At 42.9% G+C, this 222,426-nt stretch overlaps 2 protein-coding genes across 9 annotated transcripts; both read right to left on the bottom strand.

The window, feature by feature from the left end:
• Positions 1–21,537: 21,537 nt before the first annotated feature.
• Positions 21,538–167,688, bottom strand: MANBA (mannosidase beta). The gene is made up of 17 exons (XM_062199815.1): positions 167,411–167,688; positions 141,577–141,671; positions 138,580–138,685; positions 137,597–137,767; positions 128,710–128,833; positions 106,535–106,710; positions 105,299–105,409; positions 78,845–78,996; positions 73,681–73,798; positions 70,164–70,250; positions 63,597–63,764; positions 56,533–56,751; positions 52,267–52,431; positions 31,346–31,490; positions 27,883–28,025; positions 26,349–26,606; positions 21,538–23,630 (listed from the first exon to the last, which is right to left on the bottom strand). The coding sequence occupies exons 1-17, from the start codon at positions 167,585–167,587 to the stop codon at positions 23,406–23,408; spliced, it is 2,640 nt and encodes an 879-aa protein (XP_062055799.1). The 5' UTR covers positions 167,588–167,688; the 3' UTR covers positions 21,538–23,405.
• Positions 167,689–188,370: 20,682 nt separating this feature from the next.
• Positions 188,371–222,019, bottom strand: UBE2D3 (ubiquitin conjugating enzyme E2 D3). 8 transcript variants are annotated; one of them, XM_062199808.1, is made up of 10 exons: positions 221,898–222,019; positions 220,440–220,599; positions 203,320–203,456; positions 201,664–201,727; positions 201,537–201,593; positions 194,603–194,680; positions 193,315–193,420; positions 190,930–191,023; positions 190,464–190,513; positions 188,371–189,011 (listed from the first exon to the last, which is right to left on the bottom strand). In XM_062199808.1, exons 2-9 carry the CDS (start codon positions 220,461–220,463, stop codon positions 190,465–190,467), a joined length of 609 nt encoding a protein of 202 aa, XP_062055792.1. In that variant the 5' UTR covers positions 220,464–220,599; positions 221,898–222,019; the 3' UTR covers positions 188,371–189,011; position 190,464. The 8 variants fall into 8 exon arrangements, with proteins under 8 accessions (XP_062055792.1, XP_062055791.1, XP_062055790.1 ...); XM_062199807.1 differs by lacking the exon at positions 221,898–222,019 and adding an exon at positions 221,687–221,821; XM_062199806.1 differs by lacking the exon at positions 221,898–222,019 and adding an exon at positions 221,378–221,467.
• Between the last annotated feature and the right edge of the window lie 407 nt (positions 222,020–222,426).

The following is a 222,426-nucleotide window of genomic DNA, read 5'->3' as shown; positions in this document are numbered from 1 at the left end:
TGAAGCCGGGCTGGTGCTGTGGCACAGTGGATTAAAGCCCTGGCCTGAAGCGCCGACATCCCATATGGGTGCCAGTTCAAGTCCCGGCTGCTCCTCTTCTGATCCAGCTCTCTGCTATGGCCTGGGATAGCAGTAGAAGATGGCCCAAGTCTTTGGGCCCCTGCACCCACGTGAGAGACCCAGAAGAAGTTCCTGGCTTCAGATTGGCACAGCTCTGGTTGTTGCGGCCATCTGGGGAGTGAACCAGCAGATGGAAGACCTCTCTCTCTCTGTCTCTACCTCTCTAACTCTTTCAAATAAATAAAATAAATCTTTAAAAAAAAATTGAAGCTACAAGGAGACACAAAAATATATAGGAATTTAGTATATGGTAAAATTTAATATCAGTGAGGAAAATATTAATTTCTAGATGTATTAAAAATTAAACCATAAAAACTTAAGAAAACATGAATAATAATTTTGAAGTATTGCTTGGAAAGTCTTTCCAAGCAGACCTTATTCTCTGCTGTAAAAAGTTCGAGTTCATCTTATAGCGTGTCCCAAATAAATGGAATCCTTTTTTCAAGGAAATTCTCCTGTTTCCTAACACATTGCCATTTCTCTACTCTCACCCCTGTATTTCTAGTTTTTGAAAACTCTTAACTAAGTTAAAAAAAAATTCCAGACAACTCTAACATTCATTGATTGGCAGACAAACAGCCCATGGCTCTATTCCTCTACCAGTTCTGTCTCTTTGACAGATAATTTATTGTGGGCAGTTCACAAGGGGGTCCTCTCACAGCTGTCATTCCACCCATGGGGAGGAGGGGCTAGGTTCCTGCAGGTGAGACTGGGACAAAGGCAGAAGAGATGGTAAGTGACAGGTCATACACTTGTGCTGGGTTCCTCTGGAACCCGGTTACCATGCCGTGAGGGAGCCTGGTGGCCACACCCCAGAGCCAAGGTAGGTTTTCAGCCAAAGCCCTAACTGAGGTCTCGGCCAATGGCAGCACCGACTGCTGATGTGTAGCAGACAGTTCCAGCCTCCAGCAACTCAGTCACCTTGTCTGGCCTTCAGGCTGCCTCAGCTGATGCCACTCAGAATAGACACAAGCTGTTCTGCCGAGCCCTGCCCAAGTGGCAGATTGGTGAGCAAATTGAATAATGGTCGCTGTTCTGAGCCCTAGAAGTGGAGTGGATCATTTACCACTCTCCAGGTCTCGGACCAGACAGTTCCCATACCACATATTCCCTTGAAAAGAAGCTGACTTAAAGAACCAGCTACTCAGAGGAGTTAGAAAAGCAGCAGCCCCCTTCTTTAAAAAGGAGCCCCACTTCTGTTCCAGAAACTTGGTCTTCCCCGCTCCCAGATCTCAGGGCTGCCCTGCACCTCCGCCTGGTGCTGGAACCCAGGGCTGCCAGCCTCTCTGCGGAAGGCGTGTCTTGTTCCGTACCAGCAGATGGGGATAAATACCACGGGGAATGCCGGAGACCAGGTGGGGAGCTACAATGGGCCTGAAATAAACCTGCCCAGAAAGCTTGCCTCCCTGCCGGAGCCATTTAAAAATAGCTTCCTCAGAACTTGGGTCCTCTTGTGAGGTTTCTGTACCCTGCAGGCATAACGGAGGCTTCTTCAGGATCAGTGGTCTTCCTTTTTCCACAGAAGGAAGCCCTGCTGGTGCTCAGTGTCCCAGCCGGCCCCCTGAGGAAGCTGTAGGCGGCGCAGACAGGCCGGCTGCCCACCAGACAGGACAGCCCCGGAAACTGGACCGGGCACGTTTTCGTACGAGCGGGAGGAAGGGAAGGCACCTGTGGGATTTGAGCCCCTTTGAATTAATGATTTTCTTCTGCTGATTCCCACGACATGAGGTGTGTATTTAACCCCAATAGACAGCAAGGATTCAGATCCGGGTCCATCTGAACCTAAAGGCTGTTCTTTGATGATGTCTGAAGTCCTCTGAAGAAAAGATGAGCTATTTAAAAGAGAAAGAAAAACTGCATACAGGTCTGTACAAAGATGATGCAGTCATAAGGCACCCAGCCAAAAATGGACGGTGACCCCCACAGTACCACCAACAGGACAATTCACTTGGCTAAGATGACCTGACACCCCCTCCCCAACAGGCACCCATGCCTGTGACTTCTTAATGGACCGAAGGTCACTGCCTGTGCTCTCTGTTGCGTGCTTTGGGAGAGGGGACGGGCGGTATCTTTCTGATTTGTACTTCCTCAGGTAATGCATGTGGGGAGGCATAGGTGAAACTAAAATTCTGCTTTTTCTTCAAGAGCACAGAATTTCGAGTTGAATAAGATCTTAAAGATCACTTACCTAGACAAATCATGCGAGTCTTTGTTCAAACAACCCACGACGTGAGAACGTCTCTTGCTCACTGCCCTCACTGTGCTGGCTCCTTCCTGAAAAGATAAATCCTAGAGTTGACAGGTTCTTGTCCATCGTGTCCTAGGTTCACTGTTTGGCTCTGGGCTTGGGGGAGGCACTGAGGAGGGCCTGGAGATGAATGTCATTCCATTATGGATTCCACGATGTCCCCAACATCTTTACCAGGGCAAGTGAATGCTTCCACAAGTTGTTCAGACCTCTCAGGACGAGATGAGGAGGGACCGAGCAGCCTCTCACTTCCTTCAACTAGCTTCTCCATGTTGGCGCTCTCCTCAGTATGGTGATTTCATTGAAATGTCACCACTTCTAAGGCATGAAGATATGTATTCACTTTAAAACTTTTTTTAAGATTTACTTATTTGTTTTGAAAGAGTTAAAATGAGGGAAAGGCAGAGAAGAGATCGAGAATGCCTTCATCTGCAGCTTCACTCCCCAGGTCACAACAGCTGGGGCTGGGCCAGTCCAAAGTCAGGAGGCAGGAGCCTCATCCGCCTCTCCCATTTGGGTGGTAGGGGTCCAAATACTTGGGCCATCTTCTGCTTTTCCCAGGCCATTAGCAGGGAGCTGGATCTGAAGTGGAACAGTCGGGACATGAACTGACACCTGTATGGGATGCCAGTGACACAGATAGTGGCTCTACCAACTACACCACAACGCCAGCCCCCATCATTTAAAAATTTTTTTAAATGTATTTGTAAGGCAGAGAGACAGAGCCACAGGCAGGCAGAAAGAGCTCTCCCATCCACTCCCCAAATGTCCACACAGCCAGCACTGGGACAGTCCAAAGTCAGGAGCCTGGAACTCAGTCTAGGTCTCCCACATGAGTAACAGGGACCCTTCACTGGCCACCTTCCAGGATGCACTTTAGCAGGAAGCTGGAGTGGAGAGCAGAGCTGGGCTCCGATCCCGGCCACTCCAGTATGGAATGTGGGTGTCTCAGTGGCAGCTCGATGCCCACTCCAAGGTAAATATTCACTCACGATTTCTTGGCATCTCTTGTATGCCATCCAGGCCATCATCCACAAATCCATATCACATTTTCTCAAAACCTGTGAGGCAAATCTTTTTTTATATAAGGAAACTGAGGCAAGAACTGCAGGATCTCCCGACTCCATCACAGCAGTTTAACAAACTGCACTTGCAGCAGGTCAGGGGTAGGGAGGGGGGCCACTTCCACATGGTTCCAGGCAGACCACCATTTACTCTTCCTCCAACATCTGGCTCCCATGGTCTTGCTGGAGTCTGTGGTCCCAGTCAGCCAAAAGGGGCAGAGCTGAGAGGAACAGGTGTGGGAGTTGGAATGCATCACTTGCCCTCACACTGAGCTGGAGAAAAATTTTGGTCCCATGGCCACATTAAGAGCAGGGGAGAGAGTGAGGTATGTTCTACTTTTGCTCCCAGTAACAAGAGGACTGTTGATTCTGGTGACAGTCAGACTCTCTGGCAGAGATCACAACTCCTTCCCTTACTAAGGAAAAACCTTAAGCCTCTTTCTAGTTCAGATCTTTGCCCTGAAAGTCATCTGCAACATCATAATTGGCCATTGCCAAAGGCAAAATCATCACCTGGAATTAAGAATGGAAGATGCAGGTCCAGTGCTGTGGCATAGCAGGTAAAGCTACCACCTGCAGTGCTGGTGTCCCATATGGGCACCAGTTCGAGTTCCAGCTGCTCCATTTCTGATCCAGCTCTCTGCTGTGGCCTGGGAAAGCAGTACAAGATGGCCCAAGTCCTTGGGCCTCTGCTCCCACTTGGGAGACAGGAGGAAGCTCCTGACTTCTGGCTTCAGGTCCACGCAGCTCGGCTGTTTGTTCGTTCTCTCGTTCTCTCTCTCTCTCTCTCTCTCTCTCTCTCTCTCTCTCTCTCTCTCTCTCTCGTTCTCTCTCCTTTTCAAATAAAATAAATCCTTTTAAAAAATGGAGGACACATAAAGAGAAAGTCACCGTTTCTGTGAAGGCAACCTTCAGTGATGGTCAAGGCTCCGAGGAAGGTGGGACAGCTCCAGCCGCCGTCTCATTGCCTTTGCACCGCTCATGAAGACTCATGCCCTACAGCGCCTTCAGTGCTGCACAGAGATCTTGAGCTGGGAGAGGCCAATGTCATCTGTCTTCAAGATGCTATGTCCCTTGGGGATCCCAGGCAACAGAAGGGGGCAAGCAAGTTCCTTTCTGCTGTGGTCTACAGAGAATCGGCAGGACCTTCACTCCCATCTTCTCAGACGGAGAGAAAAGCAGCACACGTTGGTCCTTGGGGAAATAACATCCTCTTCGGGCCCACAGCGTAGCAGGCCTCCTCCCAGGGTTCCTCCTGGGGTTCCAGGAAGCAGAGCTGATGCTGAGGACGGGGAGATGCCAGGAACCTCACGACATATCGGGTCCCGGGGAAGGATGTTCGTTGATGCCAGGTACCAGACAACAGGCTAGCAGGTCAGCTCTCGGGAGGAAGGGATAGATACTTTCTTCATTTCAAAACCAGTCAGCAGTTCCCCTTCCCGTTCCTAAGGCAGTAGTACACAGCCCAAGTTATTTTTTGCCTCAAAAATTTGAATGAACAATTTCAAGCCGCGAATGTGTGTCTTCTACAGCACACCTGTTTGTCACCTAGTTCAGATGCCAGTGTTCCCTACGTTTTTCATATATACTTTTTATAATTTTGCAAAAACAAAAACTGCTTTGCCAAAACTGAATCCAGGCCGGCGCCGCGGCTCACTAGGCTAATCCTCCGCCTTGTGGCACCGGCATACCGGGTTCTAGTCCCGGTTGGGGCACCGATCCTGTCCCGGTTGCCCCTCTTCCAGGCCAGCTCTCTGCTGTGGCCAGGGAGTGCAGTGGAGGATGGCCCAAGTCCTTGGGCCCTGCACCCCATGGGAGACCAGGAGAAGCACCTGGCTCCTGCCATCGGATCAGCGCGGTGCACCGGCCGCAGTGTGCCAGCAGCCATTGGAGGGTGAACCAATGGCAAAGGAAGACCTTTCTCTCTGTCTCTCTCTCTCTCACTGTCCACTCTGCCTGTCAAAAATAAAAAATAAAATAAATTTAAAAAAAACTGAATCCACACAAAGGGAAATCCATAAATGTGAACACTATCACTTACAAACCATTTTTTAATGTTTTCTCGCAAAATAGGTAAACAGGGCAGGGGTTGCATCTGGCTGTTTTCCACAGGAGAGAGGTGCCCGTGCCTGGAGGTCCCGGGTCTCGGGCCTTGCTCTGCAGCCAATCACAGAGCACATGGCTGCCCCTGAGGTTGGGGCACCCACATACAGCCCGGAGAGAGAATGAGACGCTCTCCCTGTTGGTATTACCCACGGTATTACCCCTGGCTGGCCAAGAGCAGGCAGCCAGTGGCCCACTAACAAGCAGACCTACTCTGAGAACGCAGGGTGGTAGGCATCCCCCCAACAGGCCCAGGGAGGGGCTCCATGAATGCCTGCTGCTTTGTCTCCTCCTACCCATTCTCCCTCCAGCCCACTCCAGAAATTTCTCCGGAAGCCTTACCTAGTTCTGCTATTTTGTTCTGCCCTTCCCTTTCCCCCCAGCAGCTCAAGCCAGGGCTCCAAAGGGCTCTCCCTGTGTGCCCATGCAAATGCAGAATCCTGCCGCACAGAGGAAGCTCAGCCAGGCCAACAGGGGAGAGGGACCAGGACTCGTGTCTCCCTGTGAGGCAGCAGGGCCGCCAGGAAGGCCCATTTCTCTCTCATGAGGGAGCACGACCCCTGCCCCTCTCCCATCACTGGGAGCCTGGAACCACAGTAGCAGGGGTAACCATAGCCGCCACGACAGGGGAGCAGCGCGTATCCACTCACGCGAAGGCAGTCCTTTGCATTCTTCCCCTTCCCAGTTTTGCTGTGGGAAAGTCAAAGCTGCCATTTGGCCCTGCCTTCCTTACTGCCTGGCCAAATGCACATCTTGAACGCTCAGCACCATATGCACACGGCATGGGGGCCCCGTATCATTTCTGGTTCTGAAAGGCAAAGGCACTCAAGGTTAAGGCTACAAAGCCTCCATGGGCAGTGAGTCACCCACAGGATGGCATGCCCTCCCCCTTAGATGGAGGGGCCTTGCCCGGCGGGAAGAAGACTCTGCCATCGCTCCCTCTTCCCCACCCGGGGGTCGCTCCTGTCCACAGATCACGCCACAAGGCCCAGTTTCAGTCTTGTCCTGATTGCTTTGCTTTGCTACTGTGCCTATTAATAGCTCGTCTGACTTCTTCCCCATCCATCAACCATTCTGGAGGCTTTATGCCAAGTTCTCGTAGATCCCTAATAATTGAATTTGAATTAAAAACCATTCAGATGCCCCCCCCCCCTGCCAGGGTAGCAACAATGGGTGGAAATGAAAGAAACCAAAAGGCAGAGCTCGGTGGATGAGAACTCTGTGGTGCAGCCCTGCTGGAACCCAGCATTCGCTGGCCTGGAGCACAGGGACTGGTCCTGCTCTTCAGGCTCCTAGGTTCTCCCTCCTCCCTTCCCCCTCTCCCTCCCTTTCTCTTCTGCTTTCAACACCTATCTTTCTCTCAATGCTTTCTTTGCATTCTGCTGTTTCTTCCTTTCCCTTTCTTTTTTCTCTTCCACCTCTCTCCCTCCACTTCTCCCTTTCTCTTTCTTTGCTCCTTTAGGGTAGTTCCAGATCCGTGCCCTGCCCCCCAGCTCCCTGAAGTCCAGACAGTAAGGAGGGTGGAGAAGGGGGGGGCAGCCCTAGGAGCTCCTCCTAAGACTCTGCTCCCCACCTGCTGTCTGGGGAGTCCGGCCAGGAGACACCCCCTGGCCGGGACGGTGCCGCTCCCCACCCTCCCCACCACCAGCCTCGCTTCTGTGCACCAGAGGCCTCTGCTGGAAGGGACAGAACTCTGCACACTTGCCCGACAGCTGCCACAACTCTTGCTACTCAAGAGTTTGTCTGGTTTTTGTTTTTGTTTTGCTCTGATAACATTGGAAAAAGCCTTACCAAAAAAAGGAATTAGAAACTTCTTTGGCTTTCTGCTTGAATTTTTCTCCTTCAAGTCAGGTCACAAAGTCTGATGACGATTTTCCCTTAGCAGAGAAGCCCTAAATGGCTCTTTCACTTTGAGCAAGTGGAACATGAGACCCCTAGGCCTGATCACGCCAGCCCCAGCCACCCTTGTCCTTTGAGGAATCTGAATCAGAAGTCAGCATTTGCTGCGTGTTTATTCTGTCCTAGGCATTGTATAGACTTTCACTATGTTCAACAGAGCTAGGAAGGAGATGGTTATGCTGTTAACTTCATCTTACAGATAAGGAAATTGTTTATAAACTAAAAATCTTTACTTCAAGGATGGGCATTGTGGTACAGTGGGTTAAGTTGCCACATGAAACACCAGCATCCCCTATCAGGACCGGTTCAAGTCCCAGCTGTTTTATTTCCAAGCCAGGCCCTTGCTAATGCACCCAGGAAAGGGGCAGAAGATGACCCAAGTGCTTGGGTTCCTTCTGCCCATGTAGGAGGCCAGTATGGAGCTCCTGGCTCCTCCCTTTGGCCTGGCCTACCCCTGGTTGTTGTAGCCATTTGGGGAGTGAACCAATGGATGCAAGATATCTCTCTTTTTCTCTCTTTTTCCCTCTCAAATAAATGAATAAATCAATTTTTAAAAACAATCTTTACGGCTGGCGCTGTGGCTCAACAGGCTAATCCTCCGCCTTGCGGCGCCGGCACACCGGGTTCTAGTCCCGGTCAGGGCACCGATCCTGTCCCGGTTGCCCCTCTTCCAGGCCAGCTCTCTGCTGTGGCCAGGGAGTGCAGTGGAGGATGGCCCAAGTCCTTGGGCCCTGCACCCCATGGGAGACCAGGAGAAGCACCCGGCTCCTGCCATCGGATCAGCGCGGTGTGCCGGCCACAGCACGCCTACCGTGGCGGCCATTGGAGGGTGAACCAATGGCAAAAGGAAGACCTTTCTCTCTGTCTCTCACTGTCCACTCTGCCTGTCAAAAATTAAAAAATAAAAAATAAAAAAAAATTTAAAAAATAATCTTTACTTCAAATACAAAAATGTGGGTAAGGAAGGAAGCGTGCCCACGACCTGACCTGAGCTTGAGATCTCATTATCAAGGAGCAGCCCTGCCTGCTCTTCCTTGGCAAATGCTGCCCCCACCAGCCTTCCTCACTAGCGACACCACTGCAAGTACAAGGAAATGGACAATGGGGCGTCCTTGACAGAGAGGAAGCCCAGGTGCTCACCTCGCCCTCGCCAAGGCCCAGGTATGTCTGATCTCAAAGCCCAGGCCTTCTTCTTGGGGGATGACTTAGATTATAAAATGAGAATGCATGACTTCTAGTAGACTAAATAAAGGCTTTAAAAATATATCATGACAGAGAGAGAGATCTAAGCATTATCCAGTAATTCAACTTTTCAAAACTATTGGAGGAGGGGGACAAGGGCACCACACCCACCCTGGCAGGGACAGGCAGGTACACTCAGCTGCGGCCACCGCTCAGGACGCCCTGCAATGGTGCTTCCAAAAGACTATGCTCAGGTTCCACTGCCCCTCCCAGCCACCAGATGGTGGGCAGTCTCCTCACCTGCATCTGAGAAGGGAGCATTGCTAAGGGTCTTCAGGGACTCCCACGAGCCAGTCTGTGCCACCTGGGAAATTTGGGGCTTCACAGTGGAGTGGTTGCCTCCTTCATGAGCTGCTGTCTTCCTGCTTAAGGTCATGGTCACGCTCATCTGCCTCCTTGAGTGTATAAAGGCACTATGACGGGATGGTCCATCCGTGGACATGGAGACCCCTACTGCAGACAACTATAGCAGCAACAGAAGTGTTAGGCAGCCTGGGGGAGGTGGCCCCACCAGGAGCATAACCCCAGCCTCACACTGACGAGGACATGCGAGAACTGACCACGTGACCCACAGTGTGGACATGGACTGCTGGCATACAGGCCAGGCACTCAGAGCCCCAGCAGCACCTCCAGCTCACCCAGAGCCCAGGGGATAGTGCACACAGCTCTCAGCCTGCCCCAGACCAGCCACCTGGACACCCAGACAGCCCCGTACCCTACCCCGGATGACTGCCCCACCCCTAACCGGATCATCTGCAACTCCGCAAGTCAACCAGAGAGATGGACCCTTCCCCAACCTAGGAGGCCTGAGCTGATACGGAGGCCTCGGGGCCCACAGGGAGTGTCTGTCCCAGCGACCCAGCTATGGCGACAGCATATACGATTAGGGCTCGCTCGAAAGCACTGCCAAGGTTAATGCATCACTGCTGCCACCCTCTAATCAGGGTTCCTTTGAAGTGACTGGAAAGGGGTTCGAGGCAAATCTGGCTGTGCATAGCAGACAGCAGTAAACTCCCCCAGCCCCTGCAGATGGCTCACCTGGGCAACTTCCTCACAAGATGTGCTGCTTCCACACAGCGACCGCCTGAGGCTTCTGCGTGCACTGTCTACCAAGGTGCAAGGAGCAGGCATGAAATGAAACCATTCTAATGCTGAAATCAAAATGCCAAAAACGAAGCACCATGTGGGCCATCCTCTGCATTCCAAATATGACCTGTGGGTGACCTGACTCATGTTTTCCACTTGGCACCTGCAGGATGAGCAGACAGGCTGGGAGTCAAGGCTCCCACCCTCACCCTCTGGGAGCTCCCAGCACTGAACCCACCACCCAGAACTGAACCTGCCACTCAGTTCTGCTCCCTTATCTGGGCCCACTTTGCCGGCTTACCACAGGGCAATGCTAATTAGAAGCTTCCATTTGTCGCTTGGCTAATGTGTTATCAGTATTTGTGCATCATCTCATTTAGTCCTCAATCTATGGGGGCACAGGCACTATTGTTATCCATATTTAAAGTTAGCGAAATGTAAGCACAGAAAGACTCAATAACTTGTATGCAATGTCAAGCAGCCTAGGAGGAGTGGGTCTGGGACTCAAACACAAGTACGCCTGATTTTAAAGCCATACCTTTAATCACTGAACACATTAGGATGCTTTGGGTTGTAAAATCTGAATACCCAATTACAAGTTCATTAAATATAAATGGCCTGATCGTTGAATCACATTATAAGGAGATCAAAGCCAGATGGTTGCAGTAAGGTCAGTTTAGCAGTCCAACATCTCCGACATCACTGTGTGGTCACTGCTGTTTCTTCAAGGTCATAGAAAAGCTGTGTAGCTCCAAGGATCAGGTCCTCAAACAGTGGTTTCTCAACCTCACCCAATGACAAAGGATTTCCCTTCGGGTTTCTCTCTTGTCAGGCCAAGAAACCTTCCTGCAGAAGCCCCCCCATGCATGTCAACCTATGTTTCATTTGCCACAATTGTGTCACACGCCTCCCCCTACACTAATCCCAGCCAGCGGGATAAGGATTAATGTAACAAATTTATTATTCAATTCCTGAGGTTGGACACAGCCACCTCTACTGGCAGAAGAGTGAAGGATCTGGCTGTTGGGTGGTCAACCAGCAGCATCTGCTCCAATTGCGGGCAATGTACAGATTACTTCCCAGGGCCCAGTACATTTTACAAAACCCATGATGAATACCAGGAAGCGAGCAAGAACAAGGGGTATTCCCACATATATCAGGAGGTAAGGACAAATGCTCATTCTCAGAAATGCCAGGACCCACCAGGTCCTCTTTCCCGGGAGTGTGGTGATGTGGGTGTTATTTCAATCACCTGTACTTGCTCACTGCATAGCATGATGCAGTATCAGAGGGACACTTAATAAATCTTATTTAATAACTGAGACTGCCCTAAAGGGTTGTTACTGAACCAAAACGAGGCCTGGGCTGCTCAGTGCTGGACAGTCAATACACCAGAGACGAGAGTCAGTGCACACAGACGCGAGGTTTTTCAGAGTGGCCTCCCAGAGGAAGGTGAACTCTGTGGCCTCAAATATGCTGTTCCCCCATTTGCAAGCCAGCAGGATGACTTTCAAAGGAGAACACATACTTGTGGGGGTTCAGAAGACACTGGGTCCTGCAATTCTTAGGCAAATATATTTAAGTCATAAGATGAATCATAGGTTAAGTCACAAGATTAGTAATTTTGTTAACTAAAATGTGAAAAGAACAGAGGAGAGGACATTTGTTATGGTTACAGGTTTAAGCTGCATATGACTGCAAACATTTCTTTCATAGCAGGATTCAGCAACCCAAGTCTAGAAACATAAAGATTTAAAAATCTAATTTATTTATTTGAGAGGGACAGAAACAGACAGCGCCCTTCTGGCTGGTTCACTCTCCAAATGCCCACAACAGCCTAGGCTGGGCCAGGCCAAAGCTGAGAACCTAGAACTCAAACATCATCCCCCATATGGCTGACAGAGACCCAAGCACAGAAGCCATCAGTGCTGCCTCCCAGCATGCACTTTAGCAGGAAGCTGGAACTGAGAACAGAACAGGGACTCAAACCCAGGCACTGTACTAGAGAATGCAGGTGTCCCAGCAGCATCCTAACCACTGTGCCAAACACCCACCCCAGGAGAGAAACTTAGAAAACACGAAACAGTGATGCTATCCTTGACCTCAGCAAAATTCACTCACTGCTTGGCCCCTGTTCAAGGCCTCATAGGCATCTTGGCTGGTTAGTCTCTGCTCGGCTTACAGATCATGAACCCAGAGCCCAGCCAGACACAACCAGCTGATCGTGTGCTTTCTCTTCTTTATGCATTAACTACAAAGAAGGTCTTCAAAGACTCATTTCTCAATGGAAAAATTTTCTGTTACTTTTTATCATAAATTTCCCAAAAAATTTTCCTGAAGTGTGGAACATGATGGCTTTATCTAATGTTGCTTCCCCCATCATTGTCAAGTCAGTGCCACAGGGCTTGTCACTTCATTTGTTGACTTGATCACCTCTCTCCTCTACGGTGCATGGTCCATGGGAACAGAGGCTTGTCCATCTTCCCCACTGCTGTAACCCCCAGAGAACAGACAGGGCTTGTCCAGAGTGGTCCACAATGCATGCTTGATAAAGAATGCATATATCCTTCAACTAAGTAGTCTTTGCGGTCAAAATATAAATGTGTTAACATCAGTTTGGGCTATGATTTTCAGGGTTTTGTATATCACTCTGGTTTACATCTCTAGTCCATCAGCTATAAATATAATAAAACAAAGAATCCCTCCACTTACTTGGAAGTATTACTAAATGCTTTTTCTGCACAATCCTTTAAATTTCATGTGTTAATTCAATTGATAAGACTGTATTCAGTTAAGGCAAATGGAGTATTTTCAAATGCTTTGAATTTCCCACACAAACAATGCCTACTTGTTTCTCTCTCCAAATCTTACCAAGATGGGGAATGTTTCATATCTGAGAGCCAGGGGTAACCCAAGAGAATATCCTTCCTGTCTTGTGTCTTTGTCACTTTACGAAGATTAGAAAAACATATCTCTATTTCTCCTGAACTCCAGTTCACCTTCATTCCCATGGAGAACAAAATCTTTCTATTTACTTTCCAAGTGACTTCCCATGGTTTGAAAACGTCTCACGGTGAAAAGTCACATAGGAAAGAAAAGAGTATCAGATGCTATAAAAGAGAAAGAAGAAGAAGGGTTACAGTGAATGCGAATGAGAAAATTACCATTTTTATTGTTCTCCCTGCTCTGAAACAGAAAGATAAAATCCCGTGACCTGGCCTCTCTTCACACTACTCTCTCCAGAACACGCTTTGTAAGAGCATGGCATAGGGTTCTCCCTTGTCTTCATATCTTCTCTATTATTTGCACAACTACTAACAACAACAACAACAAAAAGTCTCAGAGACTCAAAGCCATGAATAAGCGCCTCAGAGTCTATTCCAGTAAATGGGGGTCAGTCATTTGGCCTCTCAATTAAGACACCTGCATCCTATTCAGACTGCCTGAGTTCAATTCCTGGCTCTGGCTGCTTATTTCCAGGTTCCTGCTAATATAGCCCCTGGGAGGCAGCAGGTGATAGCTTAAGTAGTTAGGGCTTGGGAGACCTGGATTGGATTCCCAGCCTCAGCTGGGCCTAGCCCTGGCCATTGCAGGCACTGAAGGAATGAACTAGCAGATTGGAGTTCTGACTCTTTCTGCCTCTCAAATAAAAACTTTTTTTAAAAATGGTAGAAATGACTGCAGTGCCCCCCATGAACTGTGGCAGAATGGTTCAGCTCTCTATTCTTGTATAGAAGTAACATCTGCAATATTCATCTCCCTCCTTTCCTAGGTTATTGTCCACAAGTATTATCTATGCCCACTGTTCTTTTTTCCTAAGTTATTCTGTTCTGATATCTTTCTCAAGCACTTACCAGCAAAGCAGAGCAAGACGGTGGCTGAGTCAGAGACTCCAGCAGGCCTCTCCCTGCAGAGACCCTGCTTCACACGGCAACTCACACACAAGCCACCTTCACAAAAGCTTGGGAAGCAGGTGAGCGGCCACAGTGCTGGGTCTCGTACAATATGAAAAGGAAAAGGTGCATTGCAGAAGGCAAGGAGGAAACAGTCGGCACATCATACTTCCCCCAGCTCCAAGTAGTGCAGTGACATGTCTCCTGTCTGGGAAAGGGAGAAGACATTAAATCCAGACCCTAGTCTTGAAACTCAGTATCAGGCTCTCCAAAGTAAAGTCCAGAGCTGGCAGGGACCCATGGCAGCTGCCGTCAACCAGTACATGCAGACTGAGACTTTCAACCCTTCCTAGTCAAGAAGTCAAAGGACCACCTCCACTCTCCTAACCTCCGGCAGACAGCACAGCAAGATTCCAGCCGCTGGGAAGTAGGGCTGGAAAGTCAGTTCAGGACTTCCTTGGAGCTCAACGCGGAGCCTGCCATGATGAGTATTAGCACCAGATAAAGTCCAAAGGCCTTTATTCCTGGACCAGTGCTCACAGAGTCTCTAATAGGTCATTCAGATCAACACATCAACAGTGGATTGGGTACAAACCAAGGAAGGGACGCCCTCTAGTGCTAAAATGGTGACAACACACCAATCGCAGACATCCCAGACTTCAACCTAGGGCACCATCTAGTACAGAAATAGAAGAAATACCCTTCGGCTCAGAGACATTGAGCAGACTGCTTAAGTTTCTGGAAAGAAAGAACAAAACGAAACCATACTTTGAAGACAGAAAAATTTCCAGTCCTTTAATGTGAAGATGATGTCATATGCCAAAAGTTAAAAGAACTTCCAGGGAACCGTGACCTCATCTAATGAACAAAATAAGGTGTCACAAACTGATCAGATAGCAATGCATACTCTAAGTCCTCAGGTGCAGAATTTAAAATAGCTACCTAAGGGAAACTCAGTGAGATACAGAAAAGTACAAAGAAATTATTTAATACTCTACAAGACTTGAGAGATGGAAGCAATTTTTAAAATATTAAACAGAAATCCTCGAGTTGAAAAGTACATTGATATTAAAATGTGATAGAAGGTATCCACAGAAGAGATTAGTGAGCTTGAAGACAGGTAATTTGAAAATACATAGAGGAGGAAAAAGGAAAAATAATGAAGAAAGTTTACAGAAATCCTGGGCTAACACAGAAAGAATTTACATTTTTCTCAGCAGCACATGGAACCTTCTCTAGGATTGACCACATACTAGGCCATAAAGCAAGTCTCAGCAAATTCAAAAGAATTAGAATCATACCATAACTTCTCAGACCATAAAGGAATGAAGTTGGAAATTGGCAACTCAGGAATCCCTAGAGCATATGCAAACACATGGAGATTGAACAACATGCTCCTGAATGGTTCAATGTTCATAAAACAATCAACGTGATATACCACATTAACAGACTGCAGAAGAAAAACCATATGATTCTCTCAATAGACGCAGAGAAAGCATTTGATAAAATACAACACCCTTTCATGATAAAACTCTAAGTAAACTGGGTATGGAAGGAACATTCCTCAATACAATCAAAGCAATTTATGAAAAACCCACGGCCAACATCCTATTGAATGGGGAAAAGTTGGAAGCACTTCCACTGAGATCTGGTGCCAGACAGGGATGCCCACTCTCACCACTGCTCTTCAATATAGTTCTGGAAGTCTTAGCCAGAGCTATTAGGCAAGAAAAAGAAATTAAAGGGATACAAATTGGGAAGGAAGAACTCAAACTATCCCTCTTTGCAGATGATATGATTCTTTATTTAGAGGATCCAAAGAACTCTACTAAGGGACTATTGGAACTCATAGAAAGTTTGGCAAAGTAGCAGGATATAAAAATCAATGCACAAAAATCAACAGCCTTTGTATACACAGGCAATGGCATGGCTGAGGAAGAACTTCTAAGATCAATCCCATTCACAATAGCTACACAAACAATCAAATACCTTGGAATAAACTTAACCAAAGATGTTAAATATCTCTATGATGAGAATTACAAAACCTTAAAGAAAAAAATAGAAGAGGATACAAAAAAATGGAGAAATCTTCCATGCTCATGGATTGGAAGAATCAATATCATCAAAATGTCCATTCTCCCAAAAGCAATTTATAGATTCAATGCAATACCAATCAAGATACCAAAGACCTTCTTCTCAGATCTGGAAAAAATGATGTTGAAATTCATATGGAGACACAGGAGACCTCGATTAGCTAAACCAATCTTGTACAACAAAAACAAAGCCGGAGGCATCACAATACCAGATTTCAGGACATACTACAGGGCAATAGTTATCAAAACAGCATGGTACTGGTACAGAAACAGATGGATAGACCAATGGAATAGAATAGAAACACCAGAAATCAATCCAAACATCTACAGCCAACTTATATTTGATCAAGGATCCAAAACCATCCCTGGAGTAAAGACACTCTATTTAATAAATGGTGCTGGGAAAATTGGATTTCCACGTGCAGAATCATGAAGCAAGACCCCTACCTTTCACCTTATACAAAAATTCACTCAACATGGATTAAAGACTTAAATCTACGACCTGACACCATCAAATTATTAGACAGCATTGGAGAAACCCTGCAAGATATAGGTACTGGCAAAGACTTCTTGGAAAAGACCCCAGGAGCACAGGCAGTCAAAGCCAAAATTAACTATTGGGATTGCATCAGATTGAGAAGTTTCTGTACTGCAAAAGAAACAGTCAGGAAAGTGAAGAGGCAACTGACAGAATGGGAAAAAATATTTGCAAACTACGCTACAGATAAAGGGTTGATAACCAGAATCTACAAAGAAATCAAGAAACTCCACAACATCAAAACAAACAACCCACTTAAGAGATGGGCCAAGGACCTCAATAGACATTTTTCAAAAGAGGAAATCCAAATGGCCAACAGACACATGAAAAAATGTTCAAGATCACTAGCCATCAGGGAAATACAAATCAAAACCACAATGAGGTTTCACCTCACCCCAGTGAGAATGGCTCACATTCAGAAATCTACCAACAATAGATGCTGGAAAGGATGTGGGGAAAAAGGGACACTAACCCACTGTTGGTGGGAATGCAAACTGGTTAAGCCACTATGGAAGTCAGTCTGGAGATTCCTCAGAAACCTGAATATAACCCTACCATACAACCCAGTCATCTCACTCCTTGGAATTTACCCAAAGGAAATTAATTTGGCAAATAAAAGAGCTGTCTGAACCTCCATGTTTATTGCCGCTCAATTCACAATAGCTAAGACCTGGAACCAAGCCAAATGCCCATCAACAGTAGACTGGATAAAGAAATTATGGGACATGTACTCTATAGAATACTATACAGCAGTCAAAAACAATGAAACCTAGTCATTTGCAACAAGATGGAGGAATCTGGAAAACATCATGCTGAGTGATTTAAGCCAGTCCCAAAGAGACAAATATCATTTGTTTTCCCTGATTGGCGACAACTAACTGAGCACCAAAGGGGAAACCTGTGGAAGTGAAATGGGCACTATGAGAAACAATGACTTGATCAGCTCTTGTCCTGACTGTTGATGTACAATGTAAATCTTTATCCATTTTAGTATTTTTTTTTGTTCTAGTACTATTGGTTGAACTCTGTAATTAACACACAATTATTCTTAGGTGTTTAAATTTTAACTGAAAAGTGATCCCTGTTGAATATAAGAGTGGGAAAAAGAGAGGGAGGAGATGTACAATTTGGGGCATGCTCAATCGGACTTGCCCCAAATGGTGGAGTTAGAAACATGCCAGGGGATTCCAATACAATCCCATCAAGGTGGCATGTACCAATGCCATCTCACTAGTCCAAGTGATCATCTTCAGTTTACAATTGATCACACTGATAGGTCTAAGAGTCAAAGGGATCACACAAACAAGACTAGTGTCTGCTAATACTAACTGATAGAACCAAAAAGGGAGATAACGATCCAACATGGGAAGTGGGAGACACAGCAGATTCATAGAATGGCAGATGTCCTAAATAACACTCTGGCCTCAGAATCAGCCCTTAAGGCATTTGGATCTGGCTCAAGAGCCCATGAGAGTATTGTAGGCATGGAAAGCCAAGACACTCTGGGGAAAAAAAAAAAAAAAGAAGACCTAAATGAAAGATCTCAGCAAGTGAGATCCCAATGGAAAGAACGGGGCCATCAAAGAAGGAGGTACCTTTCTCTGAAGGGAAGAGAGAACTTCCACTTTGACTATGACCCTGTTGGAATAAGATCGAAGTTGGCGAACCCTAAAGGCTTCCATAGCCTCGGCAACTCATGACTAGAGCTTAGGGAGATTACTGACACCATAAACAAGAGTGTCAAATTGTTAAATCAACAACAGGAGTCACTGTGTACTTTCGTCTCATGGGGGATCTGTCCTTAATGTGTTGTCCAATGTGAAGTAATGCTATAACTAGTACTGAAACAGTATTTTTACACCTTGAGTTTCTGTGTGGGTGCAAACTGATGAAATCTTTACTTAGTATATACTGAATCAATCTTCTGCATATAAAGATAATTGAAAATGAAAAAAAAAACTTGGTGTTATTGGAAATTGCATAGAAGATTAATCAATTCTTAAAAAAAAATAATGTAGGATCTCTGTCCTTAATGTGCTGTACATTGTGATTTAATGCTATAACTAGTACTCCAACAGTATTTTTCACTTGGTGTTGCTATGTGAGGCAAACTGTTGAAATCTTTACTTAATATATACTAAACTGATCTTCTGTATATAAAGAGAATTGAAAATGAATCTTGATGTGAATGGAAGGGGAGAGGGAGCGGGAAAGGGGAGGGTTGCAGGTGGGAGGGAAGTTATGGGTGGGGGAAGCCATTGTAATCCATAAGCTGTACTTTGGAAATTTATATTCATTAAATAGAAGTTTTGTTTTGTTTTGTTTTGTTTTAAGAAATCCTGGGCTATCATTAAAAGAGCAATTATCTAAGTTACTGGGTTCAAGAGGGACTTGAGAAGACCACAAGGATAGAAGTCATATTCAAAAAAATGACAAAAAACTTCCCAAACCTAGAGAAAGCTACAACTCTGCAGATACAAGAAGGTCAGAGGTCACCAGTCAGATTCAAGTTATCTACTCCAAGGATAATAACCAAGCTCTCCCAGAGATAGATAATTCTTAGAGCTGCAAGAGAAAACAAGCAAGTAATTTAATGACGTCTGGCTGCAACGTCTCAACAGAAACCGCACAAGATAGAATGAGATGACAGCTTCACAATGCTAATGGAAATGACCTACCAGGAATTCTGTGCCAGAAAAGCTATCCTTTAGCTATGAAGGAAACAGAAATGCATTTCAGAGAAACAAAAGCTGAGAGAATTTATTACCACCAAACCTATACTACAAGATAGTGGAGTTCTTCAAAAAGAAAGTAAAAGACACAAGTAAAAAGAAAATATTATGAGGTAGTAAATTACTGAATAGAGGGCCTAAAAGTAACTTACGTATCTACAATCAACTTTATCTTTGATAAAAAGTGCAAAGAACACACATTGGAGAAAGAACAGTTTCTTTTTTTTAATAAATGGCACTGGGAAATTAGATATGCAGAAGAATGTAACTATATCCCTATGTTTTATCATGTACAAAAATCAATCCAAAATGGCCTAACACCCTAACCATAAGGCCTGAAACTATTAGAAGAAAACAGGGAAATGCTTCAGGACATTGGAATGGAGACGGAATTTATAGATAAGATTTCAAAAGCACAGGAAACAAACCAACATATAAGACTTGATCAAACTAAAAAGCTCTTGGACAGCAAAGGACATAATCAATAGTATGAAGAGACAACCTATAGAATGAGTGAAGATATTTGCAAACCAGGCATCTGACATTAGGTTAATCAATAGAATTTCTAAGGAATTCAACTCAATAGCACAAGAACAAGTAATCCAATTACAAATGGGAGTAGACCTCAATAAACATTTTTCAAAGGAAAACATATAAATGGCCAACAGGTACGTGAAAAAATATTCAACATCACTAACCATTAGGGATAAACCAATCAAAACCACAAAGAACCATCTCCTAACTCCAGCTAGAATAGATAGTATCAAAAGGTGTCATAACAAGAGCTGACAAAAATGAAGAGAAAAAGAAAGTCTTAGATTCTATTGGTAAGGATGTAGATTTTAGAGAACAGTATGGAGGTTCCTCAAAAAATTAAAGAGAACTCCCGTATTACCCAGATATCCCATTATTGGGTATATATCCAGAGAAAATAAAATCAGTCTATCAAAGAGACATCTACACTTCCATGCTTATTGCAGCCCCATTCACAAGACCCAAGAAACAGAAACAACCTAAGTATCCATCCACTGATGTATGGATAAATTATCATATATGTGTGTGTATATATATATATATATATATATACATACATACATATATATGTGTGTGTGTGTGTATGTGTGATAGAATACTACTCAATCATTAAAAAGGATGAAATCTTGTCATCTGCAACAACATGGATGGAACTGGAGGTGATTATACTATGTGAAATAAACCAAACACAGAAAGACAAGCACTGCATGATCTCAGTTATACGAGGTATCTGAAAAATTGATCTCACAGCAGAGTACAATGGTGCTTACCAGAGGCTGAGGAGAGTAAGCAGGAGGGAGGGATGGGAAAGGTTGATTAGTGATTATTAAGTTACAGTTAGTAGGAAGAAGTTGTGGTGTTCTATTGAACGGTAAGGTAACTACAGATGCAAGCATGTACTGTAGAGTATACATATACATAATGTATGTATATATTTTTAAAGCTAGAGAATATACATACATGTGATATATGCATATATTTTTAAAGCTGTAAGAGAGGATTTTGACCCTTAACTGAACATTACAAGATAATACATATAACAATACATCACATGGTACCTAAAAAAGAAAGGAATTTATCATCAGCCTATATTTGCTTCATTTTTACTCCTGTGTTTGATAGTACTTGGATAATAACAATTATGATAAAAAGTACCAAAGAAAGTTCAGTCATAATTTCTTTGGCATTTATCTTGTTCCAGACCCTGTTAGTCTTCGCAACCACAGCTGAAAATGAGGGTTTATCATCACATTATACAAAGAAACTGAAGTTCAGAATATCAAGTTGTTGCCTAAAGTCACACCACTAACAAACCTCAGACTCTGGACTTGAATCCAGAGAAGTATGGCTGGAAGCCCTGCCCACTCCAGGACGCCAGGCTCAGGCCCCAGGATGACACGTCCCTTCACAGAGCCAGCACAAGGGCCGAGACCCTTAGCTAAGTTATTTATTCTTCAAAACATATAATGTGGGTGTCACTATTCCTATTTTGTTATGAACACTGAACAGAGAAGTTAAATAACTTAAGGTTGCAGAGCTAGTCTGGGCAGAATAGTCACATCAATGCCAGCTTATCAGCTTCAAAGTCTGTATCACCAGGCACCTGCCGTGGGAGCTTAATGAAGAACTGTGCTCTCCCCACCCCGCAGCAATGATTTGATAAAACAGAATTTGCTGTAGCTGTAAGAAGATGGGATAATATTTATCAAGTAAGAGTCTTGTGACTCACATCCCTAAGGCCCAGAACTGATAAGGCTTTCTGTGTGTGTGTGTGTATGCGTGCACACACACGTCCCAGCAATATCAAAAGAAGAAACTCTTGATACTGAAAGAGAAAACTGAGTTGTTCATGTCTATTTCTTTTTAGTCACTGAACCTAAGGCTTCTCAGCTTTAAAATCAAAACCAGTATCTAATGAGTCTCAATTTTAAAGCACGGCACTCATTGCAGCTCCATTTCATAACCAATTACGTGATTCTTCCCAGAGAAAAACCTCTCAGATGATTTAGATTCTTCAAATTCTCCTTGTTTATCAAACAGATTACAAGAGCCAAATGGAAATGAATGTCCAGCACAGTATCAGACACAATTGAATGTTTTCCGAATGATTAAATAAGCCAGAGAGGGAATGTCAATGCAATTTATGTAATTTTACTTTGATATAATCTCAAGTTTACAGAAAAACTGCAAAAGCAGTACAAAAGATTGTCCACATACCTCTACCCTTATTAACTACTGATTAACCTGTTGCCCTATTCATTATATTATCACATTAATTTTATATGATAGTGTATAATGATTTTATAGCAATTTAGAATCAGTATAAATAGATTTAAATTCAATCTAAAGGAATCATTTTGCTGCTATGAGAGTAAATCTGCATCCAGTTTCCAGCCTTTGTACTGGAAAGCTGATGTAATTTACCTGAATCTGAAATCCAGACCCAATCAGGGGTGATGACCACTGCCAGAACATCCAAAAACTTCCAAAATAACCACTGTTGGGGCTCAAGATAGGATATTCCGAAGTGTGATGCTTTGAAATGCTGAGCACTTTGAGTCAAAGCAAGTTGGAAGGCCTCAGAAGCTGCCTTAGAACCAAAGTCTCTCTTACCTGCCCTTGTTTTTCCCTCCGAGCTCGGGAAGAGATACTGTCTCTGCACTTCCTTCCAGGACAGAGGAAACTTCTTCTAAAGAAAAATGTAACTGTCTTAAGTTTCCCTAGGAATCTCATCAAATAACCAGGCAGGATTAACCAGCAGAGAAGAGATGAGACTAAAAGTCATCACCAGGCACAAACAGATGCTTCCTCTCATCTTCAGAGGGCAGCTCCGACAAACACAAAGAACAAGATATCCTTGGTTCCCAGGAAGTTCCACCATCACCTTCCTGTAACTTATCTCCACCTCCCCCAGAGCTCAGACCATTGTCTGCATTTCAGGCTCATCCATTTGTTCTAAACATCATTTACTACACTTCTAACCTTGCCAACAGCAGCCCCACCCCTCTCTCCCCTTTGAAGAATCTATCTGAGCTTCAACCATCAACCCTATGTTTTATATAACCATGTTTGTTTTATTGCACTATGGTCCATTTGAGTGCAGGTTTTTCTTTGGTTAATCTGTCTACCATTCAGTACAGCAAACCTTCAGAGGGGAGAAGGGAAATTTCCTTTCTCTCCTGAACTGTAGCAACATTCATTTCAATGTGAGCTTATTTTTCAAAGAAAAATGATCTAACAGCCTTTTAAAAAGTTATTATTTTTAAAACAATATTTTATAACCAAATCCACAAATGAAAAAAAAAAAAAAGAATCTCATCCAAGAAAGTTACCAAATGATAACAATCAACTCCTAAACTGCCTGGCAATGACAATCAATATGGTCCCACCAAGACAGCTCCATGGACATTTGAACCTCCATTCCTCTGGAACTAACAAGGCACTTCATTTCAGTTATTCAGCATATCTCAAAGCTAACTAGGCAAGGCCTGAATGATCTCAAAACCTTCCCCCATTAGGTTCCACAGACACTGCCACAGTCACATTTTGGGAATCATCTGATTATAACTGGTTCATGGAATACTAGCGTCGTGAGGTGAAGGGCCAAACATCCAGTGCTGACACAGAGTCTAGAACACCTTGGTGCAGACTTGTTTGAGGACATCACCTGGGCAAATAGCCTTCCCTGAAAGAATTCATGGCACAGACTCCCGAAACAGTGATGAGTCAGATGTGTGGCAGCAGGCAGATGTACCTCTCAGCTTCTTCTCCTTGTCTCCGGCTGCCTTCCTCTCCAGCTGGCTTCAGAAGGACTTTATTCCCAGTGTCCACTGAAAATACAACCTGGATTCACTCAATAAATATCTCGTAAGGAGGTCACATGAAAAGATTGCTCCAATTCATTCTTGCTGGTGGGCTTCCAAGGGTGAAATAAGACAGTTCTTGTCTTCTCAGTCATGAGGAAGCCATTGTCACTAAATCTCCCGGGGATGCTTCCTACATCCAACCACACAAAGGGAGCAACAGTGGAGGTTTTCAGATCAAAAACGAATGTATCACCCTTCTGAGAGATGTTGGCCTGAAAAAAAAAAAAGCATAAATGTAGCGAAGGGTGAAGAAGGGCTGCATAGTGACATGCAATGCCCATGAGAACACTCAAGTGTGCCTACTAGGCAGTGCACTTCCTACAACTTTGGCTCTGTCACTGCTGGAAGTCAAATATTGTGTGTATAGTTTCAGATACTTCCCAACTACACACAAAATTATTTCAGGCTATGGAGAATCACCAAATTCTAACCTCAACCCAAAGAAATATGCAGTCTCCTATGATTCGGGAGACCACGTCACGCAAGAAGCACAAAGCTTTGTAGCTTCTGCCGAGCATCACCGAGAGCGATATAGTTTTGCCTAAGGGCTGGGTGGTTTAAATGACTTTCTAAGGCCATAGCTGGACCTTGTTGCAGAGCACAGCTGTGGAGCTGGTAGCCAGGCCTTCTAAAAAGACCCAGGAGTCTAGAAAGCAACCTGCCAGGCATTTCCAGAAGCTCAGCCATCCTCTTTTAGTGCACAGTAAAGTCATATTAGTAGCATTTTTACATGTTTAGATTCCAGACACCATCAGCGAAAAGAGAAAGTGCTATTTAAATCAGGTGGGCCCCACTGCAGTTAATTAGCCAATGAACATATGCCCAGAGTGAAGAGGACCGGCTGTCCACAGCAGGAGGGTGTGCAGGCCTCTCTTGCTGTGAGGATGGCGTTGAGTGTGACCTGGCCTTTCAAGCTGTGCACTGGTCACACAACGTGGCTCCTCAACACACACACACACACACATACCTGGCAGAGTCTGCTTCATACACCAAGTGACACATAAGGCATTTCCAGGAGCAATTTTAACTATCTATAGTTAGCCTTACATATTTGTAGGACTGTGATTGGAGGTTCTGAGTTATAAAGAACACCAACACTGAAAAGAAGCAGATCAGAAACTAAAGCATATTAGGCATATTTGGAGAGTCAAGAGACTCAGAATTGACCTTAGATGTCAAATAACCACAATCACACCACCCAGGGAATCTGGCGAAGACCCTAAAGCAGCTACAGTGAGGTTCACAGGGCTAACTCTCACTGGCCTCAGCTACTGCTGCTCCAAGGTCAAGGCCAGAAGAAACACTGGTGCCTTGCTCTCTCTTGTTGCCTATTTCAGATAGGAAATCTCATCTCCGTGCATCTGATTGCAGATTCTGGGGTCCAAACCTGTCCCCTGATAGGGAGAAGAAGTTTCTAGCATCTCCCTTGGAATAGTACAGTCAAGTACCTGCCCTAAGTAAGTTCAAAATAAATGTTAACTAACAGTATTATTACTATCATTACTACTACTATGTCTCTGTAGGAAAGACATCTCTCACTGAAATCCAAAGGACAAGGAAAGAAACCCTATATCTCTCCCCCACCAACCCAGTTATCTCAGGGTAATGAAAACTTAGCAGAGCAAAACATTGTTTTAAAACTCATAATTTTAGAGAAGACAAATTTGGCCAGTATGTAGTTTTCATTTCTGTGTAAGCACATGTAATTTCCTTCGTATCTGTCCTACATAGTCATTACAGATAAGTCAGGCTTCATTGTGTAAATATTTCACCATTAATTTTCCTTTTTTTTTTTTTTTTTTTTTTTTTTTTTTATTTTTTATTTTTGACAGGCAGAGTGGACAGTGAGAGAGAGAGAGAGACAGAGAGAAAGGTCTTCCTTTGCCGTTGGTTCACCCTCTAATGGCCGCCGCGGTGGCGCGCTGCGGCCGGCGCACCGCGCTGTTCCGATGGCAGGAGCCAGGTGCTTATCCTGGTCTCCCATGGGGTGCAGAGCCCAAACACTTGGGCCATCCTCCACTGCACTCCCTGGCCACAGCAGAGAGCTGGCCTGGAAGAGGGGCAACCGGGACAGGATCGGTGCCCCGACCGGGACTAGAACCCGGTGTGCCGGCGCCGCAAGGCGGAGGATTAGCCTAGTGAGCCACGGCGCCGGCCCACCATTAATTTTCCATTGTTAGGCCTCTTTTCCATAACGTATATGGACTGGGTGTTTTAGGTGATTATTCCTAAAGTAAATGTACAAAATCCCTCCCAATGGAGTCAAGCAGTAAAACAAATTTAACATTTGCTGAAAGTGGAGAAACTTTCTAAAAAAATATTGTCAAGGGCATTGGGGAGTGAGGAGGTTGACTGAGAACTCAATCAACCAGAGACCAAAATCTCTGGCGGCTCAATTTGTATACCAACACATATGATCGTCGATTTTGCTCTTGGAAAGTAAGAGATTTGATGATTACGCTACCTCAAAGCAATAAATCAGAGACAGTAAGAGTATAAACAGACGACTTAAACACTCAAAAGTAAGAGTATTTTCACTGGGCCCCGGGTGCTCTCTCGCCACAGGAACAGAGCTCCTGACTTCTCTCTAACCTGGTTTTTTCACTTGCAAATCACAGATGATAACACTTCAGGGTTGTTGGGAAAGTGAGAGACTGCGCAGAAAGGCACCTAGAAGGAGGGAGGCTGGAACCTGCTTAAGGTGCTGCCTCCCCTGGCACAGCGCCAGCCCCACTGGGGAAGTGGGGAGGGGCAGCATGAGCAGCAGTAACCCAAACTCTGGCCAATCTTGAATCAGAAATAAACAGCAGTTGATCTTGGTCATCCTTCCCCAGGGCCTCAGACACAGTCAGCACCAAGGGGGTGGAATTTGCAATCAGAGGCCACGGTGATGCTGAAACTGAGCGACCACCCCCGCCCCCCGTGCTTACAGTGATGTGCGCTTCCAGGAGCCCCACGGCCTCATTCAAGGAGGACAGGAAGTGATAGTTTGTTGGGCTGAAGACCCCCGAATCGGTTGAAAGGAAAAAGGAAACCACGCAGCTTTTCCGCGTACAATTCCCACATCGCTTCATCAGTTTCGACACAGGCTCCTTATAGAGGGGGATGGCCTTCCCAGCTTTTATCACAAACTGGCTAGTGACAAGCGAGCACACAGGCTGCAGGGAGCTCCAGGAGTGGACTCGCACCTGGGGAGAAAAAAACCAAAGTGAACATTCCCGGTCCCTGGGCTTTTTAGAGACTACTAGTAGTGATTGCCCAAAGTCCAAATAGCAGAAGAGCAAATTTTTTTTTAAAGATTTATTTATGTCAGAATTAGAGAGAGAGAAAGAGAGAGAGCTTCCATCCACTGGTTCACACCCCAAATGGCTGCAACAGCCGGGGCTGGGCCAGGCCAAAGCCAGGAGCTTCTTCCAGGTCTTCCATGTGGGTGCAGGGGTCCAAGAACTGGATTGGTAGTGGAGCAGCCAGAACTTGAACTGGGACCCATACAGGATGCCAGCACTGCAGAAGGCAGCTTAATGCACTGCACTTCAGTGCTAATCCCCAGCAAGAGTTTTAATCCCAGCCCTATGAAGTTCCAATTAATATGTGACCAAGTTGTTCAAACTCCCCAGGTTCCATTTCTTCATTTGTAAAATGGGAATGATTGGGGCTAGTGCTATGGTGAGGAGGTTAAGTGTCCACCCACAGTGCTGGCATCCCATAAGGGCACTTTGAGTCCTGGCTGTTCCACTTCCAATACAGTTCCCTGCTACTGTGCCTAGGAAAACAACAGAAGATGGCTCAAGTACCTGGCCCCTGCACCCATGTGGGAGACCCAGAAGAAGCTCCAGGCTCCTGGCTCCAGCCTGGCCCAGCCCTAGCTGTTGCAGCCATTGAGAAGTGAACCAACAGACGGAAGATCTCCTTCTTTGTAATTCAAATAAATAAATAAATCTTTTTTTAAAAATGGGAATATCTGTGGCATTAATCTCACAGGCGACAGTGAGAATTTAAAACAATCCATGGAAGATGCAGTACCTGGTGCATTATAATTTTTCTATAAAAATGATCTGTGTTCATTGTTGACATCCTCCAAATTGTAGCCACCTGAGAATGTTAGTTTCCACCCTTTGTATTTAAGCTTGTTTTAAATAAAAGTACAATAAGCTTACACTTAAGTGGCACTTTACAGCTTATGTAGTTCACTTCCATCTAATTTTTTTTCACTATCATAGAAACATGATACAAACAGGTAGGTATCAGTTTAAAGAGGAGGAAATGCAATCTCCAAGACTTCAAGGCTCTTGTTTAAGGTCAGGTAATAAGCGGCAGCGTTTTAATCTAAATACATGTGTTGTAACTCCAAGAACGGCCCATTTTCAACCCAGACTCTAGAGCCATCTGATTACAAATAAATTTCTTTGATTTTTCTCTAAAGTAGGATAAGCAACCAACTAGTTGCGCGCGGAGGTTACGTACGGTGAGCGTGACTTTGCAGTTGGAGTGGAGATCCGACACGCCATAGATGTTTAGCGCGTTCTTGCTCTCAAAGCCCACCGCCAGCAGCGGAGCGAAGAAATGCCGAGCGAAGTAGTGAAGCATCTTCCACTTGCCCCCGTACTCTGCAAGCAGCCAAGAAAGTGCAAGATGGGCAGAGCCCGGTGCTCAAGGGAGGCGCCGTCCACGTAGCCCAGCTCTGAGTGGCTCACCCTGATTCTGGGGAAGGAGTGCCCAAGGGAACCAATGGCCTAGGAACCCATGAGGGTGAACAGCCCAGGAGCATTTTGGATACTAAGTCACGTCCCCTCACGACATTCGGGTAACAGGCTTTAACAAATCACTTCACACGGGAAGAAATGGAGGCTCAGGCTGTTGATTCCAACTGGGGGCAGCACTTTGAATCCCGATCTCCCTGCTAGCACGCAGGCAATTTTGCTAAGACCACAAGGGAGTGTTCCTTTTTGCCAGGCACACACGGAGGAAGAAATTAGCAGCACTGGCAGGCAACACCTGTTAACAAGTATTCACTTAGAAATCCCTTGATACTCAAAGTCTCCTTTTCCCATAGGCACAAAACCAAAACACAAATGTGGCTGACAAGATCAGACTGGGAGAAAGCATCCAAACCAATGGCATTGCATGGCGGTGCCTCGAATACAAGGAAGAGTTGTCAAGGCTCCATAGAATGCTGTGCCTTGCTGGCAAGTGTAGCGTGCTCAACGCACAAACGTGATCTTTCTCAGCATTGCTCTCTTTCAGAATAACACGCCGTCCCCACAAAGCACCGTTATCATCAAGCCAGCGGGAACAGGGGTGCCCGGACACACAATACCAGCTGTGCAGATGGGGCCATGTGGTTTGGAAGTTCAGACAAAACTAACTTAAGCATTTTATTAAAAAAAAAAAAAAATCAACTCCAGGCACTTCAGTTCCAACTAGTAGCACTTCCTCCTAACAAGATGGGTGGGGAGGGGGTGGTGTGAAGAGGCTTTTCCTGCTGGATCTCTAAAGCGAACTAGAACTTAAATTTGAAAGGTTTTTTCACAAATGTGAGGTGGCTCAGACCTGAGGTAACTTACACACTCTCATGTGTGATATCCATTCCAGAGGGCAGGCCACAGACAGATACACTTAAGGGAGCAGGAACTACAGCAAAAGGCTTCACTACTGCACATCCCAGGTTACTCACCAGTGACAAAGCTTGGATACCAACAAAAGACTCTGCATTATAGGCTAAAACTCTCATAATTTTCGGCTTTACCATTAGCTCTGTAGCTTTTCAAATTTATGAACCAAGCAGAAGGCCCAGGTATACTTTTGTATTTGGAATATTATAAATTAGACTAGTTTTTGAAAATAATATATGCAACCTATAGATTCTAAGTAGCTGTTAATCCCATTAGCGTATCACCATTGCAGGCAATAAGAGGAGATACATCCCTCCCCTACCTGCACACATTATGAACAGTGGACTTATTGACCCAATCAAACATGGTCTGTGAGGCTACCCAGACTGGGAACAAACACACCATCCTTTGTCACCACTCTTCTGTAATAAGTAAGGGGTTGGTGACCCTCTCCACGTAGGCAGGGTCCTGCCAGAGTTAGAAACCAGCCCAACCCTTGCTCTGCCAGGACACTCCTGTACTTTATGAAGAACTCACATGAATAGTCTACATGCAATCGCTTAAAGGAAGATTTACAAAAACAGGGCTGTCCCATTTCTGGAATTGAACTCTATACTTCCCAAGTCCATACCTCATCCACACCTCATCCACAGCCAGAAAGCAAGAGTTATGCCCATGTGTGTTGGCTATCTTTCAAGCAATATGGAAGGATATTCCATCCCACAGTACATCCCTGATTCTCATTCTGTGTTACAACTTTTATCTGGTTCTTGTTGATAGTTTGGTCAGAGATGCTTGATCAAAAACTTAATTCCCTGTAAGAGTCACCCATTTGGCATTAATGAAGGCATATCTGGAATGAGCTGCCTTACATTTGCATTCCCAGCCAATTTAACAGCCTCATCCAGCAAAAGGGCCTCTTTGCTTTATGGCCAGAACTAGTATTTCCATTATTAACTGAACTTTGCTCCAAATCATCTCTAGTGAAGGCCAAAGACTTTTTACTATTACTTCAATTTTTTTTTTTTTTTTTGACAAGCAGAGTGGACAGTGAGAGAGAGAGAGAGACAGAGAGAAAGGTCTTCCTTTACCGCTGGTTCATCCCCCAATGGCTGCTGCGGCCAGCGCACTGCACTGATCCGAAGCCAGGAGCCAGGTGCTTCTCCTGGTCTCCCATGCGGGTGCAGGGCCCAAGGACTAGGCCATCCTCCACTGCACTCCCGGGCCACAGCAGAGAGCTGGACAAGAAGAGGAGCGACCCGGACAGAATCCAGCACCCCGACTGGGACTAGAACCCGGGGTGCCGGCGCCGCAGGCACAGGATTAGCCTATTGAGCCACGGCGCTGGCCCATTACTTCAATTTTTTTAAACGTACCAATGTAGATGGAATAATGCAAATGGCAAACTCTATGCTCATACAACTGGTAACCTTTCCTATTTGAATTTTTGACTTTACTACCTTTCACCCAAGAGATAAGAAGGAACAATAAGGTGGTCTTGTAGACTTAAAGTGGGAGAAGACTCAGAGGAAGGGGCGTTTTAACACTTAACTGGCCCAATCCTACTTGGTTGAATGCCTCTACTCAGAGCAGGGATACTTAAGTTCATACTCTCTTGGCCCTGGAAAGCCCCCTTAAATAAGTTCAAAATTTTGTGCAACAATTGCAAGACACGTGGCTGAGGTCTTCATATAGGGATCTCTCCTATTTTTTTTTTCTTTTCTTTTTTTTTTTTGACAGGCAGAGTAGACAGTGAGAGAGAGAGAGACAGAGAGAGAAAGGTCTTCCTTCCACTGGTTCACCCTCCAATGGTCACCGTGGCTGGCACGCTGCGGCCAGCGCACCGTGCTGATCCCAAGGCAGGAGCCAGGTGCTTCACCTGGTCTCCCATGGGGTGCAGGGCCCAAGGACTTGGGCCATCCTCCACTGCACTCCCTGGCCACAGCAGAGAGCTGGCCTGGAAGAGGGGCAACCGGGACAGGATCGGTGCCCCGACCGGGACTAGAACCCGGTGTGCCGGTGCCGCAGGCGGAGGATTAGCCTATTGAGCCACGGCGCCAGCGATCTCTCCTATTCTTAGCCTGCTGCTATCACTTTGCACAGCACAAGTGCTTATAATGAGGCTGCTGCTAAGGCTCACAGAAAGCCTTAAGGTGAACAGGATGGCTGCAGTTCACAGACGAGTCCCAGAAAAAGTCTCTAATGGCTGAAGTTCTGCTGGGTTCATCTGATCTGTCAGGCTCTGTGTGTTCTCAGTCTACCTTCCCACAGCTACTGCTTTATCTCCCCCACACAAAGAATGCTCCCACACTTACCTAGAGAGGCCCAGGATGGAGCCTGCCAGATGTCATTCAACTGCCAATAAAGTGCCCCCATGGTGTGCCCTTCTCCATTCACTATCTCACTGCGGCTGCGGAGGTAGAATTCAGTTTCTGTTTTGACACACTGGGCCTGTACCACCTGATTCAGAAGAAAACATCCACACACAGGTGTTACTGTTTGACATATGCTGTCTAGACCTGGGAAAATTACAGGTTTGAGGTCAGTGTGCGTAAGTTTTTTAAGGCAAATTAGATATGTTTGGGAATTTGATTAGCATTAGGGATAACTTATTATACCAGACCTAAAATTAGCTCCTTAGCATGAGAGAAGCTCTTGTCTTCACTGCAGCTTTATCTGTAGAATTGGTGTTTGATTTATTACAGCAATGGGTAACTTGGACCAGCATTGAGGCACAGTGAGTTAAACTGCCACTTGTGATGCCGGTATCCCCTATGGGCACTGGTTTGTGTCCCAGCTGCTCCACCTCTGATCCAGCTCCCTGCTAATGCACCTGTAAAACAACAGAATACGGCTCCAAGTGCTTGGACCCCTGCCACCCCATGTGGGATACCCGGATGGTGTTCCAGGCTCCTGGCTTTTACCTGGCCCATCCCTGGCTATTTGGGAAGTGAACCAGTAGGTGAAGATCTCTCACTCTCTCACTCTCTCACTGTGACTCTGCCTTTCAAATAAATAAATAAATAAATCTTTTTTTTCTTTTTTATATATTTTTTAACTTTTATTTAATGAATATAAATTTCCAATGTACAGCTTATGGATTACAATGGCTTCCCCCTCCCATAACTTCCCTCCCACCCACAACCCTCCCCTCTCCCGCTCCCTCTCCCATTCCATTCACATCAAGATTCATTTTCAATTCTCTTTATATACAGAAGATCAATTTAGTATATATTAAGATTTCAATAGTTTGCACCCACATAAAAACACAAAGTGAAACATACTGTTCGAGTACTAGTTATAGCATTAAATCAAAATGTACAGCGCATTAAGGATAGAGATCCCACATGAGGAACAAGTGCACAGTGACTCCTGTTGTTGACCCAACAAATTGACACTCCAGTTTATGGCACCAGTAACCACCCTAGACTCTCGTCATGAGTTGCCAAGGCTATGGAAGCCTTCCAAGTTCGCCAACTCTGATCATATTTAGACAAGGTCATAAAAGACCAGGTTTGAACAATTATACAGCATTAAGTGGGGAAGAGGACCATCAGTACACACAGGTTGAGAGTAGAGCCATTGGCGGTAGAGTAGAGGTTATGATTACGAAGGAATGAGGCCCAAGTGCGCTAGACAGGGTCTAGAACAAAGGACAGAGTCATTATTAGAGGAGCTAAGAAAGGTGCTGTCTAAGCTACAATTAAGTTTTCTGATTGAGAGGCAAATAGAACCTGACAGAACGGGCTTGATAATAATCTGTTGGGCTTTAGGCCTTCTAAGTTAAGAGGCCCAGACCTATCTCTTCACATGGGGTACATAAATAAATAAATCTTTAAAAGCAATGGGTATCAAAGGAATTGGATGGCAAAAATGGTTGTTTGCTAATGACAGTGTACGCAAGGAAGGAAACTCCAGAGCAAATGCTACACAAGGCAATATCAAAAAGTTTGCAAAAACTAAAATTGTAAGTTTATTTTGGTGCAAAAATTTTGAAATCCATGGTTTCTTCATAAAACTAAGTTTCCATTATCTTTTTTGAAAATTCCTCATATATACATATGTAGTCAAACACTGGGTTCTGTCAATGGTTGATTTTGATAATGCATTCATAGCTATTAAGTAGCATTCTACAGGAAACATAACTCTGTTATAGTATATCTGATATTATCCAATCCCTAATGCTTTTTTTAGTCAAAAATTTTTATATAATGAATTTTGATAATGCAAAATTTCTTGGAACAGATGGCAAATCGCAACGAGACAAGTGAACTGAGTTCTTACTTAAGAGGCCTCCAAAACTTCATGCAGGATCCTTAATTACTGTCACCATCATTGAAATACCAGTCTCGTTTATTGCTGCTGTTACTGACACAGTGTGTAGCACCTGCTCTTAGCTTAAAGTTGTATTTGGGAGGAGCTCATGAGTGGTCACCAAGGAGGACCCAGGGCAGTGGATTTCAGTAAGAAAACAGGATGGCCTTAGATTTTTCTAAGATTCTCCTCTGGATTTTTCACAGAGGGAGGGAAAAGCGGTGTATAAATGGCCATGAAGCTCAGAGGCTTCCCTATAAAACTGGAAAAGCTCAGATAAAGGTAGAACCTTCAGATACAGGTAGGCTGGCTATAAAGTCATAGGTGAAATTAGGACATGAGTTGAAACTGTAACATTCTAGCAGGGTGAAGCAAGAAGAAACCATGGTCATTGGATAAATAGTTAGTACCCACAGCATGTGCTATCATGCTGGTAATGGTAAGCTCCTATCCCAGCCAAAAATGATACAGGCACCCTCATGGAGCTCATTGGTTTGTGCAGAAGACAGGCCTTCATCAAAGAATCACACGAAGGAACATTCAACATCTTAAGTACTAACAAAAAGAAGTGCACAACATTTTGAGCTCATGCGGTTGAGTAAACAGGTCTAACTAAGGACTGAGGATTGGCCTAAAAGAAGAAACGGAAAAGGGGGAGGGCAGAACCTCTCAGCCAGAGAGGACAAAGAGTGGTGACAGAAGAAGTCTCAGGCTGGCCAAGAACTGGAGGAAGGCCAAAGTGGCAGAGACAGCCTGGAGCAAGGAAAGAGAGGTTGCTGAGAATCATAGCAGCAAGGCTGTGGGAGGCCATGTGAAACATGGTAAAGAGTTTGGTGCTTCCTACTGGCAACTGGAAGTCACAAGAAGCCTTCAAGCTAAAGACTTTTATGACCAGGTTTGCATTTCCAGAAGGTGATTTGGATTAACAAATTAAGAATGGATCCTAAAGGGGCTAGAATGGATGCAGAGAGACCACTTAGTAAGCTGTTAAAACATTCCAGGCAAGAGATGCTATCAGCCATGAGCAGATAAAGAAATTCCCTTCTCTTTCAGAAACCCGTATGCTGGGACCACAGCAGTGACAGCTGGAAAGTATGCTCCAAGGAAAGTAAACACCTCACAAAGCAGTGGTACTGGATACAGTCTGAATATTTAGATTCGTAACCGGAGGATATAGTCTGAACATGAGATCCAAAAGCTAAATCATGGGGCAGGTGTTTGGTCTAGCAGCTGAGATGCCAGTGTTGAAGCCCATGTCCCATATCAGAGTATCTGAATTCAAACCTTGGCTCCATGCCACTTCCAACTTCTTGTTAATGCTACCACGGGAAGATGCAAATGATGGCTCAAGTAACTGGGTCCCTGCCATTCACATGGAGACCTGGACTGGGTTCCCTGCTCCTGGCTTCAGCCTTGGCCTGATGCAGACCCAGCCCTTGCAGAGGACATTTTCAGGGAGAACTAGCAGAGGGTTAGCACTCTCTCTCCTGCTTCTCTTAATTTTTTTGAAAAACTAAGAGAGGATAACAGGAAAATATGAGAGTACTAAAAGTTCATGAAAGGAGAGGCACTGCGATACAGAAGGTTAAAGCCCCAGCCTGTAGTGGTGGCACCCTATATGGGAGCCAGTTTTAGTCCTAGCTGCTCCACTTCCAATCCGCCTCCCTGCTAATGCGCCTAGGAAAGCAGGGGAGGATGGGCCAAGTCCTTGGCCCCTGCACACATGTGGAAGACCCAGAAGAAGCTCCTGACTCCTGGCTTCAGATTGGCTCAGCTCCAGCTGTTGCAGCCATTTGGGGAGTGAACAAGTGGATGGAAGACCTCTCTCTCTGCCTCTACCTAACTCTGTCTTTCAAATAAATAAAAGTTCATGGAAAACTCACATTATATTTTCAAATTTTCCAGAAAATTTTTGAAGTACCGTCATAATCCTAAGAAGAAGAAACATCTGCCTATTTCTATGCCAAAACAGCTATGGCTCATAATTAGATTCAACACATCATAGTTGTAACTGGCTTCCCTCCCTTAGCATGTCTTCCAGGTCCATCCATGTTGCAGCATGTTTCAGGGCTTCATTCCTTTTTATTTCTGAACACTGTTGAAACTGAACACTGAATGAAAACATTCTATTTTTTTATATTATTTATATGTTGAAAAACTAAGAGAGGGTGAGAGGGGAGAGGGGAAAGGGAGAGCTGATCAGAAGAGGAGCAGCCGGGACTCGAACTGGCACCCATGTGGGATGCCGCCAGCACCGCAGGCAGTGGCTTTACCCGCTATGCCACAGCGCCGGCCCTTCATTCTATTTTTTATTTATCTATTACTTATTCCATTCATCAGCTGATAAACACTTGGGTTATTTCCACCTTTTGGCTACTGTGAAAAATGCTGTAACAGACACCTGTGTACAAATTTTCTGGAACATATACTTTCACTTTTCTTGTTTATATACCTAAGAGTAGAAATATTCATATGGTAACTCTGGGTCTACCTTTTTGAGAAAATGACAAAATGTTTTCCATGGCAACTAAATCATTTTACATTCCCACCAGCAACATATGAGTTTTCTAATTCCTGAACATCCTTGAAAATACTATTTTTCTTCTTTTGTTTTCTAGCTATCCTAGCAAGCACAAATGGTATCTCTTTGAGGTTGATTTGCTTTGTTCTTCCCTATTAACTAATGGTATCAATTATCTGTTTCAGTGACCATTTTGAGAAATGTCTGTTCAAAGCCTTTACCATTTTAAAAAAAACAATGATATTTGGGGCTGCCACTGTGGCGCAGTGGGTTAACACCCTGGCCTGAAGCCCAGCATCTCATATGGGTGCTGGCTCGAGACCCAGCTGCTCCACTTCCAATCCAGCTCTCTGCTATGGCCTGGGATGGCAGTAGAAGATGGTCCAAGTCCTTGGGCCCCTGCACCCTCATGGGAGACCCAGAAGAAGCTCCTGGCTCCTGGCTTCGGATTGGCACAGCTCTGACCATTGTTGCCAATTGGGGAATGAACCATCGGATGGAAGACCACTCGCTCGCTCCCTCCCTCCCTCCCTCCGCCTCTCCTCTCTCTGTGTAACTCTTTCAAATAAATCTTTTAAAAAAAATAGAATATTTTGCATTATTGAGTTACAAGTGTTCCTGAATACCAGACACTTATCACATATATGATTTATAAAGTTTTCTGATTCTGTGGATTATCTTTTTACTTTCTTGATAGTGCCCTGTTCATTGCTAGTGCATGAAAATACAACTGATATCCATATATTTATCTTTTTCTTCTATTTGAAAGGCAGAGGACGGACAGAGTGAGAGATCTTCCAGCCGCTAGTTCACTCCCCAAGTGGCCGTAATGGCCAGGCTGGGCCAGGCTAAAGTTAGGGACCTGGAGCTTCTTCTGGATCTCCCATGTGGGTACAAGAGCCCAAGGACTTGGTCTATCTTCCACTGCTTCTCCCATGTTGGTGCAAGGGCCCAAGGACTTGGGCCATCTTCTGCTGCTTTCCTAAGTGGTTAACAAGGAGCTGGATCAGAAGTGGAGCAGCCAGTTGTCATATAGATGCTGGCATCACAAGCAGACACTTAACCTGCTACACCACAATGCCGGCCCTCTTCTATATTTACCTTACAACCTTAACTTCACAGAACTCATTAGTCCAATAGTCTTATGGAGATCCATTAGGGTTTTCTACATTTATCTTTTATTTCCTTTTCTTGCCTAAATGCCTTGGCTAGAACCTCCAGTACAATACTGAACGGAAGTGGGAAGAGAACGTATCCTGGGTTTTTCCTGATCCTAGGAGGAGGGGAGAAGCTTTCTTTCACCATCATTTATGTTATTAGCTGTGAGACCCCTTTATCAGTTGAGCAAGTTCCCTTCTACTCTGAATGCCTATCTTAAAATTATGAAGGGTGTTGCATGGTGTCAAATGTGTTTTCTTCATCTTTGAGAAAATCATGTGGTTATTTTTCCTTTACTATGGTTTATTGCATTGATTGGCTTTCGTAACTTAAACCAATATTGCATTCATGGGATGAGTCCTAGTTGGTTATGACATATAATCCCTTTACACACTGCTGGATTTGGATGGTTACTATTTCGTTAGAGGTTTTTTCCCTTTTGCATTCAGGGATATTTGCCTATAGGTTGCTCTTCTTGAGGTATATTTGGTTTAGGTAATAAGGTAATATTATCTTCATAGAATGAACTAGAAATGTTTCTTTTATTTTTTGAAAGAGTTAGTGACAGACTAATTCTTATGGAAACATTTAGAATTCGCTAATGAAGCCATCTGGTTCTAGACTTCTTTTTGCAGGGACTACTTTTTATTACTAATTCAATCTCTTTGGTTATTATAGGTCTATTCAGATTTTCTAATTTTTGAGTCAGTAGGCATAGCTTGTTTCTCTAGGAATTCATCCATTTCATCACCCATCTGATTTGTTGCTAAACAAGTGTTTACAGTAATTCTCTTATCCTTTTTATTTCCATAAGCTGTGTAGTAACATTTCCCCTTTTATTCCTGATTTATTCATTTCAGTCTCCTATCTTTTCTTCTTGGGCAATCTTGTCAAAAGTTTTGTCAATGTTACTGATTTTTTGTTTTAGAGAACTAACTTTTGTTTTGTTATTTTCTCAATAAGTTCCAATAAGTTCCTTATTTAATACACAAAATTTCTGCTATGTTTTATATCATTGCTGAAAACTAGTGTTTTAATTTAACCAAATACCTCAGTAATTATAAAACTTCCCTGATCTCAACTGTGAAGGGATATAATATTACTTGCCATTCAAAAAGCAGAAACTCTGCTGAATTAATTGTCCTGAGCCCTTGGACAAAATCCTTAAGCTTTCTGAGCCTCTGTTTTCCTTACATAGAAAATGGAAGAACAGAATGAGTGTCTGGAGATGTTTTTAGTGTTTGATAAGAAGGTATACAAAGGAACTCACGGACCAAGACCAGGCATTTAATAGGCACCTGAAAATGCTGATTCCTTGATTATTAAATTACTTGCTGCCTGCAAGCCCTCTACTATAAAACATCCTATGTTAATAATCCCTCCTTTGCTCACCCAGCCCCATCTTAAGTCTCAGTATGGTCTGGGTCATCCCTCACGTCTCGGTGCTGTGTACTGAACAGCGGCTGCAGCACGTGGGCCTACAGCAGCCTGCCCTTCCTCCTGTGATTGACTTGCAGCATAGAGAGGTAAAGTGGGCCCTAAAGAATCTGAATTTCCCTTTTATAAAAATTTTAAAAAGTAAAATAAAAAATAAATTTTTGAAAAGAATATGAGTTTCTCAAGGACATACCCTGGGAAATCATTAGTGAGATATTTCAAAAAAGTCTATGGAAAAGGGAAATAAATGATAAATTTATTTTGTGCAAAAAAGTTTGAAACCTACATGATAATTTTTTCACAATAAATATTTCATGAACTTCTAGAAGAGCCCTTTTATGTGAAGAATAAGTGAAGGTACCAGAGGGGGCTATCAGCTAAGGGGCTGGTGAGGACTGTCGGCCCAGCTTCCTCTCTAAGTGGCTAAGAGGCCAGGCGGGGGGAGGAAGTCACTGTTAGAGTTTAATCAGTCTGCAGAGCGGGGAGTGGTCTGAAGCTCAGCAGGGTATGTCTGTGTGTGGGATACAAGATAACTGAGAAGGCAGGAGAACGAAAGGTAAGGCAAGACTATCTTGGAATACGAGGAGACCTGAAGAGGCAACAGCAGAGGGGTGACTTCAGGGCTCTAAGACAAAGAGAAGACAGGAAACACCAAGACTTTGCGGACAGCTGCAAAAATCACTTACTTATGAGACAGTCTAAAAAAGAGGGGCAACTGTTCTTCTGAACAATATAAGAGACTATAAGAAAAAAACAGGGGCCAGCACTGTGGCAAAGTGGGTTAGGCCACTGCCTGCAGAGCGGGCATCCCATATGGGCGCCAGTTCGAAACCCGGTTGCTCCACTTCTGATCCAACTCTGTTCTATGGCCTGGGAAAGCAGTAGAAAATGGCCCAAGTCCTTGGGCCCCTGCACCTGCCTGGGAGACCTGGAAAAAGCTCCAAGGTCCTGGCTCCTGGCTTCGGATTGGTGCAGCTCCAACCACTGTGGCCAATTGGAGAGTGAACCATTGGATGGAGGACTTCTCTCTCTCTCCTCTCTGTGTAACTCTGACTTTCAAATAAATGAATGAATCTTTAAGAGAGAGAGAGAGAGAGATAGTATACCAGAGACGGGTTTTACTTGTAATACCCAGATTAAAGGTGACTGTTCTAATATCAAAGCAACAAAGGAGGAAAAACTCTTTTTCACTCTAACATTTCCTGTCTCTATTACAGTCATCAAGAAAATCTAACACTAAAAACAAAACATGTCATAATTCTGAGTGCATTAGAATGTATCACAGTAGAACACACACACAGCACAAGGGCAAGTTCAATTCTGAGCCAAAGCCTGACAGAACACAAGTGTGTTCAGTTGCCAGACAAGCCCATCACCAATAAAAAACTGGCCACAAACACTTCCATTGTATGCTCAACTCCTGACGATGCCCCTTGAAAGCCAACAAGTTCAGAAAAGAACAATCATTTCTGTCAATTCTTTCATTGTGGTTTTGAGGAAAAAGAATAAAGTGACAGTCATCAAATGAGCAGCTGGAAAAAGGAAAGCCAGCATGAAAAACAACAGCCAAAAAGGCTCTCCTGTGCTCTCTGACAAACACAAATAAGGTGCAGCCTGTGTTATATAGCAAGACACTCTAACAGAGCATTGGTTATGGAATGATTAAAAGATGAACTGCAACACTTTTAAAAGAGCATGTGTAAACATTACCTATCCCTACAATGTGGTGTTGACATTCATGGGTTACACATCATACTGCCGCAACTCCCCTGACTTGTAAGAGTATGGTTGACCTGAAAATTCTCTTACCTATTCTATCACCTTCTACAGTTTTCTGACCCAACTTCTATACAGCAAGTTGTGTTTTCATATGGGAGAAAACTGATTATAGTAAGCTTGCGTGTGGACAAAACAATGGTACATTTTTAGATGCTAAGGAGAAAACTTCATGTGGGGCTGGCACTGTGGTATAGTGGGTAAAGCTGCCATCTGCAAAGCTGTTATCCCATTTGGGCACTGGTCCACATCTCAGCTGTTCCACTTCCAATCCAGCTTCCTACTAATGCACCAGGAAGAAGCAGTGGAAGGTGATCCAAGTGCTTGGGCCCCTACCACCCATGTGGGAGACTCAGATGAAGCTCCTAGCTCCTGGCTTTAGCCTGGCTCAGCACTGGCTATTGCAGGCACTTGGGGAGTGAACCAGTAGATAGACAATCTCTCTTTGTCTATCTATCTGTCTAAGTAAAATAAAGAAAACTAAACATGTGATCATGTTTAACCAAAACTTATGATTTACTTCAGATTAATCCATCTGATTAGGATTAGGCTTTTATCTTCTCTGCAAGAACCTGAAACAAAGTATGACAACATCAGGTAGGTAAGCAGTGGCTCCACTATAAGCTAAATGTGTATGGAGTCACAGATTTATGAAATAAAATAGGTAAATAGGAAAAGTTAAATGGAAGCATTAATAGGAAAATAATACCCACAATTTAATGACAGTTTCTTTTAAAATCAAATATAAACATGCCATATAACTAAGCAATTTCACTCACACACTTCTACCCATCTCAAAAAAATTAGAGGGGCAGTCATTGTGGAGAAGTGGGTTAAGCTATGGCCTGCAATGCCAGCATACCATCTGGCTGCTGCTATGAGATATGGCTGCTCCACTTGCAATCCAGTTCTCTACTGATGTGCCTGGTAAAGCAGTGGAAGATGGCCCAAGTGTATGGGCCCCTGAGAAACCTGGAAGAAATCTCTGGGATCCTGACTTCAGCATGACCCTGCCCCAGCAATTGTGGTCATCTGAGGAGTGAACCAGTGGATGCAAGAGCTCTGTCTTTTTCTCTTTCTGTAGCTCTGCCTTTCAAATAAATAAAATCTTTTCAAAATTAGAATATTTTATACATGTTTACACAGTAATATTCATAACTGTATTATCCATAACAATAAAAGATGGAAACAATCCAAATGTCCATCAAGTGGCAAACAGATAAAATGTGTGTATCCTTACAACAGAATACTATCTGGGCAGAAAAAATAATGAAGCACAACAGACATATGTGGTAACAACATATGGTTAAGCTTCAAAAGCATTATGCTTGATGAGAAGCCAGATGCAAAGGATCATATTGTATGAGTCCACTTATATGAAATGCTGAGAAAAGTGAAATCTATAGAGCTAGAAGCAGATTTACTTCTCTGGAGCTGGAAGCAGGAAAGGGGGGTGCTGGGAATAGGCATGAGGGTATTTGAATGACAGCAGAACTATTCTAGAATTGGGTCATCAGGGCTGGTAGTTGGTGGAGCCATTAAGACATCATTTGGGATGCCCACTTCCCCTATCAGGGTGCCTTGATTCAAGTCCCTGCTCTGCTCTCAATTCCAGCTTCCAGCGAATGCCCACCCTGGAGGGCAGCAGTGATGGCTCAAGTAGCTGGGTCTCTGCAACACATGGGAGACCCGGACTGAATTCTCAGCTCCTCTTGGGTTTGGCCCAATCCTGGCTGTTGCTGGCATTTGAAGAGTGAGCCAGAGCACAGATCTCCCTTGGCTTGTCTATCTCTGTCTCTTTTTCTCTGCCTTTCAAACACATGAATAAATAAAATTAGATCATGATGACTGCACAACTTTATAAATATACTAATCACTTAATTGTACACTTAAAATTTTATGGTATATCAACTATATCTCAATATAAGTGCTTTGAAAATGCCTCCAGTAAGGTGCATAGTGTAACATGTACCTTTTGACATAAGTAAATACTTATATAACCACAGATAAAGAAACAAAAAGTTTTTTTGAATTCCTTCTGAATTATTACTCACCACCCTCTTCCATAACAGTGGTTAACAACAATTTGCTTCCTGTCACCATGATTAGTCTTGCTTTATTTAAATTTTAATATAAAAGGGATCAATACAGTATGTACCCTTTTCTGACTGGTGTGTTTTACTCAACATAAGTCTGTGATACTAAACCAGGTTGTGGAGTATCCCACTGTATGATTATACTACGATTTGTTTATAAATTCTCCTACTAAAGGACATTTAGCAGGTTAAGCCTCCACCTGCAGCACCAGCATACCATGTGGGCATCAGTTTGAGTCTTGGCTGCCCCACTTCCAAACTAGCTCCCTCCGATATGCCTGGGAAAGCAGCAGAAGATGGCCCAAATACTTGGACCCCTGCACCAATGTAGGAGACTGAGATGAAACTCCTAGCTCTGGCCTGGCCCAACCCTGATCATTGTGGCCATTTAGGAAGAGAACTCTAGATGGAAGATGGATGGAAAATCTCTCTCTTCATCTCTCCTTCTCCCTTCTCTCTGCATATCTCTGCCTTCCAAATAAATAAATCTTAAAAAAAAAAAAACCTGTGGGTAGAGCATTTGGGTTGTTTCTAGTTCAGGGTAATTATGAATAATGTGCTATGACCATTATTTTATTTTATTTTTAAAGATTTATTTATTTTAAAGTCAGAGCTACACAGAGAAGGAGATGCAGAGAGAGAGGTCTTCCATCCACTGGTTCAGTCCCCAGATAGCCACAATGGCCAGAATTGTGCCAATCTGAAGCCAGGAGCTTCCTCAGGGTCTCCCATGCAGGTGCAGGGGCCCAAGGTCTTAGGACATCTTCCACTGCTTTCCCAGGCCATAGAAGAGAGTTGGATTGGAAGTGGAGCAGCTGGGACTCGAACCAGCACCCATATGGGATGCCCACACTACAGGTAGCAGCTTTACCCACTATGCCACATTGCCAGTCCCTAGCCATTAATTTAGATGTGAGTTGGTGTGCATATGCACTTGCTTTTCTTAGCTGCATAGGTAGCAATAGAAATGCTCATTCAAAAGGGAAGCAGGGAGTTCCAAGATGACAGAATATCGACAGGATGTTCTGATCTAGGCTAAGCAAAATTAATATAGAAAAAAGTGGAGAAAGTACACTCTCAGGGCCAAACTGCAGGGGAACTGCGAAAGCAGTAGAAATAGCCCAGACCGGTGTGGACGTTGCAGACAAGGAGAAAGCAGCAAAAAAACGAAGAACTAGCAGCTTGGATCTGGGGAAAAAAGCACCTGCCCTGGCAAACCAGGTGAGACTGGACTGCATGGGCCATGCAACTGTTGATACAGCTGGAGGGAGAGCTTAGTGAACTGCACAGTTTTTGGGTCTGGGCCAGATCCCTCAGGGCAGCAGGGTGGATACTCACCCAGAAAAGTGGTGAAAAGAAAGCAATGCATCTCTCTCTCTCTCTCTCTCTCTCTCTCTCTCTCTCTCTCTCTCTCTCCTCCCCCCTACAACAATGACCTGCAGCCAGTGATAGGAGGGCTGGCACCATTTTTGGACATAAGCAGGTAGCAACTGCTCCAGCTTTTGTGCATGCACCCAGCAACTATCGGAGTTACCTTCCATCCAGTCAGCAGGCACAACCACAGCAGTTCAGGAACAACTGATGGGGATGGTCTCCACTGCACTAGCTACAGCCACTTGGCAATGGGAGGGGAGGAGGAGCCATCCCTACAGAAAGGAAGTGACACCTGCAGTACTCTCTTATGCACCTAGCACAATTGTGAAGCAAGCTGTGCTGTGGCTGGTGGGTAAGGAGCAGGCCTGTGATCCAAAGATCTTACCAGAGAGAAAAATCCACATTCCCCACAGACTTTGAGTCTGGGTGGGAGGGCTGGATAGATCCAGTAGGCTGGAACACATGGATGGCGGCTCTGGGAACACTTCAGTCTCCCTGTGGACAGGACGGGCTACCAGAGGCAGAGTGACCTCATGGGCATTCCTTGGCCCTGAGAGCCCTGGGTGCTGAAACTGAGAAAACACTGAGATGTGAGAGGAGGCAGGGTGTAGCTGGATGCTGGGCAATCACAGAGTGCCACTGCATACTCTCAAAGTTGCTCAGTTGCCTATAGCAGCTCATAGAAGAGAAAACCATGCTCACAAGAAAGAATGTGCAGATAATACATGCAGTTCATACAGTGGTGTAGGTAAGTGTTGAATGGTCAGGGACTAACACCTGGGCATTCCACAGCTTGGAGGAGAAGGGGTGGTCACACCAAGAGAGGTGATCTTTCTTCTCCATCCTGTTAACCAGAGGAGAACTATTATGCTCAACTTGGGTGTTATCCTGGATACTCATTCCATGCTGGAGCACTGACCAGAGCTCCCTGGCCACACCTACCATACACCTCTCGGTATTCTCTGAAAGTGTAGACATTCCACTAAGCCACAGAAGAGTAGTTCAAATAGAAAAAGCCATCAGAGGAAAAAAAATTCTACAAATGCCTATAAAAAATAAAGAAATTCAAGAAACAAGAATAAGGAAGGCACTATGATCCTCCCCCTCATAGGAACACAACAACATTTCAATATTAGAATGTGAAGATGAAGATGAAGGAGATGCCAGAAATGAAATGCAAAAAATTAATCACAGGATTACTCAAAAGCAATCAAAAGCAAATCCACAAACCAAAGAAAACCATATACAATACAAATGAAAATTTTTCCCATGAAATTAAGATTCTAAAGTGAAATCAAAATGAAACATTAGAAATGAAGAATTCTGGGGCCGGCGCTGTGGCTCACTTGGCTAATCCTCCGCCTGCGGTACCAGCATCCCATATGGGCACTGGGATCTAGTCCCAGTTGCTCCTCTTCCAGTCCAGCTCTCTGCTGTGGCCTGGGAGGGCAGTGGAGGATGGCCCAAGTGCTTGGGCCCCTGTACCCACATGGGAGACCAGGAATAAACTCCTGATTCCTGGCTGCGGATCAGCGCAGTGCCAGCCGTGGCAGCCATTTGGGGAGTGAACCAAAGGAAGGAAGACATTTCTCTCTGTCTCTCTCATTGTTTATAACTCTACCTGTCCAAAAAAAAAAAAAATGAAGAATTCAATAGAACAAATTAAAAATGCTGTAGAAAGCCTTAAAAACAGAGTTAGTGAGGCAGAAGAAAGAGCTAGAAGAGAAATATTTGGAAATTTTACAGTCAGACCAAAAAAAAAGAGTTAGAAACCTTAAAAACAGTATTGGAGACCTATGGGATATTATCAAATGAGCCAACATATAGGTCTTAAGAGTTCCTGAAGGTGTGGAAAAAGAGAAGGGACTATAAGGCCTGTTTAGTAAAATAATTACAGAAAACTTCACTAACTTGGAGAAAGAAAGGGACATCCAAGTACAGGAAGCACACAGAACTCCTAATATACATGACCAGAAAAGATTTTAACCACGAAACATTGTAGTGAAACTGTCCACAGTAAAGCATAAAGAAAAGTTTCTAAAATTTGCATGAGAGAAACGCGAGACTACTTTCAGAATACCTCCAATTAGACTCACAGGTGACTTCTCATCAGAAACCCTACAGGCTAGAAGACAATGGCATGATATAATCCAAATCTTAATTAAAGAAAAAAAAAAAGAAAAGAAAAATGTCAACCCAGAATATTGTACCCTGCAAAGCTCTCATTTATGAATGGAGGTGAAAAAAGACCTCCCATAACAAACAGAAATTGAAATAATTTATCACCATTCATCCAGCCTTACAAAAGATGCTAAAGAATGTGTTATACACAGAAACACAGAAAGCAAGCCATCATCATAAAAGAATGTCTCCCAGTAAAAATACAAAGGAAATCCAAAGTAGACGACAGGAATATTCACAGAAAAATGGCAGGACCAAGTAGTTACTTATCAATAGTTACCCTGAATGTAAATGGCCTCAAATCTCCAGTTAAAAGACCAATGGACTGAAAAACAAGACCCATCTATTTGCTGCTTACCCTGAATGTAAACGGCCTCAAATCTCCAGTTAAAAGGCCAATGGACTAAAAAACAAGACCCATCTATTTGCTGCCTATAAGAAACATATCTTGCCAACAAAGATATATACAGACTGAAAGTGAAAGCATGGAAAAAGGTATTCCACGCCAACAGAAACAAACAAACAAAAAAAAAAGCTTGTGTAGCCGTCCTAATATCAGACAAAATAGACTAACACAAAAACTTACAAAAGAGACAAAGAAGGACACTAGTAATGATTAAGGGATTAATACAACAGAAAGATGTGACTATATTAAATGTATATGTACCGAATTACAGGGCACCTGCCTATTTAAAAGAACTGTTAATGGATCTAAAAGGAGATATAGACTCCAATACAATAGCAATGGAAGACTTCAACATCCCACTTTCATCAATGGATAGATCCACCAGCCAGAAAATCAACAAAGAAACAGCAGAACTAATCAACACTAAGGACCAAATGAACCTAACTGAAATCTACAGAACTTTTCACCACAGAGTGGCATAATACACATTCTTCTCTCCAGCATATGGAACTTTCTCTAGAATAGACCATGTATTATGCCATAAAATAAGTCTCAGCAAATTAAAAAAAAAAATCAAAATCATACCATGCACCTTCTCGGATCACAATGGATTGAAGCTCAAAACCAACAACTCAAGAATCTCAAGAACATATGCAAGGGTCCTGCACCATGGCACAGTATGTTAATCCTCTGCCTATGGTGCTGGCAACCCATATGGGCACTGGTTCTTGTACTGGCTGCTCCACTTCCAATCCAGCTCTCTGCTATGGTCTGGGAAAGCAGTAGAAGATGGCCCAAGGCCCTGCACCCTGATGGGAGACCAGGAAGTAGCTCTGGGCTTCTGGCTTTGGATTGGTGCAGCCCCAACCATTGCAGCCATTTGGGGAGTGAACCAATGGAAGGAAGACATTTCTCTCTGTCTCTCCCTCTCACTATCTATAGCTCTACCTCTCAAATAAAATAAATAAAGTCTAAAAAATATATACAAACACATGGAGACTAAACAACATGCTCCTAAATGAACAGTGGGTCACAGAAGAAATCAAAAGAGAAATCAAAAAAATTCTGGAAATGAAGATAACAATACATCATATCAAAACTTATGGGATACAGCAATAGTGTTAAGAGGGAAGTTTACAGCAATTAGTGCCTACATGAAGAAACTGGAAAGTCACCAAATAAGTGAGCTGTCAATGCATCTCAAGGATCTAGAAAAAAAAAAAAAAAACAAACCAAATCCCAAATTAGCAGGGTGGAAATAATTAAAATTAAGGAATAAACAACAAATCAGGAAACCTAAAGAACTGGATAGATTCCTGGACACATACAATCTACCAAAATTGAGTCATGGAGACATAGAACACCTAAACATTCCAATAACAAAATGGAGATTGAATCAGTAATGAAGACCTTTCCAACAAAGAAAAGCCCAGGTCCTGACAGCTTCACTGCTGAATTCTATCAGACATTTAAAGAATAACTAACTCCAATTCTTCTCAAGCTATTCAAAATAATCAAAAGGGAGGGAATCCTCCCAAACTCTTTCTACAAAGCCAGCATCGCCTTAATTCCTAAACCTGAAAAAGATATAACAGAGGAAAAGAACTACAGACCAATCTCCCTGATGAACATAGAACCAAAAATACTCAACAAATAGCTAACGCAATCTTAAACAATAAAAACAAAGCTGGAGGCATCACAATACCAGACCTCAAGACTTACTACAGGTCAGTTATAATCTAAACAGCCTGGCCAGCGCTGCAGCTCAATAGGCTAATCCTCCACCTGCGGCGCCGACACACCGGGTTCTAGTCCTGGTTGGAGCACCGGATTCTGTCCCGGTTGCTCCTCTTCCAGTCCAGCTCTCTGCTGTGGCCCAGGAGTGCAGTGGGGAATAGCCCAAGTCCTTGGGCCCTGCACCTGCATGGGAGACCAGGAGAAGCACCTGGCTCCTGGCTTCGGATCAGCACGGTACGCTGACCACAGTGGCCATTGGGGGGTGAACCAATGGAAAAGGAAGACCTTTCTCTCTGTCTCTCTCTCACTGTCCACTCTGACTGTCCAAAAAACAGCCTGGTACTGGCACAAAAACAGACATGTAGACCAATGGAGCAGAATAGGAACTCCAGAAATTAGTCCAAGCATCTATAAACAACTTATCTTTGACAAAGAGCAAAAAAATTAACCCCTTGAGCCAAGACAATCTATTAAACAAATGATGCTAGGAAAACTGGACCTCTGCATGCAGAAGTATAAAACAAGACCCCTTACGCCTTACACAAAAATCCATTCAAAATGGATCAGAGACCTAATTCTACAATGTGATACCATCAAATTACTAGAGAACACTGGGGAAACCCTGCAAGACATTGGCACAGGGGAACATTTCTTGGAAAAGATCCCTGAAGCACAGGCAATTAAAGCCAAAATTAACAAGTGGGATTACATCAAACTAAGAAGCTTCTGCACTGCAAAGAAACACTCCACAATGTGAAGAGGCAACCAACAGAATGAGAGAAAATATTTGCAAACTACGCAACTTACAGAGGATTAACTTCCAGAATCTATAAAGAGCTCCAGAAACTCAATGACCACAAAAAAAAAAAAATAGCCAAGAAATGGGCAAAGGACCTGAACAGACATTTTTCGAGAGAAAATTCAAATGACCAATAGACACATGAAAAAACGTTCAGGATCACTAGCCATTAGGGAAATGCAAATCAAAACCATAATGAAGTTTTACCTCACCTCTATTAGAATGTCTCTCATACAGAAATCAACAAACAACAAATGCTGGTAAAGATGTGGGGGAAAAGGTACCCTAATCTACTATTGGTGGGAATGTAAACTGGTACAGCCACTATGGAAGACAGTATGCAGACACCTCAGAAATCTGAATATAGATCTATCATGTGACCCAGCCATCCCACTCCTGGGAATTTGTCCAAAGGAAATGAAATCAGCATATGAAACAGTAATCTATAAACCTATGTTCATCTCAGCTCAATTTACAATAGCTAAGATATGGAATAAACCCAGATGTCCATCAACTGAAAACTGGATAAAGAAATTATGGCGTATATATACACTATGGAATACTACAACAGCAGTGTAAAAAAAAATGAAATCCTGTCATTTACAACAAAATGGATGCAACTGGAAACCACTATTCTTAGTGAAATAGTCAAAAAAAGACAAATATCATATGGTCTCTCTGCTCTGTGGTAACTAATGGAGTACTTAAAAGGTAATCTATAGCAGCAAAAATGACACCTTGAGATCCTATGATTTTGAACAGCCCTTCCCCTGTGTGTGTGTGTGTGTGTTTGTTCTCTTTCTCTTTTTTCTTCATACTATTTGGTGAACTCTCTACATAATGTAGGGTTAATCTTATGAGTATAAAATTAACTGAAAACTGATCTCTAAAAAAATAAGATTGGGAAAGGAAGAGGGAGGAGGAAGAGAGGTGAGAGTATGTGTGGGAGGGAGGGAGTGAAGGAAGAATAACCATGTTCATAATTTGTATATATTAAATGCATGAAGTTGTATTCCTTAAACAAAATTTTTTAAAAGGAAGTAAATATTTAGGTTAGGTAGAAACTGCCATAAAATTTTCCAAAGTTGTTAAACAAATTTATACTTCTACTAATAACTTCTAAAAGCTCCAGGTTCTCCCTCCTCACCAACAATTTATATTGTCAATCAATCATTTCAGCTAACCTGCTAGATGTGTAGGGATATCTTGGTATGGCTTTAACTTGCATCTTGAGAATATTTTCACATTTATTGACCATAAGTCCATTTGTTTGCTGAAGTGCTTATTCAATATTTCTGTTCATTTAAAAATTACTATTTTTTTTTTACTTTTTTGAGAGACAGAGACAGACAGGGAAATTTCCACCTGCTGATTCACTCTTCAAATGCCTACCACAGCCATGGCTGGGCCAGAGACAGAACCAGGAGCCAGGAATACAATCCAGCTCTTCCACTTGCATGGCAGGAACCCAAGACCTGATCCATCAAGGCTGTCTTCCAGGTTAGTGTCCCTGATGCTTCACGTCTGATCCAGCTCCCTGCTAATGCTCCTAGGAAAGCACTGGGAGATGGCCCAAGGACTTGGACCCCTGCCACCCATGGGGGAGACCCAGATGAAGCTCTTGGTTCTTGGCTTCAGCCTGGCTCAGTGCTGGCCATTGCGGACATCTTGGGAGTGAACCAGCAGATGAAGACCTTTCTCTGTAACTCTGGCTTTAAAAATAAATAAATAGCCTGAATATAGCCCTAGCACGTGACCCAGCCATCCTATTCCTTGGAATTTACCCAAAGGAAATTAAATTGGCAAATAAAAGAGCTGTCTGAACCTCCATATTTATTGCAGCTCAATTCACAATAGCTTAGACCTGGAATCAACCTAAATGCCCATCAACAGTAGACTGGATAAAGAAATTTTGGGATATGTACTCTATAGAATACTATACAGCAGTCAAAAAAAATGAAATCCCATCATTTGCAACAAAATGGAGGAATCTGGAAAGCATCATCCTGAGTGAAATAAGCTCATCCCAAAGGGACAAATATCATATGTTCTCCCTGACCTGTGACAACTACCTGAACACATAAAAGGAAACCTGTTGAAGTGAAACGGACACTACAAGAAACAATGACTTGATCAGCCCTTGTCCTGACTGTTGAGGAACAACTTACTATTTTATTCCTTTTAGTATTTGTTTGTTCTACTTAATACCATTGGTTGAATTCTTTAATTAACACAATTATTCTTAGGTGTTTAAATTTAACTGAAAAGCGATCCCTGTTAAATATAAGAGTGGGAATAAGAGAGGGAGGAGATGTACAGTTTGGTATATGCTCACTTGGACTTACCCTTAATGGTAGAGCTAGAAACGTGCCAGGGGATTCCAATTCAATCCCATCAAGGTGGCATGTAGCAATGTCATCTCACTAGTCCAAGTGATCAACTTCAGTTCACAATTGATCACACTGATAGGTCTAAGAGTCAAAGGGATCACAAAAACTGGACTAGTGTCTGCTAATACTAACTGATAAAATTAAAAAGGAGAGAACGATCCAACATGGGAAGCAGGATACACAGCAGACTCATAGAATGGCAGATGTCCTAAACAGCATTCGGATCTGGCTAAAAAGCCCATGAGAGTTTCTCAGGCATGGAAAGCCAAGATACTGCGGCAAAAAAAAAAAAAAAAAAAAAAAACCTGAATGAAAGATCTCTGTGAGTGAGATCCCAGCAGAAAGCATGGGCCATCAAAGAAGGAGGTAACTTTCCCTGAAGGGAGGAGAGAAATTCCACTTTGACTATGGCCTTGTCTAAGTAAGATCAAAGTTTGTGAACTCAGGGGGCTTCCATAGCCTTGGCAGCTCATGACAAGAGCCTCGAGTGATTACTGACATCATAAATAAGAGTGTAAATTGTTAAATCAACGGGAGTCACTGTACACCTGCTCCCCATGTAGGACCTCTGTCCTTAATGTGTTGTACTATGCGAATTAACGGTAAAACTACTACTGAAACAGTACTCTATACTTTGTGTGTGTGTGTGGGTGCAGTCTGTTGAAATCTTTACTTAGTATATACTAAGTTGATCTTCTATATATAAAGATAATTGAAAATCAATCTTGATGAAGAATGGGATGGGAGAGGGAGTGGGAGATGGATGGTTGCAGGTGGGAGGGAGGTTATGGGGGGAAAAGCCTCTATAATCCAAAAGCTGTACTTTGGAAATTTATATTTATTAAGTAAAAGTTGAAAAAATAAATCTTTTTTTAAAAAAAGAATTTACTCAGTTTAATGTGTCATCACATATGGATTGTGAAGAAAACAAATTCCTTCGTTAGAATAAAAACTTGAATTCTTTCATCAAGTAAGGCCTACAAAATCCACATGATCTCTTATGTTAACTGCAGGAACCTGTTCAACAACAGAATGAAATCGACTTACCTGAGTAAGGTAGATGATATCTTTAAATTCCTGTACTGGATCTGTGTTTTTAGGGAGGCTGAAATGATATGTGGCCTGAAGAAGCATTTCGGAGTTACCATTCATATGATGTTGTCGATGATGTGAAAATTTGCTACTGTAAGACCAGTCCTCTTTAGACGAGACCTTTTGAATAGGAATAAGAGTAACAAATTGGAAAGTTAGCAATAAAATTACTTTTATTTTTGTCCTGAGAAGCCGGGAAAGTGCTCTGTACATTTGAAAATAACTCAGAGTTTGTGCTTTGGCTGTAACTTCGTAAATGTTTAGGCCATCATCATTACTGGTGAACATCAAATCATAAAACTAGGATTTGGCAACTCCATCATCCCTTATTTAAACCTAGAAAGTGGGGCCCGGTGCTGTGGCACAGCATGAAAAGTTGCCACCTGTAGCGAAGGCATCCCAAATGGGTGCTGGTTCAAGTCTTGGCTACTCCACTTTTGATCCAGTTCTCTGCTATGGCCTGGGAAAGCAGTAGAAGATGGCCCAGGTCCTTGGGCCCCTGCACCCACATGGGAGACCTGGAAGAAGCTCCTGGCTCCTGGCTTCGGATCAGTGCAGCTCCAGCTGTAGTGGCCAATTGGGAAGTGAACCAGCAGATGGAAGACCTCTCTCTCTCTCTCTCTCTCTCTCTCTCTCTCTCTAGCTCTCCTTCTCTCTCTGTGTAACCCTGACTTTCAAATAAATAAATAAATAAATCTTTAAAAAAAACTTAGTTAATATCAGACTAAATGGCAAAAGATGAAGGGATTCCCCTTAAGAAAAAGTCAAGGATTTCTGTTCTCATCACTTCTTTTGTATGTCACACAAAAGTCCTGACCAGGACAATAAGCAAGAAAATGAAATAAAAGGCATCCAGATTGGAAAAGAGGAAATAAACTATCTCTACTTTCAGATGGAATGACATTATATATACACAACCCTAAGGAATCCACAAAAAGCACTATTACAGTTAATAAATTTGTTCAGACTCTTTATACGATACAAGTTCAATATATAAAACCAATTATATCTTCATATGTTAGCTCTGAACCATCTAAAAATGAAATTAATAATTCCATTTACTGTAACAACAAAAATAATAGAACACTTGGGACCAAGTTAACCAGTGAGGTATAAGACTTGTACACTGAAAACCACAAAACAGGATCAAAAGAAATTAAAGAGCGAGCCAGTACTGTGGCGCAGTGGGTTAAGGTGCCGCTTGTGATACCAGCACCTCATATGGACGCCAGTTCCAGCCCTGGCTGTTCTGCCTCTGGTCTACCTCCCTGCTGGGAAAGCAGAATGACAGCCCATGGACTTGGGCCCCTGCCACTCACAGGGGAGACCGGGATGAAGTTCCTTGTTCTTGATTTCAGCTTGGCCTAGCAACAGCAATTGTAGCCATTTAGGGGATGAACCAGTGGATGAAAGACCTCTCTCTGTCTCCTCCTCCCCACCGGCCCCGTGTGTGTGTGTGTGTGTGTGTTGCTCTGCCTTTCAAATACGTAAATCAATTTTTAAAGAAATTAAAACAAACATCCCCTGCTCTTTGGTCAGAAGACATAATATTTGAGCCGGCGCTGCGGCACAGTAAGTTAATCCTCTGTCTACAGTGCCAGCATCCCATATGGGCGCCGGTTCTAGTCCTGGTTGTTCCTCTGCCAATCCAGCTCTCTGCTATGGCCTGGGAAAGTGGCAGAGGATGGCCCAAGTCCTTGGGCTTGTACACCGACATGGGAAAACCAGGAAGAGGCTCCTGGCTCCCGGCTTCAGATCGGCACAGCTCTGGCCATTGCAGCCATTTGGGGAGTGAACCAGCAGAAGGAAGACCTTTCTCTCTGTCTCTACCTCTCACTGTCTGTAACTCTACCTCCCAAATAAATAAAATCTTAAAAAGAAAAAAATAGAAGACATAATATCCTTAAAATACAAACACTAGCTGACTTTTTTGCAGAAATTAGGAAGCTGATACTAAAACTTATTTGGAAATGCAAGACACCCAAAACGGTTAAAATAATCTTGAAAAGAAGATTATTCATATTTCTAAACTTACTACAAAGCTACAGTAATCAAGAAAGTGTACAGTGACAAAATGTGCCACTGGAATAGAATTGAGCATTCAGAAATAAACCCTAGCTTTTAGGGCCAATTGATTTTCAGAGGCAAGTGAATTCAGTGGAGGAAAGAACAATGTTCTCAGTGAAGCAGTGCTGGACAAGCTGACAATCTACATGCGCAAGAATGAAATCACTCTGATCTTACACTGTACACAAAAATAACACAAAATGGAGCAGAGACTAAAACGCAAGAACTAAAACTATAAAATTGTTACAAGACAACACAGGAATAAATCTCTCACGTGAGGTTGGCCAATTATTTCTTAGATACAACACAAAACACAAGAGATAAGGAGACTGATAAGCAGGACTTCATCAGAAACCTTCAATGTGCTCTAAATGATGCCATAAACTGAGTAAAATTGCAACCCTCTAATTGGAAGAAATATATGTAAATCATATCAGATAAAATATGTGCATTTAGAATATATGAAAAGCTCTTATAAATCAATAGTAAAAGACAAATAGTTGTAAAAAATGGACAGGTAATTTGAACAGACATTTCTCAAAGGAAAATAAATGGACAATAAGCATATGAAAATATGTTCAACATGATTAGACATGAAGGAAAGTCAAATTTCCTGTAAATGCAAGATTCCAGGGAAATGTCAAAAAAAAAAAAGGAAAGGAAAACATCAAGTGTTGGCAAAAAGAAGAAATTGTCACCTTCATACATTGATAGCAGGAATCTAAAACTGTGCATCCATGTGACAGCTCCTCCGAATATTAAGCAGAGTTAACACATGACCCAGAAATTCCATTCCTAGCTTATATCCAGAACTGAAAACATATGTCCACACAAAAGTATGTACACAAATGTTCATAAGTTTTATTTATAATAGACAAAAAGTAGGAATAACACAATACCTATCAGTTGATAAGTGGAAAAACAAATTGTAATATACACATACCACAGAATATTATTCAGCAGTAAAAATGTATGACATACTAATGCATGGTACAACATGGATGAACCTTAAAAAGACTAAGCTAAGTCAACGAAGCCTGTCTTGAAAGACACCACATTGTTTGGTCCAGTCATAAGGAATGTGCAGGATAGGCAAATCTACTGACTCAGGAAGAAGACCTGCGGTGCATAGGGTTTGAGTGATGGAAATGTTCTGAGATTACACGGTGGTGATGGCTGAACAATCCTGTGAACATGCTGAAGTCCATTGAATCGTACACACTCTATGAGTGCACAGTATTGTGACACAGATCTCAATAAAGCTGTTGCTTTACACACAACTCTTTTTTTTTTTTTTTTTGACAGGTAGAGTTATAGACAGTGAGAGACAGACAGAAAGGTCTTCCCTCTGTTGTTTCACCCCCTCAATGGCCGCCACGGCCGGCTCTGTGCTGATCCGAAGCCAGGAGCCGGGTGCCTCCTCCTGGTCTCCCATGGAGTGCAGGGCCCAAGCACCTGGGCCATCCTCCACTGCCCTCCTGGGAGTGCAGAGAGCTGGACTGGAAGAGAAGCAACCGGGACAGAATCCGGTGCCCCAACCGGGACTAGAACCCGGGGTACCGGCGCCGCAGGCGGAGGATTAGCCAAGTGAGCCACGGCGCCGGCCAAGAACACACAACTCTTAAACTGAAGCTTTAGAAACATAGACAGTAAAAATCCATACAGAAAGTCAAAGTACCGACATGAGAAAGAAAGGAGGAGGAGAAATAGAAGGAGAGGGGAGAAAAAAGAAAAAGATAACATTAGACAAAGATTTACTTATCACATTCAGCTTTCATACTGTAGTGAAATATCCAGTTCTAAATATCTGTAAATGATAACAGCTGCTATAGGATATTCAGAATAGCAAGTAATGTTAATTTCATGTGCAATAATGTCAGGTTTAAGCAACCCCTGGCTCTCATTTAACTTTTAAATACTCCTGAAAGAAACATAGTTAAAAGCAATATTGAAAAGTTATAATCCCCAAAATGATGATTACAAGAGCTTAGCTCTTCAAAGATTAAAGAATAAAAGCTCTCCTTCTCCATCTTCTTCCCAAACTTTCATTTCAATAAGAAGCAGATTCCATCTGGCTTTGGGAAGCCTTATTCGGAAACAACGCACGCCCTTAGTCTACCATTCTGAATCACTGGCCAATCCAAGCCAGCTTACCTTTTCTAAGGTGCTGAAGGAAGGCCAGGACTGATATCCATATTCAGATACAAATCGAGCTTTTGGGAAAACTTTCCAATCCCAACAGTCACTGCTGTAGTCATAAAAATGTACGTCACCAAAATGTTTGCTGTAGGGGTCGTCAGAAATCCACCCTTCTGCAATAGTTTTGGCCCCATTTGTAGGACTGGATATAATATACGGACGACTCTTGTCTCCCTGCATTCAGAAATAAAAGGAGTTAAGAGATAATATTCTCACCCAGACAACTTACTATTTTATTCCTTTTAGTATTTTTGTTGTTGTGGTTGTTGTTATTGTTGCTCTGTTTGTTCTACATAAGACCACTGGTTGAACTCTGTAATCAATGCACAATCATTCTTAGGCGTTTAAATGAATCTTGATGTGATTGGAAGGGGAGAGGGAGTGGGAAAGGGGAGGGTTGTGGGTGGGAGGGAAGTTTTGGGAGGGGGGAAGCCATTGTAACCCATAAGCTGTACTTTGGAAATTTATATTCATTAAATAAAAGTTTAATAATAAAAAAAATTAACAGAAAAGTGATCTATGTTAAACATAGGAGTGGGAATAAGAGAGGGAGGAGATATATAGGTTGGCACATGCTCACTTGGACTTACCTCCAATGGTGGAACTAGAAATGTGCCAAGGGATTTCACATCAATCTTACCAAGGAGGCAGGTACCAATGCCAGCGCACTTGGTAAAGTGATAAGTATAAATACACAACCGATCAAAAAGATAGGGTATGTGTCAAAGAGATTTCACAAATAAGACCAGTGTAAGCAAATAACGAAGGATAGAATTAAAAGGGAGAGAATGATCCTGTGGGGGAAGCAGGACACACAGCAGACTCATAGAATGGCAAATGCCCAAAACAGCACTCCTGCCTCAGAATCAACCCTTGGGACATTCGGATTTGGCTAAAAGGTCCATGAGAGTCTCACAGGCATGGAAAGCCATGACACGGTAGCAAAAAACAATCTAAATGAAAGACCCTGGTGGACAAGACCCCAGCAGAAGGAATAGGCCATCAAGGAGAGAGGCGCCTTTCTCTGAAGGGAGGAAGGAACCTCCACTGTGACACGGCCTTGACTAAACAAGTTCAGAGGCGGTGAACTCAAGGGACTTCCATAGCCTAGACAGCTCATAGCAAGAGTCTCGGGTGATTGCTGACGTCATAAATAAGAGTGCCAATTATTAAATCAACAACAGGAGTCACTGGGTACATGCTCCCCACGTAGGATCTCTGTCCTTAATGTGTTTTACTATGAAACTTAAAAACACTACTAGTGGAACAATACCCTATACTTTGTGCGGTTGTGTGAGTGCAGCCTGTTGAAATCCTCGCTTAGTATATACTAAGTTGATCTTTAGTATATGAAGGTAATTGAAAATGAAACTCGATAAAGGGCGGGATGGGAGAGGGAGAGGGGAGGGCCACGGGAGGGAGGGAGGTTGGGGGGAGAAGCCACAACAGTACAAAAGTTACACTTTGTAAATTCACATTTATGAAATAAAAAATTAAAAAATTTAAAAAAAATCTTAACTATATGCCAAATGCCCTCTGATTTACAAAATTATACCAAAGGCCCTCTGATTTATAATTTTTTTTAACTAAAAATACTGGTAAATATATAATGTAATGTAAAAAAAAAATACCATCAAGTCCTAGTACAGATAAGTAGCTGATAGAATATTACTGTCAGGGCCGGTGTTGTGGCATAGCAGGTAAAGCTGCCACCTGCAGTGCTGGCATCCCCTATGGGTGCTGGTCCAAGACCTGGTTGCTCCGCTTCCAATCCAGCTCTCTGCTATGGCCTGGGAAAGCAGTAGAAGATGGTCCAAGACCCTGGGTTCCTGCACCTGTGTGGGAGAACCAGCAGAAGCTCCTAGCTTTGCATCAGATTGGCGCAGCTCCGGCCATAGTGACCAACTGGGGAGTGAACCAGCAGATAGAAGACACTGTCTATCTGTCTGTCTGTCTGTCTCTCTCTCTCTCTGCCTCTCCTTCTCTCTCTATGCAACTCTGACTTTCAAATAAATAAATAAATCTTAAAAAAAAAAAAATAGAACATTACTGTGATCATTTGCTTTGTTCCCCATTCAGCGACCACCAGCACCACTCTGCTCTTCACCAATCCTTTATATCCTTTCCTAATTAACACTTAGCTCGCTCCTCACAGCAGCTGTTCCTAAGGTCTTGATCACATTTTACCTCCGTGCTCATCCATCATAGGTAGTGCAGCACCTAGTGCAGTTTGCAGCTTTAGCACTGTTAACATTTTGAACTGGTTTCTTTTCTGTGCGTGCGCGTGTGTGTGTGTGCGTGTGTGTGCGTGTGTGTGTGTGTGTGTGGAGGGGGTTGGGGGAAGGTCTTGTGCATTATAGGTTATTTAGCAGCATTCCTAGCCTCAACCCACAGGATGCCTCCCACCCCACAGTGTATACAGACATTGACGAACGTTCTCTAGGGACAAAATCACCTCCACTTAAGAACCCCAAGTTAGTAACAGAAGCTACTGAGCCAGATGAACCTGAATTAAACTCTCAGATCAAAACCTTATTATTTTTGGACAGGTCCAAGTCTGAGTAGTCTTATGGGTAGAAGTGTCTGCCACCATTCACATCCACCCCCATTTCCATAATACAGAGTCAAGCCTAGGAAGCAGCTTCCTAGCCCTCAACGAATCTGCGGGGTCATGTGCCTCGTTCTCATCTTCTTCCTCCATTTGCAGGTGAGGACCTAGGGGATGGTGCAGCTAGAACAAGGGAAGAACTCGTACCTCCAAAAATGGAGTTGCTATATTACAACACCAGTGAGTAAGAAGAAGCTTATTGTGGATTATTTGTTCTTAACATGGTGCCCAGCACACAGGCAGAACTCAAACATGTTGTAATTGTTATTATCTCGAAACATGAGCTCACTTCGTATTTCACTGAGAAGGTCATTTATTGTGTCTATGTCAAACGATCGTTGTGTCTCAAGCACTTTTCTGCACCACAAAGAGAAATGAGAAAGAGGAGAATGCATATCGATGAATTCGTCAAATATTCATGTACCAAATATCCGTTGAGCACTTGCTACGTGCCAGGCTGCAGTTCCGTCTGTGTCTTGGAGGCTCAGAGGGAGCAGACATGCAGAATGACCTTTTAAAGAGTAGGTTGCAAGCTGGTGGTGAACCTGGATACTGAACAAGTAGTTGTAAGTGTGATGTGGGACTCTTTGGGAGGATAAAACTTACTGTAGAGGGCCTGTAAGGTTCTATGACAAACACATCTTCAGAAAATAATTTTTCTCAACTTTTCCCATTAGATCTCACTGTGTCTTGTTACATGCATCCATATTCTCCCGTTATTTCTCTTCTACCATAGAAAAACAAAATCCTTACTCCATTCTTTTGCTGACCTTCCTTTGTCTTCCTTTCATTTTTCTACTTTGCCTTGCTACTATACACAGAAGTTACTCTGAACTGTTTTTTAAAAGCCTCTCTTTCCCCTGCCCTTTCCCCTTACCTCCAGACTCCCTCAGCCTTATAAAAAGTTCCCTTGGTCCCTTGAAGTCCAGCACATTCCCTTATCACCCACTCATTGCTCAGTTCCAGACATTCTATTTCTGATCATTCCACTCCCTGTAAGCTTTTTTCAAAAGCTGTCCATGGACTTGTGCTTACTAAGTTCTTTCACTGCTCACCCAGTCCCTCTCTGTTGTGCATAAATGACCACAATTACCCCCTAGTATGTCTGAAGCTCTTTCCACCTGGCTGTCCATTCACTACTCCTCTGCACTCCAGTTTCCACCAACCGTTCTGAGTCTTCCTTGCCCAGGTTCCCTCCCCACGCTCAGAGGGACACTGCTCCCTCGTCAGCTGTCCTTGTTCCATACCCTCTCTCAAGGCTTCCCCTCCCACTGATGTTCTGATCACTCCCAGCCCATGTGTCCAGCTTGGCCTTGCATTCACCTCCACACTCACATACCCATAACCAGCTCCATGTTTCTACCTGTGTTGCCCTTTCAACACCACAAATCCAACTTTTCAAAGCAGAATGCCTGTTTACAACTTCTAAACTTACTTAACTGTGTTTCCTATCTTGATTAGCGGTACCTAAGTAGAAATCATCTTCAATTGGTCCCTCTTCTCCTGCCTCCCCCAACCAATCACTCTGAATAGTGCCACCTCTACACTCAAATACTGTTTTCCATCACATTTCCAGTCCCACACCACTGCACACTACTACCTATGAACTCTATGACTTCAACCTCTCTAAACCCCTAAGGTTGTCATCTCTAAAGCAAAGATGATATTACCTACATTTCAGGGTAGTTCTAAAAAATCAGAGGAATAAGTTTGATAAAGCACCTTTATAACTGACACATTTTTATATAATATTAATTAACATAGCTATACTTTATGTATTAATACCTAGCATATAATACATTCTCAAGACCTTGGAATTAGCTTAGTCATTATAACTGGTTTCTTTACCTAGAATCACTCATCTCCCTAATACTTTGCTAGTAAAGGTATCTTCCAGGAACATGGGACAGATGATGTTCTTCCCCTCCATAAAGGCCCACTAGTTCCCACTGACTCCTCAATAAAGTCCATCAACATACACGATGCAAAGTCATTCCACAATTTGTTTCTAAAAGTCTTTTCTATCTTTGTCTCTCCTACTCCAATCCAGCAGGGCCTTTGCATTCAGGCCCTGGGCTATGCTTGCTGCTCCCTAAGCACACTGCACACTCTCACACCTTTTCACCTTTATACACACGGTTGTCAGGGTCTAAAATACCTACTGGACAATGTTGTCCTCAAAATTCTGCCCTACCATTAAGGCTTGGTTTGATGCCACCTTGTCCTTGAAAACCTTCTCAGATTCTTCTGGTTAAAATGAATGGTTTTTCCACATAATTCCCAACACTTTGGAACTACATTTTTGGTAGCACTTCTTTCATTCTGCCCTGTAGAAGTGGTCATTTTTCCACACTTCCTTCTGACAGCAGACAGCAAGTTCCCCGAGGACAACGGTCTCCCCACAGCATCAGGAGTGAGGCTTGCTCCCGGCAAAAAGTACTCAATAGAAGCTTGCTAAACTTAAAAACATTTTAAAATATGATGAGATTACAGGTAATTTTACATTTCAAAAAAAATTCTGTTATAATGGCTTTGACATACAATTGATCAAAGCCTATCTATTTCCCTCTATTTTTATAGAACAACTTGCTAAGATGCCCCATCCGTAAGTATGAGTCATTATTAAAAGATCACTAACGAGTCTCTGCCTAAGACACCCTCCCTGGATGTTGCATTACAGTCTCCTTCCATTTATCAGCCACTTGTTCCTGAGGCCTGTTTTTTGTTGCTGCATATCTCTCAGACGATCTCCTCTAGTCATCTCCTTACATGTTGATTTGAACTAAGAGATCCCATCAGATGAGAACATGAAGTACAACAGGAAACTAACCATTGTTTAGTATGGAGATGGGTCGCTTTATGTTGCTTTCCCTTAAATGCACTATGCTTTGATAGAATAATGATTAGATAGCATTTATAGTGTCCATCTTCAAAGAAATTTGCAAACTAACTACTGCTCCCCCCAAAAAAAAAAATTCATGTTAAGGTAATTAGGTCCCTTGTGAGAAAGGCATCAAGTTTCTCTTTTGGGGAATAGATAAGGTGCCACAGACAACCTAATTTTTTGAAATTAGAGATGAAAAAGTGCACATAACTGCAGAGCTCTCTCTGTTAAATGAAACTAACAAGAATAAGAATGATGGCCAGCCTTAAAGGCCACAGTCTGTACTTCCATACATCATCTCACTGGATCCACCTAGCAACTCCTAACACTTAGTCCCTATTTATTAACCCAGTTTTATAGACAGGAGAACAGAAAGGCACATGCCCAAGATTATATAGATAGTAAGTGACCCAGCCAGGAAGTTGGCTTAATCACTATGAGATGTAATGAAAATTCTCAGCTAATTGAATCCATTTCTTATCACATATAAAAGAAAACATAGTACCAATACTGTGAGTTAAAATATTAAAAATAAGTTTTCTACAAATATTAATTAAAGCTCATACACCACACTTTGTATATAGAAAATTCTCCACACGGTGGCCTTTTTTGGCCCAGCAGATTAAGCCACCACTTGTGGTGATTATTGGAGTCCCAGTATTGGAGTCTCACTCCTACACTTCCAATCCAGCTTCCTGCTAATGTGCCTGAGAAGGCAGCAGAGGATGAACTGGGCACTTGGAACCCTGCCACCCATGCGAGAGACCTGGATGGAATTTCTGGCTCCTGACTTCAGCTGGCCCAACGCTGGCCGTTCTGTTGTGGCCATTTGGACAGTGGACCACCAGATGGAAGATATCTCTCTCTCTTTATATATATATATATATATATATATATATATATATATATATATATATATATATAATATAAATTATGTATTAATATGTAAATTCTATATATTTATATAAAGAGAGAGATATATCTCCCTCCCTCCCCCTTTTTCTCTCCCTTCCTTTCACCACCCTGCCTTTCAAATCAATCAATAAATGTTTCAAAAACATATTGTTGAATACTGCCCTAAAAAGGAGCACAAAATATACTATATTATGGCCAGCACTGTGGTGTACTAGGTAAGGCCACTGCCTGCAGAGTCAGCATCCCATATGGGCACCAGTTCAAGTCCCGGCTGCTCCACTTCTGATCCAGCTCTTTGCTATGGCCTGGGAAAGCAGTAGAAGATGGCCCAAGTCCTTGGACCCCTGCACCTGCATGGGAGATCAGGAAGAAGCTCCTGGCTTCAGATTGGCTCAGCTCCAGCCATTGTGGCCATATGGGAAGTGAACCATCAGAGCAAAGACCTCTCTCTCTCTCTGCCTCTCTGTAGGTCTGCCTTTCAAATAAATAAATATATATATATATATATATATATATATATATATATACACACACACACACACACACCATATCAAAGTTACTAATTTTAAAAACACATTCTTAACTCGTACTGCCTTGAAAGTCATTACTTACTGAGAAGATGACTTCTCTCATGTTTTTCACATACAGAGTCACATAGTCATTCATGTAGGTTTTCAGGTCACTGGCTTTTATTGAATACCAGTTCATCATCAGCGCTGCTTCATTTTCATTATTGCCACTCCAGATGATGATGGAGGGATGAAATTTCAGTCTCCTGACCTGACATTTGAGAAAACATAAAATAATTTTCAAATACTTAACATAAAAAAATCCTGACAGCTACAGTTACTAATAGACATTGCATTTCTGCACATAAATTCTTATATGCCAGAAAATTCATTAGAAAATTACTAACTTTGGAAATATCATTTAATAAAACTCTGAGATTCTTTTTATCTAAGCACCCATTTCCTAAATACTGAGAAGATGAAGTTCCTCTTCTCACCTATATAAAAAATATATTAAAAAAAAAAGAAATCAAAGTCATCATTACCTGAATTACCAGAAAAGGATTCCTATAAATGCAAAAGGCAGGAGATACCACATTACAAGGATTCATTCTCAAGCGCACGTTGAAAGGGTCAGCATTGTGGCATGGCAGGTAAAGCCAGTGCCTGCAATGTCGGCATCCCATATGGGTGCTGGTTCAAGTCCTGGCTTCTCCATGTCCAATCCAGCTAATGCACCTGAGAAAGCAGCAGAGGATGGCCCAAGTACTTGGGCCCCTGCACCCACCCAACAGACCTGGAAGAAAGTCCACCCATTAATGCCATTTGGGGAGTGAACCAGCAGATGGAAGATCTTTCTTTGTGTCTCTTCCTTTCTCTGACTGTGACTTTCAAATAAATAAATAAATCCTTTAAAAAAAAAAAAAAGGAGCAAGTTGAAGTCCTTTGTGAAGAAACAAATGAGGCACAGCCACTAAGAGGATGGAGACTACTATACCACAGTCTCCACTGAGAACAAAAACTAGAAAGAGAACTAAAGAAGGTGTTGCGAAGCGAGCGAGTCCTGAAGGTACTCTAGAAGTAAAAACATGTGGAAAACAGACTCGGATGATAGAGAATGTGGCTCCTGAAATAACTATCAATGTCACGTCCTGAAAAATCAACTAAGGATACCTATATGGAAAGGAGGAGGTCAGAGAATGTGTATGAAAACACTGCCAACCTTGAGACATGAGCCCTGCAGAGATTGGGCTCACCCAGGCTAGTCCTGTGTAAAGGCAAAAGGATCCAGTTCTGCTGTATCTTGGGTGATTCACACCTGTTCCTTTCTTCTAACACACTGGCACACGGGCCCTGGTAGAGCAGGGTCATGAAATATGTTTGAGAAGGACAGAAGGAGTCAACAGTCAAGAGCAATTCCCTTGGAACATGTGCTGGCAATGCTGCTTTGCTGGAGCATATAGCTCCTCTTTCACTGTGACGGCCAGTCCCAGCGATGGAGCCCACTGGTGTTCTGAGGTCTCCATTCAAGAAGCGAAGAAACTCAGACACGTTTAGTAGAGGTGCTTTAAGGCTGTAGTAAGGACACATGTTTCCTTCTTAAAATTCAAGTCTTTTGTTTCTCTAAACCAACTTCACAACAGTATTTCCTTTTTTCCCTTCTGTTCTTGGCCAGGAGAGTGAGGGCCGCTACCAAAAGGGACTGGTATATTATGGTGATGATGGAAGTACAAACAACAATTCTGAAGAGGAAAAAGCTTAGGGATTCTTCAAGCTAACTTAGAACTTTACAGTAGGATTTACTTTGAGATTTTAACAAACTCTGCATAAAATACAGAAAAGAATTAACAGTACATAGATGTTCTATTTATACAAAAGAAAATTAAAAATAAAACCGATAAGCCTACAACCTGTGTAACCATAATTAATATTTTAAGTTATTTATCCAATCTATCCACCCAGTGAAGAATGCAGCCATGGAATAGGAACACAGAAGGAAACAAGTCTTAGACTTCAGGGAGGTGACAATCTTGCAAGGGTGACAGAACACTGAACAAGCAACTCGAAGTATGCTGTGTGTCACTCGGACAAAGGAAGGGATGACCTGACCTAGACTGGTGGATGGAGATTTTTCCCAGAGAACAAATGAGTGAGGCAGTCCCCTAAAAGAGGTTGACAGGGAAGGTGTTCCAGTACACAGAGAGCAAAGGGAGATGGGGCCTAAGATGGCTGGAGACCCCGGTCAGGACAGGATCGCTCCATGATGATCTCTAACTTTATCCTGAGGACAAGAAACCGCCTCTGGATGGCTTTTAGCAAGGGAGGCGTCACTATGCACTTCTTCTTCTTTTTTTTTTTTTTTTTTTTTTTTTTGGACAGGCAGAGTGGATAGTGAGAGAGAGACAGAGAGAAAGGTCTTCCTTTTTGCCGTTGGTTCACCCTCCAATGGCCGCTGCGGCCGGCGCATCTCGCTGATCCGAAGCCAGGAGCCAGGTGCTTCTCCTGGTCTCCCATGCGGGTGCAGGGCCCAAGGAATTGGGCCATCCTCCACTGCCTTCCCGGGCCATAGCAGAGAGCTGGCCTGGAAGAGGGGCAACAGGGATAGAATCCGGCGCCCCAACCGGGACTAGAACCCGGTGTGCCGGCACCACAAGGCGGAGGATTAGCCTGTTAAGCCACGGCGCTGGCACTATGCACTTTTTAAACCTTCAAGACAAAACAGATGCAGAAACCAAATTATGATACCGTGAATTATTAAAAGGCAGTCATACCTGTAACACCCCCAGCTCAAGAGAGAGAAGTTCAACAGACACCCCCACAGGCCTTCTTTATGTTTCCACTTAATCACAGCCTCTTCCTAAAGTAACTACTTTCTTGAGTGTTACAGATTCACTTATGTGCATTTCTTTATAGGTTTTCAGAAAAACACAGGAGAATACTCTTAAAAGTTCATGGAAAAGAAAACTAAAAGATAAGGTTGGCAATGCAGTTCAGCAGGCTAAGTTGCCTGCATCCTCTTTTAGAATGCATGGTTTGAGTGCCGACTCCTCCACTTCTCAGCCAGCTTCTTGCTACTGTACTTGGGAGGCAGCACATGATTGCCCTGCCACCCATGTAGGAGAGAGGGGAAGAGAGAGAGAGAGAGATCTTCACCTAGCCTTTCAAATAAATAAATTTAAAAAAAAAAAAAGACAAGATTGGCTGGTGTTGTTGCATAGTGGGTTAAGCTGCTAACTGTGACACCAGCATCCCACACAGGCACCACTTCACGCCCTAGCTACTCCACTCCCAATCCAGCTCCCTGCTGATGTGCCTCAAAAAGCATAAGATGACCAAATGTTTGGGCCCCTCTACCCACAAGAGAGACCTGGATGAAGCTCCTGGGCTCCTGGCTTCAGCCTGGCCCAGCCCTGGAAGTTACAGTCATGTAAGGAATGAACAGCAAATGCAAGATCTCCTCTCTCTCTCTCTCTCCCTCCCTCCCTCTCTCCGATTCTGCCTTTCAAATAAATAAATAAATCTTTTTTAAAAAAGGAGAAATTAATTTTCTTTTTTTTTCTTTTCTTTCTTTTTTTTTTTTTTGGACAGGCAGAGTGGACAGTAGAGGGAGACAGAGAGAAAGGTCTTCCTTTTTGCCGTTGGTTCACCCTCCAATGGCCGCCGCGGCTGGCGCGCTGCGGCCGGCGCTCCGCGCTGTTCCGATGGCAGGAGCCAGGTGCTTCTCCTGGTCTCCCATGGGGTGCAGGGCCCAAGAACTTGGGCCATCCTCCACTGCACTCCCTGGCCACAGCAGAGAGCTAGCCTGGAAGAGGGGCAACCGGGACAGGATCGGTGCCCCGACCGGGACTAGAACCCGGTGTGCTGGCGCCACAAGGCGGAGGATTAGCCTACTGAGCCGCGGCGCCAGCGAAATTAATTTTCTTAACACATTTTTAATCCATGTATATTTTTTTCTTAGTAAGCACTTTCAGGAATTTTTGAATGCCCTTTTTACATCTGCAGACACAATATTATGAACTCTAAATTTTGACACGCTAGATGGATTTCAATCCATGGACATTCATATCCATGTTGAATGACAAACTGTCCCACATTGGTTGGGTCAGAGTCCCCTCAAAGTCATTTTGGCTGTATTTTGAAATAAATCATTCTTTAGAATTATCTTGTACTGTCAAGAACACCACTCAGATTCTACACGGAAACCCATGCTTATGATCGAGGGAGAGGTACTACAAGCAACCAGTGCTTCTAAGCAAGTTTCTGGTGTTCCTCTGAGCAGAGTTTGTTACAAAAATAAATGTGCTCAGCACATGGCTGAAACTATCAGTTGGTGGTTTTATCAATAAGCACTATTACTATTTATAAGTAAGCACCCTCATCATTTGAAATTAAAAGATCCACTATCAACACGGGGGTACAGACAACTACTTCATATGCTGATCTCATTTCCTTTGGGTAAATTCCCAGGAGTGGGATGGCTGGGTCATATTATAGGTCTATTTTCAGATTTCTGAGGAATCTCTATAATGTATTCCATAATGGTGATGGAGTTAAAAAAAAATGCTGTATATATACATGATGGACTACTACTCAGCCATAAAAAGAATGAAATCCTCTTTTGCTATAAAATGGATGCAACTAGGTACCATTATGCTTAGAGAAATAAGGCAGACCAAAAAGAAAGATATCATATGTTTTCTCTTAATATGCATATACAGTACAATAGAATATCTGAATGGAAAGAGTGAAATTGACATCTTAGGATTTGATTATTGTTTATAGCCCTTGCTTATATTCCTGTGGAGCAGTGGCCTTTCTACTTTTTACTTGTTAAATACTATATTTAAAACATTAAACCTATGATTATAAAGTAAATTGAGGGGCTGGCACTGCGGCATAGCGCATTAAGCCACCGGCTGCAGTGCCAGCATCCCATATGGGCGCCAGTTTGAGCCCCAGCTACTCTACTTCCAGTCCAGCTCTCTGCTATGGCCTGGGAAAGCAGTAGAAAATGGCCCAGATGCTTGGGCCCCTGCACCCACGTGGGAGACCTGGAAGAAGCTCCTGGCTCCTGGCTTTGGATCGGCACAGCTCCAGCCATTGCGGCCATCCGGGGAGTGAACCAGAGGATGGAAGACCTCTCTGTCTCTACCTCTCTCTGTAACTGTCTTTCAAATAAATAAAATAAATCTTTTAAAAAATTCTATCTTTGAAATACATGAAATCTTTTCTCTTCATATTAACTTAAAAAATTCACTCCCCTCCCAGGAAAAAAAAATTAAATGAAAATAATAATAAAAGGATCTTCCAGAGTCATCTATTTCCTATCCTAGACATGGAATCAGACATTGCTCTAAGAACCCTTTTTTTTTTTTTCCCAGTTTCTACAGGGCCATGCAACAATTGGTATGTACTGTTGTTTTCTTTTTTTTTTTTTTTTTTTTTTTTTTTTGACAGGCAGAGTGGACAGTGAGAGAGAGACAGAGAGAAAGGTCTTCCTTTGCCATTGGTTCACCCTCCAATGGCCGCCGTGGTAGGTGCGCTGCGGCCGGCGCACCGCGCTGATCCGATGGCAGGAGCCAGGTGCTTATCCTGGTCTCCCATGGGGTGCAGGGCCCAAGCACCTGGGCCATCCTCCACTGCACTCCCTGGCCACAGCAGAGAGTTGGCCTGGAAGAGGGGCAACCGGGACTAGAACCCGGTGTGCCGGCGCCGCAAGGCGGAGGATTAGCCTAGTGAGCCCCGGCGCCGGCCAGAAACCTTTCTTTTAATTTGAAAGATAATTTCCATATAAGGGATACTCAACACTTCTAAGTTAGCCATCATTTCCAGGCCTTTTCACTGGACAGAGAGAACATATAAAAACTTTGTTGCAGTTATATATCTATAAATAAACTCTGTGTGTGTGTGTGTGTGTGTGTAGCTGTGGAATGCAAAAGGAAACAAGGCGACAAGAATCACTTTCAGAGGCTGACACTGTGGCATACTGAGTAAGGCCACTGCCTGCAGTGCTAGTATCCCATATGGGTGCTGGTTCAAGTCACGGCTGCTCCACTTCTGATGGAGCTCTCTGCTATGGCCTGGGAAAGCAGTAGAAGATGGCCCAAGTCCTTGGGCCCGTGCACCCGCATGGGAGACCTAGAAGAAGCTCCTGGCTCCTGGCTTTGGATCAGCACAGCTCCGGCCATTGTGGCCATCTGGGGAATGAACCAGCAGATGGAAGACCCCTCTCTCTCTCTGCCTCTGCCTCTCTGTAACCCTGCCTTTCAAATAAATAAAGAAAATCTTTAAAAATATCACTTTCAATATTTGTCTTGAGCAATCCAGAGTGGTGCTGCCATTTGCTGAGGTGAGGACAACTCCAAGAGAAACAAGACAGGCGAGGGCTGACGTGCTTTGGATATGGTGTGTTTGTAAAGTCCTACTGAGCCTCCCAGCAGAGGCACCAGGAGGCAGTTGGATATAAGAATGAAGAATTCAGCCAAGAAGTTATAAATCTGGGCGTCATCAACAAATAGGTGATGTTAAAGCTGTGACACTGGGTACAGTCAGGTAGACTGTGCAATTTTTATTTATTGGGGAGCAAAAAAAAAAAATGGAGGAGAGATTTAACAAATGGCAAAACTGCAAGGAACACATTTTCCTCCTTCTTGCAATTTCAATTCCATACCTGGTAGGCAACTTCTGCTCTCACGGAGTCCAGGAAGCCCTGGTCGGTTGGATAGAGGGCGCAGGCAAACATGAAATCCTGCCATACCTATGGGATCAAATCAGACAACAAAGCACTTCATAAATTTCATTGCACAGAAAGGATGTCTTCAGTCTGAACACTGGGGATTATTTTTCCCACAAATGAAAAATCAAATTATCCCAGAGAGTGTGATCATATGAGCAGCGCTATGCATAAGGACATGGAGGAAAGGCACTCACAGAACTCTAGACTTTCCAGAACTGCATAGAAGATACAATGCCTAAGAAGAGACAATGGAGGCTGAAACTGTGGCATAGTGGGTTAACCTTCCACCTGCAAAGCCAGCATCCTATATGGGCACGGTTCATGTCCTGGCTGCCCCACTTCCAATCCAGCTCCTGGATAATGTGCTTGGGAAAGCAACAGAAGATGGCCTAAGTGCTTGGGCCCCTGCATCCACGTGAGAGACCCAAATGAAGCTCTTGGCTTTGGCCTGGCCCAGCCCTGTCTGCTGAAGCCATTTGGGGAGATAGATAGATAGATAGATAGATAGATAGATAGATAGATAGATAGATATATCCCCCTCCCACCCTCCCTCCATAATTCTGACATTCAAATAAATAAACAAATCTTTAAAAAAGAAGAAGATACAGTGTTAGGCAGAAAGGAATGGAGGCCAGTGCCACAGCTCACTAGGCTAATCCTCTGCCTGCAGCAACGGCACACCGGGTTCTAGTCCTGGTTGGGGCACCGGATTCTGTCCCGGTTGACCCTCTTCCAGGCCAGCTCTCTGCTATGGCCCGGGAAGGCAGTGGAGGATGGCCCAAGTGCTTGGGCCCTGCACCTGCATGGGAGACCAGGAGAAGCACCTGGCTCCTGCCTTCGGATCAGCGCGGTGTGCCGGCCGCAGCGCACAGGCTGCAGCGGCCACTGGAGGGTGAACCAACGTCAAAAGGAAGACCTTTCTCTCTCTCTCTCTCTCTCTCTCTCTCTCTCTCTCTCACTGTCCACTCTACCTGTCAAAAAAAAGAAAAGAAAAAGAAAAAAGAAAGGAATGGAAGGAGATAGGTATTTGGTATTGCAGTTAAGATGCCACCTGCACAGCAGCTGGGTAGCAGTTAAGATCCACCCGGAGACATGCATCCCAGATTGAAGTGCTTGGGTCCAAGTCCCTGCTCCACTCCCAGTTCCAGTTTCCTGCTAATGTGTAACCTGGGAGGCAGCAGGTCATGACTCAAGCAGCTGGGTCCCTGCCACCCAGATAGGAGACCAGAACTGAATTCCTGGCTCCTGATTTCAGCCTGGCCCAGCCCCAGTGATGTGGGCATTTGAGGGGTGAATCAGTAAACGGGAGCTTTCTCTGTCTCTTTGCCTTTCACATATGTACAATAAAAATATGTTTTTTAAAGTAAACGAAGGTAAAGCAAGAAAGGAGAATTCAAAAGAAACAGATGATGGGTACTTGGTGCAATGATTAAAATGCCACTTGGGATGCCCACATTCCATATTGGGGTGCCTGGGTTCAAGTCTCAGCTCCACTCCTGCACCCAGTTTACCGCTAATGTACGCCAGGGAGGCACCAGGTAGTGTCTTAAGTACTTGGGTCTCTACCAACCACACAGGAGACCCAGACTGCGTTCCCAGCTCCTGACCTGGACTTAGTCCAGCACCAGATGTTGGGAGCATCTGAGAAGTGAACAGCAAATGAAAAATCTCTCTCCTCTTTCATCTCTCTGCCTTTAAAAGAAGTAAAAATATATCAAAATGTTTTACAAAAGGAAATAGTGAGTGTGTTAAAGAGAAATGAAAGGAAGCTTCCCTCAGTCCCTCCTCACTCCTTACTCATTCTAATTTTCACCAGGCATTAGGTATCGAGAGATGCACCAAACAGCTAAGAACCATGCTTTATTTATGAAGGAATTAACTTTTATGGTCAAAGGATTGCTGCATGCAGTTTCAGTAATGAAACCATGTAACTCTCTTCTGGGTGGGGGTGGGGGTGCTGCAGTGCAGTGGTTTAGAGCACAGTCCCAAAATAGCCTGCCAGAGTGGAAATCGATCTATCATCTATCTATCTATCTATACATCATCTATCTAGCCAGCCAGCCAGCCAGCCACCTGTTCATCTCTCTATCTTGAAAAGCACATGGACAGAGTTATTCTTTGGGCCACCGCGATGGCGCAACGGGTTGATGCCCTGGCCTGAGGCGCAAGCATCCCATGTGGGCGCCAGTTCTGGTCCCAGCTGCTCCACTTCCGATGCAGCTCTCTGCTGTGGCCTGGGAGAGCAGTGGAGGATGGCCCAAGTCCTTGGGCCCCTGCACCCATGTGGGAGCTCTGGAAGAAGCTCCTGGCTCCTAGCTTCGGATCAGCACAGCTCTGGCCGTTGCGGCCATCTGGGGAGTGAACCATCGGATGGAAGACCTCTCTCTCTCTCTCTGCCTCTCCTCTCTGTGTAACTCTGACTTTCAAATAAATAAACTTAAAAAAAAAAAAAAAAAGCACATGTACAGAAAGATCCTCCATTTGCTGGATCACTCTCCACCATCAGCCAGGACTGGCCAGGCCAGAGCCAGGAGCTTGGATCTGAATGTCAGTCTCCCATGTGGGATGCAGGGACCGAACCACCTGAGTCTTCTGCTGGATTCCAGGGCGCACACTGGCAGGAAGTTGGGTGGGAAACAGAGCTGGGACTTGAACCCAGACCCTCAGTTATGGGATGTGGGCATCTCAAGCAGCATCTTCACCATTGCACCCAACACCGGCCCCTGGAGTGGGACTCTTCACTCCACCACACAAAAAGGCTGTGTGGGTTTAGCCAAAGTATTTAACCATTCCACGCGTCAGTTTCCATACCTATAAATAAGGATAGAGAACAATAGTAACTGCTTCCATGGACAGGCATGGACAAAAATAAAAGAATACACTCAGAGCACTTAGAACGCTGCTGGACACTCAGTCAATACCAGAATATATCAGCAGCAGCATCATAAGCCTTATTATTTTTATAATAATTCTTCTGTGGCATGCTGTGTATCTAGAACTACAATATGAGAACTAAAAGAATATATTTCTTTGGCTTAATCCCCACCACTGCAAAACACATTGAAAGCATTTAATAACAATATTAACCACACCATTTCTTCACTTAATTTTATTGTTTTTCTTATTGTTTTGTTAGAGGTCCTAAATGTTGGGCTTTTTAACTATTTTATGTATACTTACATATCGAAGAAAATTACAAAGACAAGTAGATATATACTTAGGCATAACTAATTTATAAAGAATGCTGATCATTTAAAAATCATTAAGTAATTCTGATGTTCCCTATCAACTATAACTCTCGGTTTATATGATGTCATGACTTACTTCAGCATAGAACGGGACATCACTCCTGGCTCTGAGAAAGGAAGCAAGGGTCACCCGCTCAAACACTGCAGGCCACACTGAGGGTACAGTAACTCACCAGCACATAGCACAGCTGTCAATGACTCACCATTATTCCCAGCTCATCACACAGTTCATAGAATTCATCCTGCTCGTAAATTCCTCCTCCCCACACCCGCAGGGTATTCATGTTTGCATCCACAACAGACTGCAAAAGAAGCCGTAGCCTGTGGAAGAAATGTTAAAAACAACCGCATGAAAGGTTTAGAAAACACACCGGGGGCCAGCATGGTGAAGCCAGCTCCCAGCTAATGGTCTGTGGAAGCAGTGGAAGATGGCCCAAGTGCTTGGGTCCTTGCTACCCATGTGGGAGACCCAGATGGAGCTCTAGGCTCCTGGTTTCAGCCTGGCTCAGCTCCAACATCTGCGGCCACTTGGGGGGTGAACTAGTGGATGGAAGATCTCTCTCTCTCACCCTGTCTCCCTCTCTGTTTAACTGCCTGCCAAATACGAAATCTTTTTTTAAAAAAAAGAAAAAGAAAATACATTGTGATAAATACACATTTCAAATCTCTGTTGGAAAAACACTTAAAGCTATCATGATGCAGATGTAATTCTAATTAAAGAATGTAAGATAACATTATATACACATTAATCAAATGCAAACAAACTCAGAGAAATTAAGGATGATCACCTTTGTTCACCTTCAAAATTTTCAGTATGTTATGCTACTTTTAAAACTAAATTTTTGTGGGCCAGTGTCATGGTATAATAGGTTGGGCCACGGCCTGCAGTGCCAGCATACCATATGGGTGCCAGTTTGAGTCCCAGCTGTACCACTTCCAATCCAGCTCCCTACTAATGGCCTGAGAAGGCAGTGGAGGATGGCCCAAGTCCCTGGGCCTCTGCACCCACATGAGGGACCTGGAGGAGGCTCCTGGCTCTGTCCAGACCCAGCCCTGACCGTTGTGGCCATTTGGGGAGTGAACCAGTGGGTAGAAGAGCTCTCTTTCTCTCTTTCTCTCTCTCTCTCCTCCTCCCTCTCCCTCTAACTCTGCCTTTCAAAATAAAATAAGGCTTTAAAAAAAGAGAGAGAGAGAGAGAAGTACAGCTGTAAATGTTGGGTAGTGTGTACTAATTTTATGTAACCATTTTGAAGTACAAAACAAAAATCAAGGCTAGAATATGCCTGTTACTGCCTCACCCACCCTTAGCTCCTTTTTTACAGTTCCTCCAACCTGACACTTCTTTCTCCAGTAAACTTCCTTTCTATTTTCCTCATTCTCTATCTCATTATGCTTAGGAAAATCCAAACATTTATAGCCAATCTGAGGGCATGTTCCCATAGGACACTGTGCCCAGGAATGAGTTAAGAAACCAATAAAATGCTGGCTGGGCCCACAGCGCATTGTGCTCTCTCAGCATGAGCACTGTGGCCAGCTTCCTAACCAGCCCTGCTGAGTTCAACAGCTGCCCCCAGGGCAGTGCAGGAGCCCTGGGAAGGGAAAGGAGCGAATCATCCCATCTGTATCTGGATGAGAATTTCATTTTCTTAGGAAACCTAAAGTGATACACAGGTTTTTATAACAAAAGGAAACTGCAGGGCCGGCGCTGTGGTGTAGCAGAAGCCGCCACCTGTGGCGCCGGCATCCCATATGGGCAATGGTTCAAGTCCCAGCTGCTGCACTTCCAATCCAGCTCTCTGCTATGGCCTGGGAAAACAAAAGATGGCCCAACTCCTTGGGCCCCTGCACTTATGAGGGAGACCTGGAAGAGGCTCCTGGCTTCAGATTAGCACAACCCTGGCTGTTGAAGCTAATTGGGGAGTGAACCAGTGGATGGAAGACCTCTCTCTCCCTCCTGCCTGCCTGCCTGCCTACCTCTCCTCTCTATGTAACTCTGACTTTCAAATAAAAAAATACATCTTTTAAAAAGAAAATTGCTACAACTTCAGACAGGAGTTAGGTACCAACCTAACATTTACACTCTATACATCTAATGATATACTACAGTGCATATTGCTACATTGGTATTAAAATTACAGTGTTAAGGAATAAATTAGGTAAAAAGTGTTTATTTTCACTTGAGAGATTTTCACTATCATAAAAATAGTAACTAATATGCCCAATCAGGAAACAGTAAATTCTTCTAAAGTTTTATTCTCAAAGACTCAGAAAGCACATTTTTGTAGAGCTAGAATTTTTAGGAATCTTTTTGCTTTATTTTTTAAACAAATTTTATGGTATATACGTGAAATACACAATACGTGAAGGATCTCTGTGAGTGAGACCTCAGTGGAAAGAAGGGGCCATCAAAGAAGAAAATACTTTTCTCTGAAGGGAGGAGAGAACTTCCACTTTGATTATGGCCCTGAACAAATACTGACAGAGTTTGTGGACTCAAAAGCCTTCCATAGCCTCGGCAGCTCATGTCAAGATCCTTGGGTGATCACTGACATCATAAACAAGATTTTCAATTGTTAAATCAACAACAGAAGTCACTGTGCACTTGCTCCCCATGTAGGATCTCTGTCCTTAATGTGTTGTACTTTTTTTTAAAAAAGCAGGTTTTATTCAAGAGATATTCAAGATGAATTTTTTTTTTTTTTTGACAGGCAGAGTGGATAGTGAGAGAGAGACAGAGAGAAAGGTCTTCCTTTTTGCCGTTGGTTCACCCTCCAATGGCCGCTGTGGCCAGCACACTGCGCTTACCCGAAGCCAGGAGCCAGGCACTTCTCCCAGTCTTCCATGCAGAGGCAGGGCCCAAGGACTTGGGCCATCCTCCACTGCCTTCCCGGGCCATAGCAGAGAGCTGGCCTGGAAGAGGGGCAACCAGGACAGAATCCGGCGCCCCAACCGGGACTAGAACCCGGTGTGCCGGCGCCGCAAGGCAGAGGATTAGCCTGTTAAGCCACGGCGCCAGCCCTTAATGTGTTGTACTTTGAGAATTAACTGTAAAACTTGTTCTCAAACAGTACTTTATACTTTGTGTGTATGTATGGGTGCAAATTGTTGAAATCTTAGTATAGAGTTGATCTTCTGTATATAAAGTTAATTAAAAATGAATCTTAATGAAGAATGGGATGGGAGAGGAAGTAGGAGGCGATATGGGAGTTGGGGTGGGAGGGCGGGTATGGGGGGAAGAACCACTATATTCCTAAAGTTGTACCTATGGAATTAGCATCCATTAAATAAAAGCTTTTAAAAAATACGTGATATGATAAAATAGGCAACATACAGATAGCAAAAAAGGTTATTATAGTGATGTAAATTAACATATCCACCACCTTCCATAGTTATCCATTTTTTGTTGTTTGTGTGGCAAGAGCAACCAAAATCTACTCATTTTGCATGAATCCTAGTTGCAATCCAGTTGCACAATCTGTAGCCCTCATGATGTACAATGGATTAGCTCTCTAGATTCACGCATCCTACATATCTCCTACTTTGTATTCTTTCAGCTCAATCTTCCCATTTCCCCCATCCACCTAACATCTACTTCAGTTCTCTGTTAAAGAAAAAGTAAAAGAAGATGTAAATATCTTAGATAAAAAGTAAGTATGGAAGGCTGGCGCTGTGGCGTAGCAGATAAAGCCGCTGCCTGCAGTGCCAGCATACCATATGGGTGCCAGTTCGAGTCCCGGCTGCTCCACTTCTGATCCAGCTCTCTGCTATGGCCTGGGAAAGCAATAGAAGATGGCCCTAGTCCTTGAGCCCCTGCACCCATGTGGGAGAATCAGAAGAGGCTCCTGGCTCCTGGCTTCAGATCGCCACAGCGCCAGCCATTGCAGCCAGTTGGGGAGTGAACCAGCGGATGGAGGACCTCTCTTCTCTCTGTGTGTAACTCTGACTTTCAAATAATTAAATAAGGGCCGGCGCCATGGCTCACTTGGTTAATCCTCTGCCTGCGGCACCGGCATCCCATATGGGCACCGGGTTCTGTCCCTGTTGCTCCTCTTCCAGTCCAGCTCTCTGCTGTGGCCCGGGAGGGCAATGGATGATGGCCCAAGTGCTTAGGCCCCTGAACCCACATGGGAGATCAGGAAGAATCACCTGGCTCCTGGCTTCAGATTGGTGCAGCACCGGCCGTAGCAGCCATTTGGGGGGTGAACCAACAGAAGGAAGACCTTTCTCTCTGTCTCTCTGTCTATAACTCTACCCATCAAAAATAAAAAATAAAAAATAGTAAAATAACACATAAATCTTTAAAAAAAAAAAAAAGTAAGTATGGGTCCCATCTTTTGGAACCATGGTCAAAAATATTTAAGTTATTCTTCCAAAAACTGAAAAACAATGAAATCAATCATTTTTCTGGGGACAAACTATACAAAATTGAATTCATCATTTTCTTATAACGCTAAACAAGTACAGTTGTCTAAAAATGCGTGGCTTCAGAGGTGAGGGCTAAGCCTTGCAGTTAAGACACTCCCTAGGGGCCGGTGCCGTGCTCACTTGGTTAATCCTCCGCCAGTGGTGCGGCATCCCATATGGGCACTGGTTCTAGTCCCAGTTGCTCCTCTTCTAGTCCAGCTCTCTGCTGTGGCCCGAGAGGGCAGTGGAGGATGGCCCAAGTGCTTGGGGCCCAGCTCCTGCATGGGAGACTGGGAGGAAACACCTGGCTCCTGGCTTTGGATTGGCGCAGCACCGGCGGTAGCAACCATTTGGAGAGTCAACCAATGGAAGGAAGACCTTTCCCTCTGTCTGTCTCTCACTGTATATAACTCTACCTGTCCAAAAAAAAAAAAAAAGACACTCTCTGTGGAATGTCTGTATTCAAAACCTGCCTCTGGATCCCAACTCATTTCCTGCTCACTCAGACTTGTGGAAGCATTGATGACTCAAGTACTTGAGTTCCTTATCACCAAATGAGAGGACTAGATTGAGTCCCCAGGCTCAGCTTTGGCCTCAGCCCAGCCTTGGCAGTCATGGGCACTCAGGAGCATATTCTCATTCATTCATTCATTCATTCTCCCTCCCTTCCTCCCTCCCTCCCTCCCTTCCTTTGTCTCTTTCTTTCTTTTGGTGCCTCTCAAATAAAAAATTTTTAAACATCTTTAAGGGATGGATTCACTGGTCTCAGTGTAGCTCCAAAACTACAGCTGAAGAGAATGGAAAATACAAGCGTATTCAAAAAATCCTGTCCATTCTAAATGTTCCAATATCCTAGAATCATATACTACCCCTCAGTTCCTTGGGACTAAAGAAAGTAAAAATTAGTAACTCTTCAGCACTGTGTGACTGTTAATTTAAAAATAACAAGAAATTATAACTTACGTATCAGAAGTTACTTGATCCTGGAATGAATCTGCTGGGATCCAATTTGAGCCTTTCAGAAATATGGGAAGTCCATTAATTTTGAAGTAGAAACTCAAGCCAGGAGACCCTTTTATGGGCTCTTCTACAAGTTCCACTGTCCTGAAGTAAACCTAACATTAACAGAATTGAATACTCAATATCAAATTGAAAATATAGCAAAACAAAAATTTTAAAAGTAGCATTTTTAACAACTTACATCAGCAGACCTTAATATCAAATTTCCTATTTTCTAGGAAGAACTTAATCTGGAAATGCACATTTAGGGAAAAAATGTACAAAATATTTTTGTAGTCTTATTTAAATTTAAAGGAAAAGTATAAAAACCATAAACAGTAAATAATATTCTAGTCTTCCTCGGGAAAAGGTATTTGTAATTACATTAAGAAAAAAACAAATTTGAAGATGACATTTCAAAATTAAAACAAAAACTGAAGCTATTTCACAAAAATAGCGAAAAAAATTGTCAAACTTAATATGTGCTTGATTTGAAACACGTTCTCTTTAATGGTGTTACATTTTTAAGTGTTAAAGTGTGCCTCTTAGAAGCAAAGACATACAGCAAAAGGCATTTCATTATCTAACAACTTTCCCATCGTCACAGCACATTATTATGAAACAACTTGGTCTAATGACAATGTAATCCTAATGAGCTGTTACATTAAACGAAATGTTTGGGAGAGTTCTGGCCTGGCTGGCAGGGACTGTGGTGTGCTAGAGGGAAGATCAAGGGGCACACACACGCTGCCAGCTCAGCTACATGAGAAGAAGCTGAGACATCATCCCCGACACAGTCCAGCCAGGTTTCTCCACAGTTACACGTGGGAAGCAAGATCCTTCACAGACAGTCTCTGGCATTCTCATCAAAATCATCCTTATTCCAGCCATAAACCCAACCAAGGAATGGGTGACATGGTTCTACACCATAGAACCAGAATTACACACTTCTCCTATTAAAAACTACTAAAACTTCGCCTGTGATGACTATGTGTTAGAATTTCCTGGTGACTGTAATAGGCATCACCCCGATACAATTCTCACCATCAGTCATTTTGACTAGCTTGTACAAAGTACTAGGATGGGCAATACATCCCAGAAAAACAGTGTACAAAGTGGAGCCAGACTACCTACAAGTGGAAGTGTACCACGCTTCACTCCAAAGGGATATTCCCATCACACACACCAGTTTCACCCCAAGAGTGCACTGCACGTTTTCACCACCACGCCTACATGGTCTGCATCACTGACTCTTCCCAACACAAAGCCTTCCTCCCACAAATGAGTCACATGTTACCCAGAGGTAAACAATCCATGCTTTTCAAATTCCTAACATATACAAAGGCAACTCAAAACTTTCACGGAACATGCAATTAAAAGATAAGTTTCTTGTGGTGGAAACAATTTTTGAAATCCAGGCATAGTGTTTTCATAATACATTTTCCACAAACTGTTAGAAGATCCCTCATATAAGCCTTGATTCTCCATGGATCTTTTAAATGAAAGAACACCCGTGGTAGCAGAATGGCCCCTGGATGACATCATTGCTCAGCTGCCACCACTCATCAAAAAAAAAAGTGTTTAGCCTAGTTTAGCCTAGCAGTTAAGAGGCCAGTTAGCACATCCACGTTCCACTCCAGAGTGAGGGTTCTGCCTCCAGCTCTGGCTCCTGATTCCAGCCTCCTGCCAATGCAGATTCTCAGAGGCAGAAGATGATGGCTCAAGTAATAGGTGTCTGACACCCATTTGGGAGACATCAACTGAGTTCTCAGATCCTAGCTTTGGCACCCCCACACACCCTCAACAACAATTGTGGGCATCTGGGGAGAGAGCCAGCAGATGGAAGTGTGTGTGTGTGCGTAACTGTGTGTATGTGTATGTGTGTGTATCTCCCAAATAAATATTTTTCAAAACAGAAACTTAAAAACTAAAACAAAGTACATGTCCTTACTTGAACTGTCTACTCTTTTTTTTCCCCAAAATCACAATGCTACAACAGCTATTCTTTTTTTGAAAATCAATAAAGGCGTCATCCTTTTCCACAGCATTAAACTACCTACCACTGTTTCACTTTCTTACTTTCTGTTTTACCTATGCAGCAGGACAAAAGATCTCAGAACTAACCTAAGAGATACAGAGTAAGGCCTAGAGGAAGATGATCCGGACATGGACCCCACACCTGCTTCAGGGTTGCGGAAGGTAAAGGACGCACAGTAATTTCACAGGGGACTTTTAAATCACCTTCATGGTGGGTTCTCACATCTAGAACAGTGGTTGCTTCAAGATTCTGGTTTGCTCTGCTTCTAAGGTAGCATTTAGGTAGAAAAGTTTTCAGATCTTATCTCAGTGCGTTCTCCACTCTCTCTGCTCCTCAGGCTATCTTAGATTATTCCTTCTGTCATGTCTAGAATATAATTATTGTTCAATACATTCTTATTTCAGCACCACACTTTCCTTGTAACCTATACAGAAGCACAAAAAGATTAGGAACTGTTTAATTTGACAGTAATATTTTTAATTTTAATTAAAACTCATTCTAGAGCTTAACATTTTAATCTCCTCCCAGATAGAAATCTATTTATAATAGTCTCTTCCCTAATTTAAGGATGAATATTAAAATGGGATTAGGAGATTTACATCATCGACCTATAACTCTTCTGTCAACATCTAGAAATTCTGAACACATCAAACTGGTACTTCAGAGTTCCACGTCAATCACGGGAGGGAAGAATACACTCCAAAGAAACTGGGTGAAATAAGAAATAAAATTATGATGAAAGCCACTTTCACTCAGTTTTACATGTTAATTGTTAGTAAAATGGCGCAGTCTTATCTGTGGCACGATCTACACCCCGGACACCATCCTAGGCTCTAGCCCCCACTGCCATTGCTGGAAGCCAGGTGACCACATGGCCCAACCACCAGTGTCAGCTCCACCCCATTCTAATGAGATTTGCTGCTCCTACTTCCCTGCCCGCCCCCCACACCACAAAGCTTTAAGAGGACCTGTTCCTCAACACGTGGCTCTGTCTCCTGATCTCTCTCTTCTCTCTCTTACGCTCTCTTTCTCCCTCTTTTCCTTCTTCGCCCCTTCCCTCCGGTCTGTCAGGTTTCCCCCAATAAACCCTTTCCCTTACTCCAGTGTTTGGTGTGTTTTGTGGTGGCCTACATTAATAGTTTATCTTATGATATTTTATGCAATGGAACATTTAAAAATATTTATGGTGTGAGTTACGTTGTAGTGTCACTTGCAGACCAATCATTCACAGTGTAAAAAAGAAGGGATGCATCAAGTTAAACTTAAACATGATAAACTCTTTAAAAGCCAACACTATTTATCACGTCTTCTGACCAGAAATAAGGAAGCCACTGAAGCACCCGACAGGCCGAGTGAAGCTGCACAGCATGGACAAGGTCCTGCCCCAGCGGAAGAACACCTGCACAGCCGGCAGTGCTGCCTGCCTACTGGGTAACAGAGACCACACACTGCGCTTCGCACTGACACAGTAATTCCCCAATTAAGAGATTCAGCTGCAATGTGGAAACCGAGCTGATGTCTCATCTAAACAATCATTCCTTTCCTTTACTAATGGGTGAATCTCCAGACACTGATGGGGTTGCTGTTTCTCTTGTACGTGCTTGTGATCAGCACAGCAAACCATCAAAAACGATCTTCCGCAAGAATTTGTGACAACAAAATCCAAGCAGTGTTGAAACGTTGTAAGTTCTGAGTAATTTGTTGAATCTCAAGGTCCTCCTTCTATAACCATGTGAACATTTGCCCTACTGCTGCGTCAGCAAGGTGGTAGTCATTGTATCTTTCCGTTCATGCACTACCAGGGAGGAAAAGGGCTGATTCACTTTAGTGTCTGATAAAGCAGTAAAAATGTTTAACTTATAAAAAGAGAACAAATTCCATGTATTTCACATATACAGTTTTAAGAGCATAATGATACGCCCTACCCTACTCTTCCTCCCTCATTCCCCCTCTCCTTTTTATATTTTTTTTAATTTTTACAATGTCAGTTATAACAGTAAAAATTTTAATTGCAATAGATCGCAATCCTGAGCACACACCATTTTAACATGCAGTGCGATGCAGTGAGGGACAGCCAACAAGCTTCATGCATGAGAGATGTCTTGAAGAAAAGCCTCTGGGCCACTTCTGAGGTGTAAACTGAGCTAAACTTCTCCTTCCTGAAACTCCAATTTCACCTGAAAAAAAGGACTGACAGCTTAAGATGCCACTTTCAAAGTCCTAACCCCTTACTGGAGTGCCTGAGTTCCAGTCCCAGCTTCACCACTGATTCCAGCTTCCTGCTGGTGCACACCCTGGGAGGCAGCAGGGGTCCCTACCCCCCACAAAGAAGACCTAGATTGAGTTCCTGGCTTCCAGCTGTTACAGGCAGGTGGGCAATGAACCAGAGGATGTGAGCTGTGTCTGCATGTCTGTCTCTCTGTCTCTTTGCCTTTTAAATAAATGTAATAAACAAATGTTTGACAAGAAAGAAAAAGTGACAAACTATGGTGATTCAGACTTGCACACCTGGCAGGCATTTTCTTGAAAATGAAGGAAGTAAGCCTATCACTTAAAGCAGAACAATTGACAGTGTTTGCGGCCAAAGCTAAAATTCTAATTTTCAAGTACATTTAGGATTTAGAACCAGTATCCACTAAGGGAGGTGTGAACCTCCTAGGGGAAGGCACTCTGTTGACTTTCATTACTTGGCTGGCCTGGGAGGAGAGCTGGCCAGGTAAAGGCAGGTGGCATCTCTAACAAGAAATTTACAGTTCTGCCTGCAATGTTGCTGACCCTACTTGGCCATCCCCTCAGCTGCAGTGGTCACTTTGGAAGTTGGGCTGAGTGAAGGGCTTTTCAGCTTAGAGCCAATAAGATCTGTGGCTCTGACCTGGGCATCCTTTGACTCCAGGGCAGGTCCATTTCCAGTGATCCAACTCTTGGCAGAGCTGCCAGGGCTCTTCACAAGCTGACTTCTGCTGAAGCTCAGGCTTACCACATTGAAAGCCACTGCAGTGGACTGGCCTGTTGGGTCTGCTTGAGGGCAGATCGCTGTACAGATCAGCCATTAATAGGCCTGCCACCCATTGCTTCTGATGCCTAGCTTTCTTTTCCTCCTGGTTTGTGTTAAAGCAGACCAGAGGATGCAAGTCAAGGGAGTGCCCAAGTCCCATCTCTAATCTTCGGTGGCCTGAACTACAAGTCTATAGTCACAGGCATGTTCTGTAGTAGTTTTTCTAAGGTAGACAATGCCCATGAGGAAAATTATATTCTCACTTTAAAACTTTCTTTCCCTTTGGTCTGAAAGGGAGGTTTTTTTCTACTTACTGTATACTTCACTGATGGCGAAGTGAATCTAGCTATGAGATTATTATTTAAGTTCTTGTTTTGGCTATGCTATTACATAAAAATGTTAGCCATCTCTTTTATAAGGTCTAAAGATTAAATTGTGCATCCTACAGATTCCTTCACAATAGAATTAGTTTCCTACTTTGAAGAGAATAGAGAAATGAAAGAACAAGTTGGGCTTAGAATAGAGAAATGAGGGAGCAAGTCCTAGATCGCTTGCTGACAATAGCAATATCACATGAATACTTAGCAAACTGTTTCAACCACTAGATAACAACTTAAGAAAACATTTACCAGAAGGTCCAATGCCTTCTATAAATTTAAGAATCATGTATTTGAAAACACCTCTTAAATATCTAACATGGTGTAGTTTGTTTAGCCAGTAAACTTAAGCACAACCATCTAAAATGTTTTTAGTTTCTTTCTACCAACACGTTTAAAACATATGATACACAGATTCAGGTCACACAAATTAAAATGTATCTTTGATTGATTTTAGCAGCTTAAATTTATGGACAATCTTATCTATAAGCCATTTAAAATAAAACTCTTAATAAAATTTCCCCATGTGGACATACAATATGTACACACATATAATATAGCATAGTAGACCAATATAGCAATTTTAATAATAGCTTTTAAAATCTTTAACTCTTTTTGTAGATTGCCAATTGATTTGAATTGCTTTTTCTTTTTAGTAACCTCAGTTAACCATACTTTCTCTCAGTTGGTACTGTTAATACATTATTGGCTTCATCTGTTTACAGAGCCATCCCAAAGTACTGAATACAATAGAAGTGGCTGGAAAAAGTCCATAGGAACCTATAGGAGGACAGCTAAACACAGAACCAACAACGCTTTAGTTTTATGAGCAGCAGATCATATATAACTGTGGATGACAAAAGACTTTAAGTCGCCATGTTTAAAATTATAAACTCATCAACCAACAAGAGGCACTTGCTTACTTCACAGTATTTTTGAAAGCACCTGTAGGATTTTACAAGTATTTAACCCTTTAGGCCTCTGGGGCTTTCTCATTAAGATAACTATCATGTCTAGTAACACAAGATCATTAGACTTTTTAATTCTCAAACATTTGTATTAATAGCATTTTCCATTATAGAAACTTAAAGTCTGGTACCACATCACATCTTGACAGTCCTTCTAATATAATCCAAATAGACTGATTAGTTGGTGTCTCTATAAGATGAGAGACATAGGTCCTTCGATTTTTTCAGTTGGGCCCAAACTGGAAAAACCAAAGTCCAGGATTTACTGGAAATTTTAGAGACCAGATTGTTTGGAACTTTGATTTTTTGAATGCCTGTCAAGAATGCCAAGAAGGCTCAAAATCCAAAATATCTGGTTGAAATAAGATTTCTTAAAATCATGACATAACATAGACCAAATTTGATCATTGTTACAAGGTGATTATTCAAATCTTTGAAAATAAGCACATATTTAAATAACCCATAGCTCTTAATAAAAATTCAGCTGTTTTTGAACAATGGATATACCCCATGTGAAGAGATAGATAGGTCTGGGCCTCTGAATTTACAAGGCCTAAAGCCCACCAGATTATTATCAAGCCCCTTCTATCAGGTTCTATTTGCCTCTCAATCAGAAAAATTACTTGTAGCTTAGACAGCACCTTTCTTAGCTCCTCTAATAATGACTCTGTCCTTTGTTCTAGGCCCTGTCTAGTGCACTTGGGCCTCATTCCTTTGTAATCATAACCTCTACTCTACCACCAATGGCTCTACTCCCAACCTGTGTGTACTGATGGTCTTCTTCCCCACTTAATGCTGTATAATTGTTCAAACCTGGTAAATGCCACTCTTAGGATCATTGGTTACTATCCTCACTCTGTCTTTTATGACCTTGTCTAAATATGATCAGAGTCGGTAAACTTGGAAGGCCTCCATAGCCTTGGCAACTCATGACGACAGCCTAGGATGGTTACTGGCGCCATAAACTAGAGTGTCAATTTGTTGGGTCAACAACAGGAGCCACTGTGCAGTTGCTCCTCATGCGGGATCTCTGTCCTTAATGTGCTGTACATTGTGATTTAATGCTATAACTAGTACTCAAACAGTATGTTTCACTTTGTGTTTCTATGTGGGTGCAAACTGTTGAAATCTTTATACTAAATTGATCTTCTGTATATAAAGAGAATTGAAAATGAATCTTGATGCAAATGGAAGGGGAGAGGGAGCAGGAGAGGGGAGGGTTGCGGGTGGGAGGGAAGTTATGGGAGGGGGAAGCCATTGTAATCCATAAGCTGTACACTGGAAATTTCTATTCATTAAATAAAAGTTAAAAAAAAAAAAAAAGAATCAGTATCCACTACCAGGAGAGCTCTCCAATACCTAAAACTTTCCAGATGGCAACAGTAGTGGGAATGTGATACTGTAGAAAGAAATGTTGCAACATTTGGAAGATTATTAAGTCTCAGGTAACATTTTAAAAACAAGTACATTACATTACAGTATCAGACATGGGTATAGGAACCATCAGAATTTCAAGACATATCAATGGAATTTCTTAAATTTCCTTACTTTTCACCTGTTTGAGAGACAGAGGGCTCCCATCCCCAAGTTCATTTACCAAATGCTTGTAACAGCCCCAGTCAAGAGCAAAACTAGGAGCCAGGAACTCAATCCCAGCTCTCCCACATGGGTGATAGGAATGGAACTACATGAGGGTGAGAATCAGCAAGAAGCCAGAATCAGGAGCAGAGCATCCTGATACTGGATGTGAGTGTTGCGATCTCTTAACCACCAAGCCTAATGCTACCCCATTTCTTCTCTTTCTTTAAAATCTATTTTTTATATACTCAGTGACATACAGAACTTGATCTATGGGTTTTAATACAAAAAAAAAAAAAGTTTGTTGAAATGGCTCCCGAATTCACACTGCACTTACCTTTAAGGAACTATCCCCAGGGCTGGCATGTGGCATAGTGGGTTAAGCCACAGTCTGTGATGCCAGCATCCCATATGGGCACCAGTTCAAGTCCCGGCTGCTCCAATTCCACTCCAGTTCCCTGCTAATGAGCCTAGGAAAGCAACAGAAGATGGTCCAAGTCCTTGGACCCCTGCACCCATGTGAGAGACTGGGAAGAAGATTCGGACTCCTGGCTTTCACCTTGCACAGCCCCAGCCATCGCAGCCACTCGTGAGTGAACTAGCAGATGGAAGATCACTCTCTCTCTCACCCCTATTTCTGTAATTCTGCCTTCCAAACAAATAAATCTTAAGAAAAAAAAAAGATAAAAAAAGAGACTACCCACTTGTTAAGTTCTAGTATAGCACCAAAGAATAGTCACAATTGTTGAAAACCACTTAAGCACTCTTCCCTTTTCCAACTGTTTCTGTGAGACCTGATTTTCTTCATATGTTTCAATCAAAAAAATGTATTACAAATTGATTCCTTGAAAATTCATACAAGAATCCAGATCTCTTTATAAAAAAACATTAGGTATATAAGCACATAAAACAGTATCATTGCTCCCTTAAATTTCTTATTTTACAAATATATTAATTGTTCATAAAATAAGTCCTATATATTAACATGTCCTATGTTTATTGTGGTGATTAAAAGTGAATAGGCCGACGCCATGGCTTAACAGGCTAATCCTCCGCCTTGCGATGCCGGCACACCGGGTTCTAGTCCCGGTTGGGGCGCCGGATTCTATCCCGGTTGCCCCTCTTCCAGGCCAGCTCTCTGCTATGGCCCGGGAAGGCAGTGGAGGATGGCCCAAGTGCTTGGGCCCTGCACCCGCATGGGAGACCAGGAGAAGCACCTGGCTCCCGGCTTCAGATCAGCGCAGTGTGCTGGCCGCAGTGCGCCGGCCGCGGCGGCCATTGGAGGGTGAACTAACGGCAAAGGAAGACCTTTCTCTCTGTCTCTCTCTCTCTCACTATCCACTCTGCCTGTCCAAAAAAAAAAGTGAATAAATAGAGGCCGGCACTCTGCCGTAGTAGGCTAAGCCTCTGCTGTGGTGCCAGCATCCCATATGGGCACTGGTTCATGTCCCTGCTCTTCTTCCAATCCAACTCTCTTCTTATGGCCTGGGAAAGCAGTAGAAGATGGCTAAGTGCTGGAGTCCCTGCACCCGCATGGGAGACCCAGAAGAAGCTCCTGGTTCCTGCGTTTGGATCAGCCCTACTCTGGCCTTTGGGAAGTGAACCTTTCTGTCTCTCCTGCTCTGTAACTTGGTCTCTCAAAAAATAAAATCTTAAAAAAAAAAAAAAGAATATTCTCAGCTTAAATATCCAATATATGATAAATATCGGAACACGTAACTTACATAAACACAAGCACGTTAGCGTTCTCAGTAATTTTTGTGAGTGTGAGGTAGCTGAGTCCAAGGCACTCTGAGGATCACTAATGTAGAAAACAGAACTTGTGGGGCTGGGGACGCGGCACAGCAGGTTAAACTAAGCCTCAGCCAGTGGTGCCAGAGTCCCACACGGGCGCTGGTTAGAGTCCTGACTTTAGATCCAGCTCCATACTGATGGCCTAGGAAAGGAGAAGATGGCCCAACATGGGAAGCCAGGAAGAGAAGAGCTCCTAACTTCAGCCTGGCCCAGCCCTGATCATTGCAATCATCCGGGGAATGAACCAGTAGGTGGAAGATATTCTCTCTCTCTCTCTCTAACTTTGCCTTTCAAATAAATAATAATAAAAAAAAGAAAACAGAACTTATTTATGTAATACCAATGCTACAAGAAGTCTAAAACACAGCACCTTTCAACATACGTTTTTCTTTTCTGTGCAAATTGCCTTGAGAAAAGACAATTCCCTATCTTCCAACTCCCACAGTAACAATTTTTTGTGGAGAAGTAACCCTAATCCACCTGCCAGTTGCTCAGAGGTGAAGCTGGAGCTGCCAGTCACACTTCCCTCAAGGAGGTCCACAACAAGTGGAAAGCTGGGATGTATGGTAGATGGCAGTCACTCTCTCTTCTGGCACAAAGCTAACATAAAAGCCTCCTTCTACAAAAGGTGTTTTACTTCCAAGAAAACAATGGGCTCAGGAAGTGGCTTTTTTGTAAGATCTCTAAATAACACATATTTGCATTCAGAGTGAAGGTACTATCTTCCTATATAAGACTAAAAAAAATTTAAACAGTCCAACAAATTACTGTCTCAAATAAGAAAAAATAGCATGAACAGATCTAAAGAATCTAAAATACGTGCTTGTCACGTAGTCAACTTCCAGATTTTCCTATCTATTGTGGAAGGTTCTGTTAGCTCCTCACCAGGCAGATCATCTTTTAAATGGAAGGATTAACACGAACGTGCAGGATACCTGAACATGTTCTTTTTGGACAAGTTAGGGATGGCTTAACTAGAGAGATTAAGAGGTGCGTGACTGAGAAGCAAATCCTGTACTCCTCAAATTGCTGTCTCTGGCCAACCAACCAGATGATGATGTCATGAATTTCTAATTCATAAACTGAGTGCTGTTTTTCAGCTATTTCTAATCAGATACTTAAAAAGCTGTCATTGTATCACTATGCTTTTTAAAAGAGTTTCTTCTTTTAAAAACTCCTATTTATATCTAAACAGCTGTAAAAATTAGACATTTAAAATAATTTCATTCTTAATAACATACATTTTTAAAGACTACCAAATACCCCATTTCTGTCTTTGCTCAGAACGCACTGTAGCATTTGGAGAAAACCATCCCACACTCCTGAGTATTTACCAAAACTAAATGAAATCAGCATATCAAGTTATTTGTACCCCCATGATTATTGCAGCACAATTCACAATAACTATGATATAGATCAACCCTGATACCCAACAACTGATGACTGGATAAAGAACATGTGGTACATATACACTATGGAATACTAGTCAGCTATAAAAAAGGAGGAAATCCTGTCTTTTGCAACAAAATGCATGCAACTGGGAACCATTACACTAGTGAAATAAGTCAGTTCCAAAATGACAAATATATGTTTCCCCTGATTTGTGGTAACTAACATACAGAATACAAAAAATGTAATATATATGAACAAAATTGACATTTTGAGGTTTGATTATTTACAGTCCTTGTCTATACTCTTGCGGAACAGTGGTTTTTCTACTTGCTATTGTTAAATTATTTACTTGTAGAGGGTTAAGCTTGTGATTATAAAATAAGATGAAAGTATAGTATATCATTGTAAAAATTAAAGGAAAAAAAAGAAAGGAAAAGGTAGGATGGGAGCATGGATGAGAGGGAGGACAGGGTAGGAAGTATCGTGCTTTTAAATCTGTATATATGAAATACATGAAATTTGTTTATCTTATATAAATAAAATGTTTTAAGTGAACAGATTAATGTGTGTAACAGCAGCACAGTTACCTGCTATCTGCAAAGCCAGATGTGTATCTTCTACCTAGACTAGATAGGATCACTTTAGAACACCCCTCTCCCATATGCCAAAATTATTTTTGGTAATAATGAAATAAAATGAACAACAGTAATGGCCACAAAAGAAATGTAGACAATGAAAGTTTTCTTTCTTTGGACTTTGTATAATCATGCCAGTTTTCAAAACAGCACAAAAAAAAAAAAAGGAAATGTAATGGATTCATTCTTTATTTAACGAATGTTTTCTGAAAAAGGAAATAACATGCCCTACCTAGTTGATTGTTGTAGTAAAGAGCAATATTAACTATCTCAAGCCTTAGCTTCTAAAAATTTGTCAGCAACTTTCTAAAAATTGATCTTCTTTAGAAATACATATTCAATAAAAAATATAGCCAGACTTCAATACATCTGAATCTTACCACAACAGATTAAAAAACATACTTTATTAATTTTATTTTTTTAAAGATTTATTTGAAAGAGTTATAGAGAGAGAGAGGTCCTCCATCCTCTGGTTCACTCTCCAGTTGGCCGCAACGGCTGGAGCTGTGCCGATCCAAAGCCAGGAGCCAGGACCCAGGAGCTTCTTCCAGGTCTCCCACACGGGTGCAGGGGCTCAAGGATCTGGGCCATCTTCTACTGCTTTCCCAGGCCAGAGCAGAGAGCTGGATTGGAAGTGGAGCAGCCGGGACTCGAACCGGCGCCAATATGGGATGCCGGCACTTCAGGCCAGAGTGTTAACCCACTGCACCACAGCACCGAGCCCTATTAATTTTAATTTAGAAATGTACTTTCAAGTGACGCAAGAGATACACAAATCTTTTGGCAAAGTACTGAGTATATAGATAAGTTTGGCAGGGATTTATATAAATCCCACTTTACATTAATTTACAGAAACAGCAGTAGTACTTAAGCCTTTGTTTCTTTGAGATCTATTCAAACTACTTCCAAATGCCTCAGGAGGTCAAACAATTTCCACTCCTCAAATTTGTTTTTCTAGGGCTGCTTGATAGAGAATACAGACATGATCTGACCATGACTTTAGTCTGCTCCTTGGGGCATTCAGCACTGCTATTTGTATTTCTTTGGACAATGGAAAACCAGGATCAGTTTTTCTCCTGGTATTCTTCATGAAAATTTGATGATTTTTTCTAGGAAAATGTCCATTTCCTCACATTTTATTTCTGCCCAGTAAACAGACTTCACCAATATTTCTGCACACTTATCTTCACTTGATCTTAGCCAAAAGGTTGAGAAGTGATGCACACTTATCTTCAAAGAAGAGCTTCAAAGGAAGGTATCGGTGTGTCACAGTACATGGTTCAAGGTAAATTCCAACTTTTTGCACATATTTTTTAATCTGGTTAACTTCACCCAAAACTACAGAATAAAATAAAATTCCAAAAAGGAAAACTGCACACAGCATAGAGCAAAACCTGAGCTAACTCATCCGTCCACATTTCCTTTGATTGACACAAAACCTGTACTTCCATGCTGAGGTTAACTTTTCACAATTTCTCTACTGTGCTCCAGCTTCATAATGAACATTCCATCTTGTCTAGGATGAAATTTCAAGACTTTCTGAAGCTTTTTCCATCACTGAGGTGAGATTAAAAAGAATGAATAAAATTTTTCCAAAGTTCCAAAAACCATCATACATGAAGGGATGTTTCCAAAAGAGCAAATTTCATAAGGTTCAGAGAAAGATTTCCAGGAGGCAGAGATAAAATCTGGAATTAATTTGATTTTTTCATGAACTCCACAATGACTACTGATCATACATGCAGCATATTTTATTGTGGATCACAGAAAAACTTTATGGTACATTTTTTTTTTTTTTTACAGGTAGAGTGGACAGTGAGAGAGAGAGACAGAGAGAAAGGTCTTTCTTTGCCATTGGTTCACCCTCCAATGGCCGCCACAGCCAGCGCGCTGCTGCCAGCGCACCGCACTGATCCGAAGGCAGGAGCCAGGTGCTTATCCTGGTCTCCCATAGGGTGCAGGGCCCAAGGACTTGGGCCACAGCAGAGAGCTGGCCTGGAAGAGGGGCAACCGGGACAGAATCCGGTGCCCCGACCGGGACTAGAACCCGGTGTGCCAGTGCCGCTAGGTGGAGGATTAGCCTAGTGAGCTGCGGTGCCGGCCTACAACTTTTAATTATCTTTTTTAAATGCAGAGAGACACACAGAGATTTTCCATCCAATGGTTCACTCTCCAAATACCCAAAATAACCAGGGCAGGACCGGGCTAAAGCCAGGGGCCTGAAACTCCTGACACATATCCCACATGGGTGGTGGAGATTCAAGTACCTAAGCCATTTCCTACTGCCTCCCAGGATACATTAGCAAGAAGCTGTACCAAAGCAGAGGAGCTAGGACACAAACCAGGCATTCTAATATGGAACACAGCCACCCAAAGTGGTCAAATATTATGCCAAATGCCCACCTCAGTGACACAATTTTTTGAAGATAGTTTGAGTTTAGCAGCAGTCTCCCAAAAGGCAATAACAACTTTTTTATTTAAATTCTTCCATCTTCAAAATCCACCTATTTGACCAGCTCACACATCTCTGTAAAAAACATCTAGAATAGTCAGAAAGCATGCCAAGACACTCCTCATTTTTAGTGTCTGTTCCAATGATAGGCAGAGCACTGACATCATGTTTTGCTTTGATGCATTCTTTAGTTTTTAAAACAAATAATTAGTAAATTAAAAAGAATAAATTTCAATTCTAGGCCAGCGTCGTGGCTCACTAGGCTAATCCTCCACCTGCGGCTCCGGCACCCTGGGTTCTAGTCCCGGTCGGGGCGCCAGATTCTGTCCTGGTTGCTCCTCTTCCAGTCCAGCTCTCTGCTGTGGCCCGGGAAGGCAGTGGAGGATGGCCCAAGTGCTTGGGCCCTGCACCCACATGGGAGACCAGACCTGGCTCCTGGCTTCGGATTGGCACAGTGCACTGGCTGTAGCAGTCATTTGGGGAGTGAACCAACGGAATGAAGACCTTTTTCTCTGTCTCTCTCTCTCACTGTCCACTCTGCCCATCAACAAAAAAAAATTTTAATTCTAAAGATATCAGTAAAACTAGTAGAATATTTCACATATGAATGCAATACTTAGGAAGCAAAACATTACATATTATACCTCATAACTCATATTTTTAATACATTTTAAACAAGGGTAACTCCAAGGGCATCCCATAATAGGACAGAATTGCAGTAATTTAAGTTGGATTTCTTATGGTTTATAAGTACTGTTCTATTTTTTTAATCTACTTTTAACTGCAAGGTTACATAATAAGACATGGACAGCAAGCTCAACTATGTTCAAAGCAAGCTTACAGAATTCCGAACTGTTAGGAACTTGCTTTCAAAATGTCCATAGGAAGCAGACTTTTCTTGAGCCTGGGGACAACTACATAATTAGAAGTTCTCCAGGGGCCAGCACTGTGGCACAGCAGGTTAAAGTCCCAGCCTGCAGCACCAGCATCCCATATGGATGCCGGTTCGGATTCCAGCTGCTCCACTTCCCATCCAGCTCTCCACTATGGCCTAGGAAACCAGTATAAGATGGCCCCAATGCTTGGGCCCCTACACCCAGTGGGAGACTCAGAAGAAGCTCCTGGATCTTGGCTTCAGATCAGCTCAGCTTTAGCCATCGAAGCCATTTGGTGAGTGAACCAGCGGCTGGAAAACCTCTCTCTCTCTCTCTCTCTCTGGCTCTCTCTCTATCTGTAACTCCATCTTTCAAATAAATAAAATAAATCTTTAAAAAAAGTTCTCCAAATTAACTTTCATGTATAATATAACATTTATTAAAGGACTAATAATAAAAATGTGCTCAGCTGAAGTCCACATATATTATTAAAACTCAAGAGGAAATGCACATATAGATAAAATTTAGAACATTAATATTTTGAGGGGTATAGATATGTTGTTACCGGTAGTGTTTATAATTACCATATCATAGCAATAATAAAACAAAAATGGGCCAATCTATTGTCTCCACACAAAGCACCTTATAACTGCCAACACCCAGGACTGACTGCTGCCATGGCTCACTCTGGGGAAGTCACTGCCTGGAGCCATTTTGGAAATCGTTGAACTTCTGACAAAGAGAATGGCAGGAGGGTGTACCGAGTTGAACAGTGTCCTCCAAAACTCTTGTCAGCCCTGAAACTCAAAACATGACCTCTTTGGAAATTGAGTTTTTGCAGTGATTGCTAGGTTAGGAGGAAGGCCCTTGTGCCCTTGTAAGAAAATAGAAAGACACCAGGAGAAGGCTGTATGGCACCAGAGACAGATTTCAGAGTGACAAATCCCTAAACCGAGGAATGCCCAGGGTTACTGGCACTGAGAATCAGGAAGAGGTAGAAAGGAATCTTTTGGAGACTTCAGAAGGAACAAGGCTTTGCCAACACCTTGATTTTGGTCGTCTAGAGGACAGAACTGCGAGAGAATCGATTCTTGTGATTTTGAGTTACTCAGTTTGGAATAATTTGTATAACAGCCCTAGAAACAGTAGACAAACTTCACAGTGTCTGTGAACTGTCAGTACTGAAACACAACTCGAGTATTCTGAATTCCAGATTCCCTGGCTCTGTACCCTTAAGGTCTTCAGAGAGCCAAAAGCCAAGAGTAGCAGTCAGAAAGAAAATGAAAAAATTTCCCTGGCATTGTCTTCTCTTTCTGCCCCATGGAAACTACAAAGATGAAAATGGAAATTTTAGAAATGAAGAACAAAGTGAAACTTTTAAAAAGTAGAGAAAAAAAGAAACTGTAATGATTTTCTAATTGCAATACCCATGGGCAATATTTTACCTCTTCTCTGAACCGTGAAATATAAGCTCTAATTGACTGTGGAATATGTATTATTATATTATTTTACCTATTTTCCTACAACAATTTAATTAGAAAATCTTGATGCTGGGGTCAAATATAAATAGTAACTGCCTTCTGTTTTTTTTTGGTTTTTTTTTTTTTTTTTTTTTTTTAGCAAAATGATTTGCCTTATACAGGAAACACTTGAGAAACTCTTGCAAAATAAGCTATGCTGAATAAAAACATTCAACTACCACGTTTCCTACTTTATTCAGAAAGATGAACCATTTGGTCATTATTTATTCAACTCAATACAATCAATTAGTAACAAAATATGCAATTAACTAAGCAGAAAATGGCAACTGAAGAGTGGGCAATTTTTTTTATTCCATTTAGCCTCTCTTGTTACAACTTTTACACAAAACCTTTTTCTTTTGTTAAAAAAAAAAAAATCAACCTGGTTTTCAAAACTGATAAAGCTGATTTTCCAAGACTCACATTCTAAAGTCTCTCATGGGGGCCAGTGCTGTTGTGCAGCAGGTAAAGCCACTGCCTGCAGTGCCGGCATCCCATATGGGCACAGGATCGGGTCCCAGCTGCTCCACTTCCAATCCAGCTCTCTGCTATGGCCTGGGAAAGCAGTGGAGCATGGCCCAAGTCCTTGGGCCCCCTGCACCCACGTGGGAGACCTGGAAGAAGCTCCTGGCTCCTGACTTCAGACCGCCCCAGCTCTGACCACTGTGACCATTTGCGGAGTGAACCAGTGGATGGAAGACCTCTCCTCCCCCTCTCTTTCTCTGCCTCTGCCTCTCTGTAACTCTGCCTTTCAAATAAATACAATACATCTTTAAAAAAAAAAAAATAAGCCTGTGCCACGGCTCACTAGGCTAATCCTCTGCCTTCCGGCGCCGGCACACCGGGTTCTAGTCCCGGTTGGGGCGCTGGATTCTATCCCGGTTGCCCCTCTTCCAGGCCAGCTCTCTGCTGTGGCCAGGGAGTGCAGTGGAGGATGGCCCAAGTGCTTGGGCCCTGCACCCCATGGGAGACCAGGAGAAGCACCTGGCTCCTGCCATCGGATCAGCGCAGTGCGCCGGCCACAGCGCGCTACCGCGGCGGCCCTTGGAGGGTGAACCAACGGCAAAAGGAAGACCTTTCTCTCTATCTCTCTCTCACTGTCCACTCTGCCTGTCAAAAAAATAAAATAAAATAAAGTCCCTCATGTAATGGTTTGGCAAAAGTCATGATATCCCAACACTTACCTTCCCCTTTCTTGTTTATTAATTATTGAAGTATCTGCTGCTTTGTGAAATTATCTCCCTTCGTGCTGAAATGATGTGCTTCAAAGTCATTGTTTCTCACATAAAGAAATTTTAGTCATCAAAATAGTCTGTGTTTGCACAACAAAATCCTCCCTCAATAGTCCCTGCGTTCTGTTTATGAACCCACACATTTTGGCTGCGTGGGCTGCATCCCAGATCTGTAACTTCCCGAAGCCTGTTGTCTAAATCAAATGTGCTGCTGTCTTGGGACACTGTCAGTCAACAAAAAGAAGAATGCAGGCGTCTAATCTCAGTGGAAGAGAGGCAAGAAAGGGAGATACAAAAAGGAGGCAAGATGGATTTAAATGACATTTTAAAAATAGGAACCTTTTGTGTAAAGTCAGCTCAAGGTAACAACAGAACCATCAGAAAACAAGAGCAGTAGAAATGAGAAAAGAAGGGCCTGGTGATGAGAAAGCAGTGCCTCCAGTCTGGTCTGACACCACAGCAAGCGTTGGTAAGCGTGGGAATATGTGGAACAAAGACAAATCTGAGACAAGCACCTTGGAGAGCAGGCCAACATGATCAACAAACAGTGAAACTGTGCATGTCTCATAAGCCAGCAACTCTGCTCCCAGCAGAAATGCGGTCAAAGGCATATGTGCTCCAAGTGTTATATCAGTAATGTCCATAGCAGCATTACTTTGAATAGCCAAAACTGGAAATGATCCAAATGTCAACAGCAGAATGTACAATGCAATGAAATATCATACAGCAGTGTAAATCGGAAACCACACTACACACAAGAACATATGCAAATGTATAATCTATTATTGAATCAAGATGGACAGACACAGATGAATACTTACTATGTGGTTCCACGTACATAAAATTCAAACTAGTGTCAGCTGTCAGCAGAGTGGGTCTCTGGGAAGACCCACAGGTGCAGGGACTCCGGAGGTGCTACAAATGTGCTGTTTCTTGATGGCGATGAGTGTTACAGGAGTGTTTGTTTTCTGATAACTAAGCTTTTCACTTCCTTTCTGTGTGTTTCTTAGCCTATGGGTTATATTTCACAATAAATAACAAAAAAGAATTCCTGTCTGGCACATTCCCACCAAAGAATGGAAAGAAACAATACTAAGAGACTCCCTCCGGGAAGCAGGTATAGAAGGCAAGGAGCAAACATCTTGCTTGCTGAAACAGGATATGCAGTTCTCTCAAAGAATCACCTTGGATACAAAGGTGAACTGGGTAACACTCTCTCTTACCAAATTTTAGTATTTGCTGACACTTTCTTGCTAAATTTCAAAAGCACACATTGAGTCCTAAAATATGCAGAGTTACAAGTCAACCATCATTTTGGTTTCCTTTGAGGCCATCATGGAGTGGTTAGGAAGGCACAAGAGATCATTTGATCCAACTTCTACCACGCCCGTCCAGTGGACAAATGGGCAGAGACACTGTATCCAAGTTCCCTGCAAGTGAACTCTGAAATCACCTGCAGTTACTCCTCGCAGCATAAACGGCATGTCTACTGCTAAGACTCTCCTGCAACTAAAAACTCCACTCGAAGCTCACCTCCCCTTCCACCCCTATCCTCCCAGAGAGGAATCAAAGAACATCACAAAGACAAGCCAAGAAATGACCAAACATTCCCCTGGCTCTTCTCCAAGTTAAACTATTTTACTCCTTTATCCTTTCTTCGTTTAATCACCTTCATGGCTTTTTTTTAATCTCCTAATGAGTAAAATTAGTAAGGCTTTTACAAGCTAAGTAAAAAATAGTACCTTAAGACCCTATATGACACAGAATTATTATCCTTAATACATTAAAGAAATAAGAAGGTAATTTCAAAACCACAGTGTTTAACTGTATAGCCCTGGCTTTGGACCCAAGCTTCCCCTCAACCTTTAAAGTATTACTCAAACATGAGAGATTTAATTAAAATGTATACAAGCAAGGCAGGCAGAAGGCCCAGAGAACAATTTCAAAGCAGGCCACATATCTATAATGTCTTGCAACATTCAGCCTAATGTACCACAATCAGAAATCAATGTTCGTTCAGAGTAAAGACATTCTGCCTGAGAGAGAGAAAGAGAGAGAGGAGAGAATCAATTGATTGATTGATTCCTGGTCTTCAACCTCAACTGGGCCCTTAATACTGCCCAACAATCCTATCCAATTGCCATAGTCCTCCCAAGCCCTTTTTCTAGACTGATATTTCAAGTTTTCTTTTTCCTCAAATTTCTGACTTGCCCCACATCAAGCAGACAGCATCACCTCCCAGGCCCCAGGAGAGCAAAAAGTTATTTGACAGGAACCCCCAAAACTCTCTTGGGTTCACTTTTTTTTCCTTAAAACTCCACTAAAAAAAGTTTACAAGTCTCACAGGAAAAAATATATACACATTCAATGGACTTAGACACCTTCAAAAACTACCTCATCCACGTGACCACAAAAACAGACTACTCATCCCCAAGTGAGTGCACCCATGGACATGGTGGAGGTCTTCCTCTCCTACCTCATCAGAGACCCTGCCCGTTCAACTATCTCCCTGCTTTTTATTTCTATGGGGCATTTTTATTTTTATTTTATTTGTTAGAGATGGAGAAAGAGAGAGACAGATAAGACAGTACTCCTACCATTTGTGCCCGCAATGGTCAGGGCTAGACCAGGCCAAACCTGGAAGCTGGGGAACTCAATCCAGTCACCCACATGGGTAGCAGGGTCATAACTACTTGAGCCATCACCGGCAGCCTCCCAGGATGTGTGTTAGCAGGAAGCTTGATGTGAGGCGGAGCCAGGGCTTGAGCCCAGGTACTTGGATAAGGGATGCAGACATCTTAACCTACATCTTCAACCACCAGGTCAAATGTCTACCCCATCTCCCAGCTTTGCAACTATTCTGTCTTTCCCTCTTTATTGGTGGGAAACCCATCTGGGTTTTGCTATTGTTGCTTTTCATTCTCTTAATAGTGTCCTTGTTTTATGTTGAAACCATTTCAAACACACAGAAAAGTGGCAGCAACAGTACTCTAAAACTCTAAAAGAACTCTAAAAGCCCTTCACCCAGAGATCCCATTGGAGTTTTATCAGTCACCCCAATGACATCATTTATAACAACAAAAAAGATGGTGTACTGCACCAGTCTTTATGCTTCCATGGTCTCTTTCAATATGTAACAGTTCCTCCATCGTGCCTTGACATTTTTGAAGATTACATAGATTTAGAGATGTATTTCACTTATTTACTTGAAAATATATATATATATATACATACACACACACACATACACATATATATAGAGACAGACAGACAGAGACAGAGAGAGTCCCCCATCCACTGGTTCACTCCCCAAAAGGATGCAACAGCCAGGGCTGGGCCAGGCCAAAGCCAGGAGCCTGCAACCCCATCCAGGTTTTCCACATGGTTGACAGGGATCCAAGTACTTGGGCCATCTTCTGCTGCTTCCTTAGGCCCATTAGCAGTGAGCTGGATTAGCAGGGGAGCTGCAAGGTCTCAAACTGTCACTATGATAATGAGATACTGGCTTCGCAGGCAGCAGCTTAATTCACTGTGCTACAACACTGGCCCCAAAGATCAGATAAATTAGAGATTAAAGTAGATTTGAAGTTTATAGGAAATGGGAATGGCCTGATGCTTCCTTACAGTTAAATCCAGGTTTTCTGCTTCTGTTGGCACAACAGACCTCATGCTGTGTGCTTCCGGTGGCAGCTGACAAGGTACAGGAGAAACATGATGTCATTTTGTCTCACTGGGGGTAAAACTCTTAATTACTTAAGACAAGATCTACTAGATTAATTTATTTGAGAAGCAGAGAGAGAGAGACAAAGATCCCTCACCTACTGGTTTACTTCTCAAATGCCTGCAATGCTGGGTCTGGACCAGGCTGAAGCAGGGTGCCAGGAACTCCATCTGGGTCTCTACATGAATGTTAATGACCTCAAGTACTTGAGCTATCAGCACTGCCTCCAAGGTCTGCATTAGTAAGAAGCTGAAACTGGGAGCAGAGGCAGGACTTGAACCCATGTACTCTGATACAAGATGGGAGCATTCCAAGCAGAGCCCAAACCACTAAGCCAAGTGTCCCTCCTCCATTGCAATTAATTATTTCACTGAGAGATGTTTTGAGCCAATTAAATATCCCAATTTCATTCTACTTTTACTCTCTGGTTTTACCATTCATATTTCTTGCCTGAATTACTTATAAATATGGTGGTTATCAAATGATTACTTCCCTAGCCCTATCATTCCTTCTTCACTTATTAATCACCATTTCATTTTAAGAAATATCTTTCCTTTCTCAATTATTAATGTATTTATTTATTTAAATCAACACATGTAGGAATTTGTTGTGTTTAGTGATGTTCAAATTCTCCCAGATTTTGCCAGTGGGAGCCCCACTACACTGGCCACTGTGTCCTTTCAAGGTATCAATCATCCCTGGGTACCTTCTTACGTCCTGGCATTTCCAGGTATTTGAGGCTCTAGCTCCAGAGCCAGTCATTTCTCCAAAGAGCTCTGGTTCCTTTTAGTAAAGAGTAGTATTTAAATGTCCAGACATCAACACTAGCTCTGCTCATTGCTACTAGAGTGCTGTGCCTCCCAGGACTTTGGGGGAAAGGGCTGGGAAGAGTCAGTTTGTATGTGTGCATAAGCACACACATGCATGAGCACCTACATCTATGTATGTCTATACCTGTCTACACATACTGAAAAGCGTAAGCCCACACTATTAACCCCAGTTCCAATCCATTCTTGCCTCTCACTGTCTCTATGTATGTCACCTTTCTCCATCCATGAAAGGCTGAGTCCCATTATTTCAATGTATTTGCTCAGTTGCTTATATGTCAGCAAGCTCCTCACCCTCAAATGGGCACCATTACCAAATGGCTCAGGTGTGGTCCCTGCCAAACATTCTTCAGAACTGTCAATAGGCCATGTTTCTGCTTCCTCGCCTTCCTTTGTTCCAAGCTCGACCCACTGCAGTTTGATTTCTATTCTGGTCAAGGTGACTAGCAATCTCATTGCTGCCAAATATAAAGGATCCATCTCAGGGTTTTTTTGTTTGTTTTTTTGTTTTTGTTTTTGTTTTGACAGGCAGAGCTAGACACACAGAGAGAGACAGAGACAGAGAGACAGAGAGAAAGGTCTTCCTTTTTGCCGTTGGTTCACCCCCCAAATGGCTGCCATGGCCAGCACTACGCCGATCCAAAGCCAGGAGCCAGGTGCTTCTCCTGGTCTCCCATGCGGGTGCAGGGCCCAAGCACTTGGGCCATCCTCCACTACCTTCCTGGGCCACAGCAGAAAGCTGGACTGGAAGAGGAGCAACCGGGACGGAATCCAGCGCCCCAACCAGGACTAGAACCTGGGGTGCCGGCGCCGCAGGCGGAGGATTAGCCTAGTGAGCCGCGGCGCCGGCCCATCTCAGTTCTTTCCTACCTCGAGCTCCCTTGCCAAATTCGATGCTTTTTGAACATTCCCTGCTTCCCCAAATTCTCTCCCCTCACACTTCTATGACTCCTCCTCAACCTGGGTTTCTGTCCACCTCTTGGACCACCCTTAGATTTCTCTGGATGTCTTCCCACTCCCATTCCTACTGTTAAGATCCCTGTGGCTCTGCCCTTTCTACCCCTCCAGTGCAGCCCCTTTTTCTTGGCTACCTTTATCTGTGTTGTTAACTTCCACACCTACATCCTTAACCCAGAACTAGGTCCTAAGCTCTCCACCTATACCCACCCAATGTTATTCCTTTCTATCTCTCAAACACTCCGCACAAAGCTTATCTCACACTGAAGTAAGTTCTGCCCTATCCCATTACCCAAACCTGCTCTTTCAGAGTGTTTAAACTCAATGAACAGAGCTGTCACCCACACAGCAGCCCAAACAAGCAATGGAGGAGCCATTCTTAACTCCTTCCTTTCTCCCACCCCTACATCATTAAACTTAATGACCTGTCCACCAAACCTCTTTCAAATCTAGCCCCTCAGCAACCTATAGACTGAGCAATCATCCTGCAGAGCCTCATCACCACCACAGCCTCTTAACTGGCCTCCCACTCTTACCACTCTCCAATCTGACCTGTACAGTCTTCCCCACTAAAACCCTGCCAGGAATCCCCGGTGTGCTCAGGCTAGTCCTCATCCCTTCACGTGGCTTCCCAGGCCCTCTTGACCTTGCTCTTGCCTACTTTGACAGCATCATCCCTTGTGCTTCAAAGATCTTTTACTTCCACAAACACACACATGCATTTGAGTCCCTCAGTCTTCACGTATCTTTTCCCATCTCCATCTTTGCGCCATTGCCAAAGACATAGATATCATCTCCCTAGAAAGTCACTGTTCTGTGCCTCTTCAGTTCCATTTCTCTCGAGTCCTCATCACCCTTTTCTGTAATTGTTTATCTAAAGATCTAACCTCTTAACCTGACTATTAGCTCTAGTAAGGTCTCAGAGAGAAATGGAAGCAGTGTCTTATCTGCAGCTCTACCAGGAGGGCCTAGAACAGTCACTGAAGCACAGTTGGTCCTACCTAAGGAAGTACTGACTGAATGAATGAGCCTCAAAAATAACAAACCCTACAGCAGCCATCACCAAAGGATACACTTCATACATTGCCCTAATGAGAGGTATGGGGCAGTAATCTCCCTTTATGCTGACGCTGCTCCATTCAAAGGGTGGCAACTTTATGCATCATGAACAAGAGTGCATCCATGTGAGGCAGAATGAAAAAGAACTATTTGCTAAAAATAAAAAAGGCAGAAATTCACCTTCTTTCTTCTCTGTAGTAAGATGCAATGACTCATTATTTTTAAAATTTTCCTAACGATGGTACACAAAAAATTCAACATGTGAGACAGCAAACATCTGCTGTCCAGAGGTTTAGAATAAAAGTGAAAGCCTCCAGAATACTCTCCCTCTATGTGCTATTGGGGAGGGGTGTCTACAAGTTCATGGGAAATGGAATGAACAGATATGCACATTTTCTATGAGCTTTTTAAAGCCCCCTGTTATGTACACACACAAAACATACACACACACACACAGTCTCAGAAAACAGATAGCACAACTGTACAGAGAGTAACACTTGAACTCCTGGAGGACATACCAAAGTTAGCATAATACCTGGCCACAGAAGAGGTAACAGGAAAGTGAGAGCAAGAGTAGATTCCAAACCCGAGCCAACTGCAAATACCAAAGATTGAAGTGGTAGGAGGGAGTAGGAAATCCAGGAAAAGGATTAACATTGTTACTACTGGGGCAATGGGTAAAGCCACCACCTATAGTGTTGGCATCCCATATTGGCACCAGTTCGAGTCCTGGATGCTCCACTTCCATTCCAGCTCTCAGCTATGGCCTGGGAAAGCAGTAGAAGGTGGCCCAAACCCTTGGGCCCCAGAACCCACATGGAGACCCAGAAGAAGATCCTGGCTCCTGGCTTCGGATCTGCACAGCTCTGGCTGTTGTGGCCAATCGGAGAGTGAACCAGCAGATGGAAGATCTCTCTCTCTCTCTCTCTCTCTCTCTCTCTCTCTCTCTCTCTCTGACTCTCCTTCTCTAACTCTGACTTTCAAATAAATAAATCTTTAAAAAAAAAAATTCATACTACTCACAATCTTGTATGACTGTCTGAAATTAGATCCAAGTACCCCCACTCTTAGTAGCCCTCATTTCACATATTAAGGAAATGGTACTTGAATCACTAGATACCCAACAGCTAATAAATAACAAAATGAAGTTCTTTCCAAATTTTAGCATTGTATCACAAACTGAGCAGGACTGAAAAATTAGAAAACACCAGTAGAAGCATGCCATTTGGAGAAATGAAGATAAATGGCAGAAGAAATAAATAATAAAAATGTTATTGGCTTTTGAGAATACAAAATACAAATAGGAAGGTTTGGGCAAGAGATCTTATTTTTCATATGAATCTTTCAGTAATATTTAAACTTCAAAACTGTATACATTTATTACCTTGACATAATTAAAAAGTCCAGATGAGACTACTTATTGGCAAAATAATATGTAATGTCTAATCCATTTAAAAATATAAGTACACATTAAATTGGAAATTGCATAGAAAATTAATCAATTTTTTAAAAATATCATGTAGGATCTCTGTCTTTAATGTGCTGTACACGGTTATTTAATGCTATAACTAGTACTCCAACAGTATTTTTTTCACTTTGTGTTGCTATGTGGGGGCAAACTGTTGAAATCTTTACTTAATATATACTAAACTGATTTTCTGTATATAAAGAGAATTGAAAATGAATCTTGATGTGAATGGAAGGGGAGAGGGAGCGGGAAAGGGGAGGGTTGCGGGTGGGAGGGAAGTTATGGAGGGGGGGAAGCCATTGTAATCCATAAGCTGTACTTTGGAAATTTATATTCATTAAATAAAAGTTTAAAAATATATATATATATATATAAGTACACACACACACACAAAAGCTTTTGAATGCTGTTATCTCAGACTGACAGGGTTAAAAGAGCTTTACCAATTTCTTTTCCTTCAAAGATCTATATCGCCACTTTAACAAGAAATGTAATTGTTCACAAAATATTTTATCAAAGTATTTACTTACCATAGCTGATTTTTCTATAGTTAAATTTCCATCTAGTTCAAAACGAATTGTCATATTGTACCCAGTCTGGTTTCCATGTCCATGAGGCCACCATGTTTCTACAGAAGTATTCTTTTAAGAAATAAGATATGTCATTCTAAGTAGTGCGGCATATTTGCAACAAAATATGACTCACAGCATTATAGCGATTTCTTATGTAGTCAAACACAGAAATTCTAGGTTCTAAAACAATATAATCTCCCTGCCCATATTATCTCAAACCATACCAATCCATAATATTGTTAAATCAGCATGCTAGGAGCTTAGCATGGATTAATATATTGAAAAGGAAGAAACTACTCTTCCTGTCTCCAACACTCAATTTTACAATTATTCTATATTCTTAACACTTAGCATTAGACTTTGAAATTACATCTTTTTCTAAGCTGAGAACTAGAAATCATTTTGAGTTCTTACTTTATCTGGATAGTTACCAAATACTATTTTGCTACATCCTTTCAGTTCATAATTACCAATTAGAGAAACAGAAAAGGGAAAAAGGAAAAAATTCATCCTACCTCTACCTATGAAAGATGAGTTTAGAATTAAAATTTTGCAAAAATAAGCACCAATATTCAAAATAATTGGCAAGTACCCAAAACTATCACTTCTATTTAAATACAGTGTTTAGAATGTATTTTGGATTCAAAATATTAAAAATACTACAGGAAAAAATTAAAATGTATCTGACTTCTTGAGAGGAAATATTGCTAAATTAATGACATTCTCTATTTTATTAACAAAATTTGGCAAAATAATTTCTTAGCTCATACTCAAATAAAATATGAGAAGTTAAAAAAAGAGGAGAAAATAGGGGTGGAGATTTGGTTCAGTGTTGAAGCAGCCACATGGGACACTTGTATCCCATAGCGGAGTGCCAGGATTCAAATCCCTGCACTTACTTCTGATCCAGCTTCCTGTTAATGTGTGCCCTGGGATGTAGTAGATGATGGTCCAAGTGCTTGCACAGCTATTGCAGCTGTTTAGAAAGTGAACCATCAGATCAAAGATCTCTCTCTCTCTCTCTCTCTCTCTCTCTCAAGTAAATGAAAAATATATAAAACTTTTTAAAACATAGGAGAAAACAAAAACCTAAAGAAGGAAACAATATTTCTTTTATCCTCTTTTCTTCCTAGGCATTGCTTTTGTACAGGTATTGCTTTTCATCAGCAATTCTCAGGAAGTCCCATCATTTACCTTGCTAATTTTCACAAGTAGCTCGACAATCCTTTCCCCAGGTTGAAGGTAAATAACATGTGTTTGCTGCGTATGCAATTTAGGGATGGTTACGATCACTTGACCACCAACTGGCTTTGAGCTGACAACATCAAAAGAAGACTGTATTTCAAGATTCCACTCCTTGGCACTGTTATCTGAAGCATAAAGAGAAAAGAAAACATATATAGATGTCTAATATCTAAGCATTATCTCTGCATTCCTCTTAATTCACTGATAAGAACAAAGTAAATTCTAAGCTAGTAAGTGTTCCACTTGCTGTCATAAGAAGTTCAGTGGGAATTTTGTTTTAATCTTTAGAGTTTAAACCTTCACTTTGAAAAATAATCAAAATTATTTATGTGTGTGTGTGTATATACATATATGAGAGACATTATATCTATCAAACATAAAAAGACTTTGTATATAGGGCACAAATAGAAAACAATGGAATGCATAACACAAAAACCTTCCAAGAATGATACGCACTTTTTATATATATATAAAATAAAGTGAAAATACTGAGGATTTTAAAGCTATGTAACAGGGCCAGGCATTGTGGCACAGCAGGCTTCTCGCTTGGGACACTGGCATCCCATACTGAAGTACTGGTTCCAGTCCTGGTTGCTCTGCTTCTAAACTAGCTCCCTGCTAATGCACCTAGGAGGCAGCAGACAATGATTCAAGTACTTGTGTCTCTGCCACTCACAAAGGAGACCTGGCTGGAATTCCTGCTTCCTGATTTTGGCCTGACCCAGCACCATGAACCAGTGGATATCTCGATCAATTGATCTGTGTGTGTGTGTGTGTATCTGTCACTCTGCCTTTCAAATAAGATTTTTGAAATAGTGGTGGAGTTCCATAAATGAGAAATACAATGGTTTAACAAGGAACAGGTGATGTGGATGCATACAATTAAGAAGTAAGCAGAGTCAGGGCTAACACTATGGGTAAAGCCGCAGCCTGCAGTGCCAGCATCCCATATGGGTTTGGGTTCCAGCTACTCCACTTCTGATCCAGCTCTCTGCTATGGCCTAGGAAAGCAGCAGAAGATGGCCTAAGTCCTTGGGTCCTGCACCCGCATGGGATACCCTGAATAAGCTCGTGATTCCTGGCTTCAGATGGACACAGCTCCGGCCACTGTAGCCATCTGGGAAGTGACCCAGAAGATGGAAGACCTCTCTCTCTCTGCCTCTCTACAACTCTGCCTTTCAAATAAATAAATAAATAAATATTAAAAAAGAAGAAGAAGAAGAAGTAAGCAGGGTTCGCACTATGCTGTTTCCTTTTAGGACAAGTGAGGAGTTTGGTAATGTCACCCAAGATCACTAAAGAGTTACTTTTCGAGAGTTCCAGGCAAGATGGCGGAATAGGCAGAAGCACACTTAGTCCGGGGGGAGAGAAAGTTTAATATAAGTGGAGATACTGCAGGGTCAAGGAAGAGTAGGGGATGAAACAGCAGAGGAAACTCTTCCGGAACTAGTGATTCACAGTGGACCTGCGTGGAGAGCGTGGGAGCCCAAGTTCGGGACACCAGCGGCAGATTCAACGCACCAGCGCTGGAACGCGAGGTGAGCCGAACCTCCATAGCCCGAGATACCAGCGAGCAAGCGGAAAGAGGAGGCTAGAGGGACGAGGCTTGAAACTCCGTGGGGAAAAGTTCACCAGGCTAACTAGAAGAGAGAGAGAAAAAAAAATAAAAAAAGTGACTGATACGGACACAAGTTTCTCTCTCTCCGCTCACCTCTCAAAGGCGAGCAAGACAGAGCAGGCGCCATTTTGGACATACGTCATAAGCTGGGCGACCTCAGGTCTGCACCAGCCCTGAGCCTAGCAGAAAAACCTGACTCTGGGGGGAGGGGTGAAATAACAGGAGATTAGCATCTAACTTGGCAACCCAGTGGGAGATTGCAGGAGAATTGGAGCCCACACTGAGGGCAGCAGAGATTCCCTGTGTGGTCCTTGGGAAAGAGCTTCCGATCTCTGGCTCCTGTGGGTATATCATTTGCCTGCTAACTACCTCCAATTACGTTCAGCTGTGCGGAATTACTTCCCTTTTGAATCAAAAAAGAGAGAGATTTACCACACCTAACCTGGGAGTGTCATCTTTGACACACCCTCAGCCCTGAGGAACCAAACACAGCTCTCAGTCCACACTCATCTCAAGCCTCTAAGGCACCACTGAAAGCAGACAGTCCACTTAATATAGAGCCATAGTGTAACAAGAAAAAACACCACAGTGAAGAAACCAAATATCTCCAACATGCCAAACAACAAACACAAAAACCAAGCTAACAAGAACAAGGAAGACACTATGACACCCCCAAATGAAAAAGACACCCCAATTCAAGATTATGAAGATGAGGAGATTGAAGAAATGCAAGAAGCAGATCTCAAAAAATTGCTAAGAACATTAAGAAGTTCTCAAAAACAAATTCTTGAACTACAGAAATCCTTCATGGACAAGATAGAAAATCTCTCTCGTGAAAATGAAATATTAAGGAGGAATCAAAATGAATTGAAACAACTAGTGGAACAAGAAATGGTGATAGTGATGAGAAATCATAATGAAATGAAGAATTCAATAGATCAAATGACAAACACATTAGAGAGTCTTAAAAACAGAATGGACGAAGCAGAAGAGAGAATATCAGACTTAGAAGACAGAGAACAGGAAAGGAAACAATCAAATCAAAGAAAAGAAGAAGAAATCAGAAATCTAAAAAATACTGTCAGGAATCTACAGGATACTCTTAAAAAACCCAACATTCGGGTGCTAGGAGTACCTGAAGGCATGGAGAGAGAGAAAGGATTAGAAGGCCTTTTTAGTGAGATACTAGCAGAAAATTTCCCAGGTTTGGAGAAAGACAGAGACATCCTAATACAGGAAGCTCATAGAACCCCTAATAAACATGACCAAAAGAGATCCTCACCACGACACGTCGTAATCAAACTCACCACAGTGAAACACAAAGAAAAGATCCTAAAATGTGCAAGAGAGAAACGCCAGATTACTCTCAGAGGATCTCCAATTAGACTCACAGCTGACTTCTCTTCAGAAACCCTGCAAGCTAGGAGAGAATGGCGAGACATAGCCCAGGTGCTAAGAGAGAAAAACTGCCAGCCCAGAATATTATATCCTGCAAAGCTCTCATTTGTGAATGAAGGTGAAATAAAGACCTTTCAAAGCAAACAGAAACTGAAAGAATTTGTCGCCACTCGTCCAGCCCTGCAAAAGATGCTTAAAGATGTGTTACATACAGAAACACAGAAACACGGTCACCAATATGAAAGAAGGTAAAGGTAGGAAACCTCACACGAAAAGATCACAGGAATCTCAATCCATATATTAGAAAGTATCTTTGGCTAATGGCAGGGCAAAGTTACTCCTTCTCAATAGTCACATTGAATGTTAATGGCTTGAACTGTCCAGTTAAAAGACACCGATTGGCTGATTGGGTTAAGGAACAAAACCCATCCTTTTGCTGCTTACAAGAAACCCATCTATCCAACAATGATCCATACAGGCTGAGAGTGAAAGGCTGGAAAAAGATATACCACGCCAACAGAAATGAAAAGAGAGCGGGCGTAGCCATCTTAATATCGGACAACATAAACTTTACCACAAAAACTGTTAGGAGAGACAAAGAGGGGCACTATTTAATGATTAAGGGATCCATTCAACAGGAAGATATAACGATTATCAACGTATATGCACCTAATTACAGGGCACCAGCTTATTTAAAAGACTTGTTAAGGGACTTAAAGGGAGACTTAGACCCCAATACAATAGTACTGGGGGACTTCAATACTCCACTCTCAGAGATAGACAGATCAACAGGACAGAAGATCAACAAGGAGACAGTAGATTTAAACGACACTATAGCCCAAATGGATCTAACAGATATCTACAGAACATTTCATCCTACATCTAAGGACTTTACATTCTTCTCAGCAGTACATGGAACCCTCTCTAGGATTGACCACATACTAGGCCATAAAGCAAGTCTCAGCAAATTCAAAAGAATTAGAATCATACCATGCAGCTTCTCAGACCACAAAGGAATGAAATTGGAAATTGGCAACTCAGGAATCCCTAGAGCACGTGCAAACACATGGAGATTGAACAACATGCTCCTGAATGAACAATGGGTCATAGAAGAAATTAAAAGAGAAATCAAAAATTTTCTGGAAGTAAATGAGGATAACACCACAACATACCAAAACCTATGGGATACAACAAAAGCAGTGTTAAGAGGAAAGTTTATATCAATAGGTGCCTACATCAAGAAATTGGAGAGGCACCAAATAGATGAGCTTTCAAGTCATCTCAAGGATCTAGAAAATCTGCAGCAAACCAAACCCAAACCCAGTAGGAGAAGAGAAATAATTAAAATCAGAGAAGAAATCAACAGGATTGAATCCAAAAAAACATTACAAAAAATCAGCCAAACGAGGAGCTGGTTTTTTGAAAAAATAAACAAAATTGACACCCCATTGGCCCAACTAACTAAAAAAAGAAGAGAAAAGACCCAAATCAATAGGATCAGAGATGAAATGGGAAACGTAACAACAGACGCCACAGAAATAAAAAGAATCATCAGAAATTACTACAAGGACTTGTATGCCAGCAAACAGGGAAATCTAGCAGAAATGGACAGATTCTTGGACACATACAACCTCCCTAAATTGAGCCAGGAAGACATAGAAAACCTAAACAGACCAATAACTGACACAGAAATTGAAACAGTAATAAAGGCCCTCCCAACAAAGAAAAGCCCAGGGCCAGATGGATTCACTGCTGAGTTCTACCAGACATTTAGAGAAGAACTAACTCCAATTCTTCTCAAACTATTCAGAGCAATCGAAAAAGAGGGAATCCTCCCAAATTCTTTCTATGAAGCCACCATCACCTTAATTCCTAAGCCAGAAAGAGATGCAACATTGAAAGAGAATTACAGACCAATATCCCTGATGAACATAGATGCAAAAATCCTCAATAAAATTCTGGCCAATAGATTGCAACAACACATCAGAAAGATCATCCACCCAGACCAAGTGGGATTCATCCCCGGTATGCAGGGATGGTTCAACATTCGCAAAACAATCAACGTAATACACTACATTAACAGACTGCAGAAGAAAAACCATATGATTCTCTCAATAGACGCAGAGAAAGCATTTGATAAAATACAACACCCTTTCATGATGAAAACTCTAAGCAAACTGGGTATGGAAGGAACATTCCTTAATACAATCAAAGCAATATATGAAAAACCCACGGCCAACATCCTATTGAATGGGGAAAAGTTGGAAGCATTTCCACTGAAATCTGGTACCAGACAGGGATGCCCTCTCTCACCACTGCTATTCGATATAGTTCTGGAAGTTTTGGCCAGAGCTATTAGGCAAGAAAAAGAAATTAAAGGGATACAAATTGGGAAGGACGAACTCAAACTATCCCTCTTTGCAGATGATATGATTCTTTATTTAGGGGACCCAAAGAACTCTACTAAGAGACTGCTGGAACTCATCGAAGAGTTTGGCAAAGTAGCAGGATATAAAATCAATGCACAAAAATCAACAGCCTTTGTATACACAGGCAATGCCACGGCTGAGGAAGAACTTCTAAAATCAATCCCATTCACAATAGCTACAAAAACAATCAAATACCTTGGAATAAACTTAACCAAAGACGTTAAAGATCTCTACGATGAAAACTACAAAACCTTACAGAAAGAAATAGAAGAGGATACCAAAAAATGGAGAAATCTTCCATGCTCATGGATTGGAAGAATCAATATCATCAAAATGTCTATTCTCCCAAAAGCAATTTATACATTCAATGCAATACCCATCAAGATCCCGAAGACTTTCTTCTCAGATCTGGAAAAAATGATGCTGAAATTCATATGGAGACACAGAAGACCTCGAATAGCCAAAGCAATCCTGTACAACAAAAACAAAGCCGGAGGCATCACAATACCTGATTTTAGGACATACTACAGGGCAGTTGTTATCAAAACAGCATGGTACTGGTACAGAAACAGATGGATAGACCAATGGAACAGAATAGAAACACCAGAAATCAATCCAAACATCTACAGCCAACTTATATTTGACCAAAGATCCAAATCTAATCCCTGGAATAAGGACAGTCTATTCAATAAATGGTGCTGGGAAAATTGGATTTCCACGTGCAGAAGCTTGAAGCAAGACCCATACCTATCACCTTACACAAAAATTCACTCAACATGGATTAAAGACTTAAATCTACGACCCGAAACCATCAAATTATTAGAGAGCATTGGAGAAACCCTGCAAGATATAGGCACAGGCAAAGACTTCCTGGAAAATACTCCAACAGCACAGGCAGTCAAAACCAAAATTAACATTTGGGATTGCATCAAATTGAGAAGTTTCTGTACTTCAAAAGAAACAGTCAGGAAAGTGAAGAGGCAACCAACAGAATGGGAAAAAATATTCGCAAACTATACTACAGATAAAGGATTGATAACCAGAATCTACAAAGAAATCAAGAAAATCCACAACAACAAAACAAACAACCCACTTAAGAGATGGGCCAAGGACCTCAATCGACATTTTTCGAAAGAGGAAATCCAAATGGCCAACAGACACATGAAAAAATGTTCAAAATCACTGGCAATCAGAGAAATGCAAATCAAAACCACAATGAGGTTCCATCTCACCCCGGTGAGAATGGCTCACATTCAGAAATCGACCAACAACAGATGCTGGAGAGGATGTGGGGAAAAAGGGACACTAACCCACTGTTGGTGGGAATGCAAACTGGTTAAGCCACTATGGAAGTCAGTCTGGAGATTCCTCAGAAACCTGAACATAACCCTACCATACAACCCAGCCATTCCACTCCTTGGAATTTACCCAAAGGAAATTAATTTGGCAAATAAAAAAGCCATCTGCACATTAATGTTTATTGCAGCTCAATTCACAATAGCTAAGACCTGGAACCAACCCAAATGCCCATCAACAGTAGACTGGATAAAGAAATTATGGGACATGTACTCCATAGAATACTATACAGCAGTAAGAAACAACGAAACCCAGTCATTTGCAACAAGATGGAGCAATCTGGAAAACATCATGCTGAGTGAATTAAGCCAGTCCCAAAGAGAAAAATATCATTTGTTTTCCCTGATCGGTGACAACTGAGCGCCAAAGGGGAAACCTGTTAAGTGAAATGGACACTATAAGCAACAATGAACTGATCAGCTCCTGTCCTGACTTTAGATGTACAATGTAATACTTTATCCTTTTTAGTATTTGTTGTTGTTGTTGTTGTTCTAGTACTATTGGTTGAACTCAGTAATTAACACACAATTATTCTTAGGTGTTTAAATTTTAACTGAAAAGTGATCCCTGTTAAATCTAAGAGTGGAAAAAGAGAGGGAGGAGATGAACAATTTGGAACATGCTCAATCGGACTGGCCGCAAATGGTGGAGTTAGAAATGTGCCAGGGGATTCCAACACAATCCCATCAAGATGGCATGTACCAATGCCATCGCACTAGTCCAAGTGATCAATTTCAGCTCACAATTGATAGTTCTGATAGGTCTAAGAGTCAAAGAGATCACACAAACAAGACAAGTATCTGCTAATACTAACTGATAGAATCAAAAAGGGAGAGAAAGATCCAACATGGGAAGTGGGATACACAGCAGACTCATAGGATGGCAGATGTCCTAAACAACACTCTGGCCTCAGAATCAGCCCTCAAGGCATTCAGATCTGGCTGAAGAGCCCATGAGAGTATAGCAGGCATGGAAAGCCAAGATATCATGGAAAAAAAAAAAAAAAGACCTAAATGAATGATCTCTGTGAGTGAGATCCCAGTGGAAAGAACGGGGCCATCAAAGAAGGAGGTACCCTTCTCCGAAGGGAGGAGAGAACTTCCACTTTGACTATGACCCTATCGGAATAAGACCAAAGTCAGCGAACTCTAAAGGCTTCCATAGCCCTGGCAACTCATGACTAGAGCCTAGGGAGATTACTGACGCCATGAACAGGAGTGTCAAATTGTTAAATCAGCAACAGGAGTCACTGTGTACTTACACCCCATGTGGGATCTGTCCCTAATGTGTCGTCTAAAGCGAAGTGATGCTATAACTAGTACTGAAACAGTATTTTTATACTTTGCGTTTCTGTGTGGGCACAAACTGATGAGGTCTTTACTAATTATATACTGAATTGATCTTCTGTATATAAAGAGAATTGGAAATGAAAAAAAAAAAAACAACCTGGTGTTAAAATGGAAATGGCATAGAAAATTAATTAATTTGAAAAAAAAAATTATGTAGGATCTCTGTCTTTAATGTGCTGTACATTGCTATTTAATGCTATAATTAGTAATCCAATGGTAGTTTTTTCACTTTGTGTTGCTATATGGGCAAAATGTTGAAATCTTTACCTAATATATACTAAACTGATCTTCTGTATACAAAGAGAATTGAAAATGAATCTTTACATGAATGGAAGGGGAAAGGGAGCGGGAAAGGGGAGGGTTGCGGGCGGGAGGGAAGTTATGGGAGGGGGGAAGCCATTGTAACCCATGGGCTATACTTTGGAAATTTATATTCATTAAATAAAAGTTAAAAAAAAAAAAAAAAAAAAAAAAAAAAAAAAGAGTTACTTTTCATCAAAGCCCAACATAACCAGATTTGCATTTTATAAAAATCACTAGGAGCTCCAGCACTTTAATAATGCAGGATGCATAAGCAGAAAGACAGAATATCCATCAGTACAAAAGCAGGTAGACACACAATTTGAAAAATCTAGGAATATAGCAGAGGTAAAGAAAAGAGGTAATTGTTGAACTCCTTACTTAGTATAGGATTAGTCTTCTATGTATAAAGTGAATTGAAAATGGATCTTAGTGGAGAATGGGACTGGGAAGGGGAGAGGGAGGAGGAGGAGATGGGATGGGAGTGTGGGTGGGAGAGCAGGTACGGTGGGAAGAATCATTATATTCCTAAAACTGTATCTATGAAATGAAGTTTGTATTCCTTAAATAAAAGGTTTCTTTGGAGAAAAAATAATTAATCAATTAAAAAAGCAGCTGGGACTCGAACTGGCACCCATAAGAGATGCTGGCACTGCAGGTGGCGGCTTTACCCATTACGTGCCGCAGCACTGGCCCCTAAATAAATCTTTTTAAAAAAATAAAAAGAAAAAAGAAAAGAGGTGGGCCAGGGCCGTGGCTCACTTGGCTAATCCTCCACCTGTGGTGTCAGCACACCGAGTTCTAGTCCCGGTTGCTCCTCTTCCAGTCCAGCTCTCTGCTGTGGCCCAGGAGGGCAGTGGAGGATGGCCCAAGTGCTTGGGTCCCTGCACCTGATGGGAGACCAGGAGAAACACCTGGCTCCTGGCTTCGGACCTGTGTAGCACCGGCCGTAGCAGCCATCAGTGGAGTGAACCAACAGAAGGAAGACCTTTCTCTCTGTCTCTCTCTCACTGTCTATAACTCTCTGTCTCTCTCTCAATAACTCCGCCTGGCAAAAAAAAAAAAAAAAAAAAAAGAAAAGAAAAGAGGTGGAAAGAAAAGAAACGAGGCTGAAGTGCAGTTACAGGGCAATGGAAAGACAAGAGAGCCGCCAGTCAGAGTGGGGCTTCTAGTGTGGGTTTGGGGACGGGACAGAAGCTTCAAGGGTTTTCCTTTATGCACATTATACCCCATTTCTTTACCTCCTAATAAATTTACATTGTGTGTTTCATGTCTCCTGCAGTGGACTTGTGTGTGGTTTGATTTTTAATTAAGACAGAGAGCTGTGACAGGCTGTGGGCAAACACTGGGTGGAAAATCAGATCCTTTTGTTTTCGGTTACACAGGAGACACCAGGGATGAGGTCCCAGCTGGCTGGAGAGGTGGGGGTTAGAGTCAGCACAAGGTTCTCATTCTTTGCGGCAGCAGAAAACAGAAGGAGAAGAGCATCTGACTGAGGCAGATGCATTAAATTTGTATGACTCATGGCAAGACATGGGTAAGTTCCTACTTAGTGGCTTCTACTTCTCTCTCTGCAGGGAAGGAATTGAGAAATATCTTAGAGACCCTTTTCCTACAAATGAGGAGGGAATTCATAGTCACGGCCTTACGACAGAAGACGAAGAGATGGGTTTGTGTGCTGGCCAAAGACTTTAACTGGCACGGCTGGCTTACGACCACAGACCACAGCGGGCCCGTCATTTGCACCTCCCACTGGCCAAAGTAGAAATGGACTTGGTGCACATAAGAGCTATTTCTACTTATGAAATGACTGGTTCTGAGGAACACTAGTCAAAGAGCCCTGATCCAGCGAGCTGTGCAGTGTACCCTCCCACCGCCTCCAGGTTTTGAATCCCTCACCCGATAGATCACCTATTCTACGCCCTTTCCAGTATTTGATTCCCTCCACACACCAAGTCAGCACCTCCTGTTTCTATAAATAAGTTTTATCTGAATACGGCTGCTATGGACTGAATTGTGCTCCCCACACCCCAAAACTCATGTTCAATCTTTAACCTCCAGGCCTCTAGGAGGTAATTAAGGTTAAATGAGATCATAAGGGTGGATGGGACTCTGATACGACTGTGGCCTTATAAGGGGAAGAGAGAAATTGATTTCTCTTTCCACCATCTGAGGACACAGCAAGAAGGTGCCTGGGGGCCGGAACTGTGGCATAGCAGGTAAAGCCACAGCCTGCAGCGCTGGCATCCCATAGGGGCACCAGTTCAAGTCCCAGCTGCTCCACTTCCGATCCAGCTCTCTGCTATGGTCTGGGAAAGCAGTAAAAGATGGCCCAGGTGCTTGGGCCCCTGCACCCACATGGGAGACTGGGAAGAAGCTCCTGGCTCCTGGCTTCAGATCAGTGCAGCTCCAGCCATTACAGCCATCTCTTTGCCTCTGCCTCTCTGTAACTCTGAGTTTCAAATAAATAAATAAATCTTAAAAAAAAAAAAGAGGTGCCTGTTTGTAAACAAAGAAGGGAGCCCTCATCAGAAACCAAATAAATCTGCACGTTGATCTTGAGACTGAGCCTGCAGAGCTGTGAGCACTAAGTGCTGTTCTTTTAGCTAACGCTCTGTCTGTGGGATTTTGTCAGGGAAGCCAGAACTGACATACATAACAGCAGCACTATTTGCTCACACGTTGTTTTTGGTTGTCTGTGCACTGCTACCACAGGGTTGAGTAGTTGCAACAGTTGCAATATGACCCCAAAGCCTGAACTACTTACTCTGACCACTTACAGAATAAGGTTGTTGGTCCCTGCCCTCGAATAGTCCCCTAAAAATGTCATTCCAATCTTTCTTTAAATATCGCTAGTGACCAAAAAAACCACTGTCTCATAAAATAGCCTTCTCATTTTTGCTAGCCTTGGGTACTGTTAAGTCCCTCTTTACACTGATTTGAAATGCACTTCTCTTTGATTTCTACCTAAAGATTTTTATTTTGCCCTCTGAGTACCTCTCAACAACCAAGAACGCTCCTATCCTATTTTCTGTCACTTCCTCTACAATAGGGGAATCAACTGTTAGTGACAATCTCCCACAGCAAGACAGGCAGAACAAGCCCCAGAGGTCATTGGCTTTAAACATGGAAAGTTCTCCAGCAAATGGCATTCCTTTGGGCCACAACCTGTGGCCCAAATGAAAAACTAGGGCTATCACAGGAAAACCCCATAAAAAGCCTTATGATCCATTAGGTCATCACCAAATACACTATACCGGTGTCCTATTGCCCATTCCTCCTCTTCCAAATGGAATCAAACCTCTCCTTTAGTAGCACATGGGAAATCAAGGAGTTTACGTTCACGAAGCACAAAGTCTCAAATAATCAGTAATTTTCCTGATATTACTTAATCATGTCTATTCATTCACTACTTTAAAATATATAATCCTATTTCTAGTTACAAGAGCTCCTTCTTATAAATGAAGACCCATTTGTAGAATTCAGCTTCCTATCACACCTCTCCTAGCATTTACAAGTTATGGTTTCCCAAAGAATACCTATTAGCCCCAGCTCTCCCAAAGTGGGATGCAACACAACTTCAAAAAATGCCCTACTGTATCCATTTTGCTGCTGGCCGGCGCCGTGGCTTAACAGGCTAATCTTCCGCCTTGCGGCGCTGGCACACCGGGTTCTAGTCCCAGTTGGGGCACCGGATTCTATCCCGGTTGCCCCTCTTCCAGGCCAGCTCTCTGCTGTGGCCCGGGAAGGCAGTGGAGGATGGCCCAAGTGCTTGGGGCTTGCACCCGCATGGGAGACCAGGAGAAGCACCTGGCTCCTGGCTTCGGATCAGCGAGATGCGCCGGCCGCAGTGGCCATTGGAGGGTGAACCAACGGCAAAAAGGAAGACCTTTCTCTCTGTCTCCCTCTCTCTCACTATCCACTCTGCCTGTTTAAAAAAAAAAAATGCCCTACTGTATCCATTTTGCTGCTAATGCAATATTTTGTCAAACTTTGTTTTAAATATTTGTCAAGCAAATTAATAGGAATTATATCCTACTAGGTTTTAATGATTTTTATCTATTTAAATTTAGAGTGGAGTTCAACATCTTTTCCTTTGATTATTATGTATAGTCCGTGAATATTTTCCTTTTATTTGCTGAATTCTTCACTTTTTAAAAAAAATTATTTGAAAGGCAGAGTTACCGAGACAGACAGAGAGAAAGGGATCTGCAATCTGCTGGTTCATTCCTCAAATGGCCACACTGGGGAAGGCTGAGCTAAAGTTTCCCCATGGGTGACAGGAACTCAACTACTTGAGCCATCACTGCTGCCCCCCAGGGTCTACATTAGCAGGAAGCTGGAGTCAGGAGTGGAGCTGGGGCTTGAAACAAGGTACTGTGATGTGGGCTATGGACATCTCAACCAGCATCTTAGCTGCCAGGCCAAAGGGTATCCTTGCTGACATCTTGTGCTTGCTCAAAAAAAGATTCCTATCATGTGTTCATGTAACCTCAACCAGGAAGGCGAGCCAGAGCATGGCAGAGAACATGGCTTTAGTCACTGACTCATTTTAAGGTTTCCTCAGAGCTACCATGAGTGTTCTTTAAAAAAAAAAAAAGAAAGAAAACATGGATGGGAATTTGTAGAAAGGGTAAACATCTAAATAGGCTACACCATTCCTTCCTGCAAAGGATCACAAAGACAACTCCAGTTTGTGTCCAATATGTTAGCCTTTAAAATCCTCTAACAAATAGCACCTTTATTTTAGATTCTTGTATAGTCTACTTCTTTGTTCATTTATGGCTGGGAGAAAAAAAAAACCCACAAAATTTTATTCACTTGTCTAGGAGGAAAAATTATAAGTCGTAAACAGGAAGATGGCTGAGTTACATTAGTTACATGTGTCAGTAAGTACCAGGAAGATATACACTCAAGCTATCCCCTAAGCTTTTTTTAATTGATTATAATAAGCTTCAAGCACCAGTATTTTCAACCAGTGTTATGATACCTAGCTTTAAGAAAAACCACAGGATGGTTGTTTGTTGCAACAGTTAAAACACTACTTGGAAGATCCACATCCCAAATCAGAGTGCATCTGAGCTCACATTCCAACCCCTCTTCTGAGCCCTACTTCCTGCTAATGTGCACCCTGGTAAGCAGCCCGTGATGACTCAAGTATTTGGGTCCCCACCACCCACATAGGAGACCCAGACTGAGTTCCAGTTTCCTGGCTTCTGCCTGGCCCAGCTCTGGCTATTGCAAGCATTTGGGGAGTAAAAATTTCAAATATTATGAATTTTTAAAAAAAAAATTATTTTCTAAAGAAAAACCACATTCATCCACACTTACATCCTCACTTGGCTATGATGACTCTTCTGTTGTTTTTTTTTTATTTATTATTTTTATTTTTTGACAGGCAGAGTGGACAGTGAGAGAGAGAGAGACAGAGAGAAAGGTCTTCCTTTGCCGTTGGTTCACCCTCCAATGGCCGCTGCGGCCGGCACACCACGCTGATCCGAAGGCAAGAGCCAGGTGCTTCTCCTGGTCTCCCATGGGGTGCAGGGCCCAAGCACCTGGGCCATCCTCCACTGCACTCCCGGGCCACAGCAGAGAGCTGGACTGGAAGAGGGGCAACCGGGAGAGAATCCAGCGCCCCGACTGGGACTAGAACCCGGTGTGCCGGTGCCACAAGGCGGAGGATTAGCCTGTTGAGCCACAGCGCCGGCCCAACTCTTCTAATTTGTAAGCAAAGGAAAAAGACCACAGAAGGTTAGAGATAGAAGCAGCTCAGTGATCTCCTAGTCACTTGGCAAGTGTAGTTTCTGGGACCCTGACCACAGTCCCTCCCACAAAATCTCCAGCACTCAGGCCAAGGACGAGGGCCCAGGTGTCCTTACTCCAGTGCTATTTTCCAGGTGAGTTTCACAGAAGCATCACTCAAGAAAATGGCATTCACATGCATACTGAAATGTCAATGTGCATGAGGAGGAAAAACACAGTTATTTGTTTGCTTTTCAGTCCTAAGTCCAAAATCAAATGCATTCAATGGGACCAGTATTGTGGCACAGCATGTAAAGCTGCCACCTGCAACACCAGCCTTCCATAAGGGCACCGGGCGCTGGCTCAAGACCCGGCTATTCCACTTCCGATCCAGCTCCCTGCTAATGCACCTGGGAAGACAGCAGAGGATGGCCCAAGTGCTTGGGCCCCTGCACGCACGTAGGAGACCGGAAAAAGCTTCTGGCTCCTGATTCGGCCTGGCCCAGCCCTGGCCACTGTGGCCTTTTGGGGAGTGAACCAGCAAATGGAAGATCTCTGTATTTCCCTCTTTCTCTGTAACTGTGTTCCAAATACATAATGAAAAATAAATCTTAGAAAAAAAATGCACTCAATGTAAAACCAAGCACTTGGGGACATTGTAACAATAAAATATTAGCCTCTTAATAAGAGAATCTTATTACAAAAGAACACTGCAATCTATACAGAGAAGGTATCTGACCCAGCACTCAGTGTGTGGTTACATGGTGCCACAGCTCCTCTGCTTGTCCAAATATCATTCTGGTAACCAAAACTACATGATGAAGGGCCTGAGCACTGTTATGTGAGCATTTCTGTCAAACAAGTGAAATGTATTTTTTGAACAACTACTGTCTATGAACTTTAACAGGCACATTAAATTATGCCCCATTCCACAAAGCAAACATGTTGCTTCTAACTCTGAGAATGTACTTAGAGAAATAAAATACGATAGGTCCCTGTTAAGAATATAGGATGCAGGAGTGGTCATATGGTGCAGTGGTTAGGAAACCACTTGAGATACCTGCATCCAGTATAAGAATGCCGTGGGTCATGTTCCAGCTCCTCTTTCAATTCAACTTCTTATGCACAACCTGTGAGGCAGCACATAGGTGATATCTCAGGTATTTGGGTCCCTGCCACTAACATAACAAACCAGACTGAGTTCCAGCCTCCTGGCTTCAGCCTGACTGTTGCAGGCATTTGGGGGAGTGAACCCATGGATGGAAGATCTGTCTCTGTCTGTTTCTCACATAAAACTAAAATGATAAACAAATTTGTAAATGTTCCTTTTATTCGAAAGAGTTACAGAGAGAAATACAAAGAGTAAGACAAAAAGATCTTCCATCTGCTGGCTCACTTGCCAAATGGACACAATGGCTAGGGAAGGGCAGACTGAAGCCAGGAGCTTCCTTGGGATCTCCCACGTGGGTGCAGAGGCCATGCACTTGGGCCACCTTATGCTGCTTTTCCAGGTTCATTAGCATGAAGCTGGGTCAGAAGCGGAGCAGCCTCACTTCCAATCCAGCTCTCTGCTGTGGCCTGAAAAGCAATAGAGGATGGGCCCCGGCACCCACGTAGGAGACCTAGAGGAGGTTCTTGGCTCGACTTTGAATAAGCCCAGCTCCAGGTGTTGCAACTATTTGGGGAATGAACCAGCAAATGGAAAACTTCTCTCTCTCTTCTTCTGCCTCTCTGTAACTCTGCCTTTCAAATGAATTAATAAATCTTTAAAAAAAAAAAAAAAAAGAGGAGGAAGAAGAAGTGGAGCAGCCAGGACTTGAACTGGCGTCCATACAGTATGTCAGCATTGCAGGCAGCAGCTTTACCTGCTACACTACAACAGCAGTCCCAAATAAAAAATCTTTGAAATACAGGATGCCAAGGGAACAGGGGTTTGATTAGCAAGGAGATGGAAGTTCAGAGGCAAGGATCATTCAGGTCAGCAGGGGAGTTTGCTTAGGTAAGATGAAAAGGATGCTTCATCCATCGGTGGGAGGCTACTCCGAGGCAGCTGCCTCCAAGAGCTCGCGCTGCTGAGCTCCTCGCAGCACCCCCTCTGCCTGCTAGCTTCTTCCTGCATCTTCAGGAGAAGATGAACAGCTGCAGGGAAAAGCAGCTCCATGCACTGAAAGACACAGAGTGACACCACTCCGGAATGACCAGGCCACAGAAGGTGCCAAGTCAAATCTAAGATACTTTTCTGGACTCCTACTAGTTTTTTTTTTTTTTTTTTTTTTTTTTTTTTTTGACAGGCAGAGTGGATAGTGAGAGAGAGAGAGACAGAGAGAAAGGTCTTCCTTTTTGCCATTGGTTCACCCTCCAATGGCCGCTGCGGCCGGTGCATCGCGCTGATCCGAAGCCAGGAGCCAGGTGCTTCTCCTGGTCTCCCATGCGGGTGCAGGGCCCAAGGACTTGGGCCATCCTCCACTGCCTTCCCGGGCCATAGCAGAGAGCTGGCCTGGAAGAGGGGCAACCGGGATAGAATCCGGCACCCCAACCGGGACTAGAACCCGGTGTGCCGGAGGATTAGCCTGTTAAGCCAGGGCGAGGCCACCTACTAGTATTACAAAGCAAATGTAAGCAGCTTTTTGAAGTGCTAACGGTTGCATTGACCAGAAATGCAGGTTCACACTTAAGTTGTGACAGCTGTTCTCCCCCACTTCTTCACCAAGCAATGAAATCCCCTTGCCTATTTAGCAGGACAAAATCCTTTTGCAATCAAGGCAAGAGACCCAAAGCAAGAGCCCCATCAAAACAAAGCTAAGTAAGTTCCAGAGAAGAAAATGTACCTAACCAACAAGGCATCTCATCAGAGGAAAGACTATTCAAGCAACCCAATGACTCATAAAACTATTTTCAAGGTGAATATTGGGCTGGTGCCGCAGCTCACTAAGCTAATCCTCTGCCTGCAGCATCAGCACCCCAGGTTCTAGTTCCGGTTGCTCCTCTTCCAGTCCAGCTCTCTGCTGTGGCCCGGGAAGGCAGCGGAGGATGGCCCAAGTGCTTGGGCACTGCACCTGCATGGGCGACCAGGAGGAAGCACTTGGCTCCTGGCTTCGGATTGGCGCAGCGCCGGCTGTAGTGGCCATTTGGGGGGTGAAACAATGGAAGGAAGACCTTTCCCTGTCTAACTCTGCCTGTCAAAAAAAAAAAAAAAAGTGAATATTTGAATATTGTAATTTTAGGGGTAATGTAATTCAAAGATGAATGAAAATGTGACTCACAAGAATGTAAGCAAAAAATGAACACATGCTCATAATAAGGCACTAAGCATGATTCCCAATCTTTGCTGTATTTTAATATTACATTCTCTATATGACACTGTAAGCAAAGGGTAGCGATGTCCTTCAACACAGGCCTCCACTGAGCAGGCAGATATAGCTGAGAGCCAGACCACACTCCTCCAATTCAAGGCCAGATCATCTGAAATGAAGGAGGATGCTGCAGGCTGAGACAGCAGGTACATCTGGGCAGGGTATGGGAAGAAGCATCCGACATGGTGGCAGTGTCTGAAGCTCTAGACAAAAATCCACAGCCCACCCTAGCTCAGAAAGAGGTGTGAAAGCAAGGCCATTCCCGTGTAGAAAAATGCCATGACATTATTTTTTCTAACTGAGCTAACAAAACATTGAACTATGTAGCATTTAAAATGCTGTTGGTTAAGCCACCACTGGGAAAAGTGCATCCCATGTGAGAGCGTCCATTCATATCCTGACTACTCCTCTTTAGATCCGCCTTCCTGCTAAGGCGCCTGGGAGAGTAGCAGATAATGGCCCAAGTAGTTTGTCCCTGCCACCCACGTGGGAGACCCAGATGGATTTTCTGGCAAATGGCTTCAACCTGGCCCAGCTCTGGCTGTTGTGGCCATTTGGGAAATGAACAGCACACAAATGATCTCTTTCCCTTTCCCTCTCCCTCCCTCTTCTTCTTCTCTTTGCATTTCAAATAAACAAATCTTTCTATAATGTAATGTTTCAACAGATCACACTTATTACACATTTTAACTTTATATAACCACATGAAAAGCTCATAAAATCAGGTAATCTGGGACAGGCATTTGGCCTAGTAGTTAAGATACCCACCAGGACACCCACATCCCACATAGGAGTGCCTGGATTCCATTTTCAGTTATATTCCCAATTCCATCTTACTGCTAATGCAGACCCTGGGAGACAAAAACTGATGGCTCAAAAGGTTGGGTTCCTGCCACCCATGTGGAAGACCCAGATCGAGTTCACAGCTCCCTGCTTCTGCTTGGTCTAACCAAGGCTATCGCTAGATTGAGGGAGTGAACCAACAGACAACAGCTCACTTGCTCCCTCACTCTCTGCCTAAAAATAAATAATCATTATTATTATCATCATTCTAATGACTGAATGAGCTAATTTTCAGTAATTGTGTCTACCTTATAGTATATAACAAATACGTGAAAGTTTCCAGACCACATTAGCTTATTACTTTTATTTATCATTGGTTTCAGTAGTAACTGCTTATTTCCAGATAAAAGTAGGAAAAAGAAATTCTGAATAAAATTCACAAAGGCAAGTCCTCTCCTAATGCTTTCACAAGTTTATGCTTCAATTTTCTGTTATATCAAATCATCAAATGGATAGCCATAGAATTAATCAGATATGTAAAAATTACTGTTTAACATGCACAAGACACAACTTCTGAACAGAAAAAATATTTTTTCAATGTTAAGTACAAACGTTATTGCACTCATAAAACTATAGTACATAAGAAAAATTGACTACACTAAATCTAAACCGAATTTTAAGCATCATATAAATTGATTTGGTTCACAATCACACAAGCACTAGTGACCAATAAATTAAATTCTATTTAATGAGTCACATTTAGGAAAAAACATTTAGCTTCATATCAAAATTTTAAATTAAACTACAGCACTGTTATTCAAATATTTTGCAGGTAATAAAAATAGCTGGAACTTACAGTACTTTTTGCAAACCATCTAAATACTGATTGACCTTCAAACCTATCAAGTAAATAACTTTTGCTAAATCAAACCTCTCCTTATGCTGGATTTAATTACACACATCTGAGAAAATGTATGGGTGGAGACATGAGATGAGGGATAATGGATCATTCAATTTTATTAAGAAAAATCCTCAGTTTGGGTTACACCTCATTAAGAAGGTGTTTCAAGGCACAAAACTAGAGACCATAAACTCAGCCACATTTACATGTGCAACTCAAACAAGACCTTTTCCTGCCTCTGAAACATTTAAAATACCAGCAGCAATCAAAAAGTAAACAACCATCTCATTAGATTTGTCTTCTGCCTTTAAAGAAAATACAAATGTGGGGGCCAGTGCTGGGGCACAGTAGGTTAAGCCTCCACCTAAGCACACTCAGATCTCCTATCAGAATGCCCGTTCAAATCCTGGCTCCTCTGCTTCCCATCCAGCTCCCTAAGGTGCCTGGGAAGGCAGTGGAAGAGGGTTCAAGTTCTTGAGACCCTGCAGCCCACATAGAGGACTCAGATGGAGTTCTTGGCTCCTGACTTCAGTCTGGCTAGCATGGCCACTGGGGAGTGACGCAGCTGATGGAAGATCGACTCTCTTTCTGCCTTTCAACTAGCTGCCATTCAACAAAAAGAGAGAAGAGAGGGAGGAAGGAAAAGAGGGAGGAAGGGAGGGCAGGAGGATGGAAATGACAAGGAAAATACAGATTTGGCTCAGCTGAATAGCAATTGCGGGTCACCTGCCCCTTGAAGATAACAGAGTTCTGGAGCTGACACACAGGCTCTTTCTGATTACGTCTAGGTAGATTTCCACATCACTGGACCGAGCGCTGTCACTGAATATCCCACCTGTCACTCCCTCCATCCTTGATTGCCCTAGTTCAACTCTGAATCCTCATTTATCTTTGATTTTCTGCCCGATGTGCAGCATATTACAGGATAACTATACACACTGTTTTCTTGTTTGTTTCTTAAGTAAACACAGTGAGTGCTAAGCAAAGAACTCAACAAGGATCAAACGAGAGTTGAACTGCTCCATTGTTGACATTTGTCGGATTTCTGGGGTTTTACTTCAATGCTCCTTGACAGTGAGTAATTCCAACTGGAAAGGCAGTACACTTCACCCGGCAAAACTTGTTCTGTTTGCCCATTAGCTTATATCCTTAGTTTATGTATCCAAAAGGTAGAGAGACGGACACACATAGACCTCTCATCGACTGATTCACTCCCTGAAAGCCGCAACAGCCAGAGCTAGGCCAGGCCAAAAGCAAGAGCCTAGGACTGCTTCTGGGTCTCCCATGTGGATGGCAGGGACCCAGGGACCCATGAACTTGAGTCATCATCTGCTGCCTCTCAGAGTGCTGGAATCAGAACGAAGCTAGGACTCAAACCCAGGCACGGGGCCAAATGCCCACCTTAGCAAGGCCTGTGTGGAGGCGTCAGAGGAGTGCTCATAGTTATGGTAAAAATGTGCAATATCAGAAAAACAGTTGCCCCTTTCCACAAGGCAAGAGTTCCACATGGAAAGTGACTACAGATGCAGCATGAAGCAGCAGAGCCTGGAGGCCAATTTTTTTTTTTTTTTTTTAAGATTTTATTGATTTGAAAGACAGAGTTACAAAGAGAGGTAGAGACAGAGAGTGAGGTCTTCCATCTGCTGGTCCACTCTCCAGTTGGCCACAACGGCTGGAGCTGCGCCAATCCAAAGCCAGGAGCTTCTTCCAGGTCTCCCATGCGGGTGCAGGGGCCCAAGGACTTGGGCCATCTTCCCCTGCTTTCCCAGGCCATAGCAGAGAGCTGGATCAGAAGAGGAGGAGCCAGGACTAGAACCGGCACCCATATGGTATGCCGGCACTTCAGGCCAGGGCTTTAACCCGTCGCGCCACAGCGCCAGCCCCTGGAGGCCAAATTCTTACAAGAAACAATACGTAGTTAAACAGACCTTGAAAATGCTCTTTGACTTTTTCTTCTTTTATAAAATACCCTAGGGTCAGCACTGTGGCACAGTCAGCTAGGACTCCGTCTTCGGCACTGGCATCCCATATGGGCACTGGTTGGTGTCTGGGCTGCTCCTCTTCTGATCCAGCTCTCTGCTGTGGCCTGGGAAAGCAGCAGAAGATGGCCCAAATCCTTGGGCCCCTGCACCCACGTGGAGACCCAGAAGCAGCTCCTGACTCCTGGCTTTGGATTGGAGCAGCTGTGGCCACTTGGGGAGTGACCAGTAGATGGAAGACCTCACTCTCTCTGTCTCTCCCTCTCTTTGTTTTTTTTAAACATTTTATTTATTTATTTGCGAGTTAGAGTTACAGACAGTGAGAAGGAGAGACAGAGAAAGGTCCATTGGTTCACCTTCCATTGGTTCACCCCACAAATGACTGCAACAGCCAGAGCTGCACCGATCTGAAGCCAGGAGCCAACCACTTCTGTCTAGTCTCCCACATTGGTGCAGGGGCCCAAGGACTTGGGCCATCTTCTACTGATTTCCTAGGCCATAGCAGAGAGCTGGATTGGAAGAGGAACATCCAGGACTAGAACTAGCGCCCATATGGGATGCCGGCGCTGCAGGCGGATTAACCTACAGTGCCCCGGTGCTGGCCCCCTTTCTCTGTTCTTAATTCTGCCTCTCAAATAAAAAATTTTTTTAAAAATGCTAAAAGATATCTACCTACCTGCCTGCCTTATATTATCAATTTTCATGACAAATCACAGTTGGTTATTTGCTTCTTACTTTTATAAATTCAATGTACCACAATGGTAAAAAAAAAAAAAAAAAAAAAAAAGAAAAAGAAAGAAAAAAGAAAAAATTCCCTAAGTCTCTGAAAGTACATGTACATATTCAAACTATAAACCTGACGTTTATAACAGGAAGAGTCTCAAAAAGAAAACAAGAAGTCACACGTGCAGCTTACCATAGAGTGTGGAAAACGTCAAGTAGTGCAGATGACAGGTGTCATAGGCTTCCACTCTAACGTCTCTCCAGATGCCCTGGGTAGGGAAGGAAGGCCCCCAGTCCCAGCTGAAGGAACACTGCTCCTGGAGGTGCAGGGGGGAAAAGAGAAGATACAATCTGATGACCATGCAATGTAAACCCGACAAAACATTTTTTCAAAATAGTACAGATGCATATATGTGCACCAGTTTGCTAAAGCTGCCTTAACAAAATGCCACAGAGCAGGTGGCTTAAACAATAGAAACTGGTACTCTCATAGTGCAGAGACCAGAAGTCCAGCATCAAGGGGTCAGCTGCTCTGGTTTCTTCTGAGCCACTCTCCTTGCCTTGCAGGTGGCCATCTTCCCCTGTGACCTTGGTGGTCTCTGTGCCCAAGCATCCCTGGTGTCTCTATCATCCAAATGTCCTCTTCACACAAAGACATCAGTCACACTGAGTTGGGGCTTTTTTTTTTTTTTTTTTTTTTTAATTTTTGACAGGCAGAGTGGACAGTGAGAGAGAGAGACAGAGAGAAAGGTCTTCCTTTGCCATTGGTTCACCCCCCAAATGGCTGCAGCGGCCGGCGCATCAGCCAGGTGTTTCTCCTGGTCTCCCATGCGGGTGCAGGGCCCAAGCACTTGGGCCATCCTCCACTGCCTTCCCGGGCCACAGCAGAGAGCTGGCTTGGAAGAGGGGCAACCAGGATAGAATCCGGCGCCCCGACCGGGACTAGAACCCGGTGTGCCAGCGCCACTAGGCGGAGGATTAGCCTGTTGAGCCACGGCGCCGGCTTTGAGTTGGGGCTTTCCTAACCACCTCATTTTCACTTAAGCACCTCCTTAAAGACTTTATCTCCAAATGAGATGATGTTCTAAGGTACCAGAGGTTAGGATGTCAACAAATGAATCTGGGGGAGGGGGCTAACAATTCAGCCCATAACTCCATGTTTGTGTGTATGGATATATGTACCCCCCCCCCAACACAAATGGCCTCAGACCATCCAGAATAACCACCACCACCACCACCACCACCACCACCCAGTATTCATGCCCTTGAGAGATCCCTTCCCCTTGGGCAGAGGCGGACCTAGTGAATCACTTCTAACCAATGGAGTAGAACAGAAGTGACATCACTTCTGGAATCAGGCTTAAAGACTAAGCCCTTTGTTTGGGGCACTTTCTCATAATTTCTCTTGGACAAGGAGGAAGCCAGCTGCTGTGTCCTGGGGCAGCACTGTGGAGAGCTCATGAGAGTGAGGTTGGAAGCTGATCTGAGGCTGGCCGATAACCACAAGTGAGCTTAGAGGCGCATTTCAGCCCAGCCAAGGCTGGAGTTGACTGCAGTGCTGGCTGACGGTTCCACAGCAACCTCATGAGAGACCTTGAGCCAACGGCACCAAGCTAAGCCACAGCCAGGTCCCTGCATGGCAAAAGTGACAGCAACAAATGTTGTTTTAGGTTAATAGGTTTGAGCATAGTCTTTGTAGAGCAATAGGTAACTAACACAACAGACAGCCTATCAGCCTACGCAACACAGTCAAATTTGACTGAAATCTTGTAAGAAAAGCTCTTAACTACAAATAAGCAATTCTTTTACTGGGGATAGGGAGGAAGGAAGCAAAACAGTCAACATCTTATGAGACAGACCATTTTTCCCCATCAAGGACTTCAAAGCACTTTTATTTATTCAACTACACCAACCACATCTAACTATGAAGAACTGTACCTTTACTCTTCAAACATATATTACATTGAAATGAAATAATATTCATTAAACATCTTCAAAATGGCTCTAGAACTAACCACTGTAATTAAATGCAGTAAGTAGAAAAAAATATTGTATTTAAATGTAATAACTATACATAATGAGGAGCCATATTGAGGGGCAAAGATTTTATGATCAGATATTTTAAAGGTCTAGCTGGACTTGCCTCCATGAAAATGAAGTCAATAGCCTTTGTTTCTGAATACAGAGCCCAAAACCATCAGCTCAAACTTTAGACACGGACACAGGTGGCCAACATCCGCCTCCTGTGTCATTGCTCCTGACCACTTGTATCTTGTTCATGACCCTCAATTTTCACAGTGTGAAGGTTCAGATTGAAAAGTAGGAAATGGTGCTCACTTTGGCAGCACAGCTACTAAAATAGAAAAGCAGGAACTGGCTCTCTTAAAATAAATCCTTCTAAGCAGAATTTTTGCTTTCTACTTCTTAAGAAAAAAAAATAGTTTCAAAATATAGATCATTAAAATGTACAAGGCTATGGGGTTCAATATTTTAAAAAGGAAGAAGCACTAAAATCCTTCTAAAAGAAGGCATTTGCAAAATGAGGGTTTGGCCAAGTGGTGATCCTTCAGATATGAGTTCCTCAGCTCTGTATTTATCTAAGATAAAGATAAAATTGACCCCACTATAAAGAAAAACAAAGAACTGCCGGCACCGTGGCTCAATAGGCTAATCCTCTGCCTTGCGGCGCCGGCACACCAGGTTCTAGTCCCGGTCGGGGCACCGGATTCTGTCCCGGTTGCCCCTCTTCCAGGCCAACTCTCTGCTATGGCCCGGGAGTGCAGTGGAGGATGGCCCAAGCCCTTGGACCCTGCACCCCATGGGAGACCAGGAGAAGCACCTGGCTCTTGCCTTCAGATGGTCGCAGAGTGCCGGCCACAGCGCGCCAGCGGCCCTTGGAGTGTGAACCAACGGCAGAAAGGAAGACCTTTCTCTCTCTCTCTCTCACTGTCCACACTGTCAAAAAAAAAAAAAAAAAAAAAAAAGGAAAAACAAAGAACTAAAACTACATTATAGCATCCGCAGCCACTGAAATTTACCACTTAACTATCAGATCTTCATATTCAGAATTAGGAAGTTTATAGCTACAAACAAGGAATTCTCTTACTGGGGATTGGGAGAAGTAGGAGTGTAAAATATTCAACATGTTACAAGAAAGACCATTTTCCCCACCTAGGACCTCAAATCACTTTTATTCACTCAACCACACTCAAACACTTGAGAGTTTTCACCAAGTCAAAAAAATATGGCTGATAACAGCGGAATAGGGAGGGAGCTTATTGCTGTATTCTAGGGGAAGATAGTTTAAGAAACAAAAGTTGGCCGGCGCCATGGCTTAACAGGCTAATCCTCCGCCTTGTGGCGCCGGCACACCGGGTTCTAGTCCCGGTCGGGGCGCTGGATTCTATCCCGGTTGCCCCTCTTCCAGGCCAGCTCTCTGCTATGCCCCGGGAAGGCAGTGGAGGATGGCCCAAGTCCTTGGGCCCTGCACCTGCATGGGAGACCAGGAGAAGCACCTGGCTCCTTGCTTCGGATCAGCGAGATGCACCGGCCGCAGCAGCCATTGGAGGGTGAACCAACGGCAAAAAGGAAGACCTTTGTCTCTGTCTCTCTCTCTCACTATCCACTCTGCCTGTCAAAAAAAAAAAAAAAAAAGAAAAGAAAAGAAAGAAACAAAAGTGGAGAAGGGCTGGTGCTATGGCCTAGCAGGCGAAGAATGACGAGTTCTGCGAAGAAAACAGAGAACATACAACCAGAGGTCAGGGGGCAGGGTGTCAGCGAGTTTCCCTGAAAAAAGGAAAGCCTTTTATTTGGGGCCCTGAGGGGCTAGTAACAGGCTGCGATTAAAGGAGAGGGAAGTCCCTTGCTTTCAGAAGGACCCCCATGTGAGAAGATGTGGAGGCAGGAGACAATAGGACCCAACCTTCCAGGAAATGGAGAACGATGGGCAAAGGCTGGAGGAAAATTAGTGAGGTGGGAATGGGCCACACAGAGCAGCAAGCTACAGGATTTAGCCTCAATGCAATGAAAAGCTGTTGAGGAGTTTTAAGCAGCGTGTTGTAAACATTTTTGTCTGGGCCGGTGTTGTGGGGTAGTGGGTAAAGCTGACAGCAGCTTCCAGCATGGCTGGCAGTTTGTATCCCAACTGCTCCATTTCCAATCCAGCTCCCTGCCTACGTGCCTGGGGAAGCAGTAGAAGATGCCCCAAGTCCTTGGGCCCTTCATTCTTGTGGGAGACCTGGAAGAAGCTCCTGGCCCCTGGCTTCGGACCAGCACAGTTCCAGCCGTTGTGCCGATTTAGGAAGTGAACTGTCAGATGGAAGACTGATATCTCTCTGTCTCTCCTCTCTCTCTCATTCTCTCTCTCTTTTTTTTTTATTAAACTTTTATTTAATGAATATAAATTTCCAAAGTATAGCTTATGGGTTACAATGGCTTCCCCCTCCCAAAACTTTCCTCCCACCCACAACCCTCCCCCCTCCCGCTCCCTCTCCCCTTCCTATCACATCATGATTCATTTTCAATTCTCTTTGTATACAAAAGATCAGTTTAGTATATATTAGGTAACGATTTCAACAGTTTGCCCCCATATAGCAACACAAAGTGAAAAGAAAAGAAAAAAAATACTGTTGGAGTACTAGTTATAGCATTAAATAAGGGTGTACAGCACATTAAAGACAGAGATCCTACATAATATATTTTTTTTAAATTAATTAATTTTCTATGCCATTTCCAATTTAACACCAGGTTTTTTTTTTTTTCATTTCCAATTATCTTTATATACAGAAGATCGATTCAGTATGTAATTAGTAAAGATCTCATCAGTTTGTACCCACGCAGAAACACAAAGTGTAAAAATACTGTTTCAGTACTAGTTATAGCATCACTGCACATTAGATAACACATTAGGGACAGATCCCACATGGGATGTAAGTACACAGTGACTCCTGTTGCTGACTTAACAATTTGACACTCCTGTTCATGGCGTCAGTAATCTCCCTAGGCTCTAGTCATGAGTTGCCAGGGCTATGGAAGCCTTTAGAGTTCGCCAACTTTGATCTTGTTCCAATAGGGTCACAGTCAAAGTGGAAGTTCTCTCCTCCCTTCAGAGAAAGGTACCTCCTTCTTTGATGGCCCCGTTCTTTCCACTGGGATCTCACTCACAGAGATCTTTCATTTAGGTCTTCTTCTTTTTTTCTTTTCCATGGTATCTTGGCTTTCCATGCCTACAATACTCTCATGGGCTCTTCAGCCAGATCCGAATGCCTTAAGGGCTGATTCTGAGGCCGGAGTGTTGTTTAGGACATCTGCCATTCTATGAGTCTGCTGTGTATCCCGCTTCCCATGTTGGATCCTTCTCTCCTTTTTTGATTCTATCAGTTAGTATTAGCAGACACTTGTCTTGTTTGTGTGATCCCTTTGATTTTTAGACCTGTCTAAGCCATCTCTCATTCTCTCTTTTTCTCTCCTCTGTGTGTCTCTCCCTCCCTCCCTAATTCTACCTTTCAAATAAATAAAATAAATTTTTAAAAAATAAAAATAAAAAAGACCATGCTCTTGGGCGATTATTTAAAGGAAGGCAAGAGAAGTGTAGGGATGCCAGTTAAGAGACCAGAGTAAGATTGCATGTGAGCAGTGACTGGATTCAAGATACAGTAATAGAGGGGCCGGCTCTGTGGTGTAGTGAGCTCAGCCGCTGCCTGCAGTGGTGGCATCCCATATGGGCACTGGTTCAAGTCCTGGCTGCTCCACTTCCAATCTAGTTCTCTGCTATGTCCTGGGAAAGCAGTGGAGGATGGCCCCAAGTCCTTGGGGTCCTGCACCAGCATGGGAGACCTGAAAGAAGCTCCTAGTTCCTGGCTCCTGGCTTCCGATCAGTGCAACTGGGGAGTGAACCAGCAGATGGAAGACCTCTCTCTCTGCCTCTCCTTCTCTCTCAGTGTAACTCTGACTTTCAAATAAATACATATTTTAAAAAAAGATACAATAATAGAAATGGAGATTAAATTAATTCAAGAGCTAAAAAAAAAAGGTAAAATTCACACCATTGAAAGGACTTAGCAGTGGATTGGAGGAGGGAGAAAGAGGGGTACAAGAGTAAGTCTTGGGGGCTGGTGCAGTGGCACAATGGGCTAAGCATCTCTGCCTGCAGTGCAGGAATCCCACATGGGTGCCGGTTCGAGGTCCAGCTGCTCTTCTTCCAATCCAGCTCTCTGCTATGACCTGGGAAAGCAGTAGAAGATGGCTCAAGTCCTTGGGCCCCTGCATCTACGTGGGCAACCGGAAGAGGCTCCTGGCTTCAGATCGGCACAGCTCTGGCTGTTGCGGCCAGTTGGGGAGTGAACTAGCAGATGGAAGGCCTCGCTCTCTCTGCCTGTAATTCTCTGTGTAACTCTTTCAAATAAATAAATAAATCTTTTTAAAAAAAAAAATCTAATAGGTGCCAGGGCCAGGCGCTGTGGCGCAGTGGGTTAACACCCACTGGTGCCTGAAGCACCAGCATCCCATATGCGCATCGGTTCTAGTCCCGGCTACTCCACTTCCAATCCGGCTCTCTGCTATGGCCTGGGATAGCAGTAGGGGACAGCCCAAGTCCTTGGGCCCACGCGCCCGCGTGGGATTTCCAGAAGAAGCTCCTGACTTCGGATCAGCGCAGTTCCAGCCGTTGCAGCCAACTGGGGAGTGAACCATCGGATGGAAGACCCCTCTCTCTCTCTCTCTCTCTCTCTCTCTCTCTGTGTAACTCTGACTCTCAAGAAAAAAATAAATAAATCTTTAAAAAAAAAAAAAAATAGGTGCCAGTGTTGTAGCAAAGCAGGTTAAGCTGCCGCTTGCAAAGTCAGCACCTCATTTTGGAGTGCCAGTCACAGTCCTGGCTGCTCCACTTCTAATCCAACTTCCTACTAATGCACCTGAGCAGCCTGTAGATGATGGTTGAAGAGCTTGGCCCCTGCCTCCATTTGGGAGGTCCACATGGAGTTCCTGGCTCCTGACTTTAGTGTGGCCCAGCTCTGGCTGTTGCAGCCACTTGGGGGATAAACCAGTGGATGGATGATCTCTCTCTCTTTCTCTCTCTGACATTCTGTCTTTCAAATAAATAAATAAATAAACTTTTTATTAAAAAAATAAAGATAGAATTACCAAAGGATATAGCCACCCTACTGCCAGGTATTTACCCAAAATAGCTGAAAGTAGGATCTTGTGGAAATATTTGTACACCTATGTTCATAGCAGTATTATTTACAATACACAAAAGGTAGAAGCAACCCTAATGTTCAGGAAAAAATGATTGGATAAACAAAATGTGGTATATATACACAATAGAATATCATTCGGCCTTTCAAAGGACAGAAATTCTGCACTGCTTCAATATGAGTGAACCTTGATGACATCATGCTGTTGCAAAAAGAAATACTGCCTGATTTTAGTTACATGAAATATCTAGCAGAGTCAAACTCACAGGAAAAAAAAACAGAGTGGTGGTTGCCACAGACTGGAGTAGGGGGACATGGGGAGCTATTGTTTAATGGGTAGAGAGTTCCAGCTTTGCAAGATAGAAAAGTTCTAGAGAACAGCTGCACAGCAATGTAAATATACTTAACACCACTAAACTGCACAATTAAAAATGGCTAGAATAGTAAATCTTAGAGTATTTTTACTACAGTAAAAATATAGTAATTTTACTACGTAAGATATTTTACAAAAACTAAAATATTTAATAAAAACATTTTTAAAATCTAAATGTCACATACACTGATAATTCAATTATGTATTAGATTAAATTTACGTCCTCTAGACTGAGATCAGACTCAAAGAACAATAATCATGTTTGTGGGTTTTATCTTTGTTTGATTTTATAAGGACCTAGCAATAAACTATGAGAGATGTCAGCAACTGTATTCATATTTGCAGGAAGCTTCCTAATAAGAACTAGTAAAGAGGAAGCTCATAATCTGGTGAAAAGTTTGATTTAAAAAACAAAAACAAACTGGCCTGTTCTTTCCTTAGAACATTTTTAGCCTTACTATCCCCACAATTCCGGCACTGTGGCACAGCAGGTTCAACAGCCGCCTGCCAGGGCAGCATGCTGTATCGGAGGGTCGGTTCCAGTCCCTGCTGCTTCCAGTCCAGCTAATGCAGCCAGGAAAGCAGGGGAAGAGAGCTCAGGTGCTTGGGCTCCTGAAGTTCACGGCTCCTGGCTTCTGCCTGACCTAACTATGGCCATCGCAGCCATTAGATGAGTGAGCCAGTGGAAGGAATACCTCTCTCAATCTCTGTGTCCCTCCCTCCATCTCTGTCACTTCATCTTTCAAATAAATAAAAATAAATCTTTTTAAAAATTTATATACTCCCATTACCAGTCACAAATGTTTCTTCTTTTTCTGATGTTGCCTAAGTTCTAAAGCACACTTCAGGAAGAATACTCTGAAAAATAAAGATACTCAGGACCGATGTTGTGGTATAGCTGGTAAAGCTGCTTCTTGCAGCGCCAGCATCCCATATGGGCACCAGTTCAAGTCCTGGCTGCTGCTCCATAACTGATCCAGCTCCCTAATACACCTGGGAAAGCAGTGGAAGATGACCCAAGTGCCCAGGCCCCTGCACCCAAGTGGGAGACCCAGATAAAGTTCCTGACCCCTGGCTTCAGCCTGGCCCAGCCCTAGCCCTGGCCATTGTGGCCATTTTGGGAGTAAACCAGTGGTTGGAAGACTGATATTCATTCATTCATTCATTCATTCATTCATTCTCTCTCTCTCTCTCTCTCTCTCCACCCTCTGCTCTCTGTGTCCCAACTTTCAAATAAAATAAATAAATCATAAATCTTTAAGGAAGGGAAGAAGGAAGGAAGGGGGGAAGGAAGGAAGGGGGGAAGGGAGGAAGGGGAGAAGGAAAGAAAGAGAGAGATAAAGATACTTTACAAAAACTCAGGTAATCAGTTATTTTACATTTTCAAACTTCATTTGGGGTCAGGAAGGAGACTCCCAACTTCTGAAACAGCACTAGAACCTTCAAGTAAGCATTTTGAATGCCAGCACACCCATCCTCAAAGCAGAAGCCCCATCTGTTTGAGAGCGTGTTACCTTTCGAATAAAGTTGACATGGCATTCACCATTCTGCACTGATGGAGGGCACATAGGGGGCACCTGGTAGCCAGAGTGAGCTTGGCTCCGCTGTGCCGCATACAATACTGCAGACTGGAAACGCAGTTCAAGGGTATTCACGTCTCTGACCACACGGGTAATATCAAACTTCTGAATTAAACACAAAGAACCATCAGCCCCACAATGTGCAAGTAGTCCAGTGTATAAAATGTTAGATAGAGCAGAATCTATGAAAATGCACTATGATATTTCATATTTAGGTTTCACCTCCTTAAGACAAAGAAGCTATCCAACATAGTATAATCTAATTGTCCATTTTTAGTTATAACTAAGCATATTCTCTCATCCAAATGCAGATTTCTAGGTTTCTCCTTCTATTTTTACTGACAGAATGATGATCCTAGGGAAACAGAAAGAGCAGAAAATATCTTTAGCCCAGGAATGTCTGGCTGTTTGCATGTGGCCTTGAACTGCCCAGGATTTTCTAAACGCTTCACGACGCCCTGACTCTCTGGTATGAACAGCATGTATTTCTAAATCATGAGTTATTTTTGTTTTGACAAGTCTACCCTTGAAAGAGAAGGGACACCAAGATGCACTCCCTGAATGTAATTATTCCAGAAAGCAAAGGGCATGTTCTATTTCAATCGTTTGTCAATTGCCATTTCCCAGGAAACAGAACCAAACAGAGAAGGCAGCATCATTTATTGAACACGGATGTGTCGAGCACTTGCCCACCATTTTACACAATGAGCTTGCTGCAGCCCCTCAGCAACCCGGTGGGCTTGGTGGTATTCCTCTCAGTCTACAAATGTAGCAGCTGAGAAATAAAGTAACTTACCCAGTGCTTCAAAGAGCTTATATTGTATCCCATGGTAAGCATTTATCTTTCTCTACTCCAAAAACAATAAACACAAATACCTAGGAATGAATTTTTATACATCATGTCCTTAAGTACTTACATATTCATTGAACATGTTGTCTGTTTTCCCAATGGTGACATTATTGAAAATAATTTTGGTGACTGTATCAACTCCATCAAAAATCAAGTTCACCTTTTGCCTTTTGCTAAAAAAGAAAAGATTTTAAAAATCATATGTATAAGACACTAGCTTAGTAAATCTTTATTAGTTGAAAGCTAAAAAAATTTTAAACCTTTCACATGAAAGCAAACACCCTTAAGAGGAAATTTCCAGAGCCAGTGTTGTAGTACAGAGGGTAAAACCACCATCTGCGACACAAACAACCCATGTGGGTGCTGGCTCGGGTCCCTCTTGCTCCACTTTCAATCCAGCTCTCTGCTAATGGCCTGAGAAAGCAGCAGAAGATGGCCCAAGGGCTTGGAACACTGCACCCACGTCGAAGACATAGATGAAGCGTCTGGCTCCTAGCTTCAGTCTAGCCTAGTGCTGACCATTGCAGCCATCTGGGGAATAAACCAGCAAATGGAAGGTCTCTCTCTCTATCTCTCCTTTTCTCTGTAACTCTTTCAAATAAATAACTTTTTTAAAAGGAGGTAATTCCCAATGAGATTTCTAATACATGTTTATACAATATATCAATATTGAGGGACTATATCAACATAAAAATCAAGAGAACTTCTAATTTCCAAATGCACTGACTTTTTTTCTCTGCTTATGCTACAAAGTTCTTGTGAGAAACAAGTTAAATAATAGGTGCAAAACATTTTCACAAACTACTAGACACCGAGAGAACACATTAACCAAATGACTGATACCCATGAGCGAATCTGTGCTCGGGGGATATTATGAAGCCCCAAAGGGACCAGAAACAGTCTCTGAATTTAAGAAGTCTACAGAACCTAGCTAGCATTCAAGTCCTAAAACACTGGAAATAGGGGGAAAAAATTGATCTATTCTAAGTAGCATCATTTGCACTTTTTGGACAACTACAAGTTTAGCCTAGTGGTCAAGATGCCTGTGACCCACATCAGAGTGCCAGGGTTCAATTCCTGGCTCCAGTTCCTAACGGCAGTGTCCAGCTAACACAGACTCTGGGAGGCAGTGACAATGCCTCACATAATTGGGATCCTGCACACAATGAGGGAGACCTGGATAGAGTTCCTGGCTCCTGGTTCCAGCCCCTGCCAAGTGCCAGCCATGGTCATTGCAATCCTTTGGAGTGAACCAGTGGATGGGAGTGCGTATTCTCATTCATTTATTCATTCATTCTCTCTCTTTTTCTCTCTCTCCTTCCCTCCCTAAAGGGAACACAAATAGATATTATATATTCACATATTAAAATATTATTCATCAACAGAAATTAATGAAACATTGATGCTTCATAGATCAACGTTGAAAACATTATGCTAAGTGAAACAAGCTAATCACAAAAGGCAATATGATATGATTCAATGTTAAGAGTTTTCAGAACAGAAAAATTCTAGAGACAAAAAGTAAATTAGTGGTTGCCAAGGACTGGGATAAGGATGTGGGAGATGGGAATGATTCTAAAGGATATGGTTTTCTTTGGAAGATGATGAAAATCTTCCAAATTTGTGGTGATGATTGCACAACTGCATGAATGTACTACAAACCATTGAATAGTGTATTTTAAATGAGTAAACTGTATGCTTCATGAGTTATATATCGATTTAAAAAAATGTAATGGGTTGAAATGCCTAGGTGGAGGGTAGACTCCCAAAGAAAGTGCCAAAGCAAAAGCAAGGCAGCGGTCGGTGCCGTGGCTCAACAGGCTAATCCTCCGCCTTGCGGCGCCGGCACACCGGGTTCTAGTCCCGGTTGGGGCACCGGATTCTGTCCCGGTTTCCCCTCTTCCAGGCCAGCTCTCTGCTGTGGCCTGGGAATGCAGTGGAGGGTGGCCCAGGTGCTTGGGCCCTGCACCCGCATGGGAGACCAGGAGAAGCACCTGGTTCCTGGCTTCGGATCAGCGCCGTGCGCCGACCGCAGCTCACCGGCCGCGGCGGCCACTGGAGGGTAAACCAACGGCAAAGGAAGACCTTTCTCTCTTTCTCTCTCTCTCTCTCTCTCACTGTCCACTCTGCCTGTCAAAAAAAAAAAAAAAAACAAGGCAGCACTAACAGCATCAGTCGCTTCAAGGGAAAACATTTGCTTCTGATGTATAATTTGAGCTGAGAAGCTAAGCGCAAGCAAGCTGGCCAAGTCAGCAGTGGGGAGGGTGTGCAGGCTGTGCTCCAGGGCTAGGCAGCTTTCAACAGTATTTTCACAGACAGGCAGAGCTGTTCAGATGTGATTTGCTGAGCAAAAGCAACATGCATTCTATTCTTAAGTGAACTAGAACCATAACAGCAGATATTTTAAGTATTATCAGGAAATAGGGCCTGGAACACAGTAATCCCATAATACTGAACACTACATTCTGGCTTTATTTGTCTTTGAATAGACCAATAAATTACACTTAAAAATTCACATAAAAAGAAGAGAAGGATTGTTTTAAATTTAGCAATAGTAGTGGTAGATATACTTGGGTCCACACTGTCTCATATGAAAATATTTGCTTGCAGGGATACAAGAACATTACAGAACATATTATCAGTGCTTTCTCTCACAGCCTCATGACATAGTATAAGGTCAAAGTCATAATCGCAATACCCAGTTAGTGTCACACAGAACAAATGATGTATCTCTGATCCTACATTACAATACTATAAATATAAACCACTCTGCCTCCTGCTTGCTCCCTGAAATCAGCAATCTATACAAGAGAACTGATGGGATCTAGGTTGTCCCATCATGACCACTGGAAAAATGACTCCATTAAGACACAAGTCTGTAACTGATGATCAGTGACAGCATCTTCACATAAAAACATAAATCATATATTCACTTATACAGTACACAATTTTACTGTTTTAAATCTCTGGTGGTCAAGAGAAAGAAGAAAAACATAGATAGATAGATAGATAGATAGATAGATAGATAGATAGATAGATAGATATATCTCACACACACACATACCTGCTGTCAAAGGGGATTTTAAATTCCTTGCTATAGGTCCAGTTATCCAAGGAGATCCATCGGTACTCCAGGTCATTAAATCTGTAGTAAGGATCCTGTCGGTACAAGATAAAAAATATATATGCTAAGCAGTTAAACATGAAAAAGTCAATCAATAAAACAAACATGAAGGGCAGGCATTTGGCGTAGCAGGTGCTAGCTGGGACACCTGCACCCAATATCAGAGCGCCGAGTTCCAATCCCAGCTCTCTGCTCACCATTCAGCATTTGGAGAGTACATAGGTAGACTGAAGAGAGAGAGCACATTTGTGCGCTCACTCTCACATGCTCTCTCCCTCCCTCTCTCTCCTCCCCCAAATAAAATGAAAACTAAATAATTTTTAAGTTTAAAAATAAAGAATTAACAACAGTTAGTTATCACCTAAAAATTTAATGAATTCTTGGCCCAGGAGTACCAAGAGTTAAGACAATTCACACTGAAAAATGTGGGGGAGAAATTCCAAATAAACAGCTGAAATGAGAGAGTTCTGAGTCTGGTGCTATGGCGCAGTGGGTTAACACCCTGTCTGCAGTGCAGGCATCCCATACGGGCACCGGTTCAAGTCCCAGCTGCTCCACTCTTTTTTTTTTGACAGGCAGAGTGGACAGTGAGAGAGAGAGAGAGAAAGGTCTTCCTTTTTGCCATTGGTTCACCCTCCAATGGCTGCTGGCCGGCACGCTGCGGCCGGCGCATCGTGCTGATCCAAAGCCAGGAGCCAGGTGCTTCTCCTGGTCTTTCATGGGGTGCAGGGCCCAAGCACTTGGGCCATATTCCACTGCACTCCCAGTGTGCCAGCGCCGCAGGCGGAGGATTAGCCTGTTGAGCTGCTGCGGCGCCAGCTCCAGCTGCTCCACTTCTGATCCAGCTCTCTGCAGTGGCCTGGGAAAGCAGTACGAGATGGCCCAAGTCCTTGGGCCCCTGCACCCACGTGGGAGACCTGGAAGAAGCTCCTGGCTCCTGGCTTCGGATCAGCACAGCTCCGGCCGTTGCAGCCAGTTGGGGAGTGAACCAGGAGATAGAAGACCTCTCTGTCTGTCTTTCCTTCTCTCCTGTGTAACTCTGACTTTCAAATAAATAAATACATCTTTTAAAAAAAAGTGAAAGAGTTATCAGAAATAATATAGCTTAATTACAGTAAAACAGGCCTAGAGGTTAATATTGTTCCCTGTGTTAAAATCAAACACCAACCCTTACATGAGGGAACACACTCCTGGTCTATAGCTGGCCTCTAATTGCCAGTTTTCTCTGGTTTATTGCTGCCACTATCCCAGATGGCCTCCAGGGGGCACACTTCTCTACCACTCACAGGCCAGCAAAACTCAGTCTTGGAAATCATTTAGCATTTCTGAAGTAATTTCTCATTAAGTGAGCACAAAAAGGGTATCTACAGAGGACACAGGCAGCGCAGGTATTGTCAAACCTAGAAACTTCAGATTTCTTGTGTTACTGCAGCTCAAGTCAGCAAATTGCAACCCACAGGCCAAATGCGGCTCGCTGCCTGTGTTTGTGTTGCCAGCAAGCTAGGAATGGACATGGGCCCATAAATAAAGCTTGAGGGAAGCACAGCTATGCTCATTTCTTTATCCATTATATTTAGCTGTTCTCAGTGGCAGAGTTGAGTCGACACGAGACAGACCATCTGGCCTAGGAAACCTAAAACACTCAGGATCAAGTCCATTATAGAAAAGGCTGGGCAACCTCTGCCCTGGGTGACTGGCCTCCAAGGTATTCACAGATGCTGTTTCTGCTGCAGTACCCAGCTCCAAGCCCTCCGCTTCATAATCCCTAGCTTTCTCCTCCTACGCATCTTCCACCCTCTACTTCCCAAAACAGCAGGCAAATGAAGAAGGTAGTAAGGGCCGTTTTCCAGTTCATCCATCCGTAAGCAACAGCACAGTCACATAGGAAGAAGCTGCTCCAACACGCGGGGGCTTCCCCTGTCCGTGAGGGCAGGGCCACCGTCTATTTCTCAGAGACTGCAGCTCCAGATGAAGCAAGAAAAGCCCATTTTGTCTGGGTCGCACACAGATAGGAGTGAGATGAACACGTTAAGCTGGCGAAAGCCAGTTGGGTGGCTGCCCAGGGCACAAATCTGTAAGAGGCACTCAGACGTCACGGGGGATGGCTCAAGACCAAGCAGGCATCTGTCAGAAACTGCTTCTAATTGAAGGAAATATTTCAGGAAGCCACTGGTGGGGGGGGGGGGGGGATAATTGATGAAATTTATTAACAGCACATGATCACTAAGCTAATTTTTTCAGCGTGGTTGATGGCAAGCTTTTGTTCTGTGAAATGGCATGTACTTGGCCCAGCCTTCTTTTTTCCATCTCTGCTCTTCCTGCACATAGGACTCAGCCTTTCCAATGAATAAACAAGGAACAAATAGTTAAGGGCCCAGGGTTAAGAGTCACCTAATGATTACTCTGACCATGTGCCTCCACCTAGCCCTATTTATAACTCTACAGTGTGGACTTAGTCCAGTACAGTGAAAAATAGCACAAGAAGGGCATGAGGGAAACTCGGCCACAAAGCGTCAGTGTGTTAAGCCCTGACAATCTGCTGGGGTCACGGATCCTCTGCCTGTGGGGCACAAGTCCCCTGTCTTCCAGCTCCTTACAAGGGGGCTGCATGTTGAATTCTAGAAGGCAGCTTTCCCAGATAAATATTTTTTTCTTTATAAACATAATTTAGAGGTAAGAAGTACTATCCTACTTGAAAGAATCCAGTCTGAAAAAGCTCTTTACATCTGACTCCAAAAATATGACACTCTGGATGTTAAACAAAATATAAGGAAGGCTACTGTTCTGGAATGAGCTCCTATACTAGGTGGCAATAGCCCTGACCAAACCAAATTGGAGTCACTCATGTTAGAAGTCACATAACCAGGCTGAAACGTTAAAGCAGGTAGATCTCCAAGCAGACCAGTTTTTCCTGAGGACAGGGAATTTTAGTTCGCCTAAGTTAGCGTAATAAGGAAGTCCTCTCTGCTCTAACCCTCCCAAGAAAAGCAACCTGAAGGAAGCTGAAATTCACCAGTCGGGTTTTTTTTTCCTGGTGTTGTTTCCTGGTTCCCACCTGACAAAGTCCGCTTCTGCCCTTGCCCAGGGGGAGACCTCATTCTTCTTTGTGGAATGGAGGCTGCTCCAATTCATCAATCATGAATAAAGGTTAATCAGATCTTTACCTAAATTTGATTTGATTCTGTCTTTTGATGTGGAAAAGACAAAACTGTGCAGATAATAAAAGGTTCAAGAGTAAGCAGGGGTCCCGAGGGAAGGACGAATAGGCAGAGCACTGGGGATCTCTAGGGCAGTGAAGCAATTCTGCACGATACACCGGTGGCAGATGCATGGCCACAACCATTCGCCCAAAGCCACAGAGCGAACAGCCACAAGGTGTGCTCCAGCGCAAGGACTGCACTTTGGATGACAACGATGTGTCGATGTCAGTTATCAAACTGTAACGAATGGACCGCTCTGGTGGGAACGTGGAGAACGGGAGGCTCTCTGCCGTAGAGGCAGAAGGTATTTGAGAATTCTCTGTACTTTCTGCTCAATATTGCCGTGTTCCTCCCAGTGCTCAAAAAAAAAAAACCTAATTAAAGAATTTTTTTCTTACTAATACCATCCATTCCCACCCTAAAAAAAAAAAAAAGCTGCAGAGGCATAGATTACATTTGTAATAATTATTCCAAAGGCTAATCGACCAACTTAATTAGTTTCCAGATTGGCCTGACCCCCTCTGATCCTACTGTTTCTGAGTCCTATTTAAAGCAAAGTTCAGCTCAGGGCTACCTCTCATGAACTGTGGACTCCTGGCAATTGCTAAATGATTAGGCAAACTCAAACTCTACAACCAATAACAGTATCACTTATTAACCATTTATCTGTAAGTACGCACTCCTACACTTGTATTTTCATGATAAGCATACACAGTAAATAGCATTTTATAGAGGAAGAAACTGAAGCTTCAAAAGGTGAGTGTCCTGAGGTCACAGGGCCAAGCAGGAACACATCCAGGAATGAAACCGACTCAACCTAACACCAAGGCCTGCGTTCTTTTACCTGCACTATGATCAGCACAAAGTGGAATGTGACTCCCTGGGACCCTGTTTTTGACAGATGCTGTTATCACTCCCATTCACTAAGCAGGAGTCCCAGGCTCAAAGTCAAACAGCTGCTCAGTGGTGGGGCACTGACTCAGACTGGAGAATCCCGCCTCCAGAGTCCACATGCTTAGTCATCACCTGATACTGATATCACCATCATGGTCACGATGCCGGTGCTACTCACAAACCAGGCACCATGAGATGACCGTGCCATGCATGTGCTTGAGCTATTTATAACTCATACGTACACACTTACCATACATCAACAAACCATGTGTAATCAGAGCATGCGAATGACAGTCTCATTTTCTCACTAACCTCCAGGCTCCACCAATTATATCTGCATACAGATACCAAGGCTACTTAGCCAGGAAAAGCTTTTCCACTCCCAAAGTCTGCTTCACCTCATACATAAACTACCTCAATGGAAGAAATCAGAAAAAAACCTATACAACTTGCATTTACTGGCAATGTTTTCTGGGACATTTGTACAAAAATAACTAAATGTTAAGAAAACATTCATTCAAAAACAAGCAGAACTAAACAATATATCAAGATAGTAAAGTATTTGGTGAAACCTCACTTTTTAAAAGTAAAGAAAATGATAATTCAGAATGGTGGTTACTCTTGGGGGAGGCAGGCAGTGGGACTAGGGAGAAGCAATGGTGTTGGCAATGTGCAGGCTCAAAAGCTGGGTAAAGGTACATGGGTATTCACTGAATTGTTAGGCTTTAAAAACAATAAATACAGTATTCATATAAACTTTCCAGACATCAAGTACTTTGTCATAAAAATTAAATAGAATAAAATGTTCATGGGGCAGGCATTTGGTTCTGTGGTTATGAAAACACTTGGGGTGCCCACATCGATGAGTGTCTGGGTCCAGGTTTGGCCCCACTTCCAATGCTGCTTTCTGCTAAGGCATACCCTGAGGGGCAGAGGTCACAACTCAACCACTAGGGTGCCTGCTACTCATGTGGGAGATCAAAATTGAGCTCCAAGGGCCAGCACTGGGGCACAGTGGGTAAAACCACCGTCTTCAGTGCCACCATCCCATATAGGTACTTGTTTGAATCCTGGCTGCTCCACTTCCAATCCAGCTCTCTGCTATGGCCTGGGAAGGCAGCAGAAGATGGCCCAAGTCCTTGGGCCCCTGCACCTACATGAGAGACTTGGAAGAACCTCCTGGCTTTAGATCGGCCCAGCTCCAGCCATTGCAGCCATTTAAGGAGTTCAGCAGATGGAAGACCTCTCTCTCTCTCTGCCTCTGCCTCTCTACAACTCTGCCTTTCAAATAAATAAATCTTTTAAATAAAAAGTTCCTATTTGAAAAAATGATTGAGTTTCGGGGCTCTTGGCTTCAGCCTGGCCCAGCTCTGGTTGTTGCAGCCATTTGGGAAGTGAACCAGATGAGAAACTCCCTCGCTCTCTTTCTCTCTGAAAGTGAGCTACCATACTACATTGGAGAACTGATGTGTTCCACCCAGAAGCAGCTGTACTCTGCAAAACTCAGTCTCTCCATTGTCAAATTCAATATTCTGTTATAATCATTACTTCACAGGTGCACAGATAGGTACAGCCCATGAGTCAGTCAGAACATTTCAATGAGCCTTAGTAACATTTTTCTTCTGAGACCATTATGTGAGTAAATACCTCTGCTCTCCATCTAACAGTCTGGGGGAAAAGGAGTCACAATCGAAGGATGTTCCCGATTTTCTGACCAAAGAGACTACAATTTAAATTAGCAAACAAGACAATTTGCTTGGCTTCTGCTTTGTGCAGGCATTAAGCCCTAAGGGACTCTGAGGACGCACAGTGATGGGTGGTGTAGATAGCTCTTGGCAGTGTAGCAGCTGTGTTCCGGGAACCAGACCTCATGCCAGGATGGGATAAATGACTGGAGAAATTCCTACAAGTTGGAGGGTCAGGGGAGAATGCAATTACATGCCCTTGGGGAGTGAGGACAGGCAGGTGAACCATTCCACAGAAGACGCTCCTCAGATAAAGCTAGGAAGTAGGGGAGCTGACAGGTAGAAGAGGCAGTGGGAGCAATCTTTATTTTTTCTTGCATGGTTCAAGCCCTGGTTTAATCCTAAGAACCCTGGGACCTTGGGATGCATTTAAAGCATGTCTGTATACTCACTTCTTGGTTCTCCAGTAGAGATAACCATCATATCCACATGCCTCACAAGATCAGTATGAAGATGGCAAAAATAATCACATAAGTACTAAGAAGTATTCTTAGAATGTAGCACTCAGTAGACGATAACTATCATTTCTGTGATATGAACTGAACTAAAAAGATTTCTAAGTGTCAAAAAAAGTCATTATAAAAAATACAAAGGGATGTTTAAACAGTTCATGGGAAATGAATATTATGAAACTTCATGCACGGATTTCAAAATTTTTTGCACCCATGTGACCTTATCTTTTATTTCCACCAGTGTTAAAGAAAAAAGTAATTATAAACCAATATGAGCATATTTCAAAAAGTTGGTGGGAAACAAAATTTAAAAATAAGCTTATTTTGATACAAACAATTTTGAAGTAGGGGGATCCCAAGATGGCTAAAGAGGAAAAGTACGTATTGCTTTAGGCTAGGGGAAAATAGTTTAAAAAAAAAAAAAAAGTAGAGTAACGGCATTCGCAGGGGAGAGACAGAGAAATCTGCGGTGGAAATTCTACAGAAGGAAGAGGGCTACCATGGATCAGTGTGGAAGGTGCAGACATCCAACAACAAGCACCGAGACAACACATGACCCCACAGCCAAGAGCTGGAGGGAGCACCAGCTTTGGAGAGTACGGTGAGAGCAGAATGCAGCAGCCTTTGCCACTGGTGATACAGCTGGAGGGAGAGCCTGGCACAATACGCTGCCACTGAGACCAGCCTGGAGCCCTAAGGGGGACAGGGCACCACCTAACCCAGCAAAAACAAGGGTGCAGTTCTCTCTCCCCATCCCCGACAACGGCACCTTGCAATCGGCTGGGAGAGGGCCGCATTTTGCCATCAGTAGTGGCTGCAGCGGATCCTGTGCATGCCCCCAGCAAATGACAAGACACCATTTTAACACAAGCAGCAGCTGCAGCCACTCTTGTGCACATGTGTGATCCAGGGATTTTACCAGACAGAAAAATCCACGTTCCCCAAAACATTGAGTCTGGCTGGGAGGACTGACATGGGGCTGGTATCCTACTGTGAGGTGCCTCCAGTCTCTCAACATATCACAGGCTCTGGGACTCAAACTGCCAAGGCATAGCACCCACAGGCAGCTGCTTCTGGGGACATCTGTCTCTCTAGGAACAGGACAGGCTAGCAGGGAGGAACAGAACTTCTATACCCCATGACTGTGGGAGCCTTGTGTGCTGAGACTGTGGGAACTCTATGACCGCATGAGAGGGCGCACAGTGTAGCTGGGTCTCTTGACAATCACTGCATGGAGCACCAGAGACTCAGAGCTCCCTGATTGCCTGGGGTGAGTCATTGTAGTGGGATCCATGCTCACACAAGGACTGCACAGATCCTTTGGGTGGTTCATTTAGTGACATGGGTGAGTAATGCACCTGCTGTGGGCTACCGAGGGCATTGATCACCTTGGAAGAGAGGAAGACAGGGTGTGATTATGCCAACCGAGGTGACCATACCTTCCTACCTTCTGGCAATAGAGGAGATCTACCATGCCCAGCATGGGTGTCACCCTGGATACTTGCTACATGTGAGCACACTGATCAGAGCTCACCTGACCACACCAAGCACAGCCTTCTGGGTATTCACTGAAAGAGCAAACATTCTACTAAGCCACAGAGGGATAGTTCAAAGACAAAAGACATTAGAGGAGAAAACAAGGATTCCTACAAATGCCTAAAAATAAATGCAGAAATTCAAAAAACAAGAATAAGGAAGACAACATGACTCCCCCAAAGGAACACAACAACACTTCAATATTAGAATGTGAAGAAAAAGAGGTTGATGAAATGACAGCAAAGGAATTCAAAGGATTAATCAGAGAATTAGAAGCAATGAGAAGTAAATTCACAAGTTAAAGAAATTCATGGGGCTGGCACTGTGGCTCAGAGGGTTAACACCCTGGCCTGAAGCACCGGCATCCCATATGGGCACCGGTTCAAGTCCTGGCTCCTCCTCTTCTGATTCAGCTCTCTGCTATGGCCTGGGAAAGCAGTAGAAAATGGCCCAAGTGCTTGGGCCCCTGCACCCATGTGGGAGACCCAGAAGAAGCTCCTGGCTCCAGATCGGCGCAGTTCTGGCTGTTGCGGCCAATTGGGGAGTGAACCATTGGATGGTAGACCTCTCTCCCTACCTCTCCTCTCTCTGTGTAACTCTTTCAAATAAATAAAATTTTTTAAATTCATATATGACATGGAAGAAAAATTCTCGCAAGAGAACGAGATTTTGAACAAAAATCAAACCGAAATAATAGAAATGAAGAATTCAACAGGTCAAATAAAAAATACAGTGGTGCAGCAAGTTAAAATCCCAGCCTGTAATGCTGGCAATGTATGGGCATCTGTTTGAGTCCTAGCTGCTCCACTTCCAAAACAGCTCCCTGCTAACATGCCTGGGAAAGCAGCAGAGGATGGCCCAAGTGCTTGGGCCCCTGGACCCATGTGGGAGACCTGGAAGAAGCTCCTGGCTTCAGATCGGCTCAGTTTCAGCCATTGCAGCCATTTGGGAGGTGAACCAGTGTGCCTCTCTCTTTCTCTATCTCTCTCTGTAACTCTATCTTTCAAATAAAATAAAATAAATCTTAGAGAAAGAGAGAGAGAGACAGAAGGGCACTATGTAATGATTAAGGAATCAGTTCAAAAGGAAGATGTGTCCTTAATAAATGTATATGCACCCAATGTCAGCATACCTGGCTATATAAAACAAATGTTAATGGTACTGAAGGGAGACATAGACTCCAATACAATAGTAATGGGAGACTTCAACACTCCACTTTCATCAATGGACAGGTCAACTAGACAGAAAATCAACAGAGAAACATCAGATCTAATCAACATTCTGCATTAAATGGACATAACTGATATCTATAGAACTTTTCACCCCATAGTTAGAAAACACACATTCTTTTCATCAGCGCATGGAACTTTGTCTAGGATAGACCACATGCTAAGCCACAAAGCAAGTACCAGCAAATTCAAAAAAACTGAAATCATACCATGCATCTTTTCTGACCACAATGGAATGAAGCTAGAAATAAAGAACTCAAGAATCTCTAGACTATAGACAAACACATGGAGACGGAATAACATGCTCCTGAATGAACATTGGGTCATGGAAGAAATCAAAAGAAAGTCAATATTTCTGGAAATGAAAGAACAACAATACAACATAACAAAACTTAAGGGATACAGAAAAAGTAGTGTTAGGAGGGAAGTTTATAGCAATTGGTACCTACATCAAAAAATCGTAAAGGCATCAAATAAATGAGCTATCAATGCATCTCAAAGACCTAGAAAAACAACAAACCAAACCCAAAATTAGTAAGAATAATTAAAATTAGAGAATAAACAAAATTGAAACAAAATACAAAAGATCAGTGAAATGAAGAGCTGGATTTTTTGGGGGGAAAAAAAAATGATACACCATTGGCCGAACAAAAAAAAAAGACAAAGACCTAAGTTAATACAATCAGAGATGGGGCCGGTGCTGTGGCATTGTGAGTGTAGCTACAGCCTGCAGTGCCAGCATCTCATATGGGCTCCAGTTCAAGTCCCAACTGCTCTACTTGCCATCCAGCTCTCTGATATGGCCTGGGAAGGCAGTGGAAGATGGTCCAAGTCCTTGAGCCCCTTGTACCAACATGGAAGACCTGGAAGAAGCTCCTGGCTCATGTCTCAGGATCAGCACAGCTCCGACCACTGTGGCTATCTAGGGAGTGAACCAGCATATGCAAGACCTCTCTCTTTCTCCCTCTGCCTCTCTATAACTCTGCCTTTCAAATAAATAAATAAATCTTTAAAAAAATAAAAATAAAGACCAAAAAGAAAAATTTTTAAGTGCCAACCATGGTGGGGTTACAGATATTTTAAAAAAAAAAGTTTGGTAAAGTGGTAGCATATAAAATTAACACACAAAAATCAATAGCCTTTGCATACACAGACAATGCCATGGCTGATAAAGAACTTCTAAGATCAATCCCAATCACAATAGCCACAATTAATAAATGGGCAAAGGAACTGAACAGGCATTTATCAAAAGAGGAAATTCAAATGACAAACAGATACATGAAAAAGTACTCAGGATCACTAGCCTCTGGATTTGTAAATCAAAACCACAATGAGGTTTACCTCACCCCAGACAGAATAGCTCCCATACAGAAATCAACAAAAAATAAATGCTGACAAGGATGAGGGAGGAGGGCAAGATACCTAAATCCACTGTTGGTGGAAATGTACACTGTACAGCCATTGTGGAAGACAGTGTGGAGAGACCTCGGAAATCTGAAAATAGATCTACCATGTGACCCAGTCATCCCACTCCTGAGAATTTACCTAAACAAAATGTAATCAGCATATGAAAGAGTTATCTGTGTTCCCATATTTATTGCAGCTCAATTCACAACAGCTAAGATATAGAATCAACCCAAATGTCCATCAGCTGAAGACTGCATAAAGAAATTATAGTATACATACACTATGGAAAACTACTGGGCCATAAAAAATTAAATCTTGTTTTTTGCAATCAAATGGATGCAACTGGAAGCCATTATACTTAGTGAAAGAAGCCAGTCCCAAAAAGATAAATATCATATCATTTCCCTGATTTGTGGTAACAGATACCAAAAATGTAATGGATAGGAGTGAAATTGACATTGAGATTTGATGATTGTTTATAGCCCTTGTCTAGACTGTTGAAGAACAGCATTTTCTTCTTACTATTTGTTAAACTCTTTACTTAGTGTAGGGTTCATCTTATGAGTACAAAGTAAACTGAAAGTAGATCATTATAAAAATGAAGAGTGAAAATAAGAGAGGGAGGAGGAGGAAGAGTGGGAGTGTGGGCAGGAGAGAGGATATCACTGTTTTGGGAAGTATCACTGTTTTCCTAAATTTGTACTTATCAAACACATGAAATTTGTATACCTTAAATAAAAGTTTAAAAATTCAAAAGAGAATAAAAAGGAAAGAAGTTGAATTCTATACATAAAATTTCATAATAGGCATTTTTCCATGAACTTTTGGAAGATCCTTCACCTATACCGCTACAAGAGGAAATATATAAATATACATGTCAATTTGTCAATGTGTTGGTAATATATACAGAAGAATATTCAAGAAACTCGTTAACAGCAGTTGTTTGGAAGGAAACTGGACAATTACAAGACAAGGATGAATGGAGACCTACATTTCATTATATATCCTATCTTTAAAATTTTTTTCCTTTTTACCATTTACATCCTTTACCTATTTCTAAAAGTCATTAAAACCAGTCTCTTTTTAGAAAGAAAATAATAAACAAGGTTTATAGCAGTAGAAACGAGGATGAGATACTAGGTCTAAGATACTGTAGGCTAGACCTATAACACAAAGTACTTACAATGTAAGAGTTGAAAAGAAAAGACAGGAGACAGCACCAACATTCCAGGCCTATTACAATGAGAAAATCCTTGGGATTTTATTAGACATAGATAAAATAAGACAAACTAAGGGATGGCAAGATGGAGAGAAGAGCTATTTGGATATATGAGTTTCACGTGTCCTGAGGACAGTTAGGAAAGCTTCAAGCGCAATTGCCATCTGAAGTCAGGAAAGAAGTGACAGTGAGAGCTCAACACCTGAGTACCCTCTGGCGCAGAAGCAATGGTTCAAATGAAGAGACTTCCAAGAGACTCAGAACAGAGAGATAAGTGATACGTGAATTTACCCTCCAAGGACAGGCTTAGATCTATCGAAAATTTTTAGCCAATGGGATGTTTTTGGTAATAGATTTTGAACAACAGTTTACTATGCTTTTGTCACTACTTTCATTGGAAATATCTAAATTTAAACAGTAAGTGTTTTCCTTTATTCTTCCCAGTAGGCCACATGAGATGGTGAAAAGAATATCTGGGTTTGAAGCCTTGTTCCACCACTTATTAGATCCATGATCTTGAGCAATAACTCATCTGAGCCTTAGTCAATGTGAAGTTATACCTTTCTCACAGGGTTGTTGTGGAAACAAGTACACAATAAAGAACCAAGAATAGTGCTTTACATAGGAAAACATCACTGCTACATGAAAATGAATTTTGCCTTCTAGGTTGACAATGGACACTTAAAAATCACCTAAAAATTCAACCCTCACATGGTCCTTTGAGTCACTGTTGGGCCATGTGGAGCAAATCTTTCCTTGTCCTCAGCATCTCATTTGGCATCAAACAAGGAAGCATATATTCAGGTGTGACAATCAAGATTGTGGGGTCTTGTTGCATAATGTGTTAAGCCACTACCTGTGACAATGGCATCCCCTACGGGCACCAGTTCATGTCCCAGCTGCTCCACTTCAAATCCAACTCCCTGCTAATGGCCTGAGAAAATCAGAAGATGGCCCAAGTGCTTTGGCCCCTGCCACCCATGTGGGAGTCCCAGATGGAATTCAAGGCTCCTGGTTTTGGCCTGGCCCAGCCCTGGCCATGGGGCTATTTGAGGAATGAATTGGTATAGAAGATATCTCTCTAACTCTAACTCTAACTCTAACTCTAACTCTGTCATCCAAGTAAATAAATAAATCTTTTTTTTTTTTTTTACAGGCAGAGTGGACAGTGAGAGAGAGAGACAGAAAGGTCTTCCTTTTTGCCGTTGGTTCACCCTCCAATGGCCACTGCAGCCAGCGCATCATGCTGATCCGAAGCCAGAAGCCAGGTGCTTCTCCTGGTCTCCCATGCGGGTGCAGGGCCCAAGGACCTGGGCCATCCTCCACTGCCTTCCCGGACCATAGCAGAGAGCTGGCCTGGAAGAGGGGCAACCGGGTTAGAATCCGGCGCCCCAACCGGGACTGGAACCCGGTGTGCCGGCGCCGCAAGGCGGAGGATTAGCCTGTTAAGCCACGGCGCCAGCCATAAATAAATCTTTAAAAAGAAAATAAGATTCAATATTTTGGGGGCCAGAACTTTGGCACAGCAGGTTGAACGAACACATACAACACTGGCATGCCACTTCAGAGCACTGGCACAAATCCCGACTGCTCTGCTCCTAATCCAGTTCCCTGCTAATGTGCCTGAGAAAGCAACAGAAGATGGTCCAAGTGTGTGAGATCCCGCCACTCATGTGGGAGGCCCAGATGGCTTTGGCCTGGCCCAGCCCTGGCCATTGTAGCTATTTGGGGAGTGAACCAGTGGAAGGAAGACCTCTCTATCCCTCTAACTCTCCCCCTGTTACTCTACCTTTCAAATAAAATAAATCTTTTAAAACAATCAGAATTTAATATATACTCATATTAAATGAATTCTTCTGGCCGGCGCCATGGCTCAATAGGCTGATCCTCCGCCTGCGGCGCTAGCACACCAGGTTCTAGTCCCGGTCGGGGCGCCGGATTCTGTCCTGGTTGCCCCACTTCCAGGCCAGCTCTCTGCTGTGGCCCAGGAGTGCAGTGGAGGATGGCCCAAGTGCTTGGGCCCTGCACCCCATGGGAGACCAGGAGAGGCACCTGGCTCCTGCCATAGGATCAGCACGGTGTGCCGGCCGCAGCGCACCAGCCGCGGCGGCCATTGAGGGGTGAACCAACGGAAAAGGAAGACCTCTCTCTCTCTCACTGTCCACTCTGCCTGTCAGAAAAAAAAAAAAAAAAAGAATTCTTCAATACATCATAGTTCTCTCTTCCCAGAAATCGAGTGACAATGTTTTTGTTTAAGATTTATTTATTTATTTGAAAGGCAGAGTTACAGAGAGGCAGAGGCAGAGAGAATCTTCTATCCACTGGTTCACTCCCCAAATGGCTACAATGGCCAAGGCTGGGCCAATCCAAAGCCAGGAGCCAGGGGTTTTTCCAGGTCTCCCATGTGGATGCAGGAGTTCAAGAACTTGGATCATCTTCCATTGCTTTCCCAGGCACATTAGCAAGGAGTGAGATTGGAAATGGAGCAGCCAGGACTTGAACCACATCTATATGGGATGCTAGCACTGCAGGCAGTGGCTTTTACCTGCTATGCCACAGCGCTGGCCCCAACACTGTTAATTGATTATTATTTCTGTTTAAATTAACTAATGACTCTGCATTTGAAATTTATCTCCTTGAAGTCACACATTTGATTGCTGTTTAAGCAAACTTATTATTTTTAAAAAAGATCATCTAAAACAAAATTGATTTATTTGAAAGAGTTACAAAGAAAGAGGGAGAGACAGAGAAAAAGAGAGAAATCTTCCATCTGCTGGTTTACTCTCCAGTGGCCTCAACAGCTGGGCTAGCCCAGAGCAAAATCAGAGGCCAGGAGCTTCTTCCTGATCTTTCATGTGGGTGGCAGGGCCCCAGGCACTTGGGCCATCTTCTGCTGCATTTCCCAGGCCATTTGCTGGGAGCTGAATTTAAAATGGAACAACCAGGACTCAAACCAGCACCCACACGGATACCAGCCACACAAGCAGTGGCTTAACTCACTACCATGCAACGCTGGCTCCTAGATCTTTAAATGAGTCCTTTCCTAAAATCTTATGATTCATACACTTAAGAAATAAAGGGGCTGCCATTGTGGTGCAGTGGGTTAAGCCTCCACTTGCATCACGGGCATCCCATATCCGAGTGCTGGTTCATGTCCCGGCTGTTCTACTTCCAATCCAGGTCCCTGCTAATACACCTGGGAAAGAAGCAGAAGATTGCCTGAGTGCTTGTGTCCCTGCTGCCTACATCGGAAATATAGATGGAGTGCCAGGCTCCTGGCTTCAGCCTGACCCAGCCCTGGCTGTTGCAGACAACTGCAGAGTGAACCGGCAAGTGAAAAGATCTGTCTCTGTTACTCTGTCTTTCTAGTAAATAAATAATTTTTTAAATTATCAAATAAAATCAGACATTCTATCCTTAAGTGTCTTAAGTCCTCTATGGATAGGCCGGCACCGCAGCTCACTAAGCTAATCCACCTGCGGCGCCGGCACACCGGGTTCTAGTCCCAGTCGGGGCTCCAGATTCTGTCCCGATTGCTCTTCTTCCAGTCCAGCTCTCTGCTGTGGCCCGGGAAGGCAGTGGAGGATGGCCCAGGTCCTTGGGCCCTGCACCCACATCAGAGACCAGGAGGAGGTATCTGGCTCCTGGCTTAGGATCGGCACAACACGCAAGCCGTAGCGACCATTTGGGGGGTGAACCAATGGAAAGAAGACCTTTTTCTCTAACTCTGCCTGTTGGGAAAAAAAAAAAAAAAAGACCTCTATGGAAGGCAAGACTAGTCCAACAAACAAAAAAGTACCTGCTACTTTAATAATATGTTTAGTCATTCTGGACCATATTCACAAGATGCCTTACTCTGAAACAGAACAAAAATATCTTACGAGTGATAGTAGTATTGCGACTATGTTAAAAACAAGAAGCAGAAAAGCCTTACCTTTCAGGAGCACTTAGTGAACAGTGTATAGATGAAATGATAGAATCTGCATACTACCAATGACAGAAACAACCATAAAAGAAAAACTTAAATGATGTCAATACTTAAACTTTCAAACATCCATATGACAAAGTACATCCTTAATAAGTCAGAAATCTTTCAAAGTATGTAACAAAAGGTCTTACAAAGCTGTATTTAAAAAGATGAATAGCCTGTAGGAAGATAAAGAACATGAATAAGTAACTCCCAAATCACTATAAATATGAAATAAACATATAAAAGATAGTCAACCTCACTGGAAATTAAGTTGATCTTGTTATTGCTTTTGTAGTAATATTAAAATCTAGCAGCTACAATAGGCACTCTAAATAAAATGATCTTGGGATGTACAACTTTTGTGGAGTGTAACTTAGAAGTATATATTAAAAACTTAAAAAGTGGCTGGCACCACGGCTCAATAGGCTAATCCTCCGCCTTGTGGCGCTGGCACACCAGGTTCTAGTCCCAGTCGGGGCACCGATTCTGTCCCGGTTGCCCCTCTTCCAGGCCAGCTCTCTGCTGTGGCCCGGGAAGGCAGTGGAGGATGGCCCAAGTCCTTGGGCCCTGCACCCCATGGGAGACCAGGAGAAGCACCTGCCATCGGATCAGCGTGGTGCGCTGGTCGCAGTGCACTGGCCGCGGCGGCCATTGGAGGGTGAACCAACGGCAAAAGGAAGACCTTTCTCCCTGTCTCTCTCTCTCTCACTGTCCACTCTGCCTGTCAAAAATAAATAAATTTTTAAAAAATAATTAAAAAAAACCTTAAAAAGTATACAGCCTTTGAATCTGATTTCACTTCTAAATATTTCTCTTTAAAAAGGATGCATACTTGGGGCTGGCGCTGTGGCACAGCAGGTTAACGCCCTGGCCTGAAGCACCAGCATCCCATATGGGCATCAGTTCAAGTCCCAGCTGCTCCACTTCCGATCCAGCTCTCTGCTATGGCCTGGGAAAGCAGTATGAGATGGCCCAAGTCCTTGGGCCCCTGCACCCACGTGGGAGATCCAGGGGAGGCTCTTGGCTCCTGGCTTCAGATCAGCGTAGCTCCAGCCGTTGCGGCCAACTGCGGAGTGAACCATCGGATGGAAGACCTCTCTCTCTCTCTCTCTCTGCCTCTCTTCTCTCTGTGTAACTCTTTCAAATAAATAAAAAAATAAATCTTTAAAAAAACAAAGGATGCATACTTAAAGTTAGTTGAAAGAATCATCATCAAACAGTAGGGAAAAAAATGAAGCCAACTCTAACAACAACTGACTGATCATCAGTGATGTGTACAAATGGAATTAAAACAGCAGTTACACATGACTTTCAGAAATGTGCTTACTCTACAAAAGAATCACAAAATGTTTTAAAGTTGCTAAGCCATATATTTGAATACTTACAAATGTGTATGCATAGAAAAAAATCTGAATGGATATACTGCACTTTGAAATTTTATCTCTAAGCAATTTAAGATTTAGCAACTTTAAGATTTTTTTTTTAAAGATTTATATTATTTTTCAGATGGAGTTACAGAGAGAGGTAGACACACAGAGAAAGAGTCTTCCATCCGCTGGTTCACTCCCTAAATGGCCACAACAGCCAGAGCTGAGCTGATCCAAAGTCAGGAGCTAGGAACTTCTGCCGGGTCTACCATGAGGGTGCAGGGGCCCAAGAACTTAGGTCATCTTCCACTGCTTTCCCAGGCACATTAGCAGGGTGCTGGATTGGAAGTGGAGGGTGCCCATATGGGATGTTGGCACTGCAGGCCGGGGCTTTACCTCACTGCACCACACATAAGATTTATTTATTTGGAAGGCAAAATGACAGGGAGAGAAAGAAAAAGAGTGGGGCGGGGGGGAGGATCTTCCATGTGCTGGTTCACTCCTTAAGTGTCTGCAACAGGGGCCGGCATTGTGGCATAGTAAGTAAAGCCACCACCTGCAGTGCCAGTATCCCATATGGGCACCGGTTTGAGTTCCAGCTGCTCCACTTCTGATCCAGCTCTCTGCTATGGCCTGGGAAAGCAGTAGAAGACAGCCCAAGTCTTTGTGCCCCTGCACCCTCATGCGAGACCCAGAAGCTCCTGGCTCCTGGCTTTAGATCGGCACAGCTCTGGTTGTTGCAGATATTAAAAGCGGATGGGCGACCTCTCTCTCCCTCTCTGTAACTCAAATAAATACAGAAGAAAAAAAAAAAAAAAAAGGTCATGGAAAATGCAAGTAAAATATGAGTTCGTTTAAAAAATGCCTGAAACAGCCAAGGACGAGGCTTGGTTGGGCCGAAGCCATGATCCAGGAACTCCATCTAGGTCTCCCATGAGAGTGGCAGGATCCCAAGCTATTGGCCCATCATTTGCTGCCTCCCAAGCACATTAGCAGGAAACTGTATCAAAAGCAAGGGGTAGGGACCAGCGCCGTGGCTTAACAGGCTTATCTTCCGCCTTGCGGCGCCGGCACACCGGGTTCTAGTCCCGGTTGGGGCACCGGATTCTATCCCGGTTGCCCCTCTTCCAGGCCAGCTCTCTGCTATGGCCCGGGAAGGCAGTGGAGGATGGCCCAAGTCCTTGGGCCCTGCACCCGCATGGTAGACCAGGAGAAGCACCTGGCTCCTTGCTTCGGATCAGCAAGATGCGCCGGCCGCAGCAGCCATTGGAAGGTGAACCAACGGCAAAAAGGAAGACCTTTCTGTCTCTCTCTCCCACTATCCACTCTGCCTGTCAAAAAAAAAAAAAATACACAGCGAATAAATAAATGTTTAAAAAAAAAAAAGCAAGGGGTAGCCAGGACTTCAGCTGTCACTCTGATCTGAGATACAGGCATCCCAAGAGGCAGCTTAACCAGACATGCCACAATGCCCACCCCAAGGAAGCCAGGTTTCTAACCTTTCTTCTTCTTGTGTATATCCGTTTGTTAATGTGGGCATACTTGAGGATATTTTTGGAACCTGAGGAGGGGAGGAGGAGAAATAGCTGCTTTTCAGTACTTACACAAGTGAGAAACTGCACAGGAAAGCTGAGAACATTCCTAAAAAGAGCCTCCTTATATATGCACTTAACACATCACGTGACAATGACATTTTCTCACTTATTACATGACTTCCACAAAATTTCAACTAGAGTCATAATCATTTTTCTATCTCCAATGCCTATTAAAGTGTGTGGTATGATAGCGGGATGAATAAATAATCTTTAGCAGCAAGTTTAAAAGGCTCTCCAAAACACCTGCTGCGGCTCCAAATAGGATACCCCAAAGTAGAACCAAAGTCTACCTGAACTTCTCCACCCTTCACCCTACCCTCAGCCCACTTCTCATCCCTTTCTCCCTCCTGAATTCCAGGAAGAGGCCTTCTCTAAATGTCCCCTAAGAACCTAAAGGCTGAATCCTCCAGATTAACTTGCAAGGAGAAGGTTGAAAGTTGACACCACACTGACAGCCTAGGCAAATTCTGTTCTAATTACTGCCTGTTTTTCAGGTCGCCTAAAAATCATCTACTGTTGGGGCTGGTGCTGTGGTGTAATGGGTAAAGCTGCCACCTGCAGTGCTGGCATCCCATATGGCCACCAGTTCAAGTCCTGGCTGCTCTTCTTCCAATCCAGCTCTCTGATATAGCCTGGGAAAGCAGTGGAGGATGGCCCAAGTCCTTGGGCCCCTGTACCCACGTGGGAGACCAGGAGAAGCTCCAGGCTCCTGGCTTTGGATCAGCACAGATCCGGCCATTGCAGCCAATTGGGGAGTGAACCAGCAGATGGAAGACCTCTCTCTCTCTGCCTCACCTTTTCTCTATGTGTAACTCTGACTTTCAAATAAATAAATAATCTTTTTTAAAAAATCACCTACTCTTTCTCTAGGATTGCTTAGACTGCCCACTTCTTTTTCTTTAAGTTTCCTACTTTGTATGATTCTCATGTGCTTGCACATTAAAATTTGTATTGTTTTTCTCCTGCTAACCTGTCTATTATAAGTTTGTTTACATACTTAATTTTTTAAGTTTATTTTTTTGAAAAGCCAAGTGACAAGGGGAAGGGCATCTTCCATCTGTTGGATTGCTCCCCAAATGTCTGCAACAGCTGGAGCTCAGCCAGGCTGATACCATGAACCAGAAACTGAATCTGGGTCTCCTACATGGGTTCAGGGACCCAAGTGTTTGAGCCTTTGTGTGCTGCCTTCCAGCGTGCACATTAGCAGGATAGGATAGGAAGCAGAGGCAGGACTCAGTCCCACAAACTCCAAGACAGGATGCAGCAGCTGAACACACTGTGCCAACAACACCTGCCCCCATACTCCAATTACTAAATCTGAGGCCAGCACTGCAGCACAGTGGGATAAGCCACCACCTGGGATGCCAGCATACCACATGGGCATGGGCTGGAGCCCTGGCTGCTCTGCTTCTGATCCAGCTCCCTGATAATACACCTGGAAAACAGCAGATGATGACCCAAGTGGTCGGGCCCCTGACACCCACATGGGACACCTGGATAAAGCTGGACTCCTGGTTTCAGACTGACCTAACCCTGGCTATTGTGGCCATTTGTGGTGTGAACCAGCAGATGGAAGATTGTCTGTCTCTATGTAACTCTGCCTTTCAAAATAAATACATCAGGCCTGGCTCTGTGGCACAGTAGGCTAAGCCTCTGCCTGCCACACCAGCATCCCACATGGGTGCCAGTTCCTGTCCCAGCTACTCTTCTGATCCAGCTCTCTGCTTATGGCCTGGGAAAGCAGTGAAACATGGCTCAAGTGCTTGGGCCCCTGCACCTGTGTGGGATACCTGGAAGAAGCTCCTGGCTCCAGATCAGCCCAGCTCCAGCCATTGCAGCCACTTGAGGGGTGAACTAGTGGATGGAAGACCTTTCTCTGTTTCTCCCTCTATCTGTGTCTCCAATAAATAATTTTAAAAATAATAAATACATCTTTTAAAAAATTATTGAACCTTCAGGGGGAACAAAGTTCCTTTTGCCCCTGCACATCTAAGGCTTAGATTCTGCGTACGAAATGCAGACAGTTGCACATGGAACAAGGCTGGCCACAGAGTCTCTCAGTTAATATAATCCCATTTAGCCGACAGTTTAGAACAGAAATCCTAAAACTTTCCTTGGTTCCCTTTTCTCTCACTCTCATCTAACTCATCAACAAGACAACCAGAAAAATGCTGTTGATTCCACATCTAAAATGTATTCCCACAAACATTCTCACCATTTCACTGCTACCACCCTGGTGCAACTGAGACATTGTCTCTTGCCCACAGAACTGTCCAGAGTCCCCTACAGAGTACAGGTCTCTGTGCTGCCTTACTCCCATACTGTAGTCTTCACAAAACAGCCAGGGTGTTTCTCACGGCTTCTACGCCCTTCATGATCTGCTCTCAAAGCACACTGTGAACCCATCTTCCACCCTCCAGCACACAAAGCTCCCGCTCCATGGCCCACTTCCTATTCCTGGGGCTTGTCAAGTAGGGTCCCACCTCAGGGCATGACCTCCTCCCACTCCTGTCTCTTCCTTTTTTGCTAGGAATGTGTTCTATTTTGTTTTGTTTTTCCTTAAATGTGACCTTTTCAAGTGTCTTCTTAAAAATCAGTTGTGGAGCCGTGGCTCAACAGGCTAATCCTCCACCTTGCGGCGCTGGCACACCGGGTACTAGTTCCGGTCGGGGCGCCGGATTCTGTCCCGGTTGCCCCTCTTCCAGGCCAGCTCTCTGCTGTGGCCCAGGAGTGCAGTGGAGGATGGCCCAAGTGCTTGGGCCCTGCACCCCATGGGAGACCAGGAGAAGCACCTGGCTCCTGGCTTCGGATCAGCGCGATGCACCGGCTGCAGCGCGCCGGCCACGGCGGCCATTGGAGGGTGAACCAACGGCAAAGGAAGACCTTTCTCTCTCTCTCTGTCCACTCTGCCTGTCAAAAATAAAAATAAATAAATAATTTTAAAAATTAAAAAAAAATTTTTTTTAATTAAAAAAAAAATCAGTTGCAGAGGCTGGCGCTGCGGCTCAATAGGCTAATCCTCCGCTTGCGGCACCTGCACACCAGGTTCTAGTCTCAGTCGGGGCACCGGTTCTGTCCTGGTTGCTCCTCTTCCTGTCCAGTTCTCTGCTGTGGCCCGGAAGGTAGTAGAGGATGGCCCAAGTGCTTGGGCCCTGCACCCACATGGGAGACAAGGATAAGCACCAGCACCTGGCTCCTGGCTTCTGATCAGCGCGGTGCGCTAGCCACATCGGCCATGGGGGGGGGGGGGGTGAACCAACGGAAAAGGAAGACCTTTCTCTCTTTCTCTCTCACTGTCCACTCTGCCTGTCAAAAAAATAAAATAAAATAAAAAATCAGTTGCAGAGCCGGCGATGTGGCATAGCGGGTAAAGCCACCGCCTGCAGTGCCAGCATCCCACATAGGCACCGGTTCGAGTCCCAGCTGCTCCACTTCAGATCCCACTCTCTGCTATGGCCTGGGAAAGCAGTAGAAGATGGCCCAAATCCTTGGGCCCCTGCACCTGCGTGGGAGATCTGGAAAAAGCTCCTGGCTCCTAGCTTCAGATTGGCACAGCTCGGGCCATTGCAGTCAACTGGGGTGTGAACCAGCAGATGGAAGACCTTTCTCTCTGCCTCTCCTTCTCTGTGTAACTCTTTCAAGTAAATAAAAGAAATCTTAAAAAAAATTAAAAATTAAAAAGTCAGTTGCTCCAAATAGCTTTCTTCAGCCACTTTTTATAAATAAGAATTTTTATTTATTTGGAAGAGAGTGTGACAAAAAGAGAGCGAGATCATCCATCTGCTGATTCAATCCCAAAATGACTGCACCAACTGTTTGGTCAGGCCAAATGAGCCTGGAACTCAGTCTGGGTCTCCCATGTTTCCCAGGCATATTAGCATGGAGCTGGATCCGAAGCAGAGCTGATACATGATGCCTATGTGGTAGGCAGCAGTTCAGCTTACTGTGCCACATCACCAGCCCCCACCACTTTTTTTAATAGCAAACCTTTTCAACCAGCCTCATTCTGCCATCAATTTTTCTTTGGTATACCAGCTTTCCTTACATTACCTATTTAAGTTGATAACTGTCTATCTCATCCACTAGCATGTTCTCTGGGTTAAAGAACTTGTTTTTCACCACTCAATTTCAAGCACTTAGAATAGTGCCTGCCACATTAGAGGAGCTGAACAGATATTTGCAGGACAATTAATTATGTCAATAACCAACTCGGCCAAGTTGTCTCAAGTTCACCTATAAACACAGTATTTATTGGGCTCAGTATCATCCATCTGTAACCAACCGAATGTTTCCTGAAGTCAACAAAAAGGGATGTTATATCAAAAACAGGTGGGACAACAATATCACACTACTCAACAATGATGCTGATGGCAGTAATTACTCTCAATAGGCCTTGTGTTCCCTAACCCAGCAAGTGCCTCCCCCATCTCGCATCCCACTGTTGTATCTGAGCGAGTGCAAACAGAGAAGCACCACACATGAATAAAATTTGATAGTCCTTTATTGCCGATGGTGGAGAGCAGGCTCATGCCCTAAAGAACTCTCGACCCCAAAGCTCAAAGCAACAGGGTTTATAAAGACAAAACCACACAGAGAAGGAATACAGGGTTACTAGGGTCAAGCTGACCTAAGGCCTATGAGAAACTAATATCAGTTACAATCTTGACAACAGACAAATTACAATCTTTTAAGATATTTATTTATTTGGAAGGCAGAGTTAGAGAGGCAGAGAGGGAGAAAGAGAGAAAAAGAGAGATCTTCCATCCACTGGTTCACTCCCCAAATGGTCTCAATGGCCAGAGCTGGGCTGATCTGAAGCCAGGCCATCAGAAATAGTTGGATCAGAAGTGGAGAAGCTGGCCGGCGCCGTGGCTTAACAGGCTAATCCTCCACCTTGCGGCGCTGGCACACCGGGTTCTAGTCCCGGCTGGGGGCGCCGGATTCTATCCCGGTTGCCCCTCTTCCAGGCCAGCTCTCTGCTATGGCCCGGGAAGGCAGTGGAGGATGGCCCAAGTGCTTGGGCCCTGCACCCGCATGGGAGACCAGGAGAAGCACCTGGCTCCTGACTTCGATCAGCGAGATGCGCTGGCCGCAGCAGCCATTGGAGGGTGAACCAACGGCAAAGGAAGACCTTTGTCTCTCTCTCTCTCACTATCCACTCCGCCTGTAAAAAAAAAAAAAGTCGAGAAGCTGGGACTTGAACTGGCACCCATATGGGATGCCAGCACCACAGTACCGGCCCAATAAATTACAATCTTAACATTAATCCAAGTGCAGCCTATCTGTTTTAAGCTTGAGCGATCACTCTAGGGAGTTTCTATGTTCTGCTAAGAGGGATGAAGGGTTACTGTCTGAGTTTTAGACCACAGTTAGTTTCAGACCAGAGTCTCAAGGGGCTGGGGGGGGGGGAGGGGTGCTTTCTCAAGATGGACTCCTGGGAGCTCTAAAATGGAGTCCCTCTTGTTAGGGTGTCTGTCACCTCACCCACCACCACTGGAGACCCGTATCCATTTTATTGAAACTTCAAGTGTTTCTAAGAATGACTGAAGAGATTTAACAGGTATTGTGCATGAGGTAAAGTTAGTTATTGTATAATAGAAACAATACTTCTCATTAGGTAGTAACCAGACACTGTTTCCTGATATGGAACCCTTTAACAAGAGACAACAAACTGATTTGCTAAAGTCACTAATTATTTTCCATTAGTTCAATCCTATTAATAAAATAAGGCAAGGAAAAGACCCTACAAAATGAAGCCAGGGGCCAGTGCTGTGGTGCAGCAGGTTAAAGCCCTGGCCTGAAGTGCTGGCATCCCATATGGGCACCAGTTCTAGTCCTGGCTCCTCCTCTTCCGATCCAGCTCTCTGCTGTGGCCTGGGATAGCAGCAGAAGATGGCTCAAGTCCTTGGGCCCCTGCACCCACATGGGAGACCTGGTAGAAGCTCCTGGCTCCTGGCTTCAGATTGGCACAGCTCCGTCCGTTGCGACCATCTGGGGAGTGAACCAGCGGATGGAAGACCTTTCTCTCTGTCTCTGCCTCTCTGTAACTCTTTCAAATAAATAAAATAAATATTAAAAAAAAAAAAGGCATTTTCAAAGCATGTGTAAATGAAGCCTCAATGCATCAAGATCAGCTGTGGTCTGTATCACATGTAGCTTGTTAACTAAAAATAAAGTACTTAAGTTTCAATAAAAAAACTTAAGTTTGTTAAAAATATATTTAACAGTGCTCAGTGTCATTTTGAACATTTATTTCCTTTCCTACACACATGGGGGGGGGGGGAACTACTGAGTAAGCAGATCATAAATTTTACACAACCCTAGTCAATTGCCATGCCAGTGAAGTAAACAAGAATGATACCCCCTGCCAGTCAACCACAGTGCTCCAAACATGCACCGCATCGTAGTGCACAATCCAGGCTAAGATGTTGGGCCATGACCCAGGTTACAACTGTATTTCTCTCAGTTTAGCTGCTGTGTAATTTTGGGAATATTCTCTGGTTCCACAAGCCTCACCATGCGTAAAATCCAGATAAGGACACCTGCTCTATAGAGTTGTAATGAGGACAGCGCATTCAACCCACAGGTACATCAAGCACAGGTTCCTCTTGTCTCAAAAGACAAGCTGTAAGAAGCCCAGGTGCTCCGGATGACCTGGAGAATCTGAGGACATACACTCCACACATCCTGGGAGCAAACTCTGAACATCTTCCTGCAAATCCCAGTCAGCGCTAAAAAAAAACATTTAGCCTTTACAATAGCTCTGACAAATCCAGTTATGCTCTTGCGGGTCTCACTCGCCTCAACCCACGTGCTCTGTGACTCCCAGGGCTAAGGCTCCACCTTAGGCTCCAGTGAGGACACGCCCTCTGCAAACACGCTGCAGTCTAAGGCAATAGGTGGCCTGCTGGTGGAAACCCAGGGTCTCGCCCTGAACTTCCGCTTTCCAGAGATACGGCCATCTCCACTTGCGTCACTCAGTCTAGCGAGCCCGTACCCCATTCCGGGGCATTTCCCCTCCACACCACAACACGCCAAGAGGGGGAAGTTAGTGCCAAACCGACAACAGCTCAGGGCTCGGGGGCTGCCGGGCGCTTCCTGGTCCCCTCTCACCACGAGGGGAACTCGCAGGCTGCCCGCGAGTGGGCCGCACACGGTACCTGGATCAGGCCCCCCCGGAACAGGGCGCTGTGCACGCAGCCGGGGACCGTCCCGAGCAGCTGTACCGAGCCGTTCCCGTTGCGGATCCTCCAGCTCCCCCGCAAACTGTAGCTGAGCGTCCGGGCGGTGCAGCCCGCCGGGCACAGCGCGAGCAGCAGGAGCAGATGCAGGCGCATCTCGGGAACTGGCTGCTACAGAGACCAGAGCGGTCGGCTCCTAGCGCAGGTGCGGACCCAAGGGAAAGCCACCCGGGCCGCTCGGAAGAAGCCCAGGATCTAGCTCTCGGCGCCCGGGGGCCGCGGGACCCGCCCCCGGGGCCTGGCCCCGCCCCCAGGTCAGCTGAGCGCTCTCCTGGCAGCGCTGGCATCCGAGAAACGCTAATCCGAGGGGCTGGAGCCGCAGCCCGAGGTTAATGGCTGCACCTAGCGGCGTCGGTGCAGTTTGAACCCTGGCCCGCGCTCCTTCTCGCTACCCCTGGTTTTTGCAGGAGGCAAAAACCTTGCACACTCTTCACGACGCACCCCTGGGCGCAAAGAGCCACAAAGCCACCGAGAGATCGGGGACGCACAGAGTGTGGAGACCACAGCTATACAGACTCCTCACTCCTCTAGCGACACAAAACGGGGAGACAAACTACCCTTCAGTGCCCCAAGTTTGCACAGACCCTAGTCTACGCTAACGGGGTCGGCCTAGCGACTCAACCTGCTGACCTCCGAGCACACGCGACGCTTTGAACGGCGAAAGAGTACTGATGGTATCTCATGTGACCCAAGTGCTTGTGCTTCTAACGCTGCGCTGTTGCAAGAGTTTAAAATTCGTTGCGCTCATTAGCTGTGGAACCTGGCTGGGCAAGCGCAAAACCTCCAACACCTGCTTCCAGAACCCGAAAATGTGGGCAGTTAACTCCTTTTACCTGTTGTAAGCACACAATGAGAGCATCTGAGAGCAACGTCCCCAACAATGCCAGGGAACGCAAGAAATGCCAGAGTTGTTTCAGGTCTTGAAATAGCCAAGTCTACGGACATCGTGTTTCTGCAGTAGGATGTTATTTCGATGATCCTAGGAAACTGAGATGGAATTTCACGTTATAAAATAGGTTGATTCCTGTGTTATCTGCATTATTTTTCTCTTTAGGAAGAACTCCTTTCCTCAGATCTGAGCTTGGCTTTGCCTTGTAATGGCCCTGGAATTTTCTCAACGTGTAGGCACAGATTAGATTACTTTTGCAGAGTCAGAAGTTTGTAAAAGTCCAACATCTTGGTTTAGAGACTGGATTTTCCAGTCCAAGCCTCTGGCTGTTCAGCAACCCTAAAATTTGTATCACAAAAGACATCTACTGGACAAAGCAATTTTGAACAAAAAGAACAAAGGTGGAGCCATCACAAAACCTAATTTCAAAATATACTACAAAGCTGTAGTAACACAAAAACCATGGTGTGGCATAAAAACACACAGGGACCAATGAAACAATAGAAAGCCCAAAAATAAGCCCACATATTTACAGCAGCTGATTTTTTACAAAAGCACCAAAAACATACATCAGAGAAAAGACAGTCTCTTTAACAAATAGTGTTGGTGAAATTGAATATTTATAAGCAGAAGAATGAAACTAGACTCCTAATTCTCACTATATACAAAAACAACTCAAAATGACTTAAATCCAAGACTCAACTCTGTAGCTAGTAAAAGAAAATATAGGCATAGGCATTGTGGTGCCATGGTTTAAGCAGCATACCCATAGCTCATACTAGAATGCTGGTTCGAGTTAGAGCTCCTCCACTTCCAATACAGCTTTTTGCTAAGGCAGCAGATAATGGCTCAAGTACCTTGGCCCCAGCCACCCATGTAGGATAATCAGATGGAGTCCCAGATACTAGCTTCAGCCTGGCCCAGCCCTGGCTATTGTGAGCATCTGGGGGAGTGAAACAGTGGTTGGAAGATCTGTCTCTCTGTCACCCTCTCTCTCACTCTGCCTTTCAAGTATATAAACATAAATGAGTAAACTCTTTTTAAGAAAGAAAACATACGGAAAATGCTTCAAGACATTGGTCTGGGCTAATATTGTTTGCATATGATCCCAAAAACACAGGCAACAAAAGGAAACATTGACAAATGGGATTACACCAAACTAAAGAGCTGCTTTCTGCACGGAGGAAAAAACAATCAACAGTGTAAAAACAACCTATAGAAGTGGAGAAAATATTTGCAAACTATTCACTCAAGATTAATATGCAGACCATATAAAATACTCTGAAAACTCAAGCAATCTTACTTTATAATGAGCAAATGATTTCAATATACATTTCTCAAAATCTATAAACAGCCAACAAATACCTGAACAAATGTTCAGGGCCTGGTGTTGTGGCACAGCAGGTTAAACCAATGTCCACCATGCTGGCATTCCATTTCAGAGTTACAGTTCAAGTCTTGGCTGCTCTGCTTCTGATCCAGCTCCCTGCTAATGCACCTGGGAAGGCAGCAGAAGATGGCTCCTGCCATCCATGTGGGAGACTTAGATGGAATTCCAGGCTCCTGACTTTGACCTGGCCCAGCCCTGGCTATTGCAGCCATCTGGGGAGTAAACCAGTGGAAGGGAGGATCTCTTTTCCCTGTCTCTTCCTCTTTCTGTCAGTCTGCCTTTCAAACAAGAAAAAACAAATCTAAAAAAAAAAGAAAAAAAAATGTTCAACATTACTTATTATCAGGGAAATGCAAATGAAGACCAAGGTTGTATGTCATCTCCTCCCAATCAGAATGGCTTATTATTAAAAAGACCAAAAATAGGCCAGCACCGCAGCTCACTTGGCTAATCCTCCTCCTGCGGCGCCGGCACCCTGGGTTCTAGTCCTGATTGGGGCGCTGGATCCTGTCCCAGTTGCGCTTCTTCCAGTCCAGCTCTCTGCTGTGGCCCAGGAAGGCAGTGGAGGATGGCCCAAGTCCTTGGGCCCTGCACCCACATCAGAGACCAGGAGGAAGCACCTGGCTCCTGGCTTTGGATCGGCGCAGCATGCTGGCCACAGCATGCCAGTGTAGCGGCCATTTAGGGGGTGAACCAATGGAAGGAAGGAAGACCTTTCTCTCTGTCTCTCTTTCTCACTAACTCTGCCTGTCAAAAAAAAAAAAAAAAAGACCAAAAATAATGAATTCTATTGAGGTTGCAGAAAAAGTGCACTGTTGTACACTGTTGGTAGGAATGTAAATTTGTACAGCAATTATGAAAAACAGTACAGAAGTTCCTCTAAAAACTAGAAATAGAACTACCTTTTAATCCAGCAATCCTACCACTGGGTATATATTCAAAGGAAAGATAATCAATATGTCAAACACAATCTTCACCCTCTTGTTTACTGCAGCACTATTCACAATACTGAAGATATAAAGTCAATTTAAGTATTCTCTAGTGGATGAATAAATGAAGAAAATGTGGTTTACATGAGGGTACTTCAAAAAGTTTTTTGTAAGATAGAATTAAAAGATAGGTTTATTCTGGTGTCAGTGTTTTAAAAGATCTATTTTTTATTGATTTGAAAGGCAGAGTTAGCGAGAAAGAGAAAGACATACACCGAGAGAGAGAGAGAGAGAGAGAGAGAGAGAGAGAGAGAGAGAGATTTTCCATCATCTGGTTCACTCCCCAAGTGGCCACAACAGCCAGAGATGAGCTAGGCTGAAGCCAGGAGCCAGGAGCATCTTCTGGGATTCCTACATAGGTACAAGGCACCCAGGACTTTGGCCAGCCTCTGCTGCTTTCCCGGGCCATACCAGAGAGCTGGATCAGAAGTAGAGCAGCTGGAACTTGAACTGGTGCCCATATGGGATGCCAGCATTGCAGCCTCTGGTTTAACCCGTTATGCCATAATGCCAGCCATAATACCCAGCTCTTTCTTTAAATTTTACTTATTTATTAATTTGAGAGAGAGAGAGTTCCCCTTTGCACTTCACTCTCCCAAATATCTGCAGTAATCTGGGATGAAGCCAAGAGATGGAATGACAGGAATGCAATCACTTGAGCTGTTACTGCTGCCTCCTAGGGTCTGCATTAGCAGAAAGCTGGAGTCAGGTGTTGAACCCAAGCACTCCGATGTGAGACACGGGAACTATAGCCAGGTCTTCACCACTAGGCCAAATGCCTGCCCCTCCATGAAGCCTTCGAAGAGCTTTTATATATGCAATGGAATAGTGTCATAAAAGAGTGAAATCCTTGTGGTCAGTGCTGTGACACAGTGGGCTAAACCTCTGCCTGCAGCTCCAGCTGTGTCCCAGCCGCTGATCTTCTTCTTCTTTTTTTTTTTTTTAGATTTATTTATTTATTTGAAAGTAGGAATTACAGAGAGAGAGAATGAGAGGCAGAGACAGAGAGAGAGAGAGGTTTTCCATCCATTGGTTCACTCCCCAGTTGGCCGCAACGGCCGGAGCTGTGCCAGTCTGAAGCCAGGAGCCAGGAGCTTCTTCTGGGTTTCCCACATGGGTGCAGGGGCCCAAGGACTTGGGTCATCTTCTATTGCTTTCCCAAGCCATAGCGGAGAGCGGGATTGCAAGTGGAGCAGCAGGGACTCGAACCGGCGCCCATATGGGACACTGGCACTGCAGGCGGCGACTTTACCTGCTACACCATAGCGTTGGCCCCCTGCTGCTCTTCTGCTCCAGCTCTCTGCTATGGCCTGGGAAAGCAGTGGAAGACTGCCTCAGTGTTTAGGCCCCTGCAACTGCATGGGAGACCTGGGGGAAGCTCCTGGCTCCTGGCTTCGGATCATTCCAGCTCCAGCCTTTGCAGCCATTTGGAGAGTGAATCAAAGGGAGACCTTTCTCTCTCTGTCTCTTCCTCTCTCTTTCTGTGGCTCTGCCTCTCAAATAAATAAATAAATCCTTAAACAGGAAAATAGTAAATAAGATATTAAACATTTGTCCCCAAGGGCATGACTATTATTAGCTGAGGACCATTCTAAAGACTTTAAATAAATTGCATTAATGTACTTGGTCCTTAGCACAACCCTTTTACAGATGAGGAAACAGTGAAATCATATAGCCAGTAAACAGTGGAGCTGCCTTCCCCTTAAGTCTGTGGTCTTACAGTGTCCTTGGGTAGCTGATTTAATTTAAAAAATTTGTCCATATTATCTTTTGTTAGAGAAAATAACTTGATTATAATATAATTGAATTAACCATTTCCATTTCACTGCTAATATTTATTTATTTATTTCTTTTTGACAGGCAGAGTGGACAGTGAGAGAGAGACAGAGAGAAAGGTCTTCCTTTGCCGTTGGTTCACCCTCCAATGGCCGCCGTGGCCAGCACGCTGTGGCCAGCGCACCGTGCTGATCCAAAGCCAGGAGCCAGGTGCTTCTCCTGGTCTCCCATGGGGTGCAGGGCCCAAGTACTTGGGCCATCCTCCACTGCATTCCCGGGCCACAGCAGAGAGCTGGACTGGAAGAGGAGCAACCAGGACAGAACCGGCGCCCCGACCGGGACTAGAACCCGGTGTGCCGGCGTCGCAAGGTGGAGGATTAGTCTGTTGAGCCGCGGCACCAGCCTAATATTGATTTATAAAAATATAACTGTACTGGCCAGCGCCGCGGCTCAATAGGCTAATCCTCCACCTTGCGGCACCGGCACACCGGGTTCTAGTCCCAGTCGGGGTGCCGGATTCTGTCCCGGTTGTCCCTCTTCCAGGCCAGCTCTCTGCTATGGCCCAAGTGCTTGGGCCCTGCACCCCATGGGAGACCAGGAGAAGCACCTGGCTCCTGCCATCGGATCAGTGCGTTGCGCCGGCCGCAGCGTGCCAGCCACAGCGGCCATTGGAGGGTGAACCAACAGCAAAAGGAAGACCTTTCTCTCTGTCTCTCTCTCTCTCTCACTGTCCACTCCACCGGGAGACCTTTCTCTCTGTCTCTCTCTCTCACTGTCCACTCTGCCTGTCAAAAAAAAAAAAAAAAAAAATACATGCCGGCGCCGCGGCTCACTAGGCTAATCCTCCGCCTTGCGGCGCCAGCACACCGGGTTCTAGTCCCGGTCAGGGCACCGGATCCTGTCCCTGTTGCCCCTCTTCCAGGCCAGCTCTCTGCTGTGGCCCGGGAGTGCAGTGGAGGATGGCCCAAGTGCTTGGGCTCTGCACCCCATGGGAGACCAGGAGAAGCACCTGGCTCCTGCCATCGGATCAGCGCGGTGCGCCGGCCGCAGCGCGCCGGCCGCGGCGGCCATTGGAGGGTGAACCAACGGCAAAAGGAAGACCTTTCTCTCTGTCTCTCTCTCTCACTGTCCACTCTGCCTGTCAAAAAAAAAAATACATATATATATATATATAACTGTACTATTGGCAAAAAAACTTCAGTAAGCGTGCTACAATGTTATGTCAGCACAGAAAAAAATTACAGACTAAATCAGTCTGTTAGTAACTGATGAGATTGGTGACATGTTTCTGTGTAATACTAGGATTGAACTACATGATACACGTGCATTATTACACTGTGAGTATCTTATTTGATGCAATAAAGTGAAATGTGGCACTACCAAAAGTACAAAGCTGTGTTTAGTGGAAAACACGTTAATTTTCTTCCATTTTTAAATTGTTAACACAGCTGTTTGTTTGAAAAGCAGAGTGACACAGACACAGAAGGAGACACAGACAGACACACACACACACAGAGAGAGAGAGAGAGAGAGAGAGAGAGAGAGAGAGAGAGAGAGAATCATCACAAATGGCTGCAATGGCAAAAAGTTGGGCTAGGGCTGGGCCAGACCAAAGTCAGGAGTCAGGAATCCAATCGGGGTCTCCCACATGACTGGCAGGGACCCAAGTATGTAGGCCATAATTCACTATTTTCCCAGGCAGATTAGCAGGAAGCTGGATTAGAAGCAGAGACCCACACGGTGCCATAGAAAGTTAAGGGTCCGCCTGCAGTGCAAGCATCCCATAGGGGCGCCAGTTTAACTCCTAGCTGCTCCACTTTTGATCCAGCTCTCAGCTATGGCCTGTGAAAGCAGTAGAAGATGGCCCAAGTCCTTGGGCCCCTGCACCCTCGTGGAACCCAGAGGAAGCTCCTGCTCCTGGCTACAGATCAGCCCAGCTTCAGCCATTGCAGCCATCTGGAGAGTGAACCAGCGGATGGAAGACTCTCTCTCTCTTTCTCTCTCCCTCTCTCTGCATCTGCCTCTCTGTAACTCTGCCTTTCAAATAAATAAATAAATCTTTAAAAAAGAAAGAAGAAAAGAAAAAAAGAAGGAGAGGGGGAAAGGAAGAGAAGAGCAGCCAGGACTCAAATAAGCACTCCAATGTGAGGTTGAAGTTATGTTGAAATTATGTTTCAATATGTGGCAAGCCACACCTCAACCTGCTGTGCTACAACACCAGCCCCACTTTTTAAATTGTAAAATGTGACATTTACTGTATTTCAATTGCCCCATAGCCCCATAAGGCTGACGACTGCCATACTGGACAGCATAGTTCTAAGAAAGAGAAATTCAGCAAAGAAAAAAGTAAAATAAAAAGCCCTCTCACCCTGGGGCTTAACTTGTCTGTCTTCCTATGTTTTATTTACTTATCTTACACAAAATTGAGCTGCATTTTAATTTTTGTATTCAAGTTGAACATCTTTTGCTTTAATTGGCTAAATTAACCTTGTTACTTTCTTTAAAAAATAATTATTTATGTGAGAGTCAGAGTTATGGGGTGGAAGGAGGTGCTAGTGTGAGGACTCATATGATCTAATGAGGAGCTCTTTAAAAAATATATCATTATCTTGGTCCAGTATTGGGGCATAGCTGGTAAAACAGCTGTCTGCAACGCCAGCATCCCATATGGCACCAGTTTGTGTCCAGGCTCTTGCCCTTCTGATTTAGCTCCCTGCTAGTGCACCTGGGAAAGCAGTGGAAGATGGTCCAAGTGCAGGGGCCCCTGTACCCACATGGGAGACCCAAGTAAAGCTCCTGGCTCCTGACTGCAGTCTGACCCAACCCTGGCAATTGTGGTCATCCAGGGAGTGAAGCAGCAGATGAAAGAGCTGACCTTTGAATAAATAAATATCCAAAAATATATGTTATTTTTTTTTTTTGACAGGCAGAGTGGACAGTGAGAGAGAGAGAGAGAGACAGAGAGAAAGGTCTTCCTTTGCCGTTGGTTCACCCCAGCGGCCAGCGCACCACGCTGATCCGAAGCCAGGAGCCAGGTGCTTCTCCTGGTCTCCCATGGGGTGCAGGCCCAAGGACTTGGGCCATCCTCCACTGCCTTCCCAGGCCATAGCAGAGAGCTGGACTGGAAGAGGGGCAACCGGGACAGAATCTGGTGCCCCAACCGGGACTAGAACCTGGGGTGCTGGCACCGCAGGCGAAGGATTAGCCTATTGAGCCGCAGTGCAGGCCTAATACGTTATTTTTTAAAAGACTTTATTTGCTTACTTGAAAGTCAGAGTTACAGAGAGGGAGAGAGAGAGAGAGGTCTTTCATCTGCTGGTTCACTCCCCAGATGGTCGCAGTGGCCAAAGCTGCACAGATCTGAAGCCAGGAGCCGGGAGCTTCCTCCAGATCTCCCATTTGGGTGCAGGGGCCCAAGGTCTTGTGAGATCACAAGACCTTGTGAGGGGTTGTGATCTCACAAGTACATACATTTGCCAATGAACTGTGTACTTAAGAGCTGAACACTAAGTAAATTACCTCAAGGAAATAAAAGAAAAATAAGTTTTTGTTGACAAAAACTGATGGCTTACCTCGAACAGTTTTTTATCAGAGCTAATTCAAAGAAAGTGTATACCAGGCACAAGTAAATATATCTTAGTAAAGATACTGTATTACAGGGGCTGGCTCTGTGGCATAGCGGGTAAAGCCGCTGCCTGTAGTGCCGGCATCCCAAATGGGCAACAGTTCGCAAACTGGCAGCTCCACTTCTGATCCAGCTCTCTGCTATGGCCTGAGAAAGCAGTAGAAGATGGCCCCAAGTCCTTGGGCCCTTGTTCTTGCATGGCAGACCTGGCAGAAGCTCCTAACTCCTGGCTTTGGATCAGCTTAGCTCTAGCCATTGCAGTCATTTGGGGAGCAAACCAGTGAATAGAAGACCATTTTCTCTCTCTCTCTCTCTCGTTCTACCTCTCTCTGTAACTCTTTCAAATAAATAAATTTTTTTTTAAAAAAGAAATCACTTGGAATACTCATATTCCATATTGGAGTGCCTGGGTTTGAGTTCTGGCTTGGCTTCCAATTCCAGCTTTCTGCTTATGAGTGCTCCGGGAGGCAGCGGATAATGAACCAATAGTTTGGTCGCTGCCACCCACACTGCAGTCCCAGACTGAGTTCTCATTCCCTGCTTCTCTGTGGCCCAGCCCCAGGTGTTGCCATCATTTGGTGAATGAACCACTGGACAGAAGTGCTCTCTCTCTGTCTCATTCACAAATAAAGAAAATTTTCAAAATTAACATTTTTCTTTTGGTAAAATAGTTTCTCCACAATGTGTCTAAGTGTTGACTGTTTTCTCTGTTTGAAAATCAGTGAGTTTACTTGATCCAAAGTTAAGGAACTTTAGTCAATTTTAGAAAAAAGTTAGCCATTAACTTTTTAAAAGTGCCTTTGATCTGTTCCCTCTTTCTTCTATATGATAGTCTAGATCTAATTAGGAGAGAAGAATCACACAAAAGGTTAAACAAGAGAAACTCACATAAAGAATGACTATATGGTACAAGGAAACTCTATCTAGTACCCTGGGGCCAAGGGAGAGTATTCAAGGAAAAACAAACTTAGAAGATGTTCATATTTTATTGGAGAAGTTGTGTGGGTCAGGATATTGGGTAGAAGAAAGCTTGGCTGGTTTGGAGTTGCTGGGCAGGTAATAGGCCACCCTTTGGATTATAAGCAGGAAAGCAGATGATTAGCGACTGATAACGTGGACCTGTGATGGGAGTCAGGCTACATACTGGGGTGGAAAGCCTTCAAGGGCATTCAGGCTGCCCAGGCGTGGCCGAGGGTTGGCAGCTCTGTGTAGAAGTCTGGGCCACAGCTGAGGTCTGCAAGAGCTGAGCAGAGGCTTGTACAAGGAGTGACCTTAGACATCACTTCCCAGGCCATGCTGGAGCTCCGGCTTCCTTATCAGGATGATTGCAGAAAGTTATCAGGAGGTCAAGACTGCAAGGTCACAGATGGATTGAGTTCTGGACCTGTAGATATTTACTGGCTATCAGCAGCCGTCCCTCAGGCAACACTGGAAACAGCAGAAACTTCCTTAAACACCACTCCAGTGCTCTTTACTGAGAAAGATTAATATCATGCCCATTTTAAAAGGAAAGGCTTAAAGAATTCATCTATTCCAGAAGATGTGTTGGAAGATATATTTGAGGCCAGAGGCAGTCAATTGAACTCAGGCTCCAATTAGACAGGTGTTAGACAGTCATTTCTCCCACCTTGTTTCTTAAATCCATTCTCATCTCATTGTGCTCCATATGGAAGGATTTCTTCATACCTTTCTCTTTACCAGTTTTGCTACTAGGTTATTAAATCTAGCTTCTGAGTATAAGTTTCAACCAGCCTATATTTTTAAATTCTGGAAGTACTGCTTCTGGTAATCTTTCAAGTCTGCTCATTTTTATAGTCTCTCACTATTTATTTGTGTTTTCAACTTCTCTTATTTCTTCCATTATTAAGAGGTAAGATTTGGAACCCAATTAATTAAATCTAACTTTTTATCCTTTTCCTCATTTGTAAATTAGGGCTAATAATATAAGTATGTAATAGGTCTATATAAGTTGTTATGAGAATTAAGAGTTAACATATGTAAAGATTTAAGAACAGTGTTCAGCAACTAAAAAATATTACATAAGTGTTGGCTGATATTATCTTTTGTGACTGATTAATTTTTTATCGCAGGGCCAATGCTATGGCATAGTGGGTAAAGCCACCGCCTGCAGTGCCAGCATCCCATATGGTCACCGGTTCGAGTCCCAGCTGCTCCACTTCCGATCCAGCTCTCTGCTATGGCCTGGGAAAGTAGTAGAAGATGGCCCAAGTCCTTGAGCCTCTGCACCCATGTGGGAGACCTGGAGGAAGCTCCTGGCTCCTGGCTTTGGATCAGTGCAGCTCTGGCCATTGCAGCCATCTGGGGAGTGAACCAGTGGATGGAAGACTGCTCTCTTTCTGCCTCTCCTTCTCTCTGTGTGTAACTTTCAAATAAATAAATAAGATCTTTAAAAACAATTTATTGTGGTGAAATTCACATAGCATATAAAACTGACCATTTTAAAATGCGAATTTCAATGGCATTTAATGTGTGACGATGTTGCACAACCGTCACCTCTATCTAGTTCCAAGACATTTTCTTCACCAACACAGGAGACCCCATGTGCACTAAGCATTGGCACACACCAACCTGCTTTCTGTCTCTATGGATTTAACTATTCTGCATATTCATACAAGTGGACTCATGCAATATGTGATCTTTTATGTTTGGCCTCACATAGCATGTTTTCAAGGTCAAACTACATAGCCACATTGTATCATATGTCTAGCCACATTTCCTTTCTGTGGCTGAATGATATGCCATTGTACAAGGGTACTTTAAAAGGCATGTGGGGAAATGTGGAGTATTTGGCAGTGATTAAGATGTCACTTGGGACACCCACATCCCATCTCAGAGTGCCTGGTTTCGAGTCTTGGCTATTCATACACTTCTGATCCAGCTTCTTCCTGATGTTGCTTACCCTGGCAGACAGCACTTGGGTCCCTGACATCCACATGGGAGACTCAAGATTGAGTTCTTGGCTCCTGGCTTTGGCCCAGCCCAGCCCTTGCTATTGCGGGCACTTGGGGAGTGAACCAGCAGGATGGATTATCTCTGTATATCTGTCACTCTGCCTTCCAAATCAAAGCAAATAAAATTTTAAGAATGTGGAAAATAGAATTAAGGGGTAATTTTGACATTCAACCCTCAAATGGATGCAACACCTGGTACTGGACTAGGCTGAAACTAGGAGCCTGGAACTCCATCTGGTTTCCCTTGTGGGATGCGGGGGCCCAAGCACTGGGGCCTTCTGCTACTGCTTTCCCAGGCTCATTAGCAGGGAGCTGGACTGGAAGTAGAGCAGCCGAGACTTGAACTGCTACTCATGTGGGATGCCTGTGTCGCAGGCAGTAGTTTAACAGATTGTGCCACAATGCCAGCTCTGGGTTCGTTTCTTTGATGTTCACCAACACTTATTTTTGATTTTTAAAAATTATAGCCATCCCATTGGGTATGAAGTGATCTCATTATAGTTGTTTAAAGATTTTTTTTTTTTTAATTGAAAGGCAGAGATAGAGAAGAGAGACAGAGAGAGATCTTCTATCCATTGGTTCACTCCCTAGATGGTTGCAATGGCCAGGGCTAGGCCAGGCTGAAGCCAGGAGTCCCAAGCTTCCTCCAGGTCTCCCACATGGGCACAGGGGCATCTTCACCAACTTCAGCTGCTATCCTAGATGCATTAGCAGAGAGTTGATCTCAAATCAGCACCTATATGGGATGTGGGCATCGCAGGTGGTGGATGGACCCCTCATTACAGTTTTGATTTATATTTCTCTAACAACTAATGAAGCTGAGCATCTTTTCATTTGCTTCCTGGAAATTTGTATATATTCTTTGAGAAATATGTAATCAAATCTTTCCCCAAACAGGATTACTTGTTTTCTTATTGTTGAGTTTTAAGAATTATTTATGTATTCTGGGTACTAACTTTTTAAGATATGAGTTGAAAACTGCTTCTCATTCTGAACATTGTCTTTTCACTTTTTTTTTTTTTTTTTAAATTTGAGAGGTAGAGTTACAGACAGTGAGAGGAGAGGGAGAGGCAGAGAGAAAGGTCTTCCATTCGCTGGTTCACTCCCCAAATGGCATCAACGGCAGGAGCTGCGCCGATCCGAAGCCAGGAGCTTCTTCCAGGTCTCCCATGTGGGTGCAGGGGCCCAAGGACTTGGGCCATCATCTACTTTCCCAGGCCATAGCAGAGAGCTGGATTAGAAGAGGAGCAGCCGGGACTAGAACCGGCACCCATATGGGATGCTGGCGCTTCAGGCCAGGGCTTTAACCCGCTGTACCACAGCGCCGGCCCCATCTTTTCACTTTTATAATGTCCTTTAACACACAGAAATTAACAACTTTAATGAAGCCCATTTTCTTTTAATTTTCTTGGGTTGCTTGTTCTTTTAGATCACATGTAAGTATTGCCATAATGCAAGGGCATGGAAATGTATTCACTTTCTTCTAAGAGTTTCCATTTTAGCTCTCACATTTTGGGCTGAACCATTTTGAGCTATTTTTTGTATATAAGGGTCCAAATTCATTCTTTTGCATGTATATAACCAGATATCATAGCATCATTTGTTGAAGACTTTTTTCTCCACTGAATTGTCTTAGCATCCTTGACAAGTACAAATTGACCATACCTGCAAGGGTTTATTTCTGGACTTTAAACTCTTATTGTACATCTTCCATGTTTATTCTTATGCTAATACCATTGTTTTAATTACTATAACTTTGTAGTAAGTTTTGAAATTGAGAAGGATGAGACCTTTCTCTTTGTTCTTTTTAAAGACTGATTCTACATATTACATTCCTTTGCAATTCCATATGAATTTTAAAATCTTGTATAGTCATTGGGATTTTGAGAGGGACTGCAATCTGCAGATTGCTTTGAGGATCACTGTCATCTCAACAATATTAAATCTTGCAAGTCATGAACATAGAATGTCTTTCCATTTATTTAAGACTTTCAGAAATGTTCCATATGTTTCATTATACAAGTTTTGCAGTTCCCTGGTTACATTTCTAAGTATCTTATTCTTTTTAATGCTCCTGTAAATGGAATTTTAATATTTGGGTTAAAAAAATTTTTTTGAAAGGCAGATGGATAGTGAGAGGGAGAGACAGAACTTTTCCATTCACTGCTCCACTCCAAAATAGACACAATAGCCAGTTCTGGGCCAGACTAAAGCCAGGAGTAAGACACATCATCTCGGTCTCCCATGTGGGTGGCAGGGGCCCAAGTACTTGGGTCATCTTCTGCTGCCTTCCCAGGCACATTAGCAGAAAGCTGCCGGATTGGAAGCACAGCAACTGGTCTCGAACAGGGACTTCGACACGAAATGCAGATCACAAGCAGTGGCTTAACTGCACAAGGCCAGCCCCTGGCGGTTTTTAAATTACAAAAACATAAGTTTTTGTTTTCTGAAAATTTGCTGAATTCATTTATTAGCTAAGTACTTTTTAATTTTTGTGATTTTCCAAGTACCAGATCGTGACATCTATGAAAAGAATCTTACATCCTCCACTCCAATTTGGTTAACCTGTTATTATTTTTAAAATCTATTTATTTGAAAGGCAGAGCGAGAGAGAGAGGCAGAGAAAGACAGACTTCCCTGCTGGTTCACTCCCTAAATGGCTACCAACAGCCAGAACTTCACTGATCCCAAACCAGGAGCCTCTTCTGGGTCTCCCACACCAGTGCAGGGGCCCAAGGACTTGGGCCTTCTACTGCCTACCCGGTCCACAGCAGAGAGCCGGATTGGAAGTGGAGCAGCTGGGAATCAAACTGGCGCCCATATGGGATGCTGGCACTGCAGGTGGCAGGTTTACCTGCTATGCCATAGCACTGGTCCCTAACTTGTTTAATGTTCAAAATTCTTACAAATTGCTTGGCTGGCTCCCTTTCATGCTGCTGTTTCCTTCTATTTTTTTCTTCACTGTGAGCTACTTGAGTTCCTGCAGAGTACTTTGTTTTGGTTGCTCTACTACTTGGAACTACTTGAGGAATTAATCTTCTGGAGTTTTCTGGTACCATTTGCATAAGATTTGGGACTGCAATCTTCACAAAGCCTGAACTATTAGTACAAATTCTGTTAAGATTCTCCTGTCACAGAACCCTAGACTCAAGCTAGACAGACTCCTAGTTGTGTCTATCAGATGAGTTTCTACTGTGAAACCATTCATTGGTTGCATCCTGGGCTTTGTTTGAACCATGAAAATTAAGTACATCAGGTACTTCAACTGTTCTCAAAACTGCTTTATAGATATGTTCAACGTCCTTCTCGGGTTCCTGGTTCGTTTAGGGGACCAAGAGTATCTGCTTTCTTGCAGAGTCACTGTGTCCCCATCCCCCAGCAAGTGTAGTAGTTGCTTTGTTACAGTTGTTCATCCATACTGACAAATGAAATGCTGTGTTGGCATTTTACTTAATCAATTTAGTAAAGAAGGTTCAACTAATAAACTGTAGTAGTTGTACTTTTGTGTTCATACTTTTGAGTTGGAAATTTTTTAAAAAAGGAGTACTTTTGACAAAGTACTAAGGAACGTCAAATGTTTATACAAAACAGGATTAGAACGTAAGCTTTTTGTTTCTAAAACTTATGTGAAAGGAAGAATGACAGAGAGGGAACAAGACAGAGATAAGCTATCCACTGCTTCATTTCCCAAATGCACATAACAGCTAAAGCTAGGGTAGGCTGGAGCCAGTAACAGAAAACTTGACACAGGCCTCCCATTTGGTTGGCAGCAACCCAAGTACTTGGGGCATCATCTACTAACTTTCCAGCTGCATTAGCAGGAAGCTGGATTGCAAACAGGAGCAGAGACTAGAACCAGGATTCTGATGCAGCTGTTCCAAGCACAGGCGTAACCCACTGCATCAGCAAATGCCTCAAGCCAAGAGTTTCTTTAAAAAAAAAAATCCTTGCACTGGAGGCCTTCAAATAGTTCATTGAAAATGCGTATTCTGAAACACACATTTCACATTTCCCCCACCAAAACAGACATCTCCATTCCATTTCCCCACAACCTTCTTAAAGTACCCTGTTATACATTTGTGTATAGAGTATTTGACTATTTACAGTGTGCCAATCTAATCATTGTTGAATACAATAGAACCAGAGAGGAATCTGTCCTCATAGCTTGCATTCTGGGGTGAGGTTGTGGGGGAACCAACTGCTACATGTAAGGTGAATAAAACTGAACATGTTGGTGTATTTCAGCAAAGGTGCTGTTACTGTTTAGAATGGCCAAGAAAAACCACCCTCATAAGGTAATAGTTGGACAATGAACTACATAAAGAGAAAGCCACATGGTATGTGGATTTAACAACCATCGCCACAAAGAAGAGTCCAGTGTCAATTCTTCAGCCAGAGGTTTGTGACTTATGTTGGGATGGGAGGTGGAGGGAAAGAGAGGGTAGGTAGTACAAGTGATTAGATGAAATAGAGGTAAGGGTAGTGAAGCGAAGTCATTCACAGTATTGTAATGGGAAGTCATTACAAAGCTCCAATATGACATGGTTGTGTTTTACGTGCCACGTGGGAAAGATGTTACTAGGTAGGAGGCATCCTACCATCCTTGAACAGTAGACTATTCAAGAAGCTACTACAGAGAGGAGCACACACACACTGGCTGATACTGGAGTCCTGTAACATGAGTAACTGGGTTCAACTCCTGACTGCAGCTCTTTGCAACTAAGACCCATGGGAGGCAGCAGTGGTGACTCAGTCTCTACCACCAACTTGGGAGACCTGGATTAATTTTTGGCTTCTGCTTAATCACTGCTATTAAAAAGGCATTTGGGGAGTAGAACAGCAGATGGGAGTTCCCCCTCTAACAAAAATAAAGGACATTTTAGATCATAATGGTTGCAGTGAACATAGTACGATCAGCAGACTGAACAAAATTTTAAGTTAAAGCTGAGAGGACAGCCATGAAATCTGTAGAAGCTAAGAAATCAAGAATGGTCCAAGTTCTGAGTCAGTGCAACTGATACTTATTGAGGCAAAGAGGTAGGTGGGATAGTTGAGTGGGAATGAAATAGGACCCCATACATGTGTTTAGGAGACATGTGGATGTGAGCAATTAGCAATGGTTAGCTGTTCTTGCATGAACATATTCCTGTTTGGCTTTGACACTAGGTACGGTAAACACCAGAACTTACGTACAGGTTTAGTCCACTGTCTGAAAAAAAATAACTTTCATAAAACCACTTTCTACAACACAAGAAAAAAAGTAGAAGGTTCTTGGGGAAAGATGGGACTTTTGACATTTTTTGACAGGCAGAGTGGACAGTGAGAGACAGAAAGGTCTTCCTGTACCGTTGGTTCACCCTCCAATGGCCGCCGCAGCCGGCACACTGCGCTGATCTGAAGCCAGGAGCCAGATGATTCTTCTGGTCTCCCATGCAGGTGCAGGGCCCAAGGACTTGGGCCATCCTCCACTGCCCTCCTGGGCCACAGCAGAGCTGGCCTGGAAGAGGGGCAACCGGGACAGAATCCGGCGCCCCGACTGGGACTAGAACCTGGTGTGCCGGCGCCGCAGGCGGAGGATTAGCCTAGTGAGCCGCGGCGCCAGCCAGGAAAGATGGAACCTCAACTAAAGCATATTTAAAGTAAAAGAACAATGATCAGAAATACTTTGTTTACCTGAGTTAAATGAAGCAAGATGGAAAGAGTAACAGGAAATAAAGCTACACTGACCATTACTGGACACTTAAAAACGTTCACAGCTGATTTCAATGTTCCTAACCTTTCTAGACAACTTTAAACATGGTTCCTCCATTTTTTAAAACCATTTTCAAATACCTTTCGTATTTACTCTTCTACTACAGTGGGAGTACAAAAAATGCTTATACCTGTCTTACATTATACTTGGTATGTTAAATTCAAATACTAAAAAACTTCCCTGACATATTTTTACTGGGGAGCAAAGTTGCCTAGTTAGAAGACCACAGAATGAGATACAGGTTCAAATCTTCATTCAACTATCTAGCTGCAACACCTTTAGGCAGATCTCTGCAACCTGGCCACATTTTAACACTTTGCCCATTGGCTCAATTATGTATATCAAATCAAATTCTATGCATTATAATATTCCAAGGATGTGGAAATCAACCTAATTACTTAGTATTCATAGTAGTATGACTTCGTCAAGTGTTACTTAGAAACTTAGATTACCGGCTGTAGTCTTTCAAGACTAGGCACTGACTCAAAAACGTTTCCACTTGGGGCCAGTATTGTGGCACAGTTGGCTAAACCAATGCCTGAAACATCAGCATTCCACATGGGCCCTGGTTTGAGTTCCAGCTACAACACTTCCAATCTACTTCCCTGTTAGTGGCCTAGGAAAGCAGCAGAAGATGGCCCAAGTGTTTGGGCCCCTGCCACCCATGTGGGAGACCTGGAAGAAGCTCCAGGTTTTAGCCTGGCCCAGCCCAGGTCGTTGAGGCCATCTGAAGTGAATAGTTGGATGAAGAGCTCTGTCTCTTCAAATAAATAAATCTAAAAAGAAATGGTTGTATTTACCATGCATGAGCATTATTTGGGAGGGTTCTTTAATGTAAGCAATGGCTTGATTCATTAGGACTGTGGTGGGACCTTAAAACTATTTTTAATTTTCCAAATGATGCTGATACATTGGTCTTAGTCACACTTTGAAAACCAACAATTCTTCACAGACCAGTTTAAGAAGTTCAAATTCAAGCTTACAGTTTTAAGTGTGGACTTCATTTGTTAGCTGGAATTACTGAGTAAGACCAAAGTGTCTTTAAACACAGACTTTAATGGTAACAATTCCTTTAAGCTCAATTAACTTTAGTTATTACAAGTCGTAGGCAGATGTCACTATTAGACAATATTTAGTGACTTGCACTGGGTTCCTCATAAAATAGAAGACAAATGCACTTTAAAGTGTAATCAACAATCGTTTAACAGTTTTGTTAGGTCAACACAAAACATGGCTGAATCATCCCCCCACCCCAAAATCACTAACACAGCATGATCAGTATCTTATACTTCAACTAAGCCATTAAAAAAAAAAAGTGAGTGTTTCACTACCCCTGAGACCACTAGTTAACTGTGGTTCATACTTTTAAAATGTGAGTACACCCACACAAGAAAGCAAACTAGTCAGTTTAAAGTAAAGTCTGATTATCACATTGCAAACTTGCCCAGGAAAAGTCACTTGAAATGTAAATTTGCTATTAACAGGCCAACTGGACTCTTAATTCTTATAGGTTAAAAGAAATTTAAGTTTATGCATTGAGATTAGGAAATACATAGGAACAGTCAAAATCATTTCTTAATCTGTTAAAAATCCACTTCAGTCCTACACATGGCACTAATGTTAAATTACTAGTTGAGCAAAGAGGGTAAATTCGTGGAATCTTTTGAAGGTTTCACTGTATATGATCTGAAGTCCAGTATCCATACATTCAAAAAATGTTGGTTTTCCAGGTCCTTTAAATTACTGTTCTTAAACCTGGAGAAGCCTTTATGGCTTATTCCCTAAGAAATAACGTATGAAATGTTATATAAGCATCATGTCAAAGATAAACAGAACTGGACATACCTACTAGTTATTATGACAATCAATGGTTTAAGGAAGTCAACTCCATATACCTAAGGAGTCTAAGGCTATATAAAGGTCAGTTTTTGAAAGCCAATTAGGGATATACTATACTCTATAAAATGTGTTTTTTTCATGTTTGGCTTTCAAGAAATGATTTGCCTACTAATGCTGTTATTGAGAATATAGGAGTGTTGAAAGTAATTATTGTGAAAATGGAGCCAAAGAGCAGTTCTTACCTTGCAGAGCAGTATGTTATTAATTCTCACTCACAATTAAATCCAAAGTTTTAACAATACAACATCTACCTTGAAAGGAGCCATTCTCTTAAGCAAAAGATAAAATGAAAAAACTCACTCATTGGAAAAATTATATAGTTGGATTGACTTTTCCCAATGAAATGCTTATGCTTATTACAGAATTAATGAAGCTAGAACATTTTCAGAAGGCATGCATTTCACTTCCAGTTTAGACAACCATTAAGTCAATAAATCATGTTCAAACTATGTATTAAGATGTTTATAAAAATTAAGCTTTAACACTTATTTCTAGCTTTCCACATCTGTGTGGAGACCAGAAGTAAGATTGCACGTAAGTGTAAGCAGTGCAAAACTGTGGAAATGGAGAAGTCACATGTGCAAGAAATTGAGTACAAGATTTTTAAGAAATTGCAATGATAAATCAAAGTAACTAGGAAAAAAGTAAACTACAGTAAACTACAGTGTCAGAATCAGGAGAGTGAAGATGGTAATGCCCTTGTTACTACAGAAGTTAATGGCACAGATAGCACTTGTCAAACAGAAAAATAATCCAATAGCATCGACTTTTATTCATTCATGTTAAGTCACCTGAAATGATCTGTTTTAAATGCTCATTAATGTAAATGGCTGAACAAATCCAATTCAATGGATACTCAATATCCCACATAGTTAAGTCACTTCAACACAGCCTCATAACAACTCCCACACCAAAACAGTACTTTATTTTGTAAATTTTGACCCATTATCACTCCCAAGTTATGTTTTTATCAGCTGTCAAGTGTACAAGGTGAAGATAAGTTTTAGTTAGATGGGGCTGCACCTGGAAAATAAATTTCTTAAAACTCCATATACACGCTTCAAAACTGCTGGGTCCCAAGTCCATCTATGAACTCCAGGGCTGCCAGTATCATGGTGCAGCATATTAAAGCTACACTATCTGAATAGCTTATTAATTCTGCATAAATCAGGTCAAGCAATGTGTCAACCTGTAACAGACTGTGCACTCTAACTGAACATGGCAAAATATTCATTCTTTTGAACTTTACATCATCATTTGATGTCAAACAATGAAGCAAATCCCAACAGTATATACAAAAAACAGCTTTGCATTTACAAAAGATTGTTTCCCATACTGATTAATCCAGGCAGCTAACTCATTGGTTTATGCAACTTTATTGAAGAAAAATAAATCAATTACTAGCAGAGCTATTAGTTGATCACTCATCCATTGACAACTTGCATCATTTATTCAGTGCTATATTAAACAGTGTATTGGAAGATAGATTAACTAATAGCTCCAAGCCTCCTAACAATTTAAATGAAAATTACAAAATGTTTGAGACCCTATTTTGGAATACAAAGGGTGTTTGACTTCCAATTTCCATTCTCTGTAGAACAAGAACAGGTCATTCCTTTATTGACATGCATAAAATACATCACATTTTCTGTTCTGCTGATGCTATAAATTCAATACCAATTCTCCAGCCACATCAGTTATGAGCATAAAGTATATCATGTAACCTCAAATCTCTAACAGTGGAAGGCTTAAACAAGAATGGATGCTGCTAGAATAATGCTGCTTCCTTTGATGTGACAACTGGGCATCCATCTCCCTCCCTCTCAGATGATTTCTTCAGCATGTTAGAGCAGTGAGGAATGGTTTTAGTCTCATAACCAAGTTAGAGTGAAGACATTGGCCACATAATACACATGCTCCATTTTTTAAAAAAATTCTGAATCTTGGGCAACTGTTCTCTTGTAACTACTTTACAGTTTCTAAAAGCAGTTATTGTCCAAAGCTGGAAGAACTTAAGTCTTCTCAGATGAGCATGTGAATGAATGGAGGGAGGTAAACAAAAAATAAAATTAAAAAAGATGAGGTCTGATAGGGGAGCAGCCGGATAAGAAAATCAAAAAAGGAACAGTAATTTAAAGTTTATTCCAGCTATAATGCAGGTTATTCTGACTTTAAGGTAGCATCACATGGCATACTTCTGAGTCCATTCCCGAGATATTCTGTTGTACCTGTAAATAAAGATGATATTTTAAAAAGAATAAAGTGGAAAAAAATTTTATTTTAAAAGGAAGGAAAACTTATTTTCAGACTCATTATAAAGTCACCTCTAAAGGCTTTAATTAGAATAGAAGCCAACAAGGGAGACATAGCTTTGGTACTCAAAGCAGTGTGGGCAATGAGAACCTTATGCTTTGAAAGCAGTATTACTTTAACAAACTTAAAATGGCGCTGAGATTGGGAGGTTAACAAAAATCAAAGACCTTTTGTCTATTAGAAACTCATCAACAGATAGGCATTCCGACAAACTTCTAACACCAAGAAAAATATTTTCTAGTTCATCACAGTAATATACAGAGGGACACACATATTCTCTACATCAACAAGGATTTCCATGAAAGCCAGAACCAAGTGTTTCCTACAAAATTTTACCTGACTCCTAGACTTTGAGAAGTTCCTTGGCTCTGGCTATTACCAGAAGAGAAAATGCCTTTGAGACTTGGAGAGGGGCAAAAGAGTAAAATATTGTAATTTTCAAGAGGGGGTGGTTTCATTGGTTGTGTTAATCATAACCACATGTGTGGTGACTGTGCTACTAAGCCCTACTGCCACTCACTGAATGGAAACTTCTAGAAGTACAATCAGATCATCTTTGTTTAGTAAGATCCACAGGTAGTTCACACATGAGCAAGGTTATGATTGAGAAAGATTACAAATATTGTCAAATACTATTGAGTTTTCCCTAAACAACATTCATGCCATAGACTACTTACCCCAACAAAGACAGTGATAACCTTCAGAAATAAATACACATCAAAGGGCATAGGATATCTTTTAGATTTATAGTTTAAATTTTCAAAGTATTAACAAGCTTCATTTCAAAAATTGAATGATTCACAACTGTTTTTCTAAGCTTTAACACATAAAAGTTCTGTCTACTAGTTCATGATTATGCCATTTTTAGAAGATAGCCTCTCAAGAAGTCACCACTTTGAAACAAAAGGCTTTACTTAGCAAACAGGGTGCCACAAAATATAGCTGACACTGAGGCATGCTTGTCAGTAATGAACATTTAGTTTAGATGCTTAGGCTTTAAAGTGTTTTTCCCTTTCTTTACTATCTCCTGGCAAAATTTGAACTTGAATTACCACATTCCACATAGTATTGGTACAAAGACTCAAGTTAAAATCTAAACACTGTGGTAGTTTAATATAAAGATACTACTAAAATTTCCACTTCTAACAAGGGCTATATAACTGCTTTGCCATGCAACAATACTTTCAAGCAATAATGACTACTGGATATACTTTCACGTTAAACAGAGATCAAGCAGTTAAATGTACAGTTACCAGAAAACTGCCACATCTGTTACCTTTTGTTAGTTAATACAGTGCCTTAAAGCATGCAGCACTCAAGTGCTGGCAGTACCATGAATAAATGGACCACAGTGCAGATCCTCTTACCCTACAACATAGCGTATTTCTCTGTCCACTCTCTTGCTAACCTATTGTACCTAATTGAACAAGTACACTTAGCATTAATTATAACATACGTAAGTTATAACGGTGAAGTTGAACAATAATCAAGTATCTGAGAAATTTAGACCTCAATGTTTATAACAGCACTTTTGGAAAAATACAACTGAGAAGACTTTCTGCCCAAACTGAAAATAAAGTGACAAAATAACATCAAAACAAAAAAGTTTTAAAGGGCCTATTCACTGTCACACACACTTAAACCTGGTAACTTTTTATACAACCATTTTATTAACTACCTTTCTGTATTTTTTAGTTATTATCAGAAATAAAAGCATCAAGTCTTCTTGGCACTGCCACAAGTTACAGAATGTAAGCCCAACTCATTAAGTAATACCACATTATTTCCTTAAAGTATTAAAACCAGTATCTCCTCAAACGATTACACACTTACTTATCTCTGTCTGTTTTATAGATCCGTGCAATCTCTGGCACTAGGGGGTCATCTGGGTTTGGATCACATAGCAGTGAACAAATGGATAAAAGAACTGCAAGAAAACATACAGCTCATTATTCAGCATCAAAAGTTTAGACGATGTGACAACAGTATTTTAACACAAGCATTAAAAACCTCAACCCGCAAAAGTTAATCTCAATGAGATATAGTTTAATAGAGAGTCAGGTAAAAGCAAGTCTAAAAAGTAGAGCTTTGTTGGCATCAAATTCAATACCAACTAAACTTGAAAACACCACCCAACTCAGGAGTTTCTAAGGTACACAAATGTCATATTAACTTCTTATTTTTTCAAGAGCCTAAGTGGATTAGAATTTAAGTAGCTTTTGGGCATTTTGACAGTAGGGACAAACAACTTTACTAAGAACATGGAAGTAACACGCATGCCATGTTATTAACTATGAAGTATAACGTAAAATCCATTCATTTTTCCAACCCTTAGTTTTCTCATAAAACTCCCAACCAGTCCACTAAATGTTTTGTCTCCTTGAATCTATATGGTAAAGATATTATTCAAGAGTACTGGTGAAACGAAAACAATGTTAAGACAAAGTAAGCGTTCAGCTGTTTCTTCCCCTGTTCAATATACCCACTTTGAAGATGTCAAGCATCATAGAAAATACAACTCATTCGTTATGTCTATTTGCCAATCACCATGCAAGATATTGCTGTAAGATCAAGATACAGGCTGGTGCCGTGGCTTAACAGGCTAATCCTCCGCCTTGTGGTGCCAGCACACCGGGTTCTAGTCCCAGTCAGGGCGCCGGATTCTGTCCCGGTTCCCCCTCTTCCAGGTCAGCTCTCTGCTATGGCCCGGGAAGGCAGTGGAGGATGGCCCAAGTCTTTGGGCTCTGCACCCGCATGGGAGACCAGGAGAAGCACCTGGCTCTCTCTCTCTGTCTCTCTCTCACTATCCACTCTGCTTGTCCAAAAAAAAAAAAAAAAAAAAAAAATGATGGCAACACTTTCCCAAAATGTTTTTTCCTCTCCCTAAAAAGGGATTCTAATTCTAGTTAAACGTAAATTTGAAAAATTCTAAATAACCCCACTAGGAGATTCAAATATAGTACATAAGCACATGAAAGCTTCTATATGATGTCCTGTTACTGCACACTTTTTAAACTACTTTTACTAAAACATTACCTATTCCAAAAGTTTCAGAAATGCCCCATATCAGGCAAACTTTCTTCCCATCAGTTTTGTGTGTGGGTGGTTTTACTTATGGGGCAAAACCAAGAAAGAAACCACCAGAATCATTCAAACAAGACAATGTGACAGACAGCAAATCTGTCACCATCTAAGATTCTGAGATATTCATGTTACTAGGTAAGCTACTATGGTTACATAAACATCAACTAAAGATAGGTTTAAATCACAAAGCAAGAAAGATTTTCCTGCAGTGAAAATGTTAAGATTTAAAAGCTCTATTAAGTACAATATACCGTATTTGCTAAAAAGGCAAGTATGCAATAAGCAAGTGGTTTGCAACTGAAAAATACAAAAAGCCAAATAAAATAAACTGCTATTAAGTGTTGAAGTTAGCTCATTAGGCAAAAAATACCTCTCACCTCAACCTAAATTTTAATTTCTTTCCAGAAAAGTATCTGTAATCAAATATACCAAGAGTAACACTGATAAAAAATTATTAAAACTTGTATTGGGTCGGCGCCGCCACCCCGGGTTCTAATCCCGGTCGGGGTGCTGGTTCTGTCCCAGTTGCTCCTCTTCCAGGAAGGCAGTAGAGGATGGCCCAAGTGCTTGGGCTCTGCACCCGCACGGGAGACCAGGAGGAAGCACCTGGCTCCTGGCTTTGGATCAGCGTGGTGCGCCGGCCGTGGCGGCCATTTGGGGGGGTGAACCAACGGAAAAGGAAGACCTTTCTCTCTCTCACTGTCTAACTCTGCCTGTTAAAAAAAAAAACCTGTATTAATTTGGGAGGGAAAGATCTTCCATATACTGATTCACTCCCTAAATGCTCCCCCAACAGCTGGGGCTAGGCAAGGCAAAAGGCAGGAGCATGAACTCAACCAGTTGACTTAGCAGAAAGCTGTTATCCAAAGTAGGGGCTATTACACACACCGGGAAGCAGCAGGTGATGCTCAACCCAATTCTTCCATAATGGGTGGCAAGGACCCAAGAACCATTCCCTTTGGCATCTTAATCACTTTGTCAAACTCACCTGATACAAAGAACTTCTTTCTTATTCCTTTCCCTACCTCTTAACAAAAATTGGAACTCATAATACTAAGTAGATTCAAGGATGAAATTCTTTTAACTATTAGAAAAGCAGAGCACCCCAAGAAAGATTTGCTGTAAGTATTTTACCTTTAGAAATAGTTAAAGCAGGAGACCACTGTGATCTTAGAATATCGAGACAAATGCTGCCATTACTGTTAATATTTGGATGATAAATTCTTGTTGTAAATGCAACCTAAAATAAATTTTAAAATCTTTAAGTATTTGATCCAAATAAAAACAAGCATCCTAAACTTAAGTAGAAAACTATGAAATATTAAGGTCACACAAAAAAATTCATATCACTAAAATCTAGTCTATACATATGGGAGAATGAAAAACTACAACTGATTTGTTTATACACTGTAAGATTCCCCTTAAGGCTACCTATTTTTAATTAAAAAGGAAAATAACTTTAGGACAAAAATTTCATTACCAATGATGTAATAGCAGTTCTTTTTAAACCCTTAAGTTGTTTTTATTGATCAAAAATGTTTCACAAACTTGGTGGGAAGTTCTGAATGGCTCAACAATACCACAAGTATCAAAAAGAGCAGTCAGGAAGGTATTTAATACATTCAAAAAATAAACTTATGGATATAATCAAATTTATAGACCAGCTCAGTTATACAGGCACATATCTGACAATGCATTTCCCCTGTACATAGTTAACTAAGTATCGTGTATTTCAGGTGTGGGGAATGTCTGGCCCACCAGCAATATAAGACCTGAGAAATCATCTGGCCCTGCCAAGGCACTGCACAAAAGCTTCGAAATTCGATCTACAGCAGGCTAATTTTTAGGTTGGTAATTCTGTATGGCCCACAAATGATGTTATAAATATTCAAATAGCCCTTGATGGAAAAAGGTACCTTACACCACTAAGAGACTTCACACTGTATGTTACATAACTCAAGAGGGTTATAGTAGAGTGTCAATGTTCCCTGTATACCATCTTCCACAGTTATCATAGGTTGAATTTATGTTAATGACTAATCATATGTACAAACCAATCTAAGTGTATTGAGCAATTCCTTTATGTTGTGATAAATTTACAGAGCTATATACACAAAAACACTGAATACACCTATACTGCATTACAGAAATTTTAACAGTATGTGCAACCACATACTGAAGTTGAGAATCTGATGCCTACTACTTTCAGAGAATAGCAAAAATTATCCAAATCTATATAAAAACATTAAAAAACCCCAAATGTTAGCAAAGCCAAAGACTCAAACTCACTTACACAAATTCTATGAGTTTGTGTATGTATAGCCTCAATTTTATTCATTATAATATAGAAACTAATTTCTAAGAATGCTCTATTTCTCTAATAGCATGTATCCATAATAAAGGTTTTAAGAGAAATACTTACCTTAGGTGGTTTGAAGGGGTAGTCTGTAGGAAAATGAATTGTCAAAAAGAATACACCGCCTTGATATGGGCTGTCATTCTGCAAAAAAAAAAAAAAAAAAGCTTAGCTCTAGAATCAGTGCTTAATATAAAACATCACCATATTTAAAGCATTTCTCTAATGAATCAAAACCACTTATTACTTACCCTGAAATGATCTACATTACTTCAAGAAAACTCAGTTCATATTAATGTGAAAGACAATCAAAGCTTACTATTAAGAAATACTAGTTTACTTAGATCAAAGTGTTCAGAAAAAGTTACTACAAAAATAAATCTAATTCTTAAAGAATGTACTTAACAATGAAGTCTACACACAGAATTACGTATCATACTTTAATAGTCTACACACAAAAAATTAAAAAGGGGTAGAAGGTGAGCGGGATTGTCCTTGTGGCCCATAGCAGCTAAAAGCTCCCACCTGCAACACTAGCATCTCACATCCAATCTCCAGTTCAAATCCCAGCTGCTGCTTCCAGTCCAGCTCCCCACATTTGATGTGCCTGGGAAAGTAGCCGAAGACGGCCCAAGCACTTGGAACCCTACCACCCAAGTGGGAGACAGTTTCAGGCTCCCAGCTTTACTCTTAGCTGCCCTGGCCTAAAGGCGTGGCCATTGCAGCAATCTGAGGAATGAACCAGTGACTGGAAGGCTTTGTCACTCTGCCTTTCAAATAATAAAAATACTTCCTCTAACAGTAAAAGGACTATGCACTTCAACAGGCCACCTAACCTACTGGCAAATCAAATGTTAGCTATTCCAAATAACACCATGTACCTTTAAAAGAATAGAAATAAAATAGGCTTTTTAAGAAAGTTTAACTTCCAACTGGCTTCTCAAAATTTTTTCTATTCAAAAGCAGAATTCTCCAGTGAATCAACAGGAACACAAGTTTACAAGATTTGGAAAACAAAGTGCAGTATGTTTCTTTTAAAACAGAAAAGACAAAATTTTGGATTTCTATCTGTGGATTAGTACTTGTCTGATAGTATGAAGAACTTAACTAGTAAATAAATATTAGACAATGTTAGTACAAACATCTGAATTTCAGACTACTTGCCAGGAGTTTCTCAAATTTAACTGTTCCTATTTTATGGTTGAGTAAAATGAGCCAATTTAACTAGTGTACAAATAAGTGACAAACTAGATTCAAACACAAAACTAAAAAGACTTGCATAACACTAACCAAAACTGATAGAAGATACTGACCTAGTCTAGGATTTTTAGGTTAAAATTAGAAACTGCCTAACTCTGGATTTGGGAAGAACCAATCTGAAGCCACATTATAAAATTTATGGTAACTGGAAATTGGTGCTGAGGCTGAGACAGTTAAGCCCCTGCCAGCTAAGCTGGTATTTCATATTGGAGTACATATTTGAATCCTAGCTGCTACACTTGCGCTTCAGCTCCCTGCTATTACACCTGGGAAAGCAGCAAAAGGAGGCACAATTGCTTGGGCCCCTGCCACCCACATGGGAGACCTAGACGGAGTTCGTGGCTTCTGGCTGAGGCATGCCCCAGGTCCAACCATTGCGGCCATCTGGAGCATGGACTAATGGACAAAGTAATTGTTCTAATGTGAGAAACATCTAACTCTTACCACAAAATGTGAGCCAAAGAACACTTTTTTTAAGAACCCAAAGGACTTCTACTCTGGTACAGACACATGTACAGAAAAATGTTACAGGTATGAAAAATGAGCAAGATACACAACCGGTTCAAAGAAACCTAACTAGTAAACCCAAGAGCTACTCTTTAAATCGAGTCCCACACAATTTTATTTGAAAAGCCTTAAGATTGCAAAGCATCATCTGAAAGCTGTAAGGAAAAAAAAGGCATGAGAATGAGTAATTTTGTTAAATAATATTGGTTAAAAATCATGTGGGTATATGAACTGGAAATAAAAGATACTTCATGTATCATGTACTCTTATATAACTGGATAATATGGAAGATGTCTTCATTGTATACAATTAAAGACTAATCTCAAACAAGAAAACCTTTAAGCACAATTCCAGAAGATCTGTTTAAACTTTCATTTGGAGTTTTACATCATTAAGTGCTATATCTTTCTGAATAAAGACAATCATTTTGAGGAAATTTAAGCAAAGTCAAATTTCACATCAATTGCATTAAAGAACTTTTCCATGGTCAGCTTTAACAGTACATTGCACGATAAGGGGCTAGTGCTGTGGTGTAGCAGGTTAAGCTTCCATCTGTGGCACCAGCATCCCATATGGGTGCCGGTTCGTGTCTCGGCTGCTCCACTTCTGATTCAACTCTGCTAATAAGGACCTGGGAAAGCAGTGGAAGACGGACCAAGTGACTGGGCCCCTGGTACCCACGTGGAGACCTGGAGAGCGCTCCTGGCTTCAGATAGGCGCAGCTCCGGCCATTTGGGGAGTGAACCAGTGGATGCAAGGTCTAACTCTGCCACTTAAAGAAATAAAAAATTTTTAAAAAGCTTTGTTTATTTGAAAGGTGGAGTGGCAGAGGAAGAGAGAACGAGATCTTCCACCCACTGGTTCTCTCCCCAAATGGCTACCAACATCCCATCTCTCTTGACCAGATTAAGTGCAATTCCCAGTCAGAATTAACGTAATAACTCTCTTTGGGTCAGAGCTGGGCCGATCCGAAGCCAAAAGCATCAACTGGTTCCCCCACGTGGGTGCAGGGGCCCAAGGACTTAGGCCATATTCTATTGTTTTCCCAGGCCAGCCATAGCAGAGAGCTGGACTGGAAGTGAAGCAGAGCCCATGTGGGATGTCAGCACTGTAGGCGGTGGTTTTACCCGCTACACCACAGTGCCTGTCCCTAAATAAAATCTTTGAAAAAAAAATTCCACAATAAAAAGAGGAAAATTCTGTAAAACAAGATTTAGAGGTATGACAATAAGACCTATAAAAATGGAGGCTCTAGAATATCAAATTTACTTCAGTAAACTACTCCAAAAGGAGGTGGGAGGAAGGAATACTTTGATTATCAAATTGACCCAACTTTTAGAAATCCAGCATTTATATTAGATCTTTCCTTTAGAAACCTGTACCCTGACTTTTCTCCCATCAGTTCAAGCTTCTCCTCAGTAGCATCAATAAAGTGATGTTATTCCTACAAATTCATTTTCTGTTTCTAACTCCTATTCCATATATATGTGTGTGTGTGTGTGTGTGTATATATATATATTCTGCAAACACAACTTTTCCTATAATGTAATTTTCTGCTCCTAACCACATACACAAATGCCTCTTCAATATTTCTAATCTCTAAATCTTAAGTTCCTGATCTCCTTCATTTCACATTTTCTATCTACAAACAGTTAAGTGCATTACAAAGTTGTAAGCAATCCCATACTTGATTCCTCCTCATTTCCTCAAAAAAAATGTACTTACCAAATTTTAGAGGTAACTTAAAAATTTCAATTATTTTCTTCTTTTGGCCAACAGCCACTATTTTAATTCAAGATGTTACTAGCTTTTGAATGTTTTATGCCAACAGTTTACTACCAATATTCCTGCCTTCAGTCTGTCCTTCCAACTCTGTGCCCATCCTAATGGTGCAGTAGTCTTCAAGTTTCAAGTTGAGGCCCCTATTCAAAATCTACCAAACCTTTTCTAATAAAATTCAAAATCCTAGATACACAAGGGTATTCTGGGATCTGAATCCCATCAATCTAGTTTTTATCTACCTCTTCAAAACACACGCTTTACTGGACATAAAAATGACAAAGTGCTGCTCCCTATCTGGAACATTCTTCCTTATAATAAAGTCCTCCCTTCAGTCCAATCTGCTGGCTGCCCTTCTTTTATGTACCTTTTAATGAACACAATTACCACTTCCCACCACAATCCTAACATGTACTAATATGTTCCTTAAAAAATAACATAAAGAAACAAGTTTGACACATCATTAGTCTTTGAAAGTAATGACATAACACACTTAACGCTGGAAAAAAAAAAAAAAAACCAACTAAGCCTTATAAGCCAAAAAGTAGTATCTACGGACTAAGGATTATTTGAGCCATTGTTTTTCAAGTTGACTATGATCACACTGCTAGGATATATTATTAAGATATGGCACTTTTTTCTACAGTTAGGTCATATATCAGGTGGAAATTAGAGTTGCCCTCCAAATAATGTGAACACATCTCTTTCTGCCAACTCCATTTCCAATTAAAGAAAAATTAGAGAGCTGGCACCGTAGTGCAGTGGGTTAATCCTCTGCCTATGGGGCGCCAGCATCCCATATGGGGGCCAGTTCTAGTCCCGGCTGCTCCTCTTCCGATCTAATTCTGTTGTGGCCTGGGAAAGCAGTGGAGCATGGCCCAAGTGCTTGAGCCCCTGCACCCGCATGGGAGACCAGGAGTAAGCACCTGGCTCCTGGCTTTGGATCGGTGCAGCAAGCCGGCCATAGAGGCCATTTGGGGGGTGAACCAACGGAGGGAAGACCTTTCCCTCTGTCTAACTCTGCCTGTCAAAAAAGAAATTTTATCTATTTATTTGAAAGGCAGAGTTACCGAGAGACAGGGAGAGAGAGTTAGTACATCAATTCTGACTGGGAATTGCACTTAATGTGGTCAAGAGAGAACCCCAAATTTCACCAATCAATTGACGAGTAATTTTCTGTCAATCCTTTCAAAGATGTAATGTTTTATTAGTTGTGCTTCCTTCTTACCTTCAAAATCAATAAGCACAAACTATTAAAAAAGTATTCCTGCCCCATAACTTTTATTGAGAGCATTTCCTGACTGCAACTCATGAAAGTTTGATACTCTTTTCAAACTGAAATGCTATATTTAGAAAATCAAATTTTTATTCTGTCATCACTTTAACAGACCTAAGTAGCCCAAAGCAAGTGATTGTCATCATTCCTTTCTTCCACCCAATCTGTAGTTTATGGGTTGTTATACTCCCAGTGCCCCAGTTGTATTTTGTCACAACTGCACATCATAGAACTACTCTCATATAACTATTATTTATCTTACACTATATTGTGATATCTTACCACAAACATGCATTCAGAAGCATAAAGAATGCAAGCCATTTCATTGATGCACTCTATAGTAAGCACATAGTTACCATTTAAAGCTGGCAGCTTAATGTATGTGCTAATTTAGGTGACAAAATTTGTGGTACATTTTTCTAACTTTTGATTATTTCCTGAAATTATCCAATCTGTGAGAATTAACTCTTGTAGCCAAAAACACATTAAAAGACTACTAGCAAGGCAAAACTTTGTAGCTGTGGTATATACATTTTTTGCTTTTGTTAATCAGAATATTTAGATAGTTCTGAAAAAAAAAAAAATCAACCATTTATTTTGAAAACAAACACTAGTTATTAATACATGTAAAAAGGCTGCTGAGGACTTACCAACAATATAAAATACATGAAAAAATTGTTTTGAAAATCAAATCAAATTAAATGCTAAGAATTTATCAAGATAAGCAACATTCTATTCTCTGGAAATTTACTAGCATACATGCTTCACTGAATCTTCAATTTAACTGTAGATATGCATACTCCTTACCTTTTGGAAGAGTTTAAGATACCACACCAATTTCTATTTGAAAGATCTGGTTTACTCTGTACACTATCCAATTAGGAAGTTGTGATTATTGTGATTACTAACTTTTCTGTCCTTTCTTAGTTTTGGCAAGTTTTAAAATGAGGTAATCCCAAAATCCTCTGAATCAAAGGTAAGTTTTATGTGGTAGAGCTTGAAAATTGGCCTTTAACAATGCAAACACTCACAGAATCTAGGTAAATAAAGAGGACACAGTAGGAACTGTGGCAGAAACATACATAGTCCCATCTAAAATGGGGAGTAAGGACCAGGTGTTTCTCCTATTTAAAACATCCATGTCCCACTTCATGCATGGTTCAATTCCTGGCTTCAGCTCCAGTTTCCTACCACAGTAGTATCTGTGCCTTGTCATAATTTGTTTTCATTTGATTCATACTTCCTTCTTTGGGTTGCAACATTTTACAATTACTTGAACTCAAGAACTCCTGTCCTATTTTTCCCATAAATTTATTTTAAGAAGCATTTGAGTCATGTATTACTTAATTCCCATCATCACCTTAGTTTCTAACAATTATTTTCATTATCTGTCCCCCTTAGTAATTGTAATTTCCCTAAAGTTTGATAAGTTCTCTATTATGTCCATTTGTATCCTTTTTACCTGACACAGCAAGTACTCACATGAGGTAGAAATATTAAAATTTTCAGTAAGATACACATGTTGTTACTTAGAATAAAAATCCTAAAGTGTCTTCCAAGTTTAAAATAAATTTTAAAGAACATTTAAGTATTTGTGCAAGATAATCTTACCCCAGGATGTTTTAAGTGTGCTCTAATTCTCTGAAATTCTTAGATGGTATCGATAATTCTCAACATTCAATTATCCAGCACATAGTTTCTCATCTACCCAGAATAGAAACAAATTTTGCTATATTCAAAATATCACTGTCTGCCTAAAGTATTAATTTTGTATAGACCTAAAGTTTTATTAATAGATTGCAAAATACAATTAGCTAGACTGTTCGCAAGTACAGAAAGAAGGTACGATTTTTGAGTAACATAGCTCATGGTAGAATCAGAGCCAGTACATTAATATTCTACATCACTATAAAAGGAAAACAGCACTGAGACTAATAGATACCTGGTAATTCCAGAGAGATGCTATACTCTAGAAACCTTATCAGAGAGGATAACACATAAGGTACATGTAAGCAAGTAACTAATTTATTATACTGTTTTTTTAAAGCAGTAAAATTAAGGCATATCCAAAACAAAATTACCACCTAAAAAAATAAACCTAAAGACTAAGTAAAACACCACAAACAGATCAATGCAGTTTTCAACCAAAACCAAAATTTAAAAAATTTTAATACTTACAGGTCCCATAATTGTGGCTTGCCAGTGAAACACTAGATAAAGGGGAAAAAAATGCAACTTATTATCTAAAAATACAGTAGCTTTAAAAAAAAAATCAGCCATAAACATAAACCTGAAAGTTACTTACTATCATCCCCAACTGGACCTGCAGAACATTGTGCTGGAGGGTCACGGGCCAAATCACTAAGTTCCTACACAGAGAAAGAAAATGTTGGGTCACATAACCTAAAAATTTTAAAAAACCTAAGTCAATTGCTTCTAGTTATTTTAATTCCATTTCTTTTAGGGACAAGCAATCCTTAAAATCACATAAATATATTTCATTAGTGGAAAGGAAACATTAAGTAACCCAACTCTAGTTCTTGGAACTTCATAGGCATATTTGTTTAATGGACACATGCGGAGACAATTACTTTGGCTAGGGCTCATTAAAGTTTACATATAGCAGTATCAATGTTTTATTACACAAACAAAAGCTGATCACCTAATAAATCAAAATAGTAGTGAGATGTTCTCAGTTCAAGAACTTACAGCACAGCTAACATTCATGGAATTTGCCAAAATTCCAGACCACTTCAGAGACCCTTTTGTCGTTCTTAAATCCTTTGCTTTCTTTTTGAACAATTATCCAAAAGTAGGGAGGGGGAGCCACTAACTCCAGTTTATACTTGAAAACTTTCAGACCTAAGTACTTTGTTTTTAATCTCCTTATTCTTCAACTCAACAATGTCTTTTACTGAACATCCATTTTTACTACTACTGAAATTCCGCCTAGGGAACCCACTTCTAGGTAGAGCAATCTGCTCTTCACAAAGCTACAATTCTTAAATTTCATGAGTACTATTTCCAGTATCTGTAAGTACTTAATTCTTCCATGAGTTATGCATAACAAATGAGTAGTCTGATATGAAGTAATTTTTTAAAAAATCTAATATTGGCCGGCACCGTGGCTCAACTGGCTAATCCTCTGCCTTGCGCCGCCGGCACACTGGGTTCTAGTTCTGGTCGGGGCGCTGGATTCTGTCCCCATTGCCCCCTCTTTCAGGCCAGCTCTCTGCTGTGGCCCAGGAGGGCAGTGGAGGATGGCCCAAGTGCTTGGGCCCTGCACCCGCATGGGAGACCAGGAGAAGCACCTGGCTCCTGGCTTCGGATCAGTGCGGTGCGCCAGCCGCAGCGGCCATTGGAGGGTGAACCAACAGCAAAGGAAGACCTTTCTCTGTCTCTCTCTCTGTCCACTCTGCCTGTCAAAAAAAAAAAAAAAAAATCTAATATTAAGTATAACTCCATCTTACGACAGAGCCAATGTATGATCAATAAAACTGAAAAGATAAACCGAACCAATGTTAATCTGACGCAGCCTTGAACATTCTCAAGTTTCTCTTAAGTTAACTTACAGTGTAAGAAAGAGCTGCTCCTTTAAAAAAAAAAATCAAATACACAAATACACCTTAGGCTGGGGATGGTTTTAACCACTTTATCCCTCTTCTAATCTACACATGGAAATACTGATAAAAGCAATGTCTGGGAACAAAACAGAAAAACTGCTGAATGCAGTCACATGCAAAAGACAAAGTTCTAGAAAGCAGAAGAATGAAAGCCTAAATTTAAAAAGATACAATAGGGGCCTGCACTGTGGCATAGGGGGTAAAGCCGCCGTCTGCCATGCCAGCATCCTATATGGGCGCCAGTTTGATTCCCGGCTGCTCCACTTCTGATCCAGCTCTCTGCTATGGCCTGGGAAAGCAGTAGAAGATGGCCCAAGTCCTTGGGCCCCTGCACCCACGTGGGAGACCCGGAGGAGGCTCTTGGCTTCGGATAGACACAGCTCCAGCCATTGCTGCCATCTGGGGAGTGAACCAGCGGATAGAAGACCTCTCTCCGCCTCTCCTCTCTCCATGTAACTCTTTCAGATAAATCAATCTTAAAAAAAACAAGAAAAAAAAAACACTAAAGAATAATTAGCCAATGGCAACAATCTAATGCAATTATCAATGTTCCTAAGGTGTGACTCTGAAAGTTATTTCTTCCTTTCATCTTGTCTACTGTAATTATTTTCTACTACACACACAGGAATTTGATTAAATGAGAATTTCTAGACATTAATTCTTTCTAAAACACAGATCTTTGATTTTCAGTACTATCAGGATATAAAATGCAGAATATTCACTCCAAACCCCCACCCTACACCCAGGGTTCAGGAAAGGGGGAGAGAAATTCTCAATTTAAATTCCAGAATAATTGCTTTGAATATGTAGGATCTTGTGGCATTAGAGGAAGTAAACTGTATGACCACCACAGTGGAGTAACAAAATGTATCCAGCATACACACACACCCCATTTTACTCTTATGACCTGAAATATTTGTACATGCAGACACAGAAATTCTAACAGTATCATGATGCTTTCATGCACTACATAGACTTTTTAAAAAAAAATTTTTTTTTGACAGGCAGAGTAGATAGAGACAGAAAGGTCTTCCTTTTTGCCATTGGTTCACCCTCCAATGGCCGCTGCAGCCAGCGCACCGCGCTGATCCAAAGCCAGGAGCCAGGTGCTTCTCCTGGTCTCCCATGCGGGTGCAGGGCCCAAGCACTTGGGCCATCCTCCACTGCACTCCCAGGCCATAGCAGAGAGCTGGCCTGGAAGAGGGGCAATGGGGACAGAATCCAGTGCCCAGACCAGGACTAGAACCTGGTGTGCCAGCGCTGCAAGGCGGAGGATTAGCCTGTTGAGCCACGGCGCTGGCACTACATAGACTTAAAAACAATTTTCAAAGGTCACTCTGAAGACGAAACACTTGACTTTATTATAGAGCAAATTTAACAAGTAAGATAATTTTTCTTAATAAATCTGCTATATTCTTGGGGCCAGTGTCATGGTGCATTAGGTTAAGTTACTGCCTATAATGCCAGCATCACATGATTGCCAGTTCAGGTCCCAGGTGCTCCACTTCTGATCCAGCTCCCAGCTAATGCACCCGAGAAAGCAGCAGTAGGCTAAGCACTTGGACTCCTACCACCCACATGGGAGACCTGGTTGGAGTTTCCGGCTTCCACCTGACCCAGCCCTGGCTGTTGCAGCCATTTGGGGAGTGAATCAGAATGGAAGATCTCCCTCCTGCTGTCATGCTTTAAAGTGTATCTTGAAAAAAATTCCTTTAAAAATCAATTTCTGAAGCATAAACATTCTTTAATTGGTTGCGGTACATACCAATGAAAAGAAATGGAGCCTGTCAAAATGCTATTAATACACTCAAATATAGTGAGTAACTTACAAAATATATGAAAAGTTCAGTTAAAAACCTAGCCAGTAGTTTTTTGCAGTTATCTGTAATTCAGATATAAAGTGATGGTGATTCAAAAATTACTTCAAAAACAGAAAGGTACCATTATAGCAATGATTCATTCAGGGGTTTATAAAGGAAATATTTACATTTTGTTCAACATCTGTTGAAAATTTTCAACAGACACTTAACCAATTAGATGTCCCCCACCCAAAAATTTTTCACCTTTTGAAGCTTTTAGCAAAATAGAATCACTGAAAAGATACATTAGAAATTTTTTCTTACAAAACTGAGGCTGAACAGTTAAATTACACAAACCCCAATACTACCTACATCTATAATTGTGCTTCAAATATCTAAATTTGTGAGCAAGTTTTCTTATTTCAATTGGTAAGTTTGCATTTTATACCAGCAGTGGAATAAAATTGAAATGGCTAGGGTGGGCATTGTGGCTGACTGGGTTAAGCCAATAGCCCTGGCTACCCTGCTTCCTGTTAATGTGCTAGGGAAGGCAGGGAAAGATGGTCCAAGTACTTGGTTGGGTTCTTGGCTCCTGCCTGGCCCAGATCTGGCTGTTGTGGCCATTTGGCATGGAGTGAGCCAGCAGATGGATGATCTTTCTCCTTCTCCAACTCTTGCCATTATCTTTAAAAAAAATACGTGAATTTTAAAAAAATGAGATGGTTTAACATTGGAAGATTCAACATTGGTGAATAAAAAGTGATTACACAAGTTTTCATCTTGAAAGGCACGAATCTAAACTTATTCATCCCAAATGAAGTGCTTCTTTGGGGCAGGTATTGTGGCAAAGTGGGTTAAACTGCCACTTGGAATGCCCACAACCAACATCAGAGTGCCCGGGTTCAAGTCCCGGCTTCATTCCCAATTTCAGCTTTTTGCTGGTATATATCCTGGCAGACAGCACTGACAGCTCAATGGGTTTGGTCCCTGCCACTCACAAAGACACTCAGACTGAGTCATTGGCTCCTGGCTTTACAGCCTGCCAAGGCCTGGGTATTGTGGGCATCTGGGGAATAAACCAGAGGGTAGGAAATCTCTCTGCTTTATAAACTTTAAGATTTTTTTTATTTGAAAGGCAGAACTACAGAGAGGCAGGAAGAGGGAGAGGGAGACAGAAAAGAGGTGTCTTCCATCTACTGGTTCACTCCCGAAATGGCTGCAATGGCTGGAGCTGCACTCATCTGAAGGCAGGAACCAGGAGTCTCCCCCTCCCCCCACTCTAAGCCAGAGAGCTGGATCGCAAGTGGAGCAGTCGGGTCTCAAACCAGCAGCCATGTGAGATGCGGCACTGCAGGCAGCAGCCTTACCCACTATACCACAGCGCTGGCCCCTGCATTATAAATTTAAAACAAGAACAAAAAACTTTTTAAGCCAGCACAGTGGACAATAATCGCACTGATACACTGCCAATTCACTTCTAAAACTTTCAGATGATTACGTTATCAAAGACCCTAAGACTCAATCTTAAAGATGACAGATAAAATCATATCTCACATGTTCAACATATTCACAAGAGGGAACCAGGGGCCAGGAATGCTACAGTGGATTATACAGCAGCACCACTTTGAGTCTTGACTACTCTGCTTCCTGATCCAGATCCTTGGGTTAGCAGGAAATGACGGCCCAAGTCCTTGGGCCCATCACCCATATTAAGAGAACCAGATGGCGTTGCTGGCTTCAGCCTGGCTCAGTCCTGGGCATTGTAGCTATTTCAAGAGTGAACCAGAGGGTTGGCACTGTGGCATAGTTGTTAAAGCCACCGCCTGCTGTGCTGGCACCCCCATATGGGCGCCAGTTCAAGTCCCTGCTATTCCACTTCCTATCCAGCTCTCTGCTATGGCTGGGAAAGCAGAAGATGGCCCAAGTTCTTGGGCCACTGCACAAGCTCCTGGCTCCGGGCTTCAGATTGGTTGCAACGGCCAGAGCTGCGCCAACTGGGGAGTGAACCAGCAGATGGAAGACCTCTCTCTGCCTCTCCTCTGTGGTGACTTTCAAGTAAATAAATCTTAAAAAAAAAAAAAAAAGTGAATCAGGAGATCGAAGATTGATCTTCTCTATCACTCTGCCTTTCATAATGACTGTACTCAGAAATATTTTAAATTCTGGAATATTACCATATACGTGAGATATCCTAAGAATGAGACTCAAGTCTGAAGTCTAAGCATGAAATTCATTTATGTTTGTAGATACTTTGTACATATACCTTAAAGTAATTTTATACATTTTTAGTGCCTGCATTTTGTGACCTGTCACATGAGATCATGTACAGAATTTTCCACTCGTGGCATGCTGCTGTTCTAAAGTTCTGGGGATGACAGTTTGGGAGACCTAGACTGAATTCCAGGTCTTGGCTCCAGCCTGGATGTTCAGTATATTCTGGGAGTAAACCAGCAGATGGGAAGGTATCTTGGTGTCTCTCTCACATAAAATTGAAGTGTACAAAACAAAAATAACTCTTTAAAAACTATGGAACTTAACTAGAACAAGTCAACATACTACTTGAAAATTATACATTAACTACAAAGAATGAAAAGTATTTCTTCGAAACAAGTTTTTCTGCACACCAGTATTTATTAATCACTAAGGCCTTTTCAATACTGTTGTTCCTTTAGCGTAATAACTTCAGCTAGTTAATGCTAAATTTCAGCTCTTTATTCATTCAATTTCAGGTTCTGATTACTCTCAAATCATTTATAAATGCTGTATTTCTCAAACTTCCCATGATCAAGACACCTCTGAAGCTATAATTAACTGCCTAAAATGGGGCCAATAAACCTACACACCAAAATCTACTTCAAATTCAATGTTGAGAAAAATGACCATGGTAACATTTTAAGGATCAAAATGGCCATTTTTAAAGAAAAAAACACCTGTCTCTCGCTCTAACTCTGTCAAATAAAAAAAGATAAAAACACTAATTTCACTTTTCTGCTTGCCTTTCAAATAGTATCCAATGCTAATCAAATCATGTATCAGCACTTACTTTTGAGATGCCAAATAATTTTAATGACATTATGCTCACAAAATGAGTAATAAGATACAGCATCTTTGGCAGGGAAAAAATCTGAGGATTAGAGTAAGTCATCATAGAAAATCTTAGCTGTAGTTGACACTTTGTTATTCAATAAAACCTTTTCACCCAGGGAACTGCTTTATTTCCTTACTACAAATACGTGACTTTAATTCTTGAGTGACTGTCAAGCTCCTGAACCAATTATAAGGACATGGCTAACCACAGAATTTTGTTGCCTCTGCTTCAGTTATTACCTTAAAGGGCTGGAATCTAATATAAGCTCAGACTTGATTTTACTAGTCCATTGTCTATCCCTGCCCAAGAATTTCCAAATCAAAACTAGAAGAGACACTCATTCTATAATCAAGAGCTGGAAGAGATATGACCCAAAGCTGTTGGCAGTGCCTTAAAATTACAAGGTAAAGAAGCCAGAGAGACCACATTCAGCAGCAAAGATAACAAATGGCTGACTTGACACAAAATGTGCAGAAATTTTAGTCCCTGAGGTTGTAGCTTGTTCTGGTTCCTACAGCTATTCCTTTAAGTATCCAGTTTGCTTCTAACAAACTCCCTTACTAAATCTGGGTCACATCAAGAATGAAAAAATGTAGTGTGGAGGGACCCATGTTAAGAAACATGCTACCTGGTCCCTTTTACCAATTATGTAGATTATCCTACTAAAGTACAATATAATGCTGAACCTTCCTGGAAAATCAGAAATGTAAATGAAGCAAAGTCTGAAACTTACATTATGGAGAATAAGGAACAGTCATGCATCCTAATGCCACATAAACTAGAGGTAAATTTAAATCTAACAAAAAATGCAATGCTATTATCTAAAACTTCACCATTAATACATTTACTCTTATGTACTTTTTTTTCTTTTTGGTACCAAACATGTTAGTTCTGAAAATACCAAGACAAATAAGAGTAGCAGAGAGGGGTAGAAACTAGAGCCCCATGTCAAAGACTATCCCAGCGGCAATGAAAAAAAAAAATCACGGGTTGCTTTCAACCAGGAGTTTAAAAAATCAGATTTGGATGTTTCAAAGTACTGGCAGAGCACCAGAGGTGAATCTTCACTTGTAATTTTTAATTAAATCGCATCATTAAAGCACACATGTATTACTAAAAATTTTTACTATAGTTTCTTCCAATCTTTAATGTTTTAGAAATAACTGAAGCTCTAAGTGTACTCCTCAGGTTGCCTTCTCCCGCCCTTCATGAGATGTTAGTCCAGATTTCTATATTACTGCACATACATTTTGTTTAATATATACCACTTTTGTAGGTTTTCAAAATTTTAATCGTTTAAAGTAACATATACCATGTATAACATTGGCTTCCAACGCTACTTGTGACAAGGGCTGCTAAGAATCTGTTAACACCAAAATATACATATGCCAAACTAAGTTTGTTTGTTTTTTTAAACAGGCAGAGTTAGACGGAGAGAAAGGTCTTCCTTCCGTTGGCTCACCCCCCAAAAGGCTGCTACGGCCGGCACACTGCGCTGGATCTGAAGCCAAGAGCTTCCTCCTGGTCTCCCATGTGGGTGCAGGGCCCAAGCACTTGGGCTATCCTCCACTGCCCTCCCAGGCCACAACAGAAAGCTGGACTGGATGAGGAGCAACCGGGACAGAATCCGGCGCCGCAACAGGGACTAGAACCGGGGTGCCAGAGCCACAGACGGAGGATTAGCCAAGTGAGCCGCGGCGCCGGCCCAAACTAAGATTTTTAACTTGTATACCACATCCTAAAATCATATCACAGGAATTCCTACTAAGACAGACTGAATATATAACTACATTAGGAAACCACAGGAAGCATTTAGTTGAGTGAAGAATGTAAACTAAGTTGCCAAGATGGTTTTATCCTCCCAACTACCTTATAGAAATAGAGCTCATCTCTATTTTAGGAGCCTCTTAAGAGGGGAACAGAACCATTAAGTGAGACTCAAGACAGGTAGAACAACTTGGAAGTAGGACTACAGGTAAGTTTTATAAAGGGTCATTTCTCCATAGGATGTTCTTGCATTCAAGATTTATTTAAGTTAAAGAACCTGATATGGTATTTGGCACATCAGAGGAAAGAGAACTTTAAATGCAAAACAACTTCCAGGAGGAATACTTCAAAAAGTCTGTGGGCAGCAGGCATTTGGCCAACCAGCTAACATGCCAGTTAGGATGCCCACATCCTATATTAGAGTAACTGTGTTCAACTCCTGGCTCCAGTTTCCTGATAATGCAGACCTAGGAAGGCAATAGTTATGGTTCAATTAACCGTGTTCCTACCACACTTGCAGGAAACTTGATTCTGTTCCCCACACCTGGCTCCAGCCCAGCCCAGCCCAGCCCTGCCCTGGGTATTGCAGACATTTGGGGAGTGAATAAGCAGAGAGGAGCACACTGTTTCTCGTCTCAAATAAACTTAAAGGAGAATTAAAAGTTTATTCTAGTGTAAAAATTTGAAGTCCATGAGGTCTTCAAAAAGGTAATGGCAAATGATTATGAAAAACTGTAGGTGGATTTCAATTTTTTTACCCCCCCCCCCAATACACTTTAATTTCATTTTCTGTACTTTTAAAAAAGATTTGAGACAGAAATCTTCCACCTCCTAGTTCACTCCCCAAATGGCTGCAGCACCTCTAGGACTGGGGCAGACCAAAGGAAGAAACCCAAAACTTCCGGATCTCCCATGTGGATAAAGAGGCCCAAACACTCAGGCCAACTTCTGCTGCTTTCTCGGACACATCGTCAAGTACCCTTTTATCACTCAATGAATGAATGCCTCAGAATGAACAACATATGAAGTAAATTAACACTTTTCCTATAGTTCAGTTGGCCTAACTACCTATCCAATGTTCATCTGTATCTCCTAGTGTGAATCAAGTGTTATTTTTCAAGTTACACGGCCCTTAAACAAAAGCCAAATCAGAGAACAATTATCTAGTCCACTGTAAGAGGAAACAGTTTACTGGACCTAAGGTTATTTTCAATAAGAGCAACTACTCGAATTTTCAAAAGTAATCTTGTGTACCATTTCCATTTTAGTAAACATCTATTAGTGCCTGTAAGTTTCACAAGCTTAATTATTTACAGAACTAAAATTGTCAGCTCATTGCTTCCTAGTAGAGATGAACAGTATAGCTAACATGTGGCCCACATAAAATTGTCACACTCCGCTGACCACCCTCCACACAGGAGAATGCCTAACTCAAGTGAACTCTTGGCCAAAACAGGAAGAGCTGGTGGGGAGAGTCATATAGAGCAGGAGTTACTACAGGATTCATTCACTCTGAAGGGACATTAAGAGGAATCAAGTACACACACATTCAGAGTACAGTGCATCAATTTTGGAGTGACTGGGGTTGAGCCCACTTCAGATTCCCATCCAATTTCCTGCTAATGTGCATCCTGGAAGGCAACAGATACACGATGGTTTAAGTATCTGGGTCCCTATCTCTCACATGGGAGAACTGGTGGAGTTCCTGGCTTCAGCCAGGCCCAGGCCCCATGTAGGCATTTGGAGAAATGAATATGTAGATGGAAACGTTCAGTGTACATGCATGCTTCTCTTTTCTAACTTTCAAATAAACTTGATAAAATAAAAACATTCAAGCAATGAGTTAAATTTTTTAAAAACTGTACTGTTCTTAAAAAAAGACACTTCTAACAGTGTGCTGTTTTGGGGCCAGCTCCTTTTAGGATTATCTTCTGCACTGAAACCTTCTACACAACTCTTGAGAATCTAGTCCTTTTCCAGTGGCAAGAATGTTACTTCTTTCTCTTAGAAGCATAAAACATTTATAGGAAAAGTAGTTACAAGACCACTCTGCCATTTTCTTCTAACCTAGATAAATCAGATCCCAGAAACTCTCAAATGGTCTAGTTTACCACATTAAAGTCCTACAAACAAATCTGAGATTGAAACAGGTTTAATACACCTGACTTAGCTGCCTGTTTCCTTAAGATTTAATAAGCACCATGATGGTGAAGGAGGCTGGGCTTAGGGGATTCATTCACCAAGAAAATCTCTTAACAGATAACCAACATTTTCAACTCAAACTATTAAAGTAGTCATCTCGAAGTACATTAAACAGTAATAGTTATGGGGCTGGTGCTGTGACATAGCGGGTAGAGCCACCGCCTGCAGTGCCAGCATCCCATATGGATTCTGGTTTGAGACCCAGCTGCTCCACCTCCAATCTAGCTCTATTATGGCCTGGGAAATGAGTGGAGGATGGCCCAAGTTCTTGGGCTCCTGCACCCATGGTGGGAAGACCCAGAGGAAGCTCTTGGTTTCGGACTGGGGCAGTTCCGGCAGTTCCGGCCAGCTGGGGATTGAACCAGCAGATAGAAGTCCTCTCTGCCCCTCTTCTCTTTGTGTAACTGACTTTCAAATAAGTGAATAAATCCTTAAAAAATGGTTATAATTTTTAATTCTGAAAACATTTCTTCTGTGGGATTTATAAGAAGAAGCTGACAATGTGATAAAGATCTTCCATCTCTATAAGAAAAGACTTCTGACAGTTAAAATTGGGAAATAATTTGGTCAGTGTCTATCAGCCTTTGTCGTTGTGTCTAAATATGGCACTAAATTTTCTGCTCTCTACATGTTCCTAAGTCAATGATACATGGTGCTGGCAGAATGATACACTGCAAGAACAGGAGACCAAGGCATGTAGGACTGCTAGGGAAGTATAGGAAATGGCTGCTGCCTTCAAAGTTTAGAAATTAAAAGTACAAAAGCTGCTTATGAATAATGAACCTATAAAGTAGCCATGCTCAATGAACCTCTAATAAGATTTAATGCCTCTAATAAAATCATCTAAGCATTCTTAACTTTCTTTCAATGACAACCACTACTTGTGTATCATATCAGAAGAACTGAAAAGGCACCATTTATGGAAACAAATCTTTTACTGTCGGCATACAAGTCCATTAGTAACACATTCTATATTGTCCAAATTTCATTATTCCCCAAAACTTGTGAACTCAGTTACTGTGATAAGACCAACTACATACATTCTACCCCTAATTATAAACTTCAACAATCTGTTATCCAATATCCAAATCTCCACCACTCATCTTGCAGTTTCTAATACAATCGATTCAATGAGGACAGAATGAGATTCAAATAGGTACCATTCCTAACGGTGGCTTTTGGGAAACTTAAAAGCTTATACTACTATAGAAAGCGAATCTGCTGTGTGCTGAGTCCATTTCTTTCAGAACTAAATTTACTTACTTTAAAGATTAAGATTTTGATTATGAATTGGCACTGAAAGACAGTCCTTGCCTCAAACCTGTACTAAATGACAGTGAACACTCTTTGGGGCTGGATGAAATGAGGGCATCACATGGAAGCAGGGGTTAAGTTAGGTGCGTTAGAAAGAAGGAAACTGAAGTTACGAACACTCACTAGGAACCTCGCAAAACACAAAAATTCAGATCAATGATAAAGGTCAAAATGCAGTATAATTATGTCTACTAGGCAGACAATAACACTGATTTGTTCATATAATTATCAAGCTAACTAAATAAGTTCAAAAGGAATTCCTATATACCTTATGTAAATACAAATATAAAGGAAACTTCTCAAATGTTTCTAACAATTATTTCCTAAGCAGTTTGGCAAAATCATGAATGGGGGCCAGAGTTGTGGCACAGCACATGAAGATGCAAGCATGGCATCCCACATGAGCGCCAGTCCCAGCTGCTCCACTTCCCATCCAGCTCCTTGCTAATGTTTCTGGGAAAGCAGCAGGAGTTGGCCCAAGTAATTTGGGCCCTTCCACTCGCAAAGGAGACCTGGATGGAATTTCTGGCCTCTGGCTTCGGCCACAGCTATTGTGGCCATTTGAGGAGTGAACTAGCACATCTGTCCTGCTCTCTAAAACTCTGCCTTTCAAATAAACAAAAATCTCTTTAAAAAGATAATAAAATCAATTCCTAGAACTCCAAGCTTAAGATCAAAAGAAGGGGATAGGTACTTGGTACAATGGTTAAAATGCTGCCTGGGACTCTAATATCCCCAGTGGGAGGTGACTGGTTTTTGAGTCCTAGCTACTCTGCTTCTGATCAGATCCCTGCTAATGCACATCCTGGGAGGCACCAGATGATGGCCCAAGTACATGGGTCCCTGTCACCCAAACAGAAGATCTGGATTGAGTTCTAAGCCCCTAGCTTCAGCTGGCCCACTATGGCTGTTGCGGGCATTAGGGAGTGAACCAGCAGACATAAGTTCTCTCTCCCTGCTTTCTAAATAAAGTGAAAATAAATTTCAAAACGGGTCACAAGGAAAAGTTCCTTTAAAATTCACTTTAATTTCTGAGAAATCCTGAAAGTTTCTATTATTGTAAGGATTAACAGGTAGGTGCTGCACAATGTCTCACTAGCAAGGTATTAACTTCCTGTTTAGTTGTAACTATAGATGAGACAAGTATGCTTCTTCATTAGACACGATACTATAAATGGACTTAATGAGTAATACTACAATTTTCTTCATTTAGATCATCACTGTAGGTCACTTAAGATTATTCAAAGCTGTTCTGTTCTAAGCATTTTATGAAATGGGCAAAGACAGGATGTCAAACTTCATTTCTGAGCTTTTATCCATGAAAGCAAATATTATGGACATAAATAAAAATTAACAGTAGCCCAGGAGTAGAAAACATCTCATTATGTATTAGCCATTTAATAGAATGGCTAGGATTAATAAATATTCCAACTGGAACCAAGGAACCAAATAATCAATCACCATAGACTTTAAAGGATAAATACAACAAATGGTCAAAGGTTGAAGATTATGCTGAATGCATACTTGGGAAATAGAACCAGATGTCTGAACCAAGTACAAGAATATAGAATTTTTCCCCTTCCCACATAACAAGGTTAAGGGTGCAGATCTGAGAATAAACCCTATGTAATAAAGCAAATTGGTTCATCAGATAATTAATGTGCTGTTCTCAATTACACTGTTAGATTTTGAAGTAAGATTGTAAGATCACCACTGTACTAGCAATACCAGAACAAGAGCACAAAATTTTCCAGTTAAGGAATGGAAACAGTTGAATTTCCTAATTTACCAAAACATTGGTTCATATTGACAAGGGAAATTAATGTTACAAAAGATAAGCCACACTAACGACAAGATGGAATACAGAAAATTATCTAGTATGTCTTTAATGGGCAACCAAGGCATGTCAATACCAGTATTTCTCTTTGCAGTAATAGTTTGCCATACTAAACTTACATTCTTGAAAGTTGAAGTTGCACAAAGTGACAAACACCTACTCTTGTTCATTAAAGCAGCTTCTCACTGATGATTACAGCCTTACTCGTTTTTCTTTAATCCCCTGAGACTAGACTACTGTGCCTAATGCAGATAATGCCCTTAGTTCAGTATTGATTAAATGATTACCAACTATATCTGTGGTTCTTAACCAAAGGGCTTCACTTTCTCAATCACTGAGAAAACATTCAAAATGTCTGTCTCCAGAGAAAATGACTAAGATCCCACATTGCTGTATTCTTTAAAAACTCTCAATGTTCTTCTGATGTATAAATATTCACTCATGTCAGAACTACATACATAGGCGACAGCACTGTGACACTGCAGATGAGGCTATGTCCTGGCTGCTCCACTTGTGATCCACTTCCCTGCTACTGATCTGAGAAAAGCACTAGAAGATGGCCCAAGTGGGCCCCTGACACCCGCATGGGAAACCTCAATGAAGCTTCTACTGGCTTCAGCCTGGCCCAACCCCAGCTGTTACAGCCATCTGGAAAGCTAACCAGTGGATGGAAGCTTGCTCACTCTCGTGCACGCTATCTCAATCTGTTATTCTTTCAAATATTTTTTAAAAAAACTACATATATAAGTTAATACATCATATACAGTCAGGTCTTATATAGATGGATAGATAGAAGAAACTGCTATTGAAAGAATGTAGAGGTAGGCCTTGGTACTGTGTAAGACACAGCCTGGGATGCCTACATGCCGTACTAAAGGGCCCGAGTTTGGATACTAGCTCTTGCTAACGTGCACCCTAGAAAGCAGCAAGTGATGCCTCAAGTAGCTGGCCTTGCCAACCCACGTGGGAGGCCCAGATGAGTTCTCAGATCCTGGTTTTGGTCTGGCTCAGTCCAACTGTTGCAGGCATTTAGAGCAGTAAACCAGTGGTTGGGAAATCTGTGTCTGCCTTTCGAAAAAATTAACTTCGAAAAGCATGCAAAAGCTAATCCATGATGTGAGAATTTAATCTTCAACATTTTCACCTCAGGAATCTAGTTTCCTCTTCAACAGAAAGGGGTCATCAGAGTCAAATGCTTCAGAGATTTCTCTAGAATTTACTGTTTCTCCAGTGCTAACAAGAATACTGAACTACATATGAATAACATGATAAAAGAAAAACACCGTGTCGGTTGCTCCTTTTCTAAATTAAGTTTCTTTTTTTTTTTTTTTTGACAGGCAGAGTGGACAGTGAAGAGATAGAGAGAAAGGTCTTCCTTTGCCGTTGGTTCACCCTTCAATGGCCGCCGCGGCCTGCGCACCGAGCTGATCCGAAGCCAGGAGCCAGGGGCTTCTCCTGGTCTCCCATGGGGTGCAGGGCCCAAGCACTTGGGCCATCCTCCACTGCCCTCCCGGGCCACAGCAGAGAGGGGGCCTGGAAGAGGGGCAACCGGGACAGAATCGGTGCCCCGACTGGGACTAGAACCCGGTGTGCTGGTGCTACAAGGCGGAGGATTAGCCTATTGAGCCGCGGCGCCGGCCTAAATTAAGTATTAATGTCTATATGATCAGTATCCCTCAATCCCACAATAGTCCTACATACTAAGCTGACTACAAACAAGCCTTGAGAACGATATAAAAAACATATCAAAGACTTAGGCTATTCTCTCTATAAACTCGCTGGGGACCAAAAGTGTTATTCACTTTAAGAGACCCCTAGAACTCACTTGACAAGTGGTAGTTTCTAGTCCTTCCAAATGTGTTATCAGCTAAAATCTAAATTCACAAGTCAACTACAACGTAACAGTAAAACTAAACCCCAATTATTTAAATGTAAAGGGAGAAGGAGCTTATTTCAGGTAGTGAAAATTAAAAATACATTCACTATAAAAAGGGGAGTTGAAATGGCCCGTCAGTTTGACCTCTTGAGGCAGATCACCTTGACTTGAATCTCAGTCACTAATTGTGTGACTAGACAAATATATGAACCTCTGTGCCTGTACTCCATCCATAAAATGAAGTATCTCACATCCAGGTCTTCAAGATCACAAAGAGTTACTACCCATGAACAACTTGGAAAGCACGGTAACAAAGATTAGTCTGGTCTCAGCTGTTATAAGCAATACTACGTAAAAAGGAAAACCATTTTTAATGACAAAAATCTGAAAGATGAAATTCAAATGTTCAAGAGCACAAACTCTGGAGCTGGATGGCTTGAGTTCTAATTAACTCTGCCACAATGTAAGCCCAGGTGTTTTCCCTAACCTTTTGGTGCCCTAGTTTTCTATAAAGGCATCTCAAGTAGTTCATGGAAAAATGGAGTTGGTACGTGTTCTGCTGCAAATACAATTGACAGCCATACAGTTTTCTCATAATATACATTTCTATCAGCATTTTGAAGATCCCTCAAATGCACACTTCAAGTTTTTGGCACCAAAATAAACTTATCTTTTAATTTCATTTTTCACGATATTTTTAAGTACCCTTATAATTTCAAAATGGAGATAAAATTGTGTCTACTTTCTAGGTCTGTTATAAAATGAACTGAACTTATACAAGTGTTTCCAACGGTTCAAACACATAGCAAACACTGGATACATGAGCTAATCTTTTAGGCCTAGTTCACGTAATACTTTAGATAATACAAAGTCCTGAAATATCCCACAAACCTATGTACTACAGTCATGTTGTCCAATGGGAATGTTAAAGTTGTCTATGGCACCCAACAACCATCATCACAATTTATTCTTGTTTATCACCCTCATTTAAGACCATACTAGTTGTTCCAAATAAAGGATACAACTAAAGACAGAGAATAAGGTTGTTTGAAAGAACTACTAACAGTTAAAAGTACTCCAATAAATACTTCGATAAGTTAGTGAAGAACACAAATTTTTTTAGTATTTCTAATTTGGGGGCTTCAGACAAGAATTCAAAATAAGTAATGACACAGAAATGTATGGATATCAATGGCTACTGTATCTACTTCTATGACAGAAGTAAACAGCATGCCCCTTCAAAGCTGTCCATTCACTACAACTAGATTTACTATCATTTTTAGAAGTTTCCTCATGTGGTTCTGACAGCAACATTTAAATACAAACCACATCAAAATCTTCTATAGGGAGAACCAGCAACGTCTCATATTTACCAATTTAAAAGTGACATCTATTGTATCACCAAAATATTTACAGTAAGATATAGATGGTAGTAACTAAGCATACTAGATGAGAAGTCAATGTTCTTTAGTAAACAAGGATTTTAAGTTGTCATTAAAATAGTAATAACTGTTTAGAGTATCATGCAACATGGGCCTGTTCAAAACCACACATTAACCCATTTAATCCTCAAAAAAAACTACGACCTGAAAATCTGTTTTGTCCACTACTGCCATCTCGGTGTCGAACAGTTGCCAAGTATATATTAGGCACACAACTATCGTTCATTTATAACAAAAACCTATCTTATAAAAAGGCACATAAGTAAGCTTATTCAGAGCTGGAATTTTAATGAGCATTTGTGCTCCTATGTTCACACTCTTAACCATTATTTTATATTGCCTCTCTAGAGCTTTTAAATCATTAAAGTAGTGTCACAGCAGCTGGGTATCACCTGTAAAAGAAAAAAAATCAATGAGACCTTCCTTTAAAGTGTCCTGTTCCACTTACATAAAAACGCTATGGATCTGAAACATTCTGTATCTTAGTGGGCTGAAATAATTTCCAGAGGGTTTTGATTTTTACATTGTATTACTGCAAAATACAGTAATGTGTCCATATGTTAAGTGGTCATATAAAAGGGTTTATTAAATAATTCCTTATACTGCTTAAATCCTCAGAAATTTTTCTTCCTTTCCTTTTCCATAATCTCAGAAACAGAAATATTTAAGTTAGTATTCTGCATAAAACAATGGGATGACTGCCTTAAAATTTTTTCATCATCAGCGTATTAAAAGACTTAAACTCTCATCTCTTGCAAGACACCAGTTTTGCTAAATAAACTCCGAAGTCATACTTACTAATTAAATGCAAATAAAGCAGCATCAGATTTATTTTCCTGAAGCCAACTTCTTCCAATACCTTCCAAGGAATTTTAAAAAGTAACCTATCAACGCCAGTTCCGAACCTGCAACCTTCCTGTCCCATCTCCTATTTTCCAATAAGGCTGAATTTATTCCATGACATTTTTTTCAAGTTAGCTGTAAATACTCCACCCTCCTCGATTGTGCAAGAATCAAATACACCACACATACACAAGTTACGAAAAAGGGAAATACAGTCTCAGAGTTTCGATTCAGGTAAGTCTTGAACAAGGGGTCCTAGAGCAGTGCACAACCTGATATAAAAGTTAACGTTTAACACAGAATATTATTTCACGTTATTTCTAAAGGAGATACCAGAAAGAGCCTGAACCAGTTAGAGCAGCCGCCATCTTAAAATGCGGGACAGAAGTTAGATAAAGAAAATGAGACTAAACCACCGGAGGTGGAGGTTCCGCTCGCCGCCTGAGTTTCAAAAATCCTAGCTTCTTTCAACTTAGATCGATAATTTACTATGAAACCACATTTTAAGTAGCCAAACAATCTTCCCTGCGAGTGTTATTAAACGAACTGAGGCAAAAATAGGTACACCCAGCCTTCCCTTACTGCTATCTCGCCCCCATCTCCCCCAACACCGAACTCCAGCCAAAAGAAAAAGGGAGCTTCCAGAAGGTATTTACATCAGTTCTCAGTGTGCTTCCGATAAACTGCTTCGGGTGAAAATCTGCAACTACTAAACAGAGGAAGTGGCAACATTGTGTCACCCCGGCTCCTCCCAAGCCCCCTCAGCCCGGCCTAAAGCTATGAAGTCTATGAAGTTCCACAGCTCAAGCACTACCCTTCAGCACAGGCCAAGAGACTTAGTCCTAACTGCGACCTTAGCGAAGTTCGGGACCCAGCAGATTTTTCTGATCTCTCTTCTAGAAGACCTAAAGCCTTGCTCCTACAACTAAAACTAGTTTTTCAAGCACCAAAAACAGGGAGCGCCATGACATCTGCTGGGGTGTCTCCCCGCAATTCCGACCCCCAAACGGGACCCATTCTTAAGAAGCAGAAAAGTCGAGGCGTCTTACATCACTCTCCCGCACCTATAATTTGCAGATTCCATCGTAACATACTCAGAACACCACCTCACTTGCCACAAGTGTTCTTCCCTCCCCCCAGCTTTAAGCCTCATGCCTTGAGAAAGCACGTCCGGGCTCTTTATCCCCCAATGGGAGAAGTGACCCCAAGAGACTATCTTCGGAACTATAGTTCTGGCCCGGCTTTCCTTTCCTCCCACAACCCCAATTCCCTTCAGCCCCCTCAAGTTACCTTATTAATCCGTTTCAGCGCCATAGTCTGTGCTTTTTAGTCTGGCTCCTCTCTCCCTCTCTCGGTGTATGCTCAGAGGTCCGGCCAAAACTCTTGATTATCCGGGCGGCGGGGAAGGATTGTCTCTTGGTCTCACACCGGCTCTGCCAGACACAGGCGCCTTTTGCAAAAACGGAGCAGATCAGCACTCGCACAGGCCCCGAAGAGAGACCCTGATGAATCCAGGTCCCTTAAAACCGTCGCGCTCCGGGGTGGGTGGGGTGGCAAATCCACCAAGAGTCCCTATAGCGAGCTTCGGCCCGAAGCGGGGGTGAGGGTGACGGGAAGAGCGAAGGGGTGGCTACAAGTTTAACTTCCCGGCCTCTCGAAAGGAAGAGAGCCGGGTGGGAGAGGAAGAGGCGTAGGAGAAAGGGGTGGGTGCGGGGCAGGGTCCGGGGCCCGGCAGAGGAAGAGCCGGGGCCTAGTCGGCGCTGCGCCGGCGTCACTAGGGCAAAGAAAGGCACGGGGGGAGGGGGCAGCAGCGGAGTGCGGGCTGCCGCCCGGCTTCTTTCGCTTTCTGCTCAAAGGTGCGGCCGGGGAGGGGAAGGGAATAAAGAAAGGTTGGACGTGTGGCCGTCCCCGCAGCTACAGCTATTCTGTATCGCCCCTGACGCCACCGTACACTCCGCCTTCCAGCGCGCTCCCGCGCGCGCCCGCCCGCCCAGCCACTACCACCACGCGCCCGAGCTGCCCGAGGCTTCAGCGCGAGGACGCGCCCATTCCCCCCTCCCACCCACCCCCCAGCAGGAGAGGCCCCGGCTCCTCCAGCTTCCCCACCTCACCCCACCCAAGCCTACAGGCTGGCCACTCCGGCGGCCCGGCGCCCGGAGGCCCCCTTACCCCGCCGGCACTGGCCAGCCTCCCCTTCCCTGCCCCTGGCTGTCCACACCCACGCGTACAGAGGGGCCGGGGCCTCCCTCAAGCTGCGGCCTCGGCCTCCTCCCCGCGCGGCAGCTGGTGCCTCCCCGGCCCTACGGGGCTCACGCGCACGACACAGCCACAAGATGTCCGCTCTGACGGAACTACTGCCAGCTGCCACGCTCCGCCCCTCCCCCCTCCTCCGGCCTCTTCACCGCCGCGTATCAGTCCGCCAACGCCGCCGTCGCGAGCACGGCACAAATCTAAGGGTGGCGGGGGACGGTTTACTGCCCTCGGCCACAGCCGAGCGAATCTGGGCCACCCCCTTTTCCTTCTTTTCGGAACAGCACCTTCTTACTAAACAGATCGGAGGTTGGACTGGGAGGGCGGGGGACGAAGGCGGGTCATAGGCTGAGGGGGGAGGGTGGACGAGTGGCGGAAACCCTTAGACTCAGAGAAGCATCGAGAACCGGAAGGAGACCATGGGAGGAAGGTAATGGAAGCGACAGCTGCGCGCTGGTGCCCCACGCCCCTCCCCACAGCGTCCCTCGGTATCCTCACTTGGTATGGAGGCGGCGGATCTCGCGAGAACGACGTGGACGGCTAACAGGAGCTGGAGCTCTGCAATGACTTAAGGGCAGTTTTGTGCGCTCTTCCGGGCGGGTATCCGCCCCCAAACCTACCAACTCTCGCGAGATGCAGCGAGCCCCCGGCTCCAAGTGGGGCGGGCCCCAAGCAAGCACCGCCCCTGAGTGCTTGTGCTGGTGGGAGGGAGAGGAAATGGAATTCCCCGGACTGGTGTGAGCGCGAGCCGACGCAGCCCTCGCTCAGGCGTCCAATCAAGGGTGTGCGGTGGGAGGTCTCCAGGGTTAATTACTAGATACCTCTCGTCGGGGTTGGGCAGGGTCCTTGAGGGTTCCCGTGCGGCAGGTGAACGGTGTTTACTCACTTGCCCTCCGGGGCCGGTTCACCGGTGGGGGAAGGCGCCCCTCGGGAAGGGGGCGGTAGTTTTAAGTGGATCCCAGCTGACTGTGATCAGCGCTCCCACGTGCGGGAGCCTAGTGCGTTGCTGACCCTCGGTCAGTACTGA

The sequence above is a fragment of the Lepus europaeus genome, chromosome 8 (genome assembly GCF_033115175.1).
Source record: "Lepus europaeus isolate LE1 chromosome 8, mLepTim1.pri, whole genome shotgun sequence".
Lineage (NCBI taxonomy): Eukaryota > Metazoa > Chordata > Mammalia > Lagomorpha > Leporidae > Lepus > Lepus europaeus.
Note: the sequence above shows the minus strand (reverse complement) of the source record. Positions and strands in the feature narration are given on the sequence as shown.

Bases quoted from the DNA above. Each gene is read 5' to 3' on its own strand.
- MANBA (XM_062199815.1), bottom strand. From the start codon at position 167,587: ATGCGCCTGCATCTGCTCCTGCTGCTCGCGCTGTGCCCGGCGGGCTGC. The intron at 141,672-167,410 runs GTACCGTGTGCG...TTGTACCGACAG, and splicing joins TCCGGGGGGGCCTGATCCAG to GATCCTTACTACAGATTTAA. The intron at 106,711-128,709 runs GTAAGCTGCACG...TTTATGCTTCAG, and splicing joins GACGTTTTCCACACTCTATG to ATAACAGTGCCAAGGAGTGG.
- UBE2D3 (XM_062199808.1), bottom strand. From the start codon at position 220,463: ATGGCGCTGAAACGGATTAATAAG. The intron at 193,421-194,602 runs GTAAGTATTTCT...AATTTATTTTAG, and splicing joins ACCCCTTCAAACCACCTAAG to GTTGCATTTACAACAAGAAT. The intron at 190,514-190,929 runs GTAAGTGTGTAA...TTGTTCAATTAG, and splicing joins TATAAAACAGACAGAGATAA to GTACAATAGGTTAGCAAGAG.